This window comes from Phodopus roborovskii, unplaced genomic scaffold, assembly GCF_943737965.1.
Source record: "Phodopus roborovskii unplaced genomic scaffold, PHOROB, whole genome shotgun sequence".
Lineage (NCBI taxonomy): Eukaryota > Metazoa > Chordata > Mammalia > Rodentia > Cricetidae > Phodopus > Phodopus roborovskii.
This window is the reverse complement of record NW_026126481.1, coordinates 847,352-1,133,172: the sequence shown is the minus strand read 5'-3', so window position 1 is coordinate 1,133,172 and position 285,821 is coordinate 847,352. Positions and strand designations below refer to the sequence as shown.

The 285,821-nt window shown below is 41.8% G+C and overlaps 1 protein-coding gene across 1 annotated transcript; it reads right to left on the bottom strand.

The window, feature by feature from the left end:
• Positions 1-73,382: 73,382 nt before the first annotated feature.
• On the bottom strand, positions 73,383-282,528 carry Prune2 (prune homolog 2 with BCH domain). The gene is made up of 20 exons (XM_051194076.1): positions 282,511-282,528; positions 269,485-269,589; positions 266,075-266,277; positions 262,977-263,140; positions 251,400-251,549; positions 249,020-249,114; positions 162,568-162,723; positions 152,185-158,716; positions 151,089-151,851; positions 111,336-111,418; positions 103,454-103,654; positions 97,901-98,074; positions 92,239-92,341; positions 91,587-91,718; positions 89,680-89,766; positions 86,559-86,657; positions 82,666-82,701; positions 82,095-82,133; positions 78,246-78,293; positions 73,383-73,782 (listed from the first exon to the last, which is right to left on the bottom strand). The coding sequence occupies exons 1-20, from the start codon at positions 282,526-282,528 to the stop codon at positions 73,752-73,754; spliced, it is 9,219 nt and encodes a 3,072-aa protein (XP_051050033.1). The 3' UTR covers positions 73,383-73,751.
• Positions 282,529-285,821: the final 3,293 nt, after the last annotated feature.

Sequence of the window (285,821 nt, the reverse complement as noted above, 5' to 3'; positions counted from 1 at the left end):
CCATGGTTATAAAGCTCTATAGCCTATCTGGCATGTATAGGAACCTTGATTTGATTCTTAGCACAAAAGAATAATGATAGTAAAATCTTTTACAAGTTTATGAATTATTCTGTTGCCGAGAGAGATCTATTTTGCAATTTTCTAGACTCAGTTTCATCTAAAATGTGGCTATGAGCACCCAGAAGCCATCAGCAGGGTGGACCTGATGGCATCTGGACTAAGCTCAGTATTTGGGGACAAGGGTTCTTTCCCCCTCAGCTGTGCCTCCGACATTCAGAACTCAGCAAGTGGCAGAGTCCACATGTTTTTTAGATGAAGCCCATTCTAAAAAGCAGCGAAATGGATGAATTGCAGCTCTCTCTCAAAACCTATTTTATAAAGATGTTATTGTCATTAATTTTTTTGTGCTGAGGATCAAATCAAGGCTCTCACACACTCAAAGCAGGCTAAGGTGTCACAGCCTCTCCTCCAGTTCTAGCTCAACCAATTGAATTGATTGATTAGTTGGCTTAGACATGGTCTCATAATATATGACAAACTAGCCTCAAACCGCTGATCATCTTACACCAACCCCTCAGTTCTGGGATACAGTCAGGTGCCATCATTCCTGATTTCAGATTTCTATGCTCAGTGCTCAGGAGAAGAGAATATCGAATTACCTGGAAGCTGCAATTACCAGTAGTTGCAAACTATTCCATTCCATGCAGATGTGGGCAATCGAGCTTAGTCCTCTGGAAAAGCAACCACTATTCCTAAATGTTGGGCCATCTTTCTCTTCAGTACCTATATCTCATTTTTTAAATGAGTACCTACATGCGTGTGTGCATGGGTAGAAACTACGGAATAACCTCAGGTGTCATTCTCAGGAATGCTACCCACCCTCTTTTGAGAAAGGGTCTCAGTGACCTGGAGTTTACAAGCAGTTTAGGCTGGCTGACCCCAAAGGTCCTAGAGATCTTGTCTCCCTCCCCAGTGCTGAGATTTCGAAGGTTGCATCATTTCCAGAATTTTCATGTGTTTTTTGGAGGCTCAGACTCAGGTCCACATGTTTTCTGTAGTTTAGTTTACCTACTAAACCATATCCCCACTCCCAACATTTTCTTATATCAAGCATATGCTAACCAAAACCAAGATTTAATTTTTGGTTTCAAATTAACAATTTCAATGCTATTGAATACTTCAAAGCATGTATTCTTGGTACTAAAATGATTATCTTAGGAAAACTACATATAATGTGATCTTCTAGAAGAAAAGGTGTTGAACAGAAAGAAGTGCTCGGAGTTCTCCCAAAACTGCACCTTTTAAAGTCATTCCCTCCAGCTCCATGAAATTATTGGCTGTCCAGTCTGAATTTGGAGCCTTTTCCTCAAGGTTTGCCTTAGGGAATCTTATTCCCTCTATCTTGTGTGTTTATTCAAGCAGAAGGGCCCTGCTGACTTCTTGCTATTCATCCTCAGGCAATGATTTAGATTTAAGCTGTGGCACTTAATAGTCTGTTTTAAGGCCTTATCCTTGAGTAACTATGAGATTTCTTAGTTGTATAGGTCAGGTAAAGCAATTTCCTGGAAATAGCCAGAAAAGCAATGTGTTTGATATTGGGGAAATAAAAGCTCTGGCTATTAGTGTCCCTTTGTGAAAGAAGCATGCATACATGCTCCACTTCTATTGGCCACAACAATCTGCTTTCAAGGTGCCAGAGTGCTTATGTTGGTGATTTTGCCTTTGGCTCCTTAAAATGTACATCTGTGGGGTTGGAGAAGTGACTCAGAGGGTAAGAGCAGGCATACACACAGTCAGAATCTGTATACATAATAAATAAATAAATCTTTTTTAAAAAAATGTTTACCTTTACTAGAACTGGAAAACATTCTTCATCTTCTTGTCACAGAGGTAACTTTGATGAACAAACACTGTTGGTGCCCATGATCACAGACTGTGTGAAGGATCTCCCACCTTTAAGTTTAAATAAGAACAGAAACCAATGTGATTTCAAGAAACCATTGAGAAAAGTTCTGAACATGAACACACTGGCTTAAATATTACTAGGTATTTATAATTTGTTTTTGTTATCTTCAGACACATTAGAAAAATCTCCTGGCCTGGTTAGAATTCCCTTCTATTACTTGATTTAAAAGAAATGTTTTCCCATTAGAGAATTTTTTTCCTCCCCTTCTGCTCAAAGAAGAGCATTCATTTTAATATGTTCCTTGAAGTCCATTGAATTAATAACAACTGACATTTATTGGGCATTAGCTTACTGCATGTTCCACACATCTGGCAGGTAATGTTACTTACCTTCTTGGCATAACCACCTGAACCATTCTGGGTACAGCTTGCAAAGAAGTTAGATAGGCATAACTCTAAGGGCATCTATTGTTTTCAAACAAAAATGTCTTCTGTTTCAGCCACACATGTCCTTCCAACACACACTCTGCTTTGAGTAGAACACTTCCTGGGAGAAGGCATGTATGCATGGCTCTTCCACAAAGCAACACCGCTAGCCAATCCTTATACCTCCCTCCCTCCCTTTTATTTTTTCTTTCTTTCAATAGCAAATGCATTGAGAAATTACAGTTATAGAAACAAATAGTGCAGTCTTTTCGGAATTATTGAAATGATCCCTAAAGAGCTTGTGAAGACATGAGAGAAAAATGAAGAAGCATGGTGAATGCAGAAGCATGATCTGCCTGCACCTCTCCCCTCACCCCTAATACTCATGTGTTCACCAGTGGAGGCCAGAGGCCAGGTGCCCTCCCCTATCACTCTTCACCTTAATTTATTGTAACCAGATCTCTTACTGAACCTGAAACTAGCTGTTTTTGTTAGGCTGGCCAGCTAACCCCAGGTACTTGCCTGTCTCCACCCCTCCCCTTCCCCCAGGACTGGGGTTGGTGGTTTTTAAGTGAACACAAACTTGAGTCCTTTCTATGCATGTATATAATAAGCACAACGTTGCCTGCCAAGCCATGCCTAGCCTCAGGAGGAGGGAGTCTTAAAGGCAGGAGGGGAAAGGAGAGTTTGGAAGCTATCAAGAGAATAGTCTTGACGTGTCTTCTTCTAATACTTGATGAAAGTATATGAAGATGGAGAAGGAGGTGTCCCTACATAAAATACAGTGAAGTGTCCTGGCCCAGGGTCCAGGGCAACGTGCCTTTATCTGTACTCGAGTAAGAACAACTCCAGGAAATGGAGAGAATAGAGGATTTATGTTAGGCTGGGTTTTCTGTTTCTAAGCTAATTAGCAATTGTCAAGGAATGTGAGGAGTGGAGGAACCTGTTGGAAAGTGGCATATGGGTTAGAGGCCAGAAAAGGTGGGTGGGCCTACAGAAAAGCTTGAGGGAAAAAGGAAAAGTTTAGCTCCTTGCCTCCAGGCTATTGAGGTATAATCAACAAGCAAAAATTATATGTGATTAAAGTACAAAGCAGGATATTCTGATAGATGCTCACACTACTAAGGGATTACCACAATCAAGTTAATGAGCATACTCATCACACCTCACAGCTGTTTATGTGATGAAAACACTCTAAGATCTACTCTTAGGGGCCACAGAGATGGCTCAGCCAATAAAGATGTTGGCTGCCAAGCCTTATGAACTTAGACCAATCCCCAGGACCCAGAAAATTGATTTTCCCAAGTTGTCCTCTGACCTCCACACACTTACAGTGACACAAATAATAAATAATAAATGTGTGTGAGAGAGAAAGAGAAAGAGACCTACTTGTTGTTGGAATTTTCTTCCAGCCAGGTCCCACCACCCTTGAGCCCCAAATAAACACACAAATGCTATATTAATTATAAAACTGTTGGCTGATGGCTAGGACTTCTTATAAACTAGCTCTGTCTAAATAATTAAGCCCATTTCTACTCATCTATGTATTTTCATGTGGGCTTGGCTTACTGGAGAATACCTGGACCTGTTACTCCTTTGGTGGTAACATGGCAATGTCCTTTATGGCACCTCTCTGACTACCTTTCCCAGAATTCTCCTCATCTCCTAATCCTGCCTATCTTCCTGTCTCTATTAGTCAAACAGAGTTTCATTCATCAACCAATAAGAGAAACATATATGCAGAAGGACATCCCCCATCACCTACTCTTAGTAAATTTGAAGCATGCAGTACAGTAGTAACCAGAGTTACCCTGTACTTGCTGGAAAGCACTGTAATCCACTAAGCACTAACCCAGAAGAAGCCCAGGCTGGCCTCAAAGTAGCCAGTCTCCTATCTCAGTCTTCTAAATGCTAGGATTATAGGTATGTCCCACCAAGGCCAGCTTTGATTGGCTATTTTCTCTTTTTACAAAGCATTTTCAGCACAAAAAAAAAAAAAAAAAAAAAAAAAAAAAAGAAAAAGAAAAAAGAAAAAAAAGTTAATACACATCACACATTCTCCTAAAACACTTGGCTTCAGGGTTTCAGAATAGAAGACACTTTCAAGTGATAAATATTTTTTAGTAATAAATTAACCAAGACTCATCAAGTACCTGTAGCCCACCTATCATATGGCAGTTGTGTGGAAAGACTCCCGGGGAAGGCTTTTCTCTCTCCTGTGACCCTGGCTTAGCTGCTCTTGAAGCCAAAATGCATACAACTTTAAATCAAGTTTGTGTATGTACACACAGCTCCCCTATTTTCTTTATCCACCCCCCCATGTCTTTTGAAATCCATACAAACTGGAGTCCAGCATTGTAGGAAACAGGTGTACTGTGACCATGACCGTGAATGTGACCTTGTTGATGGCATTTCTACATTCAGCTTGGGAAAAGTACAACAGGAACTCAGAGGTAGACTTGTCATCTCCTTCTCTTCCTTCTCTCTGAGTGAACAAAATGAACCCACCCTGACCACACTCTGTGACCTGCTCTCAAATTAACACAGTCACATGCTTAGGTAGCTGGATTGCTAAAGGGCAAATCTCCTCAACAGAAATATTTATGGACAGAAAATAAAAATGACAGGACATGGTAGTGCAGCATTGAGTATCCAGTGATATTTTCTTTCACCTAGAAGATTGCAAAAGGCTGAATTTAGGTAACTATTGCAAGGTTATTGGAAATTCTGTATCCTTTTCCCATCTGTTACAATTTCTATTTGAAAGAAATTAAAGTGAAATTGTTTTTTCTCCAAGAAGAGTAATGTAATCAAGATTAAGCAAATCAATTTACTTTATTAATGTGAAGGTGTTTAGTGAGTGCTTACTGACTATCTTGCTCTGTGCTAGACCCTGGAAACACAAAAATGAAGGTGATACATCCTGTCCCAGTGAACAAAATCAAGCATCAATTTCACATTTTTACTCAGTGCAATGTTTATGTCTTTACAGAATAGCATCCAGCCTCCAGATGTTACTTTAGTATATTAGTATTTATTTTCTGCTAAAATTCAGATTGGTCAAAGTGTTCCCAAATTCATATCTGATATGGTATTGTCATAAAAAAACAACAAATACTTAAAATTCCATGGTAAGAAAAATTAAGAACCTAAACTTTTAAAATGCGCAAAAGACCCAAAAGATAATATTTCAGAACATATTATAACTGGTAGATAATCATAAGAAAAGATGTTTCATGTGTCATTAGAAAACGTCAAATTAAAACAATAGAACGCCAAGGCAAACCTGTCAATGTCCAGAATCCAGAACATGGACAACAACAAATGCTAGCGAAGAGATGGCACTGACAGGATGCCTAATTCGTTGTCAGTGGGAATATAAAACGGCACAGCCAAACAGTCTGACGGTGTCAGCCAGCAATCATGATCCTTGATGTTTGCCAAAATCAACTGAAAGTGAATGCGAGGTGGTTCCATCAATACAGTGCTTGTCATGCAAACATGAGGGCCTGAGTTCAATCCTTAGAATCCGTGTCAAAGCTAGGCTTGGTAGGACACGATGAAATCCCATTGCTGCAGAGCTTCAGATATTTGAACACGTGGTCCCCGCTTTGTAGCAATGTTTGGAGGTTGTACAGTCTTGCTGGAGGAATTATGGGCGTTGAGAGTTCATAGCATCACCCTACTTCCGGTTCAATCTCTCTGCTTTGTGTTTGTGATTGAAGATATGCGATCTCTCGGCTTCCTGATCCAACAGCCCCGGAACAAAAGGGAAGGGAATGGTAGTGATTGGAAATATGAGAAGCTTTTGAAAAGTGTATGTGCTGATTAGTCTATTTCAACATACAAACTTAACGTTATCTGAAAGGAGGGAACTTCAGTTGAGGAAATGCCTCCATAAGATCTGGCTGTAAGGCATTTTCTTAATTAGTGATTGATGGGGGAGGACCCAGGCCATTGTGGGTGGTGCCATTCCTGGGCTGGTGATCTTGGGTTCTATAAGAAAGCAAGCTGAGTAAGCAGGGAAACAAGCCAGCACACAGCACTCCTCCACAGCATCTGTGTTGGTTCCTGCTTCAGGTTCCAGCCCTATTTAAGCTCCTGTCCTGACTTCCTTCAGTGATGAATAGTAATATGGACTCGTAAGCCAAATAAGCCCTTTCTTCCCCCTACTTGATTTTTGGCCATGGTGTTTCATTGTAGCCCTAACTAAGACAGTGTGGAAACAAGTTGGACAAAACTCTCAAATGCTTCAGAATGAAATGAAGAGGTGAAATGAAATCTGAGATAAGAACTCAGATGTTCAGGCTCTCCTCAGTGTCTCAGTGTGTGAGGGTGAACAGCTATGTTCAGTACTTGATCGTTTTGGTAGCTATGTCCAAAAAAATCAAAGCCAAACATAAATTAGCAAATAATGTATATGTAATTAAAGACACAAAGTAGTGCCTGTGATACTTATGGCAACAGAGCGACATCAGGATTTTCTCAGGTGACCCAACCCTAGTTCAGGTGTACCGTTCTGCTCTAACTAAAAAGCTCCCGTCCCCTCCTAAGCTTCTGAAGCCCATTATTATTGTTGTAGTTATTATTATTATTGTTTATTATTATTATTCTGCCTGCCTCTGCCTCCAAGTGCTGGGGTTAAAGGTGTGTACCACCACCACCCAGCTCTATACACAATAGAGATTAGCCCAGGAGAGAAGCACTCCTATGCACAGTTCTTGCCCAACCTAGTCCAGAAAAGTCCAAAGGGGTAAAGATCATTGTACGATAGATATTTCTCTAGGTAGTATGCTTTCAGTCTGTTATGCTTTTAGCCCCTGCATATTCAATGTTTTAAATATTGTTCCTCAGGTACTGAAGCTCCTTCGGAGGCTATGGAAGCTCTAGGAAGTGGGACCTAGTTGGTAGAGACAGGCCACTAGAGATAGGCCTTGCAAGGTTGTAACCTGGGCCCTACTCTCTGCTTCTGTCTGTCCTAATGTGAAGAGCCTCATGGTCCCACCATCACGGAGCTGTTCCTCAGGCCTTCCCACTGCAATGTGTGGTAGAATATTATTTTAAGGTGTGTGACTTTTGTTTATGCTGCATTTGTTTAACTCTGTGAAGCTGTGTTACTGTGTCTATAAAACACCTGGTGGTCCTAATAAAGAGCGAAGCAGGGACGAAGGATAGGAGGGGCTGGCAGGCTGAGAGTATAACTAGAAGGAGAACTGGAGGAGGCACAAGAGAAAAAGAGGAGGAGGCCATCAGGAGCTGGCCACCCAGCCGGCCACCCAGCCAGCCACGGAGTAAGAGTGAAAGGAAGGCATACAGGAGTAAGAAAGATAAAAGCCCAGAGGTAAAAGGTAGATGGGATAATTTTAAGTTCAGAAAAGCTGGCAAGAAACAAGCCATGCTAAGCCTGGGCATTCATAACTAAGGATAAATCTCCATTTGTGATTCATCTGGGAGCTGGGTTCCCCACCCCACCCCAAAGCTAAAATAATAAACAGTAAAAAACATCATACTACTGCAATGGACTGAAACTCTCTGATGTCATGAGCCAAAATAAATATTTTCTCCCGAGTTGTTTCTGTCAGTTGTATGGACCACAGTGACACAAAAATAATCCATACATTAGGAGAATTGAGGGGATAATCTTTGCTTTGTTCTCTGTACTGAGAAAGGATAGGGCGATTCCTTGATTAGGACATCCCCCTCTACTTCTCAGAGTCACCAAAACCACTGTTGGGATTTTTCAGTGTCAATCCTTGTGTCTCACTTGTTTCTTGAAGTTAAGCATCAGGTATTCAGTGTCATGTCTTCTGATGTGGCAGGACATAGCAGGTGTTCTATAACAATGTGGTTGAACATAAGATAAAACAAAAAGGTAGAAAGGAAAACAATGGATGTGGCTAATTTACATATTCATATGGATGTATGCTAAACAAATTGCTATCCAGTTTATTTTTCTCAATTTGATTTTTTTTTTTTCTGAAGATCAAAAATCCAGGGCTTTAGAGATGCCATACAATAACCTCCAATCAACTTAGGCTCCATCTCCTTTCTTTCTAGTCCATTGTTTTGAGGAGATAATGTACCTCTTCCCATGCCATCCTTCTTGAGCAAGGCAGATGGAAGGCAGTCTTGACTATTTAGAAATGCAGGGCAGAGTTACTCCCTCTACAGTTGGCTCTTAGGGGTCTGCTTGTGGTTGCTTTAGCCATTGAGATGATCAGAATCTGCTTGTCATAAGATATTCTGGGAAAGGCCTGGAACTCCTAAAGGACCATGGAAAGGGCAGAATCTCTAGGTTTGATATTTCCTAGATGCTGTGTTTGGAATAACTGCAGTCACTGTGTGAGCCATACATACATATGTATTTAAATAAGATAAATGTATGAGAAAACACATCAGATTTGTCTTTTGTAGTTGGCTTATTTCACTTAACATGATGGCCTCCAGTTGCATTTATTTTCATGCAAATGACATAATTTCATTCTTCTTTTTGGTTGAGTAAGGTTCAATTGCATACACATGCCATGTTTTCTTTGTTTATTCATCAGCTGATGGGCATTGGCTATGAAGAGGAGAAGCACAATAAATATAGCTCTGCAACCATTCCTGCTGTGTGCTAACAGATTCCCACCATGCATACCTAGGAATGGGATAGCTTCATTATATGGTAGGTCTATTTTTAGGGGGGTTTGTTTGTTTTTAAGGAATCTCAATGCTGATCTCCATAGTTGTAAATTAATTTATAATCTTACTAATGGTGCATACCTCTTCCCCTTCATCCCCAGTCTTCATCAGGATTCTTTGTTAATGTTGTTAATGAGAGCCATTTTGCCTGTCCTGATTTTAATTTGCATTTCTGTAATGGAAAAGAACATTGAATGTTTTTCAGTTGTATTTATCAACTATTTGTACTTATAGAAGAATATTCTTTTTGTTTTTTTGGGGGGGTTGTTTGTTTGTTTGTTTGCTTGGTGACAGTGGTGTTGGTGTTGAGACAGGGTCTCTCTGTATAGCCTAAGCTGTCCCAGAACTCAATATGCAGACCAGAGATCTGCTGCCTTCACCACTCAGGCGCTGGAGTTAAAAGCATGTGCCACCACTGCCTTGCTAGAAGAATATTCTTATAATCTTCTGGGAGTCTCAAACATGAATCTGTAGGAAATGATACAGTGATACACAAGATATGATGTAGAGAATATGAGGTCTCCCAAGAACCTTGAAAATCATTCGCATCCCCTTCCTAGGTAAAAATATTATGAAGGTCAGATTGGCAGTCAGTTCTACCAAGCCGAAGGGACTGTCACTTATTCCTAAACTGGAGATTTTCCATGTTATTACTTCATGTGCCTTATACCTCATCTACCTGAAGTGACTTATTATTAAAGGTAAGAAAATGCTCCTGGGGCAGGGGAGATAACTGAGGAGGATAAAGGTTTGAGTGAGATCTGACCCCCATAGGCTCATGGATTTGCATACTTGGTCTCCAGATGGCATTATTTGGAAAGGTTGTAGAACCTTAAGAACCTAGAGTCTCTGGCGGAAGTACATCATTGGTGATGGGCTTTGAGACATCATAGCCTGGCTCCACCTCCGGTTGTCTCTGCTTCCTGTATGGATGAAAGCGTACTTAGTCAGTTTCCTGCTCCTGATGCCATTTCTTTCCCACCATGATGGATTACATCCCTTCTGAGATTGTAAAGCTACAGCAAACCCTTTATCCCTCAATTTCCATCAGAGTGTTTTATTGCAGTGATAGAAAATTAACTGATAAAATTAACTGATGCCACAAAAGCCTGGTGAGCTGAGCTCAACTGCCAGACTCACTGGTAGAGCAAGAGACTGGACTCCTGGAGTTGTCCTCTGACATCTGTCCTCCGGGTTAGGAGCCAGCATTCCCACACAAGTGTCATGCATGCATGCAATAATAATGATGGTGTCTTACCCCTGCCAGAATGGCTAAAATTAGAAACACCAGTGATGACTTATGTTGCAGAGGATGTGGAGAAAGTGGAACACTCCTCCACTGCTGGTGGGAGTGCAAACTCATACAGCCATTTTGGAGATCAGTATGGCGGTTCCTCAGGAAAATGGGAATTAGTTTACCACAGGACCCGTCAATCCCCCTCTTAGGCATATACCCAAAGGATTCATATCCATGCAACAAAGACATCTGTTCAACTATGTTCATAGCAGCACTATTTGTAATAGCAAGAACCTGGAAGCAACCTAGATGCCCCTCAATTGAAGAATGGTTAATGAAGATGTGGCACATCTACACAATGGAATACTACTGTGCAGAAAAAAATAATGGTATCTTGAAATTCGCAGGCAAGTGGATGGCACTTGAAGAAACCATCCTGAATGAGGTAACCCAGTCACAAAAAGAGGAACACAGTATGTACTCACTCATATATGGATTTTAGACCTAGAGCAAAGGATCACCAGCCTATAATTCACATCACCAGAGGAACTAGGATACAAGGTGTATTCTAAGAGATTCATATAAAGTCCCTCACAGAACTGGGAAGGGACAAGTCCCCCGGAGCTCAGGTGAAGTGGGGGGGGGCAGCGAATGGAGAGAGAAGTAGGAGAAAATGAGGGGGAGGAAAGGAAAACTTGTACGACCAGGAAGATTGAGCCTGGTTAGGAATAGAAGATAGGAAAGAGAGAGAGAGAGAGAGACAGAGACAGAGACAGAGAGACAGAGAACATAAAAGAGGGAGCCAATATTGGTTTGAAAATAAAATTGAACACAAAGAAAGGTCTAGAGAACTACAAGACTGCTCCCAACTAACAATTTGAGCTTCCATGGAAAGGCTGTCATAAATGCCCTTCCCGGAGAGTGAGATCAACAACTAACTTCTCCATGGAGCCCTCAACTAATGCCTGTTGAAAACAGGATCAAACACCCATACATAAACACTGAGTCGAACTAGAACCCAGATGCAGATAGAGAGGACAAGACCATGCGGCAGAAACACATACAGACAGCTTACCTGAACAAGGAGGAGCTAACAGGCCCCCAGACTGATAGCTGGGAAGCCAGCATGGGACTGACTCAGGCCCCCCTGAATATGGGTCTCAGCCAGAAGGACTGAGCAGTCTAAGAGACCTCAGACAGTGGAGCCAGGATGTATCCCTGGTGCACAAAAGGACTTTGCGAACATACCCCCCATGGAGGAATAACTGCCTTAATCTAGAGACAGGAGAGAAGCCCTAGTCCCTACTTCACATGACCTGTCAGATCTACATGACCCCAACTGGATGGCATTCCCCTACATGTGGAATTGGGGTGGAGGGATGGGAGGGGAGGGTGGTTGGAGTGCATGTGAGAGGGCAGAGAGGGTAAAAGGGAGGGAAGGAGGGAGGGATGGAGGGAGGGAGGGAGGGAGGGAGAGGGAACTGGGATCGACATGTAAAATAATAAATTAAATTAAAAAAAATGCTTTGACTCCAAAATTTAAGTTGAAGGACAAGTTACTGGGGAAAAGGATTTCTATTTTTGTTTCCACAGAAAATGAAAAGATGTGGATTCCTTCCAGACTAATGTGGTTTGATCAAGCCAGACCACCTGAAACAGAGTACAAGGTGATCCTACATTCAAAACAGCTGGACAAAGCAGCCCTACAGACTACAGCCAGGATTTCTGAATCTTCTTCGAATTCCCCATGACAGTGCCCCTTACCAGCAGGAAGTAGTTTGGAAAGAACGATGCCCAAATTCCCAAATATTGTGTATAAATGTTTGTTTTCATTTAATTGGACTTTGTTATATAAAATAAATAAAATATAATAATAAAAAAAGATGTTAGGATATTTAAAAAAATAATAATGATGGTGACAATAAAAGTTAAACAGTATGGGCTCCATTTCAGGGCTTTGGATGGGGTTCTGCTGTAGAGCTCTTGTCTAGAAAGTGTGAGGCCCTGCATTCTGTGGGGTCCCCCTTTTTCCTTCAAGTCCATTGGCCACCGGTCCATGAGGACAAATGGACAAAAGTGGTGTCAGAGAGCTTTGTATGATCTGTGAACACAAAGGAAACAGCCTTCTAGGAGATAGCTTCAGTGAGATAAACAGCTCAGTTTTATTCCAGAGTGAGAGTAGATAAAAAGAATGGGGACAAAGGCTGGAGCATCATCCTAGTTTGTGCTAAACAGCACGTTCCTATCATAAGGCTCCTAGTACAAGTCTAATTACCATAGGGGCAACAGGAAGAAAGCTTCTGCAGGGGACTGTGTCAAGGGTCACACTAGAGATAAGTCAGGCATCTAGGCCTAGAGACATTCTCCAGATAAGGTCAGGTAGAGAGACAGAGGCCTCCCACTGGGGGGGGGAGGGTGGGGAGGGAGTCCTCCATGCTGCTGGGCTCAGAGAGAGCTGCCAGGTTATGGTAGACTGCAACCTCTGACCAGCAGGACCTCCCAACACTACATGTAGAAAACAAAACAAGACAAAACAAACAAAAACAAAACAGCCAAGAAAGAAAAGTTGTTTTCAGCTTCTCATTTGGTTTAATAAATCAGAAGTGAATGAAGTCACTTCAGTTCTTCCTTCTTCTGAGCTTTAACACAGATGAAATGCAAAGGAAGATGGAGCTACTCCCATGAGAAGCAATGTGCAGTAGGAACGAAAGTCTCAGACCTTGTCTTCAGGGGGACACGCCACTAATGAGTGAAAAGTTTCTACACCCTGACTCTTTGCCTTCACCTGGGTGGACCCTGACACCCCAACCTCCGGGCAGCTCGCATGGCCTGTTCTCCCTCAGGGTTTTGGGAACAGCCACATTTCTTTGGGTCTTTGAATGGGGCTCTAGCTTTGATTGTTGGTTCCCCTCCCTTCAAATGGGCCCTGAGGGAACTTTTGTGGTGCTTTAATGAACACTGGAGCCACAGACTCTGAGATAAACTCTGGTTCATATCAAACACCTGCTACATTGTGGAAATGTGGGCGCTGGTGAAGATGATGGTGGAGATTGCCAATGTCAGGCTCTCTTGAGGCCTGTTATCTGATTGAAGAAGCACCACACCGGCTCAGAAGGAAACATGGAGACACAAAGTGACAATGCAGAGTGGAGGTTCTGGAGATGAGAGAATGAGGGGAAACCAATAAACAAAACACGTGAAGAAGATGTAAAGAAGATATGTGCTTGAAACAAAGAGCATTCCATCTCTGTAATGGAGAGCATGTACTGTCCTCAGGAAACAAACAAACAAAAACAAAAAACTTGGAAAGTCTCAAGGCAAACAACCAGTGTTGGCTATTTTAGCTTCAAATCAGAAACTGGTCAAGCCCAGTCATATATGTGACAACGCTGTGATCGGGGATGGTATGTAGTGCAAAAGTCCTGTAAGATGATACTGGATCTGAAAAATACCGGTGATCTAAGTAGTGATGTCCCAAGAGCGTGCAGTGCCCTGAACATCTCTCCTGTTTGTGATATGTGAAGTCACATGCAAGCCACAGGGGAGTACAGCATCCATGGTGATTCACAACACATGATGCTTAACAATGGGGCTAAGCCCTTGTGTCTCTGGTTCATGTAATTACTTCTTATCAGCATCTTTGAGTATATTCATTCCATGTATGGAAAGGAAAGCTTCCCGATAAGCAATGTGCAGTGATGGTCACACATCCCAGGTTTCTGCTGCTCAACTGGACTCTCTGAGTTTATGTAAATGCAGGCTGAAGGTCACACAGGAAATGGCCTAACCCCTTTCTCAGAATCTATTGCTGTTGTTTAGATATGTATATGAAAGGGAAGTTTACAGCTTCATACTTCTTCCCAGCTGAGTAACACCCCTTCCCTTTGTTCTCAGGCTATGCTACACATAACACAAAAGCTTAGGGATAAGAAATATAGCCATGGTGGCCACCTGTCCCAGTTTGCCTGGGACCCAGGACTTGACTGTGCTAAATTCCTGCAGTGCCAAGTAAGAATGGCTGGTCATGGTACATACTCTTTCTATGAATTGATCATGAGAAAAAAATGATTAAGAGGAAAACAGTGTGCGAACAAATTTCTATCAAACCAAGAGAAGGATAAAAATGAAGCCAGAAACAGAAGGCTTAGCAAAAGAAGGAGCACGTGTTCATGTATGAAACAGATACAGAAATTATAGCTCCACCTGGGTGTATTTTATAAATCTTAACAATATTGGAGAGCGGAAAGAGGAGAGGGAAGAAAGGAAGGAGGAAGGGAGGAGGGTGGGAGGGAGGAAAGAAGGAAGGGAGGAGGGAGGGAAGGTGGCAGAAGGTCCTGACTGTACTATTTTTTTTTCATAAGAAGTCTATTTAGAATTAAAACAAGTGATGAAATGTTTCAACTGGCAAGGTAAGCAGGGAATGGATTTAAGCCATCACTGTGTTTTTAAAACAGAAATTCAGGGCAGTGAAAAGGCTGGGTAGGGAAAGGTGCTTGCTCCAATGTCTGATGGCCTGAGTTCAGTCCCACATGGTGGAGGACAGTCTCCCAGGCTGTTCTTCAATTTCCCCATGAGTGACACTAACTTGCTCATCAACTGTGATGGCTAGCTTTTGTCAACTCAACACAATTGAGATTCAGCAGTTGGAGCCCTCAGCCAGGTCATTGTTGACCACGGTAGACAACCATCTGAATTTGAACCCCAGTAGCCTGGTCCAGGAGCTGCCAAGCCGGCAGCATGATCTATCTGGAACTGTGCCTACATTGTTATTTCATTCTGTTTTCTGTTAAAGATGGAGACAGAATAAAAATGTTCCAGACACCTGGGTCCCATGCATTTGAACTGACATCAGCAAATTTTCCTGGCTGGGTGCCCACCTGAGGGCGGGGACAGGGCCAGCACATTGTAGCAGTATGGAGACAGAAATTATCACTGAAAAACATGGAAGTCCAGCCAGAACCCTCCAGAAAAAGCAGTCCCAGTTCAACCTGGCAGACGCTACAGCCTTCAGGAGCTCTAGCACATGACCTGGCTTGTGCCTTTCTCCGGCTTCTTCTCTTGGCCCTCCTTGGGCCACTTGAATAAGATGTCCTAAACCAGACAGCCTTTGTCCTCACTGTCCTGCCTGCCTGGAGTTCCGGCCTGGATGCTGGCATTCTGAAACGGCCATTTCCTGTCACTGTAACAGAACACACCAGGCTGAGTTAGAAAAGAGGCATATTGAACTCACAGCCCCAGAGGTGCGAAAGCTGATAACATTACAGGTGTAGAGAGCCTGAGTGGGAGAGATCATGTGGCAGGACAGGAAGCCAAAGGAGACATGAAACTGGAACTTATTTCAGAATACTTTAGTCTTTTGATGAAGAACACATACCATGTATTATCCCTTGTCAGGACGGTGCCCCAGTAACCTGCCCACCCTCTGATGGGTTCTGCCTCTCAAGGTTCCACCACAATGCTAGTGACCCCCTTCTGGCATAAGAACCTTGGGCGGCCACTCTGAAACAATATCCAAACCATTGCTGAGCATCTTAAACACAAGGACATTCTTCAAAGGACTCGAGCTCTTGACTGTATCTAGGCTTCAGAAGCAAAGAATCCCATCACATTTCACAGTCCCATTTCCTTTCTTAATATGTTTGGATGGGAAACACTTCCTCTCTTTGTGCCTGCCATGTGTGTTTGAATGTGTGTATGTGTTTATGCTACTGGAAATGCACAAGTGTTTGTGTGAGTGGGTTGGTTTGTTTTTTACATTGCTACTTCTCAAGAGTCCAGGCCAGCTACTTTTACAGACATCTCTTGATTTTTTTTTTTTTTTTTTTTTTTTTGGTCAGGGGGATAGTTGTATCCTTGTGTTAGATTCAAGCTCAGGATTACAGTATTACAGGTAGGAAGCTATTATTTTGTTATTGTTATACTTTTATTTTCTTTCTTCCTTCCTTCCTTTCTTTCTTTCTTTCTTCTTTTTTTCTTTTTTCTTTTGAGACATACTCTCACTGTTTAGCTCAGGCCAGCCTTGAATTTGTGGCAGTCCTACCTCAGTCTTTTAAATGCTGGGATGACAAGCATGAGTCACCAAGTCATGCTTTGAAGTTATTTATTTATTTATTTATTTATTTATTTATTTATTTATTTTGGCACCAAACAATGTACCACAATCTAGTTCTGATACTAGACCCCTGCAGTTAGCACAGACCCTATAGATGAAGGGCACATCTCCAAAAGCACTGCTTTCAATTCAAATGCCAGGTGTAGGTCAAGGGATATCATGTCAACTACACCGTGACTACCTAGCTACAAATTAAGAATTGCTGGGGCAACCTCAAGCTCAGGAACTCAGTAGAATATTTACAGAACTCACTCAAGTGCTACATTTCCAATTATTGTTTTATTATAAAGGATAACATTTAGGAACAGACACATGAGGAGATGCATAGTGTGATGTCTAAAGGGCCTTGAAAGCCACTTCTCAGCCCTTTCCTGTGGGAAATCGTCTTTGGATGTGCTACTGTGCACCAACCTGGAAGCTTCTGATGGTATATAGTGTGCACTTAGTTTGCATTTTCTTTTCTTTTTTATAAATAATTATTTTATGTATAGTGTTTTTTAAAAAAACATTTCATTTTATTTTATGTGCATGATTCTTTTGCCTGCACGTATGCATTTGTAGTCCATGCTTACCTCTCGTTTAAGGAGCTCAGAAGTGGGTACAAATCCCTTGGAACTGGAGTTATACACAGTTGTGAGCTGCTGTGTGGGTGCTAGAAATCAGACCCAGATCCTCTGAAAGATCAGCAGATGTTCTCAAAGACTGGGACCCTCTCATTTCCTTAATTTGCATTTTCTTAATGCACAATAATTTTACCACTGTTTCATGTGCTTATTGCTTCTCCTTCACCTTTATGGTGTGCATGTGTGTGTGTGTGTGAGAGAGAGAGAGAGAGAGGAGAAAGAGAGTGTGGTACAGTGTGCTTCGGATTGAAGATTGAACCCAAGGCCCCAGGTATGCTAGGCCCCTGCTAGTCTACCACGGGGCTATATTTCTCACCCTGTATTCCTTTTTCTAGTGAACGCCCTCCCAAATGTCTTGTATACATTTCCGTTATTGTCCCCTTTACTGCCGAGTTTTGTACGCCGTGTCCACATTTTGGCTCAAATGTTCAAGCAGCTACTGCTATTCAAAGTGGGAGACAAGACTTGCTGGAAGGGTCTGGGTGTTTTTGAAGTTGATGCCAAGGAACATGAGTGTCCTTTCTGTCTCAAAGCCCTGTTCTGCAGGGGACCATGCTTTTCTGAAAGTTAATTCGTGTGTTTTTGTTAGGGATGATATTACCTCCCACATCCATCTCTACTTCCCTCCCCTCCCCCATACTTTGTGTTCTCTTTGCTGTTGTTTTTAAATAACCCAATGTGATTGTTTGGATGAGAATGGCCCCTATTGGCTCGTATATTTGAATATTTGGTCTCCAATTGGCAGGACTATTTGGGAAGGATTATTAAGTGTGGTCTTAAGGAGCTTGAGCTTTGAGGGTTTAAAAGCCCAGATTAGTCCTTGGATAAAGATGCAAGCTCTCAGCTACTGCTCCAGTACCATACCCATTCTTCTCACCGTAATGGTCATGGGCTCTAATCTTAAGCAAGCATGAGTCCCAAATGAAATATTTTCTTTTTTAAGTTGACTTGGGCATGGTGTCTTGTCACATCAATAAAAAAGTAATCAAAACATCCGTCAACTCGAATTTAATCTGTCCGTTTACCCCTGGGTGTGGGTCCACCCACAGGAGTGTGGACAGCTTACCAGGAACTACATTCATAAAGAAAATAACCCTTTGTCCCTCAGAAGCCATCAACTGTCTCTGCTCCTCAGTGAAGGGTGGAGGCTCCTGGAGCCTTTCCCATGCCATGCTAAGACATTGATTAATTTGGTTCTGTGTAGCTTTTGTGCAGGTAGCCACTGCTGCTCGGAGTTCATGAGAGCAGTGATCCTGTCGTGTCCAGAAGACACTTGCTTTGCTCTAGTCCTTCCTGACCTCTGGCTCTTAGGATCATCTCATGCCCTCTGTGATGGTCCCTGAGCCTTGAGGAAGTCAGTCAGTGGCTGGCGTGTGTGCTCGCAATGGCTTCCTCTTTCCTTTTGAGCCCAAGAGGCATGCTGTTCTCTCCCTTCTGGACTCTCTGATACTCTGCTTCTGTCATTCATGTGTTTTACAGTGTTACCAATTTTGGCTGTCTAGGTGGGTATAACCTGGGGACAGTTCAGCAAAGAGACATGTGTCAAGCTACCTGTGGGGTCACCTGGTCACAGGTCCCTTTAGGGAGCTCATCTACTCCTATCATATGTAAGCATTCCTCATGACCTTCTCTGGAACGCCACCAGGAAAGGACGGAAGTTTCTAACTTCTCCACGAAGGAACTCCAAGACAAAATTAGAGGGGGTGAGGAATTTTCAGGTGAGTAGAAAGCAGAACAGGATAAACGTTAGTTGGAGAGATGAGTGATGGATGATGGTGACTGTGCAGGCCACAGACCTTGTTAGTCCTTCACAAAGGCTGTTTTGAGTTTTACCTTCCTTTCTGGTGAACTTTTTCTCTCCTGTACTGGACTTTGGATCTCCAATTGAGGAAAGCATTCTAGTCTGCCCACAGTGAAGGATTTCAGATAGTCCTGTGAACAGCAGTCCTGTGTTAGGGTCACATAGGAGGAACTAAACTAAAATTGGAAACTAATGGCTCTCCGCCATAGGAATAGTATCCCCGAGAGGAACTAGATCAGGATTAGAAAAGGGAAAACTTTTTTCTAGTGCAGGTGGATACTGACAGGCAGCTTCCCGGCAAGTGGAGAGGGCTCCTGCTGACCAGTGGCCATTACCACAATGACCCCATCAGAAATGAAAACTTGTTGCCCCTGGTCCCTGCTTATTGGCTGTGTGAGCCACAAGCCAAAGGTTATGAAAGCATTTCGGTATATTCTCAGAGTCAAAACGTTTGCAGATAAGAATGGAATTTCATCACCACTCCTGTTCCTGTCCTGTACCAAGCTCCGCAATCGCCAAGGCATTGCACAGGTTTAATTCTTATCGGCTTGTAATTCATGATTCTGACACAGGAATGTCTTCTCGATACCAGGAAGGGAAAACACTCCACAAAGCTCGGAACAGAAATGTCAGTGTAAAAAAGCTCACACATCAACACGTAGATAAATTTATAAACGTGCTTAATTCTGACAACCCAGAAAGAGGTGTGTGGCATTCTACCTGCATTCCCTTAAATCCAAACATGTTCTGAGTGATCTGCCTTGCTGTTTCCCAGGCTTGCCTGGACAAATCCAGGAAGAATTCAGGATCAGATCTCTTTTGAATTTGGCTGAAGGTTCCCAGAACAAAAACTTCTCTCTTATTGGTTGTTTTCCTTTGCTGAAAAGTTCAAGAGCTCACCCAAGCACAGCCACTGACCAGTGCAGCTGGCACCTCCCTCCTGGCACTTCCTTTCTACCGTACCCGGTTACTACTTGAATCAGTTGCTGTAGTTTTAGTTTTGGTTGGGGATGGAGTTGTTCACTGAGTGGATATAAAAGGCATGATTGTTTCAGACCATATTAAAGAACATTTGAAGAGGTCCGGGCAAACTCAAAACAAAGCAACAAACTCTAGGATGTGTTTTGTAGCTTGAAATAATATTTCCTCCTTTTTTCCTCCCAGAATAATTTCCATGCCAGATAACTTCTTGAAACTTCACATAAATATTTATTCAAACTTAAGATCTTCCCATAATTCAGCAGAAGCTGGGGAACCCCTCATTTTGAGGAACACTGATATTAACTGTTGGATTTTACAGAAAATCTAAGGCACTTCTCCTTTTACATACCACTCCCCGTCCACTAAACTGTGGGAAAACACTGTAAAAGGGGCTGAAGAGATGATGGCGCTGTGGTTAGAGCACTGGTTGCTTTTTCAGAGGACTTGGATTTCATTAGCAGCATCTACTCAGTGGCTCACAACCATCTGTGACTCAGCTTCTGAGAGATCCAGGGGCATACACGCACACAGTACACAGACAGACATGGAAATAAAGGACCTATACACACTAAATAAAAGCATGCATTGTTGCTCACTGTCTTGATTGTTGTATGTGCCTGAGACATTCAAGTAGTTTTGTATCACTGCAGTCTAAATGCAGTGTCTACTACCTAGAAAGTTTAAGTGCTCTCCATGTGTTTTGTTTGTCTGAGGTAGGATCTTGGAAAGTAAATGAGCAAAAGCAAAAGAGGGAGATAATATGAGCTGAAATCTATTCCATGCTTACCATGTCCATGGCACCACATAACATTTTACACACTGGCATTTGTATCACTACCTGTGGGGTAGTTGTCATTTACCTATAAGTAATTTAGAGAATAAGTGTGTTGACAAACATTGCCTCAAGATTATCCCAATGTTAGATTTCTTTGTTTGAAAGAAATACATTTTAAGATTTACTTTTTTAAAAATGTGTCTGAGTGTATGTCTGGGGGATGTGTGTGTGAATGCAAGGCCATCCCCTGGAGCTGGAGTTACAACCAGGTGTAAGCTGTCTGATGTGGGTGCAGGGACCTGAGCTTGGGTCTTTTGCAAGAACAGTGCATGCTCTAACTGCTGGGCCATCTCTCAGGCCCAGCTTTTCTAATAGGAGAAATGTTTGTTTTTCCTTCTGTGTCTTCCAAATGTAAAATGATGCCTGGCCCCTAATAAATATTTATAGAATGAATGAGTGAATGAATGAATGAATGAATGAATGTAGTCCTCAAAGAAGATGAGAACATGGTCTTTATGAATTTGCTGCACACATTTGTATTTTCTTCCTTCTATATGCCACACACCCAAGTCCATGTAGAAACAGCTTGCTGTTGACATGTTGGTTTCTATGCTAATCTTCTGGCTCATGTCATGTGTGCGGCTGGCCCTCATTCAATCTCGCCTTTGATTTTATCTGGAGCACGGGCCAGATGTATCTTCCTAGAAAGCTTTGGAGTTTTGCCACATTTAAGCTGTCTGTTGAGGAAAATAGTAAACAGGGCACTAAAACATAGAGATGTATGTTGAAGTTGGCTGTGAGAGATGTTTTCATGAAGTAAAGACTTTGTTCCAAAGAAGCCGCAAAGAAGCCGCAGTCCTGAGAAATGAAGGTGAGACCCAGGGTTGGGAAAAACAACAACAAACTTGAGCAATCTTTTGTCTCTGCTTTGGAACAGATCAGGTCTACTGTGGGCAGAAATAACAAGCACTGAAGCTGGTGGTTGAAAGAGGTAACATCACTCAAGTGGCTGATGCAGGGATTGGGGGAAAAGGAAGGACCTTGGGATCTTTGTCTCCTGTTCAAGCCAGCAGTAAGGAACACCCCTCTTCAGGACACTGTGGAGCAGAGGGTAGAGATTTCTGGAGATTGGCTGGGCTTTTCTGTTAAGCAAAATATGAAAATAAAGTAGAAATGAAAGTATGGCCTGGAAGGTAAAGTGCAAAGGCATAATTCCATCATGGTAAGGGTGGGGAAAGGTCATCCCTGCTGCAGAGGGAGGCCCAGGTTGGGTGCAGAGATGTAAGGCTGCCCATTGCAGTGGAAAGCCGGAGAGTGCTCTGTCAAGTCCTCTGCTGGGTGACAGAGGGCATCCTTAGCATCTTCAGACAAAGCTCATAACTGACCTCCAGGCTGTGCTGGTTGAATACAGCATAGACAGTGCCCTCAAATGCTGTTCTGAATGTGGCATTTTCTGATCCACACTTGCTGAGCTGTTCCTCCCAAGTGCTCACTGTGCTTGGGAAACTGTTTTTTGTGTGATGTCAGGAAGCATATGGCTTCTAAATTGCAGTTAAAGAAATCATTCCTTAAATACTTTCCCTGGGTCAGTGAGATGGCTGAGTAGGGGAGGGCACTTGCTACCAAGCTTGCTGACCTGTAGACATTGATCCTGTGGTGGCAGGAGAGAATCCTGTAAGGTGGCTAATTGTCTCTCTTCTGACCTCTGTGCATACCGTGCCTGCATGAGCTTGTGTGTGAGCATGGGCTCTCTCTCTCTCTCTCTCTCTCTCTCTCTCTCTCTCTCTCTCTCTCTCTCTCTCTCTCTCTCTCTCTTCCTCCCTCTTCCATACATACACATTTACACTAAATAAGTAAGTCTACTCCCTCCTCTTCCTTCCTCACTTTCTCATACACATACACACTCACACTAAAGGATTAAACGTAAAGACAACAAATATTACTAAAGTAAATGGAGTGGAGGCTCTATCTCAGTGCTAGAGTGCATATCTAACTTGATTCCCAACCCTTCAAAAAAAAAGAAGAAGAAGAGAAGAAAGAGAAAGAAAGGAAGGAAGGAAGGGAGAAAGGAAAAGAAAGTTCTAACTCAGCTTCTCTGGGATACTCTATGGATCTTCTTGAGTGATTTCTTCCTCTGATACCCTGCTTTTCTTTTGGATGACAAGGGATCCTCTTTCATTGCTTGATATATATTGGGTTCTAGGTAAGCTGCATCTGGTAATGGCAACAATGGCACTGTGAGTTTTGTGAGGCTAAGCCCTTTGAGAGGGATCCAGCCTGAATTCATTGCTTTCTGTGGAACAGAATGTGCTTTCTTCTAACAAGTCTTAAAGAGACTGTCCTTCCAGGTGACAGGCTGTCAGGGCCTGAGCCCTGCAAGAGTACTAAAGAATTTTACCAGGTTTTTAATGGTGTGTGTGTGTGTGTGTGAGAGAGAGAGAGAGAGAGAGAGAGAGAGAGAGAGAGAGAGAGAGAGAGAGAATATTTAACTCTAAATCCAACCATCATACTCTGTAACAAGGATTCTTAAACCTTTTCTACTTGTGACCATTTCTCACCTGGAAATTTTTTTAGCAGTCAGGTATATAAGAAATATATGTGTGTAAAATAGCTACCAAAATCAAACATTTACCAATAGTAAGTCAGACAGAAATTTATTTTAAAATAATTCCTTGGCATACATATAAAATTACCTTTTATTAAAGATGAAAGGAAAACTACATGCTAATGAGATGAACTCACGTTTATTTTTGCATAAAGATTAAATCTTGGCTGACTATTTGATGCTTCGGGAAGTAAAGCATCTTCTGTGCTTTTCAAAGTTGATTGATATTCTGATTTTTTTTCAATCATCAATACTGAGAGTCTTACTTCACATAAATATGTAATGGAAAGTGGTACAACCTTGTTTAGGACATTTCAGAAAATTTTATTAAAAAAATCTATCAAAGCTCTGAGTCAAAACTCATATAACATTTTCTAACATGAACTAGTCAGCAGCAACTCAAATAGAAAATTTTAAAGGCGGATGATATAGCACAATCCAGAGTTATACCAGTTTGATATATGCTCAGGAAAGGAGAGGACTATGATAAATCTTCATTTCCTGTAATTAAGCCATTGTTTCTATGAGCACAGAACGTGTATGGTCAGTGAAAAACGCTGCAGTTTGTAGTGACACGAAGTAGCCTGGAAGATGAGCCAGGCTTCAGACAACGTTTGTTAGTCCTGTAAGGCATGGTGACAGGCACAGTGCAAAGTGCACATGTTTGGTTCTGTATGTCCAGAACCAAGGCTGTAGCAACATCATGGTAGTAGCAATGAGGACCATCCCTGCCTGAACACCCCAGATTCATCATGCATTTGATTTTGAGCTTTTCTTCAGTCCTTGTACATTCTGAAAACTTCCAATGTTGCCAAATCTAACTATTATCTCAACACTCCATCACTAAACAACCATGATTCCTTCCAGAAAGCAGCTGTGACACAAAATAAAAAGCTGCTCATTTAAAAAAAAAAAAGGCAAAATAAAACTTGGGCAAATTCAGATTTCATCACTTTAAAACCACAAAATTGCTGGGTAGTGGTGGCACACAGAGCCTTTAATCCCAGCACTTGGGAGGCAGAGGCAGGTGGATCTCAGTGAGTTTGAGGCCAGCCTGGTCTACAGAGTGAATTCCAGGACAGCCAGGACACCTGTCTTGAAACCCTGTCTTGAAAAACCAAAACCAAAAACCAAATCAAACCAACCCAACCAAACAAACAAAAAACAAAAAAAAAAAAAAAAAACCAGAAAAAACAAAAACAACCTCCACAAGGCCTGAGTAAGAATTTTCAAAAGGAAAACCGATGGATTCACAAAACTGCTTACTTCATACTAGGCTAAGAAAATTAGTTATTATGTGGGACTGACTGAACAGAGTTTGGATAGACTTTTTAATAATTATATGGGTCGGTATATTTATGACTTTTGTTTTGAAGTTGTATCTGTTCTTAGATGTCTTATTTCTCAGAAGGATGTAAGGACACCTTTTCTCCTTTCTCATGTGATGTCTATGACTTGCAGAGATTTAAACAAATCTGGAAGATGCTGCTTTTTGTGCTGCTCCATCACTCCAGAGTCTGGAACCCTGTTGAACATCCTTATTGCTCTCATGGGTATTTGCTGATAGAGGATCTACCCTCTTGGATGCAGGATGTAATTCATCATGCTCATGGGCTTGTACATGTCTAATCTGATACTTTTCATTTTCAGGTAGTTTTTTTAATTTTTATATTTGTTTGTTTGTTTATTTAATGTGAATACCTGGGTACATGTGTGTCTTGGTGTTCCCAAAGAAGTCAGAGGAGTTGGTTCCTCCCAAAGAAGTTGGGGAGTTGGTTCTTTCTTCCTAACATATGGATCCTGGAGATTGAACTCAGGTCATCAGGGTTGGCAGCAGATGCCTTTACCCACTCAGACATCTTGATGGCCAAAATTCTAGTCTCCTTTGTTCTCAAAACCGATGTCTGCTATGTGCACAAGTTAGCAGATAGGCATATGCCATCACTCTTGGTTTGCAGTTGATTCATTTCAAACAGCTTTCCAAGCTGAAGCTGAATGCTTTAAACTTCAAAATAGTCACTGCGGATGCTTCTCAACTTACAGTGGGGTTTCCCTTTGTGTACCAGAGTCCTAGGCCAAAAGCATGATGGTGTGTGTGTATATATGTGTCCCAACACACCAAGACCCTTCACCTAATTGGAAAGAAGTTTTGTTAAAGTAGGAAAGGTGTTTCTTCAACACAGCTATGCTGGGAATGGAAATAGAGACCAATTATCTGTCCTTGACGTGTTGGTAACCTTGCTTACATCACGTAGGGGAAGAACGAAAGTCTAGTGCTAGCCAGAAGCATGCGGTCAGTGGCATTTGTGGGACTACGGTCTGTTGTTTATCTTTCTCTCTATCAGCTGTGCTGTTGAGTGTTCCCTGGAGGTTAGTTTTGATATCTGCCATGTGGTGCTTCTTGATCAGGACTGTTTTCAAGATCAGAGGTGACTGTAGGAGAGAATGACTCAGAGGCTGAGTAACACCAGAAGGGAAAACAGCAATGGCTTATTCCTCTTTTTGGTTTAGGACACTGCCTAGAAATATGTAAGCTTTGTTTGGGTGGTTTAAAGCTGAACGTTATAGACGATGGTAGTTGGTAATCTATGACCTCAGCCACAAAGGAGGAGGATTATCATTTTAGGTGAACACTCTGGGCTAGTAAACACCAGTGTACAGACATGGGCTTTTGTTTGCTTCTTCTTCCCCCCCCCCCATAGTGTTTCCTGTAGGCCAGGCTGGTCTCAGGTTCATTCACAAAGGTTGACTTTGAACTTTCATCTTCCTGCCTTTACCTCGGGAATACCTGCAATGACAGGCGTGACACCACACTGTTTATGCAGTGCTGGGGAAGAAACCCAAGGCTTCCTGCATACTAGGCAAGCACTCTATTAACTGAGCTACTCCCCAGCCTTTTTCCCGAGGTGTAAGGTAAAATCTGCAGGCCCACTGAAAAGTCGGTACTTTTAGGAGAGCCAGCCTCCAAACTTCTGTTACAGCCTGACAGACCCAGTATAAATTGAAAACGTCTTAGGTGTGAAAACGTTGGAAACATTTAACATGTTGGTATCATGCTTGGTCTACTCTATCTTAAATGTACTTAGTATGTTCACAATAAAAATACAATTGGGCAAAGCCACAGAAGATACAAGCCCCATTGTTTAATGAAGCATTGACTGTCCATTGAATGTATTAAATGTAGTACTAGGTACTGTAGGGCACAGTACGGGCACTTTCCTCTCAGTGGCCTGAATGCCACTGCTCAGTATCACTTGAAGAGTATTGTGACACTTGTATTGCTATCTTGAGGAAAGGTCAAAATTCCAGATCTATTGTAAGTGGGGAACCATGTGAGGTGTGGTGGCTCATGCCTGTGGTTTGAGTAGTTCTCTTTTTAGGTCTATGAGCTCTTTTATGGGAATGAAATATTTTCATTTTTGTTAATTCAATGCAAATGTTCTATCAACTTGCAAGAGCTAAGAAATATACCATTCCTTCATTTATCAAATGTGCTCTAAATATTTCTTTTAAAAAATATGTTTGGGGCTGCAGAGATGTCTCAGCAGATAAGAGAGCTCTTGTGAAGGACCCAAATTCTGTTCCCAGCAATCACACTGGACAGTCCACACAACTGTAACCCTAGCCCCAGGAGATCTGATGATGTTTTCTGGCTTCTGCAGGCACCTGCATACATGTGTGGATCACACATATGCATAAATATGAGCATATATATATATAATAAAATGATCTTAAAACAATATTTTTATTTAGTTTGAAGCCTTTTATACACATATAACGCATTTTAATCATATCAACCCCTCACTCTCTTTTTCCAACTCTTCTCAGATACTTTCCATGCTACCAACTTCAAATCTTTTAAAATAGCTTAATCAGTCCTATTAGTGCTGTCCATTGTTCATGTCTGTAAGGCCATCCACTGGAGCATGGGCAACCTGCCATGAACTAGAAATTTCCAAAGCTCCTCAGCTGGGGTGAGGCCTTGTAAGCCCCTCTCCCATCCATGCTGTAGTATCAACTCGCTTGATCTTGTGCAGGTCTTGGGTAGACAATCACAACTGCTGTGAGTTCATGAGTGTGACAGCCAAGTCATGTTCAGAAGATGCGGCTTCACAGCAGTCCTCCCTGACATCTGGGTGCCATAGTTTTCCCACTTTTTCTTACACAATGCTTTCTGGACTTTGTAGAGAGGATCATTGCTGGATCCTCCCAATCTCTTCTTCTCTGCACATTGGTCAGTTGTGAGTCTCTATTAACCATCATGCATTGCAAAAAGAAGATTCTGATGAGGGCTGAAAGCAGCACAAATTACAGGTATAAAGGTAAGTATTTAAAAGTCAGTGTAATACTGTTTATATCGAAAAATAAAAATAGTAAATTCTCCCCTGGCTTCTATAACTTCCCAATCATGGTTGTTGATCACATCCTATAGTTTGTGTTCCCCCACTAACAGTCCTTTCTCCACATCCTCATTTGTTTTCTTTCTCTTAGCCATTCTGACTGGGGTAGGATGAAATCTCAGAGTACTTTTAATTTGCATTTCTCTGATCTCCAAGGATGGTGAATACGTAAACATTTTTTCTCCTTAGCTATTTGTGCTTCTTCTTTTGAGACCTCTCTGTTCAGCTGCATAGACCATTTTCAGTTGTTACTTGTTTTCTTGGTGTTCAGTTTTCTGAGTTCTTTGTATAGTCTAGACACTATCCTTTATCATATGTAGAGCTGGTAAGTATTGTGTCCACTTCTTAAGGAATCCCTCCTGTTTCTTTCTATCAACCTTTTCATGCTTCATCGTACTTCATAGCTTTCTTAATTTTTTTAATTAAATTTTTAAATTTATTTTACACACCAACCCCCTCTCCTCCTGTTCCCTCCCCCCACCTCCTTTCACTCCACCCCCCCCCATCCATTCTTCCACCTTCATTCAAAAAGGGTAAGGTCTCCCATGGAAGTCAACAAAGCATGACATATCAACTTGAGGCAGAACCAAGCTCCTCCACCCTGCATCAAGGCAGGGCAAGGTATCCCACCATAGAAAACAGGTTCCAAAAAGCCATCTCATGTGCCAGGGACAGGGCCTGGTCCCACTGCTAGGGGCCCCACAAACAGACCTGTCTAGACAGCTGTCACCCACATGCAGTGGGCCTAAGTTAGTCCCATGGAAGCTCCCAAATGTCAGTCTAGAGCTCATGAGCTGCTTTCTTACATTTACAGCAGACTTGGCAATTTTATAAGCAATAGAAATTTGTTTGGTCCCTGATTCTGTATTATTCCATTGCAGAAGACAAAAGAATGAGAAGAGAGGTGTCAAATTCATCCTTTTACCAGGAACCCACTCCCACCGTGACTAATCCAGTTCTGAAATAATAGTGTTGATCTTAATGAGTCAGAACCCTCTTGACCTAATCATCATTTGGGACTCCCACCTCCCAACATGAACTTGGGGAAATACATTCTAGCCAATAGCAGCAGCACCCATGTCTATTTATAATTTCCTGGTTAGCTTCTATGTAAGCAGCATTGGTCATGTTGAGGGCTTGATTCCCAGCACCTACAAAAGTGACTTATACACATTAAGGGACTAATAAATACCTGATGAGTGAATAAACGGCACAAGACCATACCCTCCCCGCAATGCTTACTGTTTGTTTCAGGTTTAGCAATGTTCTCCTCTAAATGGTCAGAGAGTAATTCAAGCATTGTGGCTGTACAGCTCTGATAATGCAGTGTGAAAGCAGGAGTCAATGTGGCCATGTTCCATTTATAATAAACAGTCCATACTACAGATTTAGACTTTGGCCCATATTTTGCAGATCCCAGTTGTGATTGTTAGTCACTGTTGCCAGCTTAACTGGTTTTGGAGTCACCTAGAAGACTCAACTCTATGTGTGTCCAGAAAAGTTTAACTGAGAAAGGAGGCTTACTACAAATGTGTGCGCTCCATCTTATGAAACAGAGTCCCAGACTCAATGAAGAGAGGAAAAGGAGGAAAAGGGCACCAGGATTCATTCTTCTCTACGTCATGACTGCAAGCGCAAAGGGACCAGCATCCTCTTGCTCTCCTTCACATGCTCTCCCGCTGAACTGTCATCCCTCAAACTGAGTCAAAGTCAACCTTCTTAAATTGCTCTTGTTAGGCACTTCTGTTACAGCAGCAAGAATACTGTGGTGTAGAACAACCTGACTTCATACTTGCTTGTTTCTACAACACAAACATTCTATTCCCCCATCCTCCTCAGCATGGTCCTCAGCAAGGCATTCCATGCCAGCAAGCCAGGTGAATCCCTCAAAAATCCATATGAATGAGCATCATATGGTTCAGGGTAATATCAAATGACAGTTTTTTTTTTTTTTTTCTCCAAGAGTCTTCAAAACTCCTACCTCAAAGCTAGCCTTTGATCACACCCCACAACCCCTAAATATTATAACATGTTTTCTTCATGGTCATTGTGGCAATCTCAGAACAGTAATTTCAGTGTTAGAAGCTGGTATTTCCTGAGTCAGCCATAATGAAAGGCGATACCAAAGCAGTTACTATATTTCTGTTGCTATTGTTGTTTTTGGAACACCCTGGTCCTCACTAGGAGGAATGTTCACTCACTCACTCACTCACTCACTCACTCACTCACTCATTCATTCATTCATTCAACAACTATCAACAGCACAATATTCCTATGTCCTCATACCAGCTATTCTCAACAAGTGTATGTAAAAACAAAGCACAACAAAACATACATGTTAAGTGTGATACATGTCTCGCTCTCAGGAGGCAAACACAGGAAGCTTAATAGTTTGAGGCCAGCCTAGGCTACACAGTGATTTCTATGCCAGTCCATGTCAAAACAATAGGAGTATCCCCTACCAAATCCTTCAGCTGGGAAACTTTGCTCTATGGAAACATAGTAGAAAAAAAAGTCAATCTTTTTTTTTTTTTTCCTTCTTTTAACTTTGTGAACTATTTTTCTACCAAGGATTACGCTAGAGAGAAAATTTAACACATGAAACTGAGGGCCGCTGGGATTGCATTGGCTGTTTTCTACCTCTTTTTGTCCAGGCTGCTATATTCACTGCTTCTCAAGTCAGCAATTCATAGTGCATATAGCCAGGAGTTTATTGGAGGAGTGCCAGGGCGGCTGAAATAGCAACCGCCCCTGACCATGACTTCTGGGGGAAAGGAGCCCTCTCTGCAATCATCACTTATGAAACTTCTGGAATGTGTTTGCACAAAGGGCTCATTGATTGTGGACAGGTCTGCTACAACCATTCCTTTATTTCTATGGAGGAAGCATCAGCAAATACAGCCATCAGAGCCTTCCAAGTCTACACAGGGAGGGGCTCAAAGGCTGTGTGCCTTGACTAATTAGCGGTTCAGGCTTCCCTGATGGGCAGAGGTCCCGGGGGGGGGGGGGGGGGGGGAAGCTGAGCCCCTGAGTCAGGGTAAAGACTGCCAGCTAAGACAACTCACTGAACTACACAGGTCCTCCCCAACCTTATCTAAGACAGACAAGAGGAGAAAAAACACCTCCTAGGGACAGAAGAACAAGGCAATACCAGCCACTGTTGTTTCATGAAAACATCGACTAGGTGTCCTTTGAGCAGTTGTATGAAAAACACCCTCCCAGCCTGGCTCCCAGATTTTTCCATGTAGCCTTGTGTCCACAGAAACACCAACTTTGTCCTCTTGTTGTGTGACTCTTTTAAAGGGAAAGAATGTCCCAGAGGTAGAATACATCAAAGTGAGCCAAGCTAAAACAGATGTGGGTTTGCAAATCCTCTTTTCCCCTCTGTGTGTGTGTGTGTGGGGGGTATGGGAGAGTGGGGGAGGAAGGTCAAGTGTCTAAGGATGGATAATTAGGAAGCGTTACTGAAAAGTCTAAAGGCTCATTTTAAAAAGATGGAACGCCTACAGAATGACAGAGCTGTAATCACCCAGCAGACTTGAAGGAGCTACCGTTGTAGGAGTAAAAGCACATGCATACCTCTTTTATGTAAAACAGAACAAATCAATAAAACTGTCAAGTATAGGAGGTAGAGGCAGGAGGATCAAGAGTTCAAGGCCACCCTTAGATATGTTGTGAGACAGAGGTCAACCTGTGGTGCGTGAAAACTTATTTCAAACAAACAAAGCCTAAACAGACATCAGAAAAACCCAAACTCTATGGAGGCACAGATTCACTCACCATCATTTCCTCACCATGGCCTGCCACAATCTCTAAGTCTTTCCCTTGATAGCCCACTCTCTGAAGGGCAGAGTTTGAATATCTCCATGGGTTTGGCCTTTGTATTGTGTAGTAGAAAAGAGTAACCTGGAAAAGAGGTGCAAATGTAGCTACTGTCCCAGCTCAGGGCTCAGGGATTTTTATAAGAAAGAAATAATAAAAACGAGGATTGTTTATTGAGGCCTTTCAGCATGCCCGGCTCCTGTAGGAGAACGTTAAGCAGCACCAGTGTCCTTCCCACTTTACAGGCGAGGACATGGAGGTTCAGGAGGGTAAGAGCCTTGATAAGAAACTCAGACTAGGGCAGACATTCCTTAACTCTGTGGTCTTTTTCTTTCCACTAGACCATTCAAAAAGAAAACTTATGTCTATCTAGTCCTTCTCACTACGGGTCACCTAGGATTTCTGTGGATTCCAAGCTTGGATTTCTACAAAGCCATTTCAGTGCATATTGCCTCTGGGTAGATATTTTTAGAGGGGAGTGCAGTTTGGCTTCAAATAGTTCTTTCCTGGGTGTAACAAATGAGTATAGTGTCAGACACATGAAGAAGTTCTCTTCCCCCTCCCCCCCCCCCCGTGTTGCCAAGTGATCTATTTGCTTATTTATTTAGTTGTTATTTATTTATTTATTTATTTATTTATTTATTTATTTATTTTCTTGCTAACCCTAGCATGAGGCAACTAACAAAACTCCCACTTTAATTTGAAATTTAAAGAGGGAATTACTCATCGAAGCAGGGTAATGTTTTATTCAAAACGAAATGGACCATAGCAACACAAACTCAGGAAATGTAGTGCTCCATGGAAACTTGAAGCAATCTCTAATAGAAGGAGGAAAGAAATCAAGTGGGTGAGAATGTTCTCCTTCCTTGGGGTTCAGAAGGCAGGAACAATGCTTCTCCGACTGTCAGGAAAAGATGACCATTTTGTCACCAAAAAAAAAAAAAAAAAAAAAAAAAAAAAAAATCATCATTGCCTTGGTTCTAATAGCTAATGAACTAGGAAATTATAGCATGTCAGATTTTGAAAGTTCTTCCCAAAGATGAGACAGTCATCTTTCAATCAAGGCAGGCTGTTGTCTCAGCCTTGCCTGTGTAGAATAGATTTTGTTCAGGGGTTACCAGTTCCCACCTTTCATATCACAGATTCTTTTTTTCTGGACCCGAGGATGGAACCTAGGGCTCTGTGCTTATAGGCATGTGTCTACAACTGAGCTAAATCCTCAACCTGGTCTTTTTCAACCATATTTTTCGAGTGGCTAATTTTATACATCGAGTACTTCCAAGTATATGATTCCATTCACTTATAGTTCCTGTAAACAAAAACTTAAAAGTTTTGGTTTCCTTGAGAAGCCTCACCAATCCTGGGTGTTCATGGACTATACTGGGTTTGTCTTGGTTGAGTCTTTATTTTGTATACAGTTTGCTGTTGTTTGTTTCTTATCATTTTCTTGCTCGAGATAGAGGTTAACTTTGCTTTGGTGACTTGAAAGCTGTGCTAGTGTCATTTATTAAGTATCTGCCCCTTTCCCTTCTTGAATTGAAATTATACTTTTGGCAAGTGTGAAATTTTCATAGATGCTGAGCTATCCCTCTGGGTTCTGTAGTTTATTCCACTATTTTTTCCCTGAAATACTATATTCATCCTGATCCAGTAGCTCTATGTTCTTTTTCATACATTATTGGCTGTCTTCGTACATTTACTCATTCATAATATTTTTTTCTTTTTTTTAATTTATTTTATATAACCAAGTCCATTTAAATGAAAACAAACATTTATAGACAATATTTGGGAATTTGGGCGTCGTTCTTTCCAAACTACTTCCTGCTGGTAAGGGGCGCTGTCATGGGGGATTCGAAGAAGATTCAGAAATCCTGACTGTAGTCTGTAAGGCTGCTTTATCCAGCTGTTTTGAATGTAGGATCACCTGGTACTCTGTTTCAGGTGGTCTGGCTTGATCAAACCACATTAGTCTGGAAGGAATCCACATCTTTTCATTTTCTGTGGAAACAAAAATAGAAATCCTTTTCCCCAGTAACTTGTCCTTCAACTTAAATTTTGGAGTAAAGCATTTTTTAAAAATTTAATTTATTATTTTACATGTCGATCCCTCTTCCTCCCTCCCTTCCTTCCTCCCTCCCTCCTTCCCTTCCTTTTACCCTCTCTGCTAACGGGCCCCCAGACTGATATGGGTCTCAGCCAGAAGGACTGAGCAGTCTAAAGGACCTCAGACAGTGGAGCCAGGATGTATCCCTGGTGCACAAAAGGACTTTGCGAACATACCCCCCATGGAGGAATAACTGCCTTAATCTAGAGACAGGAGAGAAGCCCTAGTCCCTACTTCACATGACCTGTCAGATCTACATGACCCCAACTGGATGGCATTCATTCATAATAATTTTAAGACTCTTATTTGCATTTGTAGAAGAATGACAATGCCCAACCCAACAGGTCTCCTGCATAGACCCCAGGCCTGTGGGTATTATTGACAAGACAAAAAGGATTGTTACAGTGTGGCTAAAGTAAAGTGATTGAGGTGGAGAGGTTATTGAGAATAACTGTGGATTTGATCTTAGTCTTCCAGAAAGCCCTTTGAGGAAACATCCTACTTCAAATTTCTTCTTGGGACAGGTTTGTTGTTGTTTTTATATGTTCCTGTTGTTTTATATATGTTTATTTTTATGTGTTTCAAATTAAAATATAATTACATAATTTCCCCCTTTCCCTTTCCACCCTCCAGCCCTTCCCAAGTCTCCTTCCTCCAATCTCTCCCCTGTCCCCCTCCCTACCCTCAAAGTGACAGCCTCAGGGTTTTTTGTTTTAAAGGAAGAAGGGTACAAATTTCAACTCCTAAGAAGTAATATTTACTTTTTCAGAAGGGGAGGGCAACTTTCTCCATAGTAATGGATGGGAAACATGACACAATTCTTTTCTGGCCCCACCTGTGCCTGTTTACTGTAGGGCTCGTCTCTGGAGACAGTGGGAAGAGGTTTTTGTCCTGTTTACACTGGGTGTAACTCACTGTGAACACTGCTTGGGAAGGACTTGTGTGTGGACTGGTACTGTTGAATGTCTGTCTGCCCAATACTGCAGAAGCACTTGTACCCTGGAATATAGTCACTGAAAAAAGATACACATACACGCATCCTCCTCTCTGTGTCTCCGTCTGTCTCTGGGTATGTGTTTCTGTTCTTCTGTTTGGTAGTTTAAGGCAGGGTCCCACTATACATCACTAGTGGTCTCGAACTCAGAATGTAAGCTGGTCTCAACCTCATAGAGACCCACCTGTCTCTGCCTCCTAGATGCTGGGATTAATGGTGTAAACCACCATGCCTAGATTTTTCTGTCATTCATAGCACTGACATCTAGGGGTTGAGGGTATAACTCAATGATCTTAGCATGGGTGAGGTGCTGGGTTCCATCCCCAGCACCTAAAATAAACAATCTGTCATGCTGTGGCTAGATGAGTGGATATTTCCTAAAAGACAAGGACATTCTTTCATTAAAGCACAACACACTTGCTAAAGTCTGTAAGTTAGACCCAGGGAGATGTCTCACTGGTTAGAAGCACTTGAATTTGATTCTTGGATCCCACAATGGAAAGAGAGAGTTGACTTCAGAAAATTTTCCTTGGCATGTGTGCCTGATCTCACATACTCTCCCTCTCTCTCTTTCATTCTCACACACAGAGACATTGAAAATAATAACAAATGGTAACAGTAAAACTTATTTTTTAAAATATCTGTAAACAAACATGGCTACTGTAGGTGGGATTTTTCATTGGGACCACCAGCACCCAAATAGCCACACAGAAACATTATTGTTTATAAATTCTCATGCAGTAGCTTAGGCTTGTTACTAAGTAGCTCTTACAACTTGAATTAACCCATATCTATTTAACCCAGTTTAAATTAACCCACATGGCTTGTGGCTTGTCACCTCATTTTCTACATGTCCTGCTTCTGCTGTGTCTGACTGGTGACTGCCTTTTTCATCTCTGTGCTCTCTTTGTTTTCTGTAAACAAGTCCTGCCTAACCTCTTCCGGCCTCTCTGTTAGCTCTTTATTAGACCAATGAGAGCAACACATCTTCACGGTGTACAAAAAGACTATTCCATAAGATCTGTACCATAACTGACAGAGTCTGAGACCCTGTACCATTGTTACTCTCCAGTAACTACAATAGCAAATGAGCTCCTTGAGACTGTCCTGTTGCATTATGTCGACAATTGCTTTAGCTTCCTGCAGTGTGCAATAATCAGCTCCTGGCCAGTCCTAGACTGTCCAGACATCAAAATTGTGCCCCCAACAAACCCATCATTGGAATATTAGTACGAAAATGCTGTATGAAGGAAACTAGATATGAGGAAACAATATATGGCTACATCTTGTGTGACGTGTATAGAGTCTGCAGGCACAAGAGCCGTACCAACGAGGTTTGATCTTACAAGTACACAGCACGCAGAACTATGCAGCTCTATTAGTGGAACCCTTTCCCCTGGAGGAGGTATTAGTATATCGGCCTGCAACATAACAGGGATTACAAAGTCCTACAGTAGAAGTACAAATTAGGGGCTGGAAAGCCCAGAAAGCCAAATGGTGGCTCAGTTTCAGATTAGATGGTATAGTTACTATTTGCAGTCTAAGTCCTGAGAACCCTGGACTTTTTTGTAAGACCCAGAAGGAGAAGAGAGGGACTACCCTCTTCTGTGGTCTTCCATCTGAACTCATAGCCAATTTGGATTTCTCACTTTGTTCAAACACAAATTTCCCTGGAAACACCCTTATAGATGAAACTGGAAGAATGCCTTATTAGCTTTCAAGGCTCCCCACAATCCAGTCAAAGTGATGCCTAAAGTCAACCACCCTAAGCACTTTCACAGGTTACAGACCTGTGGCTCAGAGAAGTCAGTCTGTTCTATTTCTCCCTTATGAAGGGTTCTTAGTTAAATGTCCCCAGCATGCTGATCACTTGATTAGAGGCTGTCTGCCCTGTACCCTGCTCCAGTAGGAAACTACTCTTTTTATAGTTATTCCAATTGCAGGTTTTCTGCTATAAAAATATCTTGGGGGAGGGTCTATATAACTATCCCATTCTTCATTAAACATTCTGTTTTTCTATGCATTTATCTTGCTGATGGCTAGTGGTTTCCTGTTTATCCAGGCAACTGAAAGACATTGCAGTATTCATCTGTTTGATGTTGAAACTAGCTGTTTCTGTGTCTTTTTCTGTGCCTTCCGTCATTGTCATGCTTTTGAGCACAGAGTTCATACTCAGCTTCCTTGTTTTAGCCCCGGCATTCTTCTCCAAAACAGGCTGGTCCTTTTGTGGAGAACTATGTTCTCTGAGTTAGGGTGTCTATGGTTGTGAAACACCAGGACTGAAAAGCAAATTAGAGAGAAAGTGGTGTGTTTTGACTTAAACTTCCTCATTGCTGTTCATCACTGAAGAAAGTCAGGACAGGAACTCAAATAGGGCAGGGTCCCGGAGGAAGGAGCTGATGCAGAGGCCAGGGCGCTTCACCTGGCTTGCTCAGCCTGCTCTCTTAAAGAACCCAGGACTACCATCCCAGGGATGGCACAACCCATCATGGGGCCAGCCCTCCAGCATTGATCACTAGATCGCATGGAGGCATTTCTTCGACTGAGGCTCCTTCCTCTCTGATGACTCCAGCCTGTGTCAAGTTGACACAAACTGGCCAGTACACATATCTTGAAGAAGATAGAAATGAGGCATCCTCACTGCTATTATAGTTTCTCTTCCTATAGACAAAGCTGGAGAGATATAGCTCTACTCAAGCTTTGTGTAGCTGTGTACACACATATGTATTCATGTGTGAATTTTTACATTGTTTTGGTCTTTTATGATGGTTAATCTTCCTAGCCAACTTGATTATATTTAGAGTCACATAGGAGATTGAGCCACACCTTCGGGAGTGTCCCTGAAGACCTTTCTAGAGAACTACCCAAAAAAGGAGGAAGACCCACTCTAAATGTGAGTGGGAGCCCAGGTGCACTAAAGGGGGAATTGAGGAGAATGCTGAGTGAGTGCAGCAATCCCTTCTGGCTCCCTGATTGTCTGTGATGTAACTGCTCTGCTCCGCCACACTCTCCCACTGACTCCTGTGAATCTGTGAACTGAACTGAAGCAGGTAGTTAGTGGATTTGAGGCTAGACAGACCTTGTCTCTATAAGCAACAAGCAACAAACAGAAGAGATTCCAGAAAATATATTAGAAAAAAATGCACAGCCACTCAAAAGCAGAAGTGAGCAGCATAAAGGTTGGAGAGGGAGGAGTTACTCTAAGAAGTTGTCTGGTCAGGGAAAGAGCATGGAACATTACATGGAAGTGGTCGATGTGATTGGTACTGGTTCTATGAGGGTGGATGATGGAAATGGCTGACTCATGATCTGCTTTAGCTTGCCTGCTCGTGGACTTTAGAGTTCTTTGCTCAGGCGAACTGGAGCCAGCTGAGCTGGGCATGGCTATGTGGACTAACGTCAGCTGGATTGGATGGACACTCTTTAGTCAAACATTCCCTGCTTTTGGAGACAGTTATTGTAGACAGAGGGTTGCAGATGTTTCCAACCAAACATCAGATACCCAATAAAAATCTGTAGAGCAAAACTTAAAAAGAACAAAACATTTCATATTCCTCATATAGACAATTTACTGGCTAAAGATAGCAGCTTGAATATTTGTATGTTTTTCAGTTCATTCCTTCACTAACATGAGAGTAAATGATTTCTTTTTTTCTGAAAACCCTTAAATACAAAAAGACTATGAGTGAAGGGAATTCAAATGAAAGCTGGGTGTTAATAAAGGATATGTGACAGAACTGACACAGAGGCTCAATGAACTGAAACCCAAGCTGGCAGTGAGGGGGAACGAGCCACCTGCCAGTTTGCACTGGGAAGCAAGAACAGGATGCACAGGACAGTGTCACCAGGCATCTCAATCTACAACAAGGGCAACTGGGCAAACAAGTGGAGGCCTATTTTAGAAGCTTCCTTCCAAGGTCTTTGTAGATCTTCCGCCCTGCCCTTTGTGCAGAGTGGCAGTTCAACCTCAGAGCTGAGCTGCCCAGTGTGGTAAGTGCTTGCTACCCAGGCCCCTTGAGGAGGTGCTGTGTGGATGTTCTGACCTGGGGTATACTGTAATGTGAAAGAGACACTGGATCTCAAAGATTCAGTTAGAAACAGAAGCACAGTGTCCTGGCCAGCAAGATGGATGGTCAGGTAAAAAGCCATTGCTACCAAGCCTGCTGGCCTGAGTTTGATTCTTGGAAGCAGGGGAGATTGCAATCGCCTAAAAGTTCTCTTCTGGCCCCAGCAGTGTACTCTCTGTGGTGGTTTGAATGTAATTAGTCCCATAGTGAGCAGCACTATTAGGAGGTGTGGCTTTGCAGGAGGAGGCATGGCCTTGCTGGAGGAAGTGTGTCATTGTGGGGGTGGGCTTTGAGGCTTCCTATGCTCAGGATACCACCCAGTGTTTCAGTTGACTTCCTGTTGCTTGAAAGATGTAGGACTACAGTTCCATGTCTGCCTGCATCCACCATGTTCCGCACTGTGATGATAATGGATTGAATGTCTGAAACTGTAAGTGAGCCTCCCCAGTTAACTGTTCCACCTAATAAATTGCCATGGACATGGAATCTCTTCACACAATAAAAACCCTAAGATCTCTCTCTCTCTCTCTCTCTCTCTCTCTCTCTCTCTCTCTCTATCTCTCTCTCTCACACACACACAATAAATGTAATAAAAATTAAAGATAAGAAATATCATGGCAATTTAAAAATATTGGTTACTATGGTCAGGCATGGGAGTCAGTATAGAACATCAAAGCACAGACTTCTTCCCAGCATGCACTGGGGTCAGTCAGTATTGTAACCAACAAACAAAATACTGATTAAAAACAAACAAATAAAGTTTTGTTGAAGCATTTTGAATTTTGGTTAGCTGAGCTGGATAAAACATGACTACAATTAACTTCTATTTATTTTTTTAGTTTAAATTTATAGATAGGCTGACCTTTGTAGTAGAATGTTATTTTAACTGGGCAAAGAGGTGTTACATTTGTTTATGCTGAGGAATATTACTTTAACTGGGCAAAGATGTGTTACATTTGTTTATGCTGCGGAATATTGCTTTAACGGTGTAAAGGTGTGTTACACATGATTATGCTGTATTTGTTTAATGATGTAAAGATTCGTGTTTAACTATGTAAATATGTGTTGCATTTGTTTCACCTTGCTTGTCTAAGGCACCTGGTTGGTGTAATAAGAAGCAGGACAGCCAATCCCTAGACAGGAGAAAGGATAGGTGGCGCTGGTGGGCAGAGAAAATAAATGAGGAGAAATCTAGGCTCAAAAGAACAGGAATGAGAGGAGATCAGAACAAGGGAAATGCCCTGGGACCAGAAGCCAGACAGCTGCCAGACAAACAGACACAAGAAGCAGTGGCAGTAAGAAAGTAAGAAAGAAAAGTAAACAAAAGATAAAGAGAAACAGATTAATTTAAAAGAGCTAGCCAGAAACAAGCCTACGCTAGGCCAAGCATTCATAACTAGCAAAAAGTCTCTGTGTCGTGACTTGGAAACTGTTTGGTGGCCCCAAAGAAAAAGCCCGATAACGGACTTTGAACTAGTAAGTGGCAGATGATAACCTTGAACCCAGTCCTCTTGCAACTACCTTTCAAGTGCTGGGATTACAGGTGAGTACTGTACAGTTTTGTTTTGTTTTGTTTTGTTTTTCTATAGTCATGTTATATTTCCACTAGAACATGCTGCTCTAGAGTATATTGACGAGTGGTGACTTAGGGGCAAGAGCATTGCTGAAGAGTTTCCATACTGAATGGGGTGGCCCAGTGAAAGCTAGGGTTAGATACTGAGATTCTGCTATTGTGGGTTTCTGTCAGCTAGGTCAGAGGCAGAGAGATTCACCCGAGGCAGACATGCCAGGCCTTGACCCGGTCTCTTCAACATCGACTTCTGCACAGGAAGTCCTGAGCTCTGCAAAGTCCTATTTACATCAATAGAACCAATAGAACTCCTCTTTTGTCTAGTGGTCAGCCATACCAAGATCCCAGTAGGCATGTGTGCTCCGAGGCACCAACACCGGCTTCCATTCCTTGCTTTCCCATCTTTCTGTCTCCCTCTTAGAATCTCCTGAGGTCACCTCTGAGGTAAATTAACTGGAAGCCCTGCTTCTGGATCTGCCCTGAAGTAGCCTGAGAACACACAAATTCTAAGTTTGGACGCCTTCAGGCAAATAGCTCAGCCAAGGCCACCCTAGAGGGAAACCACAGACAGGCCCTGCTCATGTACTCATAGACTTTTATTTCTCAATATTTTATATTTTATTTTCTAGCTCTTTTGAGATACAATTGACACTGAAAATCTTGCATATAAGACTCACGCTTCCAAGCTTGCTTCTTATTAACTGCAGGCACTCTCTGGAACCTACTGTCTGCTTTAACACCCTTGCCTAATTTCGGTGCCTCACATAGCAGAGTTATCTTTATGTGTTCTGCCTGTGAGTCACTTTTGCTTAGCACAGTAGCATTTTCTTGACCCCTTTGCTGGCGGAGACAGTGTCATCTTTTGCTTGTCTTAGTGCCTTTGAAAAATGCTGCAGTAAATAAGGGAATGAGGATTCCTCTCTCAGACCCCAGACATTGCCCATGAATGTCACCTGTGAGGGATGCTGGGCCACATGATAATTGTATTTTGAATATGTCTGAAGAACTCTACATCTGCATCGCCTTTCATAATTTTCACTTTTCCATCTTGTGTGAACCAGAGGTTGCTTGAAGGGTGGGTGGGGGATTTGAGAAGGTAGACAGGGAGGTGTCTACAGGAAGTTCTTTAATGAGTATGTAGGGGGCCTGGTAGGGTCTCCTGGCTTTTCGCTTTCTTGCTAAGAGAACCACCAGAGAGCGGTTGTGCCTTCAAATGCTAGGGATCCTGCATCCAGAACACCGAACTTCACAAACTACTGGGAGAGTGTGTGAGCTGCTGAGTTGCATGGCTAAACTTTATTTTTAAAAAATTTATTTAAAACTACCTTATTTTACATACCAATCCCATTTCCCTCTCCCTCCAGTCCTCCCATTCCCCGCCCACCATCTCTCTATCCCACCACTCCTCAGAGAGGGTGAGGCCTACCCATGGGGGAGGGGAGGAATCACCAAACCAAGTTATGAAATAAGAGCCAGGTGGGGGCTGTCCAGGGCACAGAGGGAATAGAGCTATGTGGGGGCTGTGTGTGTGTTGGGGGGCAGAGGGAATGGAGCCAGGTCTGGGGTATGAAGGCAATGGAGCGGAGGTGGGGGTTTGTGGGGGGACCTAGAGAGAATAGAGCCAGGTGGGGGGCTGTGGGAGGGGCCAGAGGGAACAGAGCCAGGTAGGGACTGCCAGGGGCACAGAGGGAATACAGCTGGGTATGGGCTGTCAGGAGCAGAGGTTTTTTTACTCACAGAGCACTAGGAAAACCAGGAATGGTAAACACAAGGGTTATCTAATCAATGGAGGAGATAAAATACCTGCATTCCAGCCAGAAAGCTGAGAGAGGATATTGTTAATCACCTTGTGATGTTTATTGTCTTTAGGGGCAGATCTCATCCAAATCCCCCAGAGAATTATCTCAGACTCTTCCCTCCTTAGACCAGTATCTTTAGTTCCCAGTTAATAGGACCCATTTTTAGGGGAGATGTCACATGCATTTTATGACCTGCTGACCTCTATTCTATCTCATCAGAGACCACACTAGATTGCAGGCCTTTTAGCTATAGAAACCACCTCCACAGTCACATGTAGTCACACCTTCAATTTTAGTGTACACCTGCAATGGGAATTATTATTGCCTGGAAACTTTTCCAAATTCTATTGTATTTAAATATGCTTACAATGAACTGCCTGTCATCAAACTCTAGAAATTTGACCCAGTTTGAATAAGCCAAACTGAATCTAGTTTTCATTCTTCCTGGTTCATTTCCCTGCCTCTCATGATACCTGCATGGACCTCCATCATGGGACATTGCCTTACGGCTTAGCTTTGAGATAAGATGTTAGTGGAGGAAAAGATGCAGAAGAAATAGAAAACAGTTTTACAGCTAAGAAGGGTCATTTTTCATTAGAGTTTTAGATTTCACAATAATTGTTCTCAGGCACCATGTTCAGTTCCACGGGTTCCCTGAGATGGAGACACCCTCCTGACTCACCAGGCATCCCATTTAGTCTACATCTATGGATTTGCACACAAACTCATTTTACTTGATTTTTTATTTTTTAACACAAGATCTCATTACACAGCCCAAGCTGGACTAGAGTTTGCTATGTATGTAGCTCAGGCTGGCTTTGAATTCCTGACTTTCTCCTCTCTCAGCCTCTGGAATCCTAGGGCTCTAGGTGTGCATCACTATGTTTGGCTACAAATGCTTTTTATTTTATTTTGTCTCTGCCTCTTTCAGTGCAGGCTTGTAACATCTAACTGGTACAAAAATCCATTGTCTTAAAAAGATTTATTTATTTTTATGTATGTATGCATGTTTTACCTGCATGTATGCATATGTTCTATATGTATAACTGGTGCCGAAGGAGGCCAGAAAAGGATGTCAGATTCCTTTGAATTTGAGTTATAGGGGGTGGTTAGCTGCCATTTGGGTGCCAGGAAACACATGGTTCTCTACAAGAGCATCAAGTGGTCTTAAAGGTTGAGTCATCTCTCCAGCCCCAGCTATAAAATTCTAAAAGCCTTGTTGGATCTACACATTGAGACGGGGGGGGGGGGGGTCCCACAGGTCTCTTCTGGATAGCTGCCTCTCTTCCTGACTTCTGAGACAATGTATTGGGTTCATACACAAATCTTCTCTGCAAACTGTTCTCCAGCCTCACCTGTGGTCCTACTTTATACAAAATAGTAGACCATAATCTAGCCAAGTTTTCTGCCACTTTTGTGACACATGTTGCCCGCTCTCTAGTGTCTCGTACCTTCTTCTTCATTTCTATTGCTTCAATCTTCCATCAAAAAAGATTGATACTCCAGTTTTCAGAAATATTCTGTTCATGGTGATTATGGCTTTTCTCAATTACAGAAGTAGAAGTATTATCAAGTTCCTGAAAACTAAACAGCCTTTACAAATCTAGTTCCGTTCTGCTTTCACATTTTAGATATGTGTTATGCCTCACTGTCTTGTACCCAATATGCATTCATTTGCTTAGATTGCCCTAATAAAGAGCCACCATGTGTGCACGTAAGTGAAGTATTCAATTTGGGGATAGGAACAGAATTTGGTCCTTCTAGAATAGCAATATTTACTCTTAACCACTGAGTTACTCTCACCAGCTCCAAAAAGGGATTTTTTTGGAGAAAATCTCTAGATAGTATGTTTACACTAAAACATTCAAAGACTAGTAATAACTAGAACATTTATGTAGTCAGTGATAACCTTTGCTTACAGGAGTGGGTTTTAGCCATTTTAGACACAACTCTACCAAAACTTCATACTTTAAAAACAATCTATTTGGCTGGACGGTGGTGTCACACACCTTTAATCCCAGCATTGAGGAGGTAGAGGAAGATGAATCTGAGTTTCAAGGCCAGTCTGGTCTACAAAGCAGGTTCCAGGAGAGCCAAAGTTACACAGTGAGACCTCGTCTTGAAAAACAACCAAAATCAAAAATCAAAGCAAAAAGAGATTATTTATTTATTTATTTATTTATTTATCCATTTATTTATTTTTGAGGCAGGATCTTTCTCTGTAACCCTGACTGGCCTGGAACTTACAGAAATCCTCTATTTCAGCCTCCCAACTACTGGAATTATAGGGATGAGCCACCTCAGTCTAGCTTATCAGTACATATTTGGGGTTTCTGCAAAATTTCAAGCACTGTGTTATTTATTTATGAACATTCTATTTAGTTTTATACCATAAAAACCTGTTTTCATATTTTAAAATATTAATTAGGGCATACCATATTTGCCTAGCAAATAGCTAATCCCCAGCAAACAAATGACTCCTGGGTCCAGACAATGGACTCTGGGTTCTCAGATTAGCATTTGGTTCAAAAATATTTGCTGTGTGATCGTTTGGGCCATAGGCAGGGAACTTATACACAAATACCACATTGTTCTGCTCTCAAGAGAAAACTCCTTGGAGAACCCACAGTAAAAAGACAGTTTTAAAGCAATGCATTCAGAAAAGGTAAATGTTAGTCCACTCGGATGAGGGATGATTTAGGTATGGAATGTAAGAATAAACATGGGATGGGCAAAAACGATCAGCAGAACAGAGTTAGGAAGCAGGAAATCAAGCAGGTGACAATGCTGGGCCTGAAGTCTGCATCAGGGTGTAGTTGGAGCTGAGTCAGAAGCAGAAGTCACGCCGACATCAATGTCACAATGAGAATGGCTTTCCTGAGGTGGCAAAGTAATTTCTCACAGACTTCTTTCAGACAACACATGCCACTGGTATCCTATGCCATGCTATACCATGCCATGCCATGCTATTTTGCAGGATAGGGGCCCTCCAACTTATGTCAGTATTCCCCATGCTTTACTGAAGCTATGCTTCAGTACAAGTCCTTGAGTTTATGACATAAGTATTTTATGGCAGTATTTTAGGGAATGAATTCATGGACTTGAACTTTAAATAACTTTTTCTAGAAGCAGTCTGGGAGATAGAGTTGAACACGTACTCCTGGAGAAGGGTGATTAGTTAAGAGTTCAGAAAATGCAAGACATGTACTAGAAGAAGTAGTAAGCATGGTAGGTTATGGAAGGAGAGGAGAGGCCATCCCTGAGAACAAACTAGAAGATACAGTCACTGACAGCCAGTGAGTCACTGGAGGCTAAGAGGCGAGACGGGGTCTGCCTTCCCAGTCATCACAGCTATGCATGTACGTAATTGCTCTGCTCGTTCTTACTCAGTGACACAACCAGCCTGGCATGCAGCCCAAGTCACAGAAATTGGAGGGCAATAAGGAGCCCAGTGAGAAATGAAGGGTTCCCTTGTCAATCTGGAAGAGAGAAATTCCTTATCTCCTCTTCTACCGCTTTCCTACTGCCTTTTCTGGTTTTGCTCATGCAGAAAAAGTGCAATCACTCTTGGGTTGAAAATCCCTTTAAAGACCCTGGAAAGCTTCATCAGACAGGCTGGGAGTGAGGGGCTTAATAAAGAAAATGTTGCATATTTAAAATGCATATTGCATAGTTAAAATATGCGTGTAGAAATAGGCAGAAGAGCCTGTGCTGTTTCACTCGACAAGAATGTGCAGAAAGTATTAACCCAGCCTCCTCATTGATGATAGCTCCCCTAACTAAGCCTGCCTCCTTGTTAGCTGTGTGCCCTAAAACCATGTCCTCATGCAGTGGTACATAAAATAGACAGGTGGGGTTTCCAGACTGCTGGTTGATCTCCACCAGAGCACACAGCCAGCTTTTCTATACGCGTGTCTCTCTTCTTCATGACCTTGTTGCCCTAATCAGGTTAAGTCCAAAGCTGTTTGGGTTACAAAACTTGGCTCTTGAAATGCACATATTTATGACAGAATGGAACCTAACAAGCCCCACTATGAATATCAGTCTCTTTTCTACTTCAGCTTTTGTCTGGGCTCACATTGTTTAGCTAACTGGGTGTCAACAACAGTCTTCATGACCACTGCAATGACTGAATGATCATTGGGAAAGCTTAGTGAAGTAAAGTACAAACCAGATGTTTCTTGGGGTAGTGGGATCAGAGATGTTGAAGATGCTGTGTGGGGTTTGGAAATTACTAAATGGAGCTAAAGATTCTCTAAGATGATTGGCTAAAAGAAACAAAACTGGACACTTAGAGGAAGAGCATGGTGTAGCTCAGATTAGTATGGGTGAGGTGGCTGGAGGTGGAGTATGAAGCATGGATTTCATACCCGTCTTGACCTGGGCACTTACCGGGAATTATTTCATCTATATCAAACCATTCAGCACTGTCTTTGGAGTCCATGAACATTTCAGATTGGGTGAACTGTGCTGTGCAGGACTGGCAAGAGCACAAAATGAACCACTGTTCTGTGCAAATAGCAGAGGCTGAACTTTGGGTAATAGCTTGTCCTTTGGAGCCACAACTATCCTGGTACTTTTTTGTTTGTTTGTTTCTTTTCGAGACAGGTGTTTTCTCTGTAGCCCTGGCTGTCCAGGAACTCACTCTGTAGACCAGCCTGGCCTTGAATCCAGAGGTCCACTGCCTCTACCTCCTGAGTGCTGGGACTAAAGGCATTCACCACCATGCCCAGCTAATCCGGGTAGCTCTTACCAAGCTCTCAGAGAATTGCACATATTTCCTCATTGCCTTCTCTCTGAAAGCCAATAACATAGGTGACAATATTATCTCTGGTTTGCGGATTAAGATATCAAGGGTCAAGGAGAAGCTGAACCCTTTCAGGTGCAGATACAGGATTTGGATGAGTGTTTGTTTCCCTTTTAATTGAGGTCCTGGGGATGGGACCCACATCTCTCATGCTAACATGTGCTCTGCAATTGAACTATGCCTCCAACTCCAGAAGAAGGGTTTGAGTGAGACTCCCTGACCTCTGAGCAGGGAGCAGGGAATGCTCTAGCATAGAGGGTCTTCAATCCACATTCAACAGAAAGTGAGCACCGGGAGAATTCTCCACCTCCGTTGCAGCCCAGGCACACACGGATCTCTGTGCCTTCAGGACTGACCTTGAATCCAATGCTGGTCGGATCTGGAAAAGTAGCTGCCTCCTGTGATAGTATCCCACTCTCCAGCTGGTGCATTCATCTCCCGCTCTCCCTTGGCCTGTAGGTCATCGGGCTACTCGATAGCACCTTGGCCAGAGACTCAATGGCTAAGGAAAGGAGAAGGAGGAAAACTTCGCTCTTGTTACCTGAGGCGGTAGCTGAAACCAATGCCCACAAAGGGAGTTTTGTATTTCCCATGAATTTAAAATGTTCCCGGCACTGCTACCAAATATCCTGAGCTGGGTGATTAAAGAAAGAATGCCATCATTGTGCAAGCAGGGTAGTTTATGGGGAAAATTTCATAGAACACATTTAATACATTAAAACCTTAATCTCAAGGAGCATATTGCAAGGAGAGATGGTGCTGCATCATTGCTCCTGCCTTGATTGGCAGGTAGAAGAGGTGTACAGTAAGAAGAGAGCTATGGAAAGGACCCAGGTCTTCAGGGGCTAGGCATATGCAGTGTGAGTGCTCTTCTGTTTTGATTGATGGGCATGAGATACGGAAGTCTTGGTTTACTGGGAGAGTTTTTCTCCACGATGTATCTTATTTTAATAATATTCATGCCCAATCATGCATAGGCACATACATGTCACTAAAGCATAAACAACACATATCTTTTAGGGTTCCAATGACAGAGGCACAATTTTGTCAAAGTTTCCTCTGGGGAGTCAATGAGTTCAATGGGGGTCTGAGTGCTTCTCCCTGCCACGGGAAAGCTTTTACCCAGCAGAAAGGAGGGCTCTGTAGCCACACAGATTGAGCCCCCTGCCCATATACCCCATTCTCTGGCTGTATACTTAAGCCCCCCTCCCAAAGCCACATGCAATTAAGGCAGAGTTGTGTGCAACAGGTGATAGGGAGCAGCTGAATACTCAGATGGAGCTCTTGTGACCATCTCCAGTCTTCCATAAGGAGTAAGCAGTCAGCAAGCCCACCCAGCTGGAGTAAACTTTTTTACAAGGGTGCACAGCTGAACTCCCCAAGACGGCAATTGCTTGACTCCTAGGATAGTCACGCAGAATAGCATAGGATGGTAATTAGATTTTTTCCTAAAAGTTCATTCATAGAATATAGTTGACTTACTGTGCATGTATCCAAAACAAGCCCAGGCTGATCTGCTTACTGTACCTTATTTCAGGGTGTTTGGGGGAGTATTTGGCTATGAAAATGGAGTTATGAGTCAGTAGACATAGGTCAGAATGGCCTGAGTGCCTTGTTTCAGGGTGTTTGTGTGTGCAGCTTGTTACAGATGTGTGTCTGGGGTGTCTTAGGTTGCTAAGTGCATTGTTAGGAAAGTTGTGTGTATGTAGCTGAAGTTGGGAGGGGTCTCCTGTTGATAAGCTTTCTCTACACTTGCTTGTCCCATACTGTGAAAGGAAGACTGACTATATTTGGGCCTGGAGGTTTAGCTCAGGTAATAGTATGCTTGCCAAGCATGCACAAAGTCCTGGGTTCATTCCCCAACACTGCAATATACGGGATGTGATGCATGTCTGTGATCCCAGTATCCAAGGCAGGAGGATCAGAAGCTCAAGGTGATTGGGGGCTCCCATATCATATAAGGTTTGAATAGCACAGGCTTTCTTTCCTACATATGCTTTCTGTTATGTGTAGTTCTACATACAACTTTGCACATATGTGTCTCATCAACACCTTAAATCTCCACACAGAGTTGAGCATTTAGGATTACAATGGGTCTTAGGTCACACACTCTGGAGTGTCTACCAGTGACCTCAGCTAGTTCTAGTTGGCTTCAACTGGGAGTTTCTAGTTTTCCTCTTTGCCCTCTCGTTTTTTTTTCTCATAACATTTTCTCAAATGTTACAGCCTTTGTGAAGGCTTTCCTGGGCCAGCCTCAGGCCTATCTTTCCACCTCAGGGCTCACCACTCTGTCCACAGTGTTGAAGATTCCCCTGCGAATAAAATACTCATGTTTGAGAGAGATTGCACAGTGATTTGTTGCAGCTGTGACTCCTAAGCCTTCCTGAAGGCTGAGGACTCTGAGACTAACCACCTGGAGAAATTATGCTTAGCACAGGCAGCACAAAGCAGCAGTATTAGGAAATGCAAATGACCAAGGATCCTGGTCCTGTCACTTCTGAGTTACTTCCCTATATTAGACAGCTGCTGCAAAAGATTCCCAGAAGGGAGGGACGTTCCTTGTTCCTTCCAGTCCCTCCTTGTTCACCCTTTAGGAAACAGTTGGTTGGTGAAAATTTGCTTACCCTGTCTGAAATAAAAAGCAGGTATATTGTTTTTGGTCTGTGTTTCTGATGCTCTGGTAGGAACAAAATTCACGTGTGTGCATGTTATAACATACTCAGTGAGATCACATAATAATGTAGAAATCTAATAATTCCACTTGCAAATTAACTGTTCATATCATTTGCATTAAAAATTAATGTGCGGCTGGGAAGATAACTTAGTGGGTAAAGGTGATCGCAGCCAAACCTGATGGCCTGAGTTCCATCCCAGGGACTCAGATGAAGGAAGGATAGAGCCTACTCACTCAGGTTGTCCTCTGACATGCACACTGTCAATCACAGGCCCGGGCATTCATGTATGTGCGCGCACACACACACACAAATAATAGACAGAAACATAAATGAATAAATAAATACAGTTTAAAACAGACTTGATGGCACAGTCACACCTGTAATCACATGTACTGGGAACCAGAGGCAGGGCAAGCCAGCAGACCACCTCGGGTAAAAAGCAAGACTTCTGTCTTATGATAAATGAATGAGTGAATAAATAAGTAAATAAATATTTAACACAAATATGTCTCAATAAAAGGATGAATGGTAGGTTCATGCTAGTCTGAAATGTTTTCTATTTAGAATGACACTGAATATCAATTATGAGAAATGTTTTTTATTTTACTATATGGAATGGTACTTTCCCTGTGTTTTGAACAAAGTCCTACTACTCTGCAGTACACAAATTACTTAGCTTTCTCTGTCCTTGTAGGGGCTGGAGACCATACATTGGGAAGTCATAGCCACATTTTGAAGCCAGGGCTGATATATATCCAGCTTATCACTAATAATGACATCTGCCTAACTTGCATATGACATTTTTGCTCCTGTACTTTGTCACCTTATCTATGTCACACAAATTATAATTTTCCCAATCAGAAATTTAAAAGGCAACACTCTTTCCTAGACTCTTCTCTCCAAAGACCTTACTAGTTAGCCCCTCTGCTCAAGTTGGAATGTGTCAGGCCTCTAAAAGGAGCCTATGCTTGACATCCTCTATCACACAACCAACGTTAACACGGTAGATATTCTGTATTGACTGGACTGTGCTAGGCAAGCATTTTATCACTGAGCTATACTCTTCAGCCCCCTCTCATTTTAAGGATAAAGAAAAAGTCTTTTAAAGAGAGGCTTAAAGAGAGCCATCTCACCAGTCCCAGACTCGTATATTGTGGTGTGACCAGATATTTTCCTTTTTCTCTAAGTAAAAATGATAAACTGATGTAACCTAAATATCTCAGACTTATGAGTAACTTTCTTGTGTCAGGATATCTTCAACTGATACCAATAAACTTGATTAAATAGCGTGCAGGGCTGTGAGTAGTAGAGTGCTTGCAAGGGAGGGACAAGGCCCTGGGTTTCATTCCTAGCCTGTAGCGATTATCAATTTGAGAAATGCCTGGAGTCTGGAAAGATGAATTTTTAATAATCCCTTATATGCATCACTTGTTATTTAGCAAGGCTTGCAATTTCTCACTGAACTCTAGACACCATAACCTCACTAACAGAAAATAGGCCTTTTGTGTGGAGCTTTGTTTGGCTGGCTGGACTTCAGGCTCTTGGTGTACTGTTGGCTGTCGTGCTAGCTATTAGAAACCAAGGTTTCATGTGGTTCATGTGGTGTACTTGTTATGGCCTCTCTGCTGCCTCAAGCCTCCTGAGACTGCTCTAATGGTCTCTGGGGACTTAATAGAACTTCCCCCAAGGCCTTCCTCAGCAGCCCTGTAGATGAGGTGGGTCATAGGTGTGGATGTGCTGTGCTCACGCAGTGAGCCTGCGCTCTGCAGCTGGTCCTTCAGCTGTACTGCTAGCTCTCTTGCTTTGTTTTTCCACCTCAGGTGAGACTGGAAGGCTCTTACTGTCCTTCCGTTTAGTTATGGACTATGTTCTCTAGAGGCCAGGCCCTACTGAAGAACAGAACATTCTGGACACATTTTTAAATGACAGCTGGGCATGGACTTTCGTCCCAGCCCCCAGAGGCTGAAGCAGGAAAATGGAAAGTTCAAGGTCAACTTGGGTTGTACAGCCAACTGTGTCTCCCAAAGCTAATAATTAATTAATTAAACTAATGGCTCTTTTCCTGCTGAAAGCATTTCTCTTGACCTATGTGACAACATAGTAGGGTCACCAAAAGTAAAACTCGAACATATTTTTTACAGTTGCCCTCCATCCTGTGCAGGAAGGTGGCTTATCGCCATTCCCAGTCATCATCCTAGAGCATCCTAGAGCCCAGAATGCAGTGGGCTGCATTCTGAATATGGACTCCCAAAAGCAAAGACAGAAGCAAAGATGGCTTTCTGGCTTGAATTATCAAGGACCACTGATGTTCCTGACAGCCAAGTCAAGGCTTTTCTGTGTTCTCTCTGCTGCTGGAAAAGCCCCACATCTATCTTCCAACTCTGCCCCCAAGTTTTAACCTGGAGTGGTCCATACTGAACCTCTGGCAGCCAGCCAGGAGTAATGCAGATTTTCCTAACCCAGTACTGGTTCCTCTGGAAGTTTCTTCTCTTGAGCTATTGCATTGTTCTCTGTAACCCCCAGTGCCTGTGTCTTTGCTGTGTTCTATTTGTTAGTATGAATCATTAAGTCCAGCCCACACACAGAAGGAAGAAATGCACAAGGACATGGATGCCAAGAGGCGGAGATCATTCCATTCTCCTCAAGGCTGCCTGTCACAGGTTGTTAATTAGTGCTTCCTGAGCCAAACAAAGGTTCAGGGCCTCTGCTAGGAAACTGTAGTGGATCTCTTGTGTGGGAGGTAGATTTAGCTGGATGTCCTGTAGCGGGAAGAGAAGTAATATCTGGAGATGGTGGTCACCCAAAGTTAGTGATGGCTCTGGGGACTTCAGGAAAGCCACAAGCTTTGGTTTCCAACACAGACACATCCTTCAGGGCAGCAGAATTTCTTATGAAATAAGTTTCCATTCTTGCTTATGGATGTTAGACATCCAACACTGCAGTGTCTAGAGATGTGTGGAAATCACATGGTCTCTTAAATGTCCAAAAAGCTGTGGAACTACCTGCCTTTGGTTGGCCATAGTTTCGGACAATGAGCTTCAAAGTAGTAATTCCGATTTACCAAGGACCCAACAGATTTCCTAGGAAAGTTTTGACAGATTTTGATGCCTTGGTAGATGCTAGTGTTGGGAGTGTTGTAATTCTTAGTCCACCAATTGTTGACTGATGTGGGAGGGCCCAGCCCACCATAGCAGCATCACCCTTAGGCAAGTGGTGGTCCCAGAGAGTAAAAAAGGTAGCTGAATAAGCCTGGGAGCAAGATTATAAGTGCTGTTCTTCTGTGGCCTCTGCTTCAGTTCCTGCCTCCAGGTTCTTGACTTGAGTTCTTGCTCTGGCTTCTCTGGTGATGGAGTGTGATGTAGAAGTGTAAGATGAAATAAGCCCTTATTTCCCTAGGTTGGTTTTGGATTGGTTTGGTTTTATCATAGCAACAAAAAGTAACACCTCACAATTTCATGCTATTTTGTCTGTTTTTGGAGACAGGGTTTCTCTGTAGCTCTGGCTATCCTGGGACTCACTCTGGAGAACAGGCTGTCCTCGAACTCTGAGATCTGCCTGCCTCTGCCTCTGCCTCCCAGGTGCTGGGATTAAAGGTGTGGGCTACCACCACTCCGTTCATGCTTCCTTTTTTTTTTTTTAATATAACCCAATTTTAAACACACAGTGAACTCAATTAGTGCTGCACAAACTGGTGTGGATCTTTCTACTAGAGCACGAGAGGCCCCATCTCTTAAAATAATTACCTAATTCTTAGGTTCCAAATATGAACTGAGGGTTGAGAGAACATACACCCCCAAATCATATGAAAAGCAACTTTTGTTTTGTCTTAATTTTGTGCTGGGATTTCAAATGTTTTGAACTTGTATAGTTAGAGATGGTCTTGAACTTTCTGATCCATTCTTCTTCCTCTAGCTCATGAATTATTCAAGATATAGTTAATTCAGAAAAATTATGTGTATCTTCTACCCTGAAATTATTTATATTATTTATGTGTAAGAAAAAAAAATGCAGGCTTGACCTGGTAGCTAGCCAACCTCAATAAGAAGCATGGCCCATCATGCTCTTGAAGTCCAAACCCTGTACTCGCCCCGTCTCCTCGAGGGTGCTTCTTCCACACAGAGACCCTGGAGGTAGGAGCACTCACTCTCCAATCTGTGGTCATGTGCTAACCAGTCACAGTTGCTAGGCTTCCATTATATATCTGGAATGGTTCGTCTCCATGCCCTTTACCAACCCACGGGCATTGTAGTCTTATCAAGATGTCCTGGTAATGACAGCATTATTTTTCTTTGTTTTTCATTTTTAATTTTTTTTTTAAATTTCATTTTAAATTTCTACCACAGCTCTCCCTCCTGCTCCTCTTCACACTTCCCTTTTACCTCCCCTCAGCTCACCTCTAGTCTACTCCTCATAGGTAAGGGCTCCTATGAGGAAACAACATAGTCTGACATGATAGGTTGGGACAGGGCCAGGCCCTTCTCCCATGCTTCAAGGCTGAGCATGGCATCCCACTATGGGGAGTGGGCTCCAACAAGCTCATTCATATACTGGGATTATATGGTCCTACTACCCCTGAGCATGGCATTCCACGCTAAGGAATGGGCTCTAACAAGCTAGCTCATGTACCAGGTTTGTATCGTGGTCCTACTGCCAGGGGCCCATTTGGTAATCTAAGCTTCACATACTGTCTTCCACATACGAGGGCCTAGTTTGGTCCCCTGGGGTCTCCATAGTTGTAGTTCTAGAGTTCATGACTTTCCATGAGCTTGGCTCAGCTGTCTCTGTAGATTTTTCCATCATGATCTTGACCTACCTTGCTTATATTTTCCTTCCTCCCTTTCTTTGCCTGGATTACCAGAGCTCAGCCTGGTTCTTGGTTGTGGATCTCTGCATCTGGATGAGGGCTCTAAGATGATGGGGTATTTATCAATCTGATTATAGGGGTAGGCCAGTTCAGCTAACCTCTCAATTATTGGTACGAGTCTTAGCTGGGGTGGTCCTTGTGGATTCTTGGGAGTTACCCTAGCACCAGGTTTCTCTCTAAGCCCGTAGTGGCTCTCTCTATTAAGATATCTCTTTCATTGCTCTACCACTGAATCCCTCCCCACCTAGGTCATCTTGTTCCCTTCTGTTTTCATTTCCCCACATCTCCCCCTTACCAACACCCCCCCTTCCACCTCTGGTTTACGCCATATATCTAATTTCTCTTCCCAGGGGGATCCATGTGTCCCTCTGAGGCTCCTTGTTACCTAGATTCTCTGGAGCTGTGGATTGTAATCTGGTTATACTTTGCTTTACATATAATATCCACTTATGAGTGAATACGTACCTTGTTTGTGTTTCTGATTCTGGGTCACCTCACTTCGGGTGTCTTTTTTTTTTTTTTTCTAGTTCCATCCATTTGTCTGAAAATTTCATGAGGTCATTGTTTTTTTTTTTACAGCTGAGTAGTACTCCACTGTGTAAATGTACCACATTTTCCTTATTCATTCTTTGGTTGAGGGGCATCTAGTATGTTCCCAGGTTCTGGCTATTACAAATAATGCTGCTATGAACATTGTTGAGCAAGTATCCTTGTGGTATGATTGAGTGTCCTTTGGGTATTGCTGGGTCTTGATTCCCAAATTTTCTACAAATCCACCATACTGATTTCCAAAATGGCTGTATAAGTTTGCACTCTCACCAGTAGTGGAGTAGTGTTTCCCTGGTTCTACATCCTCTCCAACATGAGTTGTCCTCAGTACTTTTTATCTTAGCCATTCTGACAGGTGTAAGATGGTGTCTCAGTCATTTTGGTTTTGTATTTCCATGATGATTAAGGATGTTGAGCACTTCCTTAAATGTCTTTTAGTCATTTCAGTTTCTTCTGGTGAGAATTCTGTTTATCCCTGTACCACATTTTTCAACTGAGTTATTTTGTAGTTTGAGGTCTAGTTTCTTGAGTTCTTTATAAAATTTGGAGACCAGTCCTCTGTCAGATGTGGGGTTGGTGAAGATCTTTTCCCATTCTATAGGCTGCCATTTTGTCTTACTGACAATGTCCTTTGCTTTACAGAAGCTTTTCAGTTTCAGGAGGTCCTATTTATTGATTTTTGCTTTCAGCGTCTGTGCTACTGGTATTATATTTAGGAAGTAGTCTCCTGTGCTAGTGTGTTCCAGGCTACTTCCCACTTTCTTCTCTATCAAGTTCAGTGTAGTTGGATTTATGTTGAGGTCCTTGATCCACTTGGATTTGAGTTTTCATGCATTATTATTAGATATGAATCTATTTGCAATCTTCTACATGTTAATATTCAGTTATATCAGCACCATTTGTTAAAGAGAGCTTCCTTTTTCCAATGTACCATTTGGGTTCTTTGTCAAAAATCAGATGTCCATAGGTATGTGGATTAATGTCAGTGTGTTTGATTCGATTCCAATTGGTCCACCTGTCTGTTTTTATGCCAATACAAAGCTGTTTTTATTACTATAGCTCTATAGTAGAGCTTGAAGTCAGGGATGGTAATGCCTCCAGAAGTTCCTTTACTGTATAGATAGCTATTCTGGGTATTTTGTTTTTCCACATGAGCTTGAGTATTGTTCTTTCAAGGTCTGTGAAGAATTGTGTTGGGATTTTGATGGGGATTGCACTAAATCTGTAGATTAATTTGGGTAGGATTGCCATTTTTATTATGTTGATCCTACTTATCCAAGAACATAAGAGATTTTTCCATTTTCTGATATCCCCTTCAATTTTTTTGTTTAGGGACTTAAATTCTCATTATTATAGGTCTTTCACTTGTTTGGTTAGTTTTACTCCAAGATATTTTATGTTATTTGTGGCTATTGTAAAGGATGATGTTCTCTGATTTCTTTCTCAGCCCCTTCATCATTCATATATAGGACGGCTACTGATTTTTTTTTTAAAGTTAATCTTGTAGTCTGCCACATTACTGAAGGTATTTATTAGCTTATTAGCTGTGGGATTTCCTGGGTAGAGTTTTTGGGGTTACTTATGTATACTATCATATCATCTGGGAATAGCGATAGTTTGGCTTCTTCCAATTTGAATCCCCTTGATCTCCTTTTGTTGCCTTATTGCTCTAGCTAGAACTTTGAGTACTATATTGAATAGATAAGGAGAGAGTGGACAGCTTTGTCTTGTTCCTGATTTTAGTGGAATCACTTTGAGTTTCTTTCCATTTAGTTTGATGTTGGCTCTTTGCTTGCTGTATGTTGCCTTTATTATGTTTAGGTATGTTTCTTGTATCCCTGTTCTCTAAGACTTTTATAATGAAGGAGTGTTGGATTTTGTTGAAGGCTTTTTCAGCATCTAGTGAGATGATTGTGTAGTTTTAGTGTTTTTTTTCTGTCAGTTTGTTTATATTGTTTATATTGATTACATTGATGGATTTTTATTGAACCAACCCTGCATCTCTGGGAGGAAGCCTACTTGGTCATGGTGGATGATTTTTTTTTTATGTGTTCTTGGATTCAGTTTGCCAGTATTTTATTGAGCATTTTTGCTTCAATGTTCATGAGGGAGATTGGTCTGTGGCTCTCTTTCTTTGTTACATCTTTGTGTAGTTTGGGTATTGGGGTTGCTGTAGCCTCACAAAAGGAGTTTGGCAATGTTCTTTGTATTGAGGAGTATTAGAGTTATTCTTTGAATAGAATTCTGCAATGAAACCATCTGGTCCTGGACTTTTTTTGATTGGGAGACTTTTAATGACTACTTCTGTTTCCTTAGTGGTTATAGGTTTATTTAAATTGTTTATGTGGTCTTGATTTAATTTTGGTATGTAGAACCTATCCAGGAAACTTTCCATTTCTTTCAAATTTTCCAATTTTATAGAGTATAGGTTTTTGAAGTATGGTCTGATGATTCTGTGGATTTCCCCAGTATCCATTGTTATGTCCCCCTTTTCATATCTGATTTTGTTAATCTGGATATTCTCTCTCTGCCATTTGGTTAGTTTGGATAAGAGTTTGTCTAATTCATTGATTTTTCTCAGAAAACAAACTCTTTGTTTTATTGATTCTGTTGTTCTCTTTGTTTCCATTTTATTGATTTCAGCCCTCAATTGGATTATTTCCTTTCGTCTACTACTCCTGGATATCTTTGCTTCTTTTCCTTCTAGAGCTTTCAGGTGTCTTGTTAATTTGCTAGTGTGGGATTTCTCTAACTTCTTTATGTAGGCATTTAGTGCTATGAACTTTCCTCTTATCATTGCTTTCATAGTGCCCATAAGTTTGGGTATGTTGTATATTCATAGAAAATCTTTAATTTCTTTCTTTTATTTCTTCCTTGATCCAGGGATGATTAAGTTGGGCATTATTCAGTTTCCTTTTTTTTTTTTTTTTTTTTTTTTTGGTAGGCTTTCTGCAATTAGTGTTGTTGTTGAATTCTAACTTTATTCCATGGTGTTCCAAGAAGATACAGGGGGTTATTCAATTTTTTTTTTTTTTTTTTTTTTTTTTGTATCTGTTGAGATTTGATTTGTAACTGAGTATGTGGTCAATTTTAGAGATGGTTCCACAGGGTGTTGAGAAGAAAGTGTATTCTTTTGTGTTTGGGTGAAATGTTCTATAGATGTCTGTTAAGCCCATTTGAGTCATTACATCTGTTAGATCCCTTATTTCTCTGTTAATTTTCTACCTGGCAGACCTGTTCACTGGTGAGAATGGGGTGTAGATGGAGGTTTTTGTCCCACCTGATCTCACAGCCATTTAGTCCCTGTGTGTTAAACTCTTCCACTATTATTGTGTGGGGTTTGATGTGTGATTTAAGCGTTAGTAATATTTGTTTTATGAATGTCCTTGTATTTGGGACATGTATGTCCAGGATTGAGAGTTTTCTTGCTGGATTTTTCCTATGATGAATATGAAATGTCCTTCATCCTCTCTTTTTATTGTCTTTAATTTGAAGTGTGTTTTGTTAGATATTAGGATAGCTACACCAGCTTGCTTCTTAGGTCCCCTTGATTGGAAGTCTTTCCTCAACCCTTTACTCTGAGGAAATGCCTGTCTTTGAAGTTGAGGTGGGTTTCTTGTATATAGCAGAAAGATAAATCTATTTTTGTATACATTCTGTTAGCCTGTTCTTTTTATAGGTGAGTTGAGTCTATCGATATTAAGGAACATCAATGACCAGTGATTGTTGATGCCTATTATTTTTTGGTGGTGGTGGTAGTGTGTGTTTCCTTTCTTTAGGATTGGCTGGTATGGGATTATTTATTGACTGTGCTTTCCTGGGTACCTCTAACCTCCTTGGGTTGTATTTTTCCTTCTGGTGCTTTCTGTAGGGCTAGATTTGTTGATAGGTATTTTTAAATCTGCTTTTGTATGGAATATCTTCTTTTTTCCATCTATGGGTAATTGAAAGTTTTGCTGCATATAGTAGTCTGGGTTGGCATCCATGGTTTCTTAATGTCTGTCCAGAACCTTCTGGCTTTCAGAATTTCCATTGAGAAGTTGAGTGTTATTCTGATGGGTCTACCTTTGTATGTTACTTGGCCTTTTTCCTTTGCAGCTCTTAATATTCTTTCTTTATTCTGTGATTATTATGTGGTGAGAGAACTATTTTTGGTACAGTCTATTTGGCGTTCTGTAAGCTTCTCTTGTATCTTCATAGGCATTTTCTTCTTTAGGTTGAGAAAGTTTTCTTCTATGATTTCATTGAATATATTTTTTGTGCCTTTGAGCTGATATTCTTCTCCTTTTATCCCTATTATTCTTAGGTTAGGTATTTTCATGGTGTTACAGATTTCCTGGACATTCTGTGTTATGATTTTATTGGCTTTAATGTTTTATTTGCCTGACAAATCTATTTCCTCTGTCATATCTTTAATGCCTGAGATTCTGTCTTCCATTTCTTGAATTCTGTTTGCTATGCATGCATCTGTAGTTCCTGTTCATTTACCCAGATTTTCCATTTCCAGGATTCCCTCTGTTTGCATTTTTTTTTAATTCCTTCCATTTCAATTTTCAAATCTTGCACTTGTTTGTTTTTTTTCTTGGTTTTCTTGACTTTCTTTAAAAGATTTATTGGTTTCTTACAATTTTTGTTTGTCTCTTCCTCTATTTCTTTAAGGAAATTCATCATTTCTTTTTTAAGGGACACATCACCTTAGTAAAGTTATTTTAAGGTTGTTTTCTTCTACTGCTTCTGCGGTGGGATGTTCAGATCTTCCTGATGTAGTACTACTACTAGGTTCTGATGTTTCCATATTGCTCTTTAGGCTGTTGAATGCATTCTTGTATTAATGTCTATCCATCTCTTCTTCTGGATGATGCAGGCAGTGTCTTTGCTTCTTGATCCAGTCCTCTCAGTAAACTCTCAGTCCTCTCTGTGCAGTAGATGTCTGTGTCCCAGGGAGCCGCTGAGGTTCAATGACACAATTTACATAGTCTTTAAAAGTTAAATTTCTCTTAGGTTTATTTATTATTGAATTGTAGGGTTACACACATGTGTAAGAAGGTTGGAGAACAACTTGTAGGAGTCGGTTCTCTTCTTCCATCATGTGAGTTCCATGGATCAAACTCAGGTAGTTAAGCTTGGCAGCAAGAACCTCCACCTGCTAAGCTATCTCACCAGCTCCTATAACTGCATAAGTAGGTGCTGCTCATATCTTGTGCAGGAGACCCTGCAGCCAAGAGGAGTGAAGCTACGCTTGTTGGACTAGTGTCAAAATGAAACAGAAGCTGGAGCATCACTGCATACTGCCAGGATCCTCTGCCTGGTTAAATAAAAACAAAAGGACACACTGAATGTAACAGGAAGGTCAAGATTGCAGTCAAGCTGGACAGCTGCTTCAGGATTCTGTATTCTGTTGTTTGCCTCTATTCTTCTGTGTCTATGCTTCTTCATGTTCAAGTTCCTCGGGTGTACGATGTCCTGAAGCAAATTCAGACCTACAACCTTCCAGATTCAAGTGCTCTAGAAAACATGGTAACTACCAGAAAAAGCTCCTGAATAATCTCCTTGCCAGGTTCAGCCACATGACTATTCATCAGAATTTTTAATTTTTTGAGACATGGTTTCACTATGTAGCTGTGGCTGTCCTGAAACTTACTATGTAGACCAGGCTGGCCTCAACTTCACAGAGATCCATCTGCCTCTGCCTCCTGAGTGCTGGGATTAAAGTTATGTACCAACCATGCCCAACCATCTCTAAACATATTATCAGCAGATGAAATGGTCCTTTTGGCCAGACCTATGACAGATTTCTCTTTGAATAATAAAGGTGACCATGCAGCCAACTGCACCTGTACATAGAGATAATTTCCCAAGAAATAAGTTATAGCCCCTCACAGATACAATTGATTCCTAGGGAAAAAAAATAATAATGGATACACAGTCTCTGTCTTCAGATGTCTTGTAGTTTTAAATGTGACAAACATTTTAAACAACTTGCCTTTTAGGCTAGTCAGACTTTTGAAAACGTCTTCTTGAATCTCTGGCCACCTGCTCTGGAAGATGTTCTAAGGGACAGAGATGAGCCATTTGTCCCAAATCTTGCTTAGGTTGTAGACTAATAGATCCAATGAGTGATTGGGATTATCCCAGCCACTCAGATTTACAGCCACAATGAATAAATGATCCAGCAAGTATTAGGATCCTCTAGGGGAGCAGATAGAATGGACATACAGTGCACGAGCATTGACAAGATTAGCTTCCAGAATGGAGCTGGTTAGTTCAACAATGGCTGTCTCCATGCTGGCAAAGCCAAAGAGCCAATACGCTGCTCAGACCTTGAGCTAGATACCTCAGCAGTTCCAATGTGGCACTGAAGGCCAGGGAAGTTCCTAGAAAGCCTCTAGTCTTCCATCTACATAGGGAAGCCAATGGGCTCCAATGGGAGTGAAAGATGGCCACGGCAGTAGCTGTGCAGATTATATGCATCACCAGCAGGGAGGAAAGGCAGGCAGGCAAAAGCTGCCCTGCTTTCCCCTCAGACAAACAGAAGATGCTACCACCCTGGGTAGAGGGTTCTCTGCCTCATCTAATTTCTTCCTGCAAATTCCATCCAGAAGCATTTCTCTCAGTTGATTCCAGCTTCCTTCAAATCGACAACCGTGATTAGTCATCACACAAGGGGGTTTTGAATTTTTAAATAACAAATACATTTTTAAATTTCCCTCCCAATTTAGGCATAGAATTTTAAAGTTTAATGCACAGCAAGAGTTTCTGTTTGTGTTTTCGTCACTTAACCCCTACATTTCCAAGTCTTCCGTTGGTCACGAGCATCCCCTCCCCAGCTATCACAACAGCAGCAGCTCTAGATCTCTCCGGCCAGTTTACATGGAAAGAACGGGAGCCAGACAGACAGCGAAAGCTGGGCATGGGTTCTAAAGATGGTCAGTATTGGCAAGTACTCAGTTTATTGGTTATTTCTTTCCTGCCAGTTCAACGATTCCTTACAGATGCTGCCTTTGCCAAAGCTCAGGGCAACAGACTGACCTTGAACACATTCTGTTTGAGGAAAGTTATTCCTGAATCGCATCTTTCGTATAATTTACCCTCACATATTGAAGGTGGGGTTGGGGAGAGTGCACTGGCCATTTCTTTACTCCCAGAAAGGACTCGGGAAGGTCAGCACTCAGTGTGCAGTTAGGGAGAGCTGTCCTGTGTGAAGGCTAGCCTTCAATGACTACCTCATTCCCCAATGAACTCAAAAGAATTTCCTGTTACTTTATTTTAGGGATTATTTTAAAGGTGCCCAAGGAGTCCAGAAAACTGCACTGGATCTCAGGCAGTTGTGAGCTGCCTTATGTGAGTGCTGGGACCTGAACTCTGGTTCAGCAAGCACTTTCAAGTGCAAAGCCTTGTCTCCAGACCCCCTCCCATTCTTGGATCTGAGGTAGAAGTGGCTAGCAATAGCAACTAAAGGACAGAAGGGTGGCTAGCTCTTCCAGGTAGATGTACCTTCCATCACAGCATGATGGATTGCTGCTTGCCCTCTCCAGCCTCAGAGGAGAGAAGGAGGCAAGGAGAAGACTGTTTTAGTCAAAACTATTGAGCTTGGCTGTAGCTCAAAGAAGTGTACCTGGCAGAGCTAAGGGAACCGCTCTCCAGAGCTGTGCATTTGGGAACCATCCCCCACCCCACCCCACAGTGACTTCCTTTTAATCAGACATAAAATGAGAGAGAAAACTGAACTCAGTTACTGCTGAGGACATGGCTTGGCTTGGCATTCCCAGACAGTGGAACCATAATAGAGATTCCAAGGGGATTTGTGGCCTGGGACCACTAACTGGCAAGTACATGAAAAAATTTCAGATGTCAAACTGAACAATTATAAGCCAGTAAATAAAAATAATGGCTACCTTCTCAGGAAAATGAATAAAACATCATACCCAAATCCATGAGAGGAGAAATGCATAATATGTTTGGCTTTTGAGAAATGTAAATAGAAGCAAAAATGTTTCTCTACCAGAATGACCAAGATTAAAAAGCTTTCAAAGCTCAATGCTGGCAAGCATTGGCAGAGCCTCTCTGTAGCCAAATCCTAGCCCGGTTGCCTGTACCTTCTTTGGCTTCAGGTTCAGCCGGTAAATCACAGGCTTGGCAGCATTAAAGAAACTAAACAAATACTAATGTAGCTTCTAGAAGCTCAAGGCTATGTCCTTTGGATGACCTCAGCCCCCTTAGCATGGCTGCCCAGGGAAGTTCCACCTTAGCAAAGGAAGCTCTATAATTTGAGCTAGCACAGCCCCCTCACTACCCCCTCCAAAAGCACTGATTAACAAGGGCTCATGGTTGTGAATCTGCTCCCCAACCACACAGCTCAAGATAAGTTCTTGTGTGCTTCTAGGAAATTATCTGAAAGATTTTTGCATTGGGAAAGATGTTCAGAATACAAGATGTCCCTACTGTCTTTCTGTAGGTTGTGATAGACAAGTATGTGTGTGTTTCAGAGGAGCTCATCTGAAAAGGTTTTCCCTAAGCTGAAGGGTGGGCTACGTGGCTTCTATCCTTTCCCTGGCTTTGTGTTTTGATGTATTTAGTAGTAAAAAGCATGCACCTTTCTTCTAAGAAAAAAAAGAACACAGTCTGTTTAATTTTTATTCTCTATTACAACAGGAGGTGAGAGACACTGAGCTGGTCAAGGACCCTGGACTTGTCCCTCAGTGGGACAAGTTCCAGCTGCAGGTTCAAGTGATGGCACAAGGAGAGATTCATGCTAGTTTGTCTTCTTTCTACTTTTCATATTTTTTAATTAAGCATATGTCATGAGTCACTGCCAATGATGACAAAGAACCAGCACTATTAACATGTGTTTATTATGTTTATAAAAAAGGAAATTCTGGATAGCCAATATAGATTTTACTATTTAAAAAGTTATACACATATTTATTTTATTCTTGTTTATTTTGTATATATGTGTGTGGGTGTGTGCATACCATGGTGTGGGAGGAGGCAGAAGACAACTTGGAGCAATTATGGGTCCTTGGGATCAAATTTAGATAGTCAGGCTTGGCAGCAAGTGCCTTTACAAACTGAGCCACCTTGACAGTCCTAATATGTACTTCTGAGAATCACTTTTTATTGAGAAAATAAATTTAAATGTGAAACATGCAGATACCTCTTATAATTGAAGGCATGGGGAATCCTTTCTCTGTTAAGTTTTACTGGCTGGAAAACTATTTATGACTCTGAGAGTATAATGTTACTCTCATGGAAGGGGAGGCCCAGTGTTCTTGCTGGGACCACTGGGTGGGATGGAGGTAACCCTTTCCTATAAGTTTCCAAATAGATGAGCTCCAAAGCCTGAGCTTTTATAGGGTTGTGTTGACCATCACAGGGGGCAACACTTCAGAGTAGAATTGTCCGCAGAAGTGAGACAAACTGACAGCAGAGACAAACCAAGTGTTGGTCGTGAGTTTTTATTAGAATGAGAAGAAGTTTGACTTGTCTCAATTTAACTTTAGGTTGGATTACTATCACTTATATCCTTAAGGGTACTGACTAAAATACATGACCCTTCTAGGATAGTTACCATGACTTCCTAGCTTGATGACACACCTCCTGTCCATGATTTCCTATGATCAAGGACCCCTCAGCCTGATCTTCCATCACCTTTATTTTTATTTTATGTGTATTCATGTTTGCCTGTATGTTTGTCTGTGTACTATGTTCATGTAGTACCTGCAGAGTACTGGAGAGGGCATCTGATCCCACGGGGCTGGAATTATAGATGGTCATGAGGTGCCATGTGTAGGTGCTGGGAACAGAACCTGGGACCTCTGGAAAAACAAACACTTCTCTTAAACCTTGAGGCACCTGCCCAGCCCATAGGCCTGGTCTCTTTGATGCATAGTTCACTCTGCCATGAGTTCTAGGTCTTGAGAGTCTTAAGTCTCCTATCTCCTATGTAGGACCTACAAGATTGTTCCAGCCACAGAGACCATTTCCCAGGTTTGCGTCACAAATACCCAGCTTTGTGACTTGAACTTACAAATGCTTGCTTAACAAATGCTGGTTAATTGAGTAAATGATGAATGAACATGAAGATTAGGTAGCGAGCATTCAGAAAGATTCCCAATGGAGAAACCATGAGTTCTAGTATATACAGTTCAGAATGCTTCTGAACACTAATGTCTTAACTATTGTGTTGTCCATACATAATTTATATGAAGACTTTGCTTCTTGGCTGTGGGGAAGTAGAGGGATGAAGAGGGTAGGTTTATAGCTTCAGTATGGAGCCTAAGGATTTAGACACTAAACAACAGGATGGTTATTGCTTCTAGGTCAAATACTGACAACATGCTAGAGACTAGTAGGATGAGCATTATATGCTGTACATAAAATGTGAAAAAAGCAGGCTGTGGAAAAGAATTCCTTTGTGCAGAGTTCCTGTGACTAACTACACTACTTGTGTATTTGCCTGGGACACGTGTATAAGTCTTGTTTTCAGGCTTCCTAGGTGAAGATGTTGTCTGGTACCAGGGTCAAACTGACTAGGAGAACATATATGGGACAGGGTTGAGGTGCTTCAGGATGGAAAATATCAGCGTGAACTCATGAGCTTCAATACTTGTAGAAATAGACATAATGTGTGTGTGTGTGTGTGTGTGTGTGTGTGTGTGTGTGTGTGTGTGTGTGTTCTTTAGTTCTGTGCACTAAGAATTCTGGGAGCAGTGGTTTCCTGTTTAACAAAGAGCATATTCAATCAGGGCTCTGGAAAGAAATTGGGAGATTCCCAGGCTGGGCTGTGGATAATTACACCCACATTTGGAATATCTCGTGCCAGGGTAGAGAATTGTTCCAAGACTGATGAGGACTTATCAATGCACACAGAAGCCAGACTGAAACAGCCAGATTAGAGGGATCTATTTGTGGACCAAAACAAATAATCTCCACTTACAGAGAGCCTGATGAATAAAGTAAGATTCTGTAAGTTTACATCGACAGAACAACATTAATAAATTAAAAGTTTGGTGGGCAACAGGCTATCTATGCATTCCCAGATTTCTACTATAACAAATCATTAATTACAAGGGACAGAAAAACATTTTCTTGGTGGCAAAACCTTACAATACTTTGTAATCAGGCATTCATAGTGAGCATCTGTAGGGTGCAGTTGGAAAATCATTAGTCAGTTTTAATGTACTATTGCCAAAGATGAGTAACCTGAATCCTACAGCCACAGCCAAGTTGAGGGACACAAAATGGAACAACTGTAACATTTACAAATGCCAGGGCTGTAGAAGTCATGGAAAGCTGAAGAATCATGCCAGGTTGAAGGAGGCTAAGGAGGCACAATGACTAAATATAAATGTGGTCTGGATTATATCCTTTTCTATAAGAACATTTATTGAGACAATGGGTGAAACTTGAATGACACAAGGATTGAATAGCATCATATTGCAATGATAGTTTCCTGATGAGATGTTCTTGTAGGCAGGATACACTGAATATTGGTTGACAGTGACAAACTCTGTGGACAAGCCACTCATAAATGTCTTTTTTCCTTTTCTCCCCTTGCCTCTTCCTTTTTTTCTCTTCTTCTGCAAGGCATTGATCCTGGGGCCTCTGAAATGTCACATGCCCAAATTAATAGCTCCATCACTGTTCTTGCAATGCTTGGAATGATCACTAAACAAAAGTAAAAACAAGGGCTAGAGAAATGACTTAGCAGTTAAGATCACTTTCTACTTTTCCAGAGGACTATAGTTTGGTTCCCAGCATCCACCTTTGTGTCTGACAGCTGTCTGTGACTCTAGCTCCTAGGGATCTGACCTGAACCTCTGGCTTCTTGGGGCACCTGGATTCACACCCTTATGCAAACACAGCCACCTTTACATAATTAAATACAATAATAAAAAACGTAAACCAATCAAATCTAAAACCAAGAAGCAAATAGCAGAAATAAGAATTTCAAAGGAGTATGGCAGAGGCTGGAGTAGCGTGGCTGACTTAGCTGGCTTTCTATTGCTGTGATGAAACACCATGACCAAAAGTAATATTGGGATGAAAGAGTTTATTTCATGTTCACTTCCATATCACAGTTTATCCCTGAAGGAAGAGATGACAGAAACTCAAAGCAGGAGCCTGGAGTCAGGAACGGAAAAAGAAGTCATGGAGGAGTGCTGCTTTCTGGCTTGCTCATCATGACTTGCTCAGCTTGCTTTCTTATATACCCAGGGTCACCAGCCCAGGGTTGGCTTCATCCAGAATGAACAATGATCACTTAAGAAAATGCACCATGAACTTGCCCACAGGGCAATCAACAGGGGTATTTTCTCAGATGAAATTCCCTCTTCTCAAATGACTCTAGCTTATGCCAGGTTGATATTAAACTCACCACTACAATGGCTATCAAGGTAAAGAAACTTGTGTGTTTGGAAGAAGAGTCGAGAAGAAAATGAGATGCAGGCATGGAGGCTAGCAGTGGGCTTGGAGATGGGCTAACTAACAGACAAAGACTAGAACAGTGCTAGGGTGGGGGACAGAAACCATAGATTTTTTAAATACTCTATATTAAGCCCTAAGTTGGATATTTAATTACAGTTTAACCAGTATGTAAATATAGAGGATGACCAGCTCTTAGGAGGCAGAGGTAAGTAGATCTCTGTGAGTTCAAGGCCAGCCTGGTTACAAGAGCTAGTTCCAGGATAGCCTCCATAACCACAGAGAAACTCCATCTCAACAACCTGGACCAACACTTAGTTTGTACCTATGAGACAAGCCAGCTAAACCATGCTTAGCTTTCTGACTCCCCCAGAAACTGAAAAAAGTATGTGTTGCTATTAGGTGCTGGGGTCACTAGATAGATTATATTTTCAACATTGAAGGACTCTGTTAATGAATTTGGTAAAATGTATGTATATGCTCAAATAAATCCTTCTGGTATTTTCATGGTCATTTGTGAATATGTGCAGAGTGGGGGCACATTTGCATTGCCTGAGAGAGGAATTCCAGCTGAGGTTGAACAGGTAGGGCTATGCCTTTGCTTCAGCTTGCCTGTTATAAGCAAGTGTCCTTTCCTATAGTTTTCCTTGTCCTTTTTTTGTTGGTTTCACTATTTAAGAGGACTCCCAAGTGTAGTCATGAAGTGCTACATAGCATTTTTAAATGCATGAGGTCTGTGAAGTGTCTTTTGCTATTGTGTTGCTTTGATGCTTGGAATCAGATCTTGGGTCTTGAGTGTGCTAAGCACATGCCTCACACAGCTACACCTCCAGCCTTGTGGGGCTTGTCATCTGGAGAGACTAAATGTGTAGAAAGTCATCTCTGGCTGGGATATATTCAAGCTACTGTGTTGATCAGTTGATGGAAATGCTATAACCAGAGGTCCCCACTAAACCAGCTCTGTGCCTCTTCCCTCTGCAATGGATCAATGTGCACTAATTCATGCTGTGTTGATTTCATAGGACACAACCATCATGGACAATGAGAATCAACCACAACTTGTTAATGGCAATAGATAATAAACATGATGGACAACTGCACAGTAACTCATCTCGCCCACTTAAAGGGGGAGAGTTGCAAAAGGAAATTAAGGTCAAGTGTCTAGGGTTGTCTGTTCCTCACTAGGGACAAGACTGCAGAAACAGAGAGCAGTTGTTTCTGTCAAAATAGTTACATACTGAAAAGGAAAAAATGTCCTGGTTAAGAAGGTTATTTCAGGGGCTCGAAAGATGACTCAGGCCAGGCAGTGGTGGTGCACACTTACTTGGGAGGCAGAGACAGGTGAATTTCTGTGAGTTCAAGGAAAGATCTACAGAGCAAGTTTCAGGACAGCCAGGACTGTTACACAGAGAAACTCTGTTTGGGGGTGGGGTGGGGTGAGGAGAATGGCTCAGCTGTTAAGAGCACTTACCTCTCTTGTAAAGGACCCAAGCTTCATTCCTGCACCCATGTTGGCTCACAGTCACCTGTAACTATGTTCCAAGGGTTTCTTTTTTCTTTTTTCTTTGGCCTTCTTAGATGCTGCATGCATATAGTGCACATATAGGCAGGCAGGCATACGTACACACACACATGCGCATGAATGCGCGCGCACGCACGCGCACACACACACACACACACACACAGAAATACATGCACACATGCACATAAAAAACAAACAAAACCAAATAGACCTTCAAAGAAGGTTTTGGGCAAATGTGAATGAAACTGTCTAGGAACATTAGCCTCATAGACCATCTTCTACTCTGTAAAGCCCAAAGCTGTGTGTGTGTCAATACTTTAGTCATCAGATGGATTAAAAACTCCATGACTGTAGAAGGATGCAGTGGGGGGGGGCAGCAGCTGCTGGCAAGGCTTATGCACACTGCAGTGAAAGGCACAGGAGATGATGCAAAAGGAACAGCTTTTTGGAGACCCAGACGGCCTAAGCACAACTTTTCCATGGCCTCCGCCAGAAAGGCACTGTGTTGATGGCTGGAAGCTTATTCAGTCTATAAGACTCCCTTTTATTTGAATTATTAATTAGGCTCCCCATTTCATTCCTCATCTCACATCCAGCACTCAGTCCGATGAGTGGGCTAAGTCCTTGAAAACACATGGGTTTGCATAATGCCCGACTTTGTTTAGCGTGTGTGTATTTTGGGATTTTCTTTTTCCACTTTCCTACCTCTGCCCTGTGATTTAAGTGTTCCTCTGAATGTGTAGCTTGTTGCTCTTCACAGCTGCGCCACGTGAAACAGTGTGCACCCACCTCATTCTACCCACTCTGCCCCCAGTTCCTGCCCTTAGGCTGCCCCAGCAAAATGAAACTCAACTGTCTACTTTGTTGCAGTCTGACAGCAACTGTCCACTTTGTTGCAGTCTGGCATTTTTTGTCTGTGATTAATTAGTTCAGGGTTCTCTTTGCTTCTTCCCCTCCTTTATGCTAGTGCTTTGAACTGAGGGCGTTAAACTGAGGGCTTTGTACACGCTAGGCAAGCATTCTACCTACTGAGCTGCATCCCTAGCCTCCCACTATTTATTTAGTTAAAAAGTGTAATAGTGGTTTGCCCTAAAAGCTATGAAATTTCAACAAACAATAACTCCAGAAAAAGTGTGTGGAGGGGGGAGGGAAAGGAGGGGAGAGAATTGATAAATGCCAGCTGGGTGGTGGAGGTATACACCTTTAATCCAGCATGTGGGAAGCATAGGCATGCACAGATCCCTGGGAGTTCGAGGACAGCCTGGTCTACAGAATGAGTTTGAGGACAGCCAGGACCGTCACAGAGAGAAACCCAGTCTCTAAAAAACAAACAAAAATGACAAATGCCTCTTTGCATGCATGCCTGTGTGCAAGTGTGTGTGTGTGTGTGTGTGTGTGTGTGTGTGTGTGTGTGTGTGTGTTTTGCTGGGAATCAAATAGAGAACTTTGTTCATTCCAAGCATATGTTTTACCACTGAACTATATATACCCTCAGCCCTAAGTACATGTTAATTTAAAAATAAATGTTATGAAAAGTCAAGTAACAGAGATAGGTGCAGTAAAGTAAGGGAATAGTTCTAAAATGAGACGCTATTTACCCAAAGAGTAAATAATACATTTTGAAGGTACAAAGAACTCCCAAGAAAGACATGAAAGGTGATACTAGAAAGAGAATAATGTAGTTTAGATGGCCAGGAAAGCCACAATATATACAGTTTGTCTGTGGCAAGGGCCAAGCATATCATGTTCGTGCTAAGGGAGGCCACAGGGAGTTTCACTTAAGTTAAAAAAGGAAACCACAACATGTGGAATCTATTTTTATTTCTGAGTTACACAGCCAGGGTATATAGCTATATTGTGTTCTTACATATTTTCATATTTGTACTCCATACTATTTAGGTAGAATTTATTTATTTACCAAAAACAAGTCTAATATATACTTTACTCTGAGCAATCCAATACATGTAGAAAACTCTTTTGATATATAAAAGGTTAATTTGTGCACACATAGATATCCTAAAGTAGCAGACCACAGGGCCATTGTGATAAGACAAGAGTTATGCAGAACTATAAAGGAATTCCTACAACTACATCCTAAGAATGGAGGCTAAGGAGAGTGGCATCCTTGCTCATCAGTGTGCCCTAGGGAGGAACCTTAAGTAACACTGTATGGCTTCAATAGGAACTTTGGGGCTTTCCATTCCTAGTTGTTGCCCTCAACATCTCACTCTTCAACTATTTCTGTGCAGATTTAAGCTCTATCCCTTAGTCAAAAGTCAGCTGAACAGTAGCTGCTACTTAGGTGAAGACACCACTTTGGCTCGGATGAGATGCCTTGGTGTTTCCTTAGCTACAAATCCACAGGAAAAAAAGTGCAAAGCAGTTCCCAGCAGTCTGAACCAAAGCAAGAATGCTGAGGGTGCAGGTACTAGAGCTGAGCAATGTAAGAGTTATATCTACCTGTTTACGGGCTATTTGGGGGGGGATTTGCCAGAAGTCTGTTCATTTGATGAATATGGTAGCTTTTCTCTAGTACGTGCAGGTAAAGTAACTTGTTTTGTTTTTTTTTTTTTTTTTTTTTGAAGATAATAAGATAGCATAAGCCTAAATATTGGGATGGTATTACAGCCCAGAGTATTCCAAACATCATTTATTTGAAAGATGCTCACACTAAATTTACTACGTCACGTCACCTGAGTGATCTTCCATACACAGGCTGGACAAGCTCAAAGGAAATGTAAATGGTGGGATTGTTACGCTATCTGGTTGGCTGTGCAAAGCGTTCTCTCTCAACAGCCCCACATGTACAGATTTGCTGAGCTGATCTCTGAGGTCTTCATGAGTTCAACATGGCTGGGGAACCTGTAATTCATCTTCCAAATTGGATAGGATAATAGTGTTAATGTGTTAGACAGGTAAGCAGATCAGAATATTGGGTTGCTATATTCAAGCCACCATGATGTTCAGGGTTGGACTTCCAAGGGTCAGGCAGGCTGTGAAAGCCTGATTCTGGGGTTTTTCTATCAAATTAGCCAAATGTAATGAGGGAGGAGATTAAAAAAAAAAAAAAAAAAAAAAAAAAAAAAAGAAAGAGAAAAAAAAAAAAAAAAAAAAAAAAGGTCAGAAAGATACCAAGTTGAAAGGGATCAATAGTTGAAACAAGATGGTCATGTGGAGGCTCATGAACTGGCCCATATATATGATGTGAGCTTGGATGGGAAGCCAGATTAGAAACACATACGAATCAAATGAAGCTAAAGAAACCTGTCATGCCGGCTACTAAGACTCACTGCTCCAGGGCTCAGAGTGGAGACAGCTCTCCTCAACACAGCCAGCACACAGGGCACATCTTCACTCAATCTTGGTGTCTGCCAGCTACTTGTAACAATTTGGAGAGTTTGGAGAATGATCAAGAGGAGCTTTCTGGATGGCTTCAGCTTGAGTCTGGCCATCACATGCTTCTGTGAGGACCCCTCCCTCACTTTGCTCAGTAGGCCATGGGTGATGTTTCACTGTTGGCAAATGCTGAAATTTTCTTTGCCAGGCCAGACATGGTGGTGCTATCATGCCAGCACTTGGGACGCTGAGGCAGGAATTTGAGTCTGGCTTGATCGACATAGTGAGTTCTAGGCCAATTAGGGTTACATAGTGAGATCCTGTCTTGAAAGAAAAAATGTTTTGATAAAAAACAAATGTGTTTACAGTTGATTCTGCCCACTTAGTTGGAGAAACCGTTTAAATAGATATGAAAGGTGCAGAGGCCAGGGTGGGAATGGGTGTATCTGGTAGCACAGGGGTCAACGTGGTTTTTCCTCCTCTAAAGATAGTGTTTCTGCTTTGCAGAGAACTGTCTGTTGTCACGATTCCATTCTGGAGAGAAAGGCGTGAAAGAAGCCTCCGTATGAAAACAAATGTTGTCTCCCCGTGTTTCAGTAGTGTTTTATTTCAGGATATTAAAATTTGTAAAATTTCCTAGCATGGTTAAATATGGCTAATGAAAGGAAACTACCTTTGCTTGTAGTGGAGCCCTACCCTCAGCATAGCTTGCCAACCTCTGCTAGAGATCCCCAGATTAGAAATTACACTGGCAATTTAAAGGGTATATAAAAACAAGAAACAAACTATTTCATAAGGGCTAGTATATACTTGCATTTCATTTTAAGCCTCTGAAAGCTGGCTACTCTTACAATGCATATGAGTGTTAATTTTGGATGATTCAATGTTATTAAATAACGTTTGAGGTGGCCACCTTGGAGTTGGCACTTGGAGTTTAAAGTCTTGAACCTGCTTTGTGGCCTGAAGCGTAGTTAGCTATTGACAATTTGATATACATCTTAACTTTCACAATATAAAGTTCTCCAAAGATAATTAGGGGAATAATGTCCTAAAAGAGCCATTACACACAACTACATAAAGTAAAGCTTACATGGGTTAGAAAGCCTAGGCTCCCTGAAAACTTAAATGAAGACTTGAGAGGACAGGGAGGGAGCAGGTACCTTAGCTGATGAGGATGTCATCATTGTCTGTCCTAATCAGACTCAGCATTTCATAGAGTTTCTAGAGAACAGCATTCCCAGGACAAGGCAAGCCCTGTGCATCTTACATCTAGAACAAGCTCTACAGGGAAATTCATTCAACCTATGGACATGCAGCCATATCTGTCTAACAGTGGAGTTAGGCTATGCTTTTGGTAAAAGCCGGTCTAAGGAACCAAGTCCCTATGCACCAAGGGTTAACAGAATATTAAAATGGAAGGTTCTATTTTCTTACTAAGGTTCAACAAAAATTGTTGAGGCACATAATTGGCGAAATAGGAAAATACATAACATTTCATAATATATCTTAACAGTAAACAAATTCTCTTCCTATTTTTCCCTCCTTGGACATTTCCAATGGCATCGGGAGGTGCCAAAAGGAGAAAGGTTGATACCAGCCCTGTCTCTTCCAGGTAGGCATACTCCAGCAGAACCATGAAGCAGGAAGTGACCCTTTCTCCAGATGGCCAGCTATGGTTTTTCTTTCAGCTTCAGGTCAATACTGGTTTGGAGAGGGCGGGGGAGAGAAAACACATAAAATGAGGAGTGTTCAATAATAATTCAGGTGTCACTCATTTGCATCTTTCTTCTTCAAATAACCCAAGGGAACCACCTAAGTTTTCTATGCTAGAAAACAATCTACCAGTTAAGTATTGACTCTGGGGGGGGGGTGTGCTGGAGCGATGGTTAAGACGGCTTGGTGGTTGAGATTTCTGGCTGCTTGCTCTTCCAGAGGACCTCGGTTTGATTCCCAGAACCACCACGTCCATTCATAACCATTTGTGACTCCAGTTCCCTGGGATTTGGTGCCTCCTTTTAGCCTCTATGGACACAAGTCTTGCACATAGGGCATAGACATACATGCAGGCAAAAGATATACACATATAAATAAATACTTTAAAAATGAAAATATTGATGGTTTCTTTTTGCAACATTGCTTCTGGAAGCATTTTCCACCTTTTCAAAAGGACCCAGAGAGGAAGGGTTCATGTTAAGCCTCAAACCTGAAGTCAAATCGGATGAAGAACATCACTATGCCTTCCTGTTTTTAGTGAGTCACTTTTCTTTCTTTTGATAGTTTTTGGTGTCCACTTGACTGGAGAGATGGTACAGCACTCCTCCCCCCTCTGTGTGTGTGTGTGTGTGTGTGTGTGTGTGTGTGTGTGTGTGTGTGTGTGTGTGTGTGTGAGTGAATACATCTACCATGGGAGTCTGGACTAAGTGTTACAGACCCACTGTCTGCCAGATTGGGTGCTGGACAGACTGGAAAGCGGAAGAGGTCAGACAGGGCTTGCTCTCTTCTCTCACTGCCCCTTCCTGTCTGGAAGTCTTTTCCCATGCAGTTGCTTGTGGACCTCAGACTCTGGGATCTTTGACCTTTAAACATCCCCTCATAGCAGCAGCCTTCCCTCTAGAGAGACTTCATCCTTGGCCTGGGGCTGCATTCTGGTCTCCAGGGTGTATAAGCAGCAACTTGCTTTCAGGGCTTTCCTGGCTCCTCTCCAACATGGAGTAAACATTCTTGGAGTTGCATGGGGCTCTCCTCTGCCTTTTAACAGACATCATGCAACGGTCTTGAACATTCACCACAGAGGAAGAGAACTCGAGCCAGTGAACAGCCAGAGAGAGAACGCCAGTCATGATAAAAAGAGGAACGAGTAATTTGAAAGCAACAAGTTAGGAAGTCTGGATTTCTCTCTGACCCTCTGAGTCATCAGTCTGCCTGAAGTGGACCTTTCTTGTGGCCCATGTAGCAAGGAAGTCCTTTTCAGTAACATTACAGACAAAGCTAGACCACTTAACCTAGACCACTTGTCTGTCTAGGGTGCCCTAGTGTGGCGTGGTTCCTTTGAAAGTCCCTCAGTGACGTCAGCACTCTGTAGCCATGCACACTTGACCACATCACCTCCAAGTTCCCATTTCTGGATTGTATCCCATTGAGATAGTTTGGCACGGTCTGTCTCATGATTAGTAGGGGAGTAGGTCTAACGTGGCAATAATCTTCTCTGCTTAGGTAGTTTGAAGAGCCCACTGTGACAGATGTGATGGGGCCAGCTCAAAGGGAATCAGGCACTGGTAACTTATTTCTTTCTTGTGCCTTCAAGGATCTGACTTCTTATCTGCAGGACTTTCCTTGGGTGGTGTCTTTGTTCATCTGCTGGACTCCCGTATCTGTTCCTAACATACTTTTACAAAGCCGGCCATTCTTTTTTTAATTGCATTTGCTTTTAAGATGTTGTAAAACGTACTCAGAAACTCAGTACTAGGTTTCAGCTGGTAGCTGGAGTTTTATTTTTTTTTTCTTTCATGGAGTTGGCTCAGTTTTCCCCTGAAAATAAAGCCATTCACTAATCTCAAACTCCATAGAGTTTAATTAAAGTAGGTGCAGTCACTGTGTTATGCAATCTGCGCCTTTGACAACTCCTGATCTGACATACTAGAATGTACATTTCCAACTCTCTTCTTCCTTTCTTTCCTTCTTTCTTTTGCTCTGAGTACTCTGTCAAACATTCTGGGCTTTAAATCATTGCTTTGGTTTTTGGTAACTGAATAGCTGAGCGACTAAAGCCTGTTTACCCAGCACACGCAAAGAGCAACTGTGGACAACTTCCTGATAAGTCTGCATAGGAAACCACCCTACAGATTGCTTTTGAGATAAGAGCTACCTGGTGGGGTTAGTGAAGCCACTGATAATGCATCTAATTTTTAAAATGCATTACAAATATAAAAGTTGTGCTATAACTTTGTGATATGAATAAAATCCAAACCTAAAGTAAAGGGGAAAAAGCATTAAAGATGGTTTCCTAACAAAGTGTCCCTTTTGAGAATGACACTGATGGTATCTTTTGACAAGAACTGAATATAGATGGGGGATTCATCCTGTCTGGGGAGATGAGCTTAGCTGTTTATAACCAACTTACCAACCTGACCCCGCACAAGAATGGCCTACCATTCAGTGGCAGTCTTGCATGCCTTCAATAAGGTCCCTTACAAGGTATGTGGTAATCCTGTTTAATGGCAGTTAAAAATACTTACGTTTTATGGAGGGGTAACAAGGAAGGCATAATGTTCCTTCTCTTTGTGGAGAATGGGAGGCGACTACAGGGGCCTTACATATCTCATTTCACTTCAGTCTTAGGCCAGTGGAGCCCCTTGAAAGAGAGCTGGTGCCCAATTTGCACTTCATCCATTTAGTACTACTTATAGGTGTAAAATGCTTCCATGTAAGACCCTTCCACCTTCCTCAAAGCCAGGAGGAGATGGACAAAGCCCATTTGCTCTAACATTCATTCTAATGTTAAAGCAAGCAAACAAATGCAGGTCTAGAGGTCAGGGGAATTCTTGCCCACTCTTATTCCCCATCTGGGATCGCATCCTGCTGGCTGGGGAGATATGTTTGGTAGGAGCTCAGGAAAGACAGGGATGAAGAAAAGGGAAACTTCTAGAGCATGCGTTCTAAGAATGGGAAGTAACATCAATAGTTGGCAGCATACCCCCTCCACACAGCCAGCCCTGGAAAGGGCCCAAACAGGAATAGATGTGCTGCCCTCTACACTAACCCCAGAGCCTTCTCACCAGTGAGGAGCACATAAACAAGGCAGGCAGAGGAGTGGGTAAGCCCCGAGATGTAGCAGCAATAGGCCAGTGAGGGGCAAGCTGAACTGCAGGTGCCCTTAAGTGTTCAAGGGGCACAGCTTTGCAACAGGAGGAAATGCCCTGTGTTTGAAAACTGGATTACAATGGACTTAAAGGCTGAGATATGTTTGCTTTGCAAAAGCAATTTGCTTAAAGTAATTGGCGCTATCGTCTCCAAAGTTGGAACAAGAGTGACCTTAAGGAAGTAGCTACATGATTTGGAAGGGACCTTACAACAGTTTTCCTGCCCTTTGTTCTTTTTTTTTTTTTTTTTTTTTTTTTTTGAGTTGGGGTTCAGTGTTTTGTCCCTAAGCTTCCTTTAAGCATAAGGTCAACAAAGCCGCTGCAGACACTGCACTTTCCTAATTTCTCTTTGGGCTCTGAGGAGCCAAACAGTGGCAAAGGAGATATGTTTAAGTCGATCTTTGCTTGCCTTTCTTGGTCCCTTGGAACAAGGACAATTCTAAATTTTCTCCCACTTAAGGTGATTTAGGAGCCTCTTGCTGGATGTCAAATTTTCTGAGATTATATTGCTTACCATCGTTATATGAAACGGACTTGGCCACTCCTACGTGAGCAGTTTCTGTCCTTTGTTAGATGAGAAGCAGCAACCACTTCAGCACAGACCACCTCTCTGATTTGAAAGTCATGGACTCTAGATCTGCAAGGTCAAGCTTCAGATCCCACCTTGGGGTCTTTTTTAATGGCTGTAAAACATTGGCCAGTCATATGCTTTATGCATAGTTCCTTTTTTCTGTAAAATGTACTCTATAAGCTTGCTCTAGGATGAGTCTCAGGCACTGTGTGTGAGCTTCTTAGAGTCTGGCATAGGCTAAGGACTCTACACGTGTCCAGATTCTATTTCTTACAGGACAGTCATATCCAACTATAAAATTCCAGAATCCCTAGGCAGGTTCAATTGCCTCTTGGAATTTGCAAAGCAAAGATATTTCTTCTCTATCCACCAAAATATTAAACCCACCTGGAAGGTTGAGTTTTCTAACGACAATGGAGGATGTAATTCTGAGAGCAGAGTTGCATTCCTCTTATCCCAGTGTTAGTACAATTGGCTCCCAAACACATTTGCTCATATTTGGAGTGGAAAGGTGGAATGTCACGTTAAGCAATCAGTTGTCCTTTGTGGCAATCACTAAGACAACAGTAGCTGGCAAATGTCTCTGTAATTAGTCATTTCAGAAACAGAGCCCATGAAAGCTGAACATCTCAACGGGGTTACCCAATCCTGGATGCATTGGTTTCCCTTTGAGTCCAGCCATACAATAAATACTACATGTAACCACATGACTGTTACTGATGGTGAGTTCTTACTCCTTCTCCATAGAAGTCATTTCCGGATCATTGTAAAGGCAGCTAGTTCTGAGTGCAAGGGAAAACAAACAAATAGGAAGTCATCAACATTTTTTCGCTCTTATTGCCAGGTGAGCATCACTGGCTGGGACATTTGAAACTGTTTAATGTGGTACGATTTGCTACTCCTGTGATCCCAAATTTAGATTGGAATAAATGATGCTATTAACTTTTAGCATCAGATTTGAGATGTAGTCATCATATAGAAATATAAAAAGATAATAATAGTAACAAAACTTCAAATACTTCCAGTGGTTATCTGCCCAAGCCACTTTTTTTTAACTTTTCAAATCTGTTCCTATGCAGTGAATGTAAATATTGAAAAAAAATTAGATACTAAAATAAGGAAATATTTTATACACAAAGGCAAACCTTTTAAACAGATGAATTTTGTTTAGACATAACACAGCAACTGCCAGGCTTCACAAGAATGAGGATTTTCTGAGGCATGGAAAGAAAAGACTGCTTGGGCCAGCTCTGCTTCAGGTGGACAGGGCCATGACACTCGGGCATGACACTCACTACTCCCAGGGACTTGAGAGCTCAGGTGGCTCTCAAGAATCCTAACACTACCTAAGCGGGACAGGTACAGGAAGAAAAGTGCAGTCAGAGAAAAGAATGCAATCAAAGTTTGCAATAGTGTGTGTGTCTTTGCATAACTTAGCTGTTCAGGATATCCGTATCAGTGTGATAACTATGCTAACAGACTTGAAGTTCACCTCATATCAATTCCTAATACTTAGTACACTGCAGCTTTTGTTGTTTTCCCCTCTGCTTTTTTTTTTTTTTAAATGGGAAAAGTGATTTAAAAGATTCTGTGATCCTTTTTACTTATTTTAAAAAAGATTTAAAATGTACGAATGTTTTGCTTGCACGTACATATGTGCATTGCATGTGTGCCTGCTGCCTGCAGAGGTCAGATGAAGTTGGGTCCCCAAGAACTGAAGTTACAGTGAGCTGCCATCTGGATTTTGGGCACACAAACCAGGTGTCCCTGAAGAGCAGCAAGGGCTCAGCTACCACTCCAGTTGAACTGGGCAAGCTAATTTTTCCATTTGCAGGAGGGTCTGAGGCTAGTTTAGTATTTTCTGGACAATATCAGGAGGCTGTTTCCCTTGATGGACATTGCCCCCTCCATTCCCCCTGCGGGTGGTCTGGTATTTTTATAGAGAAAGTTTGGCGACTCTAGGGCAGTGAGCTAGCAAAAGCTAGCAAAAGCTGGACTAGAATCAAGAAAGGGCAAGCTTCCGAGCCCGGCCTTGATGCTTTTTAACTGGGGGGGATCTCTGCAAAGGAAACAGCAATTTGCAGACATTTTAATTCTGCCTCAGGAAAGGCAGTGGGTGGATTAGTCCTCATTTGGAACAAAGAATGGGTTTGTGTATAGTGAAGACCGTTCCAAAGTATTTTCTGCCCTTGTGTGGGTCTAAGGTTCAAAAGAAAGCTGTTCAGCTAAGCCATCTCTGTTGAGAGTCAATAGGAGGTGGTGTGTGCACACAGGGGAGAGGCTTTAAAATGCTGTCAGGATGGAAAACACGATAGGTGGAGAGGTGCTGTTCTTTTACATAATACATATCTGAGTCAGGTAGAGCCAGTTCAAAGCTTTCCAACAAAGCCACATGGACAGTCAGGGCATCTATTAACAGAAAGAACCAGGGAATAGCTAGCTTCCAACCTCAGATAAGCAGGGATCACAGTTCTTAAGCCAACAATCATCTACAGAGTCTGCCACAGGATTTAGGGGCTGTATCAGAGGCTAACACATAACTAAGGAGGTACAGTGGATATCAAAATGGTTGGATTTTGAGACATTCCAGGCCCCATGTGGGACCAGATATGGTGGCACATGCCAGAGGCAAGGGTATTTCTCTAAGTTCAAGGCCAGCCTGGTCTACAAAAAAAATGTCCCAGGCCAGTGGAGGCTATAATAGTGAGACTCTGTCTGAAAAACACCAAGAACAAGAAAAACACCAAATACCAACCTCTGTTGGGTCAACAGAGCTCAATTCATTTTCCTCATATATACCCAAATGTAAAAACTCTTTAATTTCACCGTTAAAAGGAATAGGATCAATTGGGGTGGGATTCTTCTGGGAAATAGCCTACCCAACAAATCGGCATCAAGATTGCTAAGGTTATCTAATTATTTTTTCAGGCATTTTTAATGTAAAAGAATCATATTTTAGGCAAATGATTCTGTAGGTTACCTGCAACAAAAATATATAGGCAAAAAACCATCCATATGGATTGATTTAAGGAGGAACTGGCATTTATCACCATACAGGGAAAACCTCACTATTAGCATTTACTCAGAATTTGTAACAGCCTTGGACATTGCTCAGGCTTTTTGCTTTTGTTGTAAAGTATAAGCAACATTTAAAATGGTGAAGTAATTTAATGTACTCAATATGGATAGCAGCCATACACATTTAACTAATGACCTCAGAAAATTTCTTTGTGGCCTTGAAAATGAACTAAGGAAATGAGGGGGGCTTGTCCCAGTCAGCTCTGGCTTGACATGCCAGGGCTGTCCCTTAGTTCCACAAAAGCAGAGGTTAACTTGTAGATTTATATCCTGCAGTGATGCAGCCATCTCTATCCAGTGGGAAAGATAACCTGATACTAGTATATTGTCCTGCTGAACATTAATTAACCAACTTGTTATCTAACCAAACTATCTTATCCAAACAGCTATTAGTAAATTCCCTATACCACATCATCTGCAATTGCATGTTTTGCAGGTTCAGTAACAAAGAGCCAAAATGCTCTGAAAATACCAATGGAAAATTATGGAAATAAATCACTCATAAGTCTGAAGTAACTTCTACCATAATATGTTATCTATTGTGAATCACAGGAATGTCTGTACAGATACTGCAATCAGGGGTTGGAACCATATGTGGTTTCAGGTATCCATGTGGTACCTTGGAGCAAGGAAAGAGGTGACTGCCACAGGTGTACCATTTAAATTCTCTTCAAGTTCATGGGAACTTGTTACTGGTTCCCTCACTAAATAATTCATCAGATAGTATCACTTGACATGTGTTCATTTTATGATTTCCCAACAGTACATCTTTGTCTTTGCCTTTTTCAGGATCATGCCTCCCAAGACTTTGCAATGCTCACCCCCAATCAAAATAGCTTAGACATTATGAGTTAAGTGATAGTTCTTAAAAACTAAACCAAGCATTTGCTTATTTTTACCATTATGTGTATGGATGTTTTGTTTGCATGTATGTCTGTTCACTATGTGTATGAAGTACCTGTAGGAGCCAGAAAAGGGTTTGGGATCCCTTAGACCTGGAGTTACAGACAGTTATGAGCCATCATGTTGGAATAGAACCTTGGTCCTCTAGAGCAGCCAGTGCGCATAACAGTTGGACCATCTCTCTAGTCTTATATCTTGGAAGGCTGTGAAACTAATTCTACAAAAATCTTTTCAATTTTTATTTCCTACTGTTTCTCCTAATATGAACTGGTGTGGTTCTGTAACCTCCATATATCTAAAGGGCCATTCAAGTGCAACACTCTTGGTGGGAATGCCTGGTGATGTGTTTACTAGAGATATCTAGAATTTCAGATACATTGAAAAATAAACAGTGACAAGTGTTTTCCTTAAGATAACCAAGACTGCTGGGGGGAAATGGACTATAGTAAAAACATCAGCAATCATATTGGCAGTAGGGAGAAAGGGAAGTTTCAGGGTGCAGCGTGATAATTGGGGGCAAGAAGAAAAGAGCAGCCATGCAGCTTCCCCCAGTCCTTCCTGAAACGCAAGCCAATATCACACCAGCCAAAACCAAGTCTTACTTAGCTGTTTCTGATGCTTCCCTCAGTTCTTCATCCAGTCTGCACGAGCAAAAATTATCATTGGAGGAAACAAACACAAACAAACAAACAAACAAAAAAAAAAAAGCGAGCAGAGCGTGAGCATCTCCCACAAAGCAGAGCCAAACGTAAGTGGTGTGTATTCACTCCCCACCCGCAACTGTCTCCAGGTGCTCTGAGACACTCAGCTAAGCACAGTGCCATTCCTTCCTGTTGGGTACTCCTGCTTTTTACTTTGCAAATCCCTTCACAGAGATAATAGATGTGGCCAGGGAAGGAGAAGAAACATGCTGGCTGAATAAAGCTCAGACCATCCATATCAGAGTGGATGTTAAAGTTAGCTCACAGCCCCTGGGCCAAGTCAGGGGTGTATCTGGTTTAGTAGGTTTCAGTAGCAGATGGGGTTGACCTCAACAGCTTTACACACAGGACAAAGACTTTGAGAGAGATTCAAAGGACTTTCTTAGGCAGCATGTTGAGGTCACCCACAAATACAACACTGGAGTACACACAAAAGGGGTTCAGCATGAATACAGATCTTGAGATTTTTTACCTCACACTTCTCTTAAACGATTTTTCTTCATCATACCTTACAAGATAAGAAATGAATGCCATGAGGACAGTGAGGAACAGGAGGAAAATGACAGGTGAATGTTTTAAACCAGGGGTTCTCACCCTTCCTAATGCTGTGACCTTTTAATACAGTTCATGTTGTGTTGACTCCAACCACAAAAGTATTTTGCTGCTGCTTCATAGCTGCAATTTTGCTACTGATATGAATTGTAATGGAATTATCTGATATGCAATTTCCAATGGGGTGTTGACCCACAGGTTGAGAACCATGGCTTAAAACAGAACACAAGAGAAAAATTCTTACCCAGACAACACGAGTGGCTTTGGAGAGAAAACTTGCTTATGATAGGCACAATTAACAATGTACAATTCATAAGTGTGCAGTCTATCCTCGCTATTTGTAGATTCTGTACCTGCAAATTTGCCTGTTCACTAAGACATCCAAAGTCAACGTGCAGTGCTTTTGTTCACTTGTGGACATGACAAAGTGACAAAAACTCAAGTTGCCTCTGCGCACACAATCAGCAGAAGTTGAGCAGGATGAGGCCATGCCTTCCCGGCTCATATAGTTTCTTGGGTAAATTGTTTCCCTCTATTTTGTGCTTTTGGCTGGTGATCGTGCTATTTAAAATAGCAGTCAAGCATGTCACCTATTGTTTGTAGGAACGGAGACAGACAGTGTACCTCACAGAGAACGTGTGTGTGTGTGTGTGTGTGTGTGTGTGTGCATTCGTGTTCCAGAGTACTGTTTAGGTACAAGTTGTAGCTCTGGGGCCTTGAGTGTGTAAGAGTCTGTTTGGTTTTGCTTGTTAGTTTGAGAGAGGGTCTTGCTGTAGGCAAGGCTGGCCTCAGACTCTGGCTCCTTGTTGAGTGTTGTGATCACACACAGTTGCTACCACAGTGGGCTGAGCACAAGGACAGTGAGTCAACAGTATGTGCTGACTTATAAGTTTTCTTAAACAGACACACATGAACCAAGGTTATATACTGGTGGGGGATGAAGACATTGCAACGAGAGGCAGACAGGATTCCAGGCATGTATTTCCCACCAGGAATAATAGCTCAGTGTCACTGAATGTCTGCAATGACTTCACTGAACACAACTGCCCCTTGCTAATGAGAACCAACTGTAGTTAATGAATGTACGCTTCATTTCAGCCCATTTATTGCCAGGCTCCACCCAGCTGAATTCTGGTCTTGGGATTGCTTGGGATCAAATGCTTTGGATATTATTCAGTGACAGAAAACAGCTATGGCTGTGGCAATTTGAAAATTGCACAACATGAAAATGAAGCAATGAGTGCTAGTAAAAGAAATGGCAGAAAAGATGCCCTGAGATGTATTATAATGACAAGAGGAAACACAGATGGGGTAGAGTGAGGGGGACCCACAGGGCTAGGTTCTTCCCCCAGAAAAACGAATCTTTCTAAATGGGACTCTTCCTCTTGAAGCAACTTTCCAAAACGCAGCCCTTGAGAATAGATGGAAATTGCCAGGTCATGTCTAGCTTCTCAATTGACACGCCCCCCCCCCAAGCCAAGTATAGTAATTCTCCAAAGCAATGCAATTATAATCAGTAGCACTGTAGACCTCAAGCTCTGTGTTCACTGCTCTCATTCAATCCTCAGGCCCATCCATGCTCTGAGAATTACTCCCCCATTTTATGGACGTGAACACTAAACCTCTGGGGATTTGTGTAGACAGCCGAAGTCTTGAAGACATTGAGAAGTGGGAGAGGAGGGTCACATCACATCACCTCCAAAGCCCATTGTCTTTTCATTGCACTGACTCTACTAGCCCATGGGAGGCTTTGCTGTTTTTCTGGAAAATAGCCGGTGCTCACTCCCTTAAGAAGACAGAATGTCCTTGTTGTCTTTTGCAAAGGTATAGTAAGCAGTACAGGAGGTGATTGACAAGTGGTAAGAAGGAGCAATTCTGATTTTTGTCCTTGAACAGAAGCCAGAAATGTCGGTAGTTTTGTCCTGGCTGGAGGCTGGAAATAAGTATGTGTGGGGCCCATTGTCCTAGTCCGGTTTCTTATCTTTTTTCTTTCACATAGCAAGGAATACTGTTGTCTGGAAGCTATTTATGAGGCTGTAACAAAAGCTGTCACATGAATACCTGGTGGGTGGGACACCTGGGATGACCAGATCTCCCCCCCCCCTTGCCCCGTCCCATGCCTCAATCTAGAAAAGCCTTCTTAACCCCTAGATAGAGAGACACTAGATGGGATCCTTTCCTTGGGGCCCGTTCTTAATATACAGGCACTTTGCTGGCATCTCATCTATAAGCTCTCATATGAACCTATAATAAACTCCTTAAAACTCACCCTCCCCATTGTCTGAGAAATGTATTCTATTAGTCTGAGACAAAATACCCGGAAGCCAGTGGCCTGGGGTGACTCTTGCTGCCTGTTAATTTTCCAGGGTCCCAGGCACGGTCCCACCAGCTATAGTTCTCTGAGGCTTCCATTGCTCCCAAGAACCCCTGCTTACTCTATATCACCATTACTTGTATAAGGAGAGTGGGTTTGGGAGATGGGGTGTGGCTTATGGCATGCAGGCCAGAGCTGGAGGGAGCAATGGTCGTGGGAAAAGTGTACACTCCTGAGGACTGAGGCCCTGGTTAGGATCTCTAAATACTGCTTGGCTCAGATGAGCCAGCTGACTCCAGCAAGTCTATCAGTAAGTATGCTGTGTTCAGGCTGAGTTGGCTGACGGAGGGAAATCCAATGCATTTACTTGTGAGTTATTAGATAAAGATCCTACTAGAAAAGCATGTGGACATTTGGTGACAGGCTAACCTGGATTTGAACTCTAGTCCCGTTCCTGCTTGGTTCCTACTTCTACATCCATAAATAACTTCTTTACTTATCTCCCTGGCCTCTGTAAAATGGAGTTTAATATGAGAGTTGAGTGTGCTATACAAACACAGCTCTTTGTTGTTGTTGTTGTTGTAATGGAAACGTTAAACAAGAAGACCCTGGCTTCTATGTGTGTATTACTGAGATGCTTTGGATGCCCTCACTGGAAGGTCTGGTTTGCTATCTATTTTCTGGAGGGGGATACACAACACCTTTTTTTTTCTTAGAGCTCATGATCAAGATCCTTTCAAGTCTAATGAAACAAACAAAAACAGTTAATTAGCTGTACGAAGAGTCAGTAAAACAGGACACACAAAGAGTTTGTGGTTCTTTGCAATGATATATCAGATAGGAATGTTCTTCCTCTAACAGCTCTGTCTTCATATTCCAGCTCCAAACACTGGAGTTAACTTTTGTTGCTACTTTCAGGCATTATCTTGACACCCATAGTACATGTGTTTTTATCTACAGGCCTAGGCAAGGAAATTATTTCTTACCACCCAGCCACTCCTCAAAATAGGCTCTATATCTAATCTTCCATCCAAAGGCAATTCTGAGGACAAGGGAAGGGGACATTGAGGGAAATAGTCATTTATTTTTAATCTATTTTCTGGGTCATGTAGACAAATTATTTATGAAGGATAAAAAAATCCAAATTATGGGAAGACCTTAATGTAGAGAGTCACAGGTCTAAGTGTTGTAGTTAATATGTACACTGCCTCCATAGTGGAAACAAATTTCAAGGTAATTATCTTGGTTGGAAAAATATGATCAAAAGATGGTGCATGGAATAAAACTTTTTAAGAAGTCAGTAACTAATCATTACTTTGTGTGAAAGAGGATCTGAAAGAATAGTAATTTAAAGGCCCCAGTGAAAGCTTTATTTACTAGGTATATTTAACATTTCCTTTAAAAATCAGATGCTATGTCTCATTGCCCTAGAAGTGAGTGTTTCCCACCCCTCCTCCAGGGTGTGTCATTTCTCACCAATGCCCCAAGCCCTCACTTACCTGACGATGCTCTCTGGGATGTGGATGCAATCCATTGGGATTAGTCCACTGAGTTCAGATAAACTACTAACATACTTAATTTTACTGCTGAATTTTGAGCTGGAAGAGAAAAAAAAAAAAAAAAAACAGAGAAGACCCTCATATCATCAGTTGCTACACTTCCCTCATGAAGCCATTTTCTCTTCCTGTAAACCTTACTGTGGTTCTTTTCTACATTATTGGCAATAGGGCTCTCACACATGCTAATCATATACTCTGCCACTGACCTATACCCACATCCTGAAATCTTGCTATGCTCAAGCTTGACCCAGCATGCTTACTGAGCAGAAAGAGTAATATTGCCTCAGCCACTACCATGGATCAGACGCTGCTTCATTACCATTTTTTTAACATTCTTATTTTTTTGAGAAGTTCATACATGAGCACTGCATCTCCATCATGGCCTTCTCTCCCACTCCACCTCTAACTCTTCCCTCCCCACCCCAGAGTGAACATATCTTCTTTACTGTTGTTACATACTATAGATAATATGTAGCTGTATATAACAAAACTTTGTCAATTAAAAAGCAGTAATTCTACGATTTCTAATTGATAGATATAGGCGTATTTCTTATATACACAGCAGGTGCTAGACTTATCAAGTGTTTTGTGGAATAGGTCCTTTGTGCTAGGTGACACATGCTACTTGGCATACTTTTATTTATTTTTGTAGTGAAAACATTTAGAATCAACCTTCTTAGAAATTTGAAAATATAAAAGTTTTTATTAACACTAGTTATCATGTTGTATAAGGGCTTTCTTGAACTTTTTTTTTTATTTTCTATTGGAATTGGGTATTCTTTAAACATCTTACAACATTGGCCCCTTGAATTTACCAGTCTACATCCTACTTCTGTAAATTCCATGCTTTCCGGTTCTACATACATCTCTCCCTCACCATCCATGGAGGATTGGTTTCAGGGAACCAACACCCACCCCCAGATGCCCTGGATCCAATAGTGCAGTGTCAAGGCCATAGTTGTTTGACTTCATGTTTGGGGAGAAAAATAATCCGGGAAAAAAAAAAACCACTGGAAAAAGTGTATTTTCAGATATTTGTGCCTGTGAAATATTTTCTAATAATGGTTGGCAGAACCTGTACCTGCAGACCCTACAGATGCAGAGGGCAAACAACACTCTTAAACATGGTCCCTTTGCAAAATAAGAAATGTACAATGCCCGAAACATATCTGAATAGCAAACAGGATCCTTATTTCAAGTGTAAATCAATATTGGGACAGCAGCCTAGCTGTACTTTGCAGTCATGTTTATGTTTCTGGGAGAGTCAACCTTTTTCCACAAATGCAATCCTACCACTAGCAAATGTCCAGTCTTCTTGGGAGTCCCAAGACACAATTTATGACACAGTGAGCTGCATTTGAACAGTGTCTTGCAGGGAAAACAGAAGCATCTCTCTCCAGCATGGGTACTCTGCTACACCCCCACACATTTGGATCCTTTTGGATATTAGTTTTGAATAAATTTTTCCATACAATGTGTTTTCATCATGCTTTCTTCTTCTAGATCCTCCTCATCTACCTACCCAACTTCATGTTCTCTGTCTCTTTTTCAAGAGGAAAAAAAAAATTGGTTATGGTTTTCATTGCCTTTTGTGTTCAGAACACAGCTGGCCTAGGGTCGTGTCATGGCAAGAGCAGTGTTTCCCTCTCCCCTCCTTTCCATGGTGCGGTCTGTGTGTTCAGCTACCCCTGGATTCTTTGGTAGAAATAAGGAGCGCTCTCCCTCAGGTCCCTGCTCCATCTATGCAGCTACAGTGAAAGTATTGGGCTACAAAAACATTTCACATGAACTATCTGAGTTCCCTCTTGCCCTGCGGTCTAGAGATCTAAGGATTGGATACTTCTGGAGCTACCTTGGTTAGTTACCGACAGCCTCTTTGGGAATGCAGGCAGCACCAAGGAACAGGTGTGAGGTAGAGAAAGCCATCAGCCCTAACCACTGGTTTGAGTACAGGTCCCTCAGAAACTAGATGTACTTTGATTTGCTGTTCCTTGAAGCAGTTAGAGTTGTTCAGGTACAGCCAAAGAACAGGGTCCTGTTTATGGGGGTGCCCTTCTCCAGGCCACTAGCTCATAGTTCATAACACTTAAAAAAAAAAAAGTCAGTTCATTAAGTCCTCAGGCTGTAGTCAATGCAGAACCTCACTGTTCAATTGTTACACATCCGGAATGAGAATGCTAATAAATAGCACTCACTCTAAAAAATCTGCAAGGTACAGCAATGAAAAATCTGTTTTACATATGTACATACAATGCACACAGACAGACACACCTATGTTTAATTATTTTCTCTAGACTGTTGTAGTTTTCATGAAAAATTCGTTAGTAACTTTGAGCCTGGAAAATGTATTCTTCTTCTACCTTGATGGTTATGTGAGATTTTATTCTAATTTTTAAAAAAGGTTTCTAGAAAATAAATACTGTTTCACTCACTTAACTATTTTAAGTTTACTATATTACAAACCATGTTTTCTTTTCTTCATATCCCCAATCATAACAGTACTTAGCACCTAAGTCAAGTGTCAAGTAGTCACTGAATAAAAACAAGGAATCCTCACCATTGCCCCTAAAGCAATTCCCACAAACTGTTTCTCAGAATTTTCATTTAGTTTTGCTGACTGCACAGTTCTTGGCCAGAAGAAATGACACACTTAAGGCCTGAGCTTTTTGCCTTGCCTTGCCTAGACTTTATTGTCTCGTGTCACCCAAATGTTTCCCTTCTTGCAAAGTAACCTAACTCCACACAAGAATTGGCCAATTCTCCTTCTATGTGGCATGGGACTCTCCCCACTTCATACTCTACACAGGTTTCGCAGTGGAAATAATTTTTTTTAAAAATGGGAGTTTGCTATGGAACGAAATGGCCTGCACCTTCTCATCTTGCTGCTTTAGCCTCCTGAACACTGAGATTACAAGTGCGAGCCATCACCCTTTAAATGAGAACTCTGGATTCATAGTCCGAAGTGTCTTTCCAGGAAGGTAGGGGTCAATCAAGTTTTTCCAGATTCCCTTAGTTTACAGGGAAATTCACACACTCTGAAAATATGTCACCACAGTTATACCTTATAAAAGGCCGTGTCACCGCAAGGATCGTTCTGATGAACCAAGATGGGTGGACAATGATGAATGACTTCAAATTCTTGCGCAGCCTATTTTGAAAACGGAAACAGTTCTATATTATTTGAAACTTACTTTCCATTGGAAATGGAAAATAGACACCCAAATAAGAATACATGATGTTTTCCAGAGGGATTCTAGGAGCTTTTCAAGTTCTGATGTATAGAATGTTTGGTGTGGATTTAAAACTGTCTTTTGTTTTCTCTTTCTCACTCTCCCCCACTCTGTGTGTGTGTGTGTGTGTGTGTGTGTGTGTGTGTGTGTGTGTGTGTGTGTGTGTGTTTATTCTCATGGGTGTGTGTGTAAGTGTGTATGCACTCCTATCGAGAACACCTATTTCAAGTTCATTCTCCAGGAGCCATCCACTGAGACAGTCTCACTGAGATGCTTGGCTTGCTGATCAGACTCTGCTAGCTTCCAGTGAGCTCCAGTAATCTGCTTGTCTCTGCCTCTCCAGAGCTAGGCATATAGGCATGCACCATCACACCTATGGGAATTGAACTCAGGTCCTTGTGCTTGCCTGGCAAGCATTTCATACACTATCTCCTTAGCTTCCTGAAATAAGTTTCGAGACACAATTTAACACTTAAATTTCATTTTCCCATAGGCACAAATGTAAAAGAGAAGGATGATACTTTTGCAGTGTACAAATTTATAGTAATTGGCATATTTGTGCTTAAGGATGCTTTTCAATTTTGTTAGCCATTGAGACTATTAATTATTTGTTTTAATATTTTTGAGACAGGGACTTGTATAGTTCAGGCTGGCCTTAAACTCACTAATTAGCTAAGGATTACTTCTAACTTTTGATCCTCCTGCCTCTACCCCCTGAATACAGGGATTATAGGTGTATGCAGGAAATGAAATGTAGAGCCTCATGTGAGTTAGACGAGCATGCTTCCAGCTAAGCTACATTCTCTATCCCTTGATAATTTATTGGGTCTGACTAAGCCATACTTTGTTTTTATATATAAAGAAAATTTACCATTTTAATAATTTTTGGTTTTCAGGCACATTTTTTTCAGTATTAACAAAGCTAAACTTTATTACTGTTGGGTCATAAAACAGATTTTAGTTAAAGTAACAAGGCACTACTCTTCGTGGCATTATGAAAGAAGTCTCATCTAAGGGGACGTAATACATACTAGGAACCATAAATTAGTAATTTTATTATTTTGATTTTCATATATATGACAATGCAGTTTGTTCTAGTGGAGAGGTAGGCATTGTGAGGAAGGCGCACACAAAGGCAATGCTGGGCTACCAGACACCTTGAGCAGACACAGATGCTGGAATAAAAGCGCACAGTGGCTTCTTTGTATACCATCATTGCCCTGGTGCAGTGGTTCTCAACCTTCCTAAGCTGTGACACTTTAACTTAGCTCCTCATAATGTGGTGACCCCATAATTATTTTTTCCTACTTCATAACTGTAATTTTATAGAGGAGTAGCGTCTCAGTTCCTAAGACCATTGAAACTGTGTGTTCTGATGGTTGTAACCCATAGGAGGAGAACTACTGCCCTAATACATAAAACAGAAGCTAGGTCACATGACACCATGAAAGACTCATGGGTACCTCAGTTTGTCCATCTGAGTTGTACCAACCCAACTGCAGCCTAGAGTGAACCAGATCTGCCAGATTCAGGATAGCAGTTTATAAAATCTAGGGAGGATTTGCTTTACTTAGCTTTAGGTGTCATGTAGCACCTTTTCATTAATATTTTTACAACTTGCTGCCTCATGTATGTATGCATGCTATCTCTATGATATGTATTGTATAGACTAAAAGAATATTAGATATGAGAGTTAGTGAGGAGTCAAGATAGTGATTAAATGGTGGCACACATATACCGTCTGTCAATCATCTGGTAGCATTTCTTCATCCAGCCTAGCCCTGGCATCTTCCGTCTGGGGGTTGCACCATTCAAGTACACGATCATATAGTCCTCAGCTACCATCAGTTCTAAGGTACTTATTACATATCTGATCACAGGAAGGAAGAGAGAAAGTTTCAGTTCCCACATGAAAGCTTTCATTCTGTTTACATCAAAATTAAGTGACATTCAAATTATAGGGTAATAACACTGAAGAATAGTGGCACATGTTATCTTTTTTTTTTTTTTTTTTTTTTTTTTTTTGCCTTGAGAACAATGTGTCAGTATTGCCCTGTTATTTGTAAATGTGCAGTCACCCTAGAAAAATATGTGGGTTTAAAAGGTGACTAAAAAAAATGTCCACAGTGTTATCAAATACTAAGGGCAACTCAGATTAAAAGAGGGCAAAAGTCAGTGAGGCCATTTAGAAAAGTTTTAACCATAAGCCAAACACAGCTCATTTTCTTTTCCCATTCTACAGAGTTCCCCAGGACAAGGCTCCTTGACAGAAATACTACTGGCTTCTTATCGAAGGCTTAAGATCAACTATGCCATATACCCAAGCAGTTAGTTAAAGACCCTTTATCAGCCATCACATGCCCACAGATGTCAACTCAGTCACTACTCACAGGAAAAGGTTTTCCATGACATAGTGGTAATCCGCCCGGCTGCTATCTGGCAGAAAGCAGGCAGCAAACACAATGATGGCATTCAGACCATCCCCATAGTACCCTGGGGACAAGTAAAAAGATATGTGTAACTGAATGAAGCAGACAAGGTCATACTGCTCCTATAAGGAGAAATCTGATGTCTTATCCTCTGTGTGTGCGCATATAAATGAGATATATCATGAAATGAGTAACCATACTGAGGAATTATATATGTATGTATATATTTTTTTGTGTATATATATTTGTATATATGTATATATATCTTTTAGTGGTTAACATGTTTATATAGTCTTGTATATATAATATGAGGCAACACTTTGACTCATAAGTTTCTAGCTTTTTTGTAAATCAGTATTTTTAAGTTAATCTATACAAAATTTCATTCTGGTAGCTGAGAAAGAGGTTCTATTAGACCTACACTGATCCTTTTAGTTAACTGTGACAATTTAGTCAGTGAATTGCAATTCCATCCCAGACCCATACACTCTAATAACCAGGGCTTAGTAGAGAGACATGCAAAATACCTTTATTTTGATTTCCAGGCCTAGTCATTTGACTGTAGTGATCCTGGATTCTCTGGATATAACAGGAAGTGCAGGAACACATGGTAACTCTGGACAGGCCCAGAATAACAGCACAGAATCCTCAGCCTTACCTCTTAGAGAAAGCAGTGTGCTAAGAAAAGGGCCACCCTAAATTCTTTTGAACCTTATGAAGATGCGTGCATTTGGGAAAACTTGAGAATCATTTCCGGATGAGACAGGTAGGAGGGAGAAGTGCTATTTGCAGGTGGAGCTGAGAAAAATAGGATCTGTGAAATGCAAGCCAAGGCTCTGAAAGTCAGGGAGTACAAAGATACATCTCGGACGTCACTCCCATCTTTGGAAATAACTGACATAATTTTAGCATTGCCCTAGCTTTTCCCCACAAGCATTCTGTTTTCTCAGACCTCAGTTCAGAAACTGATGGTAGGTGCTGCTCAACTACCCAAGGGTAAGTGTGTGGAATAAAATATGTCTCTGACACTTAAAGAGAAAGATGGTGCTCTGGATTGCCACTGGGGAAGTGCTGGGGATTGAACTCGGGACCTCACATGTGCTAAACTCATACTCTAGCACTAAGGGACCCTCAGCCTTGATTAGTTTTAAGTATGTCCATTTGAGCCTAGAGTCTTAAGCATGCTACCAACTGTTCCACCACTGAGCTGCCTCTCCAGTCCTTAATCATTTTTTAGGCAAGGGCTTGCTAAACTTCTAAGCTCACCTTGAACTCACTTTGCAACTTAGGTGGGCCCTTAAACTTGCAATCCTCATGTCTCAGCTTCCAGAGTAGCATGCCACTAGACCTTACTTATATTTGTTTTTCTTATTTATGAATTTATATATTTAGTGTTTGAGTATGTGATGAATGTAAACACATCCCCTGGTACACCTATGGAGGTCAGAGGACAACGGGAGGGAGTCAGCTCTCTCCTTCCACCATAGGGGTTCTAGGCATATAACATGTCACCAGGCAGCCATCTCACCAGCCCATTAAATGTCTACACCCTTGTAGTTTACATAGTAGAGAGGTCCTTGGAGTTTTGAGCAGGACCAGAGTGCTCCTAACCCTTACCCTGTCCTCTCAGAACTCAGTGTTTTTTTTTTTTGTTTTTTTTTTTTTTTTTTTTTTCAGAGCTGTGACTATGACTCTGGCAGTGAGTGACATAGCAGGAAAATGTTGGCAGTAGAATTGGATGGCTCCCTCTGGAGGAACAGTTTAATAAGATGTCCCCTCCAAAGACACCAATTATGAGTCTATCATCAACAAAGCAAAGAGAAAGGAACTAAATACATCCAGTTGGGGGCGTTTATGACTAATTGGGGAGTTAGGCAGGGTGTTTATGCCACATATCTTATAAAATGCAATGCTGTTAACATTGCATCTGGTGCAGTATATTCACGAGCCAGCATCCCCCCAGCGTCCCTCTGGACTTCCTGCTTCAGTCCCATTATCCCCACTATGCAGTCGTTTACAGGCTTCCTTTTAGAATGTTAACACGAATGCAATCTCAAGACAGACATTTTATGTGAGAAATCCATGGTTCTGAGGACTCACAAGTAAATGGAAGTGAGCCAACGTGAAGACATGCGATTCAGACAGCACAGGACAACATAAATGTCTGACACAAGAGTCAATGCCACAGTCCTGTGGACAAAGCAGTGTGAACACATCTTTGTAAATGTGATTGTTGGCTGTGGTGACAGAACCATCTAGATCAGGGTTATTCCTTTATGGGCTCTGCTTCTGGAGGAGCGGAATTCCTAAGAAATGTTAGCGTGTTCAGAATGCAGTGGCTTAGGTACACACAGGGACCACTAGCTAAGTGAGGGATTAGCTTTGTTGAAAAGATGCTGACATTTACTATTGAAAGTGGCTCCCAGCACTTTGGGTAGAGGAGCTGCAAGAAGAGATGGGGCAAAATGAAAGGAAAGAAAATAAGAGGACAGGGGGTGATGTGAGAAAGGCACTAGAAGAAAAGGATTTCCACATGGAAGTTGTCCCCCAGATTGTGAACTGATACCTCTGTAGTGAGGCTTTGCATACACTTTGAAAAACAGCTCACTGGTAAGTGAGCAGCTAGGTCCTATCTCAAAAACAAAACAAAAACCAAAACCAAATTTACTGGGCAAGGGCAGTAACTAGAGTGAGAAACTTCGCTTTTTAGTCCTCTGAACAGATGCTGTTTGGGGACCAGCTATAACCCCTCAATTTCTACTCCAAATCATGCCACTTTCCAGGTAAAGTTGTTAACAGCATAATTCCTATGAAATTTGATTTGTCTGTCTATACTGGGGATTGCAGCTAAGTGCCAGTGCAGGCTATGGTGGCACTCTACTGTTGAGCACATCAACAGTCTTATTTTGACATTTCATTTTGAGTCAGGGTCTCAATAAGGTTGCCCAGGTAGGCCTGGAATAGCTCTATAGCCTAGGAAAGCCCTAAATTTAGAAACCCCCTGTATCAGACTCCCAAGTAGCTGGAATCACAATGCTGTATTGGAGTTTGGTTGTTTAAATATTTACTTTGTCAGACTCTGTTCTCATTGAGTAAGAACTGGACAAAGGATGCATGTCCTGTGTGTGTGTGTGTGTGAGCAATCCCACCATGGAGCTTCCTGAGGCTCTTCAGAGCAGTGACGGCAGACCTTACCTGAGGTGACACAAGAGGCATGAAAGAGATGTGACACAAATTTGCTGACCAGTAAATGGAATGGAGAGAGAAGGAAAGATGTCACAGGTGCAACAGAACACGCGCGCGCACGCACGCAGGCACACACACACACCAGCCAGCAACTCTTCTGCTCATTCTTTCCAGGCTCTTTTGTCCAGCAACACTGCAGAGAGGGTTACCTGAGTCTCCTAGAGTGAAATAAGAGAAGTAGAAAGAGAACAAGAGAGGAAACTCCTTGTTAGCATCCTTCAGTATGATGGCTCTTGGTTATTCAGTGAGCTTTTTCTTAGCTCTAAGTGTAAAAAAAAAACTTATCAGTCCTGGCTTCCACCCATCCTGGTTTTTTTGTTTTTAATAGAATATAGGTCATGGGACCATAGGATGTGAACACTGACAGCAACTCTGCCTCTTTCAGCTGATAGAGTAACTGAGGTCAGAGCAGGTTAGGGGATGTGCCAAGGTCAGAGATCCTGAACTCAGCTGCACAGGGTGCCCATGACGAGGCCACCAAATCTGAAGAGAGGATTACAAACACAGCACCTGGGCAGTATGTGACTGTGGACCAATTTCTTCAAGCTTTTGGTTGCTCCCACCTTGCAGTTTCTTGCACTGAACATTGCCCTACCAGAAGTTTCTCTGGGACTGATAGGAAACCTGTCCAGAGCAATGTGGAGCACAGAAGCAAAACTTGTTCAGTGTGCTGTCTGTTTTGATACGCTCACCAAAAGACAGTAGTAGGCAGCTAAGACAGTTGGTCATCAGAGTTTCCCACATGGAAGACTAAGCTTTGTCAAATTCAGAAGTAACATCGGAGCGACTTTTACCTAGAGCACAAAGCTGTCCAGCATGTAGGAGGAGCCGGCTTCTCGGTAGTGGGCGGAGGATACAGCCAGAGGCCTATTCATGCAGCTGCGTGGCTGAAGGAGACTGAGGCAGAGCCAGGAAAAGGAGAGGTGGCCTTCTCTTCAAAACAAACTGACAGTCACTCAGACAAAAACCAAATGCACACCACATAATGTGTGGAGAGGAGCAAGTGCCAAGAGGGGGAGGTGACAGGGATGGAGCTCAGCAAACCAGTTCCTCTGAGATCACACATGGACTTTAAAGAGCCCATGGCAGGCAGGGACAGACCTTCCCACCAATTTACTTCTGGTGACCACTTGGCTTGGTTTCAGTGACTTGGACATCAGTCACCCAACCCATTTGATTTGACTGAACTTGAAAAAACAAAGAGGCTAATCTACTAAGGTATCAAGAGATAGTTTGGCCTTTACAGTGACTGAAGAACTGTGGGCCTGTTGTCCCATGACCTGGGACTCTAAGACCAAGGGCTAAGGGCAAATGTGTGCAGACATCATTACCATGCAACTTTGATTTACACTGACAGACTTTTCTGTATTCCCCGTGCACTTTAGAGAATGCACAGGTCATTGTGAGGTAGGTTTGCTTTTTACTATCCCAAAGCAAACAAACCAAAAATACCAGAGAGGCACCATGAAGCAAGAATGACTTCTATGAACATTGGAGGAGGGCTCAGGTTCTGCTTGTTGTCCCAACAAGGGGCTGACTTTACAGTCCTCTCTCAATCTCCACAAGCTTTGCTCAGCTTCCTTCCAAAGGGCAAAGGAGGAGATTGCTCTCACAGGGTCACTCTGCCATTCCAGATTACACAGCAAGGCAGGAAAATAAGAAGGTCATGGTAAAGGGATCCCAAGGGTGTTCTTTTCCTTTGACAAGTTTCCTTGGGTGGCCTTGGTGTTAATGGGAGGTAGTAATGCATAAAAAGAAAGATGGGAAATCTATTGGGGGAGGGATAGTTGACTAAGACATTTGTGTGCATATTAGAAAGCAAACGCAATTGATTTGATTCAGTATTAAGAAGGGCTAAGGATACCGCTCAGTGGTAGAGCCTTTGCATAGCATATGCAAGCCTCTGACTTCAACCCCCAGCACTGAGAAACAAACTCCCAATGAACTGCCAAAACTTATTTCCTAGTTCTCATGAAGTCAGAGGCACTGATAGCAGTGGCTGCCTTGCGAGCTTGTGCCTTGGTGGAGAGATGCCTCAAGACTGCAGGAAAGGGATGCATGCAGCAGACATCAAACAGCCAATGATGTTTTCTGAAGTCAACAACATTCAATGCAATGCCTGTGTTCCTCTAACTTTTTTTCTGAGTCTCCAATTTAATTAAAGTGCCTGGAGGCCCCAGGTAAATACTTTTCCTTCTCCTGGGTCCCTTGCTAGAATAGAGGTTTTGACTGCAGTTAACGTTTGTCTGTCCCAAATTTAATGTGGTTCATAGGAGAATATATTTTTGATAGGATAAATAACTACTGGGCTGAGTCTAAAAAGATGTGCTGGAGCCTCTGAAGGGGACTGGAAGTCCCTCCAGGGTTGAGGTCTTACCTCCATGAGAAATGACTCTCCTGTAGGGTTCAATGACCTTCATGTCAATCCGTTGTTCCTGCTCTCCAATCACCACTGTCCTCCATAGCCGGTTGTCTTCTCGCTCCTCTTCAGCTGTATACTCTGGAATGGACTCTGACTCTTGACCAGAGCTCTTGTTGGCCGTGGGATCTTCTGGAAGGGAGTCACAGAGCAGGACTGAAGCAGCAAGACTTCCACAGGAAAAGCAGGTTAGAGACTGGATTGGAAGCCACCACTAGGAGCTCCTTAGAGGTGAACAGCAGCATGACCATACAACACCTACCTTATAGATAGACGGAAGAACAAAATCCTTTCCTAAGGTCATGCTGAAGTAGGAACAGTTGAGGTTAGAGTTCTATTATCTACTCATCTTTGGTCATGCAGATTAAACACTATGGCTCTTTCTGGTAGGGTGATATCAGGCCCAGTTACCTTCCTGAGGCCATCTCCCCTGGTTGCTTGGAGTATATAAGTGCCTATACTTGATGACACTGGTGCTTAGACCTTTGCTGTAAGACTTTTAGAACAGGGATGAAGCCCCTTGTCCTGTTGTGAAGCTAGGGCATATGCTTGTACAGAAAGCTGCTAATACTTCCCATACATTGTTCTGAAATATGCTACAGTAAAGATTACACAGTGAATGGGAAATAAACAACTTTGTAGACTAGAAAGTTCCTGACAGCTTTTCAACTTTTGGGTTTACAGAGCAGCAATAACAAAAACCCCACTGCGTAGTCTTTGGTCAAAGTTTATTCTTATGCATTCAAAATAACAATCATGGTGTTCACTAAAAGGCTAAGCTGCAACTGTTAACCATTTTTATTAGAAGTTCAGATCAAGTTTAACAAAGGGCATTCTTCACAGCTTTAGTACTCCAAAGGGAAAGATTATTTATTACCTTCCCTATAACTCTGAAGCATGGCTGATCTTATTTTTTACAATATGGGAAAAGATCATTTAAATGATATCGATCTTTTGCCTCAATCTCTCCTGTGTGAATTTGCTTTGATATCTTTACATAGGAGTATTACATAATTTGAACCCATATGGCTGAGGGGCAATGCCACCCCTGGGCAGAAGGTCCTGGACTTTATAAGAGAGGATACTGAACAAGTTAGTAGGCAGCTCTCCACCATGGTCTCCCCTTTATTTCCCCAAACCTTTGGGTTTTTCCCCCTGAGTTCCTGCTTTGGCTTCCTACAATGAACTGCAAGCTGTAAAGTGAAATTAACCCTTTTCTCCCCAAGTTGTTTTTTTGGCCATGGTCTTTATCACCATAAGAGAAAGCAAACAAAGATAGTAAGAAAGGTCCCTTCTAAAAAACATGAATGTACAAACACACATCCACAGAGGCATATACACACATGCACAGTCACACACACTCCCTCATACAAAGAGAGGCATGCACACAGAAACACACACATATGTACACATGCGTGAACACGCACTTTTCCTACTGTTTCTTGATCAAAGGTACATGATTATTGGTATAAAAGTTCAGGATCAGATTGTTTTTGAGGCATTAGTCCTAATGTTGTGGTTCCATCTACTTCTCTTCTCATTGACATAAACTGGAATAAGTTAAAATCCCCTTGTTAGACAGATGATGGTTGGGCAGTTAAGAGTACATAGTGCTCTTACAGAGAAAGCCCAAATTCAGTGTTTAGGACCCTTGTCACCAAGCTCACAAGCACCTGCCACTCCAGCTCCAGGGAACCTGCCTGCCTTTTTTGGACTTCATTGGCACCTCTGCACACATGTGTACACCTAGTCACATGTACACACAGCAAGAGAGACAGATGATTTAAAAGATGATAAAGTAAATCTTCAAAACAACTGCAGTGTGTAAGAATACAAAGAAAAAAATATCTTCACAGAAACACAAGCTCAACCTGTCAACACGTCATCACTTGCACGCTGAGTGAAAAATGCTGGCACATCCGTCATTGGGGTCAGTGTTAGAAAAGCTGCAAGGTAGGGGTCACTAAACATTACTTGGGGACCTTGGCAATCCAAAAGCATAGACCCATTGCCTCTATACCATTATCAGAAGCACACAGGTCAATTCTTTACCATCTTTCCATGCCAGTGATAAAGAGCTTTATCATGCCTGCTGAGCTCTGAATTATGAGAAAAATTATGTTATGGTTGGTTGGAAAAATAGAATTGGGTCATCATTTCCTTCTCAGTCTTTGAGTATTTTGTTTCTATGGTTAGTATCATGAAGGAACAAAAGCAAAATCAAGATCACCCTTCGTATGAACAACTAACCCCCCAAGCCCTTCACTATTTGTGTAATTCTGATTTTGTTGGCATAAAAATCAATTCTTAATTATATTTTCAAACTGTTTGGACACAGCTATCAATGAAAACTGATTGAAAGAGGACAAGTTTTGCCTTTTGATTGGGAGATTAAATTGTTTTTCCATAAGCAAATTGGCAATGGTAGGCAAATTTCCTGGACAAGTATTTGGTCATCAGCTTCTACATAAAAGAGAATTGGTAAGAAAATCCTTGAGGCTGTAAAGGACGGGTTCTCAAGTCAACAGTGTGACCCTATGGAAGCATACATGTTGTGGTGGTTTGAATGTATTTGTCCCATAAGCTCATAGGGAATAGCACCTTAGGTATGGTTTTGTTGTGGTAGATATGGCATTGGAGGAAGTGTGTCACTGTGGGGGCAGGCTTTGAAGGCTCATATATGCTCAAGCTATGCCCAGTGACCCAGATCACTTCCTATTGCTTACAGGTCAAGATGTAGGTATCTCAGTCCTTTTCCAGCACCATGTCTGTCTGCATGCAACCATGTTTCACCATGATGATAATGGACTAAGCCTCAAACTATAAGCCACCACAGTGAACATTTTTCCTTTATAAGAGTTGCTGTGGTCATGGCGTCTCTTCACAGCAATAGAAAAGCTAACGAAAACACACATGAATGTGAGTTTTTATACTTGGTTTCCTATATGCAGTTTTAACTTAGTAAAAGGTCCCCTCCCTTTTTACTCATCAGCCTATCAGATAGCGAAGCAGCAGGAGCAGGAAGTCAACACAATGCTTGATTTGAATATCACAGACAGTCACAACTATATAACTTTAGGCAATTCTGTAACCTCCCCAATGTCTCTGTGTTCTCATCTATAGTGGGGGCAACAGTCTGTTTTAAAGAGTAGACATGAGGCTTACAATAATTATCCCTATATTCTATATAATACAATAAACACTATAAAAATGTCCAGTCAATAAAATAAATTATGACCAGTTTTGAAAAACTATACTTGAAAGTATTTGACAGTCAGGATAGGTAGTTCACCTGTGATCTCATCACTTGACCAAAACAAACACTCCCCTGTAGGATGAATATATTGCCTTCAACTTGCTCACCTGAAAGACTCCCAGGACACGAAGCTTTTAAGCACATATTTCATATGCTAGGTCTAAAATGTATTTATATCCCAGCCTCCCTATGCAGTGGTTATCCATGTGCACTGTACAGAATATAGCTGTCAGCCGAACTCTGTGTTTTTGAAGGTTAATGGTTCAGCTTGCTTATTTATTTATTTGTTTTATAATAGTGCGGGAACACACACCTTTCATTTAAAATCAAAGGGAATTTTAGATTTCAGTGTACATTAAAATCACACTTTCTGATTAACACCTAGAAAAACTGAGGTCATTAAACTGCCTCTTTCTACATGACTGTATCAACTAAATAAAAAGAACCGTGTCAGCAAGTGTCGGCTTTAATTACCAGTGTGCTCAGCCACCACCACTTTGCTTGACAGATTTACTATTTATAAATAAAAGACTCAGATGTGGTGTGACAAAGCTCTCCACAGAGACAACAGAGCAAGTGGAGGGAGGGAGCAGCCACAGTTGTCTTCAGTGCAGTTCCAAGTCAGTGTATTAGCAAGGAAAGAGCTGGGGCGAGGGGGGGGCAACTGGAATAGATGGGGTGGGGGAGGGGTGGAGGGAGTAGCTGGGGATGACTCTGATGTGGCAGAAAAAATATATATACTAATTCAAGATGTTCCTTTCCTTTATGTTTGTGTTTTTTTAATGGTCAGGTCAGATATCCAGATTACTATACCCAGTTCCCAATATTTGGGGGGGAAATTGAATCTGTATTGAATGAACACAGAAGCTTTTCATTTTCATTATTCCCTAAAATACACATTTCAATCACATTAGATAACTATGATTAATCTAGAAATGGTTTAAAGTATATGGAGGAGGTATGTGATTTCCATGCAAGTGCATATACATATAAGGGAATTGAACATCCTTAGATATTGATGTCTGTTTGGAATCTTGGAACCTATCCACTACAGACCCCATATACGAAGAACCCTACAGAAACCTATGAGTGGGACAAAAATGCAATATAACTCCATGTAAGCACAATAAACTGGAGTAGTCCTGTACCTGCTTCTATTGTTACTACTACTTTTATTAGTATTAATAACTTGAGGGAACAAAAGCTTAAACTCTGTAAGTCTACAATGGTTATAGATGTTGTCCCTGTGGCTCAATGATGTTGGGATGAATTAATCAGCTAATTTGATGAATATTCCAACCATATTCTCCCATGAATGGGGTTTCCTGTGTCTAAAAACTTGAATATCCCTTAATTGCAGTGTTTCTTTTTAAGACTAGGAGAATTCTTTCAACAAGGGGCAGTAGTTACAGCTGAAAGTCTTTCACTTCGACTTTCACCTATAATTTCAGAGAAACTACCTGGCTTTAAGGGGACCAGAAATGGCAACACTGCTTGATGAAGCCAAGGCTCAGTGTTTGTCTGCACTTCTGCATAAGCCAAACGTCACCAAGCAGGAGACTAGCACTCTATTGTGGCTGTTGGTCCTGAATCTGTCTTTCCTTCCATCCCTTCTTCCTTCTTTCTGTATTGAAGATTCATCATCAAATACCACAAAGTCTTTGCTCCAAGGAAGCAGGCATTCTAGTGAGGGAAATCCAGTAAGCATCTCAATCATCTTAGCAAGCAAATCATTAAAAAGTATAGTTTCAACAAGGGAAATACAGACAACAAAGGATGGAGTGTGAGGAGCTCGGGGTGCACAGGTGGGGGACCCCTGTGACAGCTGTGACAGCACAGGTCAGGGAAGGCCTATTGAGGAGGTGGCACCTGTGATGAGATGTAACTGGCCATGTAAAGTTGTGAAGGAGAGAGCATTTTAGACAGCAAGAGCTTATACAAACAAATTGGTTTCTGATTTCTCCTCTTCAAATTTTGCATTCCAGATTCAAGTCTGTTTCTTTGTCCACACAGCCTGTTTACCTATAACAGTGCAGGCCATAGGGTAGGGATTTCACAAATGGGTAATAGTTGCCAACAAGTGGCCTCTGGGAACTGGACATACTCCATCATTGTCTAAACTACCAAGCATGGACACCCCTGAGTGAGGTTCTAATAGAAACTTCTAGAGTCACAGGAAGTAGCTAGCCACTTGTACAAAAGTGAAAGATTTATTAGACAGTCATTTACATGGCCTCGTTATCTCAGCAACTTACCATGGCCTGTGTACTCAAAGGAATCTGCTTCATCGGGGGTATCGAGTTCATCCACGTTGATGTCAATCTCATCTGGACTGTCTAGGTTATCATCAGAGAGAATCGATCCTTCACTTTGGTCCAGAGAAAGGTTGATATTTGGGGCCGTGAGCTTGATTCTCTGAGGGTGACTGCCATTGAGATCCAGGGAATTGGGAGGTTCTAAAGAAGAAAAAAAAATAGCAAAGTTAGATCACACACATGGCTCTCTTGAGTGCAACTGGGCCTCAAGGGAAAAAATCCTAATCAGGGATTTGGACCTTGTTACCAATTTGTCCTGTATGTCTGTCCCTCCTTGTTTTGTTTTCTAAGAGAGGTTCTCACTAGGTAGCCCAGGCTGGCTTTTAGCTTTCAACCTCACCCTCCAGTGCTGGAATACAGGTATGAACCATTGGATGCTTTTATTTTTTTTTAAGTTTATATGTACTCATGTGTATGTTACATGTATGCAAGTACCAGAAGATGGCATCAGACCTCCCTGGAGCTGGAGTTTCAGGTGGGTATCAGCCACCTGACATAGATACTAGGACTTGAACTCTGGTTCTCTGGATAAGCAGGGATCACTTTAACTGCTAAGCCATCTCTCTAGCTCCCTCCTCCTAGACCCTCTTCTATAAAGCATCCCTTAGTATTGGCTTCCATTCAGTACATCGTCCATATGAAAACAGGACTTGGGAGACACTGCTACATGGGTAGAAACTTTTGTTTGCTTCTCTGTTTAGGTTTCAGACGTCAATATGGTATAACACTAAGTTAAATTTTATGAAGCTTATTGTGCACAAAAACATTTAAGCACATATATTTTCTTATGGTTCTTGTAGATGTTATTCCTATAGGATTGAGGTTAAGAACATTACTGGGCATTGGTGGTGCCCACCTTTAATGCCAGCACTTGGGAAGCAGATGCAGGCAGATCTACATGAGTTTGAGGTTAGCCTGGTCTACAAAGTAAGTTCCAGGACATCCATGGCAGTTACACAGAGAAACCCTGTCTCATAAAACAAAAGAACATTATCTGCTAAAATTCATAGAAAATGTCAAAACATCAATGTTATCTTTAGTAGCTTTTAGTGTTTTTCAATATATATGTGTGCATATATATATATATGTGTGTGTGTGTATGCATGTGTGCATACACACACACATATAAACCTATACATTATATTCTTTGAATTCACTAAGGAAGTCGCCAATATCACCCTACATCACTGTCTATAATATTCATGATAACCTATGCTAAGGCTGATGGAGGCAGCTCCCAACCACTCAGCAGCTTGTCTCTCTGATCCTGAACCCTATATATTGGCTAAAAACAGTCATGCAAGTCCTTTTTGTACAAGTGTATCTGAACCAAATAGAGAGAAAGAGATCTATTGTTATCTAAGCAGAAATACTTGGTTTTTATCTCTGGTCACAATCATTATGGTTCCTAAATTCCTTGGAATTTTCCTAGCATCCTTTTTTTTTTTTTTTTTTTTTTTTATCTGTAATCCCTATTTGGATTATATGGGCTGGGCTCTACAGTAGACAGACACCTAGTATACACAGGCCCTCAATTTCATCCTCCCCCCACACAAACACAAACAAAACAATCACAGAACTCTTGAGAGATGTGTGTTGCCTGACACTTTAGTGAGCATATTAAAGTACTGGAAGGGTGGTGGTTTCTTTTTTCCTTCTTGTCTTCCAACAAAACAAAACAAAAAACAAAAACAAAAACAAAACCACAAAAAACAAAACAAAGAACACATCAAAACAGAGTTGTGAGGGCATTGTGGGGTGTGGGGTGGTCACATGCTATCAGGCTACTCAAGAAAATAAAGTGGGTGCAGGAATGTGAATTGTTAAATTAAACCAAGTCTGAAAATACCCCTAACATCCTTGAATGCATGTAGCCTCAACTGTCAGAAAATGGCAGAGGAATATTTCACATGTACATAGCCCTAGCCATCTGTCAAACGTGCACCAATGGTGGATAAGCTGAAGTGGTGGCAACTTTCCTATGTCAATCATCTTCTGTTTCATGTGACTTTATAGAATGTCCATTGTCTGCACTTCTTCCCTACCCCCCTGTACCATTTGAGCATCTGTAGGGTACTCTGCACTCTTGTTTTCCAAACATGTCATTCCCAAGACATCAAATAACGTTGCTTAGCTTTTACAGTTACTGATTTTGGCTTGATTGGCACTATATGGTGTCAGAGATGAGATCAGAAGTGTTTCACACTCCCCATGCCTGATGCTTGATATCTAGGCTACCTATCTAGGACCGGCATCCCTCCAGTGGTAGGGATTTGGATTCTACAAAGGGAAAATTCTTTAAATATTTATTTTACACTGTGTGTGTGAATGCTTTTTGCCTGTTGGTACATCTGTGCACCATGTTTGTGCAGTACTCTCAGAGGCCAGAAGAGGGCCTTGGATTTCTCGGAACAGGAATAACAGATGGTTGTGAGTTGCTCTTTCTCTGGAAGAAGTCTTCATAACCACTGAGCCATATCTCCAAATCCAGGAAGGTAACTTTCACATTTACTATTGTGGTTTGAATGAGAAGTGCCTCATGTACTTGGACACTCAAGTTAGTGCTGTTTGGGGGAGATTACCAAAACTTTAGAAGGTGCAGCCTTGCTGGAAGATCATCACTGGAGATGAGTTTTGGGGGCTCATAGCCTTGCCCTACTTCTTAATTTTTTCTGCTTTCTGTGTGTGGTTGAGATGTGATCTCTCAGCTTCTTGTTCCTAATGCCTTGCCTTTCCCACCACTGTAGACACAGAGTCCTCTGGAATGGCATGCCAGTGTAAACTTTTTCCTGAGTTTGGTTGCAGCAGCAAAGACTTGCCCTAAGGATAGCCTTTCTATTGTTCCAGTGCTGAGCAGGAAGCCTCTCCTTAGTAGTGCTGTTCTCATTCTCAAAACTAGACCCTTCCTTCCTCACATATCTTGAGGGTGGGATTAAGCTTCCCAGGGTTCTTTCTTCCTGCCCCACTTGTTTGTTTTCACTGTAGATCCTCATAAGAATAATCAGTAACTAACAATATCATAGACTCAATGCTATGTTTTTTAAAACATTTCTTCCACCAAAGAAATTAGCTTATGGCCTTTTCTTTTTCACCCTCATGCAAAAGCCAGATTCTTTAAAAAAAAAAAACAAAAACAAAAACACAGTGCACAAATCTCCAGTCCAGTTGCTAATAAAGTTGCTTGCCCACTTGAACCCTCATGAGCCAGGCCTCCACTCTCCCCATGTCCCAGCACCACTGTCTCCCAGGCTTCTCCAACAGAATGGCCCGTTAAGCTCTGCTTCCAGCATCCAACAGCTTTTCCCAACTTCTGAAGTCTTCCAGAACATCTAGCATCATTTGGTGAAATCTTCTAGAAAGTATACCTCTGGATCAGCACACAAAACCTGTGCCCCAGAGGGGATCAGAGTTGCCTAATTTGGAAATATAAGAGTCTCCTGCATGGAACTGGTTTTGAAGGCAGAAAGGGTTATGGATAGTAGCTGATGCTTGGCACTGTGTGGCAAAGTTATAGTCTCCCAAAAGAAAACAGGAGAAGCCACTGGTGAAGGTGTGGCCTCATTTGCAGTAGATACCTGGGATATTGAAGATGCCAGGACTGTGGTAAGTCCACCAATGACAGTGGCAGGTATGGAATGGAGCAGGAGACTATACAACCAGCTGTGTGAGTTACAGATGGCAGATCTAGGGAAGTGAGACTGCCCAAGCCCTTAGGAGCCAAGAAGATCATGAGGAGTTCCAGATGGTGGACGCTGACCTTTTTATACTGTTGGATTTTGGTTTTACTTTTTAAAGTCAGGTTTAATGTAATGATGTTAAAACCTTTACATACGTGTCTTAGACTAAGGATAAACTACATGCTATCGTTGAAGAATCTCCAGTGTTGAGGAACATACAACTGGATTTGCTTTCAGTGAGCTTTCAGTGAGAACACATCAGCCTAGCTTTGGGAAATTGTATCACTTGAAGAAGGCATAGCTAAGGAATGTATTGCATTTGAACCTGGAAATGACGTTAGCACAGCTTTCCAAGGCCAAACAGAAGGCCAAACTAAAGGCCAAACAGAATTTTGCTAAACAAAATCCCACTCTATTCCCAATACCTGACTGGTGCATATCCAACAAGTTACTCAGTGTTCTCACATGCCCATTGTTGGTTATCACAGTAGTGCTAATCAAATGTTCTTCGAAAATTCAGGCTATTCAGATGATAAGCCTCCAGATAAAAGCATTATCTCCTAAGTTAACCCTTCCCATTCTTACCCAGGGCATTTGTGATTAATAGACCATAAATGATGTTATTGTCCTAAACATATTTTATGCTTGCATATGACACCATAATCATCAATAAGTATGAAGAACCTAAGGTTGACTTTACCTGCCTCAGAAAGGAACCATTTCTCAGTTATGAGATGGATATGTCCACTTTACATGGGTCATCCATAACATACTCATTACTATGGGTAGTGTTCATTCAAGCCCTATTTCTCTATAATGACCTTAAAGGCCTTTGGTTAGCTCAGGACTGATGGGAAACAGTAACCTGGCAGTTACCAGAGCCCACTTAATCAAGCTCAGCAGGTCTGCAGAAGCAATCTTTTGCCCTTATTTCCCCTCAAATGACTGGACCTTCTCTAGATGCAGGAGACATACTTGATCCTCCTTCAGTATTGGTCCTACTAGCTTTCTACTCTTAAGGGGCAGATGGATTGATTCAGGATTGCAGTGATGCAGCATTTACTTCCTGATTGATTGTCCCTTCTTCAGGGCTGGTAATTGTAATTGCCACAGGGAGGCATTGACTAACTTCATGCAACAAGCCTTAAGTGGTGGGCAATGATAAAATGTAAATAGTTGGTAAATACTGAAATGTCCTTAATGAGGAAAACAGACTTACAAAAACACGTGGTACTTGGTACTATCTCTTCTGAAGGAGGCACTGCTATTAAAACAGATTGCTGTCCATATACACCTGAAAACTCAATTACTGCCCACTGTTCTTGATAGATTTTATGTCAACCTGACACAGACTAGAACCAGCCATTGAAAACAAACAAAACAAAACAAAAACTATCTCCACCAGATTGGCTTATAGTATAGCAAACCTGTGGGATATTTTCTTAATTAATGATTGAAGTTGGAAGGCCCAGCCTGTTGTGGGTGGTGTCCCCCCCCCCCTTGATAACTGGTCCTAGATGTGTAAGAAAACAGGCTGAGCAAACTGGAACCAAGACAATCAGCAGCACTCCTCAATGGCCTCTTCTTCAGTTCCTGCCTCCAGGTTCCTGTCTTGAGTTCCTGTCACAGACTTCCTTTGGTGATGGACTGCGACCTGAGAGTCGCCTGAATAAGCCTGAATAAACCCTTTCCTCTCAAAGTCATTTTGGTCATGTTGTTGTTGTCATTGTTGTTTTGAGACAGGGTCTCTTTATGTAGCCCTGGACCCAGGTCCTGAAATTCAGTCTGTAGATCAGGCTGACTTAAAAGTCACAGAGATCTGCCTGCTTCTGGCTCCCAAGGGGATTAAAGGCATGTGCCATAATTCCTAGCTGACCATAGTGTTTTACCATAAAAATAGAAACCCTGATTAAGGTACCTACTTAGAAAAGTCTAATTGATGCTTAAAGTGTCCCAGCCCAGGAGAACTGTTAAAGGGACATTTGGATCCAGTTCCAAGTGGCTAAGATCTAGTTCTATTGTTACTGGTATTGTTAATAGAGTTTTAATACTGTATATAACTCATTGCTTAGTTACTTCTTTTCCCAGGGTAATAATCCCATGGTGGCTACAATAATCTTCACTGAGAAACACTAATGAAAATTTCAAGTTACTGCTACTGCTATGAACCCTGACTGTAATCTTGTTACTTAGTGTGGCCTCCTGATCTACCAACACTCTCCTGTGTGGGACACACTTTCCTAGGAATGAGCTATTCCAACTTCAAGGGACTAAATGAATATAAAATAAACAAATTGTGTGTGCTTTAATGATGGGCATCCTAGTATTGGGTAGCTTTTTTTCACCACCAATTGTAACTTTTCTTATAACTTTTAAAATTTCCTTTCAGCCTCCCGCTCAAACCCTCCACACTATTTGGGGTACCTACTCTGAGCCATGTGAACCTTGGGGAAATTCCATAACTGTAATTCATAAGGTCACATTTCCAGTTTCAGAGTCTGAACTGATCAACACCCATCCTGTGTTATCCTTTCATCGGACCAGACATCTGAAGCCTAATTTATGACACTGTTTGTATTAACACAATAGGAAAAAGCAACATGTCTCCATGAGTTCTGTAAGTTCTGTAATTGTTAAGCCCAAGGAGGGAGGGGGCTGTGAAACCCCAATTTATAGCCAGTTGGTCAGAGCACAGGTCTGACCTAAGACTGCAATTGGTGGCTAAGTGGGAACTGTCTTGTGGGTCTGAGCCCTTAACCTGTGAGAAGTGGGACTGTGTAGGCAGATGTGTCAGCACTGAAACAAACCATAGGGTATCCAGAGGACATTAGTGCAAAAACGCTGGCGTATCTGTTCACAGGAGAGTTTGTGTTCTGTGTGCCAGGAAAGTAGGAAAAATGTTTCCCAGCCTCATCCAAAGCCAGAATCATGGGCTTCCTAGGAAAAAAGTATTCAGAAGGCATTTGGTATGCCCCTCAACTCTGTCCTTGTCTTAAGGAATGTTACTGTTCCTTCCTTATATTACAGTATTGCTTGTTACTCTTCTACATAGACCGTCAGCCACACTATGCACCATGGAATGTCTTAATACATCACTTGAAAAACATTTCCCTTGAGACATTTGAAAAACAGCAGGCTCTATGTGACAGGCATTCTCAGAGAAATTATGTCCAAAAGAAATTTTGAGCTGGTTGCTCTACATATGGCTACTGAGCACTTATAAGGACACCAGTGTTACTGAAGAGTGAAACTTAAAATTTTCACTTTTTAATTAAGTAGCCAGATGTAGTTAGCTGCTACTAACCACTGTCTTAACACTTTTATTATTTGAAATTATGCTGTGGCTTTGGAAGAATGGTGGAGATATTGGTGGTTACTGTTGGCCACAGAATGTGTTAGTGTATGGTTTACTTATAGAGCTCTTACCTAGTATATACAAGGTCCTGGATTTGAAATTTGATTCCAACCCCTTTAAAAAGGTCACTTGACTCAAAATTGGGAGATTATTTTAAATACTACAATAGTAAACAAACAAATTGTTCTCCCTTCTTCCTTCATTTAGGCTTAGCTACTAATGCCATCCACGGTCAGGATTTGGTATGGCTTTAGTTTTGGTGCAGTACAAGGGAGAGGCTGTACTAAAAAGTGAGAGCCATGTAAGTTATAATTGAAAGTTTGTAGTTCCTTTTTGTTTATAATTCCTTTCTATAATTTTTTGTTTTTGTTTTTTATGTGATGCTGGGTTTCAAAGTGGGCCCTGTGTATGCCAGATAAATAGTCTACTGCTTAGCTGTACTTAGGACACAAAGCATTCTTGATATCCTATTTCCCATATTAATCATTCATACAATTATGTTCACTTGTTGAATGTCATCACAATCTAGAATTGGCTATATACAATAGCCAGTTATAGGCACTGAGAACACTGGCAGGTAAGGGCAGGCCCAGGAGGTCACTTGATGTGGCTCATAACTGAGCTTGAACACTTGAGTCAGCTCTAAGCCTGACACCTTTCTCTCACACATTTTTTTCTCTCTCTTTTGTCACTGAAATCACAAGTTAGATGCATGGGAAGTGGCCCTCTCGCTGAATAATAATGTGTGCCCCTAGAATGCCATGAGGAAATGAGCAGCTGTTCCTCTCACCAGGCCTCAGGTCTGCAGCACTGGGGCTCAGCATTCCCTCCTCGAAGGGGACATCCATTCCTACATCCTCTGACGACGGGAACCTGAAAAGAAGCAAAAGAACAAGCATTAAAGAACACCGGGCTTTACTGTCCTTAAAACTGATGAACAGAGAAGAGAGGATAGACATTGCAGCTCACTTCATGTAAGCAAACGTGTGCAGAGCCCATTGTTCAGTGGCCCCAAGTGCAGTTTCTGTGAATGAGAACCACAACAGCCAGTTTCATTGACACCACGAATAGCAGTTTGACTGTGTGTAGCAGTCACTTCTCCCAGCTCCCACGGGCAAATACAAATCCAGGAAGACTTGAGAAAAATGTAAAAAGTCAATTCATGGCAAGGGGCATTGAACACAAAGGCTTTTCAACATGAGAGGCAACAGACGTGCTTCACAGGAGACAGATCTGAGTGTCTACCTCTCTCCCTCTATAAAAGTAGGCCTAATACCTCAGCTGCACAGGTCAAGGACAGGGTACTCCACCAGCCCCACTTTTTAGGCATATAAATTAGGGCAATGTGGTCCATAGTTGAAAGACAAGCAATGAGAGTAAACCACCTATCTTCCTGAGCAGACAGGGACAGACACTCTTTCCCACCCCTCTTTGAATATTTAAAGATTCCCTGTGGCGATGTGTTGGTGAAGACAGTTGTCCTCTTTAACCATCTCTTGTCTCTGCACAGAGCTGAGCCCAGTCCCATTTATGTCATTCTCCTTGGTAAGACAAAGGCTGAGGGAATGGGAAAGCAGAGGAAACCTTGACAAATTTGCATGTCCTTCCAGGAAGCTGGCCACTATAGACTGAACTCCTCTTATTTCTATTCTCTGGCCCTTGTCCAGTAAATGCTCACATGTTATGGCCCTACACAATTTTTTCCCATTGACTTCCATGAAATTTTAATCCTTTATGGTGAATCTTCAGGTGTAGGTACAAATCTAAGTTTAAATAGGCTAACATTGTATTCAAGGTCTAAATTTATTCCCTCCCTTTATCCCTTCCTTAATGAGCCATTTCTCCATGCCAACCTGGGTCTTCCAAACATTTGGAGTTTGATCAACTTCTGTAGGAGTCAGGTTAAGTCCACTGTTACAAAGCACTGAGGTGACAAAATTAAGTCCTATACCTCTGGTCATAACTGTACTGGCTTTGTTTGTTTGACAAATATGTATTGACAGTCTACTGTGTGCTGAGAATACAGTGGACAGGAACACTTAACCTCTTTCGCATGGAGATGGGAGATGGAGACGAAGCAATGCACCGTGCTCCACACAGCTCTGTATCTACTTCTCTGGAGGGAAGTGTCCGTGTCTTCCCCACTATCTCCACAGAACCTTCTAAAATACAGCAGGAATTGTTAAACATTTCCTAAGGTGCGAAGCTAAAGGCTTGCTCCCCAGTCTGTGGCACTCCTAGAAGGTATAGAGTCTTTAGGGGACAGTCCTACTAGAAGGAAGGTATGTCATTGGGAATGTGCTCTTGAAAGGACTACTGGGACACTGCCTCAAGTCTCTTTTCTTCCCAGCTGCCATGGATGTACTCTGTAATTCACTGCTGCCATTATATTCTGCCTCACCACAGACTCCAAAGCAGCATGGCCAAGCAATCATAGACTGAAACTTCTGATACGATCAAATAGAATTCCTTCCTCTTTTGGAGTTGATCGCTCAACTGTTCTGTCAGCAACGGGAAGCTGACTAACACAGGGCGTGTCTCTGTACAACATCTGCGGCTTTGACCCTATGTGTTCTTAAAAACTGATCCTGCACCAGAGCTGAGAGACAGCAAAGCTGGAGGTGTAGTTTAGTAGTGCAGCACCTGTCAGGTGTGCAAGACCCTGCATTCAATCTCTAGTTACTCACGCACGTGTGCAGGTCAGGGGAGAGGAGAGCACTCAGTGCCTTCTCTATTATCCTCTCCCTTGTTCCTCTGAGACACCATTTCTCATTGAACCTGGAGCTCATGTTTTTCAGCAAGTCTGGTAATCAGAAAGCCTCACTGTCTATGCCCAGAAGTGTAGGAGTAACAGGTGTGTGGGAAGCCCAGCTTTTTGTATGGGTGCTGGAATCCAAACTCGAATCCTCCTGCTTAACCACCAAAACATCTTTCTGGCCCTGAGGCTCTGGTTTTGGAAGTCCCGGGATTCAAAGGGATAGATTCATGATTTATCAAGATGGCACAGTTTGTCATATATACAACACACACACACACACACACACACGATGGACCTTGTCTCAAGTCGCTGTGTGGTTCTCCTTAACATTAAGTCTCTATACCTGCCATGTATAAAAATGCTGCTGAGAGCAATTAGCCTCAACACTTAGATCAAGCTGGATGTGGTATCTCAGTAAGATCAAGCTGGATGTGGTATCTCAGTACTTGGGAGGTGGAGTCAAGAGGATTAATGCCAGTTTCAGCTACATGAGTCTGGGGCCAGGGTGTGAACATCAAACTCAGTCTCAATAACAAAAGAACATAACAAAAACAAAAGACTTAAAACAAACTAAATCACTTATTGTGTGCTGCAAAGAACGTTATTATCATTATTTGTTTCTGTTTCCTTATCAATGGCAGGAGAATGTGGCAATTCTTCAACATGAGTGATGACAGAAACCACCACACCTAGCAAATTTTGCTGTGCAGGCTAAGTGCTCTCTCCATGTGAACCTTCATGACAACAACAATCAAATCTATCCTGTTCACTATTGTATCTCCAGTACCCAGACCAGTAAATACTCAATAAATGCACACTAGACAGAAGCACCCTGAACACGCACACAGTTTCTCTAGCTTTCTGTCCAAGAGTGAACTTCAATGAATAATAAAGCTTCCCATTCCTAGTGACCATCACACTGAGCCCAGGGAAGATGTCAGAACACACACTTGACAGCACTCATAAAAGTGCAGGCTTCACTAGTCCCTACTTCACAGGACCTGTCAGATCTACATGACCCCAACTGGATGGCATTCCCCTACATATGGTATTGTGGTGGGGGGTTGGGAGGGGAGGGTGTTTAGAGTGCATGGGAGAGGGCAGAGAGGGCAAAAGGGAGGGAAGGAGGGAGGGAGGGCTGGAGGGGAGGGAGGGAGAGGGAACTGGGATCGACATGTAAAATAATAAATTAAAAAAAAAAAAACAAAAAAAAAAACGCTTTGACTCGAAAATTTAAGTTGAAGAACAAGTTACTGGGGAAAAGTATTTCTATTTTTGTTTCCACAGAAAATGAAAAGATGTGGATTCCTTACAGACTAATGTGGTTTGATCACACCAGACCGCCTGAAACAGAGTACAAGCTGATCCTACATTCCAAACAGCTGGACAAAACAGCCCTACAGACTACAGCTAGGATATCTGAATCTTCTTCGAATCCCCCAAGACAGCGCCCCTTACCAGCAGGAAGTAGTTTGGAAAGAACGACGCCCAAATTCCCAAATATTGTGTATAAATGTTTGTTTTCATTTAATTGGACTTTGTTATATAAAATTAAATAAAAAAAAAAAGTGCAGGCTTCAGCCTCAAAACAGGTGTGGGTGTTTTAAATGTGACAAAGAGTATCAATCTACATTTTGTGGGTTTTATGAGTTCCGTGAGTCACCAGCAATTCGGTGAAGAAACTGCAGAAGTTTTGGATATGAGGTCAGGGTTCTAAGTTGTGGTCCCTTAAACCACTGATGAACTAATTGGCTGAGAAAAAAATGGCTGCCAGACTATGGAGAATAAACACAATACACCTGAGAAACCCTCTGCAAATAAAAAGGCATTGTCTGAGTTTAAGGTATTCTTACATTTAAGAAATCACATCAAAAGCAGTGGTTTGACTGAAGTATGGGTTGTACATGTTTAGACAACACATAGCTAAGATTCCTATGAATTGTGTATGAACCTAGGTAAAAGGTAATTTCACAGCTGCACAAACCTGCAGATCCTAGCATACCTCCCAGCTCACTGGTGTTACAGAACAGAGCCTGAGCCCCAGCAACTGTCCCAGCAACTGGAGAAGGGAAAAGCTAAAGGCCATGCACCGGGGGTGTTTGGAGGCAAGAACTCTGACAGGCCTATGGGTATTCAGAGGCTGTAAGGGAAATCTGAGCCATAAAATCCTAGAAGCGAGTCTAGGAGAGACCCAGGCATGGCTTAGCAGCATAAACATCTGTAGAAAAGAAGTGGCCTAAAGAGTAGAGGGTGGCAGAAATGTGAAGGGTGAGCTGGCTACATATCTCCACCTAAGAGGGTGCCTCATGACTGTTCTGTGGTTTCTTTATGGGATAGAATAATGTCACCACTTGTCCCCAACTCCTAATCATTTGACTAGCTGTAGCTAATGAGAAAAGACTTAGGAATGTGAGTATGTGGTGTCATCATTCCTGCCTTGGTGGTTGTGATGGTTCTACCTGGCTACATTCCTAGTGCCAATGATGAAGAAGAAATAGTTTTCTGTCCTGTTTAGCTGTGAGACTGTGCCCTACCCATTCTGACTACACAGCAAACTTTACTCCTTCGGAGGGAATATCTGCCTCACATTGGGGTCAAAATGTTATTTGCTAATTGGGATATCCCATTTACAAATTCCCAACACAGCCTTGTGTTCATAATACATATCTTGCCTAGGATGTGAGAGCATAAGAGTACATTTTTAAAGTGAAGACATAAATTTGGAAAAGTATCAAAGGCTTTCAAGTATTCCATGAATTGTAGTATCAAAATATCACCTTTATGGTTTTTATTATCATCATCTATTACTTTAGATTTACTCAATTTACTTACTATTTTCTTTAAATTGGTATTTGATTCAAGCAGAAATTATTTTGTTTATATTAGATTGCCTAGAATAAATTAATCTTGTGAATTAAATAAAATAATGCTTTCAACTTCAATTTAGAGACCCTTTGGTCTCTCCCTGTGGCTTTCTGTCTTCAGTAAGTAAGAAAAGAGAATAGAGGGCTGGAGAGATGACTCAGTGGTTAAGAACATTAGCTGGTCTTCCTGAGGTCCTGAGTTCAACTCCCAGCAACCACATGATGGCTTACAAATTGTAATGAGATCTGGCGCCCTCTTCTGGCCTGCAGGAATACATGCATACAGAACACTGTATACAAAATAAATAAAATAAAAAAGAGATAGAAAGTCTTAGCTATGTCTAGCAGGGAATAATGTCCTGTATATGAGCTTCCTCAACCCCCTCCCATAGCTACAGTTTCTGTGGCTTCTGTTAACACACAGAATTCTAGTCTGAAAATATTAAATGGAAATTTACAGAAAGAAACAACTAATAAAATAAAGGAATTATAGCAATGATATAAGTTTTTTAGGTTATTAGTCTTATCACGTACAGTACCTAATTGATAAATTAATATTATCATTGGTACAGATGGACAGAAAAATAGTGTACTGTCCATAAAACGTCTTGGAGATGAGGTGCATCTATCCTACAGATGGACAGAAAAATAGTGTACTGTCCATAAAATGTCTTGGAAATGAGGTGCATCTATCCTACCATAAACATTGGTCCTACCATATGAAACTGAATATCTAGACAACAATGAATACACTTCTGAGCTTAAGCTCTGCCAAGAGAAATCCCCAGGTATCATAATGAAGTTACTAAAAAGTCAATGAGTGGATAAAATTTCTAGATTAGACACAGGTTAGTCCAGGCCTCACACTGCTGGGAGAAAGTCATAGACCTAATCTGATGCAGAAAGCTCTGGAAAAAACTCCCTCTAATAAAAACAGAGGAGAAAGTCTCCATTCTCTGGCCACAGAAAGATTAAGTTGGATAGGTGTTTTTGATAGAAGATGAACAGCAGCATCTAAGAACTGAAGTGCCAGTCACATGCTAAACATGTCCTCATTTCTGTGTCCTAAATGGCAGGTGAAACAAATCCACTTAGGATCAAAGAGGACATATGACCGGGAGTTCCAGAAGAATTGAGTACAAAGCCACTTGGGAACACTGATTAGGAGTCAGTGAAAGTCCTGTTAGGAAAAAGACAATAGGGAAGTCCTTGGGAGTATGTGTGTGCGTGCGCTCACACACACACACACACACACACACTTAAAAAGAAAAACCAAAACAAGATTAACTACACTAATGGGCATTATGTAGGAATTATTGTCAAGAGACTTGATAAATGAGAAAGAAAAGAGCAATACAAGTACTTTGAGAGATCTGAAAGAAGACTGTGATGATTAAAGAATAATTTTTTGATGACTCTGTTGAACCATTGAGATCAAGCTGAGCATACAATGTCACATAAACCCTAAGTAGCCAAGGTGCCTAAAAAGAAGTGTCTAGCTGTATCATGTGGCACACACTTTTTGTCCCAGCACTCAGGAGGCAGAGGCAGGTAGATCTCTGAGAGTTAGGGGCCAACCTGGTCTACATATGGAGTTTCAGACCAGCCAATACTGCATAGCCAAGACCTTGACTCAAAATGGAGAAAAGAGTCAAAGAACCAGGCATTCTGGGCACTGTATTAACATCAACTGAAAAACATTGTCAAGGTAAAAAGGCTATTATTTAGTATTAGTAGAGATACTATGAAGCCTCATAATATATAAAACATAAATGCAATATCAACTGAAAGATACATTAGATTTCATAAAGAAGTTGAATATATATCTTAGGGATCTATTAATTTAAAAAGAAATAGATAAGAACACAGGAGATCTGAAGGACAATAGCTTTCCTAAAGGGCAGGTCTGCACTCAGTAAGAACATACATGTTTTTAAACTCAGCACATAGGACGCCAATCCAAATACACCCAAGGTCAGTATTGTATGAGCTGTGTTTTAACTGCAGGCTATACCTGTAAAAATCAATCAAAAAACCTATAGTTTGGAGACTGAGGAACGTCTGTAAGTGACCACACAGTAAAGCCCACTTGTCACAACTTGTGGAAACAGTTTAAAAGAGCACACAAGGAAAGCGATCTTGATTTCAGTCATTAGAAAAGGAGATGGCTGAATTAGCTACAAGTGAAACACCCACAAGAAGTAGAACCCTGCTGCTGTGTGCTCTGATGCTCTTGACACTAACTCTGTGTCCTCCTTAATGATCTGAATGTCACCAAGTGGACGGTAGTGGCTTATTTGGAATTCTCCGGATGAAGAATGGATCTGAGTAGGTTGACAGATAGTGTACTCCTCAAGTTTATGCTCCTAAGAGGGGCCAATTACAGTAGTGTGATACTCCTTGAGTCACACAGTGGGGGGGGGGGGCAGCAGCATTGAAATGCTGTCATAGCAAAAGGCAACCTCTCACACTTAGCATAGGGGCAAAATCCTTTCTACATTTCACAGTTCCCAGCAAGAGTGTGTATGTGAGTGTGCGCGCGAGCACACTCTGTGGAAATAGCCTTGCCTAGATCCAGGTTCTTTTTAATAAGAAACGAACAGTGAACCAACGACACTTGGCGCACACAGACAGCACTGCTCGATGTAATGTTTCCTGACAGGCATGTACACCCAGCAGCGGGTGGCACCCCTTTCCCACAATAACCACCGCTAAGATTTGGTAATTAATAAACGCAGCTTCACGGGGAACAATGCAGTGGGTCAGGCTGGGTTTAGGGATTGTTCTTTAGAGAAGTACTGTTTGATTATGCTGATATATATAGCTTCCAGGAAATGGTTACAAAATAGAAGTTTTCTTTCAGTCCCAGTTTCTAAAACCCTCCTGATTTCCTTCTAGTCAACAAAGATACATGCTTGATAAAGTTGTTTTCTCCAGAAATGAGATAAAAAGAAAAAGAAAACAAAAGTTTCCCTGGAGTATTCACTGTTCTTTGTTGGGTACATAATAATAGTTCAGTGGTTGGAGGAGTGTCAATTTAAGGTTCTTGTCTGATAAAGTGGCTGCAAGAGTTAATGGCAGTACGTGTCATTCTGTGAATGCCAGAGCTCTTTTATTTTTTTTTAGCTTTTCTTTTTTTATTATTATTATTTTATTTAATTTTATATAACAAAGTCCAATTAAATGAAAACAAACATTTATACACAATATTTGGGAATTTGGGCGTCGTTCTTTCCAAACTACTTCCTGCTGGTAAGGGGCGCAGTCATGGGGGATTCGAAGAAGATTCAGATATCCTGGCTGTAGTCTGTAGGGCTGTTTTATCTAGCTGTTTTGAATGTAGGAGAGAGACAGAGACAGAGAGAGAGAACATAAAAGAGGGAGCCAATATTGGTTTGAAGATAAAATTGAACAGAAAGAAAGGTCTAGAGAACTACAAGACTGCTCCCAACTAACAATTTGAGCTTCCGTGGAAAGGCTATCATAAATGCCCTTCCCGGAGAGTGAGATCAACAACTAACTTCTCCATGGAGCCCTCAACTAATGCCTGTTGAAAACAGGATCAAACACCCATACATAAACACTGAGTCGAACTAGAACCCAGATGCAGATGGAGAGAACGCCAGAGCTCTTATCAAATTGCTCAGAGAAAGAGGCAGGATGGACCCTGCTGCAGGATTCACACCAGCCTTCACCAAGAAGAGAGTAAACATCAGGGAGCCAAGATCAAGCCCTTAAATCAGCTCCTGGCAACAATCCCCTATGGAGTGCCCTCTGCCCCCCCACATGCCAGCCTCATAGCCAGGCAGAAAGTGCAGTGCTACACACCTGTAGGCCAGAGGAAAGGAAGGGGGGAGGAGGGACAGAGAAAGAAGGAGAAGGCAAGCAACAGAGACTAGTGAGCATTCACCTTGCACTGCCTTCTGCAGGGAACTCTAGGGGGAAAGCCTTTCCCTCCACAACACGACACCAGTGGTTCTCACCGGACAGGGACACAGGGCAACCTCCTCACTTGAGGTCAAAGTGCAAAACTGTGATGGTATAAAAAGTCAAGAAACAAGGCAGGTGGCTCCTGAGGAAGGGCGCTGAGGCTGTGTGGTGGCGTGTATGAGAAGGGCCATCGTATGCTCATATACTGGAATGCTGGTTGGCAGTGCTTTTGGGGAAGATTAGGAGGCGCAGGTTTGTTGGAAGAGGTGTGCACTGGGGGTGGGCTTTGAGGTTTTAGATGCCCATGCCACTGCCAGTCAGTGCTCTTGCATCAGATGTAAGTTCTCAGCTACTTCTCTAGCTCCCTTGCCATGATGGCCACGGACTCACCCTCTTCAACAGTGGACTCCAATACTCTTATTTCTCTATAAGTTGCCTTGGCCATGGTCCTTTGTCACAGTAGTAAAAAGAAAGTAAAAAGAAAGAAAGAGAGATTGTTTTCTAGCTTCTATAAATATGCATGAACACTTACGTGAATACACACACACACACACACACGTATTCACAGACACTCACATGGGCACATAAACTCAAAGTTTGGGCACAATGAACATGCCTGTATCCTTACCGCTCAGGAGGCGGAGGCAGGAGAATTGTGAACTTGAGGCCAACCTCAAGTTCCAGACCTCGTGTACAAAATTCCAGACCAGTCTCAGCTACATAATGAGTCCCTGTGTCAGTGTCCCACCTCTCTAAAAACAAGGCTACATTAAACCACAGGCCAGCACTTTGAGCAGAGGCAGATTTGTAGACTGATTTTGCAGTTCACAAGGCAACTTACTCATGCGCATCTCAGACTTAACATGTACAAAACGGAATCTGCCACGTGTACAAATCAGCTACAGTATACTTCATCTGTGGTAGGTTTTCTAGAAATCTCAGATTCTTAGATCCTCCTTTTAAAAGGCAGAGCCTAACTCCCTCTGTTTCAATGTGGCGTGATTTTAGTGATTTGCATCCAAAGAACAGGGTAAGAGGAAATGACGATGCCTGAGTTCTAAGGCTTGATGTGTGCTGAAAGGCCTATGATTTCCTTTTGGTTTCACTTGAATCACTGAGTCTGGGTTGGCACCGGGGAACTGGATGCCATGATATAAGGCTGTATAAGTAGCAATGCAGAGTGACTGCCTATAAAAACCCAGTAAAGAGGATGGGGACATGGTGGTAGAGCCCTGCCTCTTGACAGATCCCCTGCACCAAACTTAAATGGGTGAAAATTTCAGAATACAAGAATGTCTGTCAAAAGCCTGTGAGCAAGCCCAGAAGCCCTTCCCACCTCAGATGTCCTGGCAGCCCAAGTCAGAACTACCTCGCTATTCCACTCTTGAATTCCCACCACACAAAAACTGGGAGACACTACATATCTGTTGTCTCAAACTGCTAACCTTGGGCATAATTTACTGCATGGTACTACCTAGCTGACAGTTTCCTTACTGTGATCATAGCCACACATCCCTTGGGTACCCAAGTCCAGAACTCATTCTTCCTTAGATCCTGTCTTCCCAGTCCAGTCCGCCATACAGCCCTACAGACTCATCTTGCTTCTCTCATTCCCACTGGCTGGGATGTTTCGCCTTGTCAACTTGACTAGGACACAGAAATTGCTGGGAAACAAATCTTTGAGCACAACCATGCTACTGCTCGCTCTTTCTATGTCTTTAAGACTACAGACTCAGTGTAACCAGAGGCATCATGCACCTGCTGCCATGCCTTCCTAGCCATGATGGACTTTATCCCCTTAGAACAGCCAGACTCTACCCTTCTTTCCTTACTTATATTGTTGTTTTGGTCACAGCATTGAGAAAAGTAATTGTCCTAGTTTTCGGCTTCAGCCTAGAGTCATCTGAAGGAGTCCCAACTAAGGGACTACCTAGATCAGATTGGCCTATGGTCACATCCCTGAGGGATTGTCTTGATTTATGATAGATGTGAGAGGATCTAGCCCTCTGCGGGAAGTACCAATCCCTAGGCAGTTGGGGGAGGGGGGTTATATAAGACAGCAAGCTGGTAAGCAGTGTTCCTCCATGGTTTCTGTCTCGTGCTTTCTGCCTGTCTTCCCTCAGTGATGAATTGTGGCTTGAAATCTGCTTTTGGTTATGATATTTATCACAGCAACAGAAAGCACTTGAACAGTAACCAACATACTGACAAACCACAGCGTATTCTGGAAGAGATCTTTTGACTTTTGCCTCTGTTTCAGATCTGACTGCTTACTTCCTCCAGATTGCTAACTGAACACACTTGTTGGTCTCAACCTTGATGCTACTTTCTGGAGTCCTTTTTCACTCCAGATGTCTTAAGAACAGAGTCCTGGCTCCAGAGCAGTCTCAGAAGGTCCCTGTGTCTCAGCCTCTTTCTCAGGCTCCTCTGCCCACTTAGCCTGTAGGACCTGCTAGTCTACTCCTGCTTAGTTGGCTAACTCCCATTGGATGTGACCCTCAACTCAGAAATGGTCAGATGCAGTCTTTTGACATTCCTTTGGTTTCTGATTTGACCTTGCCTGTCTCCTGTACTATGTGAAGCCAGAAATTCTGGAGGACAGACACTCCAGTGTAGAGCAAATGGCCCATTCATGGTGGAAATATAGAGCTACTGAACAAAACCAAATATTTACAGGTGGGAAGAATAAGAGGGATGTAAACATAGACAAAGACCAGAATTTAGTACATAGAACCAACAAAAACTTTTCTTTTTTCAGACAACTATTTCAGCCTAGATTGGCCTGGAACTCCCAGTCTACCTGCTGGGACCACTACATCAGGCTCTCTCAAATAACAATTATTTATTACCATTGTTGTTATTATCATTATTACATGGATTTTTTTCAAAATGTCATTTGGGAATATTTGGTGACTCAGATGTGTTTCACAAACAAGTGATGACTTAGAATGTACTAGATAAATTTCATCCAGGGAGGCATTTACCACACTTGCCAGCAATGAAAGCTCCCCCAGGACAAGGCAGCAAATGGGATCGGGTTTAGATAAGGAAGAATGGGGGTCTTACGAGGAGATAGAATGGAGTAGATGTGTGTCATCAATTCCCAAGATAACAGCCTTTGTTGGATGCTCAAGTAGGAACAGAACCTCCTAGGGCTTCAACCTAGGCTCCTGTACCCTCTGCACCTCACTTCACCAGCTCAGCACCCCTTGGCATCAAAGAACAGTCCATGGCCTATTCCCAGCCCTGCTAGTGGCCAAAGGAAACACACTCATGGCTTTATTTCCTCTCTCTGTAGTTCATGGGTGTGAGAATACTGACATGCCCAAGATAACCCGGCACCAGAAATAGTAGCAGCGGTAGTACACACAAACACGTTTTCCACTGTCCTAGCAATTTTATATGCTGACCCCAAAGGGTGTGGTGGAAGACCTAAGTCTGCCTGCCCCAGAGAAGGGCACAGCAGAGGGTTTTTCCTGTAAAGAGCCAGGTTCTAAGTATCTTCAGTTTGCATGTCATGTGTCAGCTCTGCCATTAAACACAAAGCATCTAGAGATGCTGTGGAAATGAATGGGTATTCTGTGTTCCAGGGGCCAGGGCTGGAGCTCAGTGGGTGTTGCAAGGCTCTGAGTTCAACCTCTGCCAGACCTTTCCCTCTCCCACCAGGTAAAGCACAGGTGGTAGGCTACATCTGACCTGGACTGGGCTATGTTTGCCAACCTCTGTCCCAGAGTGAAAGACATAGAAAAGCATTTTGCTTTTTTTTGAAGTTGGGTGCATTTTTTTAAAAGTGTGAAGCTTTAATATTGGTGCAAGTAGCACTCCTAAATGTGTCTGTGTGCTGATAAAGAGTGTAAATTGGGGTGCTATTTTGGTCTATAGTTATCAAAATTTCAGTGTGACAGTTTTTCATCTGCCACTCTAAGAATGATCATGAATATGTATCTGAACACAGATAGAAAGATGTGTAGCATTAAAAAACAAAACAACTTTCTGTGAGCAGCGCGAACTTGACAATATAAACAGGACATTATTAAACACTTTCCTAAGTGTCCAGGCAAGACAAGAGCAGACCCATAAACAAACCCATTGTCTAAGCAGCTGGAAGAACAGTCCTGGTCAGCCTATGGAAGGGGTCCAGATCTTCATTCAGAGTGAACACTACTCACTTGGATTTGGAGGGACAGGAAGCTTATACCCATTCCTCCCAGCCAAGTAATACTGATAGTAATTCCCCACCCTTGCTCCTCTGTGGTCTTCTGTGCACATAGACTGGGTGATGGCTGAGTTTAGTATCCCGGGGTTACATTTTCAGAGAGACTTTTAGGGAAACATCTAGGCTGTTGAGAGTCTCTTGTTCTCTCTCTCTCTCTCTCTCTCTCTGAGATTAAATATACTGCACCATTTTGCCCTGGGCCTTGGCCACTAGCTGCTCATTCAGTTGCTAAAGGAAGTTGTCCACTGAAATATTTTATTTTAGGAAATGAAAAATTATTTTGTTTTAAAAAATGTTAAAGGGTAATCTAAATGACCATCAATAAAAGAATAATGAAATATAACATGGCATTCATTGTAGTAAAATTCTAAGATATGTATGATTAAAAATTCAAGTTAATGATGTAACATGGTAGCATGCTTTGAGTGATACTGTTTACATAAAATTCATTACACACATTTTTCAGGTGTGTGTGTGTGTGTGTGTGTGTGTGTGTCTGGGATAAAATATACCATCAATTTTGAATGTCTATATGAGTTAGGTATAGAGGAGAAGGGAATTTCTTTATTTTTCTTTGTCTAAGTTTTTAAAACACAAGCATTTGGCAACATTAGCAGATATGAAAGAATTTTAAAATAACAAAATTCGTAAGGAATTTCAGAATTTCTACAAATGGTGCATGGTGGTAGATACCTATAATTCCAGTACTTGGGAAGGGGAGGCAAGAGGATCAGAAGTTCAAGATTATTCTCAGCTGCACTGTGAGTTCAAGGGCAGCCTGGGATACATGAGATCATGTCTCAACACAATGCAAGGCAGGCAAGATGACTCAACTGGTAAAGGAACTTACTGCCAAGTCTGACATGAGTTTAATCCCCCTGACCTACATGACCAATTATCCTCTGACCTCCAAAAGTGACTACCCCCAAAAGTAAGTGCAAAAGAAAAAAAGCAATATAAACAAACAACAGGCTTGAGGGTTTCTAGAAAGCATCATTTGGACAAATTCAAATCACAGTAGAAAAAAAAAAAAAAAAAAGTAATTCTTAGTAAGTCACAGTTTTCCTTTGTTCATCTGTAGCAATAGTAGCTGTTGCCCAGTGCCAGATTCTCTGGGTTTTTGATATTGTAGGAAGAACAAAGCACATGGCCTGAAATGTTAACAACAACATGAAGGAGAGCCTAGGCTGCTGTCAGTCAGTACTACTCGGCCGCCACTGCCCTCTGGCCATGTGTCCATCACATTGGTTCATCTTCACAAGTATTTTCTGATGATGTGATCACAGAAGGCAGTGGGGAAAAAATGAAAATACTCAGACTCAGAAAGCAATACCTGCTGCTCACGGCAGTTGCTATGTACAGCCTCCCCGACCCATCTTAAATTGGCCTAATTCCATCTCATTTTGCATCCAATTTCTAGATCTGTATACTATCTTTAATAGTTTTTTCATGCCTAGGAGCCTATTTTTTTTCCCCCACATTGGTCTCTTTTGTTGCTGCTTTGTTAGAATGGCTGTGTCTATTCTTGCTTTTGTCTTAAGCTTTGTATGTCCTTATTAGTATTTGCTTAGTTGTGCCATTCTTGTCTCTGAGGAACATGAAAATAAAATCAAATCAAAGCAAACAAACTCTTATACTCTACAAAAACCTCCCTGACTCCAAATGTCTTTACCTTTTCCCCTCTAGTCCTGGGATTGATCCAAGGGTCTTGCAAAAGTGAGCCAAGTGTTCTATCATTGAGCCATACTCTGAGCCCTTAAGCCATTGTTTCCCATTCCTGTTTCATATGTAGAGAGGGCAGGTCTGTCCAGACAAGCATAATGTGAGATCCTGCAGGGCAGATGGAATGATGACCGTGGCAACAGAAAAGTCATGAACCACTGCTCTGTCTCCTTAGTGACCAGTCAGCATCCATCTCATTTTCTGGGCTGCCTACTGATGGGTCAATCATTTCTTACTTTCCTCTAGCATAAAATTCTTTTATCTGTTCAGCATCACACAGTCACTGTCAGAGACGCCTGGAGGCAGCCAGCTTGTGGCAAGACCCAGGAAGATTCTGGAATCTGCCCAACTGTCAGCTCCCTAGCAGCTTCAGTTTGGAAGACAGAGAACACATGAAGAGGGAGGACTGAGACTCGTGTCCCCTGTGACCTGGGCCAAATGAGACACAGAGCTGTGGCACATATTTAAACCGTCATTTCCCAAAGTCTGCACCCAGTTCTACAGATGAAATCCAAAAGCTCTGGGCCAAATAATAGTGGGAAATGGCAAAAGTGATCTAGGTACCCTCCTCTTTAGGGCCCTTAGAATGTACATGGCCCTGCTGCAGACTTTACCATACTCTATAGAAAATAAAGGTATTTGACTGAAAGTTCATTTCGGTGATGCAAACTTTTCTCTTGATTGTGTTTTGTTCTCTGAATTAACATGTTAGAGGAGAACACACTTTGAGGATCACTGAGAGTCAGGTAGCATGTGCAGGCTTCTCTGGACCTTGTTGATTGCACTTAACAAGAATGTGGTGCATCACAGTGACAATACCACATGACAGACATAATGAACTGTTTCACTCTATTCTGGTGGGGAGGCATGGAAGAGCAGCGTGGTTTATGGAAGTGGGGGTGTGTGGTGGAGGCTGTTCACATCACTGCACAAAGCTGAGCAGGGAAGAGAAGGAAGGTACCAGGTAGCAGCTATAACCTCCCAAGGTCTGCCTCTCATGACCCAAGTGCTCAGCTGGGCCACACCTCCTATGGCATCCACAGCTTCTCAGAACACCAGCAGCAGTGGGGAAAAAGCATTCAGACATGAACCCACAAGGGGGCACTTTAGGTTCATTCAAGATATTAACATCATCCCCCATCTCCCAAAAGACATTTCACAACACAAAAACACATTTGGTCCGACATCAAGAGTCCCCAGTCCCACCAGTTCCCCCAAACAGCTCAAAAGTAAAAATTCAAAGTCTCTCTCGAGACCGGAGACAAAACTCTTAACTGTGAACCTTTATAAACTCAGGAAGAAAGTCACAAACTTCCAAGATACTATGGCACAGAGTAAAAATTCCCATTCTAGAGATGAGGAATGGGACTACAAAGAGGACAGACAGGACCAAAGCAAGACTGAAGCCAGCAGGGCAACTGTTAAATCATGAGGCAACATGTCTGGCACCGAGGCAATTGGTAACATGATGTGGGCTTCCGGGGACTTGGGCAGCCCCAACCACATGGCCTTGCTGTTTACAGCTTATGCTGCCTCCCCCTTGGGCTAGCTCCACTAAGTGCCTATCTATTCCTGGCAGACATCCCACGTGTCTGGCATCTCCAATAATCCAGGTCTCTCCTTCAATTTATGCATCCCTCTCATGGAATCACACAAAGGCTTCTTAGGCCTCCTCATGGGAAACCTGCCATTGCTACACATTACCTGGCCTCATAGACCTTTTTGAAAACATGACTGTAGGCCTCCACAACACCATAACAGCTGTATTCTGCATGCCTTCAAGTGTGCATAAAAGCAAGCCCTGCACCAGCTCAGGCAACCTTGGATCATAGCTGCAGCAGTGGTTAAACCTGGGGGGAGTACTCCCTGTGCAGCCTTCCATGAATGGGGTGCCTGAGGAAGATCAGCCTCTTTTAAAAGGATTATCTGTCAAATAGGTTTGCAGTTTTGTACCTTGGAGTCTGAAATAAGTTTGGTATAGCCAATGCCTGAATTGCCCTCAAGGTACAACTCCTGTTGTCCAGAGAAAAGTGTGCAGCTGCTTATTAATGACACTAATCTCAGTAACAGTGGAGGTTACAGGCTAAGGGTGCTCTTTTTCTGGTCACAATTTCAAATCCTTCTTCCTCTACTTTTTGCTCTAGATTCTCCATATAAATCAGACTAAAAGCAGCCAGCAATTACGGCAATCTAAACACTATGTTGTCTTGAAACTTCCTGTATCAAATTAATGCCCATTATGTTTGAATTCGGTTTCATTCAGTTTTTGAGGACACAGGTAAACACAAAGTTTTTGTCAGAAATGTCACATCAGTGGCATCTGGTCCAGTGTTTCAGTCTTTGCTCCCATCCGGAACCTCATGGGCACAGTCATTCACCGTCAGTATTTCTATGAACATTCTGGGTTTCTAACTCCGCACCAGGATGGCACATTAAGCTATGCTTATAGGGTTCTAGGACTTTTCTACTTTGCCTCATCAAAGTCCCAAATGCCTCCCACAAAGCCGTCCAGTGGCCCAAGAACCACGTGATCAGCTATAGCAATGATCCTGTTTCTCTAGAACCTCTCTCTCTCTCTCTCTCTCTCTCTCTCTCTCTGTTTGTGAGTGTGTGTGTCTGCCTGTCTCCCTCTTCCCTCCTTCCATCCCTCTTTCCCCTTCCTCTATCTCTCTTGGTTTGTTGAGACAGGTTTCTCTGGAACTCACTCTGTAGACCAGGCTAGCCTTGAATGCACAGAGCTCTGCCTGCCTCTGCCTCCCAGTGCTGGCATTAAAGGAGTGCACCACCACTGCCAGGGACCACTCTTATTCTCATTTTTGTTCTACTGTATCCTAAGTACCTAACACAAGCAACCGAAGGACTGAAATATCTACTTTGGTGCATGATATCAGGGGTTTAGCTCACAACAACAGGGAAGACATGAGAGAGTTGCTCAACACACAGCAGTATGAATCCGTGGTAGAGGCTGCTCACATGATGATGTACCAGGAAGCAGACAGTATGACAGGAACCAAAGGCAGGCATAACCTCCAAAGGTGGGGACTGCCAAATAGTCTCTACCTCCTGAAGGTCCCACAACTCACCAAAATAGTGCTCCAAGCTGAGAATTAAGTGTTCAAAATATAAGGTGAGGTGGACAGTTCAGATAAAATTAAATTATATATTTAAAGTATAAATTACATTTTACGTTTATATCATAAATATCATACATTCCTTTTACCACTACTGATGGTCACTACTACCGTTTTCAGAACTCAGCAGCCCCACTATCCTTAGAAGAGTCAGCTCTAGACACCAGACACCACAACCCAATCTGTACTGAAACTACACATAGCTCCCAACTCTATCCACACTGTAGTTTTTCTTTATAGATACCCATGATAGAATACACTTTATAAATTAGGAATAGTAAGAAATTAATAACTACTAGTAAAATGGGATTTTACTAATATAATAAAAGTTATTTAAAGGTGAAGACAAGAAGATCCAAATTTTGTGGCCAGAAAAATTTAGTAAGACCCTGATTAAAAATGACAATTTAAAGGGCTAGAAATATAAGCTGCTTGCCTAGCATGCAGGAATTCTAGGGTCCTTAAAAAGTTATGATTTGCTCTCTGTTCCTCCAGCAGACCCAATCCCTATTGCTGCAATAGTATATCAGTTGCAGCTTCCTTTCCCTGACTCTTTATTGTGTCTCAGCCCCCAGTTCAGGTCGATAACCCCCGCTCAACCACAGGCCACTCCTACCAGAAGACCTAATAGTCCAACTGCAACCTTCTCTGCTCTCTCTGTTCCCCAAGCAGATATCTCTTCCCCCAAGCAGACCCAACCTTTTAGGCTTATCCCAGCTATAGCCTCCCTTCCCCCATGTCTACACCTCCAATGGATCCCACAGACCATCCCATCCTGACCTCCTAGAAATCAGCCTCTAAACGTATAATCACCCCAGACTCAGATGCCTAGATAGCAGCCAGAACAATTTGTCACCACCAGAACCCAGCTACCCTACTACATCAAGCCCAACACAGCTGAAGCATAAGAAAAAGCTTAAAACAAACTTTATGAAGATGATAGAGGTCCTTAAAGAAGAAGTAAGTCTTAAAGAAAACTGAAGACAAAAAAAAAAAAAAAAAAAAAAAAAAAGCTATTAGAGGAGATTGTAGTGAGATAGTCCTTCTGTAGCACTGACCACGCCCATTGGGGGTGGAGCCATGGGCGGAAGTGACCTGTGGAAGGAGTTCAGAGAGAGAGCCGGGAAAAGCTCTCTTGCTGGCGTGACTCGGACAGGAGAGCATCGGGTTGAATTTCTTGGTGTTCATCTGTCTAGGTTGTAAGTTATTTCTCCCTGAATAAACATCTATTCGCCCTATTTGTTTATCCTGATCCTTATTTAACTGCGATAGGAGATGAATAAACCACTCAAAGAAAGCCAAGAAAAAAAAACAATCAGTTCAAAGAAACAAATAAAACTGTTCAAGATCTGAAAATGGAAGGAAGAGGGAATCTCAGGTGCTGAAGATGAGATAGAGGAGATAGATTCATTGGTCAAAGAAAATGTTAAATCTAAAAAGTTCCTGACACAAAACATCCATGAAATGTGGGACACTATGAAAAAGAGAAAACCTGAGAATATTAGGAATAGAGGAAGGAGGAGAATCCCAGCTCAAAGGCTCGGAAAATATTTTTAACAAAATCATAGAAGTAAATTTTCCTAAGCTAAAGATGGAGATGCTTATAAAGATACAAGAAACATAGATAACATCAAATAGATTGGATCAGAGTCCACTTGCCACATAATAATCAAAACACTAAGCATACAAAACAAAGAAAAAATATTGAAAGCAGCAAGGGGAAAAGATAAATTAACATATAAAGGCAGGCCTATTAGAATTATAGTTGACTTCTCTCTCAGTGGAGACTCTAAAAACCAGAAGAGCCTGGACAGACGTCCTGCAGACTCTAAGAGACCACACATGCCAGCCCAGACTACTATACCCAGCAAAACTTTCAGTCACCATAAATGGAGAAAATAAAATATTCCTTAATAAAGTCAAATTTAAACATTATCTGTCTACAAATCCAGCCCTACAGAAGGTGCTAAAAGGGAAAATCCAAACTGAGGAAGTTTACTACACTCATGAAAACAGAGGAAATAAATAATTTCACACAGGGAAACCGAAAGAAGAGAAGTGTGCGCATGCACACGAGAGCAAGTACACGTGTGCACACGTGTGCATACACAGAGAGAGAGACAAAAAGAGAGAGACAGAGATAGAGAAACGACCCCTACCACCACCATAACCACCAAGAACAAAAGAACAAAATAACAGGAAGCAACAATTATTGGTCATTGATAACACTCTGTGGAGATATATTGTTTATGATTTATTAAAGTCACTGGGGATCAAAATAGCAAAGCAGCCATACTAGTTAGCTATAGAAGCTAGATGGTGGTGGTACACACCTTTAATCCCAGGATTTGGTATTAAAAGGTAGACAGATCTGTTAGTTCAAGGCCATATTGACTACACAAAATTGACCCAGTCTTAAACAGTTTGCACAAATGTGATCTCAGCACCTGGGATCACACACCTTTAATCCCAGCACTAGGGAGGTGGAGACAGGAGTGAGATGGCTGGGCAGAGAAAGGAATATAAGGACGAGGAGGCAGGATCTGAGATCTTTTGCCTCTGAGGATTTATGGGAACAGGATTGCCATTTCATCTGGGTAGAGATAAGATCTACTGGCTTGACTGCTTTGTTTCTCTGATCTTCAGCTTGAAGTTTGAACCCCAATACCTGTCTCTGAGCTTTTATTTTTCGTGTTACATCTCTCAGTATCAATGGTCTCAATCCCCCTATTAAAAATTCACAGACAAACAAAATGGATAAGAAAACAGGATCCACCCTTTTGCTGTATCCAAGAAATACACCTCAATATCAAGGATTGATGGTACCTCAGAGTAGTAAAAGGTTGAAAAAAAAGGTATTCCAAACAAATGAACCTAAGAAGCAAGCTGGTGTAGCCATTTTCATATCCAACAGAATAGACTTCAAACCAAAACTAATAAGGAGACAGGGAAGAATAATTCATACTCAGCGAAGGAAAAAAATCCAAGATGACTTTTCAGTTCTTAACATCTATGACACAAACACAAGCATACTCACTTTTGTAAAAGAAACACTACCACAGTTTAAATCACATATTGTCTCTCACACACTGGGAGGCTTTACTACCGCACTCTCACCAATAGACAGGTCATCCAGACAAAAACTAAACAGAGAAATAATGAACCTAACAAACATTATAAACTAAAGTGACTTGATATTTACAGAACATTTCACCCAAGCACAAAAGATTGTATCTTCTCAGCACTTCATGTAGCTTTTTTTTTCAAAACTGACCACATACTCAGACACAAAGCAAGTCCCAACAGATACATGGAAATTGAAATAACACCCTGCACCATATCAGACCGTCATGAATTAAAGCTGGATATCAACAACAATAGAAACAACGGAAAGTTTACAAACTCATGGAGACTGGACAACTCTCTACTGAATGAAAGAATGGGTCAAGATAGAAATAAGAAATAAATTAAAGACTTTCTAGAACTCAATGAAAATGAATACATAACATACCCAAACTTATGGGATATAATGAAAGTGGCACTAAGAGGAAAGTTCATGGTACTAAGTGGCTACAGAGAGAGAGAGAGAGAGAGAGAGAGAGAGAGAGAGAGAGGTTAGGTAAAGAAGAGGGCTTTAGAGGGGGATGCAAGGATCTCCCAGGGAAAGGAAAGGACAGGAGCAGGAGGGGTCAGGTGTGGGTGAAGATGTGATAAAGAGAGAGAGTATGTGGAGAGATGGCTGGTATTGGGGGGCATTTGGGGTACAGTGTGAAAATCCAGTCAAGTGGATACTTCCTGGAATTTAATGAGGGTGACATGGATGAGGACTCCAAGTAATGGGGGATATGGAATCTGAGCTGGCCATCTCTTGTAGGCAAGGGTTCCAGTGGCAGGACTGTGTTGCATTTGGTTGGGAGATCCCTGAACAACCTAGGCTGATGCTAAGGAAAAAGAAAAGAAACAAACAACCCAGTAAGAACTGGTAGCATTTTAAATTTTATTTCTTTAAAAAGTTATGTTTAAAAATATATTTAATATTTTTGGATCATGGTTGGCCGCAAGGAACTGCAATAGCAGTTAGTAAAAACATCTCTTAAGGGACTGATTACAGTTAGATGCAACAGTGTTTCTGTTACATTCCTTCCTTCTTGTTAATAACACATCTATTTCCCCTAGAAAAACCAGTGTTCCATCATGCCAAGTACAGGGATCGGTGAGTTGAGAGGTTATGAGGCCAGGCCAGACCAACTAATATAGTCTCCACCTTGTGCTGGTCACTGGTACTAGGGTAAGCATATGATCTAAACTGTTCCAGACTCTGCAGGCAATTGGGAAAAAGAAGTATTTTCTGTGGGGATTGTCAGCTGACAGCCACAGAAACCTCAGTGCAATGGAGCAAAAATAACTCAAGAGCTGAGAAAAGAAACAACAGAGAGGGAGTAAAAGGAAGAAAAAGAAAAACACTGTGATTTGAGCTTCTCTACACATTTATGCCTAGGATCGGATCAGTTCCTGAACTCTTTATCGTATGAACCAGCCAATGTTCTTTGTTAACTTAAGTCAGGGTAAATTCAGTTTTTGCAAACAGAGCCTCAAAGTTGGTATGAGAGATAAAACAGATTGGGGGGGGGGAAATGCACATATTCCCAGATGTCTTTCTCTTTCTGTACTTATTCCACAATTATTAGTTCATTTTCTAATGTGTCCTGGAGGCATTTAAGGGTCCTGGGGATGTAGTGGTAGTAAAACAAGTGAGTTTACATGTGTACATTTCAGCAACAGCTACTTTTTTTTTTTTTTTTGCTATGGTGCTACTGTTATTGCTAATGAATAGCTATATTTTAATTACTATATATATTTTATTCACTAGTTACATTAATTACTAATTAATATTTACATATTCATAGAGTACCTGTGGGGGGATTTCCAGAGAGGAGTAACTGAGTTGGGAGAACCTACTGTGCATGTTGGTGACACTGTTGCAATAAGCTAGGGGACCAGACTAAATAGAAAAGGGAGAGACAGAGAAATCAGAGTACAAGGGCAAGGCAGTAGATTTTAGGCAACCAGGACAGCCATGATGACCATGCCATACCTCCACACCATGATAGACTGACACCGCTGACACTTTCAGCCCAAATACGCCCTCTTCTCTTATATTGTTTCTCTCGGATACTTTGGTCACAGTAGCAGTAGAAAATAAATAAATAAATAAATAAATAAATAAATAAAAAATACGCATTTCAAAGAGATGACTGAAGTAGTTGACAAAAGATCTACCATATTTCTACTATTATTATTTCTGTTCATAGAGGATTTAGAGTTAAGCTAAACATTCTGCAGTGACTATGAATTTCACAGCATTATTATTTGGAGGCAGGGTCTCATATATTCCACGCTAACCTCAAACTCAGTATGTAGCTGAAAATAGCCTTGAATTCATGTTCCTCCCACATCAACCTCACAAGTGCTGGGATTAGAGGTATGGGCTACCATGTTTGGTTATTTCAGTGACCGGGACTAGGCCCAGGCCCTTGCAAATGCTAGATAGGCATCTACCAACTGATTTAAATACACATCCCATCATTGTGAGTCTTGGAGTTGGTCATGGACCAACTAAGACTCATCACTGACACTGGAAGCTGGGAGCCTGTCACCAATGATAGAAGTCTGAGGGATTCCTTATGGATCCACTGTGAGCTCTTAAAGTATCTGGTATAGGTTGAATTACATTTCCCCAAATTCATACACTGAAGACCCAACCCCCAGTATGTGAAATATGATCAACTAAAAAGTAAAGATACACTGTGAATGTGAGCAATACTGTTCCATGAACTGGGGACCCAGGCTGAACAAAATAGGGAAGTTTTTGAAGAATTAATTAAAACAAATAAGAAGGGATTTGGACACAAACAGACACAGACCATGAGAAGGCAGAAGTGTGTAAGCCAAGAACAGAGAACTTAGAGGAAACTGACCCAGCTAATACCTTGACCTCAGATTCTGCCTCCAGGCAACAAGAAAATAGTTTCACTGTATAAGTCACTCTGTTTGCAAGATTTTGTTAAAGGAACAACTAACATGTTAAAGAAACAAACTAACATGGGGCATGATCTTCTCTGAAAAATCACCATGTCCCAATGGAGAACATTCTGGAAGGAGCCCATCAGTCCTTTTTAGTTCATCTCCTCTCTGATGTCCTCTACTGCTGCCAACAGATCTAGACACATACAAATTATGTCCCCAGGATGAGGAAAAACCTTTACTTACACCTGCCCCGTTTTACAGTTTAATCATATTTTACAAACCTAATTTACAAGCCTTGATTAATTTTCTGCTTTCCCAAGGGGTACATTGAGCGAGCACACAGGACTGTTCACCTACAGAAATAATGAATTCATTTTCATTGGTGTCTTCATCGTGTAAATTCAGGAAGCTGTTTATGGAGAAACTGTTGATGCTTTTAGATATTGTTCACAGAGTCACAGTGTAATGGGATTTCATGACCCTGACCCATAGAGCACTCTCATTCTCTCAGGCCCCTGCTGATAGATAATAGCAGGGTGTGGGGCTGAAGATACAGCTTAGAAGAGAACCTACTGCTCATTCAGAGGTCCCAGGTGCAGTTCTCTTCAGTGGGAAGTAAACATAATAGCTAAAGAACAGTGCATACTCACCAAGCTAGTAAGAATCAAGCTTGAGCTAAACTCAAACTGGAAAATAAATGAAAACACCATGAAAGTCTCATCATGGGGGTCTAGTTTCTCACTGTATAGTAATGACTAAGGCTTGATGACTTCTGACTTAGACTAACACACAAACAAAACATCCCCAAGGCCTCAGGAGACATGGGGGTGTGTCTCTGTCCATCCCCAGTCTGATTTTTCTCCATCACCACTACCAATTTTCCCTTAGTTAATAACATCAACTCTTCCATCATCTATTGCACATGCCTGATCTATCTCCTGTTCTACTGCATGCTTGGGGTCATAATATGGTGTTTTTGTTCCCGTTTTTATTTTAGAAAGAGTTAGATACTTGTAGAACTTCTCATTTCATGAACTTTTCTGAGATACTTCTGGGATTGGAGGTGGGAAAATCTGATTGCTAACTGGTGACATTTTTATGCCCCTGCTTCCTGATTCTCCTGATTATGGGCAGTGGTAGCTCCCGAGCTGGTTTTGGATAACACAAAACATTGCTTTTTCCAAGAAGAATGGAAAGGATGTGGTTTGGTTATTACTTTTTTCAACTGGAAGAGATTTTGAGGAAAAGCATTATCTGTCTATAGGTAAAAATATACCTGAATTATCATGGCTTCCAAACCAGCTTCCCACAAGCCCTAGTGCTTCCTGCTTGCCTCTCTGATTGTTCTGGTAAAAGTTCAACAAACATTTGAATGTTGGCAGCATTCAGAAGTGTGAAACCAGTCTAGGAGAGGGGACTGCAAAGCAAATGGATGAGAAACACATCTGTTCTCTGTGAATCTAAAATCAAGGAGACTAAAGGGAAAAGACAGACAAATCCAACAAACCAACCCAAAACAGCACAGGAAGGGCTAGCTGCTGTGGAAATGGAGATATAAGGAGTGATGCTTCATGTGACAGGTGCGCAATGATCAAGCTGAGGTCTCCAGACAAGAGCCGGCGATTGACACTGCTGGTAAACCTTGGAAGCAATAAAGAACAATAAGATAGCTTTCCTCTCCTGTATTCTCCCTGGCCTCTGTGCCAGCCATCAAGACATACTCTGTTGTTACAACCCATGAGTCACTCTCTAGAGCTTGTCATGGGCATGGGCGGGTGTTTGGCCTGATCCCTGTGTCCCAGCTGGCTATTCTAAGATGACTCACATAGCCACTGCCCATGAGAGAAGAGGATAACCAAAGGAAAATCTCCACTTTTTCTTCATGCCCTTCCCCGCTACTACACCATGGCACATTCAGGGGTCTACAGGAAGTCTACAGAAATCAGGGTGAACTGTGGGACCACAGCAGGCTGAAGATAGACCTGGATTTTCTAGCCTGAGTTGGCTAGATCTTGCTCTGAAGAGGAGAGTTGTACTTTCTTTGCCTTGCTTATATTGACTTATATCAAAGCAACCCACCAAAGCTGCAAAATCTTCCATGATGAATGAATGAACAGATGCCTGACCTCAAGCTTGCTAAGTTCCTGAGCAATGATCTCATGGGTTGTCCCTGTCTCCCATTTCCAAGCCCTACAGTTTTCTTCCTTCCTTCAATTCTGAAACTGCCTCCCTCCTCATCTCAGGCCTATGTCCAGTCCTGATAGCACACAATCAGATTTCCAACTGCCACCACATTGAATCCCACTGTTCCCATATCACTGATCAGTCAGTCCTAACTCAAAAACAAAAGCAAAAAAAGAAAGCAAAAACAAAAACAAAAACAAAAAAACCATTGGCTTCCAAAGCCAACATAATACATTCAATGCAAAGTTTTTTGTTACATTCTTAGGACTAAACCATTTAGTCACTCTTCCCCTAACTCCCCCAAACACTCCACTCTCCATGCATAACCAAATTCTCTTAGTCTTCCAAGTGTTGCTGAAGGTTTTCTTGACTATGCTTGATTTACCAATACCCTCCCTCTGCCAAAAGCATTTCTCCCAACCTCCAAACTCTGTTCTATCCCCCAACCCTGCCCTATTCCAAACTCTACCCTATGCCCAACTCTACCCTATACATGAACCTTACTTTTGCCCTCTGCCATGAGGACACTCTTTAGCCTTGATGTGTCCGGAATCCCTCAGCTGTCCTTCTTACTGAATTGACTTGATGCTGTTCTTAACAAGTTGGTTGTTTCACTTCCTCCTCCCCATGAGGGTGAGAGAAGAGAGTGAACCCTAATTAGTTTTGGTTCATATGCAGCCTTTAGGGAAAACATTATGTTCAGAATAAATATATAAGTTCTGAGAGTTTGGTTCCATTTCCTAAATATAAGTGTAAAAGTTATAAATGAATTAGGAAATATCACCTTTCTCCTGAAAACACATATGTGGTAAGTGTTTTGTTTTGCCTAGCACTGGAAAATTGAAATAATATGGGCTAAATTTCGCTAAAAGCCCAAAGCCACTGAGTCATGTAAAACTAAATGAGATGAGAACAGAAATTCACTAGGATGAACCAAAGAGAGACCCACCCACCCATGGAAAAGTTAACCTGACTTCTTGTTGATGGGAAGGGAAGGCTGTTAGCCTGAAGCACACAGAGCTCCAAGCTTTGTTTAAGATCTAGAAGCTACCTTCCAATTACAAAGCTGCACCTCTGGGGATGCTTGGGTGCTGCTGGCTTCAAATAACAACAGCCTTATCTTCTTATTTGCCTTTGAGTTGCAGGGCCAGATTAAAACACAGTTTTTACTGTCCTACAAGAGTTTAATTTGCTGACAGAGAGATTTCTTTTGTTGTTTTGTTTTTGTGTAATGTACAGATATGAAATTTCTCAACAATTAAGAGAAATTCCACAGCCTATTTTCTTTACTATTTAAATTTAATTATCCCAGATTTTATGTTTTGGGCATATTACCAATGATAATGCCAGGAAAACTTTCGTCAAATGAAGAGTTTGAAATGGCTTAGTCAGAAGCAGCTCCCATCCTCCTGAGGGGAGGGGGTGGTGGTGAAGGGACCTGAGCTGAGGGAAGGGGTTTGGTTAGGGCTGGGGCAAAGGCTGGAGCTCTGAGCTGGTGGGGGGTGACTGGGCAAGGGCTGAGCTGTGTGGAGGTTAGGTGGGGGTGGAGCAGGGTTGGGGCTGGGAAGGCTGGGTGGGGGTTGGGGCTAGGGTTTAGCACTCTCCTGGTTGGGAATGGGTCTGGAAACTACTAGCATAGTCAGGTATAGGTGACTACCTGCAGAGAGGCGAGCAAGTTTTAAAAATAAGCCCCTGTCACTTAAAACATGTCTGGTGATCCGTTCCTAGGCAGGAATCCACCTCACATCACTTCTTCCAGATGGAAACCTAGTGTTATTCTAGGGGGAATTTTATCTTTGATTGCTTATATGATTTACTTTCTCAGTGAAACACTGACATTTCATATGTGAAACTGTGCTTCTGTCTCTTGATTTTGAGGAGACAGGGTGAACAACAGAAGCCTATTTTTGAGGGTGACCTATTTCTGTAGCTTAGAAATCAGGTAGGCTGTAAACATTCCAAGATTCACTAGAGAATTATAGAGAAGTGGATGCTATACTAGCTTCAGTAACTTTTAGAAACATACAAAAGGTGAGCTGTGTACTAGGGCCATCCGTCTATCAAACACCCAAGCATTATAGTAATCATCCCTCAAGAGTCCCAACAGTTTCAAAATGGTCACTTCCTCTAATTTTCTATCTGCATATTCATCCTAGATATACAGGAATAAAAATTGATTGTAGCTATGCAGAGGTGTGTTAGATAATTACCAGCAGCCAGGAAGGGGGTGGACAAGCAAAAGCCTGCTTGCCCCTTGGTTCTGAGCTTATCAACATGAATTGCAGCTCTCTGGTGTCCGGTGTCCCGGTGTCCAGAGCCAGGGGCTAGGCAGATTTCAGCCTTCTCTCCCCCCTCCTCCCGGCTCCAACTTCCCAGCAGCAGTAGATAGGCTTCCAGAAAGACAGTCTCCATCGAATCTCTCCTCACCCAGACCAATCTTCCTCAAGTCTGACCAGGACCCACCTACCTTCTGAGGATGACAGGCGGCTTGCTAGCAGGAGGACCGGGAGGATGCGCGGTTCTGGCTCTTCAGCATCTCCCTTCTGGAGCAGTTAACAGCAAGTGCAGATTCGCCTCCATTTTCTGATCACGTGATCCCTGGCACATCTAAATAAGGCTGATCACCTGCCTCCTAAATCTCCTAGTGCATCAGCCTACTGTGCCTGAGGCCAGAGCAGAAGCTGGGCAGAGTAGCATTTGGGAATATAAAATGCTCTCTCTGGGTTATGGAGTCACAAATCCACCCTTTGATTTTCATGTCATTTCGCGAAAGCTGCTGCCACTCGCGTATGAGACTGGATTTGAATTTCTTAAACATACAAGTTTGAAAAAGATTCAGTTCCCTGAAACCTTTTAAACACACACACACACACACACACACACACACACACACACAGACACACACACACACACACACACAGAGAGAGAGAGAGAGAGAGAGAGAGAGAGAGAGAGAGAGAGCAATTTAGTGCAAAATGAACAATACAATGGAGCATAAAAGTATAGGAGAATAGTTATAGAAAAAAAACAGAAAGTTCTAGAAAAGTCAGAATGCCCACCCAAGATTCTTACAGCACTGACTATAAGGAGGCAGAGGTGAGTGACAGCCATGCTGCAAAAAGGGTTTGAGTTGGAAACTAACCCTCATTTACCAGCAAGTTTGCTGGAAATGAAACAGCATGGTGTCTCAGGCTACCAGTTCGCAGATAACAATAATAATGCTACTTTAAAAATGTAAGATAACCTCGGGTCCTGTACTCAACACCCAACAACCTCATAAACCAGACATGGTGATGCATGCCTAGAATCCCATCATTCAGGTGGAAGCAAGAGAAGTTCGTGGTCATTTTCAGTTCCCCAGCTGTTTGATGCCAGCAAGTGATACACGAGACGCTCTCCCAATGAATGCATGAATCAATGAGTAAGTGAATAAATGAACAAATACAAATAAATAACAAAATAAAAATGCCAATAGAAATACTGATGTAGTTAAGGCAAATAAAATAGTAAAGGACATTTGCACGACAGAAAGGAACTTAAGTTTTAGTTCAACTGTGTTTTGTTTGCTGTATTCTTTCTTTTTGAAAGGGGTTCTCACTCTGTTGTCAAGGCTGGCCTCAAACTAATGGTGGTCCTCCTATCTCCTAGTTCTGGGATTGCAAATGTATCACCATGCCCAAACTTTATGCCAATGCTTAATTAGAACACTTTTAAAAATCAAAGTTTGGGATGGGGGCGGTGGGGGTTAGAGACATGGCTCAGTGCTCAGTGACTGAGTGTGCTCACTGTTCTTGTAGAGGACCCAGGTTTAATTCCCAGCACTCACAAACATCTCTGACTTCAGCTCTGTGGGATCTGACACCCTCTCATAGCCTCTTCTGGTGCCAGCTTGCACAAGCCGAACACATAAACTCATGCAGAAGCAGGTGCACACACATACACATAAATAAAATATATTTTAAAACCTCAAAGGTTTTGTAAAGCTGTAGGCTTTATTTTTATGGTTGTCAATCTATGTTACCAGATAAATAAAATATGGATGGTCATAATCATAAAAATCAATTTTAAAAAAATAACTAGAAATCCTATATGCTATACAACCTTTTTTCCTTTTTTGGTGGGAACAGGGCTTGAAGGGAAGGAGATTTTGTCAGAATAGGGTGATGGGACAGTTTGTGGTCATCTCTAACTGATGTAATGCCAACAATAAAAAAAAATCAAATAATTCAGCAGAGTGTGGTGCTGACTAGAGAGGTTTGAGTTCCTTGAATGAAGGCATTTGGTACATTCCTCCTGGCTCTGGGGAGGGACAACAAGGAAAGAAAAGGGGGAACAAGTTTTTAAATCTCTACTTAGCTAAGTCTACAAAACTCATTAGAAACCCCAGGCATGGTGCCATATACCTTGCACTGAACACCTGGTAGGCAGAGGCAAGCAGATTTCTGTGTGTTGGAGGCCAACCTGGCCCACAAAGCTGACCAGTCAGAATTCCATGCCGAGACTCCATCTCAAAACAATCATTAGGATTATGGGTAGTTATGAGAAACACTTTGCAAGTAACTTATTCAGTGATGGCCACACTGTGATTGCAAGGGCACTTCTGGGGGTGGAACTTCAGCTAATGGATAGAATAGGTAGATCTCTCAAGTCAGGATGAGCCAGGCTGTATTAAGACAGAAAAGGCTAGCAAGCCGGGGATTGTATCTGTTCACAGTGATGGCTGGGAACTGTTTTCAATAGTATGTTTTAAAACTCAGAAGTTGCTATGAAAATGGACTAAATTCTCAACAGAGGTTGAGAACACTTGCTACTCTTGCAGAAGAATTTGATTTCCACCACCCATGTCAGGGGACTCACACCTGCCAATAACTCCAATGACAAGAGACCTGACACCCTCTTCTGGCTTCCACAGGCACCTGCAATCCTGTACACATATTCACATACAAACACACATACAAAACTTCCCTCCAGGCTGTACCAATGTGAAGTAGTTCTTCCTGTCTTAGAGTTATCACTTGAGCAAAAGTATGGATTTATTTTATTTATTTATTTATTTATTTATTTATTTATTTATTTATTTATTTTGAGACAGGGTTTCTCTGCATTGCTTTGGAGCCTGTCCTGTATTAGCTCTGTAGACCAGGCTGACCTTGAACTTACAGAGCTCCACCTGCCTCTGACTCTGTGCTGGGATTAAAGGTGTACACCACCAACACCCAGCTGGATTTATTTTTATATGGAAGCAATTCCTTTTTTTTTAAGTATCACTACTAAAATGCAATAAATAACTATCTGGTTATTGTATTGGCAAAAAGGACACAGTAGACATCACATTTTCCAGGAGGTTTGACATTATTTTCTCAGATTCTAATTGCTACTTTCCAATGATTATTTAATGAATTGAGTTTTTCTAAAGCAAAATATAAAAGGTCTTTAAAGAGTATATGTTTTCAACTGTTGCTGGAGTTGAGAGTATACAAGATGACTAAGTAGTACAATTGCTCTTTTCCAACAAGGAAAGGGACACCTAGACAGAAGAGATTGCAACAGCCATGAGGTAGATAACAGATGACCAAAAATGACCCAGAAAAGCCCTGACCAGGCATACTTATTTTTCTCGATGAGGCTCAGTGAAATGATTAACAACACTTTAAGAAAGCTAAAGGGCTCTAAAAATCTTGGGGAAATTATAATGGACAGACATTCAGAAGCACCAGGAAATTACAAGAAGAAGGATTTTGTTTTAAACTTTATGAAAGGAAGGAGCATATCATTCACAAACTAAGTGCAGCACATTCCCTTTGGAAAAGCGCATAATGCACACTTGAAAATTTCACAGCCTCATTAAAAATAAAGTATGGTAGCTGTGTATGCTGACATAGACCGGCTGCTATCCCAGCACCCAGGAAGCAGAGGCAGGAGGCTCACTCAAGTTAAAGGGCAGCTTGGCCTGTGTTACAAATTACAAGCCAGCCATGGCTGTGTAATGAGACCCTACCTGGAGAAGAGTGAGGAGGGAAAGGGGGGGACAATAGCGCTGGACAAATGGCCTTTATTGTTTCTGTTTGTTAAATCAGGCAAATCTGCAAGGCACGTAATATTTGGCAGGCCCTATTCTAAGCATCAGGAGTATTACTCTTCATAAGACAAACCAGATTTCTGCTTCCTTAGAAGTTACAGTCTCACAGATGGAGACAGAAACAAAGTCAACAAAATAAAAGAATGGAAAATAAGAGGCAGGAAGAAAGCCACGCATGGGATGGGACATCCTCTCCAATGTGCATGTGGGGAGGTGGGCCTGTGGAGATGGCGTAGGATGGCACAGATTCCCTCATCCTACCTCATCCTACCTCAGTTGTGTCAGTCAAAATGTCTCTAGATATTAGCAGACAGAAGGGGCAAAATCATTGTTGATTTGGTACTGGTAGCTTAAGTTCTCTAACCGGTGAGTGACTTTTGATGGCCTTTGTTCCACAGATCCTGGGGATAGGCCCCCTACTGCACTAGAGAACAGTACTCTGATCAGGTGACTGACTTCCTGTCTCTGCTTCTCAGAGGCTGAGGCCACTGTTCTCCACTTCAGCCAACTGAGCAGACTGCCATCTGTTTCCCTCCAGCTCTTCTTTTCCTACCTTCCTCTCAGCAGGCTCTCTCACACTCTGACTTCCAGGTGGCTTTGACCAGTGAAGACTCCGCTGGGAGAGGAGAAGGAGGGAGAGGAGGACAAACTCACTGGCCTCCCTTTTTAATGTGAGGCAGACAAGTATTATTGCTAGCTTAGCCCTGAACCCTATGTGCGCTCGCTCTCTCTCTCTCTCTCTCTCTCTCTCTCTCTCTCTCTCTCTCTCTCTCTCTCTCTCTCTCTGTGTGTGTGTGTGTGTGTGTGTGTGTGTCTCTCTCTGTCATATTGTACATGTACACACAGCAGCCTAGTTACTTCACCTGTACTTACTAGGTACACACCTGTACTTCTATGGTGGTTTGATGAGAATAGTAAGCATAGACTCATATATTTGAATATTTGACCTGAAGTTGGTGGAACTTTGGGGGAACAATTAGGAGGTGTGGCCATGTTGGAGGAGGTGTATCACTGGCTTTCAGGTTTTAAAAGCCCAAAGTGCCTCACTCTACATGTGTTCTCATTCTCTGTCTCTTTGGCTCTGTATCTCTCTGTCTCTCTCTTTGCTTGCTGTTTCTGGATCAAATGTAAGCTCTCAGCTACTGCTCCAGCACCAGCCTCTCTGCCGTACCCCCAACACAATGGTTATGAACTCATCGTCTGAAAATTTAAGAAGTTTCTCAAATAAATGCTTTCTTTTATAAATTTCCTTGTTTATAGTGTCTCCTCACAGCAATAGAACAGTGACTAAGACACACCCTTTACCAAACAATGTGAGTAGGAACCTCAGAAACCCCTCAGCCCCCTCCACTTACATCAGACTACGTATACCGCCATTTTTGAACAACAGTATGGGTTTCTCTGGCTCTAATAACAATCAAATTTAGATCGTCTGTATTCAAGTATAGTTCCAATATATCAAGTGATAGATACAGCTTGAATTGGTTTGGGATCCACATGCAGTAAGGCAATCTGAATTCTTCAAGTAAAGCTTTGGAGAGAACCCCCTATTTACTATCTTACAACGATGTGTAACTGTATGTATGATTAAAATCAGATGCCTTTTGGGAAGGGACATGTACTGTGGAAAGAATAAATATATGACCCAATCTATCAATCAAAATGGAGACCCACACGATACATGCCTTCCTTTCTTTAGATCTCATAGAAGAGACATCAGGCTGTAAATCCGGGGTCCCTGGGGATCCCCATTCACGTGTCCTGATGTCTATGTTGACAGTGTATTCCCCTATCATCTGTATGTCCCAAATGAAGTCACCTTGTTTTTTGGATTTTGTTTGTTTTGTATTTAAATCTGTACACAGCCTTATTTTAATTCTTTGGGAAAGAGGCCAAGAACCCGGAAATATCTGGCCTAGCCCCCAACCCTTCTTGGTAATGTGTGAGGACCACTCAGGCTGGTCAAACTCCTTCAGGTAGTTACCCTTCTTCTCACTGTTCCCTCTCTGGCCTAGATCCTCCTGGGTTCTGGCTGCCATGTCCTTCACCCCTGGAGACAGGGCACTCACTGTCAGCTATATTGCTAATGTACCTGGACTATTACACTGTTTACCTTGGGCTCCTCAGTCCTTGCCACCGTCTTTGTAAATGTGACTGGATTGAGTCTCCCTTGAATTTTCCTAATTTGAAAGGATAATATAACATCTTTCTTGCTGTGTCCTACTACACCAAGACATCCTGCTTTAGGAAGCCATGATGTTGGCACTGGTGTGATGGCCCATGGGTAAAAGAGCTTGCAGCCAAACCCAAAAACCTGAGTTCAACCCCTGGGGGGGGGTGCTGGAGGCACATGTAGTAGAGAGAGCGAATCAACTTTCCAAGTTGTCTTCTGACCTCCGCATGTGCATTGACAGACACACAGACAGATATAATTTAGAAAGAGAGCCAGACTGACTCATCTTCCTTGATATCATCAGTTCCCATCAGCTTTTCCTCTGAAGGCAGCTCTGCCACGTACCTGCCTTTTCAAAGTCAGCCAGGGGCACACTTTGGACTCTCCCACAGGCCAGCAGCCAGCAGCACAGATGGGCAATTCTGTGCTGCTCCTTCTTCTGGGCAGCCACGTGGCACCACGCATTTTGGCACAAGAGCTGCCTCCTGTTGTACCTGAGCACAAAGCACCACACCCACAGACATTTGGAAAACAGAAACAAACACTGAAGGGCTCTGGTTTCCTCTAGTCCTCCAGTCCCTTGGGCTAGAACCACACAGCCTCAGCAGGAAACAGCCTGAACGGAAGTAGCCTTCTCAGCTATGCTGAGAAATCTGTGTTCAGGCACTGAAGGAGCTGGGGGTGGGGGTGACAAGGCTGAGCTGTCAGGATCAAGATCTGACTCAGCCACTTTCAAAACATCTCATCAAAAACTGACTCTTAAGCCTTTCGTGCCTTTCAGTGGGCAATGGGGAAATCCAAATAAATCAAACTACAGGAGTTGAAGAAAGCATGTCTTTCTGTGGCTGTGCTTCAGTGACAAGCACTGGGATGGAAATGTGAGAGAGTGTGAGAGAGAAGGTAAGGCTAAACTTTACCTTTTTTTTTTTTTTTTTTTTTTTTTTTTGAGACAGGGTTTCTTTGTGTAGCTTTGGCTGTCCTGGAACTCACTCTGTAGACCAGGCTGGCCTCCAACTCACAGAAATCCTCCTGACTCTGCCTCCAGGGTGCTGGGATTACGTGTGCCACCACCACCTGCCTGCCTAGCCTAATTCCTTGTTTTTTAATGATATCAGCAAGGCTTGTCCTGATTCAAATGGCAACTGGGTAGACTAAAGAAAATGACATTCTTCTTAACATGTAATCACTTATTGGAGGAAGGTCTGCTCTCATGTGGATGGCCAGGAAGACACAGTTGTAGGGTAAGGCAGGGGAATCCAAGATGGGGAGGAGAGGCAGGGGAGGGACAGGACAGGGAGGGAGAGGAAGGAAATTGCAATTTAGAAGATGCTTAATTATTACTACCAAATAGGCTGTTCTGTGCCACCGCTACCCAAGGCTAGCAGAAGTCTGTTTCTCACCTTTGACATTCATGTGATTAAAGAGAACCAGGGCAGAGGCTGGAGAGATGGGTTATGGGTATTGTTCTTCTGGAGAATGAAAATAACTGCCCATAATTCAGCTCCAGGGAATCTGATGCTTCTGACCTCTGCAGGTACCCTGCAATTCCCGCACACACACCCATGCACACACATGCACATACATCATTAAGAAGTAGTAAAAATAGGTACCTTTCAAAAGAGAGGAAATGGATGTATTAACACCTGAGAAGCCTGGCTTCTGGTCTCATGAAAAACAAGGAAAACTAACAGTGTCACTGTCACTCTTTCAAAAGACAGAATGCAGCTGGGAGATAGGGGTGCACGCCTTTAATCCCAGCATTTGGGGGGCAAAGGCAGGTGGGTCTCTGAGCTCAAGGCCAGCCTGTGAGTTTCAGGATAGCCGGGGCTACCCAGAGAAACCTTGTCTGGGGCAGGGGACAGATATATTTTGTATTTGAAGGCCAACTACATTAGAGAGCACTGAATACCTCCCGTCTCAGAACAAAGAGGCAATACAAAGGCCCAGGCTGGGTACCAAAGAAAGACACAGAGGAGGAAATGCTACTCTCTCCTCTTCCTTTTCCTCTCATTGACCCCTTTCTGCATACGTACCTCTCTAAAAGGCTATACAAGTATTGCTATTTTCTGCTCAGTATTATTGGGAATTGTTTCCTTTTTATCACTTTTAACACCTCTGAAAGTCAATATATTTGTATATCAAATATTGCAGTTTTATGTAGTTGAGATGATAGGTTGAACAAATTTTATTTATTTATTTATTTACTTTACATGTCTGAATGTTTCACCTGTATGCACGTATGTGTATCACGTGCGTGCCTTCTGGGTGCTCTGGAACTAGGATTACAGATGGCTGTAAGGCCCTCTGTGGATGTTTAGAATTGAACCCGGGTCTTCTGCAAGAGCAACAAGAGCTCTTAACTGCTAAGCTATCTCTCCAGCCTCCTAGGATGGACAGTTTTTAATGAGTAGGTAGGTGTTCTGTTTCTCTGGTATAATACTGACTAGTATGTAATAACATCACTGACACTTTTTTCTTTACATATTTTTACATTTTATTTTGTGTGCCTATGTGCGTGTTCATATGTTCGTGTGTGTGTGTGTGTGTGTGTGTGTGTGTGTGTGTGTACATGTCACAGCATCTATGTGGGACTGTAAGGACAGCTTTTGGGACTTGGTTCTCTCCTTGTACCACATGGGTTCTGGGACTGAAATCAGGTGGTCAGGCTCTGTAGCAAGCATCTTTACCCTCTAAGCCACCTCACCAGCCCCAGCTTTTGTCCTCTGTGTGTTTACATGCTATCTCTTGGATGACTCTGTCTTCTTTTTAGGAGAGGGGTGGGAAGCCTCAGTGCTGGAGCTTTTGCTTGGCATTCATCAAAACTTGTGCTGAAGTCTTAGCATAAGAGAGATGGGGGGAAAAGAGGGAGAGAGGTCCATATGTTACTGAATATTCTGCAATATTCATGTGACCCCACATGGAAAGGACAAGGCTCACCGGTCACTGTCTTCCATGCCCCTGGGAACTGGTATTAATTCTATTTGGTGTATTCTAATACTCCTATAGTTCACACTGCCACCATTGCCAAGTGTCAGTTAGGGTTCCAATTGCTGTGATAAAATACTATGACCAAAATCACCTGGGGAAGAAAGAGTTTACTTTATACTTCCACGTGACTGCCCATCCCTGAGGAATGTCAAAGCAAGAACTCAAACCTGGAGGCAGGAGCTGCTGCAGAGGCCATGCAAGAATGCTACTTTCTGATTTTCTCCTCATGGCTTGTTCAGCTTGCTTTCATATAGCACCTAGGGACAGCAGCCCAGGGGTAGCACCACCCACAATAAATAGGCTTTGCCCTCCCATAGCAACCATCACTCAAGAAAATGTATCCCGGGCTGGAGAGATGGCTCAGCAGTTGAAAACTCTGGCTGCTCTTCCAGAGGACCTGGGTTCAATTCTCAGCATCCACATGGCAGCTCACAACTGTAACTCCAGTTCCAGAGGATCTGGCGCCCTCACACAGACATACATGCAGGCAAAACATCAATGCACATAAAAATAAATAAATCTTAAAGAAAAGAAAATGTATCACAGGCCAATCTTCTGGGGAAATTTTCTCAGTTGAGGTTTGGTCTTACAAAATGACTCTAGTTTGTACCCTGTTGGCATGAAACTAGCCAGCACATAAACTGAGACCGTACATGCAGTGCCTAGGAGCGAGGTGGTAGCAAATGCACTCTGGTGGCATCTGTGTGCATTTGAACTAACACTGGTGACTGTTATTTGCATTCTTGTCCATGTCTCACTATTAGGTTAGACACTAACCATCTTCAAGTCTAGGGCTGTGACTTCAAATAACAGTTCATAAGCTTAAGTATCTGTATTTCAGAGGAGAAACTCTGAAGGCAGCTGGTGGGGCCTTATCCCTAATTCCTGACTCTCTGAAGATTCCCATCTTAGGCTCCCATCTTTGTCTTGTGTCGTTTGTATTAGGGATTGAACCCAGCATCTCAGGCATATGAAACAGGGCTCAACCACCAAGCTGTATTCCCCACCTGTTATTGACAACTATGTTTGCTCAAAAACTATAGGGAGGACTGGTACTATTAGAAGAAATTATGTAAAGGCAGCAGAGGTGGCGAGCAAAGTCTCCTCGCTGTAGAGGCTGAGTGGAAAGGGCTGAGCCCCGAAGGGGAAGGTGCCCTGGCTCCATTAGCTGCTCTCCTCTACTAACTGATCTGGGGTCTCTCTAGAAGAAAGTAGCTTGACAGGAAGAACAAAGATTAGGCCAGCTGAAATGCCCCAATTTTAAAACTCCTTATGTTTTTTTTGAAAACCTCGAACATCCTCCTCCTAGCCTTTATTTCCTCTGTTACTTTCAACAAGAAATGCCATCTGTTAGCATGGAAGCTTTTGACACACTTTGGTCCCATACAGATTAAGTTCATAGAATTTAATTCTGTAGGAGGAAGGTTTGAAATACTCCAACTCCACCCACTGACTTTTATAGATGAGGTCAGGGGCGAATGAGGCTGGGTTCCAAATACCTTAATTCACAATGCATTTGCCATACATTCCCTTTATGTCCCCAAACTGAGTAGGAGGCAGAAGGTATCTTTTATATACCACAGTTATACATGAATCATGGTAACTAATTTAATGAGTGGAGGGCAGGTTCATATATGCCATGGTGCATGTCACACTACATTCTAAAGCATTTCTCACTATTTTTAAGGGCAAATGAAAGAAAGGAAAATCTTAAAGATTACCAGCACACTCCCCAATTCTTAAAGATAGCAGTGACATTCTATTCCTTGCTGCTTGCCCTTTGGCTTCCCATAAATGGACCACAGGGGGGAAAATTTTTTTTTTAAACCCCTACACTGGTGAATGAAGGGGGCAGGCACTGCTTTGACTACCATGTGACACCTCATAGCCAATTAGAGCAGGAGTGTTACCTGCTGATTTTGAGCCTGTAGTGGAGTCTCCTGGTCCCTCAGAAAGCCAGGCGTTTAAATGAAGGCACAGAATGGTTTTTCTGTACCAAAGTCAGTATGCCAACAAGAAAGGCAGGGGCTTCAGCTTCAGGAAGCTTGGAAGCCCAGATCATTTCTTCTGTTCATTTAACATGAATCTAGGACAATTATAGAAGTGCCTTGAGCCTTAAGTTCCTTCTCCCGACCCACCGTCCTTGCCTAGTTCCCAGCATGTAAGGGCCATTGAGCTGATGAGTGCAAGCTGCCCTGTACATAGTAGGTCCTGGAGCGATGCTGACACAGCTCTTCCAGTTCCTCTTGCCTGTTTCAGAGTCATATACCAGGTACTGACGTCAGCGGGGTGGGTAAAGACTGGCTGCAAAACTTTGTTTTGCTAATAGCTGAGTAGCGGTTGCTTTTGCTGATGACACATCTTATAATAAAAGTCAGAAAAAGATCGTCTTACCCCAGCACCCTCACATTTCAGAACCACTCACTATTTCTAAATATTTTCATAAAAACTAAATCTAGTGTTTTGCTTACCCATTTGGTCTTGGCTTCCTGGGTCCAGGCTCAAGGAACTCTGTCTCCTCCATTTCTCGGGGAGAGATCCTGTTTTTCTGAGAGATCTGTGTTGAAAGCATTTCCCATTCATTGTCATGGGTGGCAGCCTGTGTTGGAACTGCATCTAGGCCAGCTTGACCTTGTCTCTTGCTCTTCCATGATTGGCTGCTCAAATCCGTAGCTTCCTCCAGGGCTAAGGAGTCTAGAGGCTTATTTCCTCCTAGAATCTGGGACTGGGAACCCTTGTCCAAGTTGAGACTCAAGAACTGTTCCATAGTTCTGTGAGGAGACCCAGGCCCAGCATCCCTTGTTTCTGAGGGTGGATCACCAGCCTCACTGTGGCCCAAGACCATCCAACTCTGCTCTTGTGCGGGGTTTTCAGGAGATGCCCTCCTGTTATGGGCGGAAGACATTCTCTCTGCAGAACCAGCTTTGACTTCTTTTAAAGACTCAGGCTGGTGTGTGTCTGGAACCCCTGCTAACTGGGTGTCTGGTAGCTCCATTTCTCCAGAACCTGTGCATAATTGTTTTAATTCAGGTAAGTTTTCTCTTGCTTCCCAGGCCTCTGGTTTCAATGGTGAATCTTTTTCATGGCTTACAAGTATGTAATCCACAGTTAGGGCATGGTCTTCTTCAGTTTTCTCTGTCCATTTATCTTCATCGTATTCTAATTTTGTCTGCTCGGGCCCTTTTGTGGGAATTACTTTCTCTTCTTCTAACTCTTGCATCTCCTTCCTGACACCTAGAATATGAAAGTGAGAAGGAGAGAATGAGCTTAACTGTCACAGTCTATGATCTGTGGTCTTTGAAAATGATCTCTTATAAGAGAGACAAGCTAATAAATATTTTCATTTGGGGGACCTGCTCAATTTTCTCATGTATAGAGAAGTTTCATAAAGAGTCATTACATTTACATATACTAAAGATAGTTAGGCAATGGATTGGACATACAGTTACTTGCTCTGCTTGCCTGGGTAGCAATGCTTTAACAAACGCACCAATTTAATTAATGCTGGTGCCTCCAGGAATGAGATTGGGGGGGGGGGGTTGGAGGTGCCCAGGGGGCATTGCTTACCATTTGGTGGTCTCATGTCGCCACCTGCTGGTGAGTCTGAATGATCAGTTTCTATTTCCCAGTCAAAATTTGATGGAGATGACTCCATGTTGGAATCCATTCCTCCTACAGGTGAAGAAAGAGCCTCAGGGTCTTCATGAATATGCAGCACAGTCATCTGGTGTCTAGGCCGCCTGCTGCTGGTCTCAGTGTGGTTTTCCTCCCTTTGATCAGGAAGAGCTGAAAGCAGCATCTCTGCTGCATCACTCCCTAGAGAAGTAGCATCTGGGGACTCAGCTCCCTGTGCTGTTTCAACATCAGCAGCAGGTTCTGTGAGGTAGGACAAGTCGAAGGGAGGTGTGTATGGTGCGAGCGATCGCTTCAGTGTGCCTTCCTCCAAAGGAAGATCGCCACTGTAGCGGAAGTGTTCAGGCTCTCTCATCAGGTCTTCATCAATATTCTGGCCCATCACGTCATATTCAAAATCGCCCCAGGAAGCTTCAGATGAACAGACATCTTGCTTCCCTGCATCCCCGTCGATTGGTGTTTCAGGATGGCCTTCTGATAGCGTTAACTTGCTCATATCGTCTATAGTGCCTGTGGAAGTGTTGAGGCCCGAGGCATCACTGAAACTGTGGTCAAAGGCGGCTTCACTCACATCCAGGCAGGTGTCTGAGGCTAGCAAGAGGTCGGTAAGAACAGCAGGGTTCTCAGAAGCAAGTGGTTGCTCACAGTCAAGCAAGGCTCCAGTGCCTGTCTGACTTTCAGGAAAAAGGTCTTCAGACACCCAAGAGCCATTGCCTTCTACACTACTCTGATGAGTTACAGGAGCGTGGGTGTCTACACTGCCAGCATCTGGGATCATCCTGTCTACTGCTCCCACCTGTGGGCTTGTGCCTTCCTCTGATGCTTTCAAGCTTGTTTTGTTGTCTCTGTGCATATCAGAAGGCTCTGGGGAACCTTCTGGAAAGGCAGGCATGGATGAGCCATTTATATCTGTCGGACTGTTGATTGGAGGCAGTGGTATTATTGCCTGTTCAGAACAGAGTCCTGGATAGAGTTGGACAGATTGAGTCCCGGGTTCCTGAGTAAGTTCATCGTTCATCTTTGGCTCAGTGAGGTCACATTCGCTGGGGTCCACTTCTGGTCCCAGGTAAACTCCTGTATGCTTCTCCATCTCTTGTGTCCCTTCAGAATCATGACACACATCAGGGCTGCTGGAGGCCTGAGAGTTGCTGTCATGGTCACAGTGAATCAATATATCAGGATTCTCAGTGTCCGCTTTGAAAGCGAAAGGTTGTTTGACATCCACCCACAAATCAGGTGAAGCTGAGGCCAGTGGCCCACCCTCTTGGAAGTTGCCATGTAAAATATCTGGAACAAAATTATGCGGGGGCTCACTGGGGCTGGGGCTATCCCGTTCAGAGCCCGACTTCTTTACCAGTCGTGTGGGAGCATTGACTTCAGGGAGATTTTCTGTGACAGGGCTTGAATATATCACTTGGCTGAGATGTGGTTTTTCCTGTTCCCACAAGTTCTCTTGTTGGCACTCAGTGGGTGAAAGCCCAGGGCTGACATGTCCATTTTCATATCTGTTACTAAATGCTGGATCTGGATGGTCCCAGGCAGATAGCATAGATGCCTGACACCGCTCTTCGGTGGGAGCTTCTGCGGGAAGGTCACCAGCAGCAGAGGACATGGCTGTTTGCTGTCCAGAATCCTTGTCAATTTGGTTCAGTATTACGAGCTGACTGAATTGATCGGCCTCTGAGTCTAGCTGCTTTGGTTGAATGTTCCAGAGTTTCTCATGTGACATGTCCCCATTACTGTCTAGAAAGGGTGACTTTAGTTTACCACTGAAAGGACTAGTATTGCCTGTGTCCACAGGTTCACTGTCACTCTGAATGGGTACACCCCAGGGACCCGAATTCTGGAAAACTGGAGAAGTTGCCTCTAGCACGCCCTCTGAGTTAGACAACACCTCTGTAGATACACTGGCATTTGGTCTCCCTTCCTGTAGAGGGGTGTCCCACCACTCACTGCTGTCAGCTGAGAAGCCAAGCATTCCCAATTGAGCAGGGTCTCCATCCTGGGGCTCAGTTCTGGGAGACACAAGCCATAGGTTGTCTCCCGCTTTCCCTGTTTCTGTGGTTTTGGCCTCCACAGGTGTGTCCTGTGTGTCAGTCATCATGAGTGGTGACAGAATCCACTGACCAGGGCTGCTTTGTTGACTGTCACAGAATGGGCTTGGCTTGTTCTCTTTCTCTATTGGCTCTGAACTACCCACAAAGATAGAAAACTCGGACTTGGGATCCTCTGTGGTCAAGAACTTGGGTTTGTGCAATGAATCGTAAGACCCAGGCTCACTCTGAGAAACTTGACATGTGGCCGAATGGAACTTCTCCACAAACTCTTGGTCTCCTCCACTGTCATCATCAGAGCCTGAGCTTGTATCCTCTATCCTAGTATCCTCTGGCTGCACAATTTCCACAAGTTCCTCTTCCTCTTGATGGCTAATCATTACACTGTCTTCCTGATGCGCACGAGAATATTCTGAGTATTTATCTGTCCCAAGGCTCGATGAAGACGATGAGGAGTCACCATTGATGGAATCACTTGGAATCTCAGGAAATTTAGGATCCTTCTGATCAAACATCTTTCCAACTTCATCCTTTCCATTTTTTGCAAAGTCCCTCATTTCAGTATTCATTTCTACTTGGGATTCAGTGGTAAATAGTTCTGGTTCTTGGTTAGTCTGTTTGATCCTGTCATCTTGGTCCTCTTCCTGAAGTTCAGTACTGGGTTCATGGGTCCAGGACAAAGCAACTGAAGAATCATTCAGGTCAGGACTGGACACACTTGAATGAGTACACCCACTAGAGAAGCTGTCTCTATCGTAATTTCCTGGTGAAAGGGCTTCCGGGACTCCATTCTCAGTGCCCTGACCTGCAGGGTTCATAGCTGCTTCATAACTTATGTGACTATCCCACACATCACTATCTATAGGGCCATCCCAAGCATGAAAGTTTTGAGGAGATTCACAAAGTAGCTTTTCATTTGCTCTTTCTGGCTCTAGGAGATTATGATCTTTAGTTTTCTCAAGTTCCAGTTCAGACAAAGGCATATTTTTTATTAGATTAATCCTATCAGCAGTTACAATGGCTTCATCTGAATTTCCATGATCCATGAGAGATTCTTCATGGGTCTGTTTTGTCTGCAAATTACTTTTGGGTGTCTCTGTTTGCACAGCAAAGGAGTCTAGAGCATAAGACTCCTCAACCTCTAAGGCTTCCTCTGGTCCCTCAGTCTGAGGACTAGGGGTAACTGAAAGAGAGCTGATTTTGCCTGATGTTCTGCAGATTTCTGGGTGTTCAAATGCAGCTGAAAAAGACAGTTCCTGATCACTGGGCTCTTTTCCAGAAACCCATGGGGCACCATCCATCCCTATCGCTGCCTCCTTGTTGAGATGCCCACTGCCAGATGCACGAAGGCCTTTAATCTCATTTTCAGTCTGTTCGTAAGTGTGGTCTGTCCATGGATCTGACTGTGCAACATGTTCTATACTCTTCAACCTGGTCACCAAGGATGCTGTGCCACCTTGGGCTTCTGTCCATGTGTCCTGATTGTCAGGTTGAGATGTAAGCACTGCTGACTCACTGAGTTCAGAGGGTTCTAACATGTGTCTCTCCTTACCATTTACTGAGTGCCCAGGACTTCCAGGAGGCCAACTGCTGTGTTCCATATCTGTAGTAATGGGTGGGCTTGCTAATCTGAATGATGGCATATCTTTATCTCTCATGACAGAATCCCAAATACTGTTTGCAATTAACTGCCCACTTTTCTCACTCAGGGTATGGTATTCACTGGGACCGGTGTCCCCGGGAGGCTCAGCAGAGGCACAGAGGCCCCAGCCCCCCTGATCTGCTTCCTGGTGTTCTGTGCCCCATGGTTCGAGCTGCTTCACTGAGAACCGGGTTTCAGGCTCAGTGTTTGCAGCTGCGTAACCTTCTGCTTGACCATTGCCACTAATCGCCACACCCCCACTGCAGTCATCCCAATCTAAGTCATTATCCATATCTGAGATTGTCGCGGTAGACTGTGTGTCCTCCAGAATCCCCCGGTTCCATGTGTCGAGGCTGTCAGGGGCTGCCTGGCGTGAGTTGGTGTTGCTGTGTAGAAGGGTGAGCTGCCTGTTCGCCTCATTGTACAGTTGCATCATGCTAGGGTCATCGTAACTGGATGATGGGCTGCTCTCCCCCACATCATCCTCCATGGAAGCAGTCCCATCTTTGGCATGCTCTATCTTGAGTAAATCTTTATCTGGCTGATGTGAGTCACTTTCTCCAGGCTTATCATCTTCATGAGGTGATGCCCACATGTCTAGGTTCCCAGGCCCAGAACCAATTCGACTTCTCTGAGGCTGCTGTGGTGACATCGCCGGAGCCTCAGCCCCCTCTACAGGACAGTCAGTGTCTTTTGCCTCAAAACCATTCTCTTTAGCAAACGGCTTGTTTTCCATTTCCTTTTCATCTCCAGCATATGTCGGTGATGTGTAAGAGTCAGAGGTGGAGTAGTTGGTGTCTAAGGGGGATGGGACAGAGTCTTCCCCTAGGTTGGATGTGCTGTAATCAGAGCATTTATATGACAAGAAGGAATCTTCCCAAGGAGCTAATACATCTGACCCTCTCTTCCTAATACTCTCCTCAAAGAGGTTCCAGGAGCCTTCCTTTTCATATACCTTCCCTCTGGGTTTTGGATCCACCAAATCAGTCTGGTCTTCTCCTGGTTGCTTAGAATTATTCCATGTCTGACCCAGATCAGAAATGGGACTTGCAGATGTAAGAATATTATCCTTGGAGCCATTGCTCTTCTTGCCCCAGATTTCTGGAGCTGAATCTTCATTGGCCTCAACAGGAGAATTGTTCAGTAGGTCTGCATCAGGGAAAGAAAACCCGCTTTTGGCTATAGCCCACTCATTCGGGTCCTGCACAGACGGTGCCTCATGGTTAGTGGGATGAAGATTCCAAGCACTGTTTAGAGTCTCAGTGCTATCTTTTTTATCAAATGCACCCCAGGCCTGGAAGGGCACTGTCACTGCAGCATCAACAGAGTCTGAGGGCTTTCCCCAGGGCTCCGGCATCATTGTTGGTGAGTGACCCGAATGCCACAGAGCAGCGAAGTCTTCTATGAGGTGGTTTGTCCCTTGAGGAGAGGCGTCTGTCAAATGTGGCCTCTTTGTGTGTGGGTGCTGATATTGTAAGCTCTCCTTCTTCTGGTCCTGGGTGTCTTTGCTGCCCAGTTCAGGCTGATCAAATTCAGATTCCCAGGGATCTGTCTTTGGAAATCCAAGACTCTTTGGTTGGAATGTGGAATCTGAGGTTGTCCTCTCCATGGGGCCAGGCTTCTGATCTTTCCATGATTCAGGGCTCTGAAAAACAGGCTCTTGTTCACCAGAGCTCCACGCATCTACAATATTTTTAGAGTCAATTTCCAAGCTACCCCACCAGCTACTACACCGTGCACGGGTCTGAGGTGGCCCCAGGTGCCCTGTGTCAATTGCATTTTGGATCATAGCTTCTGGATAGAGTGGGGTTGGCTCTTCAGTTGATGGTGAGATTTCTATAAAACTGTTCATAGGTGTTGGTGGGATCCTCTTTGCAATATTCTTCAGCCTTTCTGGGGAAGAAGGTTCATCTCCCACAAAGCATGTCAGGCTTAAATTTCTTTCAGAGCTATCTCCTGAGCTTTCTTGCCTCTGGACAAACTCTTCATCAAATTCCACGAGGCTATCTTTCCCAGTCTCTGACAAAAGGGAACTGGAGGAGTAATTAGACATGTTGATCCCCATCTCACCAAGTCCTTTAGGCCCCTCGGAGAGATTCCCTTCCGATGAATCACTGTTGGGGAAGTCATCCTCTGGCGAGTAGTCTGCAGAATGGGACGATGGCTGGGATTGCTCAGAAGCCATGGGTGCCGGGTCAAAGTTGAAGAGGTCAAAGTGCTCACTGTGTTCCCCGGAACGCACATGTTCCTCTGCAACTATGCCTTCCGGAATGGGGCTGTAGGAGTCAAATCCTGGGAGAAGGCTGTGGTGAGGCCCAATACCCTCTCCCACTGGGCTGTCATCACTGAGGAACACTGAGCTCTCTTTGGATGAACGACTGCTCCTGATGGTGGCCAACCCACTGTCGGGGCTGACAAGGTCTACGTTGACATCCACCTGAGCTTGGTTAGAATCATTGAGCTCTGGGGGGTTTTCTATGAAATTCACAGAGCTGGGCTGTGGCTCTATGTCAGAACCATACAATTCCATAATCCCGGAAGAGCCTTGGGACAGGGGGGCGCTGCCTGCCACAGCTTCTGTTGAGGATGTCCGACTGTTAGAGACCATCTCTGCACACCTCCTGTTGATGACTTCCTTGACAAGAAGAACCACCTGGTCACAGGTCACAGAAGGGTCCTCCTGCTGGTATACCAGGATCTCATCACAGCCACATTCAAAGGGCTCCAGTTCCAGGCAAGGGTTTTGACTTTCTTCTAATTCACAGCAAATCTATGGGGAGGAACAAGGGCTTGTGTGAGCATGCAGATATCCTTTGCATTTTGTCTTTCTCAACTTTTCAGTAAAAAAAAAAAAATGTATATTTTCACATATGTGTACTGTTTCTCACCTCCTCCTACTCTCTTGAACTCCTTTCATGCTCTTATTCCCTATCAAATTCATTGTCTTTTTCTTTTTATCAGAAACACATACTATACATATATATACATACATATATACATACATACATATATACACATATACACATATACATATATATATAGCTTGATGAGTCCACTTAATGTTTCTCATACATATAGGCTTTTAGGGATGACCACTTGGTGTTAGATAATTAATTAGGAGACTCATTTCTGGGGAAGACTGATCATCCTGGCTGGTTTAATGCCAACTCAACACAAGCTAGATTTACCTGAAAGGAGGGAACCTCAATTGAGAAAATGCCTCCATAAGACCCAACTGTAAGGTATTTTCTTAACTAGTGATTGATGGGGGAAAGGCTGGGGTATGTTAAGAGTTGGTTTTTTTTCTGTATGTCAGTCTTGTCCCTCTGTCATGCCAACCCCAAATAACATACTGAAACATTGTATTAGACATAATTTTGTAGGCCAGTTATTAGTATCCCACTTCTGACACCAGATATGATGTTTAATAAGGATCAGGAGAAACAAATAGGCCAAATAGATGTTTATTTAGGGAGAAATAACTTACAACATAGGCAGATGAACACCAGCAGGTTCCTGGTCCCAAAAATGCCTCCAGATATACTCCTGTCCCCATGCTACAAACAAGAGAGCTCTCCGATCCCCCTCCTCAGACTTAGGTAATGTCTGGCCCTGACTCCGCCCCCAATGGGCGTGGTCTATGCCACAGGTGTGGACAAGGTAAGTATCTCACTACAGGGGTAATGAGCGTGTGCTACCATGCCCAGTTTTTTGGGGTACAAGCACTTTACCAACAGAGTCAGTTCCTCAGTCCCTCCTCCCCACTGTGTGTGTCTTGCTGACAAAGTGTTTGAATAGGAGAGGAAGCCAGCCCTGGCCTCGCCCTGATGAAGTGTCAGTATAGATCTGGAAAAGGTGAGAAAGAGACCGGGCCACGAGTTGAGCTTCCCCACAGCACCCAGGCCCCTTCTGGTCCTTCTTGCCCTGGGGAGTGTTTGGCTCACTCTTGCTTGATCCAGAGAGCCCCATTCCTCTTTGTCTCCAGACCCCACCTTCTCAGAGAATCGCCAACAAAGAAAAGGCACCAATAAGCCCAGTTCTGCATTCTTGGAGGCTGCAGCAGCTCCTCCCCGAAGTTACCAGTAGCCTAAGAGCCCACCTAAAGCAGTCAGCTTTTAACCATACTTGGGTACAACCCCAGCTTGTAGAGGACATGTCATCACCCCTCACCTACAGGGTACATAAGCACCCTGCTTTAGTTCAGGTGTGTGACTTCTACTGCTTCTTTGCCTGCCTCAACCCATGCGGGCTGGAGAACTCACCCAGGAGTTGCTTTGCTCAAATATACCTGTCTTTTGTTTTGTTTTGTTTTTCAACTTGGCTTGATCTAGCTTACTGAGTTGCAGAGAAACCTATTATGGGTACAGAAAACCTATCAGGGAGCACAGATACGGAAACCGGAACAGACAAAGGTGCCTGGGAAGAGGGACACTGAACCAGACAGCCAGTTCCAGGTCAGGCCTAGGCTGCATGTTTTGCCATGCTGAGCTTTTTAAAAAGCCCCACAGGGTTATCAGGGCTTAAAATGATGGTGGCGATAATAGCCATAGAAGCCTTGGAAATGGCCTTGATGGTAATAAGAGCAGCATTCACTGAGCATGTACCCACACCAGCACACTGTAAGTGTTTCACGGCTGCAGCTCCTTTTATTCTCACAGACATCCTATGAGGCTGTGGGAATCCATGCTTTGTTGATAAGGAAATGTAAACCAGGAAGGGTTAATAAGTCAACAGCTGACTGCTAGTGTGATGGGACCCCGGTTTTACCAGGAAGGGTTAATAAGTCAACAGCTGACTGCTAGTGTGATGGGACCCCGGTTTTGAACTCTGCGATTGTGCTGTCGAGGTGGATTCTTCACTGTGTGACAAGACACAGAAGAAGCCCTTGGTGCTGTGCCTGCCCTCTCTGTGTTGAGGTATTTACAGGAACTGCCTTTGGAGCCTGCCACCGAGGTGAGGAGAGAAGGAAGCATGGGCTCCGGGGCTTTTGACCACTTTGTTTGCTTAAAGGAGTTTACTTTCAAATTGAAAAAGAGGTCTGATGCCAAAAGTGATTCGAAAACTAAGGTGCCTGGACAACTTATGTCTTGTCTATGGGAAGTAAATGAGCACAAAGGGTAACATCTACCTTCTGTTACAGTTTGGGCTCATGCATTCGAATCCCTTGTCCACAGTTGCTGTTATGGGAAAGCTAGGGAACTTTTGAGACAGGGGTCCTAGCTGCGATACAGGCCTGTAGGGTCGGCCTTGGAGGTTGCAGGGAAGCCCAGCTTCCTTATCTGATCCCATGCTTCCTGAGCCACCAGAGTGTGATCTCTGCCATGGTGGACAGTATCTCTGAAATAGGAGTCAAAAGAAATCTCTCCCCCACCTAGTGTCCTGTCATGGTGACACGAGAAGTAACTAGTGAACCCTGGAATCCAGGTGCACAGTGCATTAGCACTAGAAAAGCCACAGCCATGCCTTGACACAGGTACGAGGGTCAGAGCAGGGAACACAAAAATGCACTGGGGGTAATGGCATCATGTTCTTATCTGAACTTGAGAAAGCAGAGAGACAAGATACAGTCATGTTAACACAAAGGAGCCAAATGGAGTTTTAAAGGACAGAGGGAAGATGTAGAAAGGAAAGACATGGAGACTTTGCCTCTTGTCACATGTGATGGCCAAGGACTGACTCTCTGGTGAGGTTCATATGAACCAATCATAGCCATTGCTATTTCTATCTCAATGTTAGTTATTAAGTATAATAACTAACTCACTCCTACATCGGTGACTTGTTGTGATTAACTTTCTTCTTCTTCTCCTCCTCCCCATCCTCCTTTTCATTTCCAGGCTTTGTGTTAAAGGGCCCAACTATCACCCTGCAAGAAGCCAACTGATTACCTAGTGAGAATCTGTGCACACGGTGTTTGCTAAGGCATCAGATCACTTGTTCTAAATACCAGGCACTAAATGGGCAATGAGAGTGACTAGGGAACAGTTGTAAAAGAAACAGTGTGAAAAGGAGTCGCCTTTATTTGGATGAGAAAGAGCTGATAGTTTTCCTTATGGGTTCAGTCTAGAACGGGACTCATTGCGGGGCTCTGCTATGGTTTTGTGTCACCCTGGGGTTTGTGCATGCAAAGCTTGGGATGCGACAGTGTGGGATTGGTGGAGTCTTTAAGAAGTGGGGCTAGTAGGTAGTTAGATGACAAGGGCACCACAAGGAGGATTAATGAAGGCTTCAAAGCACTGTATTAATTGTCACGAGAATGGGTGGTTGCAAAGCAGGTCTACGCTTCTGCTTTCAGGCTCTCTTTCACCAGAAAGTCCTTACTGTATCAATATACAAGTCAGCAGCATGCTCTTGAATCTCTAGAAGTGTGAGCCAAATTAATCTCCCTTCCCTATAAAGTACCTGGCCTCTGGTACTTTGTCAGCAACACAAAATGGACTAACTAACAGCCTTTCTAAAAGGAAGCAATGTGCAACATACCCCTATTTCTCCTACAAGTCCAATCTCAGGACTCTGTCCCTTGGGCCTGTTTCCTGTGAGACACCAGTCCATTGTTATCTCTTACCACATGTCCTTAATTCCAGAATCACAAACAGTGAATCAGATAGAGGAATGTTGGCTCACCTGGCTGCACAGTTCAAGGTTCTGGGAGTACACAGCGATTTGCTGTTTCTGCTGTTCCTCTGCCGTGTAGCTGGCGATCAGGATGAGGACATCAAAACCGAACTTGTCTGTGAAGGCTTTCAAATCACTGGTGATGTTGCTATGAAACAGACAGTCCTGAAACAACAGACATATGACATCAGTGTCAAACTCCCTGCTTCAAACTGCTGGTCACCAATCAGCTCAGGCCTGTGATGTCTTAGCACAGATATTTATCATCAGAGGCAAGTAACATAAACACTTGAGAAATTTTTGAAATGTCCATGTTCTGGCTTAAAATACCCTTTACTGATTTGTTTTCCCAAACCAAGAAAAGAAGATGTCTCTGCCATTATCGCCAACCCTTTATAGTCAAAGAACACATTTTTATGAAGTATTTATCAAGCATTTGAAAAGCACATCTAGCTCTCAACCATTTATAATACCCATATAAGAATTTCTGTTGACTCTGATCTCAACCTGTCACTAGAAAAGCAAGTTGAATCATATACCAGGCATCTGTGTAATTGTGTCTCTTCCTTCAAGAAGTATGGGGAAGTCCATATTCTGTCTCCTTGTCTTCATAATAATGTATTTGGATATACTCCTATCTTATAATATTCTTTTTTTTTTGTGCCCTACCAAAAACATTTGAATTAGAATGTTGCCCATAGGCTCAAATATTTGCCCAATTTGTTCCCAGTCAGTGGTGCCATTGTGGAAGTTCAGGAGGTGTAGCCTTGCTGAGAAAGGGAGGCAGGCCTTGCCCTACTTTTAATTTGCTCTCTCTGCTTTGTGCTTGCAGTACAATATAGGATCTCTCAACTTCCTGCTCCTTCTGCCCTGCATCCTCATCACAGGGGACTTTTATTCCACTGGAACCATAGCCCAAATAAACCCCTTCTTCTTTCTATAAGTTGCTTGGTCATGGTGGTTTCACCACAGCAACAGAAGTAACTAATACAGTATCATAGGTGTATGTGTGTGTATACAGATATCAGAGGACATATTTTTGGAAGTCAGTTCTTGACTTCCTCGCTGGGCAGGCCATTCTTGTTTCTGTTGCTGCTCTGTATATGCCAAGCTAGCTGGCTTGTGAACTTTCAGCCTATTCTATCTTCATGTCTCATCTTACTGAAGGAGTTCTGAGATTAAAGATGTGTGCCATTGCACACATCTGGATCTTTGTATGGTTTCTAGAGATTGAAGCCCAGTGCCTGTGCTTCAAGCACTCTTATCTGATGAATTACCTCACTGGCCCTATAATTTTATTTTCTATGATTATTGATAGTTTTCATCCAAAATTCCTGACGATGAACCTGGCTGAGGAATTCATTTTGAAGACAGGGTCCCCTGGATGTGGAGCTGGGGTGTTGAACCCAAGGCTTTGTGCATACTAGCAGAGTACTCTACCTACTGGGCTGGAGCTCCAGCCCCCGGGGAATTTTATTGCAGGGGGAAGGTCCAGGAGACTTTTGTAATAGCCATAACGTTGGTTCTACATTACTATATATGGCAAATGTGGAGAAAACAGTAACTGGCATTCCCAGAATGCCACATCAGAATGCCATTAACTACAGAACTTGTGTTGACTTTTCAAGTTAGATCATTTCCAGTGAGACCAGTTTGCCCTTACAATTTTCTCTCTTCATTCAAGGAACACAGTGAAGCCCATATTATAACCTCTGGCATTCACATCTGGCATATGTTAGTTGCTCAAGAAATATTTGTAAAATGACTGGAAAGATAAACAAAATCAGTCTGTGCTATACCTCCTCTGTCATAAAATTCGAACACACACACACACACATCAACTAGCCATTACATCAATGATTTCTACATCTGTGGATTCAAACAACAGTTGGTCAGATCACATATGTTTAGAAACAATACAGTTCTACTAAATACATACAGACTTGGTTCTTGGTATCTTCCTCTAAATAATACAACCACTATCTGCATGTCTTAGACATTATAAGTCATCTAGAGATGACTTAGAGAATGCACACACACACACACACACACACACACACCATCACCACCACCACCACTACCATCCTCATCATCCTCATTTTATAAAATTAGTTGACTAATAGTTGATAAACTAATACTATCAGTAAAAAACATCATGCTGTATACTCAAGGGATTCAGAGAACTCTATGCATTTTGTTATAATAGCAATTGTAATTATGCTTATTGTGGTATAATGTTAAAACTTTACAGAAGTATTTACCACAGAAAATGTGATTGCCATACTACCCCCTCAGTATCATTGTGAATAGCCAAATAGTTATAGATCTGTTAATACATTAATATTTGCATAATGTAGCTGCTTAAGACTACTTACCAGCCACTAAGATTACCACTAACTGCACAGGCTCTGCAGTTTTGCTGAATGAAATCTTAAGGTCTATGAAACCCCTAAGAGGCGCTAGGTGGGTGGGGTTTCCATGTGTTGATGAAGCTTGGCTGCATGTTTGTTTGCTTTTGTGTTTTGAGAGAGGGTCTCCCTTCATAGCTCTGACTGTCCTGGAACTTACTAGGTAGTCCAGGCTGGCTTTGAACTAACAGAGATCTACCTGCCTCTGTTTCCTGAATGCTGTGTCTAAAGGTGTGAGCCATCATGCCTGGCTCCTCATGGCATCTATGCTTGTTAGGAATTTTAATAGATCGTTGTCTCTTTTATGTTAGAAAGAAGTACACACAAGAATCATAAAGCTCTCAGGATGTATTATTGATGGATACAGAGGATGTGTTATCTGACTTGGTAGTGGAGTTTGTGATGTTCACATATAAGAAGCTTGGAAGCATGTGACCCAGAAAGGACATTGTCAGCACCAACATTGGTGTCTGAATGCCATGGCAGCAATCACTAAATAGATATTAGAGAATGAATCTACCTACAGAAGTTTAGAGTATGCCTCCTTTGAATCAGATTATCCCTTATGCGGAATAAGCATTCATTACGTAAAATATCTCAAAGCATCATCGGTGATTAATCAAGAACTTTGATGTTGGACTTTGTGCCACTATGGATGGGAAGCAGAGCTGATCCTGAAAGCAAACAGGAAAGACACTTTCTACAGCTTATCATCAGTAACTGAAGACTTTGTAAGAAACCTTACCATTTCCCTTTCCAAATATTTTAAAGTATATGACCCCCCCAACAAGTCATAAACTCCCACAAGGAAGGCATACCTTCTGAAGACATTTTTACATGCATCAGTGATCACCCCCCCCCACCCATGTCACTTAAACAAAAACAGGTTAACTTGACTTTACATGAGCAGATTTAAATTCAACAGCATTATTCAAAGCTGTACTTGTGGGCATTCTGCTACTCAAAAATGCTGGCTACTTCAGAAGCTGTTTGGACTCTTCTGTGCTACACACAGTCCCCTCTAGCATCTGGTCTAGTAGCACTGGTACTGTCTCCACCCACACCCCAGACTTACTGAAACTGTTTCTGCCTCCATATCCCACCTGCAGAACTCTGCATTAGCAAGGAATTTGTCCATATATTTAAAGCAAACTGGTCCTTGGCACTCAGTGCTCTCCTAGGACTTAGATGGATAACACTTTCAACTTCTAATTCTTTATATTGACTTCATTACAGAAACACTCTGGGCTGTGCACTCCAAACACTTTGCTGGGTATTGGTATTTAGCACTTGGAGCCCAAGTCTAAGAATGTGTGTTTTCATCATGTCCCTTAGGCAATTCTTGCAGTCTAGGTCTTTTGGGTAAGATTGCTCAATCCTCCTATGGGTGACCCCAGACCAAATTCCACAGAATTAAAAAAAAAAGTACTGATGAAAAAAATTATGTGAGTCATTTTGGCGTACTATCAAAACCAGATACATTTTATAGTAACCCCAAACAAAGATAAGCATTGATGCCCCATGTACTCTGATGAATTTGTCCAAGCCAGATCCCATCCTATTGGCCTAAAGGTAGTGTCAAGAGTTTTGTATTTAAAATAGCCAAACAAGGGAATGAGTGAGAATCTTCAGGAATCTGGGAGGCACAGTCTGTTTGTTCTGCTTTTATGCTGGTGTTGTTTGCATAGCATATAATTTATTATTGTCTTCTAGCTATGCAGGGAATCGTGTGCTGCAGTGGCTTTTACGTTGCTGACGAGCAATGCTGGCCCTGAATAAACAGCTCTTCATCATCAGCTCAGCCCCATTGTAGATACAGGTTGGCGTTTTATTTTCCCTCATCTGCCTTCTACCTGATAAATTACTGTTTTAGTTACACGTATACAAATACGATTTGTTAACCTGCTCAGATGTCTGCAAAATGCTTCTTCTGCTTTCAGTTAAATTATATACACATATGTTTCCCACTTAGTCAGAAAATAAAGGGATGCTTCTCTCTATAATTTACCATTCAACCCCAGGCATAGACACCCTCTACATTTCTGAACCTCACTGGAATTTAGGAATTTACTTCTTGCAACTGAGAACTGGCCAGCCAAATCAGGGAAAGTGGCAATCGCTTCCCATCAGAGAGCCCAGGTCTCAAAGATTCAACCATCAAACATGTAGAACATTGTGAATCTGTTTGCCTGAATAATCCTCAGCTTTAGAATTAGAAAAACCTAGAAAAGTATGGAGGAAAAAAGGGTTATTACTTCCCAGCCAAAAGCTAATGTAGAGATCTGAAGAACCCTACAATAGCTTGATGCTAGGATGGAGAAGCAGAAACTATTTGGCCCCACTTGACCTAATAGGAGACCTGAGATTGTGAGGGTGTGGTCAATTTAATGTATTTGTTGTTGGAAAGTCAGACAAATACAGTAGGAAATTCTGTTGTCCTAAAATGCCATTTTACTTTTTGCTGCATTACTTCAAAAAATTCAGCATTGTGGGCTAGAAAGATGTGCTGCTCTTGCAGAAAACCTGGGTTCAGTTCTCAGCATGCACACAGTGGTTCACAACCATTCATAACTTCAGTGCCAAAGAGTCTGATGCCCTCTTCTGACCCTCTCATGCACCTGGTCCACAGATGTAAATGCAGGCAAAACACTCATACATAAAGTTCAATGAATAAATCTAATATGAAAATTTTAAGTAGTAATAAAGCCAACAACCCCCCACACAGAGAGAAATGGAGTGGCAGGAGGTGACACCGGAAAAAAATATTTTTTAAAATTACATGTTGAAGCTAAGTGCTGGCAGTGCTGTGTATCAGCAGCACCAGGGGAACTCAGTCTAAGTAAGGCCTTAGGAGTGGTTAAAGTGGGCAATTCTGGAGAGAGAAACAGTACCACCTGTACCCTCTCGCCTTCAAGTGTCTTCTCAGGCTCCCTTGATTGGTACTGAGACTCATCTTTCTGCTCAAACTGCTCTTCTCCAAAATGCCAATCACTTCATGTTGCCCAGTCAAACATGTTCCTGTGCTTACACAATTGGGCTTTACTTGCAGCTCCAACAAAGCTGACTCCCCCCCCACCCCCCCACCCCCGTCCTCTTCGGAGTGCTTCACTTTTCTGAGATTATGCCTTCCTTGCTCTTTTCTTCGCACTCACTGGACACACCTTGGTCATTGCTGATTGTACTTCCTTATTACACTGCTAAATGCTCATTGTCCCCAGATACACCATGTCCCCCAACTCCACTATCTCCTTGTTACCCACTCTCCTTGGCAATCACACATGGCTTTACAACTCCTACTTCCCAATGAATAAATGCATCCACCTGGACTCTATGCATGGGAATGTCTGGCCAGCCTCACAAATACAAGATGACCCGAGCAGGTCCTGCCCAGTTCCTTCAGTATTATTAAATGACCCCACCACCCACAGTTACTCAAGCCAAACAAGCTAGGAATTATTCTGGCATTTTTTCCTTTCTCCTTCAAACCTCACAGAGTCCATCAGCAAATCCTGTTAACTTTATCTTAATATATACATCAGGTCAAATTCTTTTTCTCCATTTCCATGGCGGTCTCAGACATAGCCACTTATCAACTCTTTCTCTGTTCTCTTTCTTTTTTATTTTTAATTCTCCGTGTGTGCATGCATGAGTGTGTATCTGTTTGTTTGCGTGTATATGGACAGGAGTGTGGGTTCCACAGAGACCAGAGGTGGCAGATCCCCTGAAACTAGAGTTCCAGGTGGTTGTGAGTCAGTTGGTGTAGGTGCCAGAATTCAGACTCAGATCTTCTGAAAAAATAGTATGTGCTCTTCTTAAGCACAAATCATCTCTCCAGTCCCAGCCACCATCATCTCTTGCTCAAAGACTGGTAACAACATCACAGGCAGTAGCCCAGGCTCTTTCCTATCCCTCTGCTCAGATCACACAGCATCAGCAATGGCTCAGAGGTTAAGAGTACTGGCTGCTCTTCCAGAGGTCTTCAGTTCAATCCCCAGTAGCCACCCCGTGGCTTACAACCATCTATAATGAGATCCTGTGCCCTCCTCTGGCATGCAGGCAGAATATTGTATATGTAATTAATTAACAAAAATTTTAAAAATTGTTAATCATACCCCAAAAGATGAGTCAGCACATAAAAGCATTTGCCAATTTGAGTTGAAAGCCTGGGTAGAAGGAAAGAAAGACAAGTTGTCCTCTACAGGGGTACAGAAGTGCACACACACACACACACACACACAGAGGCACACATACACACACTTGAACAATACCTAAGTAAATAAGTAACAATTTAAAGATATAAACAAATAATAGCACTTTGTTATTTCGAATATCCTTGAGTATAAGAGTTACATAAATCAATTAGAATTAGATATTCCAGTGGAAAAACAGAAAACATAGCAGAAAATTTACAACTAAAACATAAATAGCTAATAAATACTTGAACTCATTAATCAGAGAAATTATTCAATAGTAAAATTTTTACCCTTTTTTCTGTCACTGGTAAATATTCCAAATGGGTACCCACATATGAATTTTAGCAACAGAGCATAAAGAATTGACATGCATACAATGTTTGTAGACAAAAGTATTCATTGATCTATTATCTTAATAACTAATACTCAGAAAGAAAGTCTGTATGGCCAACAACGGGGAAATTGTCAATAAGTTATGCAACAGTTATACAAGTAAGTAGTATACTACTGCTAAAAAATCAGAGAGTAAACAAGAAAAATGTTTGAAAGAGTTAAGTGCAATCTAATTCTATTTATAACATCCAAAGATATTTTATAATAAATTTTATACTTCTTTGTTATAAAATCTCCTATGTGGGGCTGGTGAAATGTCTCAGTGGAGTAACCCACTCTTCACCAAGCCTGATAGCCTGGGACCCACATCACAGAAGGAGAGAACTGACTTATGCATGTTGTTCCCTGCCCCCCATCAATAACAATTTTTTAAATTAATTAAAAATTCTCATTTGCAATGAGAACTGTTGGGAACCAGCAGTCTGCTGACCCTGATGATGGGCGGGGCGCTCACGGCCATGTCATCACTATGTCAGGCTTACCTGGCTGCTCAAGCTTTACCTGGCTGTGCCCCCCCTCCCCTGCTTACGGTTGACATCAGCTACCCCCTTTCTCTCTCCTCTCTCGATAAGCTCCACACGGGCGCTGTGTCTCGTGTTTGTGTTTCATAGGCAATAGCTGCAGCAAAAGAACAACACACACACTGACATTAAATTGTCACTAGCAGCCAAACTTCACCTAAACACCTTTGCATTCCTCTATTTTAAGGCATACCCTCACTTTCTAGTAAAGCCTTTGGCAACAGGTATCTCAGCTCTGATACTCTCTATGTAGCTGAGTGTCCCTCTACCTCTGAGCTCTGGTTTCCTCAGCTGTAAGCTCTTACCTCCAAGGAGTACTGTGAGAACCAAGAAGACACCAGGAAAGCTAGCCTGTGCCTTGGACATGGCATCAGGCAATTGGTGCCTTTTCCTTCCCGGTCATTAAACTGTTGAAAGGCATTCTCAGGGTTTTGGGAATCCACCCAGTGACGGAAAGCATTTTGTGTCAGTCTGTACATGGGGACTCCTTGTTTGCAGAGTGATTCATTCCTTTATACCCCTCACACTGCTTAAACTTTCTGATGACGATCAGGCTGAGCTCCAAGTCTCTTAAATAACATACACAGGAAATGCTATGTCAGATGATGAAAGAAGTAGCAGGCAAATCTGAGGAAAGCATGCTTTTAAGAAACATTCTACACCTGTCAGAATGGCCAAGATCCAAAATACTGGCTATGGCTTATGCAGGAGAGAATGCAAAGCAACTTGTGGTGCAAGTACAAACTTGTACAGCCACTTTGGAATAAGTATGGTGGTTTCTCAGAAAACTGGAAATTAACCTGCCTCAAGACTCAGCAATACCATTCTTGGGCATATACCCAAAGGAGGCACACTCATATTACAAGGACATTTGCTCAACTGTGTTCATAGCAGCATCATTTGTAATAACCTAGACACCCCCTCAACAGAAGAATGGATAAAGGAATGTGATATATTTACATACTGGAGTATTAGTGGCACAAAGAAACAAGCAAACAATTGCAGGCAAATGCATGGATCCAGGAAAAAACATCCTGAGTAAAGTAACAGACCCAGAAAGACAAACACAATATGCACTCACTCATAAGTGCATATCAGACATAAAGCAGAGGATAACCAGGCTATAATTCACAGCCCTAGAGAAGCTAGCTAAAGGGAGGACCCTAGGAGGGAACTGAGGGAGGGCTCCAGGAAGGGGAAATAGTTAAGATCTATGATGTAAAATGTAAAACCCCGGGAAAAGGCACTGTTTATCTCAGTAACGGGCTCTTCGTCCTTTGCTCCCCATAGAACGACCGAGTTTCTGCATGCCACTTTGCAGCAGCCATGAAAACACAAAGAGAAACGGGAAGTAATTTTTCATTCCTTCAGTCAAGGTGCCACGGATAGAGCCTCCTTCATCATTCCCATCATTCCCTTACCAGTACCTAATGGCCTTTACTTCTGATGCTAATTGTTCCACAGAGGCCCAGCATTCTGGACTACACACCTAATCCAAAGCAGTCGCCTCGCTTACACACATACATCAACTACATCAACCAAGGCTGTTATTAAACGGAATGAGGAATGCTGCCATATGACTGACAAGGTGTTCCCAGACTTGTTACATCTGTATTATTTTCTGCTGGCAGGAAATGGAAACATCAAGTGAGTGGCTATCATTTGTGGGTAGAATGCTTGTAGATAAAAGCCAGGGCTGAGATTAAAATCAACCTTGTTCCGATGCATTTTGAATACAGTCTTCAAAGCCGAGACTGACAGTCCTAACCCTGCAAGCACAGTGGGAGGCACCGATTGCTGAGTTACTGAAATCTCACAGTCTAGCTTGACATTTAGACTCCGAGTGGATTTGTTTCTAGACCAAGGGTCATTTTCCTATTTAATCAAAATATAAGAAAAATGCTGAGGTGTGGGTACAAATGTTCTAAATGAAAGCTTCATGATTTATGCTACCAAATTTCTATTATGATGTTTAAAGTATTCAGCAATAATAAAGTCTGGTAATCTTGACAGGAAAATGATTTATGAGAACACAAAATGCATAAATTAAAATTTTTATTTATTCTGCTTTCCATACATTCTTTCATAAACAAAGAAACCCCATACTTTTTCCTAGATACTATTTTTCTATACACTATTGTTCTTATTTCTTATTTTCAAAGGGTAACCCAGGCATCTTAGTAGATAAAACACATTCCTGGGCCTATTAAAACCAGACTGGATATAATATTTTGAAAATGGAGTCAGAGAGAGTCTATTTCCATTCTTATAATTAAAAAATATTTTAGGAAAACTTTTGTGGGACTTAAAAATGCAATAATATAAATTAATGTATAGGCTGTATGCATATCAATGTGCTTTGATTGATTGATTCATTATGTTGATTTAAGTTAATACTAATTTCCTAATACAACCTAACAGCACTGCATTAGCATCTTGTTAACTGTTTAATTGCCTTCCATGAACTTTCTGGTGTTCTGTGAGGTCAGTAACATTGTCTCTGTCTTGTATTAGGGTATGGAGGCATGGGGAGATTAATTAGTTGATGTTGCACAGCTTATATGAAAGAAAAATGGGATTCCTATTCAAAGGCATTATTTTAACTTCTATTGTATCACCAAATGAGAATCTTCCCCATGGAAGACATTGCTGAGAAATAACTCAATAAAAGATAGCTTTTCTACTGTCTTTACTTCTGTGCCACTCTGTCCAAGCTAGCCTTGTCCTGACCTCAACAATTTTGATTGTGAAACTTGCCTTTATTATCACCATGCTTCATGATAAACTGATAGTTTCTCACCTGCTCCACTAAGTATAAATGCAGGTTTAAGTTAATTATGGACTATTAGTTATGTATAAGAGCCTAACATTGGAAACCCAAAGTGGTATCTTAACAGGAGAGGCCTATGAAAGTAACATCCTCTTTTTAAGGCACAACTATAAAAGTCAGCAGATGGCAAGTGCTTTGATTTATGTCATGCATGTGGAAAACCATGAAGGGAAAGGCTATGTATGGTCGTCCATGCAATAACTCTTTCAAGGCCCTCACTGGGACTGAAGGGTTCCAGAACAGTGAGGGAGATTGCACATTCACTGAGAACTGAAAATCCCTGTTTTCATGTGATGAGACACGAAAGACAGGAGCAGGGGGTGGAAGGAAGGGGGAGGGTGAAGAGAATTAGGAAGAAGAGGATGAGGAGGGGAGCAGGAAGGGGACAGGAACTGGCTGGGAGATAACTCATCTCAAAGCTTAGGTATATGTTCAGAACTTTATAAAAGGGATGGGGCTGGATTCTGGCCAACTCTGAGGTGAGTTAAGGTTCTGCTCCATCTTCACTGTCTCTACCATACAGAGGGGCTGATGTTGTTGCAGTGACTGGTGACCTGGAAACAGGTGCTTCAATAAAGTACATGGAAAATGGTTCCTCTGCTGACTCAGACAAGTGGTCAGGAGGGGACAGAGGACTTAGAAGAGGGAACTTCACAGCCTGGTGAAGACAGTACCTTCATCGGTTCATTAACTAGCTTATCCTAACTTGCATTCTCTTTACCGCCTCCTCCTCCCTCCCTCCCTCCTTCCTTCTTCCTTTCTTTGCTCCCCCCCCCATGTATTTCTTACCAAAGCAAGGTCTCATATTACTCAGTCTGTTCTCAAAGCAGTGAAGCATATCTGAATCTTCCTCTCTCTCCCAAGTGCCAGGTGTACAGGCCCACACTACCACATCCAGCTAATTTACATATTCTTTAAGGATACCATCAATGGTTATCCAGACTTTCTGCTCAGGCATACCATACAAATACACTAAAGAACGGATACATGGCTCTTACTCAGGACCCTTTCTGGTCCATGCATGCTTACAAGGGAATAGATAATTCAGGAAAAAATATGTAAAAGAAAATCATGCACATGAGCATGGTAGCATATATCTTTAATCCCAGCAGGCAGGAGGCAGAGGTAGGGGGATCTCTGAGTTCAAGGCCAGCTTACTTTACAGATCGAGTTCTAGGTCAGCCAGGGTTCCACAGAGAAACCCTGTCTCAACAAACAAAACAAAAACAACGAAAGAAAACCACTCACGAGGGATATTTCACTTTTTGAAATGATAGAATCTGGACAATAGTTGAACTACTAAATAAAAATAATAGTAGTACATTATTTTCATAGCTGTGTTAAAGATGTAAAAACATTCCCTATTGTTTGCTTTTGAGCCATAAACCCTAATTTCACTTGCTTATTTTCTCTTCATAAAAATAGTGAATGACTTGGAAGATCATTTCAGTAAAGCAGAAGCTCATTTTTCTCTGTAGTTCCCTTGTTCAGTCTTCCTGAAACCACCCCACACTCTCCAGAGAGTTCCCGTACATGTGGAATGCTCACACACTCCCGATGCATCTGAGCTGTGTCAATATTAACCTGACCAAGTGAAGAGCACACTGTCATTTTTGTTCCTCTTGCTCCTCACATGGGGAGCACAATATGGCTCTTGTCAGAGGTGCTTCATCATCTGGGCTCAAGGAAACTGTTAGTACAGTGTGGGATTCGTTCTTCATGGGCAGAAATCCGGATGGGTCTAATGAAGCCTTTCTGCTGACAACTCATTTGCTAAAAATATTCAAGCATAAGGGGGGAATATGCTATGTCCCCTTTGCTTACAACCCAGTGAAAGTAATTAATTATTTTTGAAGCCTAAAAAAATCTACCCATCAAGACAACACACCTCTTATCGCACTTCGACATGCTTTTGCTGGATTCCATTTGCTCCCTGACAAACTTGGTGCCATCTCTAAATTGGAAAATAATAGGGTAAACTCCAATCTTGGAGCACACACGCAGAGGCAACAGTCTGTGTGTGCCATTTGTTGCAATCTAAGCTAATTACCAGCAACCCCCTCCAGAAAACAGACCCACTCTGGGCTTTGTGGTTTTACTTTCCCTTGGAGATGTGTGTATGAGGGGGACCGGAGGAGGCCCTCTTTAGGAGTTTCACTCAGAATGTTGTGACTCTTTTGGCCTTAAGTCACAGGAACTTAATTATGATTGGCTTAGCGAAGGGATAAAAAGGTTTGAGGAATATTCAAAAAAGCCCTGGAAACACTGATGGCAAGAAAGGCAAGTGTGTCCAGGAGTGTGGGGGCCATTCTGTATCACCAGGGCCAACTGCCATTCTTCATGGGTGGCGTGCGGGGGTGGGGTGGGGAGTAGGTGGGGTCTCCAGCAGGCTAGCGCAGTCCTTGCATATCTGGACAGCACCTGATCCCTCTTGGTCTTGTGTGTGAAAACCTTCGTGAAATAACTCTGTTCCATTTTGGATTGGATACCTCATCTGCGAGGCTGAACAACTGGGAACTAGAAAGACTACCACACGCAGAAACGGCATCAGTTAAAAGTTTGTGACTGAGACTCACTTTCTGGAGGCAAGCCCCTCCCCAAACACACATACTGCACATTTCCATCTCTAACCAACCAACCTAGTCATGGGGAGTGTGCGGTGATGCTTAGGAATCTAAGTTAAGGGTCATGGAGTATCACACTCCATCAAAGAAATAATAAAGGTAGTGTGTGACATGCAAACCTACAAGAGTATTAAGTTTAGAAAATGAAAGGTTGCTTACTTAAAATTATGCAATATAATCCAAAAAAGAAACAAAAGGAAGGAAGGAAGAAAGAAAAAAAAAAGAGAGAAAAAAGAAGCTAAAACTTCTTGGTGTCTTTTCTTTTCAGCTAGTGTTAGTCTGCAGCCCCTAGAATTCTTAGGAGCTCTAATCTACACCATAGCTATCAAACTTTCATAGTTATTAGTGATGACAGATACTAAGCAGGAAGTCAGAGAATGAGAGCCTTCTGTAGCCACTAACTCCCAGGGATCATTTTAAATATTTAAATATCAGTATGTCAGCTTCCTCCAACACAAACAGCCTGACTGGTAGTGAGAGAAATACCCAAGAGGACAGGGAATACATTTTCAAAGGAGACAGATTTCCAACACTATAAAGGCAAGTGGCTGAGATGCTTCAACTTTTTCCAGTACTCGCCTTTCATTGTTAGATTAAAGCTAAAACATCACTGACTTTCAGAGAGTGACCGTGTTCACTGGCTGTGTAATTGTAATTAATTGTAAGGTTAAAGATGAGCCTGCATTGAGCTGTGAATTGGTTCAAAGCAAACAGAGTAAGAACAGAAGCTTAGAGCAGTAAACAGTTTATTCACGATTGCGTCCTATTGTCTTGTCAACATATACTGAGCCCTGTGCCCCACCCCCAGAACAATGCATAGCTGTTTAAATGTGTAGAGAGCCACCGGTGCCATTCCCGAAGATGGTGCTGGCTTCCTGTCCATAAGCCAGCAAGGCGAGGTTGTTTTGGACAATGCACATGCTCAATCCACGTCATGGGGTGACCGTTACGAGCGTTGCGGGCTGCACCTATCAGTTTAGGGCACGACTCCCTGAAGCATATATAAGCAGTGCCTTTTTCCTCCTCGGAGTCTTCCCTCAACTTGCTGTAATGAGCCGCGCAATAAACATAGCTGCAGAAGAATCCTGTTGTTGAGCGTTGTTCTTGCAGGCAAGGCGATAGCGCTCGACATAAATGAACAAACCAAATTATAGAAACATTAAATATTTCCCTCTTGGTTTGTCCAAAAACGTGGAATGCTGTTTTCATGACTGTTAGTGTTCTGGCAGCTGTACTTGCCTGCCCTTGGGGTTGTGACAGGACACAGCCTCAGCTGCAGCCACTAAGAGCAACACCTGTGCACATTTAATTTATCTACCTTCCCTTTTAAAGGGTCCTCTCTCTCTCTCTCTGCCCCTACCCACCACTCTCTCTTTCTCTGCCTTTCTTTTCTCTACTGCTCCTGCCCCCAGAGGCAGGTCTCCCCTCTCCCTGCCTAATAATTCAAAACAACAACAACAACAACAACACTCCATGTGAGCTCTGTCTACAACAACACTCCCATGTGAGCTCTGTCTCATGAGGGCAATTTTGCCATCCTCCTTCTGGAAAAACCAAGGGAACAAAGGACCTGGGCACCTATTTTTTGTTTGTTTTGTTTTGGGTTTGTTTTGTTTTCTGATGTACATGCCTCTGCCTCCCAAGTGCTGGCATTAAAGGTATGCCACCACCGCCCAGCAGCCAAGGTGTATTAGACATAGACAAATCACAATACAGATCCCTTCTTCATATCACCAGCCCCACCCCACTTCTGTATCAATATTGTCACCAGCCTAGGACACATTTTCAGTCCAAACAGGTATCACTTCATTTCACTGAGTCTCTCCAAAGCATTAATCTATTCTACCAGTTTACTCAAAATCATGTAATTATATTAACTACTCTGAATAGATGTGGGAGCAAACACAGCTGATCCTAGGTAAACATTGACTTTAGTCACAGGGTGTTCACACACCTGTGCTTTCTTAGCCCGTTTCCAGTGAGCTTGGAGCATTCTGCTGAGGTTATCAGTCAGCATGCACTACACAACAGAATAGCAGGATGCACAGCTCCTCTGTCCATTAAGGGAAGGAAGATCAACAGAGTTCCATTATCAGAGGCCAAGCCCCCCAAATAAGGGGTTTGCATTGCAAGATATATTAGCCTAAGCTAACTTTACTACAAACCACTGGAAGATGCCTGTTAAAATGAGGATTCTGATTAACTCATAGTGGCCTGTCTGCAGCTCCTCGGTGATGGCCAAGTGCCAATCTGACCTCATATTGAGTAACAATATATTAGCCAACACTGTTAGAAGACACACACACACACACCACCACCACCACCAAAAACCCTGAAGGGTCCAAGTAATTAGCAAGAGATGATATTCTTAAACACTTTGCCTTTTCAAAATGAGATATGCAGAGAGCATGGGACACATATGAATATTGTACATTATTTCAAATGAAAATCAATTATCTGGGCAGGAGCCCGGCTGCATTTTGCAGCTGTGTTTATGTTTCTGGGAGAGTCAACATTTATCCCCAAATACAATCCCATCATTAGCAAAGGTCCGGTCTTCTTGGAGGTCCTAAGACATGATTTATGACACAGCTGCTTTTGAACAAAGTATCTTGCAAGGGAAACAGACTCATCCCTCTCCAGCATGGGCTCTGTTACACCCCCACACATATGGATCCTTTTGGGTGTGAGTTTTGAATAATCCTATTCAGTTACTTTTAGTTGGGCTTTGCGTGTATATTTTATTAAAAATTTTCAATACATTTTAATTATGTTTTCTCCTCCCTCACCTCCTCCCAGACCTTCCTCATTTCCCTACCCAACTTCATGTTCTCTCTCTATCTCCCCCTTATTCTATAGGAAAAAAAATTGATTTTTGTTTTGGTTTGGTTTTCATTGCCTTTTGTTTACTCTGAGAATCAAGCACCTGCTGCTGCTTTTTCTGTTTCTTCCATGGTCCCCAAACAAGTAACCCAGCTTGCCATCTTCTCTAAGGTAGGCCCAATTAACTTCAGAATGAGCGGGGTCTAAGTTGTATAATTTGTCTGTGTCTGGTTTGTCCTGGAGATTGAGACATAAATAAGAGACTCAGCAAGTTCTATCTTCCTGGGCTTGGATCCAGCAGGTGGCTTGGAGCAGCCCCTTCAGACTGAATGAAGAGGGGTCTCCAGTGACCCTTGGATTCTGGGCACTTGGGAAACTCTTGTTATTTGGGAAATTCCTATGTCCATCTGTCTGCCTGCATTCATGTCTCCCTGATTTTCCTCCATTATTCTTACTCTTTGCTCACCTTCATCCTTACAGGTCACCAACAGTGCCATCATGCCAACTATATGGAAATGTTTGCATAAAAAGCTTTTTTTTTTCTTTCCTATTCAAAGAGCCCTTGGTTGGGGTAAGAAGAGGCAGCTGAAGAGATAGCTCAGCAGTTAAGAGCAGTTAAGGCTGTTCTTCCAGATATCCTGAGTTCAATTCCCAACAACCTCATGGTGGTTCATGACCATTTTTGTAGGCTCTGATGCCCTCTTCTAACAGAAAGTTGTATATGCAGATAGAGCACCCATACTTAAAATAAATAAACAAATCTATTTTAAAAATGGAGTCCTTTCAAACACACTGCTATCTAATTCCAGGGATTTATTTTCCTAACAGAAATGTCTGACAGCAAATGGCTCACACATAGCTGCACAATGAGACAGTCAGCATGGGAATCACATTCTTCAGTGAAGAGTTGCTCTCCGCCCACTTAAAATGGGATAGGCTGAGGTCATTATCGCCTGGACCTTTCTACTTGTTCCTAAATCCTGTCCATCTCTCTCCAGGCTTTATCTTTTACACGGAGCACGTGGTTTGAAGGACAAATGTCCCCTATAGTCTTGGGCATTTGACCACTTGGTCCCCAGTTAGTAGCACTTTGGTGAGGGGAGGTTTAGGGTGGTGGAGACTCACAGGAGGAGGCATGGTATTGGGTGCAGGTTTTGAGATTCAGGGGCTCTAGTTATTCTAGTTCTTTCTGTCTCCTGCTTGTGCTTCAAGATGTGCACTCTCAGCTTCTCGGTCCACTCACTGCCTGCTGCTTGCTGCCGTCATGGACTCTCATCCCTTTCAGCCAAAACAAATTCTGTTTTCCTTAAGTCATCTTTGGTCATGCTGTTCTATCATAGCAACAGAAAATAACCAAAGCATGGAGTCACATTAAAAAAATGTGTTGTGCATTTAGTGTGTGATTTAGTGTGTGTGTGTGTGTGTGTGTGTGTGTGTGTGTGTGTGTGTGTGTGTCTGGCTAGCTGGCTCTCTGTCCGAGAGTGTATAGTGCATGTGCATGTGTGTGCACTTGTAGAAAAGGGAAGCTGACATCAGTGTCTTTCTCCACGTTATATTTTGAGTGCCCCTCCCCTTCTCTGGGACACTCCTGTCTCTGTCTCCTGGCACTGGAGTCACAGGCATGAGCTGCCATACCCAGCTTTTTACTTGGATGCTGGGCATCATGTTTCTTCCCATGAAGATCGCCTCTGCAGCTGTTCTCAGAACACAGCTGGCCTAGGGTCGAGTGCCATGGCAAGAGCAGTGCTTCCTTTTCTCCCTCCTTTCCATGGTGCGGTCTGTGTGTTCAGCTACCCCTGGATTCTGTAGAAATAAGGAGCGCTCTCCCTCAGGTCCCTGCTCCATCTATGCAGCTACAGTGAAAGTATTGGGCTACAAAAACATTTCACATGAACTTTCTGAGTTCCCTCTTGCCCTGCAGTCTAGAGATCTAAGGATTGGATACTTCTGGAGCTACCTTGGTTAGTTACTGACAGCCTCTTTGGGAATGCAGGCAGCACCAAGGAACAGGTGTGAGGTAGAGAAAGCCATCAGCCCTAACCACTGGTTTGAGTACAGGTCCCTCAGAAACTGGATGTACTTTGATTTGCTGTTCCCTTGAAGAAATTAAGAGTTGAATTTCTGTCACATGCAACCAAAGAACAGGAGTAGCAATCAGTTCTGTTACGACTCGATTCCTGAACACAGCAGCAGAGGCAATCACAGTGACTGACTGCAATTACCTACTAGTCCAATACACAACCATGCATCTCCATCCCTTCCACACCATTCTAGGAAAGGTCCCTCACTCAGTACAAGAGAGATTTGGTAAGTAATGAAACTGCTATTTGTGTTCTCACCACTCACAACTGCCATCGACAGCAGCCAGGGGTTTTCACTTGTGGCTGTATATCTTCCTTGAAACTGTACTCATTCACAGGGTTCTTGTAAGTGGAAAGGACAAGGGGCTACCTTCTCGTCCTTATTCAAAGGTAAGAGACTATCAGGAATCTGCCAGTGACTCCAGGAATGTCAAGCTTTGGAACTTGGTTGCCTCCAGCTTTTTCCATGCTGAGAGATGATCACTCAAAGCCATCTCAGTATTGAAGCAATGGCAGCATTTGCCTGTTGTACTAACATCGGTGAGAAGAGACATCCGCATACATAGCTCCAGGCCGATCCCTAACCATGTGGCATGAACAATCACATGAAAACACTACAGGTCCCATACTCAGAAATAGCTGTTTTAGCGACATAGCTTCAGGTGCAAATTTACATGCAATAACTCATATTCTACCAAATAAATCCCAGGCAAACAGTAATGCAAAAACATATTTCCTGCTGTCAAGAAAATTTCTGGCAAAATTAATCAACCATTCATCCATTCAGGCTCTTTGCATACCCTTTTGTCAAGGAGGGAATACTAAGAGATTTCTTTTCTCTTCCACACACTCATTTCAGTGAATTGAAGAATCCATCAAGCTTGAGTTGATTTATTGAACTGTCTCTTAGCTCAGCAGTATAACTACAGCAAATGAACTGATAACTTCTTTTAAAACCAGCAGTGACTTGATTCAACAATATCTGATTTATTTAACTCTTTATAATTCCAAATCTAACTTGTTCTAAAACTCCTAAAACAGCACAGATTTTTTTTTTTTTTTTGGCTAAAAGCACATGTCATTTCATGTACTTCTTGCTGTTCTGATGGCATTTGAAAGTGCATAGATTTGAGGACTTCCCCCTGTAAGCCCGTGGATCTCAACCTTCCTAATGCCGTGCCCCTTTCATATAGTTCCTCATGCTATGGTAACTCTACAACCATAAAATTATTTTGTTGCTACTTCATGCCTGTAATTTTGCTGCTGTTATGATAATGTAAAATTTGGAGACAGAGGCTTGCCAAGGCAGTGAGAGCCACTGCTTTAAGAGATGTTAAAGGCACATTTTAAATAATTAGATAGATTTTTAAGGGATTTCTCTAAACACCACAACCTTTTTCTGATATAAACTGTTCTGGTTGTTAAAGTTTCTATCAATAACAAACATCTAGTCACTGTAACTGAAAGAACTAAAGATGGACCGCATATTTTTATATTTATTGTGCCCATTACACCAGGTCACTGTGGAGAGGGACTTAGTGCATGAACACTGGAGAGAAACCAGGCAGACTGTTTAAACACACTCTCTAGCACAGAGCTGGTCCACTGAGCCCCCAGAGCCCATTTGTCACACACCAGCTTTGCATTTTTTCTTTGTAAAGATGTACGACCTTTGCCTATTAGATTTCATTAACGGGGCACCATACAAGGCTCCTTTGCACATGGCAGGCTAGAGAGCGCAACATCCTCGCCTGAAGGACTTTCGGGAAGAGCTCATCTTCAATCTTTGTCCCTGGGAGGCACTTTTAACACCTGCCAACCACAGCACTATCATCAGAAAAACATTTAGAGATTTATCTTCCGGCTGGTAATTATAAGAGATAATTTGTTTGGAGTATGGATCAAGTTGGTCTAGCATAAACAAACTAGAGGCTCAAATTACATGATGAACATCATTAACTATTGATTTAACCACTGCAGGTCTGCAGGCTCCCAGGCATTCTGAAGACGGTGGGTTCCTGAAACCGCACCTTCAGCACAAACTTTCCTAAGAGTCAAGAAATTATTTCAGGGTGTGCTCAGACTCATCTTAGTTGACACAGTTTTCTGTCTTTGGAAGATCCACTTTTCTCCAAATCTCCGAATTTTCAGAATGGTAGGAAATTGAAAATGAAAGAAGAGTTGAACACAGAAATGACACAGAAAGTAGGGGCAGAGCGGGGAATGGTAGCGACTGCTAGTGAGTTCTTGGGGTACTTGTCAGGGTTTATGAAAAATGTATTATAACAGTGGCCATGTCTGCATATCTGTAAGTTTATTGAAACTATTGAATTGTATGATTCTGAAGAAAGCATTGTATGACATATGGTTGTGTTTTGGTAAAGTTGCTATTTAAAAAAACAAAGCACTGTAGATCGTCAGATACTTTAGTAAGTGAAGATACTCTGGGAGGACTTTAGAGGTGTGGAGTCAATGGTGTCACATGCCACACACCACTCTACCTTTCTTTCTCCTCGTAAATCTTTGAAAGATGCTAATCTCACCGGAGCCTCAGTCATTCTGTGCACTGGGCAAAGCTGTGCCTGAACCACTTTATTTTTGACGCTGGGGCAGATCCTGAGGTCCGTTAAGCTCTCCACTACTGAGCTGCCAACCCAGACCTCAGCCTCATTTTAAAATTAAAGAAACAGACACAGAAGAGAGCCAAGTGACATCATGGACTCTCTTGCATATGTTACTATTCTCATCCTGTTTGCACATGGAACGCCACGCTGGGGAAATAAAACAGCGTGAAGGAGGAAAAGAATGCTCATGGGCAAGCATTGAGGATGTGGAAGCGAAGGTAGGGAGGGCAGAGCAGAACTGGTTTGGATCCCAGCTGCAGCCAGCACAGCTCTGTCTCTAAGTAGTTATGTGGCTCACTGTGAAGAATTATAGCCTCCAGCTCCCAGTGTAAAGTATCGCCTATATACACAGTAAGCATTCAATAAATGACACCATTAATGCTCTTTAATGCCATCATTAATACTGGTTGTAAAAGAATGGGGGTAGCAAGCTCCATTGATCCTTCCCAAATATAGGTCTATAATTTCTTATTAGAAATCTCTGGGGCCAGTGATACAGCTTGCCATTTAGAATATTTTTGTTTGAGGAAGGCAAAATGGTGATTATAATGTAAACCATGTGTCAATCCCAGCAGCGCTTAGGATAGCTTCTCTAGACCACATGGCACAGATACAACAAAATGTCTCAGGAGAATAAAGACTAATATTTAGTCAGAATTTGATGGCAGAACTCCCCCTCCCCAATTTCATGAGTTTTAAAGCTTTTTTAGGGTTCAGAAATGCACATAAGGAATTGTAAGTTTGAGCTAATCCTCAACAAAATGTTAAATATTAAATGTTGATTGCTTATGAAGAAAAGCCAGGCTGTTTGTTGTTATATGATTAGATAAGCTCAGAACTGGCCAATGAAAGAGAGCCTGGATGAATCTTTAATGGGTCAGTTTAAAGGAGACAGCTAAGGGGCAATTGTAGTCAGCCTCAGTAACACGGATTCTACTAATTAATTCAAATGGTAGCTTGTCCAAAAATTACATGTGCTCTTTCGGTGAAAACAAGTAGTGGTACCCAAACATTGCAAGGGGAATATTTTACTTAATTCAGTATTTTAGGGGGAGAGAGAGCTCAGTTAACAGTGCTGCTTGCCATACAGTCATGAGGACTTGAGTTTGGAGTCTCTCTGGGTATCCTGAAAAAACCTGTTACTCCAGCTCTGAGGCATGAGATGCCCTCTTCTGTGAGCACACAGCTGTGTGTTCCTGCCCACCCATCTACTCATTGACTCATAGAGACACAGACATACACACATACATGTGCACATGAATGCATGTAAATAAATCTTTAAAAAATTAAAAGGGCCTAAAAACAGTTTATATTTAATTCAACACTAAATTCATTAAAAGAGAAATGTGTATTTCATTGGGAATCTTAACAAATGATCAAGCTAAATACCCAATAATTTCTCTAGCTATTAGGCTTAAAGGTATTTTTGTTATTGTTTAATTAATTTATTTTATTTTGCAAGTATTTGACACAACTGAGTTACATCTGTAGGCTAGCCTAAACTATTTATTTATTTATTGTGTTTGCCTGTACATATGTGCAGAAGCCATAAGGTGCTAACTCTTCAGCTATTCCTTTAGCGCAGGATATCTCTCTGAACCCAGAACTTGATCTTGACTAGCCTGGAAGTCAGCAAGCCCCAGTGATTCTCCTGTCTCTTTAAGGGATTCTAGTCAGCATAGGATGCCCAGCCTCTGTTTTAAATTTAAATTTTTTTTGGGGGGAGGGGAGGTTCATCTTGGTATTCTTCCAGTTGCTTGTAAAGTGATCTGTTTTCTTGTAATGAGTTTTTTTGTTGGTTTGTTTTGGGGTTTTTTGTTAGTTTATTTTGTTTTTTGAGACAGGGTGTCTCTGTGTAACAGCCCTGACTGTCCTGGAACTCACACTGTAGACCAGGCTGGCCTGGAACTCACAGGTATTTGCTTGCCTCTGCCTGGGATCACAGGCATACACCACCACCACCCGGATGATGCCCAGTCCAGCCTCTTATTCAAGCACTCAGATCTGAATGCTGACCCTTGTGGTTGTTCAGCTAACACTCTTAACCACTGAGCCATCTCTCCTGCCCTCAATTTAAGATTAATGTTTTGAAAGTTAAAACTCACTCATTCTATCACTTTAACTGGCATTAATTTACATCCATGAGTTTGGAATTCTGGCAAATGAAACACATGCTAGAGCTACAGACACATTAGAAGTCATAGCGTAAGTGTCAGAGCATGTCTCTGGGATTTCCCAGGCAAGGTTCAGTCTCCATAGAAAGAGAGAAAAAAGTATTCAAAGCTGATTTCTAGTCAAAACAATGGTTAAGTCACATTCCCAGGAGCTTAAAAAGTAATCTTGTCATGCAAATGATCCAGAAGTCACATGAATTATAATATACTTGCCAGTGACACACAGAGCCGGCCTATACTCCAGAGGTTCATGATCAACACTGCTACTGGATCAAATACACTCACAGTATCATTTCACAGAGGACTAGGGTCCTCTACTTTCTTTCATATGAATCTTCTCTAGCCATAACACTGCGATCTCATTTGAAGTTAGCAAGATGTGTTTAACACAGCCACAAACGTCATCAGCTAGATGCCAGCAAACAGTATGTGCTGAGTCCTTCAGGAACCAGAACACAGTCTAGAAAGCATGAACAGGATCTGAACAGAAGACAGTGGGCCACTGAAAACTCAGGGAGAAATGATGCTTTGTTGAACAGATGGGACAACAAAAATGTAACTGCTATACATGCAAAGAAAGAAGAAATAAAGGTCTAAATGTAAAAATGTTAAATGATGAACTATTTGATGAAAATCCAAGAGATTATATCGTTCTGCACTATAAACGGACTTTTCAAATTATTCTACTTTATTTTTGTGTTTTAGAATCTATGTGTCTGAATTTACGTGTGTGCTGCTCTTCCAGAAGATGATGGCTCAATTTCCAGCACCCACATGGTGGCCAACAGCCATCGAGAACTCCTGCCCAGGGTTACTGATGCCCTCCTTTGGCCTCTGTAGGCACCAGACATGCATACATATATGCAGGCAAAGCATCCATACACACAGAATAATTACTTTTAAATCAGCAAAGAAAAAAGAACAAAAAGGAAGCCAAAGGTAAACATGGAGAGAAGAAAAACCAAAACAACATAAACAATCAAACATGTAAAGAAACGTTTAGTCTCATATGTGATCAAGAAAAGACAAAGACACTAACAAGACTGTTATTTTACTACCAGGTATCTCAAACCTTAAGAAAAAGATAACTAAATCTACTTAGGATATGGGATGATGATGCTCTCAGATAAAGCTGATAAAAGCAGGTGTTAGAACAGATTTAACAAAATAATACACTGTTAATTTTAAGATTAAATAATGCACGTTTCAACCCTTCAATATTCTGGGGGAGGAGTATTCTATAAAATGAAGGGTATACCATTTAAAAGCCATGTATGAGGATAATAAAGCAGGAATGTTCATAGTGGCAAAAAATTAAAACCACCATTGTCCTGCCATGCCTTCTCCAGAGTGACAATCATACCCACACAATCATTGCAAGAAACATCCTGTTGATACTAAAAGAGTAAGTTATTTATAGATATTTTCCTGGGGAGGAAAGAAAATTAAGAGAGAAAAAAAGAAAATTCCAGAATAATGTATGTATTATGATCACATTAACACCCATATAATTCCATGCTCCATAATTCTACAGATATGTTTCTCTATATATACATGTCTGTGTTTATACAATTATGTACACAGTTAACAACTTTAGTTTTCTTGAGGGAAGGTACTTAAGTGTAGGAACAACGTAACAAATATACATCTTTTACCATTTTTCTTCTTAAAAACATTATTTTTATTATTTTAAATATATGATAAAGGGAGATGGGAGACTAATGAAACGAACTGAGAGTGTGTCTTTGTTTTGTACTGGGAAGAGTCTGCATAATATACTCAAGTTTGTCTAAGTGCACAAATAAGCACAAGCAGTTATGAGAGTAACTGAGGCGCCTTCAGCAACTCATTTGTTAAACAGTCAGTTCCTTCTGAACAAAATGCAAGTCATTATCTACCCAAACAAGAAAATAGTCTGCAGATGCATCTCCTATGCCAAGTTTAGAGGCTGTATTATTATAGCAGCCTATGCAGTTGGCAAATACCCTTGTACATCCCAACACTCCAAGGTCAGAACAATATAGGGAACTAAAGCTCTGGTCATGCCATTGGGGATCATTCTTTCTAGGACAGAGGGTGACCAGGGACCTCCATGCTGGAGAACTGCCCCAGTGATGCTGGACTGAAGAGAGGCTTGGAAGATTGTCCAGAAGAGGTTTGGCTCTAGCTGGGGATGTCTGCTTCTGCCTTATCCTTCTCTAAAACCCCACCCATCAGTCTTGCACTGTCGCCCTGGTTAGGTTTCACTACTGCAGTGATAAAACACCAACCGAAACCAGTTTGGACAGGAAAGGGTTTGTTTGGCTTACAGGTTACAATCTATCATGGAGGAAACTCAAGGAAGGAACCTGGAGGCAGGAACTGAAGCAGAGACCAAGGAGAAACACTTCTTCCTTCCTTCCTTCCTTCCTTTCTTTCTTTCTTTCTTTTTTCTTCCTTCCTTCCTTTCTTCTTCTTCTTTTTTTCCTTGATTTTTCTAGACAGGGTTTCTCTTTATTGCTTTGGAGCCTGTCCTGGAACTTGCTCTGTAGATCAGGCTGGCCTCACAGATAGCACAGACAGCCAGCTGCCTTTGCCTCCCAAGTGCTGGGATTAAGGGTGTGTTCCACCACTGCCCAGCTGGAGGAACACTTCTTTCAGGCTTGCTCAGCCTGCTTTCTTATACAACTTAGGGCCAAGGAGCGACACTGCCCACAGTGTGCTAGACATTCCCACATCTGATGGAGGAATTTTCTCAATTGAGCTTTCCTCTTCCCAGACAATTTTAGTTTGTGTTGATGACAGGATAACTAGTTCAACACCCAATCTTAAATGAAAGGAGCCCCCCATGCCTATCCTAGTCCAAGCCTGGAATGTAGGGCAGAAGAGAAATTTGTTGAGTGTTACTTTGATTTACAACCTATGTTCTGCTACATGGAATGCCTGTTAGGAATACGGCACTGTGTCCTATGCCTCTCTGCTCCAGGCCAGGCATTTATCTAGACCCTTCCCAATACCCTGTTTTATAAAAACAGATAAACATTACTATCTCCAAGATGATCTTAAGTCTCTGCAGCAAACTGACTGGCTTTGGGATAATGGTTGGGGGAGCTCCAGGTTATGGCTCAGAAGTCTGAGAAGCTGAGGCTTGTGAATGACATCCAAAGCAAGAGGTAGTTTTGTACAACTAACCTGGAGTCTACACCACTTGACACTAATTCTGGGTAGATGTTATCAGAACTGAATCGGGCAAGCCCAGGCAAACAAAATCCCAGCATGGAGAGGGGAGGGAGGCTAAGGAGCTATTGGTAACTGATAGCTGCTGGGAGAGGGAGAGTCACATTCAAGCAGACCATGCAGGCAAGAGTAATGGCAGTGTGACTTGAACTTGATGGGTTTGGGAGAAAACAAAGAAGCAGAGGACAGAAAGTAGGGTGGAGGAGGTCCTAGTATATTGCTACAAATCAGGTTCTGAGAATGCCTGGTCACCAAGGCATTCAGGACAATAGCATAAAATGGACTAGAAAGACAACCAAGCAAACTAAGGGTGTGCAATCACACCCAAGAAGAATTCAGCCTGGAGCTCCTTAGAAACAGAAGGTAGATTCATGGCTTTACAGAGATGGAGTGTGGAGGAAAGAAGACTGGAGGAGACTATTAAAGATGAAAGTGTTCTTTGTGTCCATCTTCACGAAGTAAGAAGCATCTGTGCTCAGGGTTGTGGACAGAAGTTTCTGTCCCACCTGGTCCTGCAGCTGTTTAGTCCCAAATAAACACACAGAGGCTTATATTAATTACAAACTGTTTGGCCAGTGGCTTGGGCTTCTTATTGGCTAGCTCTCTCTTAATTATTAACCCATTTCTATTAATCTGTGTATCTCCACCTTGTCTTGGTTTACCGGAGAATGCCCAGATATCCTATCTTCCCGGTAGCTACATGGCATCTCACTTGTGACTCCTCTGTGTTCCTCTTCCCAGAATTCTCCTAGTCTGGTAGCCCTGCCTATACTTCCTACCTGGCTACATACTGCCTGTTTATTGGCCAAAACAGCTTTATTCATCAACCAATAAGAGGAACATATATTCACGGCACACAGAAGGACACCCCCCCATTACAGTATCCTTCTCAATCATGCCCCTGCCCTTCACTTGGCCGTTCTTTATACTAACTCATCATCTAAAACACTTCTCTGAGATCTATATGAGCCATTCTTGAGAATTATGACAATTAGAGGGCTCCTGGGAATCCTTGGTTTATCAAATTCACAGTTGGTAATCTGGACTCCCAGGGGTGACCTTAGGTTGGGGACAAGCAATCTCATAGGGTGGAACCTGTGGAGTCTGAATTGCTTCCAGTAAGGTATGGTCAGTGTTAAACTGTAGGCCAGAGAAGTGGGTATTACTGAGAATCAGAAAATGATTTGCTGGGGGAAAGACTATAACATATTTGATGGCCAAGAGTACAGAACTAAAAATAGTTTAACCCTACATGGTCATGTACAGATACCCCATGACTCTCCATAACAGAGCCATGGCTTACAAGGATGGTTTCTTGATGGTCTGGGGTTGAGTCCACAGCAAAAGGTATGGGCTTTCATTGTTCACTGCTGAACTGAACTAAGAGACAACATGGAGTTAGGGAAAGAAATGATGAATGTTCAACAGAAGGTCGCTGCTGCACTAATTTGCTAAGTTTTCTGGCTGCACATATTTGCCCACTTAAATCTAGACCCAGAAATACACAGATAAGAAATAAGTTGACTTTCCCTTTGCCCCACAAATAACCTTGGCCCATGCACTCTGCTAACCAGCCTAGATGGATGGAACAGCTGTTCATTCCAAGAATGCTGGATGTTCATCACTGCCAGATGGTAGCAGCTCCCCAGGGTGCACACACACACACACACAGACACAGACACACACACACACACACACATACACACACACACAGAGACAGAGAGACAGAGAGACCAGGGTGCACACACACACACACATACACACATACACACACACACACACAGAGAGAGAGAGAGAGAGAGAGAGAGAGAGAGAGAGAGAGAGAGAGAGAGAGAGCTTAGTAGGGTCAATAATGCTGATATACTGATATTCCTTGGTGAAGTTACTGAAAACTAGGCTTGAGAGAAAGGCTGGGAATTAAAAGATGCTACATCTGTTGCTATTATTTTGAATACTTGCTAGGGATAAAAAATATTTTATATTTCAAATTTATAGAACTAGGCAGTTCATAACAACCGCATCATTTCAACAAATTATTGCTCCTTGTAGCTCAGATTCCTCCTTCCTCCTCTTCTCTCTTCATGGGAGGAAGAAACACTTTAGATGAGTGTCTCACTGGAAGACAACAAGATGAATCCAAACCCAGTGTAGCAGGGAACTCCTGCTTGATTTGTTTGGATCACCATATTTGGAAAAAGCTCCTATAAAAAATATCACTAGAAATTCTTACTAACCCCTCCAGTTTGCAAACAAAATGGGTAGATAGATTTAGTTTGATGGCTACCATGATGGAAAGAAGCTACAGTTCTCTAGGTCATTTTTTACCCTACCCACCCTCTCTTACACTTACACTTACACTTACACACACACACACACACACACACACACACACACACTTTCCCCACAAAATCTATGAATCAGAAAAGCAGTCACCAGTTGGAGATGAAGTGTGTAGTGGAGTACTTGCTCAGAATTCAGGATGCCCTGGGGTCCAGTCCCAGTGCTGTGTAAGATAGTATGTAAGAAATAGAGAGGAAGTCAAGCCTCGAGCATAGGTGGCACACACCTTTAATCCCAGTACTCCGGAGGCAGAGGCAGGCGGATCTCTGTGAATTAGAGAACAACTTGGTCATCCTCCAAAGCCACAGAAAAGCCTTGTCTCGAAAAACAAACAAAACAAAACAAGAAAAAGAAAAAGGAGAGGAATAGATGGTTTATCATGAACTCATATACTTTCAGAATTAAAACAAGATTTGAATGTCAGGTTTGAAGTAGACTTGAAGTCATTTAGTTCCGTCACTCACCCAATCCCATTGCTTAACATGTTTAAGACATTTATTTGGATGGGGTGTGAGGATGCACCATAGCATATGTGCATGGCGGCACGAGTGGATGTCAGAGGATAACTTTAGGAAGTTGGTTTTCTCCTTCTACCCAGTGAGTCCTGGGGGTAGAACTGAGGTCATCAGACTTGGCAGCAAGCACCTTTACCCACTAAACAATTTTGCTGGCTCTACCCTGTGAGCTCATAGGCCAGTTCCTCTCAGCCTCGGAAGCTTAGTCTATGTTTTCCCTGGGACCTTTCGTTGATCTATGTTGGGCAGTAGTAGTCATTAAGCCCAGGGCCTCATGCATGCTAGGCAAATGTCCTGCCTCCACAATACCCCCAGTCAATTCTTAAGTTCCTTCAACCTCACTCTGAAAATTAGTCACGAACCTTGTACTGAATGCTTCTGTACATGGGAAAGTCATTTCCACCTGAGATGGCTCATTCCATCCTCTGCTAGGTATTAGAAAACTTTCACCATATGTGGAAGCAAAATTATGTCCTTAAACTTTTCCCCCACTGGCTTTTAGTTTCCTGATTAAAAAATTGATAAGGACAATGAATGTTTAGGTACTTAAAAATTCAGCTCCTATGTGAGAGCAAACACGGTACATTTACCTTTCTGGATTTGGCTTATTTTGTTTAACACAATAATCTACAATCTCACATACTTTTCTGAAAATGACATATTTTTTCTTTATGACTGAATGAAGTGCCCTATGGGTATATGTAACTTCTTCTTTAACCATTCGTCAGTTGATGGGCATCCAGTCTGGCTCCACATCCTGGCTATTGTCAACAGAGCTTCAATAAACATGGATGTGGCAGACTCCTCCATACACATTCCCAGAAGTGCCACAGCTGCATCATCTGGTGGTCTATTTTCAGTTGTTTATAGAGGGACTTCTTTGCTTATCTCCACACTAACTAAACTAATTTATATTTCCGGAAGCAATCAATGAAGATACCTCTTTCCCCACAACCTTAACAGTGTTTGTTGTTTTTGTGCTCTGTTTCTCTTTTTGTCTCTGTTCCTGTCCCTGCCTGTCCTCCTGTGTGTGTGTGTGTGTGTGTGTGTGTGTGTGTGTGTGTGTGTGTGTACACTTTCTAGCTTGTGTACACAGGCTAACTGACCCACAAGCTTCCCCTCTCACTGGGATTACAGCCATATGCACTCCTCATGTGGCTTTTCCCAGGAGTTATTTCTCCAGCTCCACACTGTCGAGGTTTTAATGAGAGCTTTTGAACTGGGATGAGATGGACTCAGTGCAGTTTTGGTTTGCATCCTTGATGGCTTTGTCATCTTTAAGAAGTCCCTGTTCATGCTGTTTGCTTGGTTAATGATGAGGTGATTGCTGTTGATTTCTTCTTCTTCTTTTTTTTTTTTTTTTTTTTTTTTTTTTTTTTTTTTTTGAGTTCTTTATATATCCAGGGACATTTTAATTCATGTGTAAGAGGGAAGGCAGGAAAGGGCAGTGGTAAGGTAGGGGGACAGACCTGTGTTTCTGCTTCAGAGTAGCCTGATGGTAGGTCCTGCAGCCCTGCCTGTACTGCCTAGAGTCTCAGTCCCTTGGTGTACTTTTTTTAGAATCATGTAGAAAACTCTTTAAAACTTATTTTACCTTTATTAATATGTATGTTTCTTCATGTACACATGTGGCAGCCCATGGGGTAGAAGAGGGTTCAGATAGTCTAGAACTGGAGTTACAGGTTAGTGCCAGCCTCCCAGTGTGAGTGCTGGACACAGAACTCCTGTCCTCAGAAAAAATGACAATTGTTCCTAACCTCAGAGTCATTCCTCCAACCCCCATTTAGGCAACTTTAACATTTTCTTAAGTTCTGTCCTGGTCATTTGAACTGTCAGCAAAGAAGTACAACCCACATAAGCATTCTACCACATGTTCATTCATATCTAATGAATCATCAACCCGTGAACTTCTCTCTCACTTTAATATAAAGATCATTTATTTATTTACTTCTTATGTGTGGTATGTATCCATGTATGCTAACCCTTGAGTGCAAATGTGGAGACCAGAGGTCAATATCAGATGTATTTTTGAGACAGGTTCTAGGGTTCCCCTGTAAGCTTAGACTGGTGGCCAGTGAGCTCTTGGGAACCTCCTGCCTGTTCCTCACCCACTTCCTCAGCACTGGGGTGACAGGTCAGCTGCCTCCTGCCAGAGTTTTTAACCAGGCTCTAGGGATCCAAACTACTGTCCCCATGCTTGCAGACCAAATACTCACCAGTCCTGGCAAGAAGTCTTTTTTTGTTGTTGTTGTTGTTATAAAAATGATTTAATCTTATTTTTTAAGACTCTTGGAGGTTTCAGACATTAATTCAGCTCCTTGATGAACTTTACAGGCCTCTCCCTTCCTGTCTTCTGTTCTTCAGTGCAAGCTATTTTGGCAGTTTTTATATTTAATTTTCATCTGGCCAATTATAGAGGACCTTTCACAAATCTATCACCTCTGTTTTGAAGTCTTTTAAAGCTTTCTATCCTGCCTCTATTTTTCACTGCACTGCTTATTTACCTTATAAAGCCACCCTACTGTGTATCAAACAGTTGTTATAGTCCCTGTATATTCTCTGGTTCTTAGTTATTTCTCTTCAAGCACTTCCAAGTCCTGAAATCATATTGCATATCTGTTACTTTATTATTTATCTGCCCTGTACCTAACAGAATGCCAGGTCTGTGATGCTGGCCTTTGCATATCCTCTCTGTACCCTTGCTATCAAAGCCCTGGCTGCTCCATGGCAGATGCTAATAGATGCTTACTGAAAAAATGAATAAATAAGTGGGGAAGTGTATGCAGAAATTGAAAGGGGGTCAGAGACGTAAGTGAATACCATGTACTAGACTCTGGGACATAAACATGATAACCTTCATTCCCCCCAAAGATTTGTACTTCTAATTCATTTAGTACCCGAGACATTAAATTGTCCCAAGGATGTGGGGGGCAAAGAGGGTTAGAGCAGAAGGGGGACAAGAGGAGCCGGTCAGCCTATCTTGCTGTAAAACAGGGTGCTTGTTCTAATGTGCCTTCCAACAACAGATCTTTGGATCCAGTGAGCCTGCAGGACTGGCCCTGACTGCTGTTGTTTTAGATTAACAACCCTAACATCCCTCTAGATCTCCCTGGCCAGATGGTGCTGGGTCCTGAGCTCTCCCCCACCCTGGGGTGCGGCCAGAGCACCTAGGAGCATGTGTGGGGCTGGGTGGCCAAGCTTCCCCCACCTTCCCAACAGCTGTACTCTCGTTGCCAACTCAAGCATTTTACAAAAATCTCATTAGGCATTGAGTGTTTTCTGCCAAGCTGTGTCCAGAGGGCACTGTGGCCTCCCTAGAGGGCTCTCTGGAGTCTCCTAAAGGTAATAGCATGAGGGAAAGCCAGGAGATTAAGAAGGACCCATTTAAAGTTTGTGATCGTTTGTCATGGAAACCTAAAGGCTATTTCACAGTAGGAGACTGTGGGGTGGGGGTTCTGGGCTGTATATTTTCTCCTGTCATATTTAAGTGCTGTATTTGCTGAATTCTCCAGGCCAGATTAGAAACAGAGTGTCTAATCGGTATTAATCTCCCACAATGTCACCAAGACCGCCTATCAATCTGCATAAATTCTATGGCAAAACTTTCAGAAGAAATGCTATTCAAAGCAAATGATGCATCAAATTCAAACAGGCCATCAAGATTGCTAATGGATTTTAATAGCAGCTATTACTACATAATAGTATTTTCCCAACAGCCGTTTGTTGATACAATTCTTCGTTTACAAGACCTTTATGTCCAAGCCCAGGAGACAGCCACCACTCATTTATAATCATTTGGTTCCACCTACAAACAAATGCTACTTATTTGCATTTGGATGATCTGCAGATCTGACCCACTCCCACCTCATTCAATGAGACCAACTGTGAATATTACAAGCTAGATTAATTAGTTAATATTTAGATGCATTACTGCCAGAATAAGAAAGACTGTATACTGGAAAACTCAAAGAGAAAACTTATAGATTGCTTAGCTATAGTCTGAGTTGTGATGGTTGTTGCAAATCGATTTTTACTCTTACGTAAACTAATAACAGGCTCAAATTAAGATTTATCTAGAAGTTTTTGAAACCTAAGCTAAACTCTCCTGTTTTTCTGCTTTGGTGCTGAGAGAGTGGCGGGAAATCCCAGCCAGAGTGAAGGACGCGATGCTCCTGGTAAAGTCATTATAAGAAGGACCGATGTGAGGGAGTCTACTACAGAAAAGTAAACTTGAATTCCTATAGCATAGTCAACCTTACCGCTTTGAGAATAAACACCAGAGTGTGAGCTTACAAAGTCTCGCCTAAGGAACACATTAAAAATGTAACTGCCTGGGCCCCTTGGCCACAGATATGAGGAGCAGCCCAGGAATTCACATTTTAACCATTGCTCCAGGGGATCCAATGATAGGCTGATGAAGATCACATATCAAGAAAATTCAGGGAAAATGGCATTAGTTCATAGATTGCAATTAAAATCTTGGTGCAATATTAAGCTTTAATGACTCCAAAATTATGTACTGAAAGCCTACCCAAAATATTGTTTGAATATTTATTTTCATGTCTTTTGTACCGGTTGAGTTTTATGAATTTAGAAAGTTATTAATATTTTTCATCAAAACTTACTTAGAAGTAATTAAATTTAGTTTTTTAATAACCTAAATAAATTTAAAAGAAGTACAAACAAGTATACTTCTAGGTGCAGGTTTTTGAAATTTTGTGGAGTTTATACTTCTGCAACTATTACCATGTAAAACCTCAGCAAACTTTTTGGACCTAGTGTGTAGAACTTAAATAAATTCTGCCTGAGTGAAATCAGGAGAAAGGGTGGGATCTCCCACCTGCCTGGCCAAGGTTCATTTGCTTTCAGTGGTCTCTGTGGGAACTCCCTGTGCCTGTTGCCCAAGAGATGCTGCAGGCAGTAGAGTGGGAACAGCAAAGGAACAGAACTGATCGGATGCAACCGGGTTACAAAGGATGCAGGTTTACTATACCCAATAACTCAGGAGGTTGCATAAAGTGGACATCATATTTCATCACTTCACTTAATCCTCTCTATAGTTTGGATTGTGGGTACCATTTCTCTGACTTTATAGATGAGAAGGCCATCACTCTGGGGAATTCCTATACCTGGTACATCTGAAAACAAAGCATTTAGATAGCAAATGGCTGAAAACTCAAAGCCAAAGCTGTTCCTTCTTCATTTCCATGCAAAATCTTAGCCAGACAGAGATCAAGGCAAAGGCTTGTTGGTGAGGTTGTCAGGGGCAGATAGGATAAGTTCTGGGAGGGTGCCACATCCTGGTGGTGAAGGTGTTTGCTGGAGAAACAGACTGGCTATAGAGAATGAATTCCTATAGCTGGAGGCTATCCCAACCCATGGTGGGGTTCTAGCACAGGGCCTGGTTGCTGCTCTCCTCCCTGTGTTGGTCTTCCATGCTGGAGACAACCAGGAAGGTGTAATGGAGATGCACATTGCAAGCCTGACCACCTGAGTTCTTGGTGTGACTGGAAAACTCATCATAGCATCTCTTGGGATTATTTATAGTTGCTTCCTTTAGACATGAACAGAATAATACAAAAAAATCTCATTTCACTTTTCTTAACCATATTAAAACATCAAATGAAAAAATTCAGACATAAACAGTTGCACACCAGTCTGACCCTCCTCACTCATTCCACACCTCATCCCTCTGCTCACATGAGTCACCATGTCTCCAGCCATGCAGCATCATCTAAGTTATTATACCATTGTAGATCCGGTGTTCAAGTAACCCTTGTTTTACTTAACAGTGATGGTAGCAATTTGGGAAGTTGCAACTGGCTTTCTTTAAGTGAAAAGGCGAAAGTTTTTAATTTAGTAGGGAAAGAACATATTTTCAGGTTACTAAGATTTTTTCTAAGTCATTATAATCAATTTCTTATTGTGCCTGGCTTATAAGTTATACTTTACCATAGTTACATATATGCTGTTTGCATCTGAAGTACCTCAAGAGGCTCATGTGCTAAACCCTATGGTTTAGGGTGGTGGTGGAGCCTTCAGGAAATAGGACCTAGAGGAAGAGTAGGTCATTAGGATCATGCCTTTGAAGGGGGCATTAAAATCCAGTGTCCCTTCTCACTCTTTCTGGGCACTGGCTGCCATGAGGTCTCCCCTGCAAATACTCTTCCATAAAGTTCTAGGCTGCTACATAGCCAGAGCGGCAAGCCAAGAAACCACAGTCAGAGAGCCTGGAATTTGGAGCAAAAATAAACCTTTTCTACCTGTAAGTTGTTTTATTTGTTCCTTTTTCTATTTCTGAGAGCCCAGGTCAGCCTTGAACTCACTATATAGTGGAGTATGACTGTGAGCCTCTTCTCCTGCCTCTACCTTCCAAGTGCTGGGATCATAGACATGTACCACCCTGGCTTCCTGAAAGGTATTTGTCATAGTGACACATATAGCACATAGTAAAGACATCATACATACACACATAGGGCTCAGAACTGTCGGTAGTGTCAGGCATCCACTCTGAGTCTTGGGTTGAAATTCCACGGACAGGTACATGTGCCTGTATGTATGCATGCATGAGCGTGTCTGAGGGTGGGGCACACAGCGCTGAGCACATCCTTATCATGTCCAGAAGCCAGCAGGGGTCAGCAGGAGCATATAACTTAATTCCTTCTAAAACCTGTTAAAAATGTCTGTGAGGTGTCCTCAACTCCTTCCCCATGTCATGCTTTCTCAGCTGTTCAATAAATACAGAGCAGAGCCTTTTTCTAGGCATGCTCAGATTCACAGGTAGACATCAGGCTGGCACAGGTATAAGATGCAGACACAGGCAATAGAGGCAGATCAAACACACGCAGACTACAGGCAAGCCTCAAACCATAGATTACAGACAAAAGATATAGGGAGAGAAGAGAAAAATTCTTCTTGGGCTTGCTTGTGGTCAAAATAACCAGGAAGTACTGAACTTTCTTTCCTTAGTGAAACACCACATTTTGGTACCTCTGAGGCCATCTTTAATGCATTTCATGGATCATTTTGGTGCTTCATATAAGGAATCGTTAATGTGTTTAATCTACAGCTCACAACCCTTCCATCATCCTCTCAAATCATTCACAACCATTATTGTCTGACCCATCATTATTTCTTTCGGAGTCATTCCTCATCACCACATGCTAATAATTTCTATCCAAATCCATCAGGATCATCTTTCTGTTACTACCTCCTCCCCCATGAGCTGTATCTGGATTTCTCTTCTGAAACCCCAAAGTACTATGCAACATCACAGTATTATACATCATGACCACAGCTTATCTGTTCCCCTTCATCTCCTAGTGTGACCCTCTAGCTGAAGGATTTTACTGCAACCACAGTAACTGCCCTGGCTCCATCAATGCACTGGAAACTATTACAGCCACACTCAGCCATCTATCAAGATTCAGCAGCATTTTTTTTTTTTTTTATAAAAAGTAGGTAAACCAAACTAAGAATAACTGTTTAAGTCCTCTTTTTCAAAAATAGACGGAAACCCGGAGCCTCACCTGGGAAGTTTAGAACTTCCTTGTGCCTTTCTTTGTGGCAGCTTGAGAGTTGTGCTCAGAATAGTTCCCACCTTTCTGTCCCTATTCTCAGGACACAAAGCATGTAGACCGCTTCATGGTAGCAGACACCAAGGAAATGGAGGCACATTTGTGAGGAAAGGTTGCTTATAGCTATGATGGGTACTTATAGCTATGATGTGCCATTTGGTAAAAAAGTAATCTGTATTACAGTGCAGCAAAGCTTAGCTCTATACATACTATCTCAAATCTACATTTAGGGGTCTCTAACCACCAAAGGAGCAAGAGGCATATTCCACTTAATCTGTGGTAGTCTTACCTTGTAGACCTGAACTGGATACAATTTTATCTCTGGACACCAAAGACCAGAGATAAGGATTGCTGTTTCCTTTTACTAGAATGTTTTTGTTATCCTGTTTTGTATTTGAAAAATACTTTTTGGTCACTAGGTGGCTCTGAATTTCCATTGAAAAATAAGACCTCAAAAACATTGACAGGGCTGGAGAGATGATGGCTCACAGATTAAGAGGACTGACTGCTCCTCCAGAGGACCCAAGTGCGAGTCCAAGCACCCACATGGCAGTTTACAACTGTCTGTAACTCCAGTTCCAGGGGACCTGGCATCCATGGCAAAACACCAATACTCATAACATAAAGAAAAAAGAAAGAAATACTAACCTATGCATTTCCTTTTGCCAAAAAAAAGTTAAACAGTTTTTACTTGAGAACATTAATCAGAGGTTACCAAAATCTCCATGAACTTCTATTAACAGTCTTTATGCTTCCAACATTTGGGATACGTTTCTATAGTTCCATGTGAAGTAACGACTACTGCCATGGTTAAACCGGGAGTTTTTAAACAGTCCATAAACTAGATGCCATGTAACACCACACTAAACCTGTAATGTGCCGTGTATAACCCAATGTTTGCCTTTTTATTTAAAAGACTTTTTTTGTCCTGTAATTTACACTGTTTTACAAGTTTTTCTGAGGTGGCAACTCAGTTAGGTAAGTGCTTGCTGGGCAAGCACTTAGATGAACTCTAGCACCTATGGGAACACTGAACATAGTGGTGTACCCCAGAAACCCTAGTGATTGAGAGGCAGAAGCAGGGAGAGCGGCCAGCCAGTATGGCTGCAACAGTGGCCATGAGAGTCTATTTCTTCACCCAAGAGTACTAGTGCCAGAGTCCAGAGAAGTTTACAAAATTACTTGAAGAGGACTGCAACAGTCAGTTTTTTGTCACCTTTGTAAGGATTTGGGCATTATGCTGGCCTGCCCGTCACCCGGCAGAATGCACTCAGGCAGTGCCCTGGTCAGCCCAGGGTTCCATGGTTGCATAGTACACTCGCAGGTACAAAGGCCCCCATCAAAAGAAAGACCCCTCCCCCCTTACATTTTCATTCTGCTCTCTTTTCAGCTCCTCTCTTTCCCACTGTTCCCCTGGGGCAGACAGGACTTCTCTTTTGTCCTCTCTCTACCTCTGTGTCTCTTTACCTCTCCCCCACCCCACTTCCCTTTCTAATAAGACTTCTCTCTTAAACTCTGTCTGCCTGGCATGTTTGTCCCTCTGCCTTGGTCAAGCATGCCCACTGTGGAATCCACCAAGGTTCCCCACAGGCTTTAACTACAACAATCTTGACATTAACTACGGAAGAGGGAACCTCGATTGAGAAAGCCTCCATCAAATTGGCCCATAGGAAAGCCTGTGGGGGCATTTCCTTGATTAATAATTGATATGTGAGGGCCCAGGATACTGTGGGTGGAGTCATTGTGTGAGAATTTAGACAGAGGAGCAAGCCAGTAAGCAGCTTCTCTACTGCAGCGGTTCTCAATCCATGGGTTGCAACCGCTTTGGAGGGTCGAATGACCCTTTCACAGGGGTTGCCTAATATTTATATTCTGACTCATGACAGTGACAAAATTACAGTTATTAGGGAGCACTGAAAATAATTTTATAGTAGTGGGTCAGCACAACATAAGGAACTGTTTTAAAGGGTCATACCGATAGAAAGGTTGAGAACCCTCCTTTATGGCTTGGCTTCAGTTCCTGCCTCTATGTTCCTGCCTCGAGTCCCTGCCCTGACTCACCTTCATGATGGAATCTAGCTTGTGAGCTGATATAAATCCTCCTGACTGTGAGTTGCTTTTGATTATGATACTTATCATGATATAGAATGCCAACTAGAACAAGGGCTTTGGACTGTACCTGGATCCCACATGCTCTCTAGGAGTGGGAAAAGCATGTGAGCCATACAGTTCAAGTGAGCTACAAGTAAAGCTTAGATGTTTCTTTGCAAGCATTTCATACTGCATTTGGATAACATGACTTCTCTCTAGTCAGTCTCTCCTGATCGAAACAGCATACTCAGAAAGTGTAGGTTGGCTTTCTACATGCCCAATTCTTCCACTGGATTGTGATAGAACAAAAATAAGTTTCCCCTTGTATTTCATGCCTCCCTGGCACCAGTAAAACATTTGGTTGTCATCTACCTAGCATCCTTGCTTCTGACACATTCTGATAAATGAAATGGATCAGGATGATTTCTCTGTGTAAAAGGTATCCAAGGCTTAAGCAACAGGAGACAATGGGGAGTTGAATAAGGTGACATGGACTAGGCATTGACCATGTCCACCATTGGCAAAGGTAAGACTCCACTGTGAACTAGGCTTCTAGACTTCTAGAAGTGGCATGCAAATCTCAGGATTTTATGTTTTCAGGTTCAGAAGATTATATGGTAGCAAGGGAAGGCCAATTGATCACTTATTAATGAATTCAGCACTGGGGATCAAGCTTTCCACAAGGCATACAGACCACTCTGTGGCTGGTAAGGAGCTGAAGGTTAGTGAACCAAGATAGTAAGTAAATACATCTACTTCAAGAGGGTTTCTAACAGTGACAAGTGCCACCCAGAATAAATGCTGTGACGGGAAAGAACACGAAGTGGAAGGAACGTTAGTGTGGGAAGTCTGAACATTAAGAAGTTATATTTCAGTTTACATTACTGCACAATGAGAGATGATTAGCTTTGTCATATTCCGAACTCAAAGTAATCCAGACAGAAGAACACGCTTGTGTGAAGAGCCCAGACTGATGTAACACAGGGATGGTTGGCATGGCAGCAGAGGAGCAAGAAGAGACTGTGCGGCAGGGAGGACCACTTGACATAAAGCTTTGCATCATGGGAAAGAATCTGGATAGTCCTCAAAGGCAATGAGACATGAATCCAAGATTTTAAGTAAGGATGTGGATGCACAATTTACATTTGATACTTTATGCAGATTATGCATGAGTTCAGTAAAGACTGGCCTGCAAGAGGGAAAAGCGAAGACGCCAGCTAGGCCGGTAGAGCAGTCAAGGTGAGAAGGCCTGCTACAGCCTTTGGAATTGAACAAGGCTTTGCTTCCTCTTTGGAAATAAAAACTCACTGATGGGGTATTTTTGCCTGTTTTACTCATTAGTAGTATATCCTGAGTATCTAGACTAGAGCCTGATAGCAAAGGACACGTTAAATATTGCTGAAATGCTTCTAACTCAGAAAATACACTGGTGTGGGGAAAGCTTAGGAGAAAAGGCAAGCATTCCGTTTAGGGCATGTTAAACTTGACTGCCCACTAGACATTTGTGGTGGTTTGAGTAAGAATGTCCCCACAGGCTCATATATTTGAATGCTTAGTTATCAGGAAGTGGCAGTATTTGAGAAAGATTAGGAGGCGTGGTCTTGTTGGAGGAAGTGTATAATTGGGGGTGGGCTTTGAGGTTTCAAAAGCACAAACCAGGCCCAGTGTCACTCTCCTCCCATTGCCTTGGATCTGGATGTAGAAATCTCAGCTTTTTCTAAAGCAACATGTCTGCCTTCATGCTGTCATCATCTCTGCCATAAAGATAATGGACTAAACCTCTTAAACTGTAAGCAAGCCCCGGTTAAAGGCTGTCTTTTCTTCTAGTTGCTGTGCTCATGGTCTCTTCACAGCAATAGAACAGTAATTAAGATAACATTTAAAGATTCCAGGAGGCAAGTTTGAGGAATAAGCTTTGGTTCAGCAGCAACTAGTTACACACTGAGGGAGGGAGTGGTGACTCACAGAGTAGGTATGGCGTTAGAGAAAAATTGGTGTGCTGGGAACTCCAATATTGAGCAGCAAAACTTAAGAGGAAGGAGCAGCAAAGGGGGAGATAGAAGTTTCCAAAGGTAGAAGGAATCCAAGAAAAATAAAAGCCAAGGTGAAATATATATAGCTGGATACGGCAGAATACACTTAAAATCCTGGCATTCAGGAGGTTGATGAAGGAGAATTATTAATTCAAGGCTAGTGCAGACATATAGCAAGATTGTGTCTGGGGGGGGGTAAAAAAAAACACAAAACAGAAGGAAATAGTGGATAGTGTTGAATATTGCCTAGAGTAGGCGAAGGGAAAAGGAGAGGCATGGGAAACAGAAACAGGCACTGTACAGGGCTCTGATGTTTGCATTTCTACCCCAGTAAGCCCACTGTCCAATGAATGATTGATTGCTCAATACTTGATGTGTCTTGTATAAATAAGTGAGTAAATAACCCATCCATCTATCCCTCCATTGGTTGGGTCTATGTTTTCAAATGTAGGAGGCATAGCCTTCTCTAGTGAAAAGACACTTGGATCAAGAGTTAGAAAGCAGAATCATGTCTTCATACCATTGGTCAGCTTGCTGAACTTAGCCAAACCCATGTTTTTTTTTGGGGTTTCAGCTTTCTTACCCATAAAACATACAAAACAAAATAGTCTACCTGGTCTTCAGAATCCATGTTTATAATTCCCAACCATAAAGTTATCCTTTAGAAAAGTCAAACTCCAGCATAAGCACGGTGTCTATGTAGTGTCATTCTTGGTTTTTACAAATTAGCTTCAAGCAGAAGAGCTGAAACCTTCGGGGGATTCCATGTGTTCCCTCCACAGGCAAAGCCCTTCTGTGTGAAATTGATGTGCTTTGCGACAAGAGTATGTTACTAATGGTCACTGGACAAGAAGGTGTAAGTCTTTCCTCATCACACTTTTCTTTCTAACCTGAAGAATGTTTAATTCTCTTTTATTTAAAACAACTGGCAAATCATTAGATTCTCCATTTAAACCAATTATCATTTCATATTTCTTGTCAAATTGAGCATCATGATCAATATAATGCTAATAAACAATAGCTTTTCTTACCTTGTTCTTTGGAACGTTTTTGGTCATCCGGTCCCCATGAATTCCCTCATTCCATTTTATACCAATCCCTCCTTGACTTAATACATCTTTTTGTTCCTATTTTTGGCAGGGATGGATCTTATGTAGTTCAGGGTGGTCATAGCCAAGGATGGTCATGGACTCCTGAATCTCCCACCCCCATTTCTCAGGTGTTATGATTACAAGTGTGTGCTACCTGCTTGGTCTTGAGTGTGTCAACTTTGCTCTTGCCATAAGGCCTTGAGATTTGTCATTAGTCCAGTATCATACCACTAGTTTTTCTCACATCTGGCTTCTTCTTGTCATATTCTACTTCTTCTTGGAGACCAAAAGTCAGGCCTTCTTCAACATACCACCTGTTCCAACCGAAAGGATTGTCCTTTAGTCCTACTCTACCACACACATGATGTCACTATCCAAATGATTTTGTTTTTATCCTGGATCCTTTATTGTCCACTTCTACCACACCTGCCCCCAAGGAGGAAACAGGAGAAAGACCTCCATGGTTATACTTACTCTGCATCCCCCAGGGTCTCAATATACTAAGTTGATGGAGAAATCTCAGTTGAGTGAGTTCATAAAGTTTTACCTGTATTGAACTCACTGCCTGAAGTCAGCATGCCTTAGTTAGGCTTTCTATTGCTGTGAAGAGACACCACTACCATGGCAATGCTTATAAAGTAAAACATTTAATTGAGGCTGGCCTACAGTTTCAGATCATTATAATCATGGTGGGTAGCAAGGCAGCATGCAGGCAGACCTGGTGCTGGAGAGGTAGCTGAGAATTCTACAAATCAATCTGCTCTAATCCCAAATCAGTGATGAGAAAAATAAGAATCACAGTTGCACATTATGAGCCTGCCCCCACAGTGACACACTTCCTCCAACGAGGCCACACCTCCCAGTAATGCCACTCCCTATAAGCCAAGCATTCAAACACATGAGTTTATGGAGACCATACCATATTCTATCCACCACACCTACTCAAATATTACTGTTTTACTTCCACTTGCCTTTGGTTCTACGGATCACGCCTCTTTGAGAAACAACAAAACAATATATAAAAAATAAAACATAGATTCCAGAACTTTAGCCTCACTGACTGTTTCCTCTTCTTTGCTGCTTCCCAGCTTCTTGCACTCACATCTCGCCCTCCCTCAATATGAGGAACCTTAACCCTCTCAACCACATTGTCTCTGTGAGCTGCCCACTCCCTCGTGAGTCTTTAATAAATGCAGCCTGCCCAGCACAAGTCCACCTGCTGTACCGTCCAGCTAACGGCCGCTCGCGCTGACTCCTACATTCATTTAGAACTCTGTGAAAACATACCTTCACAAACTATCTTTTAACACACAAGTTGTTCATCACTCCACCATGGCACATGGCACATGGCACATCAGCCATTATAGACAGAGGTAGGATGGGCACAGTTTCTCAGCTATGCTGTGGAAGTTTTCCTGCAGGGGTGAACTTCGGTTTATTAATTACCATCCCAGGGTTTCTATTGATGTGAAGAGACACCATGGCCACAGCACCTCTTATAAAGAAAACATTGAATTGAGGTTGGCTGACAGTTTCAGTCCATTATCATTGTGGTGGGGAGCATGGCAACATGTAGGCAGACCTGGTGCTGGAGTAGTAACTGAGAGATCTACATTTTTCAGGCAACAGGAAGGGGACTGAGCCACTGGGTGGTATCTTCAGCATGGGAAACCTCAAAGCCCACCACCACAGTGACACACTTCCTCTTACAAAGCTATGCCCACTCCAACAAAACCACACCTTCTAATATTACCACTCCCTGTGAGATTATGGAGGCCAATTACATTCAAACTACCACAGCCACAATATTTTTGACAAAAGAAATTCATTTTAATTTTTTAGAGATGACAGCCAGGGTCTGTAAACAGCAGTTCTCAGATGGACAACCAGTCAATTGCTATAGGCTTTGTAGGGTCTCTGACTTTGAGACCTGCTTATATCCAAGTTCTTGTCAACTTTTTGTTTTTTGATTTTTGAGAAAGGGTTTCTCTGTGTAACAGTCCTAGTTGTCCTGGAACTCACTTTGTAGAACAGGTTGGCCTCGAACTCACTGAGAGCCTGCCTCCCAAGGGCTGGGAGTAAAGGCGTGCACCACCACCACCTGGCTCTTGTCAACTTTTAAAGAAGCAACACAGACAAACTTTCATGGCTTTCAAAAAGACTATGCCCCTAAGGAAGGCGAAGTGCAGGTTTTGATTATGGAAATTATTGGTAGATAGCCATGTAGGATCTAAAAAACCCACGGCTTTGGACAAAGAAGAGAAACCCAAACAGTTCATCTGGAGCTTCTGCTGATAGGAAAGGGCCTGTTAGCTCAAACCTTTCCACTGGGAAAAGGAACAATTGCTGTTAAACAACACAATTCAAATCATATAAACATCAGAATTTCCTTAATAGGGATTTATTGTCCCAACCCCACCATCCCTTCCTGATCTCTATTACTCAAAGTCTGTGCGCATTTGCCAAGCTAATTTTAATTTCCCAAAGTGGTCTTCTGTTGCAGCTGTTAAAATGCATCCAGTTTAAGAAAAGGCCCTTAGAATTACTGTGTGCCAATTAAGAAGAAATCAAATAAACAACTCATTTGACCCTCAGATCTTTTCCACTGGGGGGAAAAATGACTTTTTAAATTAAAAACTGTTTTTGAGAATTTCATAATGAGTACCTGTTTTTATATGATTTACACCCTTTCCTCTACCCTGTACCCTCCCCTTTCCTATCTTAAACTCATAAAATTAATGACCTTTACTTCTTGAACTATTATATATTTACATATACATGTATAATATAAATATATATTTAAAAGTATACATACACACACACAAACGTGTGTATGTGTACCTGTAAGTCTATAAAGTACAACCTTCTAGGTCCATTTAGTGCTGCCTTTGAATTTATTTGTTTAAGGCTGAGTACTTGGGATTGGACAACTTGTTGGGGCTTATCCGTGGAGAAGGGATTCTCCCTCTCTCCATTATTAATTGCCTGTAGCTCTTCATATAGGGCAACAGTTCTCAACATGTGGGTAGCAATCACCTTGGGGATCACATGTCAGATACCCTGCATATTAAATATTTATATACTATAACAGTAGCAAAATTATAGTTATGAAGTTGTAACAAAATAGTTCTGTGGTTGGGGGTAACCACGGCATGAGGAACTGTATTAAAGTGTCACAGCATTACAAAGTTGAGATCCACTGGTCTAGGGGTGGAGCTTTCTTAGATTCCTGATCCATGTTAGCATTTTCATAAAATAGACATCTTTTATAAATCTAGAAAAACCCCAGAATGGGATAACAGATTTCTACCAGCTCTGGGTTCTTTATGCATGCTATCCGGCTTCCTAATTGTAATATATTCAGTCTGCAGTCACATGATGACAAATTAATTCATCTTAAACAAATATGTGCAGTCACAATGTCAGAATCGTTTCTTTCCTATGCCTATGTAACAACTGGTAAAAAGAATTTAACAAGAAAACATACTTAGGAGACCCTGTGTGTTAATTAATTTTGGTAAAAATATCCCCAGGGGGCAGGGGAGGTGGGATTGATGGAATAACACAAACACAGAAACAGGACTTACAACAGGAAGAGGGGAGGAGACTCACACAGATGAGTGTTAGGAGACACTAGATCTATTTTAAGGCTATGGGGCTAGGAAGGGACAGGTATTTTTAAATTTAATTGGAACATTTCAAATAACAATGAGATTAACTGCTTGAAAACTTGGGTGAACAACAGGGAAAATAATTTCAGCTTTAAACCATAATGAAATTGAGATTAAAAAAAAATGAGGTAAAGATGCAAAAGGAAGCGGAGGTAGGATCCAGCACCTCTGGGAAGAGGCTGCATTTTTAAGGGTTTCAGATTTGCTACCAGCAGTGAATGGATACTGCCCAGTGCCTTCGTTTCTTTATCTGTGAAATGAGACATGCAAATGCCAGTGCCACAGAAGAGAGTGGTAAGAAGTGGCAATTTACAGGAAGTTCTTGCCACACTGTGGCCATTTGGTGAATTATGAAAACAATAGCCCAAGCCCTAAAAGAAAGAGGAAAAAGCCCTATCACCAAGACAAACTGGGCAAGATTAGACAGAAAACCAGTTTGTTTGTTGTGTGTGTGTGTGTGTTTGAGACAGGATCTCGCTGTGTAGTTCACAATCCTCCTGCCTTGGTCTCCTAAGTGCTGGGGTTACAGGTGTGTGTGTATTACATCCTACTCTGGGACTTTTTGTATTTTAATAGTTTATAATGTCACTACAACATTTCTCTTTTTCCTTTCCTCTCTCCAAACCCACCTGCGTACCCCTTCCTGCTCTTCTTCAAATTCATGGCTTCTTTTTTCCTATTGTTATTACATATATGTATGCATATACATTTATATTTCTAGATACAGCCTTCTTACTCCATACAATGTTACTTGTAGGTATGTTTTTAGGGCTGACCTTTTGGCACTGGACAACTCATTGGTGTGCTCTTCCCTGGGGAGAACACTTCTCCCACTCCCAGCTTTCTTGATTGTGTGTGTGTGTAAATGTGAGGTCTTGTAGGCTTTTTCCTATCCACTTTGGCATGTATATGGGTGTCATCCTTGTAAGAAGTCTGTTTCATGTCTTGTGTGTTTAAGGACATTTTCTTCCTTTCCTTTTCTTTTCTACACAAGATCCACTCTGTACATTTGGTCCAAAATTACTGAAAATTGCTCAATTATAAACTTGGTTTTGTAAGATTCCAATTTATATCACTGGAGATAAAACTTGGCTTTATATAATTCCATTGAAGACAGACAGACTCTCCTATAGTTTACCACTATGAGAAGGTGAATGAGGATGGCTTGCCTTGTCTTCATGATGATGCAAATATGTTCCTAGAGTATCACTTCACAGCCTGCTGCTTAGTCCCACACCAAGTACACTTGGCCGTTGGAGTCTGTGGGCTCTGAAGATTCAATTCTTTGTGAAATAAAACATTGAAACAGAAAGGAGAGTCGGTGTGGTGGTGCACACTTGTAATTCCATCACGGTGTGAGTTCAAGTCCAGCAAGGGCTATACAGTGAGACTCTCTGCCTCAAGAACACACACACACACCCAGAGAGAGAGAGAGAGAGAGAGAGAGAGAGAGAGAGAGAGAGAGAGAGAGAGAGAGAGAGAGAGAGAGGGGAGAGAGAAGGGAGGTAAGAACTTTGTCCTTACACTGAGCCTAAGAAAACTGTTTTTGAATGTCACTGCTAAGCAATACAGCAAAGCAACTATTTATGTAGCATTCAAACTGTATTAATTATCATAGCTAATCTACAAAAAGTATATGTAAAGGTATATTGCGGTAAATAAGGGTCAGGATAAACAAATAGGCCGAATAGATGTTTATTCAGGGAGAAATAACTTACAACCTAGACAGATGAACACCAGGAAATTCAACCCGATCCTCTCCTGTCCGAGTCACGCCAGAAAGAGCGCCTTCCTGGCCCCCTCCGACCTCCTTCCTCAGGTCACCTCCGCCCATCGCTCCACCCCCCAATGGGCGTGGTCAGTGCTACAGAAGGACTACCTCACTACAAAGGTAGGCACAGGCTACATGAAAATACTTTGCCACTTTATAAAAAGGACTTGAGTGTCCTCATGGCTAGTGTCTTCATTTCTTTCCTATCGCTATGAAAAGGCACCACAACAAGGGAACGTGTAAAAGGAATGGATAAATTTGGGCTTTCAGAGGCAGGAATAGATGTGAGTTCTTGATCCACAAGCACAAGGTAGACACACAGACACACACTCACACATTGGGAGTGATACTGGGAATGGTGTGAATCTTTTGAAACCTGAAAGCCTACCTGTATGACACACTGCCTCTAACAAGGAAGTTAATCATTCCCAACAAGTTCCATCAGCTGGGGGCCAAGTATTCAGATATATGAACCTGCCACTTCCATCTCTAGATATGTCATCCAAATGGAAACCCAGAAAACCTGAGTTAAACTTCTCAATAGAGCAAATGAATAACAGACGTAGTCAGAATATGCCATGTAAAAGGTACAGAATACACATCCTTCTACAGTAGCCTAGAACCTTGTAAAATATGTCACATCCTAAGTCATGGATCTGCTTATCAAGTACAAAAGAATCAAAAGGAATTATTTTTATCTTACCAGATAGTAATGTAATAAAACTAGAAATTAATAGCAAGAAAGTATAGAAACTATGCAAACACATGGGAACAGCATAATATACTCTTGATTAACTGGTGGGCCAGTCAGCAAATCAGGGAGGAAAATTTAAATTCCTGAAGTCAAATAAAAATTAAGATTCAACTCACCATAAATTGTGGGATACAGCTAAGGCAATTCTAAAGGCAAAGTTTCTAGCTGTGAATTCTTGCATTGAAAAATCAGAAATATTGCAAATAAATAACCTAATGGTGTACTGCACAGCCATAAAAAAATGAGGATAATACCAAAGCACAGTTGGAAAGAAAAACTAAAGATAGGAACAGAAGACAATGAAAGGATTGATTACAAACAGAGTTGGCTATTTGATAAAATAACATTGACAAACTCCTAGCCAAACTAACCAAAAGAAACAGAAGCATTAGGGAGCACTTTAAATTTTATATACTACCAAACTCAAAAATTAAGAAAATAAACTTTTAGATACATTAATTCAAGAAGATATAAACAATTTAAGCATATAAATAACAATCAATGAGACTGATGCAATAAAGTCTCTTGATTGAGGCCAGGACCAGATGGATTCACTGTCAAATTTTACCAAACCTTAAAGAAAATCCAACATCCATGTCCCTCAAATTGTTGCATAAGATAGAAAAGGAGAGAACAATACCAGATTCATTTTACAAAGCCAGAATTACACTAATACCAAACACACACACACACACACACACACACACACACACACACACACACACACACCAACAATAAAACAGACAAGGAGATCAAGGGGATAAAATTAAGAACTCAGTTATAGACACAAACAATTACAACTGTCCATTTGTGTATTTGTATGTGTGCATGCCTGCATGTGTACATGTTTGAGTGCTGGTGCACCAGTGTGTATAGATGAGCATGTATATGTGTAGGCATGACTTCAGAGACCCAGTTATAATGTTGTTCCTCAGGTGCCATTCATGGTTTTCAGTCTTGTCTTTCTCAGACAGGGTCTCCTCACTGTTGAGACCTGATAATTAGATTAGCCTGGCTAGCCAGTGCAGATGCCACCATGCCCACTTTTTTTTTTTTTTTAAATACTGTGTTCTGTGTATGCAACTTACATCCTCATGCTTACAAGGCAAATACTCTACATACAACTGTGTCATCTTTCCAGTCCCACAGCTGCCTAATTTTTTTTTTTTACAAAGCCATCAAAACCATTCACAGATGTAGAAACACTCTAGATTTTGAAGAATAAACTTAGATCTGTATCTCTCATTCTACATACATCAATTCCAAATTGAGCAAAGACCTTAATATAAGACCTGAACCTGGAGAGTTAAGTGGTTAAGAGTATTTCAAGCTCTTCCAGGAGTACTGAGTTCAATTCTCAGCAACAACATGGTAGCTTATAACCCTTTATAATGGGATCCGATGTCTTCTTCTGGTATGCAGTTGCAATACAGAGCACACATACATAAAACATAAATAAAATTTTAAAAAGACCTGGAAGTTTGAAGCTGTTAAATTAGGCAAACATTTTGGGATAATTCTCTGGACAAGGATTTCCTAAAGGGAACTCCAGTGGCTTAGGAAATAAGCCTAAGAACTGACAGACGGGGTTACAAGAAATCAAAAAGCCCAGTGCAGCAAAGCAAACAAACAGTGACCAGAGGAAGAGACAACCTGCGCAGTGTGGGAAGAATATTTGCAAACGACACATCAGACGTAAATAAACTTCTTGGGTATGTAAGAACTGCAGAAACTAATGGTTAAAACAGAACCAATGTCATCTAGTCAATAGACGAGTTCATGAGTGTTCAGAGGGAAAGACACAAATTTCCAGTAAACATTTAAAGCAGTGACTAACATCCTTAGTCATAAGAAATGCTAATTAAATCTGCTTCAAGATCTCATCTCACTTCTGTCAGCATAGATATAACCCAGAAAACAAATGCTGGAGAAAATGTAGGGACTGAAAAGCCCTTCACTGCTGGCGGGAAAAGTAAACTTCGTTAGCCAGTACGGAAATCAGCATTCAGATTCATCAAGAAATTGAAAACAGAAGCACTATCCGACCCAGCTACACCACTTTTTGATGTATACTCAAAGGACTCTTTAGTCAACATACCACAGAGATATTTGCACATTGATTTTTATTGCTAAGAAATGGAACCAACACAGATGTCCATCAATGTTCTAATGGATAAAGAAAATGTGGCAGATATAAACAGTGGGATTGAATGTAGCCATCGAGGAAGATAAAGTCATGAATTTACAAGAAATGGGTAGAACCAGAAATCACTATGTTGAGTAAAATAAGCTGGACTCAAAAAAGACAAATGCAGTATGCTTTCTGTCATATGGAAAATAGATTTGAGAGAGAGAGAGAGAGAGAGAGAGAGAGAGAGAGAGAGAGAGAGAGAGAGAGAGAGAGAGTCAAGAAACTAGAAAAGGGAGCCTGAGATACGAGAGTGATATCTTAAGATGGGGGGATGGTAAGGAGATACATGTGGTAAGAAAGCAAAATGGGGGTTAGTATCTGAAGGAAAAGAAGGAAGCCAGACAATTTGGAAGAGAGCAGGAGGAGCCAAATGTTAGAAGGGAATTTGGTTAAACTAAGTGGGTCAAAAACCAAACCCAAAAGTGAATCTGAGAAAGGCTGTCAGCCAGGAGACTGGGTTATCAGAACAATGAAACATCTGATTTTCTTTATTGGGGGGGTTAGGGCTATGCCTGGTTTACCTAACATTTGATGGAGAATTTAGGAGAGTGCGAGTACAAGGCATCTTTAAAACACCTTAGCTATTAATATCGTCCATACATAGTTCTGGCACAGATTGATTTATCTTCCTAGAAGCCTTCAAAATAAACAAACAAACAACAAAACCTAGCTATTAACAAAGGAATTTCTGGCCCTGGGTAACAATGGCTGAGCATCACAACTATTTTCATCTATCAGGACTCCTTGAATTTGCCAGTAAATACCACCAGGTTCACATAACTACATGATTTCTCCAATGATTTTTATTCTGCTTTAAAACGTATCATTGTGTGTGATTAAAATAAAGAACTCAGAACCAGTTTTGGTAAGATATGAAATCGGTGTAAATTCAAACCTTCTGGATTGGTGATACTTATACTCTTGGGGAATAGCTTAAAAAAACACAAGATAATCAGCTCGAAAGGGAGAAAGTAAAAAACCCGGATGTTATTTTGGAACACTGTTTTGTTACTCATTTAGGGGAGGATTTGAAAATGCCAGTACTTTTACAAGTCACCCAGAAGGGTTGGGGGGGTCTTTGGAGAATGATGAAAATAACTCCATTTACAGCTTCCTTCCTTGAGGATACATTTTGAAATAAACCATACAAGACAAGCCACTAATGCTTGTTTCAAGTGCAATCAACAATTATAGATGGTACTGGTTATCAACATCAGGTTACTTTCACTCAGAAATATCTCATTTGAAGAGAAAGTTTCAAAACCTCATGTTTATTTCTATGAAAGGAAAACTGTATGGCTTGGACTTCTGAATGTCTTTATTCAACATCAACTACTAGGTAGAGAAATTTCCCTGACAGGGATTGGAAGCATTGTCCCTAATGCTCATAAATACTCCACTGTATTGTCTGAAATGGCTTATGTCAGTCCTGACTGTGGGCTCAGATTTACTGTACAGTTCATCAACTTCTCAGCATGATGGATAATGAATGTTTCATTTACATCGCTAATTGCCAAGCCATGGTTCCTACAACCTTTAACCCGTATGCTTTATCCCATTATCACCATATGTCAATATAATTGCATTTAACATTCTGAGTGATAAACTTTCTTCTACACAGAGAAATATTTTTCACAAAGAAATCATACAAAGGCTGTTGATGAAACATAGTCTGTTACAGGAAGTGACAGGGATGTAACCAGAATAATAGGTAGATGTTCTAACTAAGAAAAGCCATCTTTGGACAAGAACTGATTTCATGTGCAGAAAAATAATGGCATAGTATTAAGAATCAGTTTTTAAGATTTTTTTTAAATTCAAGAAATGAATAGGTACACTCAAAGCAATATAAGACAACATTTGGACCAGTTTAATACACAAAATACATAAAACCAGTTACTGGTAGCTATGTGATCCAATTATACTCGCTAGGCTTACTTGACATTCTGCAAACAAACATGCATTGAACCAGCCTCTTTCCTCCAGTTTGGAACTGAACACATTCACAGAGCCTAGAAAACATCACAAATCAAAACTGCTAAGCTAGGAGAAAAAACTGACAAATCATTTTCGCATAGTTTCAGCAGACAATCATCTGAGGATTTGCCCACAGCCACCAGACAACAGAACCCAGAGGGCCTCCCCCTGGGTCACAGCGGTTTCCCCCCATAAGGGATTCAGTGCACCCAGCAACTGTTTTAGACTTCACACCTGGGAATTCTCGGTGAAATTATTTTTCTTCATCATCCCCATAGTCACTCTACCAACAAACCCTATTTGTTATAACTCAAAAGTGTATCTTCCTTGGGTCTATGGTTTTGCCATGGTCCCATCCTACTCGGAGGCTTTGCCACCCCTCTGTGGTCTGTGGGGACAGTTTCTAATCTGTTTTTATTCTTAATGTTTTCCCCATTGCTTGCCACACCCCCCTCCATACAGTCCTTTGTAAAATCTAAAATGTTTCTGGCCAGTGAGGCATTGCACAGTCCTGATCTGCCACCTCTGCAGCCACCCCAGGTTCCTTCCTCCATACATCCAGTACCTAACAGAGCTTCCCTCCATCTCCCAGGAACCTATTCCCTAACATAGAGCCTTTGCACTGCTGGACCCTTACCCCCGGTATTCTCCTACCTTATTTCTGTGTATCCTTTCTCAAAGAGGCTTTGTACAACCTCTCCATACAGTATTACGTAGGTCACAGCAATAACTGATATTTTCTTAATGATGCTTCTATTTGCATGCAATGTATGTTTCCTTAATGTCTAGTTTTCCCACTAAGCTGAGAACTCTAAAAAGATAAGAATGGCTTGTATCTGATTTCCCTCTGTCTTTAGCAGACACATAGTGTGTGGCATTGGAAAATTTGTTCATATTTAACACCTTGGCAATTTTCACTGAACTTTTCTTTACTAGAGTCAAATTTTCTCTAACAAACTCAAGAGCAAGGGGGATGGAGATCAGGGTCAGGACATAGGTAGACAAGATAATCAGTGGGACAGAAAGTGTCAGGAATGCCAAGGGATTCAGGACCCTTGGAAGAGAGCATAAATGAACTTTGGTTTCTTTGTATTTAAATGATCCTGGGTAAGGTCTTACCCTTTGTGGTGATAATAATATCTTCTTCATAGAGTCCTCATGAGGATTAAATGAGTTACATTTTTGGAAAACCCTTCAGAGAGCAGTCACCCTATGTTCTTCTGGAGCATACTTGCTAAGTAAAAATAAACATGTGAAATTACAGGAAACGAGGCTTGGTTTTGGGATATTTCGCAGGCTATACTGCCCCTTTCTATCCTTAGGACTAGCTCTAACATCCCTCTGACCAAATGTTCTACACATAGCAGCCACCTTCGCTTCTCGTGTTTAGAGTCCAGGTCTATGCTCTAACCTTTCTACATTAGTAGTTTAACATTTTCTTTTGGTTCAAATCCAGTATTTTGTTGGTTTTCTTAAAGTAATATGTTTCCTGTCTCAGGGCAGGATGAAACAGGAAGGAATGAACCTCAAGACCTTGCCGGAGTTAAACTGGGCAACACGTGGAGTAACTGTAACTACCATCCCAAGCTTTTTCATACAAAGAAATTCATTTTAATTTTTGTACCCATTTTATACACTTTGTGATTGCATTCTGTTAACAATATCACCAGGAAATCCTTTTCCCCAGTAACTTGTCCTTGAACTTAAATTTTGGAATCAAAGCAATTTTTTTAATTTAATTTATTATTTTATATGTCAATCCCAGTTCCCTCTCCCTCCCTCCCTCCCTCTTTCCTTCCCTCCCTCCCTCCCTCCTTCCCTATTTTTGTTTCCACAGAAAATGAAAAGATATGGATTCCTTCCAGACTAATGTAGTTTGATCAAGCCAGACCGCCTGAAACAGAGTACCAGGTGATCCTACATTCAAAACAGCTGGACAAAGCAGCCTTACAGACTACAGCCAGGATTTCTGCATCTTCTTTGAATCCCCCATGACAGCGCCCCTTATCAGCAGGAAGTAGTTTGGAAAGAACAACGCCCAAATTCCCAAATATTGTCTATAAATGTTTGTTTTCATTTAAATGGACTTTCTTATATAAAATAAATTAAAAAAATAAAACCTAAAACAAAATGCAAAAAAAAACCCCAATATATCACCAGGAAAATTGCATTTTCAGCTAGAAAAATCCTTTGTTACATATAGCTGTGGCTATATTATTACAGGTTCTATCTTTCAATCCAAAGATGATGGAGCCCTTCTCTTTGTTTCATTCCAGCAGAAAGCTCTTATGCTTTGCCTTGTCCTGAGGCTCTGAAGGACCTCACCTTTCTATCTGTCTACCCTTACTTGTCATTATCATTATTTCCTCCCCATGTACCCCCAGATCCCCATGTCTTATCAGTCCCCAGATACATTGCCATACACTATTCTTTTTTCCATGGTATGTACCTCATCCCCTAAGTCTAGAATGATGCAAAGTTTTGAGTAAACAGACTATCTTAGGAATAACAGAGATGTTACAGAACATATGGTCACATAGGAAATTATTAGCATATATTTAAAGTACAGTGATTATGAATGTTTAGATAATCATGTGGGGGTCAAAGAATTACAGGGAGAATATTTACAGGGCTTGAGGTATGAAGCAAAGGGAAGGAATCTTCTGTCCCAATATAAAAATATTTCAATTCTCTCCCAATCCTCACCATAGCATCAAACAGTCTTCACACGAGTCAAACCCCCAGAGGCAGTCTCCATCCATTTCATTATGAGTGCTCTTTGGAAATTAAGAAAATCCTATTGGTCACTTATCTCAGCCTTGAGATATCCGTGTCCACTTAGATTATTGTAAGAAATGAACCCCTTCTGGAAAGAGTACATTTACAAATAACTACTATGGATTAGTTGTTATGAACTATAGCAGTGTGTGTGTGTGTGTGTGTGTGAGAGAGAGAGAGAGAGAGAACGAGAGAATGCATGCCAGAGTGTGCCCCTCTCCCTTTGACCCATTATTGCAGACTTTAAAACAAGCATGTTTTCAAATGGTATTGTGAGCTGCCAATGATGTATCACCCCCATATCTCATTATTCTCCACTAAATGTGATAATAATGTGATCTGTTAACATAAAAAGTTTGGCTCCACAAAAGCAGCTGGAAATGGACAACCACGATATGCATAAATGTGACTCCTACCATCGGCTACACACTGCTCCACACAGTGTTGGAAGCACCTCGCATTGGTGGGCTCTCGTAAGCAAAATACTTGCATTAGGTCTCAGCTGGGGCTGAGCATCAGGCAGCTTGGAAATATTCAGTTCTCAGCGGAGACCAGAATTGAATCCTCGTCTTTTAGGAATCATTTACAAGGACTGAGGCAGCTCAGGTGCATCCACAGATATCTACAGATGGTCCAATAAATAAGCTTATCTTTGAAGTGATGTTCACGTTCACAGAGAAGGAAAAATAAAACACAATTCTGAATACTAGGATTTGAGACTCAAGGATATATGGGGTTGATACTCACACACATTAAAAGAAATCAAGTACAAAGAGGTGGAGGAATCATTACCTCTGTCTGTATCAGATATAACTAATAGTGTGGCTCACCGAAATGTCCCCAACCCAGGCCAGTGGTGTAAGTTTAGCTGTACTAAAGGTATCAGCCTCTGGTCATTCCTACTTCCTTAATTGACATGTATCAATTGGCTTCTAGCCTTTGCTTCTGTGTATGTCTTTGTCCTTTCTCCCAAAATATTATCAATAGTCCCCTCTCCAACCTGTTGTTTTGTTCACTATCACCCCAAGTATCAAGGACTTTCAAGTCTTCTGTCCATCCATACCATGTAAACTGGGTGCCTGCCCCTCCATCCCTATCTCCACAGACAATGCCGATTCACTATATTGCCTTGGGTTAATTTTGATATTTAAAACTCTAAATATTCCCATTCAAACTCATTATCCTCTATCTTCCCATCTCCTGGACCTGCTCCTTTCCTGTATTACACTGGAACAGTGTGATCCTCAGTGCAGTAATGCAGATTTAAAGCCAGAAACTCTGTGTGGAGCCCACACACAAGGCTGCTGAGGGTGGGTAACTGATGACTCTATGTGGATGAAGGGTTCTCTCATGGGCCTTCCAGTTCTTGGGGATAAGACCAGAGCTGCTTCCTTGCTGTGCCCAGGGTCCTCTGTGTCTCCCTTACTACTAAGGAATCACAGAATGTATTTTAGGGAATTTCTTTTTAAAAGGTACACTTTTAATCTTATCTATCAAATTTACTTTCTGAAAATCTATTTTTTTTCTCAATCCAAATTCCAATTTTTCCCCCTAGTGTTTGGTATTTTCTACATCAAATTTAATTTGTTGTTGCTATTTTTCTTATTTTATCATCAAAGATTCTTTTGTTTCCATTATTTTATTTTATGCTTATATTGTTGTGATACTGTTTTGTTATTTTTATTCTCTTTAGGATCAACTTACTCAACTTAGTATCAACATATCCTTATGGATGACTTTACAACTTTTATTCATTTGTCATGTCTGTTTATTTGTTGTTGTTGTTGTTGTTTTCCTTGAGGTTGAATTAAGGATGATACTTTGATCCAGATGTTCAGCGGCTCCAGCCTGGCTGGTCAATATGGCAACCTACATGGTGTTCTCACCATCACTATGGCAGCCTACATGATGTTCTTACCATCACTATGGCAACCTGTATGGTGTTCTCACCATCACTATGGCAACCTACATAGTGTTCTTACCAGAGGAGCTTCTTTTCTCTGGCAGTCAGAAAGCCATGTCTGACAACATGATTCCCAGAGTCCTTCATCGCCAAGCATTTCCATAGCCAAGCTTCTCCATAGCCAAACTTTGCTTTACTCACTCTCTACAGCAGCTTCTACCCTTCCTATGTCTCAGCAACACCCAGCTCAACATCTCCAACATTTCTTCTCATTCATCCCCCTGCAGGCATTCTAGAACATTTTCTGTTTAAGCTATCCTTCCATCTGGGTACTCTTCATCCTTTAAAGCCCTAAGCAAGAGTCACTGGCCTCAGATGACATCAGTGACTGGTGTTCTTTGTGCCCTCACCCAATTTCATAATTTGGTATAATAGGCAATGAGCACCCAAATAAATGAAATTTCTTATGTAATCATTTGCCATACTTGGCTGAACATGAGAGTCAAAATAGTACCGAATAAGCACTAGTCTAGTCAAAAGAAACACATCTTTTATGGGGGCTAGAACTAGTACAAGGAATTGCTTCATTTAAAAAGTATTAATGACAGTTCATGAATTTAGTTGATAATTATTGCAGCTAATAGGCCGTAAACCCATAAACCACCCACTTCCTCCATAAATGTTCTGAAGTGCAGTGGAGTCCAGTGGGTCCATGAACCTCCCGGGTTGAAAGCTTCCTCCTCTTGCTAACCATGTGCCAGTGGGGAAAAACCAACCCAACCATTCTCATCTATAGAATAAGGATGCTGGTTACAGTGACAGTAATAGGGTGCAATCCATAGGGAGCATTTAGAACAGTGCTGGACACCAAGGAAGAACTTACAATGGGTAAGGTATTATTATTCCAATCTGACCATAATGACAACCCAAGTGTCAGCTAGTGCTGAAGATGACATAGAGGGACAATGACTTTCAGAATAAGAAAAGGGAAAAATTCAGATTTACAAACACAGAACTAACATGTTCTTGGCACACAGCTCACAGACAGGTCTGGATTTGGTTAAATGCTTCGGTTCCCAACCTGATCTCTGTTTAACTGCTTTTACTCTCAGGGAATGAAATGCCTGTAAGCTACACTTTGGAGGCATGACAGCTATGTTGCTGTGCCTTGCTAAGGCACACTGAACACTAGTGTTTCCCAGAGGAAGACACAAAGAGGGGGCTGTGGGAGCTCAGTTTCCATCCAATGCCCTTTAGCCTCCACTCTTCTGTTTTCAGATGGGCAATGGGCACATCTATATTTCTGCAGGAAAATTTTCAACAAACTTCAACATAGTGTCTTCCAAATGTATTGTTATCTTGGACCCAAGGGGAAATCAGGAAACTGATTTTAAAGACATCTACCTGCCTCAGTGGCATTTAATCTTTGGCAAAGGTCTTTACATCATTGTCTCATTGAGTCCCACAACCTTTAGATGCAGGCAGAGTGATCAAAAATCTTCCCATTTCACAGGAGAAATGACTGCTGAAGTTCACATTGTTAGTATGTGGGGAACCAGAACTCAACACTCAAACTTCTTATGCAGTGGCCTTCCCACTGTATCAGAATGGCATTCTCCTTCCAAATAACAGTTACTCTGGAGGGTTCTAGTGTGGAAGCTGCCCTTTGCAAGTAGGATTAAGCACACCAGAGAAACATTCAAATCAGAAAAGACTCCGTGATACACAGCTTTCCTAGACACTTTTTACCCAGGATCTACCTGCAAACAAGGGAGACAATTCCTGAATTGGGTACTGCCAAGCATCTCTACAAGGTTTCTCCACATGCACATGCCTAGGAAACCCAGTCACAGTCACATCAGGGGCCAGTGAGTAACTTCTTATGCTGGGACTTTCCTTTCCCTTTTCCTTCTCTTCTCAAATGCTGGAAGTTTTAGATGATTGACAGTCAAGGATGGTTATCACGAATCTTCCAAAGTCTTCTCTCCGGTACCCTTGTTCTCAGCATGGAGAAGCCAGCCTCTCAGATAAGTGGGCAACCCCTTCTTTATCATGAACAGGGATCAAAAAACAAAAGCAGCCAGGATGAGGCCCCTTCTCTGTGAATTAAACCTTGAGAAGTTGCAGCACTGATTTGCAGGTAGGGTTTGAGGTGAAGGATAAGGAGTTCTTGTTCCAACAACTTGAGCCTGCTTTTTCTCCATGAAGCACCCCATCAGGACCCTCCAAGCCAATTTTTCACAGGGAGCAAGTCATCGTGCACTTCACCATAAAGGTGCTTCCTAAAAGCATGGCTATCCGAAAGCAATGTGAAGAAAGACATGGAATCAATCGCATCTCAGCCACACCAAGTCCAGGATCTTGTCTACTGAAACAATGAATGACTACCATAAAGACTACACACAGAGTAACTAACTATAGTGAGCCCCCACTGGGGGAATCTTCACCTTTGTGCCATATCAGAACATTTCATCAGTGAGCTTCATGTTCTCCAAGCTAGGAGCAAAACATGTCAGACTCTCTGGTTCTGTCTTCTCAGACTCAGGTTTTGTTTCTGAGACCCTGAACCATGCACAAGTATATCTTAGACTTGTGACACCCCTCTTCCTTCCATTTACTGGGATTACAGGTTTATCCCCACCATGCTTGGGGGTCTAGGCACAATTTGATGATGTTGATATTTATTGTTATTGTACTAACCAGCGGCAAACTACTTCCCCCTGGAATGCCAGGAGATCTCCTTAATTAAGTTAAACTCAGTATAAAAGAGCAAAGAAAAAAGTTTTCAGCAGATCTTACATAATTAAAGTGGAGAAAGGCTGTCTTCCTGTATTCACTCAATGAGGATGTGTGTTTGCCATAATTAAGCCTGCTGGGAAAGTGATGCTGAGCCTCCCAGATGGCAAATATCAGACCAAGACAAGAAGAAATGATTTTTTTGTTTCTAAATTAATTCTGTTCAGATGATTCGGAGCATCATAACACTCAACAAGCATTCAGGAGACAACATGGTTAAAAGGAAATGGGGCTTCCATGATACAATGGGAGATAACTGAAGACGAAACTTGGAAAAGTAAAGAATAGCACATTTTGTTACCATTTCTAGTTCAAGTTTTAAAGGTGTCCTTTTAGGGATCACCGTTCAATCTCACATATATGTGGAATTTAAAACAAACCAATAAAACCAAGAGTTAGAAGGCTGGCTGCCAGGAGGTGGAGAAAACAGAGAGGTGTGGGTCAGTGGCATAGACTTTCAACTGCAGGTGGAGAAGGTGGCATTCTTTGGCTACACTAGGGTACTGCTACCCGCTACTATACAGAGCCCAAGCTTCAAGTCAGACTAAGATCCATGGCACCTGCTTGTTTTACTCCACTATCAGTTTCTTCCATCTACAAGATTCATGTGGATCCCACTTACTGCCAGATTCAGAAATGACTCAACCTTGGCAAGCAGCCATTTCTTTCTCTCTAAAATGGGTAGGGAAGAAATAGACCCATTCTTGAAGACAGGACAAGATTGCACTGGCTAGAAGTGGCTAGCCATGCAAGTGTTTGCTGCCACCATTCCTATCCCTTTCCTCACCCTGTCCTACCCCTAATTTGTGATTACAATGGATATTTGGAGTCAAGTGGTCATTGGCCAGTCATTATTTCTTCCCAGCATGGGCTAGAATTGGTACTCAAGGCCAGTATTTGCCCAATATGACTGAAAAAGGTCTGTTATCCTTGGTGGCTTCGGTGGCCACTGCAGATAAGTTAGTCTATTGTATTTTGGCTAGGGCCAAATGACAGAAAGATCTTCATCATTAGTGTATATATAATATTGTGTGTGTGTGTGTGTGTGTGTGTGTGCACGCACGCGTGTGCGCACGCAATGGTATCTTAATACAGCAAACAATATGCGTTTAACGTCAAACATGTCATTTCAACTTTTTATTTTAGTTTGCCTGAAGCCAGACCATGGGCTGAAATCACATGGCTGAACACAGAATGTGCATAATAGTTTTGGAAGGTTAGAGCAATTGCTGGGTTGCTTTGCCTACAGAGTAGATTTTGACTGGAGGAATGAATCAGAAAGGGAAGGAAATTGAGATGTTGGTAATACCTATTAAAAGATGTGCATGGGACCTGAGAAAGGACAATGGCTAGAGAGTGGCTAAATGGAAGGGAATATAAGAAAACACGTGGTGGAGCAGTGACCTGTGCCCCCTTTCTAAAGAGAGTGGAGGACAAATTGACACCAGTGATCCCCATGGTCTCCATGGGCAAGGGCAAATACAGCCTCTATGTGGGCTGTTGAGGCAGGCCAGCACTAGAGCATCATAGTATTGGGAGGGCTGCAGAATGCTTCTCCACATGCCCAAAGGGATGGATTTGGGGAGAGGGAGGCTTGACAATACAACACTGTCATTATTCTGAGTGTGAGTGGCCCTCTCAGTAAAATCAATGCACTCTGGTTCAAACATACATTTTTATCCATTACTTGGGTAGCTATAACCGCTAATAAAATATCAGCTATTTGTTTATATCTTTTATTCTTTTGTTAAGTGAGTGACTTAGCTACTTTATTACAAACCTGTAAAGATCCTTTCTATGCTAAAGGTAGCATCTACAAATAAGTGGCAAATATTTTCCCAACTGTGTTTCAGTATGGTCTTTAATGCAAATGTTTCTTTTCCCACTTCTGGTGAGTGTTAGTAGCTATATACTAACTTGGCGCTTTGCTTTCATACATTTGTTTAGCTTCCCTAAAAGGTTACTCTTTCACATTAGAGGCTGAAAAACTGATGAAGAGACAGCACAAGGAGTTGTTAAAATCCCCAACTCATCTACTATGTGCTGTGGATAGGGGTGTATCTTACACTTTTACCATGGGCAGTGAAGGCAGAATGGAAAGGAGCTCTCTGACCATTGCTTTCTAGGCTGGAAGGGGTTCCAAATTCATTCATTCATTCATTCATTCATTCGTTCATTCAATTAATCAATAGGTACTTTGAAATAACAAAAGTGTATACAGAGAACAACAAAAAAGATGCAAACAATAATAGATATAGTAAGTAATAAACATGGCTGTTATTCATCCAAGGGATACTATTTAACAAAATCACAATGTGCCCTGAAGGGAAGATAAGAGTTGACAATTATCGCAGTGAGAAGATATTGTGCTTTTATTATATATTTACCTGTTGAGGGCTCAGGCAACCACAAATAGCCTTCCACTGCCTGACTTGTGTACTTGTTTGTGAGTGTTGGCACACCTATGTGCTTGTGCCTTTGTGTACACGAGTGTGGAGGCCAGAGGTCAACTTTAGCATCTTTTTCTATCATTCTCCACCTTGTATTCTGAGTCAAGGCCTCTCACTGGACTTGGAGTTCTGTGATTCAGTGGGGCTTGCCAGTGAGGATCAGGGATCTACCTTTTCCTTCTCCCATGCAGGACTAGGGCTACAGATATATATACAGCCAGCATGTCCAGATGTTTTATGAAATCTCTTTCTCATAGATGAGATATTGTAGTTCCAAGAAAATGAGTAAAAGCATATGTTTATACAGCAAGTGGCAGGAGCTGGATGCTAGCTGCTGACCTTCTCAGTCGAGAAGCACCTGGAGGAGAGTGTACTAAGAGCTCTGGCTGCATCAAGGAAGCTTATTTTCCTACTACTGTGTAGCTGTGTGACCTTGAGCGGGCTGCCCACCCTTTCTATACACTTGCCCTATCAAATGCAGACACAAAAAACAACTATGGCTGGGAACATAGGATCTCCCTAGCATGTATGAGGCCCTTGGTTTGCTTCTTTGTACCTCAGAGTAGCGACTCCACAGAGTAGCCACAAAAACCAAATAGAACAACTCATATAATGCTTTGGGGCTTTTGGCAACAAGGCTTTACTACATTACCCTGGCCAGCCTTGAACTCATTACAGGGCTCAGGCTGTCCTTGAGCTTGTGGTCAAAATCAGTCTCTTCAGTAATGAGATTATGGATGGGAATCACCACAGCTGGCTAAAAGCTGGATTTTGTTTGTTCGTGTGTGTGTGTGTGTGTGTGTGTGTGTGTGTGTGTGTGTATGTATGTGTGTGTGTGTGTGTGTGTGTGTGTTGCATATATGTGTGTCTGTGGACTGTGAATGCACAGTGCTTATGGAGGCCAGAGGAGGGTTGAAGTTACAGACAATTGTGAGCTTCCACGTAGGTGCTGGGAATCAAACCCAGGTCCTTCTGGAAGAACAACCAGGGCTCTTAAAGGCTGAGCCACTGCTCCATTCCCCTTTTGTTTTTTAGATACTGGGAAGCGAACCCACGATTATGGACATGCTACATACGCCCTTTACTACTGAGCTAGAGCCTAGTCCTGATGTTAAGTTTGAAGCAATGTGTTCAGAACACACTCAGAATTTCCTATGTGTTAACAACTATTATTATTATTCCTCAAATGATCAGTCTTGTGATTCAGACCTACTAGAACAGTGGTTCTGAACCTTCTTAATGCTGTGACCCTTTAATACAGTTCCTCATGTTGTGGTGACACACCCACAACCATAAAATTATTTCATTGCTATTTCATAACTGTAATTTTGCTATGGTTATGAATGGTAATGTAAATACCTGACACGCAGGGTACCTGATATGTGGCCCTTGTCAAGGGGTCACTTAACCCCAAAGGGATCGTGATCCACAGGTTGAGACCACTGTACTAGATGATAACACCTTCTGATTCTCTCTACTTGCTAGGAAAATGGGCAAGAGAAGTTTCTGGTGTCCTGCTGTTCTGACGTGTTCATCGTGGAAAGGACATACTTTGAGTAGGAGTGGGAGCTCCTGAATTTAACTGAACTGCATGAGCCCAGGTGGCTAGGCTCCAGCTGTCACACACATGGAGGAGCCTTGGCCAACCTCCAGAATGAATCTGCATAAATTGCTATTTTGCCTAGAATCACATATCAACACACAAGTGTCTGAGAGTGTGCCCGCTATTTCTGGGCAATGACACCACCAATGACTGTCTACAAAAACATCTTGGAGCTCATAAAACCCGGGAAAACATACCGAGGGATCAAACAGGAGATGTGTCCCTGCCTTACTTCTGCTCCCTTCAGTGTCACTCTGTGGATGGCATCTTGTCAGACACCCTGGCTCTAGAGATAGCCGAGAAGAACAGTGTCAGCCCACAACAAGTTCAGACCTAGCATGTCTTAATTTGTGCTTCAATCTAAGTTTGAATTGCCCATACCCTCTGTGAGAGAGTCAAAAGTTCAGGAAGTCATGTGATTGTGTTCTCTTTGCCTCCTGGTTTCTTATAAAAGTCTAAGAGGGGGAAGGAAAAGAGAAGTAGAAAAGACAAATGTAGGGAAGACACACTTACATAGAAATGGCATATGTACATATTCATGTATGTACATATGTATTCATTGTAAAAATGCAAAATTTTTTAAAAGCTATAAATATGCCATTTCTAATGAATCATGTATTTCATTTTCTATTATTAATCAGATAAAACATTGAATGAAAAGATCAGATATAATTACATGTTGTATTATTTACACTGAGTTTCCACATTTCAGGGATAAAACTGAGACAGACAGATAGTGGGACTCTGAAGATACAACAAACAATTGTAAAACCTTACAAATTGAAGGGAACTTAGGGATTGTTTCAATAACTCAACTCACACATGCTTCACTTTATATTTAACTCAGACTTTAAATTAAGTGTATCACACAAAGCATACATAGCCATTAACAAGATTCTTCTAAACAAATTGCTTAAGAAAGCATAATGGTTTTCCACCAGCAATCTAAGCTGGAAATTCCAACAACTCCAAAGGAGAAGAGAGGCTATGGCCCAAAATAAGAAGTGTCACTGACTGGAAAGCTGTAGAAACAAAATACCCCTGACAATGACCACATCTTTCCCCACAACAGGAGAAGCAAGAAACTACAAGTATAATTGTTAAGAGGGAAGAGAAAGACCAGAATGGAGTCATTTGAGAACAACCAGAGACACAAAGAATAGAATCCTGCACTAGCCTTAGCTACTCTGTGAGTATGAGGCTACCAGAGCTGTTTGGGATGCTTTCTCAAAGCAAACAAACTAACAAACAACAAAGGAGAGGAAATAAGAGACATCCAGTCAAAATGGTTGCAAGCACAGACTGAGGGATGGACTCACAGCCAGATCCTTCATTCATCCTCCATATATAGGGAGCCTAGCATGTCCCAGATTATTCCAAAACTATGAGATCAGTTAGAAAAGGCCAAGCAGATGGTATTCATGCACTCCAGGCAGGTCAGGGAAGAGTGTAATGAAGCAAATAAGGGCTCCTGCAGATATAGAATACTCAATGAATTTTATCATTAAAATGTATCCTCAAAGTCTGGAAATTTGGGAGTTATATTTACTAAGGTGCAGTCTTATTTGCTTTCCCATTGCTATTATAAAATACCAAGGCAACGTATAAAAGGAAAGTGGTTAATTTGGGCTTATGGTCTCAGGGTTAGAGTACATGGTGGTGGAGTACAGGCATGGTGACAGGTACAGCTGAGAGCTTACATTTGATCAGCGAGTAGGTGTCAGGGTGTTGGGAGCACAAAGGTCCTTGAGCTCACAGATAGCACTATTAAAGTCAGGACTGTTAAATGAGCAAGGATGCCTTTATGAAGGAAAAGATGTATAACTGGGTTTCTGCCTGGAAGCCTGGGAATGGCGGTAGCTAATAGTCTAGGTAATCCTTGTGCTATCTGTTCGACTAAGCCACACCAAGCTCCTACAAACAAGAATGGAGGTAGCTGATAGCCTAGGTGACCTTTGTGCTATCCATATGACCAGGGGTCTGTAAGCTCACACAGCAAGGACTGGAAGTAGCTAATAGCCCTCTATACTATCTGTATGACCAAAACAACACCAGATCCTTCCCTAGGCCCTTAATAATACATACATAGCCTATCTCTAGAACCCATCTTCATAGAAGAAGTGGCATGTAATTTTGATGTAATTATGCTTCCTTATGCACAGGAGATTGTGTTACACCAGGAAACTTGCTCCCAAATTGTATTGCACGTAAATATGTCTACAATAAACTTCCCAGTGTCAGACTCTAGAAGTTTTGAACCAATATCCCATACTGAATTATATTGAACATGTGTTTCTTCTGGTCTCACATGGATGGTTACTCTGCTGACCCTGGTAGTCACAGAGACACCTAGAGTAGGGGGTGGGGCAGGCTGAGAATGGCACCAGTGTTTTGAAACCTCAAAGCACACCTCCAGTGACATACCTCCTCCAACAAGGACACACCTAATCTTCCCAACTGGGTACCAAGCATTCAAATGTGTGCGCTTATGGAGGCCATTCTCACTCAAACCACTGCATTCTACTCCCTGATCTTCATAGGCTCATGGCCATATCATAATGAAAAAGGCATTTAGTCCAGCTCCAGAAGTCCCCATAGCCTTCCAGTCTCAACACAGTTTAAAAGTCCACAGCCTCTTCTGAAAATCAAAGCAATCTCTTCATTATAATCCACCATAAAATGAAAAGGAAAACTTCATGTCTTCAACATACAATGGCATAGAATTCACATTACCATTCCAAAAGGGGGGAAACAGGGGCATGGTGAGCAAATACTGAACCAAAGCAAGACCAAAGCCCAGCAGGGCAGACTCCAAATTCTGTAGCTCTGTGGCTAATGTCAGAGCTCAGATGGCTCCACTCCTGCAGCTCAGCCACCTGAGACACACTTATTTTCTCTCAAGCTGGCTTCATTCCTTGTCTGCAGCTCTCCTTAGAAGGTGTCCCATGGCTTGGCCATCTCCAACATGTAGGGGTGTCCAGCACAATCTAAGCTTCATTTTCAGTTTCATGCAATGATTTCTCTGGGCCTCCATGTAGGGAATCTCATGCTAAAAATTGAGCCTCAGGGGCTCTCCTTAATCATGGAGGATGATTCCACAATTCTACCAAGTTCTATTGTCCACTGGGATGGAGCCCCCGCCACCACACACGCATTTGCAGAAGTTTTCCTTTGTTGTGTCTTTTTAGGAGCAGAAAATGGCATAGGTCTTCTTCCCCCACCCCCCCACGTTGGAAGCTTATCTGGGTGGGGTCTTATCCTGAGGGCACCCCTCCCTTTATTCTGTTTTGAATCAGGCCTATCTTTATTCTTCTGATCTCTTGCATCTTAAGCCCTGGCTCCAACATTAAATTTCCTAGAGCTGTTTTGCTCCTCAAACCATATATTTTGCATTTCTTTTTGCCCCATTTGTTCTTTTTCATTATTGATCTGCGTAAGGGTGATTACTAATAACCACCCAGCAAAGTCATTATTAGCCTCTCTCTAAATCTCCTCCAAGGAAATTAATTAGTCCGATATTTTTCGGTTTAGCCTTGGACACAGTCTTAAAACAAGGGCAGAAAGCAACCACGCTCTTTGCCAAATTGTCACAAGCATTGCCTCTAGCCCAATTATTAATGTTGTACCCACCTGAATCCTCTGGAACTGGGCCTCCATAGTCCATGTTGCTCATAGCACTGCTATTTTCCAAGCTCCTACTAGGATAATCCATATATATATATATATATATATATATATATATATATATATATATATATATAATTCAATCATTCAATTACTTTCCTTTTCCAAAGACTCTCATATTTCTCAAGAAACAAAAACAAAAAACCAGCACACTCAAGTCTGTCACAGCAATAGCCCAGTCTTTGATACCAACTTCTATCTCAGTTCCTTTTCTATCACTGTGATGAGACACCACTACCAAGGTAACTTAAAAAAGAAAGTATTTTATCTAGGCTTAGAGTTTCAGAGGGTTAGAGTCCATGGTGGTAGAGCACAGGCATGGTGGCAGGAACAGCCAAGAGCTTACATCTTGATCAGCAAATAGGAGGCCAAGAGACTGGGAATGGTCTTTTGAAACCTCAAAGTCTGCCCCGAGTGACAAATAAGGCCATGCTTCCTAATCCTTCCCAAACAGTTCCACTACAAGGGGGGCCAAGTATTCAAAGATATGAGCCTACGGTGGGCGGGGGCTCTCATTCAAACTGCCACAATTGCATTCTTCCTTTGTTTAATAAATCTACTCTACTACTGATGTAGTTTTGTTCCATGAAGTCTATTTATTAATGTGTAATCAATCTCCAGAGAATGGAACTCAATATCCATTAGACAACAATCTCCCATTTTATATTCACGTTAACCAAAACCATTTGTTTCTACCTCCAAGAACTTCACTACCAAAGACACCACATATGAGTGGACTCATACAGTAACCATATTTCTGTAACTGACTTGTTTTACCTAGCGTAAGGTTCATCCACCTTGTAGCATATGCCAGAGTTTGCTTTCCTTATAAGGCTGACACCACTCTAGTGTATACATAATCCTTGTTGTGTTTTTCTTTCATATATTTATGGCTCCTTGGGTTACTTTCAATTTAAATAGTGCTATTATAAACATGGCAAACAGTCATGAAATTTATGAAGTCAGTTTTGGAGGACTTAGCATAAAGGAAAAAATCTGAAATATTCTGCATACAAATATTCTTGGAAACCTATTCCAGGGTAACTCCCATCAGCCACAACAGCTTAGCCTTCCACATGCTCTCAATTGCTATGAGAGCATCCTTAAGCATGTGGCCTGGCCACAGATCTGAGAGATAAAGGCTCTCAAAATAAATGGGTGGGTAGATATAAAACCTTTCTCTCACTGAATTTGGCTTTTTCTGACTCTTCTGCATTCAGGAAAGGATGAGACCCTCAAGGACCAAAACCCAGAGAGACTCTTGAGTCTAGTTTTGCCAATTTGCTCAGACTGGTCATCATGGTAAGGAGACTTTATTTATAGAGAAATGAGAACAAAATGGAAGTTGTTGATTTCTGAGGAATATTTATAAACAATCATAATGTGATTGGATCCATGTGCAAAATTCATGTTTGCAATGGCTGAGCACATAGAATGAAAAAAACTATAGGTCTGAAAAAGAACACGCAACAGGGAGGATATGAGATACCAAACTGCTTGGGGGGGGGGTAGTAGAACTTGTTCCAAGTTAAGCAGAAGAGAGGGCACATTATATTCAAGAAAAGGAGTGTGTGTATATCAGAGTACTGAAGCCCTGTGATTTCCTGAGCATAGTAAACCAGGATGGCCAGGCAGGAAAAGCCCTAACCCAGTTAAAGGACAAACAAAAGAATTGTGGCTCATTCTGGATACTTTTATATACGTACCATATAATTTAATAATAATTAAAGTATTGCAATTACTTTCAAATTGACGCCACCTTGTTTACCACAGTTTATAATTTAATAATACTGAAACATGACATACAAAACAACACTCTAGAGAGCTGAGTGACCACGAAGGAGTTGGTGAAACACTCTGTGTCCTCATAACAGCCCTTATGTGACTAACATTCATCTGGCATGTGAAGCTGTGGTGACTGAGAAAGTATGGTGTCCCAGAACTTTAGAACTCCAGCCCGGCCGGCTTTCTCTCTAGCAAAGACATGATAGATAAATTATTTGGAAACAGAAAAAGCAAAATTCAAATGAGGTGATTTTTAATTGTCATTTATAGATGGTGAGTAATAATTTTTATATTATTTTATGTCACTTATGAGCTTCAGAAAATTTAAACAGATAAATTTATTTTTTCCCATTCTTTGTTTTTACCTTTATCACACCAGTGCTTTTATGTGCTTGAGCACTGGACTATTCATGTCTGTGAGGCTAAAAAACTTCCACATCAGTTAATGTTTCAGAAAAGATTCTGTAGCCTAGTCTTGGGCAGTATTTGCCTCTGTGGCAAGCCTGACCCTCTGTTTCCTGGATTGACAGAGGCACACAGGCTCCATCTATTTAAGAGTCTTTGTACGTGTTGGATTGTGTGCATACACTGTCAAGCAGTGGAAACAAACACTGAATAACATATGAATAAATTATAAGATCTATTTTACACTTAACATTTTTCAAAACACACCTCCTGCTGCTAAAGCCCATGCCCCGTAAACATCTCCAGGAAAGCTGTGATAGAAGCAAGAATAACAACCCCAGAATGACAAATTGGCTAGATAGAGCGAAGGCAAAATAATAAGTATTTTCACACTAGTCAGATGGGAGTTTATACACACATGCCCACCAACTTGCCTTGCTTTTGTAGCTGCTTATAAAACATATTTTCATTTGTGCTCAGAAAGAAATGTGATTGAGACCTATGAGCCAAGGTCCAATACTTACCTAATATGTATGTTAATTGGATGATAATTCTATACAGAAGAGTATTACATTAAAACAACTTGAAAAAGAAGATGAGCACATGCAATTTTGGAAAGTTTTTGGTCTTTGAAAATAATAGCTTCATAAAGAGTTGATTAGAATGGAATATTGGAAGATTATATTTACCCCATAGACCATACTTAGAATAGGAAATAGATCTAGAAAGTTTAACATAGATACAACAATTCAACATGCCTTAGCAGAGTATTAATAAAAATAATAAAAAATCTAATCAGCATCTTTAATGTCAAGTTGGTTTCTTTAATAAGAGCATCTTTACTAGACAAACATCAATGCATTTTTTTAAGATGAATGGCTGTAGCTTAAAATACATTGTCAGAATAATTCTAGACTTGATTGTAAAGAACATATTCATCTTTTCAGTTTTATCAGATTAGAAATTATTAATTTTCATTTATCAATATAAAGCACATGTAGTGATAAGCCCTTAGGAAACTACCCTGTGGATGCAATATTGTCAAATAGTTTGTAATAATTAAGAAGTTCCCTATCACCTGCTTTCTGTAGTTGTGATTGTCCTAAGAGAAACTAGAGAAGAAAGCACATCAACAAAGCTCCTTGGCTTCTGGAAGCCTCCCTTGCCGAGGGGAAGCAGTACTCAGCGTCTGACCTAGGGCATCAATAAAACAATGAAGACGGGACTCTTTTGAAGGCGCGTGTCATGTCATTAATCGAACTTGGATCACAGCCTCCTATTCTTATAAGATGACAAATTAACCATATGGCTACCTCATAGATGACAAAACTAAAATACATTAAACTCTGTGGGGTAAATACACCCACAGGCAAATCTAATATACTGACATTTTTAATACTAATTGAAGCTGATTGATTTACGTATTCTACGTTCTCAACTCTCCAAAATGATGTATTTAATGTTTTATTTTTAAACACAATTAAAAAATAATATATAAATATATACATACTCCAAATGTAATACAGATAACAAATTCATTTAAGCCCATTTATGCACATTAGTAACACACCATGTGGCAGGAAGACTAGGACTACAAGAAGACCCCTTGGCGATTTATTTTATATTAAATCCCTAATGGCCTCTTCTTATCTTTGCAAAAATATGCACAAAAGTCCAGACTATGCAGCCATCAAAATGAATGGTTATTTATTTGCTAAACGAGAGCCCTATGTTTAATGTTCCTTATACATAAGGTATCTGGAAAAGTCGCATTCCTACAGCTCCATACATCATTTATTTTACATACCCTAACTTCTCACAACAGGCAGCGCAAAGATATCTCCGAAAAGCGTTTTAAGTTGCTGTGATTTTTGTTTCCAATTCCATTACTGGCAGATTGTATGTTAACATGTTTACTTGCTTCTTTAACAACAAAAACAAATTTATAGACCATCTCTGTGCCTGATACAGACATGAATACAAAATGAGAGAAAGTTTGCAAGTGTCAAAAACAAAACAAAACAAAACAAAAATCAAACAATTGATAGACAGCAAAAGGTCAAGGTTGCAAATAAATCTCGATTAAATGCCAAGGACAAAGCTTAACATATGGTAAAATTGTCTAAAAAAGAAATTACTAGTAACTGGCAAGTTCTAACACGGTGTTCTTTGGCTTTCAAGGAACAAAGATCCTTTCTCACATATCTCAAAACTACACTGTGGGAGTTTGAAGTATTCATGTTGACAGGGACACACTTTCCTTCCAAATCATCTCACTGCAGGTTCACACAACCCAAATGTGTCTGTCTGGGGAGTCTGGGAGGTTGGAGGTATGAAGTAAACAAAATACTGTTGCTTCTTCCTTCCCTGCACTGTCTCTGTCTAAATTCGGAACAGGGAGGAAGAATTCACACAGGAGCAGACACTTGACAGACAGGAATGTGTGGAATGGGGAAGAGCTAAGCCTACCCTCTTCATCTTAGAGAAAGAAAGATCCCCCTTTATCTATAGGGTAGCTGGAAGTCTTCATGGACCCCTCTTTGTTGATAGAGTACTCAGGAGTCTTCCTGAGTCCCCCTTTGTCTATAAGGACACAGCAGTTTGTCTTCCAGTATGTGGTTATAATTGCAGTTTCACTAACCTGAACTCAACCATGGTCTGAAAAACAAATATTGAGAGAAAATGCTACATTTGTGCAACCTTTAGTATACTGTTGTAATTGTTCAATTTGGTTATTAATCTCAATCTTCTCCTACATCTCATTTATAAATCAAGCGATCATGAGTATGAGCACATAGGAAATACAGTATATATGTGCACCAGACATCCAGAGTCTTGAAAAGTAACATCCTCAGGTAAGAGACACTATTATCTACATACATAAGAAAACCAAGCAGAATTTGGAGGTATGGACATATAGTCATGCTGTAGAGCTAATTCTTGCCATGATCCCATATAAAAACTACAAAGTCCTGTTACTTCTCTGGATACTCTTAGTTAACATAGCTCTCATGATTATTTCACAAGAAGAGGCTTAGTGGTCAAAACATCCAACCCTATGTCACTGGCATGGGTGCAGTCATGTGTAGAGTTATGTTTCAACCCTTCTCAACCAGGCTCATTGCTAGATGAGGGGAATATGGCCTTCTCCTATCTTCTTTCCTGGCCCTTTCTGCTCCTCATCAACAAGCTAACTGTAGTCTGGACACCACTGCTATGAAGTAGAAGAAAGGTAATGAGGTACACATCAGAACACAGAGTAATAGAAATGGGCTAATTTAAGTTATAAGTGGGACAAGCCTAAGCTATGGTCAAGGATTCATAATTAATCAGAAGTCTCCGTATCATTATTTGGGGGCTGGTGGTTCCAAAAGAAAGTTCAACAAGAAAGTCCAACTACAATTTGAGACTCACATATTCCAATATATCTTCTCTCTTTTAATACTGGACTTCAAAATTCTCTTCCCTTTAAGATAGTGATAGTTTAAAGCCATATACGTTCCCTGAAAAGTCTGCATCCTTGTTCTATGATTTGAGGTAGAACCAGATGGAACTTTTATAGATGATTTGGACATGGAGACTAACCTACTCATGGATTAATGGTTAGCTCAAATGGCTTCACTGTAAAAGCCCTTTCTGCTCTGTCTCATACACATTGCCCCATGATATTGATGCCTACACTGAAAGGGGAACTGATGCTCCTCAGGGTATACTGGAAGCTGATGGTACATGGCGAACAGGAAAGCAAGATAGGAGGGACTAGGAGACAAGGAGGAAAGAGGAAGGAGTAAGGGGAGTCAGCATGGAGAGACTGAGAGAACAGAACCTCTGGCCCCCGCTCTCTGGTAAGACCACGTGGAAATACATAGAAATGGGTTAATAATTAAGACAGAGCTAACCGATAATAAACTAGTAACTGGCCAACAGCATTATATCAAATACAGAGTCTCTGTGCATTATTTGGGGCTGGCGCAGCTGCAGGACAAGACCAGTAGCGGGAGGAAAAGCCTTAATCCTTACAGTCTACTTCTCAGCCTCCAGAATTGAGATCTGAATTAATTTCCTCTGAAGATTGTACAGATCACAGCACTAAGTTATGGCAACAAGAACTGGAGTAAGACCCCTGCTTTCAAGCACCATGGTGGGAAGAGAGCCTTCTTGGCTCATCCCCTGAAGCACTGGACTAAATGTCTCTTGGCAAGTAGTGCCCACTTGTCCTGCAGACCTGGTCTCCATCTTCCTCCATCCAGCTACCTGCCACAAAAGCTTCACAGAAGATACCTAGAGCTTCTTCTGCAATCTGCAATCTGCAATTTCAGCCAAATAAAAACCATCCAGGGATGTTGGGGAGAACTTGGCCATTTCATTGTCAAAATCTCTTGACATCACTCTTTTTGACCATACTCTCCAAGGCTGGGCACTTCTCTCTTCCTCTTAGCCTCACGGTGGGAACCTCTGGAGTACATCTGTCTTCCCTTCAGTTTTCTCACCATGCCTTCTCCTAACAGCTGACATCTCTCTTTGGCTTTCCAGAAATTACCCAAACTGGATCACTTATTCTGAACAGGACCAAGAATGCCAACATTTTATCTTTTCATACTCCAATTCTATCACACCATAAATAAATATGAACCCCTCTTGTTTCCTATTGTTCCTCAGCCTAGCATGGATGACTGACCTCTCAAGTATCTTCTCCACCATCTCCTGCCACTGTGAATTTCCATAAATCAAAGGTAAGCTTTATGGGTATTTGCCCCAGCTACATCTTCAAGGCAAAGACTCACAAAGTGGATAGGTTAAAAAGCAAGAGATCGTGAATTCACCACTGTTCTCTCCCAGTGTGCCTGGCAACAGCAATCTCCCAATTAGCTCAAGAACATTTAATAGGACAGTATTTGTCTTTACAAAACCCTAGAAAACTAACACTTTTAAAAGGTACAGATACTACCAGCTTTCTGAATCTGGGTTCCAGATCCATGGATTAAATATCCTATGGTTAACATGTCTGAGAAAAATAACTGAACATGTTCAGACAATTTGCCCGTCACAATTCCCTAAGCAATGTGGTATGGTAATTACTGACATGACGCTTAATGATGTATTATAGGTTATCAGTAATTTAGAGACTTGATGTACACGGAAGGATGGGCGGGGATTATATGCAAATTCTACCTCACTGTAAGTTGACTTGACTATCTGAAGATTTGGGTATTCTCAGAGGATCCTAGAGTCATTTCCCCTGTGACAAGCACAGTGCACATGGAAAAACCAGTTAAGAAAAAGCCAAACCTGTTGGAAGGCGCTGATGGATATTTTCCAATTTTTCTTATCCTTGGGTGGGATCTCTCTCCTCATTTTGTCTAAAATGGCACCAATGACATGTTTTGGTAGATAAAACATGGCATAACCTTGAGGGACTTGTGACCCTTGACCTCTAACATTCTTGCTTCTAATACTTAGCACAGGTTCTGATCTCCTATGAAGAAGCCTGGATGGAACACCTGCAGAGAAGAACTACAGCTGAGATTCACCATAGCTTCTCCATGAAGCCACAGTCACATGAATGAGGACAGCTGGTCCTAACCACACCTTGCACTCTGATGGCAGCCACATGACTAGGCTCATCCAGGACCTGAGGAATCATGGGAAATGCTAAACTGTTAGTCAAAAAAGAGCTTCTGTTGCTGTTATCATCACATGACCAGAACTAGTGTGTTGTGTCTGTCCACAGCCAGCTAATTCATCTAGGCACTTAAAAACAAAACTAAACAAAAATTAGCTTAGACAGTCATCCACAAAACATTGGGTTTTTTCCTCTGTAACCCAACACAGAATAATGAGGAAACGATAGGCCTTCCAAGTGAGATTCTCTGGTTGGAAATTTATCTTGTGATTTGACGTCATTCACTTTTCTTCACCGTCTCAGTTTAGTCACCCATCACCTGAAAGCCTCCTCTCTAAAGACTAGCATAAGTGCAACAAGGTGTTCTTCAAACTAACAACAGGGGACTCAATCAATAGTCCTACACAGATAAGACACCAATAGCCATCAGCTAATGTGACCATCAGCATTGCAAGATAACCCTAAAGGTGCAGTAGTGGTGCTCATATCTTAGCAATAACCAATGACTGTCTAATTGGATTTAAGGGCATTTCCAGTACCAATGCCTTGTACTGGAAATCCAGCCAACACCCAGAGCTAATGAGGTTATGCTCTTAGAAGACAACCTTCTACTGCCCCTTTCCTGAACCAGCACAATTCCTAATTGCAGTTAAAATTCCAGTGTTTACACCCACAGGTAAGAGCAGCTCTCATTCACCCAAAAGGCAGCTTGCTTCTCTTTACAAAAGATAGAGATCAACCAGGACTGGTCAAAATGCAGAGAACAAATGGTCATGGGATGGCCAGCTCCAACAGTTACATCTGCAACATAACATCTGTAATCAGTCTTTGGGAGGTAGAGGCTGGTGTATTCCTGAAGTTTACTGTTCAGTCAGCCTAGCAGAATCAGTAACATCCAGGTTCAGTGAGAGACCCTGCCTCAAAAATGTAAGTAGGTGAAATAAGGTGCTGGCTGACCGAGGAAGTCACCCGACATCAACTTCTGGGCTGTATACACATACAATGCACACACAAATAATTTAAAAATTTTGGTCAAAATAAACAATTCTGATAATTCTTCAGTTTCCATTTTAAAAAGAGTTTCAAGTTCACTGCTGCTTTGTTAGTGATGGAATCATCTTCTGTCTGAAAATATTTTTCAGAACAGATGGCTCCAAGTGATTGTCTTATATAATTTATTATCATGTTTAGGAAGGGCTGACCATATGCCAGGACCACGCTAAATATTTGCTACTGTTCACTTAGTCCTCAGAAAAAAGCACTAATAAGTCACCGTCTTACACACGAGACACACTGCATAGTGATGTCCGTTGCCTTCTCCATCCCATCACACCTGTTCTAACCCGAGGAAGCATGTGGTGCTTGTATTTCCTCTGTGACCAAGAAGAGCAGTTTATTTGGTTTTAACATTTGAAATGCCTGGCTTAGTCAGTGTGATCTCATGCCTCACAGTGTCACATTCTGATGCTGGGTGAGAATGGCTGCATGAGGTGTCTTCCCAACCCTTCCCAGGTGCTGTGCATCTGTCTCTGGGTGGCAGCTAAGGCTGTGAGCCATAATGCAGGATCTGGGCTCTCATGGTCTGCTTCTGCCAATTGCAGCTCTCTGCACCTCAGCAGTGGCCTGGTGGCCTGACCTTGATCTAAATTTGTGCTGCTTGGCCACCTTCCTGGCTTTTCTGTCACCAGCTGTTACTTGTGTTCCCTTTACCCTACCTCTACCCTGGGAAGTCTGAAATAATCTCTATTTTCTGGGTCCCACCTTATAGCATGGATAGCTCTGGGTCTATAGGAACATTTCAGATTTTCCCTGATGGGAGGGAGGAATCAGCCAATGTTTTACTAATGCTGGGTGTCATGGTCTCACTCACAGCCTGTGGTCTGAGTTGATTCTCCAGCTACCTTCTGATTTCCTAATCACATGCCTGCTGCACTTCTAAACACCGTGCTCTCTCATCCAGCTGCGGTTCTCACCTGAGGCATCAAATGACCCCTTCACAAGGGTTGCCTAAGATCATTGGAAATAACTACAACATGAGGAGCTGTATTAAAGGGCATTAGGAAGGTTGAGAACCACTGCTCTAGAGAACACACTAGAAGACCTTTATTTTCCACCACCTGCCCCTAGCCTCATTTACACACCAACTTCTATATGCCTTCCATAGCTTTGTTTCCAATTAATTGGGGTACATTTTCCACTGTGTATTCCTCTCCCAAATCAGACACCACGTTTCTGTGGCATTTATATTTAATCGTTTGTACCACTGAGAATGACCAATCATTTATAAATGCAAGAGAACAATACATAACAGAATCAACCTTGTACTTCAGACACATAGTAGCTACTCAACTAATGTTCCATGAATAAATGTCTATGTTAATGGGTGAGTAAATTAATGAATGAAATATGTGTGGCCCACTGGTGGATAGAATATGGCTTGAGAGCATCTTCTAGCTCCATAGACAAGTAGACACAAAATGACCATTTAACTTCAGGTTTGGAATAAAAACAAAGCAGTTTAAAGTCCAGAGAACTGAGAGGTATGCCTGGCAAGAGAGTCTGTGAGGAAATTAAAAGTAGATTTTTATGGCACTGTCTTAAAAAGAACAGTCAGCTAAAATGTTGCGAGGCAAAAGACAGCCACAGTGCTTGACATAAGAAACAACTTTTAGAATAGTCTTTCAGAGTTCTCTACAAAACCTGACATCATGGACTTATTTATGTCAAAGCTTGGTTTTGGGGGATTCAGTGAGAAAACAAAACGGGAGGCACACACAACCCAATAAATGTATGGTAACATTCAAGGAATGTTGGATACATTTTATTGTATTTGTAGGAGTACAAGTATTCTTTTTTCCAATATGAAGCAAAGTTGGATTTTATTAATAAAAGGCTTAGAGTGAGATAGGGCCTGAGGATGAGTGTGGCATTGCCCGAGTTGCTTGACAGAATGAAGGAATACCAAGAGCTGCTTTTAGTGTCACAACCTGCTTTCCCTTGTCTACCACTAGGCGGCACCACTGGCCCACAATATGCTCTTGTTGCAGCCTGCACAGCACCCTTGGCAATCATTGGATGAAGAGCAGCACAAGGTCTACTCCTTAAAAGTAGACCGCTTTGTTTGACCCTTCCTGTTTCCCTGAGTCACCACTGAGAAAAGATTTCTTTTTGTACCAAAGTACAGTATAGTTACATAGGGGACCAGCTTGATAGTTGCACAGAGGGGCGAAGGACCGCCAGCTCAAAGGCATCCCCCTGTGGTGTTGCTCTGGTTTTTGTTTTTGTTTTTCAAGATAGGATTTCTCTGTATAGTCCTGGCTGTCCTGTAACTTGCCCTGTAAGCTAGGCTGGTCTTGAACTCAGAGATCTGCCTGCCTCTGTCTCCCTTGTGTTGGGATTAAAAGTATGTGCTACTACACCCTGCAGTCTTTTGAAAAGATTTTTTTTTTTTCCTGTCACCAGAAGAATACATTTCTTTTCCTTCAGCTTGGCAACCTCCTTTTCCATGACAAGTTGAGACAATGGAATAATTAACCATTAAAATATTACATGCGCCTCCCTGGAAAGTTACAGTTAAATTAATTTAAACCAAGGTCAGGTCTCTAAGTCGGCAAAAGAATTCTGAAGGCAGGTGACAGGGAAGATAAACTAAAGGGAAGGTAAGCAACAGCTGCTATTAAAAGTAACTCAGGGCAGCTCACAGGGGTCTGAATAAATTCCTAAAAAGGCAATTAGCCAAATCCTTTCAGAAATTAAGTCTTCAAAATGACATTACAGTACACTTCAAAAATGTATTTACAGAGCAAAGGAGCAGCCATCCCGGCATAGCAGCATCATGGCCAGAGGGATCCCTTTCTCTGAGGAAATGTGTGTAGAAGAGAATTAGATCTTTAGCTAAGAAGAAACTTCAAGTTGTCACAATACATTTGGGGTGCTGCTATTGCTTAATTCCCCCAGTGCTGAAGCACAGAATGAATTAACTCACTTGGTTGCTTCTAGTTTCTTTGTCATCTTAGGGGATGGGTCAGATGACAAATGTCTCCTATGGCACTGTCTCGGGAAGGAGCTGGTAGAGGAAGAGGAAAACTGCAAATGCTACTCTGAGGAGGAAAGACAGGAACGGTAAAAGTGACAAGAAAACCCAGGAAACAGCTCAAAGGGGTCCTGAGCCTTTGCTGGCACAGGCTACCTTCACTGGCACAGGTCATCTTTGTGAAAGCTTCCAAGAGAAGCTCATAGTCCTAAAGGCAATGCATCCCCAGGGAGGATTCTACATCTCCACCTACAGACAAGAGAGCAAAATGTGGAGACAACTGGGCTTCTATGGCCTGAAGTCCCAGAAGCCAGAGAGGCAGCTGCAGCTATGGTGTTTGGCTTCAATGAGGAAAGGTTACAGGCTAATTATTGGTGCTACCTGGTATTTTAAACACGACCAGACTCTTAATCCAAACTAAAATCTTTAACGGCTGAAAATACAATGTCTTTGGCCAAAGTGCATTGAACTAATTAAACGATGATCATAAATTTCTATCTTTTCTTGATTGTTAAAAGATCTATTTACTGGTTTACTTTAAAAGGAAGGGAGGGAACGAGAAAGGGAAGCAGGGAGGGAGGGAGAGAGAGGGAGGGAGACAGGGAGAGAGGGAGGGAGAGAGGGAGGGAGGAAGAAAGGAGTCAGCACTTCAGCTCCAATATCTCATGAAGTGATGTACTTGTCTACATGCGCAGGACAAGCATCCCTTAAAGGTCTAGTGGCCTTATGCTCATATCCAACAACACATAGATTATATATTAATATATTTGCATTTAATGGCCCAGCACAGGGTACTAGAAGCAAGTTGTCAGGCTTGGGTAGGTTGTATCCCACACTGGCCACCTCCATTTCCTGTCCACTGTGTCACATGCCCCCCCCCCACCTCATCACACCAGGGAATCAGAGCTCCAGTAGAATGCTGGCACCATGTTGTAAGGGTGGCAAGAGATGACTGTCAAATTTCAGAAAATATGCAAACCCATTATTTGCAAATTAGAAACAGCCATTATGAAAATTATCTAATTTAACGTAATCATCTAAAGCTTTCACTTCTTAACACTACTGTGTTAAGAATTGAGTTTCAGTATCAATCTTGGAGAGATGCAAATATTAAGATTATAGCAAGCAAAATGATAGCTAGGGAATGCAAAGGGGGTTTGGTGTCATTTAGAGAAATCCATTTACAGAGCAGAGCTAGATGGAATGTGTTTCATGACTCATAAAAGTCCATTTGAAACTGACTAATAGGTAAAACAAGGAAAGTTACCCCCAAGTTGAGTTTAGTGGGAGAAACAAAACAAGAATTCCACTCAAACGCATTTGCAAGAAAGCACATTTTTGCAGAGCCATGTTGTAGTTTGAACCAAAGGCCCTTGCCCTGAAGGCTTGGTTCCCAGCCTGTGGTACTGCTGGGAGACGACCGAAGTTGAGCATAGTGGAAGCAATCTAGGCAGCTAGGCATGCAGCCTTGGAGGTGATATTGAGCCTCCAGCTCCCTCCTACTTATCTCTGCTTCTTGGCCTCCCCATGGTGGGCATCTTCCTCTGCCACGTGTTCTGCCATGATGTACTGTCTCGCCACAGACTCAAAGCCACCATGGATTGAAACCCTTGGTAACATGAGCCAAATAACTCTTCTTCCTTATATAAGTTGATTGATTAATGTAAGGTGTTTCATTACAGTGACAGAAAGGTGAACTGTTGATGCTGCATTTTTGGCTATCGTGAGAAGGTGCCTATAAACAGTTTGCAAAGATTTTAAAATGTCACAACTTCCCGCTGCTTCAAGAATTCCTTAACTAGCACACTCTGGTCCTTCTCCAGTTGCTTCCTTCTGTAAGGAAGAGCTCATTCCATGGTGGAAACGAAAACCCACATTTCCAAGACCAGTTTCCAGGTCTTCATTCTGTCATGGTGCTCAAGAAGCTATGAATCATTAGCTTGAAATTGATTTCAACATACAATCTACACTTAGCCTGCCTCACCCAGACTGATTTCTTAAGATCCTCCCATGACAGTCATCTAGCCATTTCATCATTTGCTTCAAACCCCTCGGAATTCTTCAGCATTAAGAACCATGAAGTTCAAATGCTTCAACCTACAGAGCGTTTTGATGTATAGAGTCACTAGCAATGTTCAAGAGTCATTCTGTTTTGTTTTGATTTAAAACAAAAATCCCACCAATAAATATGTTGGCTGAGCACGATGTTCTTCATTTTATACACTGATTTGGAAAGGCTACTTCATAGCAAGGATGTGGAATCGTGCATGATTTTGAGTTCTAGACTTGGGCTGGAAAAAAAATGTGGTTCAGAACAACTGAATGACTTGGGAAGGAGGCTCTTCAGTTTCCTGAGATGCCTGCAGGCTGAGTTGTGTGCTCCTGGCTCCCAGCTTTCATGAGCTGTCACCCATGTCCACTCTAGACTCCCTCTCCCACATATCTACAACAAACTTTCTCCTCCACCATACCTAGAAACATTCATGTCCTTTCCTTTCCTCTTTTATTTCTGTTTTTCACTCAGAGGGAACTGGAAGGGCTTGTCCATACAGTTCCATTGGTTGGGTAAAAAGGCTTTGAAAAGCCACTAAAAAACCCTTCAGTATTTATTAATATTTTGAAAAATATGCTGGTCAAGACAATGTTTCCCTAAAAGTATCTATGTATTTTATTATAAAAATAAAGCATGTCTTTCATCTTAAAAAAAAAATCTCTGCTCAAACAATGAGAAGTCATCATTGTTGCCTAAAGAGGTGGCGATTTCAAACCTGCTTGCTCAGTCTTAAATCACTGGTTACGATGGGTATCGTGTGGAGGGAGAGTGCTCGTTCCTTCTGGTCTGTGATCTCAGTGCTAGTGGAAAGTGCTGCCGGTTTTCCCCTCTGCTGTATTCCAAGGCACCTTGTGGGCAGTGATCTCCCTACAGGACAGATGAGTCAGTGCACTGAGTCACCAGAATGCCACCCTGGGGCTCTCTCCCCTGGGTTTCAAACCGTAGGGCTCTGGTCAGGAGGACTCCCCAGCTCCCAGCTCTGTAGAGTAATGATCCAGAACACTAGATCTGAACATGGATTACATTTCAGGAGCTGTAATCACAAGGGCTTCTCACCTACACAGAACTGGTTTGCATGTGGTCCATGTTCACATAGACAAATCTATTGCTCAATTCTTGAGCTTCCTTAGAGGTCTCATCACAGTCTGTATCCCCATAAAACCTCTATGTCCACATCCTAACTGGAAACACTTAGAATGTGGCTTTATTTGGAAACAGGACAGTTATAAGTTAAATGAGTTCATTAGACAGGGTCTGATCCAATGTGACTTATGTCTTTAAAGCTGGGACAGGGAGTCAGGTCACAGGGTCACACACCAAGGGCAGATGGCATGAAGATAAAGCCAGGGGCCTGGATGATGCTCCCACAAGCCAAAGAATGCCATTCATTCTCACAGCCTTCAGTGGGCACTCATCCTGAAAGCATCTTAATCTAAGGCCCTAAGTTTCCAGAACCATAAGACCATTGATTTCTTCTGAACCCTGCAGTCTGTGGACTTTTCTGTACCTTTATATCAGCCCTAGCAGCTAGATACAGCATGAGTCTATCTGTGTGTGAATAAATCCTAGTGAAACTGATACAAAGCAAGCCTACCACACCTATACCTGACTTTTGTCCTCAAGAAGTAAAGATGCTAAAGTGATGTAATCTTCAGGAAGATGCTTAAGGAAGTGTTGACTAAGGAACCATTACTACAGTACTACCACAACCCACCTCAGTAGCTTCTCATTAGAATGGAAAGACATAGACATCTTAAAGCACTGCTTTACCAGAGTGTAAACAAGGACCAATAAACAGAATCATCAAAGGCTCTTCCAGCAATGAATAAGGTTAATTTTTGTTCCAATTTACCACATGCTTTATTGTCCATACATTTTCTTCTGATGGACATGTCAGTAACCAATGAAAAGGCCCAAAGGATGACTTCAATAATCATCAATCAATGAACTGGATGTCACCACTTGAGGACTTGAGGCACATTCCTTGCAAGGTGCGTGCTGCAATAAGACACAGGTGGCTTGGAGGACCGAGTGCCTTTGCTTCCACAGCCCTGTCTATGAAGAAGGCCTGTTGTTGTCACTGCCCAACTTCAGGTAGGGTTTTACTTGTCACACCTCAAAATCACACTAATTTATAACATTGTATGTTGAGCAAAGTTCTAAAATTGTGTTACTATAATAATTTAATTTTTAGGGTAGCTCTTCCCACAACTAATATTAGCATATTTTAGGTTACAGTTATCACTTGTAAGAAATCTGCATCAAAAATGACAAATGGGATCTATAAGCTTGTTCCTTGTCATGTAGAACATCTGAATCCCTATGTCTAACGCAATAGTGGCGTTTCTTTCCTTTTTTCTTAAGGTTTATTTATTTTTATGTGTGTTGATGTCTTGCCTGAATGTCTGTCTGTGTAAGAGTGCCAGATTCCCTGGAACTGGAGTTATAGACAGTTGTGAGCTGCCATTTGGGTGCTAGGAACTGAACCCAGGTTCTCTGGAAGAGCAGTCAATGCTCCCAAACTCTGAGCCATCTCTCCAGCCCTTCTCCAACCATCAGTGGTTTCTACCTCCCATGTTTGTGGATCCCTCTGTGGCATATTTTACAAAGAGAGAAGCTTCCTGGATTTCTGAATATTTGCACCCAAGAAAACTATTGGTTCATTGGATGAAACAAGGCAGGTCATTCCTCAGTGGTGGAATAGAGTAGTGCCAAGGCCCATCAAACATATGGAGTGCTTCCCCCTTTCCCTGACATGTGACAGCACCTCCCTCTGCCCTCTTCTGGTTTGACAGCTGACTAGTTTGCAAAACTACTTGCTCAATATTTAGGCTGCGGAATAAGTGGTAATGGCCATGAATACTAACATGATGTGGGCCATGAAGAAAAAGGAGGAGGAGGAGAAGGAGGAGGAAGAAGAGGAGGAGGAGAAGAAGGAGAACCTGTCTGATGCTAGCTTTCAGTCATGATGAAAGAAACGGGTTCAAAGGGGCAAAGAAAGTGAATTCAAGGCCACCCTGAGCCACTATACAAAAAAAAAAAAAAAAAAAAAAAAAAAAAGAAAAGGAAGGAAGGAAAAAGGAAAACTAGGCAGCAGCAAAGAATTTATTAGGAAGCTCAAGGCCCTGGGCTCAGTCCTAAGCAGTATAACAGTAAATAAATTCAGAAACACATAATCAGATATCAAACAAATCACAAATAAATATTTGCATTTACTAAGCATCTACTATATGCCCCACAACTTTGCCCAAAAGTTGAAGACACGTCAATTAGTTAAAAATACCATCTAATTGAGCTGGTTTACACTTAATGGGATTCATAGTACACATTTAAGTCCTCGGTTGGTAGTTACAGAGATGGCATTGCATAAGAGCTCAGAGGTTGGCAGTAAGAAGTGGAGAGTTTCTGGGGGCCATGAAGAAGTGTTAACCCAGTGTGGTCATGCTTGGGAGAACAAGCCTGATTTAGAAAGCTGTGGGGACAACAAAGAGCCTCCCTGAGAACATATTTAGATGGAGAGAAGACTGAATAAATGTGCTAAAACAATTAATTTTGGGGGATGCTGGTCTTTGTTTTTAAATTAAGGTTGGTAAAAATCAGAAAGGATTGCTGGACCCCAATTACTTCCAAAACAGGGTTAGGAAAACAGCACTGTCATGGGACACCTTAGCGGGGAAAATAAATTGTGCCTTTAGCTATATGTGGGGTTTCAGCTGACACACGGATTAGTGAGCATCTTTTCTTCCAGGGAAGCTGCAGCATATTAGGAAGGAGTCCTAGCTACATTTCTCAGCTCTCTTTAACATCACCACTCGGATGTAAATACAGGCATGGTGCTAATAACATCTCAGCTCGCTTTCAGCAGGTGAGAGCTTCAGATGTACCTGTCCATATACATAAATGCCTCTCGCCTCCCAGAAATTCACACAGGGATTCTAGAATTATACTTAACTGCCTGATTAATTACTGGACCTCCATGGAAATTACTGTGAAGATTACACAACCATTCCATCTCTGGTTCTGCTTGATAAACATTTACAGTTTAACATATTTGACAAAGCCATTTATATACTGCTATAATATAAGTGAAGGTAGATTAAAGCTACAGTAAGTCTATGATATTCATAGCCTTAAAATAACTCACTAACTACAGACAGTTCCCTGAGCAATTACAAGATGTTCTGTGTTAATTTAGAAAGGAATTCCAAACAAGCCATTTAAAACCTAATAAGATGCCATTAAATGAAGGGGGACAGGGGAGGGGGAAGCTAAAGAAAACCCTAAGGCTTGAACCAGTAGAAATGATTCTCAGAGCTACTGACCCTTGCAAGATCCATGTTTTACTTGGGTTTCTAGACACGAGGCAGATTTCTAATTGAAGGTGATTATCTAGTTACTACATCCCAAATTGCACACATTTCTTGTATTGGTTCACACCCACAACTAATTAGATGGAGCATTTATAAATCTGAAAGTCCATGGAAACTGTTACATTGATCTACAAGCTACACATCGAAAAGGAGTGCTGTGTGCTGGGACGTGCTATATACTGGGCCTGATGCCACCAGCCCCTCCTGCTCACATGCATCTATGGGCTGAACTGTGAGGCTGATCACTCGGGTGAATTCACAGAGAGGTTACAGAACAAATAACCTCTTGAGTTTCCTAAACTCAAGAGTTTTGCTCTTGAGTTTTCTAAAGTGTGGACTTTATGTATGCCACTGCCCAGAAATAAGCACACTGAGACAGTCACCATCATCACAAGAAAGATACAAACAGCAACGCACCATTCAAAAGACAGATTCCTAGCTAGCAGATTTTATGTCCACACACTTCTGAACTCCACACCTCCAATCAAAGATGGGTGGATAGCCTGACTGAGGAAATACAACAGTAAAAATACAAAAAAAGGAAAACAGACTTCCACTAAGGCACAAATGCACCTCGATAAAATATAGCTCCCATTAGTCGGGTTAATTAAGATGAACACACAAGTCGTTGGGAACCCCCAAAGTAGGCAAAAGGTAATTTACTAAGCAAAGACATAAAGACAAGGGTAGCATTCATTCCGAGTGACTCATTAACTGCACTGGTGGGCTGAGGCTCCTTCTCAATACTGGAATTGTCATAGCCGATTATCAAAATGGCATGTGACCAAACAGCTTACAAAGGGAAAACTGCCACCTGCTTGCACAAAGAAAATACGCAAGTGAATCTAATCATGTATGTTACAATCTCTACCTAACACAGACACGTGCAAAGGGTTTTCACTAGCGTTCATATTGCTTCCACAGCAACGATAACTCCTGGCCAGTCAGACATTCAGAGCAAACCCTTACCCTCTCACACCAGAGAACTGCCTCACACAGCATGGCAGAAGGTGGTACTCCAGGCATTCAGACAGCAATGGTGTAAATTCCATTTTGGCTGGAAAAGCACCCTATCCTTACCTCCAGCGTCATGTTCACAGTGCTGACAGCCACTTTTATTTCACCATCTGACAACTCCTTTAGATCTTTCAGCATTGTTTTTTCAATACTTAAACCTGTGGATAACAAGGGGGAAAAAGCAAGTCATACGTGGGATCCATTATGAAACTACATGTCAAGGGGTCATTTAAAGAATTTTTTCCTACTAAGCTCAACATGTTATAATACCACTCTTATCAGTAATAAATACACACTAAGTTAAAAATTACGCTTGTAGCACCATCTACATCGGGTCAGATGCATGCAGGAAATAGAATTTACCCCTCATGGTATAAAAGGAGGTTCTTGATGGCAGGATGCTTACAGAGGGGTGGTGGGGTAAAGGAGAGAATGAAAGATGAGTCTGCCAGAGACCAGCAAAGAGCAAAGGCCAGGCAAGGGAGCTAGGATTAGAGAAAAGACTCTGCCAGGGCCTGACATCACAGCAAAAGTGGAATAGGAAAGGTGTGCATGGCCCCAGGTGACTTCCTTCTGCCCTCATTACTCTTCCCACTGACCAAACAGAAGCCAGAGTCAAGGAAGCCTGGAACAGGCCATGCTTGGGCATCAGTCTCCAGAGGCCCAGAGCAGGTCAGGTGGGGTAGGAGTAGGCAGCCTTACCATATAAACTAGCCAAGTAGTAGCCTAAAAGGTCCAAATTTAGATGACCCGCTACAATTTTATAATTGCCAGTGTAATTTTATGTAGCTCATGAAACTATCATAACTGAGCCAGGTGCGGTATTGAACATCTCTAATTTCAGCACTTGGGAAGCACAGGCAGGTCAATCTCTAGGAGTCTGAGGCCAGCCTGGTCTATAAAGAGAGTTCTGGGCAAGCAAGCCAAGATGCATAGTGCCATCCTGTCTTACACAAATGAAGGCTATCTTCATTGAGCTGGCTGCCCCTGTAACAATCTCTGGCAGTAGGCATTATTGAATTCCTCACTTGGTGGCAGGAATAATCTAAATGCTTTTGACAACTCTAGAGTTGCAGTTGGCTGACCAGTGTATTTCCATGAAATCTATCACAGACACACAAGAACAGGTATGCCTGAATGTTTAACTAGCCTTCTCTATGGAAAGATTCACTACAAAGCAATGCAAAGTACAGACATCTTTTCTGGGTATCTATGAAGACAGTCTACTGCCCACACCACCAGTAGAGAGCATGCTATCCATCATAGCAACATGGGGAAACAGAAGGCTTCTTGAAATTCTCACCAGACTCAGAGTCAACTGTGACTCATTTTGACTTCTAGAGTACATTGTAACAACAGTAGCCTGGGGTGGTCTAGAGAATGAAGGGAGATATACACCACTGTGCACCTGTGCATCAGCGTGCTCCCCACATCCATGCACAGGTACTTTACTGTGGGTGTGGCAGATGCAGACAAGGCCCTGACAACATCCCTAACCTCTTTTTATCTTGTTTTGGCCAGCATCATACTCCACTGGTGATCTGAGATCTTTGCTGGCCTCTAGAGCTGACTTTGGAGGAGGATTCACTCTCCTCTAGACTAGGGAGCACTCACTGTTTCAGTGGTCTGCTGATTTAACAGTTAAACCTAGTTTATAGCACTTCGTTTCTGTAGCATTAACACACTTACCATGGCTAATTTCAAACTGTTAACCCAATATTAGCCAACTTACAAAATCAGAAAAAGTTAACCACCAAGCCTTAGGGCCAGGATGGCCTGTGCCTACCCATCACTGCACTCTACAGGGGACCAGGGAAGAATAGTTTGTAATTTAGTATTTTCTCCTTAAAAGCAGGCCTTCTGGGTTTAGATCCCACCCAGCTCACTTGCCACAGCTGTGTTTATTGGAATGTGTCTGTCCATGATTCAATATTCTCATCTGGAAAGTGGGGTATGGTAAGGCTTCAGGAAGATCAGCCTTGCAAAGTTAGACTATCAGAACCTTGTGCAGATTAAGCTCTCACGGAAACACAGCTGTTTATTATTAAACAAAAGTTGATCAGATTATCCACTGTCCCAAAAGCCTAGACTTAAAGAACAATTTAATTGGCTTAGCTATCTCCTATTTCTTCTAATGAAATCAGAATCACAAAATCCAACTGTCTTTGACACTGCCCCAGACACATTCTCAAAACAAAACTTTATCAACAGGTGTAGACACTGTGTGCATTAGCCTGTGGATTAGCTAAATACCCAGACAGCCTGGGCAAGGGGTTTCCAACGTAAGATACCCACTTCCAGACTGACAGCACAACCCCAGAAACCCCTCACAAGCACAGAGAAAGGGGAAAGAAAGTGCAAGCATGCTCAGATTGACCTGATAACACTCTGCAGGTAAGCCACCCCTCCTGGAAGGAATGAGAGAGCTAGGACAGTCACTCACCCTGAGCACTGAGCTGGGTCTCCTGCAACACGCTGATGATATCATCTCTAGGAGGCAGGTTGGGAAACTGCTCTTCCAGGATGGAGAGAATGTCCTCCTGCTTCTCTGGGAGCTCAGGATCCATGGTCATCCACTTGAACAGGATACTGCCTGAAAGGCATGGATACAAATGCTTTTGAGCTCTTGCCCCATTAGCCAAGACAGGAATGCTGGAAACCAACGTCTTCATGCTACAGGTTCTGGCCTCACTGGCCAGACTGGTTCCTACTCTCCAGGGCACAGAGTTTGGGAAGAAAGAAAAGCACATCTCCACATAAGCACTGAAAAAGGTGACAACCTTGGTTTTCAATGATTTCAAAACAGAAATTAATGGTAAACTATTCACAAATTTTGTCAATCCTATCCCCTTCAAGGGACCAGAAATATTCATCCAACTTGCCATGTTACTGACTATATATTAATTTACTTCTTTTCATAACCAAATGATTGCATAACTCCATAGTGTATACTTAACACTGCCTGATAGCCTGGCTAAACTGAAAGCTCTTTCTAGCCTTTCAAGCACCATACATAGTTTTGAAATAATTTAGTTATCAAAGTGCACAATCTCATAGGCTGGTTCCGAACTGCAGGCTGAAGTTACTAATTTGCTGCTCTGATTTTAGTAGGAATGGTTAAAAAAATTAGTCCAAAGAGTAGGAGGCAGGTAATAAAAGACAGTTTTACTGTGTGTATTTGTGTTCTAAGACCAATGGGAGACCTTTTCAGAGTTTTAAATAGGAGGCATAATGTTCTCATTTACATTTTGTATTTTTATAAGCCAGAATTTGTACTCTGGCTATTCTTCACATGGTTGTGAAGAATAAAATAGAAAAGGAAAGCTAGGGAGCCCCACTGGTTTTATTCTGTTTGTATATTTATAAACATCATCTTACCATAAAGAAAATGGGACAGATCTAGTAGAAATGACAATACAAAAATGGAAGGTGACCAAAGAGATTTTGGGTAGATTTTGGATGTAAAACCTAAAACACAAAAATGATTTTCCCATTTGTTTTTAAGGCAAACAAAAATCCAAATTTCACAAAATATGTTCAACAGCTTCTGGATCTGGTAGACCAATTGAACAAGAGCAAAGTTCTGTGCACAGAAAAGACACAAACTATTAATGTATTAGAGAGCCCCCAGCAGCATCTTAGGAACATGGATGGTGTAAGTGCAAAGCAGAGACCCAGCATTCCCTACTGCTTTCCTATCCAAGCAGTTGCCAGTTCAGGAGTTGTGGCCACCAGACAGAGAAGCCTACAAACCTAACAACGTTATAAGGCCTTGCAGAAAGCTGTCAGCGAGAGGGAGTCTTAGCCTCAAAAGCTTCCAATCTAGTTAACTGCTTGGTGTTGTAATAAAGTTTATGGGAACACAGCCATCCCTGAAAATTTATAGTGTTTATAGGCATGCGCTCACGCTCGCGCGCGCGCGCGTGCACACCCACACTCATGCACAGACACACACACACACACACACACACACACACACACACACACACACAGAGGCAGGCTTACGTGTTTCAACAGAGCCTGAAATAGCTGCTTGCTGGCCTTCTTTGGGAAAGATTTGCCATCTGCTGCCAAGGAGAAGGGTAAAACAAAAACAGACATTTTTCATATATTGCCAATCTGGCGTAGAGTAGCTTAAATAGACCATCCAGTCCCTGCCACTCTTCCAGCTCCTCTGAGGTGACAAAGGAAGTCCACTCCAGAGAAAAAGGACTCACCATCTCCTCGCCACCTTGATGCTGTCTGGAAATAATGTTCAGCCATCACCCAAAAGGTACTGGATATAAGGGACCAAGTGACTGGAAACTGTGGAGGGAAAAACTCATGAGAAGACAACTGGAGTGGATCCAGAGGGAGTAAAGTGAAACTAACTGGAGAATTGGAATCCAAAGCAATCCAGTGAACACTTAACATTCTGTTTCTAATGACTGGGTTTCAGAATCCTAAAGTTTCCCACAGTAGATCAGATGTGGTGGGGAACTGAAAACTAAGTCAGAAGAAAATATCCACACTGAAGCACAGAGAAGAAGAAAGAAAAAAAGTGGCCAAAAACTACAGAGAAAAGTTTAAAAACCTAAGAACATGGAGCTGGTTTCAATGTGTGTGTGAGACAGCTCCTGCTCAGAAAGGGAGAGAGAGAATTGTAACATTTAAGAAACACTACAAACCAAAATCATGGTTAACATAAAGTAAAACATCTGTAGGCAGTAAAAATGTTTTTTAAAAATTACATAGAAAAAGATTAAATCAGCTAGGGAGAAAACACACAACTATAACAAAACTGCAGCAAAACAGAACCTGGCTCCTCAGTTAAAAGGATTGATGTCAGAAGAGGGTGGAATTGTGTCTTCAAAACTCAGACATAGGAACTCACCGTCCTAGAGCCTTATATTCAGTGAAAATGTGGCTGAATAGAAAAACATTTCTAGGGGGAAAGTACAAGTATGTCACAAGAAACCCTACTCTGAAATAAACAAGAAGGCCAAAAGACAATGGTCCCAAACAGAAGCAAAACCAAATACCAGAAAGAAGAACATTCTGGAGATATAAATATGTGGTCAGCATGAACAGCATTTGCTGTATGAATGGAATCTTAGAGAGTTTAAAGTAGATGCAGTTAAATACATTTCAATAGTGATGAGCTGAAGAAGGGGTTAAAGGAGAGAGGAGAGAAGGGGGAGCTGGGAGGGAAGGGAAGAAGGAAGAGAATGGGGAAAACAGAAAGGGAGAAGTAACAAGCTTTCTACAGTGGTGAAGAAACATCATAATAAACAGTGATGATTAATGTGTAATGGTATGTTATTATGAAGGTATTTTAAGAGTTAAAACACATTATTTTTCAAATTCTATAATGGTAAGATAGCATTTTTACATACTTGCATACCCCCTGGTTTTGTGCTTAATAGAAGCCAGCTGGATTTTCAGATCTTTCCTGCGCTTAGCATACTGCAGAGTGCTATCCTGATGGAAGGATATAAAAGAAGTTCCCACACAGATGGGCAGATAGGAAAAAATAAAGTGCACTTTAATATATGCTACAGACAACTTTGAATTTGTCATGTGGCTGAGAGTCTTGGTTTTAAAACACATGGAAGAGAAAGGCAGTATTTAAAGTTAGTCTAAAAGATACTGCCTTAAGCAGAATCCTACAGCATGACTCACCGAGAATGATTCCTGTCTCTGGCTGATTCAGTCTGACTTGACAATAGCAAGGACACAACTGCCTACTAGGTTGACAGTAGCAAGAACATGACTGCTCACTAAGATAGGATACCCTGTTCAAGCAGATGCAGTCCACAACCTTGGTTGTCTTTCCTGGGCGATAAAGAGTACAGATCAGTTTCATCTCAAGACTCATCTGGGGACTTCACATTATTTTTTTAAAACTGTATTACTTAAATACTTACAAATAAATAAAAACATCACACACAAAATTAACCAAACCCAAAGTCTGTACAACTCCTTGAATTTCTATGCAGTTACAGAGGGGATCTGAAGCTAATTTTTATTCTAGTTCTGTTTTGGAATTTTGTTGTTGTTGTTTTGGTGGTGGATAAATGCATAAAATATATTTGATACTTAAAGTATAAAATTTAATGTGATGTTCCACTGCCTCTGTTCTGAGTGCCCAGAAACACATTTAGTAATCATATAATTTTGCTAAGTATTGGTATCAAGATACGTAGTAGCCAAAGACACCTGTCAGTACACTAGAACCTGGTTCTGAATGAGTGTTAACTTCTAGCAAATTCTAAGCACATAAACAATCCATATACCTGTACCCAGAGTACCTCATTATTCATACACTAATAAGGGGGAAAATAGAATTAACAGTAAGCAACAAAGAAAGCAATTATAATAAAATACAATAAATGTTTTATTTCTGTAGAAAAAAATCAACCATAATATCCTTTGTTCAAAAGAATGGGGATGTAAAGGGCCTCTTGCTAACAGTAATTGCAGCATGCTAATACGGCACATTCCCTGAGCAACTGCAGCATGCTAATACTGCATACTCCCTGAGCAATTGCAGCACGATAAAACACTGCATACACCCTACAGCACCAGAAATTGGGAAACAGTCAGCATGGGAGATTGGAGTTATCTACGTGATGAATTTCTAGCAGAAAAAAAAAAAGCTTAAATCTTTTTTCTGTTTTCCCGGGATTGATTTTTTTCATACTGAAAGAAAATATTAAATAATGAATAGCAGAGGTGGGCAGAGAAGGAAAAGATAAAGGAGAAAAAAGACATACACTATAATCCCCATGTTTATCATAAAAGGTACAAAAATACAATCCTTGCAAATTTAGAATGTCTGAATTTAAGAGAAAGGCTACCTTTGTGTGGCTGAAAAAGTAACACCAGGAGAAAGTAAAATTTCTACCTCCTAACCCAAGTCTCTTCTGAAGCACAGCAGGCAACATAATTCCCATGGATGTCATACCATTTAGAAGTGGGATGATTCACCCTTTGGGCAAGAGAGGAAGGAAAAAACCCACCTTGGCTCTTCTGTTCCTTTCCCACTTGACCTCCTTAAAAGGGCCATTTTAAATCTGTTAATCCAGTCTACCAAAATAGCAAACAACTAGTCTTTATTAAAGGTCAGCAGAGAGTGCCAGTGGAACAGAGGGTAGACTTCTGAGGACCTGGGCATGGCTCTCCACTTTGTCCTAGGCTAAGAACAAGAGCGGCTGTTTGCTTTAGTCTTCAACTTATGGCTACTGTCAAGGCCTTATGCAAACAAACATGAAGGGCCATTTGGGTAAAGTGTGAGCTTGATGGAAGCATGCTTGGAAATTGGTGACTGAAATCTCAGAGCCAGATGGTTCCTGAACACACACACACACACACACACACACACACACACACACACACACACACACCTCAATGTGATGATTCAGCAATTTGATGAATCTTAGAGTTGGCAGCCATTCCCTAGACTACATCTCTGAAGAAATAAAAAGAGCAGAGGTTGAACAGTCTGATGGGTTTGTAACCATCTTTGGCACAAACCCAGAACATGACCAAATGCAAACCTTAGATCACAAAATGTGACTATTAGATATGTTCACATTGGCCATGTTTTAAAATAATAATAAAATAATTTTCCAGAAAGGAAGGTGGGGGAGAGAAGTAAGAAAAAGGGAAAAGAAAGAAAAAAAGAACCACACAATAAAAAGAAAGACAGATGGGAAAGGAGAAGACAAAGACACATTTCCAAGAATCAAGGTCGATGATCTTACCGGAATGACATATGTGTCTTCCTCTACATGTAATATGTTATACAAATAATTCAAAAGCAATACATTATAAATATATGCCTTTCTGGTTGAACTAGATGTTAACAATTTGTGCCTGAAATTACTGTTTCAAATTAAAACAAGATGCAGCGGCTCTGAGAGGCTCCTGTTTAAGGGCTGACATTCCCTTCTCTGCCTGCAGCTACCAAGGGTGCAGGCAGGAGGAAAAGCTGGCTCCTGCTGCAACACATTTCCCAAGGAGAATGAAAAACTTCCCCAGAGATGAACGCCAAGTGCCTGAGAAAGAAGCTGATGCAAAAAGATCCTGTGATGGGCAAGGAGGAAGCTTATGGACAAAGAAACTAAGCACTAGCACCAGGAAGACAGGCAAATGTACAGAGCTGAGTTTTGCATAGCTGGAGGCAAGAAAAGCTATCAACCTCCATCCCTACTTAGGTGATGCTTCAAAGGTGAGGAGGTTTTTTTTTCCATTCTCTGGCTCTTTGGTAACATCCTTATTGAATTAAATGCCAAATGGGAGGAAGGACCAATCAGTAAGAATTGCCTCAACAGCCTCCACTTTGAATGTGGGCCTTCTGGGAAACAAAGTTTCATTTATGAGAAAATCCTGACATATGCTGTTCAAAAACACTGCAAAGAAGCCAATGGAAGACAAGGACTCTAGCACCAAGGTTGACTAGATGGACAAACTCATTAGAAGGATGAACTAAGGTGTCTACTGTGGTATTGTAATTCACCTAGTTAATAAAGTGACAGCTATTTTAAAAGAAGATAAATTAAATTCAAATTATCTCAAGATGGCTAAATACTCCACCAACCTTGAAACACTGTCTTTGACTGACTTACTTGTTAGCACATATCCCTAATTGTCCTCAGAGCCAAAAGGCTACAATGGCAAGGGAAACAGAGGCAGCATGATTGGTGTGCAAATGACCCCTTAACAACAACCATAGCAATCAGGTTCTATTTCAATATTTGAATGAAATAGTATATAGCACATTGCAAACAGTTTGATAGTTCATTAGAGCAATACGTTTTAGAACCAAGGAGATTACATATGATTAAATCTGAGTATGTATTTTGTTTTGACAGAGGCAGCAGCTGATATAGATGATTGGGGACAGAAGAGCAGAGTCAGGCACTTTTTTGAGAGGACTGATGGAAAAGAACAACCAACCTTTAAAATCAGTGTCTTCCTTTTAAAAAACAAAGGAACTAAGAGACAGTTACTCTCAGGTGGGGCATTGGTGGTGCATGCCTTTAATCCCAGCACTCTGGAGGCAGAGGCAGGTGGATCTCTATGAGTTCAAGTCTAGCCTGGTCTACAGAGCTAGTTCCAGGACAGGTTCCAAACCAACACAGAGAAACCCCATCTTGAAAAACCAGAGAGAGAGAGAGAGAGAGAGAGAGAGAGAGAGAGAGAGAGAGAGAGAGAGAGAGAGAGAGATTCTCCTAACAAAGATATGTGAATTTCACCAGGAATTTCTGTCTTCATTTGTTTCAAGAAGCTCACACCCAAAGTCTGAAAGGGGATATTGTACCACACCCCCATGGTTTGCGTGATATCCCGATCTTATTCTTTCCTCCACTGTTCTTTCTCTTCATCCTGTTGCTGTTTTACTATATTATGTACTTTTTTGGTAAGCTACTTCAAATATTCTGTGCAAGAAGGATTTGAATGACAAAAATCAATGATTCAGAGATAACTGGCCTATGAAAGCACACACACTAGGTTTAAAATGTACACTGTATGGATCCATTTCTGTGAAGCACACAACCACACAAACCCTGTGTGAAGCAATTGGGATACATACACAAGACTGGCTAAAATATAAAGATAAAGCAAAGGGGCTAGAGAGATGTCTCAGCTGTTAAGAGCACAGCCTGTTCTTCCAAAGGTCCTGACATCAATTCCCAGCATCCACACAGTGGCTCTCAACCATCTGTAATGAGATCTGCTGCCCTCTTCTGTCCTGTAGACATGCATGCAGGCAGAACACTATATACATAAAAATAAATCTTTAAAAAAAAATGTTAAAAAAAAGAAAGAAAAGAGGTGTATGCCATGAATTGAGAATGATGTCTACTTCTAGGTATAATAGAGCTTAGCCTGTAGGCATGAGAAGGAGGCAATATTCTGCCTCTTTATCTGGGTAATTATCAAAGAGCATTTCTTCCCTGGTGATATTCTGAGCTGCATATTTATATTTTTATAGACATCGTTTGTATTTTTTCTTTAGATGTACTATGCTTCAAAAGGATTATATATATATATATATATATATATATATATATATATATAAAATCTTAAACATTTTACATATGGTGATAATTGATGAAAACAAAAGCTAGTCAGTCATTGCAAAATAATAAAATAAATCCCACTAGGATTTCTATAAGTTAAGAACAGACAATGAGGAATCATTGTCACAATAAGGATTATTAGTGGAAGAAATACTGTCCTTATTCTAGACAGTAAGGATACTAGAGGGATGGGCCACTGAAGACGATTTCAGTTATCAGACACTACCACATTCAATGAAGCCATGAAAGCAAAGTATAAATAGTATTTTTAAAAATGTCAAAATCTTTATTGATAATAGGGTTTTTTTTTCATTCAAGATATGTTGACTATAGTTCTCTCTCCCCCCACTCCTCCCAGGCCCTCCCCACTTCCCTACCCACCCAAACCCACTTTGGAAGAGTTCATCCACAGAGTTTTACTACATGCCAGGCAGAGTAGAGGCACCAGGACAGCAGGCAAGGTAGTGGACACAGTGATGTTCTGGAGGGAGCAAATAAAGAATGTAGGGACAGCTAGAAAACGAGCACCAGACCAATAGGAACTAGCACTCCATGGTGAAAACTGAGTGTGAGCCCTCCAGAATGAGAAATGCTGGGAATATCTAAACAAACACACAAAAGCAGATAACCTCAGGGGTGGGGGGGCACATCTCATTAGAAGACAGATGCTTAACGAGACAGAGGAAAGTGCTAGTCATAAGCATGGAGGACCTGAATTCTGAATAGGATGAGTTATAGCCAGGGAGCTGTTCATGGTCTTACTTACACCTTTCAAAGGTAACTGATTTTGTGTAGAAAATAGAACCAAGCCAGGCAGCCATGGCCATCATTATCTAGTAGACAGGCTGCTGGCTTAGATTGGGTCTCCATCAGTGATCATGGAAAACATGGATGGAGACCAGTTACAACATAGATAAAATCCAGTTACAACCAAGCTGGGAAGCTTGATGATGGATCAATGTGGGAGGTGTGAAAGAACCCAGGATAACTCTGGACTATGGTTTAAGCAAGCGAGTGGCCAGCATAGTTCTGCAGTTAAGTAGGGAAACACATAAAACTAGGTTTAGAGGTTCAAAAGTATTCCCTGAGGGAAGTGCTAAAGTCATGTACAAATGGGACAGACTTGTGTCACTAGAGTACTAGATAGGATCCAGAATACTAGTAAGAGTTCAGTATTAGACATTAAGAGCATTACTCAAAACAGTAAATAAAAAATAAATGAGAAGTAAATGATATCACCTAAAGATGATATGAAGATCCAAGTATGTCCAGGACAAAGTTCTAGGCACTCCAATACATAGAGCAGAGAGGAGGAAACAGAATTAAAAGACAAGCCTAGAACACTTGGCAAATACCTGTAATCACAGCACTGAGGAGGCTGAGGTAGGTGATAGCCATGAGTCCTTGGTCAGTCTGGACTATATAAGAACTTATCTAGAAATAAAATCTTATACACATGAAGGGATAGACTGAAAACTAGTTTACTTTCTCCCCGGTAGACTGAGAAGTATATACGGTCTTCTCAGGAATGGAGGGACAGTTTCTTAGTCCACCTGAAATCCATGTGACATGATCTTGGTGTGGTCATGGGTGTAAGAAGCAAAGGACAATCAAATTCAAATAGTACTTAATTCCCTGTACATTTAGAATTTTGGTACAAGGTTTATAATAGTATATTCTCCATGTCTAATAGAATTTTTTAGTCTCTTCTAAGTCTCAGCTGTTAAGTACCTAGTCATGTGACATCTAAGAGAACTATAACTTCTCATGGCTAAATGTGGGCATAAAATTTTGTATTTAATTTTCTTTTGTATCTTTAAGATTTAGAAGAATACATAGATACACGTCTGAAAAAATGTGTCAAGTTCACATCACAATTACTTCACAGTTGCTAAGGAAGACTGTTTTGAAAGTTACAGTACCCATTGAGAATTAAAGATGCTAACACCAATTGGAGGGAGACAGAAAACATGTCCTTTACACTTGATGTTACATATTATTGGAGAACTATGAAATCTAAGTTTGACTTCAGTGAACACAGCAAACTTTGGCTCAGCTTCTTTGTTAAATAACTAAAGATCTGAGAGCTTTACAAAATTCATCTATTGTTTCCAAATATGAGCAAAGTCTTGTGACTCTGAACACAGGGTCCTGAACATGTGTGGCATCTCTTCAAAGGCAGGCTATTTGGTTCACCATCCTTTAGTTCCCTTCATTTGGGGATGTTCCACCTCATCTCCATATACATGCACACAGGCAGTACACATAGGCACCATGGCCACAGGTTTATACTAAACACGCTGAAGGGATAACCAGAAGAGACAAGTAGTCCCTTCTAGTTCTCCAAATCTGAGCGTCATCATCACACATCATCGTCATCATTAGCAGTAGCAGCAACATCAACAAGCTACATCATTATCCTGATGTGTTTCAGCTTCATGTTATTTTGGTGTTGTAAAACCTCATGATCGTGAGTTCTGCTTTGACTACATCTTCCTTCAAGTAATATGTGTGCTAGACTTTTAGAACTACAAACTGCTCAGTCTGAACATTTCAATTGCCACACAACTTTCCCTGAGCTGAGATTCCTGATTGCTTTTCTGTCTGCCTTACCACAAAGAAAAACGATTATGATTCCTTGAGTTAGCTGAAGGTACCATTTCAAAGACAGCCTCATTAAAGACATCCATTGTCAATTGCAATATTTATGACCAGTTTCCTGGGGGCCATTCTTGAACTTTCAGAGGAACAGTGCAACTCTTGGATTTTTCCACTCTGAAGTGTGGTAGGAAAATAAAGTTCTTGGAAGGGCTGAGTCAAGTCTATCCTCAGCTTCCATATTTGCTGTTGTTTCAGACTGTCTCCTGACTGACTTGCCTATAGTAAACATTTTGAGGATAATTTGTGCCTAGTAGGTAGAAAGTGAATTTTGGAAAGAAAAAAAAGCTTTATACAAAAACAAAAATATTTTGCATGTCCCATATGTAAAAGGAACTGAATGCATATACTCATTTTGTAGCACAAAAGTTGATGGGTGTTTTCTAAGGTAAAAACCATTTGTTGGAAGCAGTGAGCTCCAGCAATGGCAAATTGTATCTGTAGGAAGTTAAGTCCAGAATGCACATGGATACCAAAATCTATGGGTACCCTAGACCCATGTGTAAGATGTTTGTCTGCATCCTGTCAAATCCTCAGCTATCTTTCACACACCTTACAATACTTAACATCTTTACAATACTTAGTATAATCCCTTGCCTTAATTGGTGCAATGGGGAACAACGTAAATTGTTATGCTGATCTTTTTTTTTTTTTTTCTTTTTTTCCTTCTTGGAGAAAAACTATGAGAGGTCCTTTACTGTGTTGATACAAACAGTGTAAAGTGATTGCTTTGGTTAAGTTCGAGAGGTGAAGACCATGGATACAGAGGGTTGACTGTGACACTATCATGCAGCAGTGACCCATGTTAACTGCAACCTGTGAAAGATCATGCTGACGGCCCTCCATCGTCTCATCGAAACAAAAGCGGAATGTTTTGCCTTGTAGGCAGGATTCTATAAACCAAGTATGCGTAAGTACAGGGGGATACTCCAAGGCTACAGGAACAGGGAATTCTGATCCACACTCTCACTGTCACAGGCGAGAATCTCCTTTGGCGGCTATTAACACAGCCGGAGGAGCAGCCTCCCTCTCCAACCAGAATACAGCAGCCCCATTTAACATTCTTGTCTAGTGAAACAGCACAGGCCCTTGTGCCTGTTTCTAAATGCACATTTTTAATATTCAATATAATGCTACTCTTTAACAAACTCTTTACTCCCTGCCTCTCTGATGGAGCTTCCCGGGGTCTTTAAAGGGATTGTTAACCCAAGAATGGATCGCACTCTTTCTGCATGAGCAGGCCCAGAACCAGCCCATTAAGCCTCTCGTCTTTACTCTGGCAGCGCTGCCCTCACCTCTGAGGAGATGTGCCAGCTGCTGGGTGATGAGCTCGGGGGCCTCGCGCAGGAGCTCCTTCAGCACAAGCGAGGAGGAAGACTCCGGCAACCCCAGCTCACCATCGCTCTGCTCGCCAGGGTTAATGACTCTGACAACCGCCGCTTCCAAACTTCTGTCTTCACTGGAAAATGAATGGAGAAGAAGAGAAAGTGAAGAAATGTTTCCCTGCTTTGGGGGATAATTCGGTCTCTACTCCCACATGAACAATAATTCCCCCTAAGTGGCCCAACACATAAATCCTCATGACTGGGAAGGTTAGCACCTGGAGAGTTGGCTAAGACACCTGAAGAGCAAATATAAGGACTTGAGTTCAGATTCCCAGAACCCATGTAAAAGCCGGATGTACTCCTTGCTGTGATCACTCCCTCACTACAAGGGGGTGGGTAGCTGCTGAGGCCTGCTGGTCAGCCGATCTGGCCAGTCAGTGAGCACCAGGTTCACTGATTAGCTTTCCCTCAAAAGAGGAGGTGCAAGGAAGACTCCTCTGTCCTGTGTGAGTTTGGACCCCTTTCCATGGGTGCTGGTGCACACACTCAAACACACACTCACACATACATGTATACTCACACACACATTCGAACACACATAGTCAAACACACACACTCATGCATACACACTCACAAATGCATATACATCTGCACACATATACACACTCTCACACATGCATAGGATACACACACAGAAGCATATATACACAATCACATATAATACATACACACATTCTCTTTCATACACATATACACACACATTCATACACACACAATCACATGCACATACACAGAAGCACATACACAATCACATACACACATTCTCTCTCTCTTTTTACCCCCCTCTTACACACACACACACACAAACACACACACACACACAAACAAACACATACACACACACACACACACACACACACACACACACACGGACAACAGGACCTTATTCTGTGTCTCCTCATGTATTATTTCCATTCATTACTTCCCTGTAGTATTTTCTTACCTCCATGGTAGCTACTATTTAGAAACCCTGTAGCTGTGTTCAGACCCTATGAGATGGGTTCTAGTAAGATCTTCCTTTTAGAAATGGGGAAACAGAGACACATTGCGGCTAAGGAATGTGTTCATGTCAGGTGACCAGAGAGTGGAGCAGGTGGCTTTTAGCTGACAATCTAACTCCAGTACCTGCTCAGAATGGTCATTGAAGTTCAGAAAAAAGAAACAAAACAAAACAAAAACCCCAAAACAAACAAAAAAAAAACAAAAAACAAAACAAAACAAAAAAAACAAACCAACAAAAAAAACACCACTATGCCTGTGACAGCTTCACTGTGATTTTTTTTTTTAAAAAACTCAGACTGATTAAAATTTGTACTTTTTTATTTTTGGAGCACCAAAGATCAATTTCTTGGGGCCTTTGCATGCTCAGCAAGTATTCTGTCACTGGGCCATCCTCCACCCCTCACCAAATTCCTATATTTGATAGAGGTAGATTTTTTTCAAAAGCAGGCAGATCCTACTTTTTTCCTTACTATTCAAGAACAAACGAGTAACAGTAAAAAAAAAAGTCAGCACACTATTTCTGTGAAATATTCTATTTCATAGACAACCATAAGCCCAAAGATCATAACCTGAGTCTCAAAGTCAAGCCTAATGCTTTCCATTTTAAGTGGTGACAAACGTCTCTCCTGATCTTGTGTCGTCACGTTTTACTCATGTGTGTTCCATGAGTTGTCCGGAAAAAGTTAGACATGCCTTAGCCAAGTGTTTGATAACTAGGAACACCCAGGCTATCTGTGGTTTGGGGACCGAGTTCCCTCCAAGGGTTCCCTTGTGCAGGGTGGTACCCATGGTGGAAACACAGGGCAATGCTGAGAGCTTTAAGAGGTAGCCTGGCAGCAATTCCTAGATCACTGAGTCACGCCCTCACATGGGGTTGGGCATTTCTAGTTTTTAGTTTCTTCCCTGATTCAAGGTGTAACTGTGTTTGTTCTTGCTGATGATATACCATCCTTACCACATCCCCCTCTGGAGACTCTCCTTGGTAGCTCTGTCAGATGCTTTATTATAGTGATAGAAAGCTGATAACTGAAGTCAGTCCCAGAGCTCATCCAAAACTTCCAGCCTCTTCTCAACAGATGGTTGATAAATATTATTTAAAAGACTTTCATTAGCCTTAAACAGCATAGAGATGAAAGTAGCCCACAGGCTGTTTTTCAAACACCTCATAACCATTTGTATAACTGATGCTCCCTCGGTATACTTTAATACATATGTAAATATGTGTCCTAAAAACTAGTTACATTTGAAAATTGTTAAGTATGAAGGCCTTACTTCAAGTATTCTAAGGTCAAGGTTCATTAGTGATGGTCATCAAAAATAGACAAATATGCAAACTGAGAAGGAGGAACACTTCAAGCTGTAGGCTGATGTCCCATCATTGAATAGCAGTAGAGGGTGGATCACAGAGGCACCTTGTAGTCACCTATAGGTAGGGATTCTGTCTTATTCCTCTCTCTTTATCTCAGATCTTTGCCCAGCAAGCAGGCAGACAAGCCAAGTTCTCATCTGAGCAATCCACTGAGTGTACATGGCGCCCTGGGCAAAGCCATTTGTGACACTTGACTCTACATTTCCTGCTGATGGCATGAGGCAACTAAACTACGTGGGTTGACACAAAGCTGTTCTTCTCATACCTTATAAATGAAAAACTATTGACCAACTGGCCCATTCCCCAGCTTTCCCCTTTTCTCTATGAGATTTCTTTAGAACCTATCTGTTTTACCTCATTTCAACTTGTGTTACTCATTTTCAACATCAATACATAAGGATTACTGGGACACTGGAAAGAAATACTGTTTTGGTAAATTTTACAAGAGTATTCTACTTAAAGATAACACATTTGAAATATAAAAGTAAAAATGGAGAACTGACATAGACCAAATTTTGTCATTAAAGAAAAATATTACTATTTTTTTTCTTTTTTGACTTTTAAAACAATAATAAGGGACAGCTGACTTGGAAGACTTCACTAGGGACAAAGCACAGAACCTCACAGGGAATCTTACCTCCCCAGGACATGGCTGCCCACAAGCGTTATGGACAGCTTTCCTTCATCATTCAGCTGATGCAGGTTAATTTCATCTCGGAATATGTGGGATGATTCAGAGATGTTCAGCTCTTCTAAAATAAACCTTGTCTCTGTGAAGTAGCTGAATTCTGTCCTTGGGATGTTCAGCACTGGCAAGCAGAGGACCCCAGGTGGACTGACCTACCAAAAGAGAAGGTAAGTCAACCACTGAAAACAGCAGTTTTCCTCCAGCTCGAAGCTAATTGCTAAAGAGAGTATAAGTCTTTTGGCCACAAATGAACCATGTGACAATCAAAATGAATCTCCCCGAGCCCAATTACAGAGCACGTTCCATTAGTAAGTAGACCCTGCTGTTATATTACTAAATTATTATTATTTATTTCTCTGTGTGTGTGCACATACCACGGCTCACATGTGGAGGTCAGAGAGGAACTCAAATGAGTCCATTCTCTCTTTGTACCATGTGAGTCCTGGGAAAGCAGGCAGGTGGCCATGTCTGGCAGCAACTACCCTCACCTGTTGAACCACATCACCAGCCCAGCCATGATGCTTTCTTAACTTCTTTTCTTTACCTGAGATTTTACAGGCAAGCCTCACTGGAAATGTTTAGGCCTTACTTCAAACCTTCCACAATTAAAAAATAAATGTATTCATGTATGCAGACGTGCACATGTATATACATACACATATACAGAGTATGGTTTGTAATGTGGGAATGTGCCATTTTTAAAATTTATTTATTTTTATTTCATGTGCACTGGTATTTTGCCTGCATGTATGTCTTTGTGAGGATGCTGGATCCCTTGGAACTGTAGTTAGACAGTTGTGAGCTGCCCTTTGGCTGCTGGGAATTGAAACCTATCCTGGTCCTCTGGAAGAGCAGCCAATGCTCTTAACTGCTGAGCTATCTCTCCAACCCTGATTGTGTCATTTTTAAAATGTTATTCACTTGGGAGTTAGGTTTAGCACACATATTAATAGGTTTTAATCTCTACTAAACATATATATATATGTATGTATATATATATGCATAAAGACTCATATGAAATATTTGTGGTGACTTAATGAGGAGGAGGATGAAGAAAATTTCAGAATCACAATAAATTTATTTGTCTATATGAATTTTTAAGTATTTTTAAAATTAAGGTATAGCAACGAGGATCTCACTGCCACTGGAAGAATGTGGGTTTGCTGATGTTTTATCTCTGAATAAGTAAATAGCCTTTATTCTTGTATTACTACAGCTTTGTCACAAGCATGTGCTTTTTACACAACTCAACACCCCAGCGTCTGTCTTCCTTTTCTGACATTAAAGGACAGGATTGTTTTCTTCTGCTGTGTATTCCAAGACATAAAACAATCAGGCAGTAGTAGACATTTAATAACCATTCACTGAACTAAATAAATGAACCAGACACTGCTACTGTACATAAAACACAAAAGCTTCTCCACCAAAGTGGGTTTTATTTCCACTGTAATGCTAATACTGAATCCTAGTTGCATAATAATCATTAGTGATTTATGTACAGCACGTTACTCCTCTGAACTAATTGACAGTTGTGTCTAACTCCTGCAAATGCAGTGGAGGAGAGTAGAGGATAATACATGAGTCAGAATGTGTTTCCCAGGCTGTCCAAGCAGGACTTATTCTGGAGGTGGGACCAGAAAACTAAACATCAGCCCCAGCCCCTACTCAATGAATTGGATATAGCCATTCTACTTTCTGGGCCTTCCCTTTCTGTTTTTGTAGAAAGGGGTTTGGCCTCTGTTCTATTCACTATAGTGTGAAGGATGCATGCAAAGCCACAGGACCCCGGGAAACTAAATATCAAAACTCCATAGAGGCACAGCAGACAAGACCTACCACACTAAGACAAAGGCATGGTATTTTAGGTTTTCTACTACTGTGATAAAACACAATAACCGAAAGTAACTTGGGAAGGAAAGGTTTTATTTCATCTTAAAACTTGTAGTCTGTCATCCAGAATTCAGGGCAGGGACTGATGCATAAGCCCTTGGAGAAGTGCTGCTCTGCCCTGCCCTGTGGGCTGGACCTTCCCACATCAACCCTTAAACAAGAAAATCCCCTATAGACTTGCAATCTGAAAAGAGGGATTCTCAGTGGAGGTTCCTCTTTCCAGTTAACTGTAATGCCACATTTGTTTCTATGCTTAGCTAAAAATCTCCAAAGGAAGGGAGAGCCTATCAGTCTGTTTCATTTTTCTATCTACCTACTGATCATTTATCTTTTAGCACATACAACTTCCCTACCCCCTTTTTGCAGGATGCATCCCCAGTCACAACACTATACCTACAGTTGATGATGCTGTTATTGTTATATACTTTCTTTAACTACTTATCACTGGTGGTCTTAGAGTCAATCCAGTTCAGTCAACTGTTCTCTGGAGGAGCAGCTGAAAATAGCAAGGATTGTATAATACACACATCTCAACTCAGACACATTCATCTTCTCACGCCAATCACTCTTCCTTGCAAACTTCAACAACTTGTAAGATAAATGTGATATAGAGACCACATGTAGAGATGCGAATACTTTACCCATCATTTTCCCCAGCTGCCCTAAAGCAGTCCTTGCCACCCACAGCTCATTCTGGAAGACTGGGTTTCATGTGAATTTAAATCACTCCAGATCAGCTATGCATAGTACCAGGGGATCCAGATCCAAACAAAATTGAAATAAAATAAACCAGACTCTGGAAAATTAAAAATTCCGTGAATCTTCTGGAAATAGTGCCCAAACATTTGGAACATACATTTGAAGGTTTTCAGGCAATAAGAACCATTAGTGTGGCTGATGGAGTTTATAGATGGGAAGTTTGGACACAATTTGTTAAAAGGGCCTTTCCAGTTCTGTGGGTGAGTCTGTGTTTCACAGAGTAGGGGGATTCTCCCTCAAGGGACATCATCATCATCAGGGCTAAAATTAAGACTTATAGAACTTGGACATACCATGCCCATTTCTGAGTCTCCAGCCAGTGCTCTGTGCTTCATGTGCTGTTCATATAAGTTATTCTGAATGTTTTTCTATTGGCAAAGGTACAATCACATGGTACAGGATAAAGGAAAGACAGAGGTTCTCAGTCCTGCCTGCTTTTCATTACTCCTCTAAATTCTCATGAAAGCAATCCACTACTACAAACATGTTTTAATATGTTGTTTGAAATGGTTTTGAGAAGAATAATGTCTAACCCAGAGGAGGTGCCCAACAAATGTCTGTTGCTTACTGGATTTTTATTTAATATTTATTATCTGCAATAATATGCAGTGAACATGAAAAATAAAACTAGTGGCTTCCTTCCCCTGTATTTCTTCTTTAAAGACACACAATTCACATACAAAGGCTATAATAATCCCCTTTCCCCTCACCTTGTCCAGAAAGTATGCATATGTGAAGGCAGAAATGAGAGAATCCAAGTCACATGACTTAGGTCCGATAACCACATGGACCTTCTCCAATCGTTTACTTCGATCCTGGAACCAATAGAAAGAAAAACCGCAATTTTACTTGCTTGCAACCAATATAAAGTGGAAAATTTTCAATGTTTTTGAAGTATGCTTGTCTATACTATACTCATACACAATGGCAGAAAATAATAAATTTATCACAAAATTATACAAAAACTAAGTATTATGTTCAATGTGTTTAAGAAGAAAATAATTCACATTTATTAAGGCTACCTATGGGGACTTCACCCATGCAGGGAGCTTAATCTGCACATATAAGTATATATACATGCACATATTTCATATACATATGCAATACATACATATATACCCAATAATATATAGATACATAAGACTACCAAAAATTAACTTCCTTTGAACTGTATCCCTGAGGCACTGTTTTCTTAGTATAAGACCATTTGCAGAGTGCTGTGATTGTCACCCCACAAAAACCATATTTTTTAGCTTAAGAAACAATGGAACACAGCTAGACACTAGCCGAACTCCTGAAATCCAGTTATAGAGAGGGAGGAGTGATAAGCAAAGGGATCAAGACCAGGTTGGAGAAACCCACAGAGACAGCTGACCTGAACAAGGGGGAGCTCATGCACCCCAGTCTGATAGCTGGGAAACCAGCATAGGACTGACCTAGATCCCTAGAATGTGGGTGTTAGATAGGAGAACTAGGCAGTCTGCGGGGCCTCTAGTAATGGATCAGTACTGATCCCTAGTATACAAATGGACTTTGGGAGCCCATCCCACACAGAGGGATACTCTTTCAGCCTAGACACACAGGAGAGGGCCTAGGCCTTGCTCTAAATGATATGACAGACTTTGAAAACTCCCCATGGAAGGCCTCACCCTCCCTGGAGCAGAATGGGGGATGGGCTGGGGTTTGGTGGGGATGGTAGTGATAAGAGAGGACAGGAGGGTGAGGGAACTGAGATTGGCATGTAAAACATCCTTGTTCCAAATTTAAATAAAAAAGGAATACACATACACACACACACACACACATATGTATATGAACTTTTTCTCATAACCCTGCCATACTATGTAGTCAAACAAACATGCTATCTGGAAAGGCTTCATGTTTTTACATTCTATCTTAAATGTAGAAGATATTCTCTTTATATTGCTCTATTTTTTAGTAAAGGAAACATTTTTCTCATTCAGAAAGAGGAGTGTGATTTACATCATGGCTCTAAAACTCCAAATTGTATCTATAGCTTCTTTAAAAGTGTGTGTATTCACCTCTCTAGAAAAGAACACAGCTTTTGTTTGTATGTTTATTTTTTTGTTTTGGGGTGTTTACTCAATAGTTATTTTAGATTCTTTTATAGAAGGCTGACATTTCTTTGAAACATTAAAACACTAAGTGCATCAAAACAACTTTGAGATACCATCTTACTCCTTCCAGAATGGCTAAAATTAGAAACACCAATGACAGCGTATGTTGGAGAGGATGTGGAGAAAGGCGAACACTCCTCCACTGCTGGTGGGAGTGCAAACTCATACAGCCATTTTGGAGATCAGTATGGTGGTTCCTCAGGAAAATGGGAATTAGTTTACCACAGGTCCTGGCAATCCGCCTCTTAAGCATATACCCAAATGATCCACATCCACATAACAAAGACATGCGCCCAACTATGTTCGTAGCAGCATTATTTCTAATAGCAAAAACCTGGAAGCAACCTAGATGCCCCTCAACTGAAGAATGGATAAAGAAGATGTGGCACATCTACACAATGGAATACTACTCTGCAGAAAAAAATAATGGAATCTTGAAATTCGCAGGCAAGTGGATGGCACTTGAAGAAACCATCCTGAATGAGGTAACCCAGTCACAAAAAGAGGAACATGGTATGTACTCACTCATATATGGATTTTAGACCTAGAGCAAAGGATCACCAGCCTATAATTCACATCACCAGAGGAACTAGGATACAAGGTGTATTCTAAGACATTCATATACATGCCTTGACAGAAGGGGAAAAGGACAAGTCCCCCAGAGCACATGGGAAGTGGGGGGGCAGTGAATGGAGAGAGAACTAGGAGAAAGAGAAGGGGAGGAGAGGAAAGCATGTGGGACTAGGAAGATTGAGCCTGGTTAGGAATAGAAGACAGAAGAATGAGAGAGAAGAGAGAGAGAGAGAGAGAGAGAGAGAGAGAGAACATAAAAGAGGGTGCCATTATTGGTTTGAAGAGAAAACTGAACCTAAGAAAGGTCTAGAGACCTACAAGACTGACTCCAACTAACATTTTGAGCAACAGTAGAAAGGCTACCATAAATGCCCTTCCATGATAATGAGATCAACAACTAACTTATCCACCATCATGGAACCCTCATCTAGTACCTGTTGGAAACAGAAGCAAACACCCACAACTAAACACTGAGTCAAACTAGAATCCAGATGCAGAGAGAGAGGACAAGACCACGCTGCAGAAACACATAGAGACAGCTAACCTGAACAAGGAGGACCCCCCCCCCCAGACTGATAGCTGGGAATCCAGCATGGGACTGACTCAGACCCCCTGAATATGGGTCTAAGCTAGAAGGCCTGAGCAGTCTAAGGGACCTCAGAAAGTGGAACCAGGATGTACTCCTGGTGCACAAAAGGACCTTGCGGACACATCCTCCATGGAGGGATACTTCCATAACCTAGAGACAGGAGAGAAGTCCTAGTCCCTACTTCAAATGACTTGACAGATCTACATGACCCCACCTGGATGGCACAGCCCTACATGTGGAATGGGGGTGGGGGGATGGGAGGGGATAGTCAGGGTGCATGTGAGGGAGGGAAGAGGGAGGGAGGGAAGGAGAAGGAATTAGGATCGACATGTAAAATTAAAAAAAAATAAAAATAATTGAAATTCAAAGGTTGGTTATTAATTTATTAATGTTTCTATGACCTTTAGTTCTGTTCAACTTTGACTTCATTCTTATGCATAAGTTCATTTTCACAGTTCAATTAATTTTTTTTTACTAAATCTTATTAAATAATATGAAAAATACAAAGAAAAGCATGATAAAATATTTATCTTTTAATACAAGTGTTTAGATTAATATTGGGTAAGACAAGCATTATCATCAGAGGCATGTGTTGTTTAGAACATGCTCAGTAAGCAGCTGTTATATCAACTGTTAAGACGGGTGCTCTTTGGAAATATGTATTTGAGAGAGGTTCTGAATAATGCACAAAGCTTTATTATAAGATTAAGTAGAAAATATTCCCCCTAACAAGGAAAATCTTGGAGAATAATGTGACAAATATTTAATAAGTAATGAATAGTCTACATGGAGCTTGGGAAACTGACACAAAAGATGTGCCAAGATTCCAAAAAGAAGTAAGACAAGGAGAGAAGGAGTGTACAGCAATAAAAATGTGGATGTGTTGAGCCTCCTGACATCTTAAAGATGGGTAAAAACATGACAATGTTGAAGGCCAATGGTTGAACAGGGCTAGAGGAAGAACACCAAACTAAGAGGCTACTGCAAAATTTACAGCCTGAATTAGAAAGAATAAATAAATAAGTAAAACACTAAGAGCTTCTAGAAAACACCACAGCAAATTGCCTTACCAAAAAAATTATAAAATAAATGTTTATCTTTCCTTTTCTTTCGAGAAAGGGCCTCTTGCAACCCAGGCTGACCTCAGCCTCACTCTGTTGCTGATGGAGGGGAACCTCTATTCTTCCTGCATCTGCTTTCCAGGTGCTAGGACTGCAGTATACTCCACTATGATGGCTATCAAACAGTGTATTTACAGCATGGTAGCAGTGGCATCTGTGTTTACTTCTCTTGCTTTTCATCACTTATTTTTATCTTACTGTTTAAGACTGACTTGACAGCCCTGTATTGTGAAATTGCTCCAAATGGCAGGACTGGTCATGACTGTTCAACAGCAAACACTTAGGATCCCTTCATGTGCAGACAAAAACAATATTAAATCACACCTAATAACCTTGCAAATGAACTTGACAATTTGCTATTATTTGTGTACAACTAGTGGTATCAGAGTCGGAAATAAATTATTAAACAATGAGGACTTGGCCCCAGCACCAAGATAAAGTAAATATTTTTCATTATTTTCCTATGATACATGAGACCATGTTTATGAAGGTGTGAGTGCACCTTGAGTAGATTTATCCCCACAGCCACTCTCCTCCCCTTTCATGTCCCTCCCCTTCCCATTAGTCTGCTTTGTTTCCCCAGATAGTTTCCCTTCTCCTTTCATGCCATCTGTACACATACAATTTTATGAATCAATTAAGGGGAAGAAAACCTTGAAGGAGGTTGGGTAGAGTCCATGACAGAAAAGCTGCAGAGATTTTACATAAGCAATGGCCAGTGAGTGACACTGCTAAACTAAAACAGACTCATAGTTTCCACTTCTTTGATACTTATTTCTTTATAAAAGAGCGTACTTAAAGTGTGATACAAATCTGAAGATGATTACAAGCTCCCCCGCCCCAACCCCGCCGCCCTATTACCACCTCGTCTGGCTCTCATGCTCAACCTGTTCCAGCTTCTAACCTTGTATACAGCTGGCTCACTGAACTGAACATCTTCTGAGGGGTTAAACTCAGGTCTATATCTCCAAGGTCAAGACAACAAATATTCTAGAAGCACCTAAATAAATTTAGGGAAATAGAACTCCAGTCCATTACAACACAAGTGAATGTATTACGATATCATATTCCTGTAAATGCTGCTCTTCCGAGAAGCTCAAAGGTCTGGGGAGACATTACCTCACTTCTCCCATATCTTATGAGACAGGCAGGAGGAAGATCAACAAGGCTTTTTACAGGTCAGAGGAGCCTGGGATGGGGCCAAGCTTGTTTCCAGAATCTACAGCCTAATACTATAAGAGCTGACCCCGCTGCCCCATCTAACCACTTCATAATGCCTTAATGACTATGCCCACTCAAGTGGCCAGGGCACTGAGGGGAAAGAGAGAGGACCACATATGTACAGTAAATACAGAGATGCTGCAGACATTGGGAACACTGACACAACTGACTTACCTGCTCTCTTGTCTAGGCATCGTCATCCCCAACATATCTCCATGTTCAACCTTCAGCTTTCACAAAAGAGGATGTGCAGGACATAGCAACATCTCTGTTTTGATGATTTCCAGATACAACCCCAATTATTACTTTAGAAAAGAAAGGAGCTATATAAATGAGGATTGCAACTCCAAAGTATACTGGGCCAGTTCTCACAACACAGGAACCTCCTACAATAATCACAGTCTATTTCTTCTTCATTTAAAGAGATGAATGACACACTCTCTTGGAGGTCATAGCCATGGTAGAGACTGGTGCAAAACCCAGAGGGCACCTCATGGCATTGCGTGCTGATGTTTGCATGTTCTCTCATTTCTCTTCTGACTACTCTTTCCCTATATATCATATCTCATTATCTTTCATTCATATGATGACTATTATGGTGGCCAGCTTCACAAGCTCCAGAATCACCTAGGAGTCAAGCCCCTGGCATGTCTGAGTGGGAGTTTCTATTATTAATGGAATGGTTTGACTGAGGGCTGCACCGTTTCATGGCCTGGAGGTCCAGGACAGAATAAGGACTCAATGAACATTCATCTCTCTAATTTCTGACTTGAGATGACCAGCTCAGCCTCGAGCTTCTACCCCCGTGATATCTACACTCACTGTGAAGGGCTTTATCTTAAACTTTGAATAAAGCCAACCCTCCCTTTGACTTGCTTTTGTCAGGTATATTGTCATAGCAACAACAAGAGTAAATACATCACATATCTGCCAACCCAGCTAATGCCACGGTGCCTAAGCTCCAGCACTTTCTTCCCCCACCACCCTCCAGTCAAATGGAGAAGAGCTGCAAAGACAATGGTCCATTGAACTGAGTGTACTGGAGCTGATGGACCAAATAATGAGATAATGAGAAATGCAGCACTGCTGGAAGATCAAGAGGATGCCAAGGTGAGTTTCTTTGAAAAATCTGATGTTTGAGTGAAGATGTGAACCCAGGCAGTGGAGCCTAAAGATATCATAGGCCATGGGCAGAATGGATGCAAAGATGCCAAGGTTATGAAGGGTCCGGCATATTCAGCAACTGACAAGCACATGCATTTCTTAAAGGTGATTTTGTAAAGTCAGCAATGAATGCTCTGGCAAGTAAACATTCCCTCCTTAACGGCACACAAATATAGCAAGTGTTAAGAAATTTTGGAGACAAAGACTGTTAATGCCGAAGCTTCATATAGACAGAACAGTGATTAGCAGATGAAATAAATACTGTTGGCTTTACCATCCAGTGCACTTCCAAATGCAAGTCAGCATTTCCCACAATTATCACCTAAAACACTGAACTCCCCAGAATTCCAGACCATGATCTGAACATGCTTTCTATTTCAAACTACACTTTTACATACCAATAAAATGTGACTTCTTATCGAAGTTAACTTCCCAGATCTTGTTAAAAACTGGAAAAAATACATTCAGACCGCACTGCCCATGAGAGAGCAGTTAGGACAAAGCACTTTAAAAAAGCACCCATGGAAAGCAGAGGTCCTGACCAGAAGAGGACTTCCAGAGCCTTCCAACAAGCATAAACTGGCTTGTTCTAAAATTTTCCCTCTCAGAAATAAAGTTGTTCCTACCTGTACCTTTTCCCATCTAAAGTCCTATAAGACACATTTTCATCAAAAAGCCTTTGCTATGCCATCATAGCCCCCCCTTGACCCAGTCACAAAAAGAGGAGCATGGTATGTACTCACTCATATATGGATTTTAGACATACAGCAAAGTATCACCAGCCTATAATTCACACCGCCAGAGACACTAGGATACAAGGAGGATTCTAAGAGATTCATACAAGGTCCCTCACAGAAGGGGGAAGGGACAAGATCTCCTGAGCATATGGGGGGGCAGTGAGTGGAGAGGGAACTAGGAGAAAGAGAAGGGGAGGAGAGGAGAACATGTGGGACTAGGAAGACCAAGTCAGGAGAGGAATAGATGAGAGAAAAGAGAGAGAGAGAGAGAGAGAGAGAGAGAACATAAAAGAGGGAGCCATTATAGGTTTGGAGAGAAAACTGAACCTACAGCAATATCCAGAGATCTACAAAACTTACCCCAACTAACAAATTGAGCAACAGTGGAAATGCTACCATTATGGCCTTCCCTGATGATGAGATTGATGACTAACTTATCCACCATCATAGAGTCCTCATCTAGTAGCTGATGGAAACAGTAGACATCCACAACTAAACACTGAGCCGAACTGGAATCCAGATGCAGAGAGGGAAGACAAGACCAGGCTACAGAAACACATAGAGACAGCTGACCTGAACAAGGAGGAGCTACTGGGCCCCCAGACTGATAACTGGGAATCCAGCATGGGACTGACTCAGACCCCCCCTGAAAATGGGTCTCAGCCAGAAGGACTGAGCAGTCTAAGGGACCTCGGACAGTGGAACCATGATGTATTCCTGGTACACAAAAGGACTTTGGGGGCACATCCCCCATGGAGGGAAATGCCCTTAACCTAGAGACAGGAGAGAAGGCCTCGTCCCTACTTCAAATGACTTGACAGATTTAGATGACCCCTCCTGGAAGACATCACCCTCCCTGTGGAGTGGGAGGGGGTGGGAGAGGAGGGTGGGAGGGGGCATGAGAGGGTGGAAGAGAGAAAAAGAGGGAGGGAGGGAGAGGGAACTGGGATCGATATGTAAAATAAAAATAAAAAATAAAATTCTATAAATATTTCAATAACATTTAATTTCAATTAATTTTGTTGGGAAAGGAAGATTGCTCAGCAGATGAATGCACAAGCTCTGAATGCCTGATGGTCTCTCTCTCTCTGTTTCTCTCTCTCTCTCTCTCTCTGTCTCTCTCTCTCTCTCTCTCTCACACACACACACACACACACACACACACACACACCTGTAACCCAAGCTCTCCCACAGAGATGAGACACACCACAGGACAATAGCGATCCTGGAGCTTGTGGAAAGGTAACATGAAAACAAGCAGGACCCTGAGGTAATAAACAGAACTCCTGAGAAGCTTCTGATCTCTACATGTACAGTGGCATGGGTACACATGCATACACGTTAATTTTAGAAAACACTTTTCTGGGGATGGAGAGATAGCTCAGCAGTTAAGAGCACTGATTGTTCTTTCAAAGGTCCCAGGTTCAATTCCTAGCACCCACACGGCTGCTCACAACTGTCTCTAACTCCAGTTCCAAGGGACCTGACACCCATGGCAAACATACCAATGCACATTAAAAGAAGGGGGGAGGGAGAAGAAAGAAAATATTTTTCTGATGAGAAATATATGCCTTCACAAATCAGAAGTGATATAAATTAATAACTACTGCTAACATTCACTGTATACAGTTTCATATTTATATTTACACATGGGGAACTTCTATTCACTTTTTACAGACTTAATTTTTCCATTACCAAAATGATGCATCTTCATCATTTGTTCTGTTATTTACTTACACATTTACTTGAGGTGGTATAACACTATGTATTCTAGGCAGCCTTGGATTCAGGATCCTTCTGCCTCAGCCTTCAAAGCGCCAGGGCTGCACCACAGTGCCCAACTTTCCATTTACTTTAAATAGCTGAATGGTGACAGAGGTGTGTGTGTGTATGTGTGTGTGTGTGTGAGAGAGAGAGAGAGAGAGAGAGAGAGAGAGAGAGAGAGAGAGAGAGGGAGGGAGAGAGAGAGAAAGAGAGAGGGAGAGAGGGAGGGAGAGAGAGAGAAAGAGAGAGAGGGAGAGAGGGAGGGAGAGAGAAAGAGAGAGGGAGAGAGGGAGGGAGAGAGAGAGAGAGAGAGAGAGAGAGAGACTCCTGGAAGCAGTATTGATGACTTTAAACATCTCTGTGGGAACTGGAGAGATAGCTCAGTAGTTAAGAGCACTTGTTGCTCTTGCAGAAGACCCAGGTTCAGTACCTTGCATCCACATGGTAGCTCACAACATTGGTAATTCCAGGAGATACAACACCTTCTTCAGACCTCCAAGGGCACCAGACATGCTCCTGGTACATCAGATAAAAGAACCAAACACACAAAATAAAATGTATCTAAAAATAATTCTTAAAATATTATATTGTTAAATAGGATCTGTGGCTCACTGGCTGCCTAGTGTGGGTTTAAATAAGAAAAAATACTAAAACCTAGCATAGTGGCACACATGTGTAATGCTAGGAGCTTGGGAAGATAAGACAGGAGAGTCACACCTTTGAGGCTAGGCTTTTTGAAAAACTTTATTTTATGTGAATTGATCTGAGGGTTTTGGATCCCTTGGAAATGGAGTTACAGACAGGTGTGAACTGCCATGTGGGTTGAACCCAGGTCCCCAGGAAGAAAGGCAGTGCTCTTAACTGATGAGCCATTTCTCCAGCCTCAAAGCTAGGCTAGGTTTTACAGTGAGATTTTGTTTATGATGGTTAATTGTTCTCAACTAGACTAGATTTAGAATTGCCAAGGTGTGTCTATTGCAGTATTCTGAGCAACATGTAACTAAAGAACAAGGACTCGCTGTGAATGTGGCCAATACCAATCCATGGTCCAGGGTCCTGGACTGAAGAAAAAGAAGATGCCTGAGTACCAGCATCCATCCTGACTGAACACTATGTGACCTGCCTCATGCTCCTGCTGCTATGACTTCTCTTTCATGATGGATGGTACCCTTAAGCTGTCAGTCATAAAAACCTTCCCTTCTTCTAGTTGATCTTGTCAGATCTTTTGTTACACAATGAAAAGAAAAAAGGGGGGGGACTTGTGGTGATATCCTTCTTACACAAATAAAGCCTTTCTGTGGGTCAGAGAATGGAGCTTGCCTCTAGCTAACCATAGAGGTCAGGAGGTCTATACAGACAGACAGAAAGCAGCATAGCTGGGCAGAAACAGGATATAAGCAGAGAGAAACAGGAAATCGCTCTCTTCTCTGCTGAGATGCTTAGGATGTAAGATGTACTGTGGCTTGCTCCTTCTCTCTGATCTCTCAGCAAATCTCTCCACATCTGACTCTGGCTTTTTACTATATAGACCAATTAGGAACTCTTTTTACAGGAACTAATTGATTGTCTTTTAAAAATCAATTCGAGAATAAATTTCAAAAACAAAATAAAAAAGTAATCAGAGATTAAGAGATCATAATTAGCTGCTTCTTGGAGGTACACTTCAGGTTGTGGGTAAAAACAAAAACATTCACTAGAACCTGCAAGTACAGGACACAAGCATATTATATTCAGTCTTCTCATAAATGTCATAATTTAATTGGTGACCTAATTAGGAAAGGACAAAGGGCTTTCAGTAGTGAAGACTGAAAAGGATCTTGAGGTAATATAATTGCCTGATAAAACCAAAATAGTCAATTTCGATGACTCTCTGCCTCTGCCCTCATCCCTACTCATCCCAAACTCTCAAGGCTGAGGAAACTGAGCTAAAATGATGGGCTGAGTCCTTAGAAAAGCTAATTAGGGAAGGACAAGGCTGGGAACACATTTCCACAAATTCCAGCTGCAGGGCTAGATAGCAGCTGGATGTGTCCACTGGACTGCGGAGCAGGGACTGTTTCTACAATAAAAATAAAGAAGGAACACATGAGCTGTTGACATTGATTGACTAAGGACCAGGCTGGGAACACATTTCCACAAATTCCAGCAGCAGGCTACATAACAGCTGGATGTGTCCACTGGACTGAGGAACACGGGGTGCTTTTACAGTGAGAATAACCGAAGGAAGACATGAGTTGTTGACACTGATAGAGTACAGCCAAGAGGGGCAGAGCAATGTAAATCACCAAGCATTTAAGAACAGAACAGTTTATAGGGAAAGGTGGTGAATACAGCCCAGAAATTAAGGCTTACAACAGAGTGGTGTAGCCTTGCTGGCCAGCCACGCTGGGATTTAAGTCAGGGTCTGCATAAAAACTGTGTTTTTGTTGGATTGGTCTGAAGTTGAAGTATTAACTCTCTTCATTTCTCCCTCTTCCTCGGTACCCGCACCCCCAAGTCCTTCAGCCACTGAAGTGTTAGAGCCTTTCCTTCATTGTCACCACTCGTCTGCCCAACCAAGCTCAGTATTTTCTCTGAGGCAGCATCATGCCATGCTGGGAGACATCTTCTTTCAACAACTTCTATTTGAGAAAACTGGGGAATGGGGACCAGCTGTGTATAGCTGAGATGAGGCAGACTGGAACCTCCTTGCTTTGACATAAAGAGGCTGCTGTGAGTTGGTGGTGGGGAGCCAATCCCAAGTACCGAGGCCTGAGGACCTTAGATGAGCTGTGGGTCACCAGCTCACTTGAGGGACCCTCTAGTCCAAAAACTGGATATTTTATATTCAACCACTCTTCCTTTTTTTAACATGTTTACTGGCAATCTTGAAAACAAAAAAATTCTCAGATGGAGTGACATCAAATATTATAAACACTTTTCTACATAGTTCATTATACTGATGGTGTGTGTGTGTGTACATATATTGTACAGGGTTGTTTTGAAAGCTGTACCATTATTTTCCTGTGCCCCAAAACCCTTACCTCCACTAAAGAGTCCACAAGGGAATCATCCAACACAGCTTTCTAAGAGTTCTTAATTTTTTAGCTGTCTGCTTTGGAAGTGTCCTTGTCTATGATAACTGGTCCCTTCTCATAGACAGTGCATCCTGGAGTTTATCTTCTGTGATTTTACAAGTCTCTAAAATCCCCTCAACTTTCCATTTCAAGACTCAGGGGCTATCATCTTTTTCACAGTGATGGAAGTGAACCTGGGTCCTTAATCTTACTCCTCAGCTCTGACCTATCTTGTATCCCCTTCTGTACCTAGTCCTCCAAAGGAAAGGCATTCACATTCTCCAGGAGACAGCATTTGGTAGAGGTACTGATGCCAACCTATCCACATCAAAGGCAATCTGAAGGTTTCAAAAACTGAATTAAAAAGAATGCCCCTGTGTCAGGCATGCACCCATGCTTCTTAAGTTTACTAACAACTATTTAAAAATTTGCAAAAATGAAAGTCACAAAGGGGAAAAACACTCAACTCCCCAAATTAAATCCATTGCTTGAACATTTAGTGTACTTCTTATAATATTCTTTCCCCATACATCTATGAGTATTCTTTCCTGCTATATATGTTTGCATTCTCTCTTTTAAAATCTGACAAGAAGGTGGGTTCACCACTCCCTGTGGGAGGTCTCTGTAGAAGAGAAGTCACAGGTTCTAGTCACTCAGGAGGAGGAAGCTGTGGTTGCTTCCACATACACTAGTGTTAGCTTAGACTAGGCTTTGTCATTCTCACGGTTCTGAGACACTGGGATCCTTGACCTGGCTGTGCCATGTCAATAATACACATTCACTTAGGACTTTCTCTGCTTCCCACACTTCTATTGTCAAATACTTCTAGAGTCCTTGTTTGAATGATTCAAGACCCAAAGAGTCTCCATTGACATCACTGCCAGAGATCCTAGGAGTCACACCCCCAGGCCAGGATTTTACACGCGGTGGGAATAGCTAAGCAATAATAGAGCATCATATGGTGCTTTTGATGAGATTTTACAGTTAAACAATGACTCTTTAGTTAGTAAGATGTGGGAAGTGTGTTGTAAAACTCAAATCCTTTTGGGTAATAGTAAGACACACAGGCACTTTTAAAAACTGAATTCTTCAAATTGAGACATTTCCACAAGAATACTGGCAAATTTTCAAGCTAGAAGGTGAACATATAGCATTTTCCTACTCCTCTTTGGAAGTATATGTTTAAGAACTTAAGAAAAAAATCTATGACATTGTGACTAAAAAGTAAAGAGGCTGAAAAGGAAGAAAAATCTGGCTTTTACTGGTACCAGAGGCCGCTTCTCTGGTTCTGGATTCCAGTCTGAGCAATGCCAAAGGAAAAGGAGAACATGTGATTCATAAACATCTCATTTTTCTTTAATGGATTCTCTTACAAAAATGTCTTCCGCCATTTTACACCATGTTCCCAGAAGTACCTTCCATAAGCTGGAGGTCTGCAGACATGCATGTCACCCCTCCTGTGATTGGCACTACATGGCACAGGTTGCTGCTGCTCCTTTAATTATTTCTGTTCTTTGGCTTGGAAGGGCCGGAGCTAATTAGTCGGGTCTTGTCCCCCCACCCCCCACCATGAACAAGTAGAGACATGCTCAGAAGGCTTCTCCCAGAAGTGTGCCTTTCTGTGCTCAGCCTGCATTGTCATAGGAAGATCTATTGCTTAAATACTCGAGAGTGTTTGTCTGTATTTGGAACAGACATCAGGCCTGTGACACCACACACCTGGTGCATCAGAAATCCACTCAGACATGACAGTAATGAACAGACACGGGGCTGGAAGCAGGCGGGAGGAGGAGAATTTCTGAGCATGGCGCACTCCAGCAGGTTCACAGGGACATGTGCAAGGGATATGCAGAGCAATTACTGTACTATGCAGAGATGACAGTTTTTAATGATGCCATTATTTATTACATTGTGTGTTTTTCAATGACAGAATGACTCTCACCTTCCAGGTGACCTCGGTGTCCCTTCTCTCTCTCCTCTCCCTGTATGTACACACATGCACACACAAAACATATAATACCAAGTTTGTGAGTTTTACAAGCCTCCCCCCCCAAATTAACACTAAACAGTACCTAACACACAGTGGGTATATATATATATATATATATATATATATATATATATATATATATATATTACAATTCATGTTTTATACAGTGAATACTGTAGGGGGATATGAATGTAAATGATGATGTTTATAGAAACAAGTGTGTGCAATTCTGTATTATCCCACTGGTTATTTATTCATTTGTTTTGGTGATGGGGGTTGCTTGGTTGGTTTTTGACGTAGAATCTTACGTATCCAAGCCAGGCACCAACTCATTATGTGCCTGAGGATGACCTTGGACTTTTTAACTCCCCACCTCCACCTCTACCTCCTCAGTGCTGGGATTACAGACATGCACCACCATTTCCAGGTTGTAATGCTGGCTGCCAAACTCATGCTAAGGAAGCATTCTATATCTGAGTTTCATCCCCAGGGTCCCCACTGATATTTGAAAAGCATAAGTATGTTAGCATTAACTGGGTCCACATTCTAATAGGGATCACTTCACCAGGGTCTCAAGTTTTTTATGTATCATATCCCTTCTACCATGAGATAATAGGACTTTATGGTTTCAAGAAGCAAATAGTTACTTTATTATTATCCAAAAAGTTTCATTTTATCCACTGAGAGAACAACTGTCTGGAGTCTGCAAAGAGAGCTCCACAAGTGGAATGTTTTGTTGTTGTTTTGTTTTTAAGATTAATTTTACTCTTAATTATGTCAGGAGAAGGGGCATGCATGTGAGTGCTGGTATCCTTGAGGTCAGAGGTGACTCCCTGGTGCTGGAGTTACAAGTGGTTACAAGCTGCCCAGAGGAACAGAACCCAGACCTCTATAAGAGCAGTGAGTGCTTTTAACTGCCAAGTCATCTCTCAAGCCTCCTACACTAACCCTTTGCATTTCCTTTTGTACCTTTACTGGGATAATTAATGGACAGCTTATAGAGAACACCTCTAAAACCCAACTACCTCAACACATTTTTCAGTCTTCATGTTAAAAACCAATCACCTAAAAGAAAAAAAAAATGTGTAACAGAGAAATTTTTAGTGTTTGCTTTATTGGACTTCCAAGAAGAAGACAAATTTTGAAATTTAAAACTGAGAAAGATTTTATATGTTATGGAAATTTCAATACACAATAAAATCTTTCTCCATGGTAAGCTTTGTAAAACAGATGATAATCAGTATTTAAAATGTCTTACTCATCTTGTTCAATAAATCTATCCATTTGGTCTAGCAGCTCTGCTCAATAATGAAAATATGAAACTCGGAATTAAAGACTCAATCACCTATTTTGCTTAACCTCTTGATACTGTGGTATCTTCTCTGAAGATGCCAACATGGGGAGTCATCGTCAAGGGGATATTTCCTTTTGTAGCTAGTGCAGAGTGCAAGTGCTTCCCAGGGTGGAAAGGAACAGCAAGGCAGGGAAGCCTGTTGGCTACCCTCTGAGGAGGAGTGGAAGTTTACAGCCTGAGGACCCGGAAGAGTGATAATATCGGTGGTCCCTGTTTCTCCTCTGGAACAGCCCAAAGCCTTAAGATCCTCTTCCAAGTTGTTTCTCTTGTTTGTTTTTAGAGCCAGTGGCAAGTAAGATACTATAGGTTACATTGAATATACATTTTCATCAAAAGAAAACAGGGCTGGGCTTACATATCAGTAATAGGGTGTTTGCCTGGTAATCACATGGTCAAAAAAATAAATAAATAAATAAAAGCCAACAGCCAATCAACCAAACAAGTCAGCAAAACTTAAGGATTAAGGAGCCAGACTCCTTAACATGTGTATGTAAAGATGACTTTTTTGAAGATGGTTTTTAAATTTATTAGTAATTCAATTCACTCTGCAGAGCAGAAAGGAGGGAAACTGATGTTTTAAACTAACGAAACAGAACGGCAAACCTTTGTGGGCAGTTTAGAGATGTGGTGGTTGAAGGAACAGCTTAGGAGCTCTGTGTAACTGATAAATTCCAGCTAACACTAACTGAAGAGAGAAATACAAGTGACAAGAACTATATCTTAGCCACAGTGAGAGCAGAAAGTACCCATTCTCAGACAACTCCAGGGGGTGCCATTCACACAGAATGGGATGATGTCACTTGATAGAGCCTCGTTCAATATGACATGTGCTAATGAAAGGGGAAATTTGAACACAGAAGCCCTCTCAAGCCAGGGGATGCTGGGCCCACCATCTGTCAGGTGAGGGACCTGGAGTCTTTCTTTCTTGGCACCTCCAGAGGAAGCATGGCCCAGGCAACTGCATCTTCAACATCTACCCTTCAGAACTGCGAGACAACCCTTTTCTGTTGCCAAGCCACCCAGGTTTTGGCAGTTTGTTATAGCAGTCCTGAGATTTAGGATACCAAAGCAGAGGTCCACCACAGATTTATGGTACAATTCTTTCCATTTTTTGTATATGTTTTAAATTTCCAAAAGTTTTTTTTTTTTTTTGTAAAGAAGCTTTGCACACAATCTCAGAGACATGAATAATTCAGCTATACTCTGCCATAGTTCTCCTGAGGAAAACACCCACAGACAAAAGTATCTCTAATATCCAACATACAGCTGGTCCTGTCTCCAGCCCGAGTCTAATTTCACATCTGTAATTCCTTTTCAAGGAATCGCTGGTAAATCTCCCA

Excerpts from the sequence above, each read along its gene's own strand:
- Prune2 (XM_051194076.1), bottom strand. Across the intron at positions 266,278-269,484 it reads ATGCATACTTTCTGGACAAG|GTCAGTCCACCTGGGGTCCT; the intron begins GTGAGGGGAAAG and ends CTCTTTTGGTAG. Across the intron at positions 89,767-91,586 it reads TACCAGATGATTGACAGACG|GCTGCGCAAGAATTTGAAGT; the intron begins GTATATGTGTGC and ends TTTTCAAAATAG.